The sequence below is a fragment of the Denticeps clupeoides genome, chromosome 4 (assembly GCF_900700375.1).
Source record: "Denticeps clupeoides chromosome 4, fDenClu1.1, whole genome shotgun sequence".
NCBI classification, from domain to species: Eukaryota; Metazoa; Chordata; class Actinopteri; order Clupeiformes; family Denticipitidae; genus Denticeps; species Denticeps clupeoides.
The window spans coordinates 18,185,304-18,439,196 of NC_041710.1; the positions used below are offsets into that span (position 1 = coordinate 18,185,304).

General features: G+C 42.9%; 18 protein-coding genes and 1 long non-coding RNA gene across 32 annotated transcripts; 11 read left to right on the forward strand and 8 right to left on the reverse strand.

Annotated features, from left to right (window-relative positions):
• The first annotated feature begins 207 nt into the window (after nucleotides 1–207).
• On the forward strand, nucleotides 208–13,907 carry LOC114788884 (uncharacterized). Of its 2 annotated transcripts, none has more exons than XM_028977818.1 (21): nucleotides 208–431; nucleotides 1,157–1,247; nucleotides 1,555–1,620; nucleotides 1,786–1,952; nucleotides 2,229–2,380; nucleotides 2,483–2,547; nucleotides 2,658–2,825; nucleotides 2,952–3,056; nucleotides 3,204–3,440; nucleotides 3,897–3,988; nucleotides 5,978–6,166; nucleotides 6,685–6,867; nucleotides 8,253–8,351; nucleotides 8,435–8,524; nucleotides 10,393–10,507; nucleotides 10,712–10,830; nucleotides 10,918–11,031; nucleotides 11,150–11,216; nucleotides 11,329–11,422; nucleotides 11,912–12,080; nucleotides 12,689–13,907. In XM_028977818.1, exons 1-21 carry the CDS (start codon nucleotides 387–389, stop codon nucleotides 12,851–12,853), a joined length of 2,592 nt encoding a protein of 863 aa, XP_028833651.1. In that variant the 5' UTR covers nucleotides 208–386; the 3' UTR covers nucleotides 12,854–13,907. The 2 variants fall into 2 exon arrangements, with proteins under 2 accessions (XP_028833651.1, XP_028833652.1); XM_028977819.1 differs by having other exon boundaries at nucleotides 3,204–3,368.
• On the reverse strand, nucleotides 13,756–17,778 carry impa1 (inositol monophosphatase 1). Of its 2 annotated transcripts, XM_028977820.1 has the most exons (9): nucleotides 17,677–17,778; nucleotides 16,118–16,200; nucleotides 15,913–16,046; nucleotides 15,682–15,786; nucleotides 15,303–15,348; nucleotides 14,952–15,060; nucleotides 14,742–14,850; nucleotides 14,480–14,631; nucleotides 13,756–14,033 (listed from the first exon to the last, which is right to left on the reverse strand). In XM_028977820.1, exons 2-9 carry the CDS (start codon nucleotides 16,178–16,180, stop codon nucleotides 13,909–13,911), a joined length of 843 nt encoding a protein of 280 aa, XP_028833653.1. In that variant the 5' UTR covers nucleotides 16,181–16,200; nucleotides 17,677–17,778; the 3' UTR covers nucleotides 13,756–13,908. The 2 variants fall into 2 exon arrangements, with proteins under 2 accessions (XP_028833653.1, XP_028833654.1); XM_028977821.1 differs by lacking the exon at nucleotides 15,682–15,786.
• A 3,879-nt stretch (nucleotides 17,779–21,657) lies between these two features.
• fbxl7 (F-box and leucine-rich repeat protein 7) lies at nucleotides 21,658–46,570 on the reverse strand. 2 transcript variants are annotated; one of them, XM_028977474.1, is made up of 4 exons: nucleotides 46,382–46,570; nucleotides 43,205–43,294; nucleotides 26,122–26,739; nucleotides 21,658–22,507 (listed from the first exon to the last, which is right to left on the reverse strand). In XM_028977474.1, the coding sequence occupies exons 1-4, from the start codon at nucleotides 46,416–46,418 to the stop codon at nucleotides 21,771–21,773; spliced, it is 1,482 nt and encodes a 493-aa protein (XP_028833307.1). In that variant the 5' UTR covers nucleotides 46,419–46,570; the 3' UTR covers nucleotides 21,658–21,770. The 2 variants fall into 2 exon arrangements, with proteins under 2 accessions (XP_028833307.1, XP_028833308.1); XM_028977475.1 differs by lacking the exon at nucleotides 43,205–43,294.
• Nucleotides 46,571–48,681: 2,111 nt separating this feature from the next.
• Nucleotides 48,682–50,954, forward strand: c4h7orf25 (chromosome 4 C7orf25 homolog). 2 transcript variants are annotated; one of them, XM_028975649.1, is made up of 2 exons: nucleotides 48,682–48,766; nucleotides 49,237–50,954. In XM_028975649.1, exon 2 carries the CDS (start codon nucleotides 49,253–49,255, stop codon nucleotides 50,564–50,566), a length of 1,314 nt encoding a protein of 437 aa, XP_028831482.1. In that variant the 5' UTR covers nucleotides 48,682–48,766; nucleotides 49,237–49,252; the 3' UTR covers nucleotides 50,567–50,954. The 2 variants fall into 2 exon arrangements, with proteins under 2 accessions (XP_028831482.1, XP_028831484.1); XM_028975651.1 differs by having other exon boundaries at nucleotides 48,688–48,760.
• Nucleotides 50,955–51,858: 904 nt separating this feature from the next.
• LOC114787792 (ras-related protein Ral-A-like) lies at nucleotides 51,859–58,510 on the forward strand. Of its 3 annotated transcripts, none has more exons than XM_028975653.1 (5): nucleotides 51,859–52,412; nucleotides 56,251–56,469; nucleotides 56,587–56,795; nucleotides 57,263–57,437; nucleotides 57,607–58,510. In XM_028975653.1, the coding sequence occupies exons 2-5, from the start codon at nucleotides 56,356–56,358 to the stop codon at nucleotides 57,727–57,729; spliced, it is 621 nt and encodes a 206-aa protein (XP_028831486.1). In that variant the 5' UTR covers nucleotides 51,859–52,412; nucleotides 56,251–56,355; the 3' UTR covers nucleotides 57,730–58,510. The 3 variants fall into 3 exon arrangements, with proteins under 3 accessions (XP_028831486.1, XP_028831487.1, XP_028831488.1); XM_028975654.1 differs by having other exon boundaries at nucleotides 51,859–52,371; XM_028975655.1 differs by lacking the exon at nucleotides 51,859–52,412 and adding an exon at nucleotides 52,944–52,964.
• Nucleotides 58,511–59,087: 577 nt separating this feature from the next.
• Nucleotides 59,088–60,462, reverse strand: mplkip (M-phase specific PLK1 interacting protein). Its single transcript, XM_028975656.1, is given in 3 exon segments — nucleotides 59,088–59,940; nucleotides 59,942–59,977; nucleotides 60,061–60,462. Coding segments are annotated over 3 exon segments (564 nt in total). The 5' UTR covers nucleotides 60,448–60,462; the 3' UTR covers nucleotides 59,088–59,799.
• Nucleotides 60,463–61,398: 936 nt separating this feature from the next.
• tmem70 (transmembrane protein 70) lies at nucleotides 61,399–63,386 on the forward strand. Its single transcript, XM_028975652.1, has 3 exons — nucleotides 61,399–61,777; nucleotides 61,997–62,120; nucleotides 62,784–63,386. Exons 1-3 carry the CDS (start codon nucleotides 61,586–61,588, stop codon nucleotides 63,227–63,229), a joined length of 762 nt encoding a protein of 253 aa, XP_028831485.1. The 5' UTR covers nucleotides 61,399–61,585; the 3' UTR covers nucleotides 63,230–63,386.
• A 3,364-nt stretch (nucleotides 63,387–66,750) lies between these two features.
• Nucleotides 66,751–84,736, reverse strand: jph1b (junctophilin 1b). 2 transcript variants are annotated; one of them, XM_028978258.1, is made up of 6 exons: nucleotides 83,967–84,736; nucleotides 80,722–81,487; nucleotides 73,701–73,819; nucleotides 71,726–72,363; nucleotides 69,232–69,326; nucleotides 66,751–67,397 (listed from the first exon to the last, which is right to left on the reverse strand). In XM_028978258.1, the coding sequence occupies exons 1-5, from the start codon at nucleotides 84,343–84,345 to the stop codon at nucleotides 69,246–69,248; spliced, it is 1,983 nt and encodes a 660-aa protein (XP_028834091.1). In that variant the 5' UTR covers nucleotides 84,346–84,736; the 3' UTR covers nucleotides 66,751–67,397; nucleotides 69,232–69,245. The 2 variants fall into 2 exon arrangements, with proteins under 2 accessions (XP_028834091.1, XP_028834090.1); XM_028978257.1 differs by lacking the exon at nucleotides 66,751–67,397 and adding an exon at nucleotides 68,341–69,074 and having other exon boundaries at nucleotides 83,967–84,735.
• Nucleotides 84,737–85,552: 816 nt separating this feature from the next.
• Nucleotides 85,553–87,282, reverse strand: LOC114788473 (uncharacterized). The gene is made up of 3 exons (XR_003749545.1): nucleotides 87,218–87,282; nucleotides 87,015–87,125; nucleotides 85,553–85,689 (listed from the first exon to the last, which is right to left on the reverse strand). It is a non-coding gene; the product is annotated as an uncharacterized LOC114788473 (long non-coding RNA).
• Nucleotides 87,283–95,357: 8,075 nt separating this feature from the next.
• On the forward strand, nucleotides 95,358–99,079 carry pi15b (peptidase inhibitor 15b). 2 transcript variants are annotated; one of them, XM_028977088.1, is made up of 5 exons: nucleotides 95,358–95,831; nucleotides 96,315–96,433; nucleotides 97,385–97,517; nucleotides 97,591–97,706; nucleotides 97,836–99,079. In XM_028977088.1, the coding sequence occupies exons 1-5, from the start codon at nucleotides 95,502–95,504 to the stop codon at nucleotides 97,969–97,971; spliced, it is 834 nt and encodes a 277-aa protein (XP_028832921.1). In that variant the 5' UTR covers nucleotides 95,358–95,501; the 3' UTR covers nucleotides 97,972–99,079. The 2 variants fall into 2 exon arrangements, with proteins under 2 accessions (XP_028832921.1, XP_028832922.1); XM_028977089.1 differs by lacking the exon at nucleotides 97,836–99,079 and adding an exon at nucleotides 97,777–97,834 and having other exon boundaries at nucleotides 97,591–97,686.
• Nucleotides 99,080–101,478: 2,399 nt separating this feature from the next.
• On the forward strand, nucleotides 101,479–107,313 carry crispld1b (cysteine-rich secretory protein LCCL domain containing 1b). The gene is made up of 15 exons (XM_028977087.1): nucleotides 101,479–101,549; nucleotides 101,875–102,159; nucleotides 103,601–103,719; nucleotides 104,089–104,221; nucleotides 104,319–104,434; nucleotides 104,547–104,647; nucleotides 104,736–104,897; nucleotides 105,221–105,281; nucleotides 105,376–105,442; nucleotides 105,685–105,815; nucleotides 105,908–105,951; nucleotides 106,063–106,135; nucleotides 106,222–106,291; nucleotides 106,412–106,545; nucleotides 106,771–107,313. Exons 2-15 carry the CDS (start codon nucleotides 101,902–101,904, stop codon nucleotides 106,820–106,822), a joined length of 1,521 nt encoding a protein of 506 aa, XP_028832920.1. The 5' UTR covers nucleotides 101,479–101,549; nucleotides 101,875–101,901; the 3' UTR covers nucleotides 106,823–107,313.
• A 15,568-nt stretch (nucleotides 107,314–122,881) lies between these two features.
• socs6b (suppressor of cytokine signaling 6b) lies at nucleotides 122,882–127,285 on the forward strand. The gene is made up of 2 exons (XM_028977086.1): nucleotides 122,882–123,231; nucleotides 123,851–127,285. The coding sequence occupies exon 2, from the start codon at nucleotides 123,971–123,973 to the stop codon at nucleotides 125,543–125,545; it is 1,575 nt and encodes a 524-aa protein (XP_028832919.1). The 5' UTR covers nucleotides 122,882–123,231; nucleotides 123,851–123,970; the 3' UTR covers nucleotides 125,546–127,285.
• Nucleotides 127,286–135,646: 8,361 nt separating this feature from the next.
• Nucleotides 135,647–139,522, reverse strand: cbln2a (cerebellin 2a precursor). The gene is made up of 3 exons (XM_028977161.1): nucleotides 139,158–139,522; nucleotides 138,448–138,567; nucleotides 135,647–137,461 (listed from the first exon to the last, which is right to left on the reverse strand). The coding sequence occupies exons 1-3, from the start codon at nucleotides 139,440–139,442 to the stop codon at nucleotides 137,264–137,266; spliced, it is 603 nt and encodes a 200-aa protein (XP_028832994.1). The 5' UTR covers nucleotides 139,443–139,522; the 3' UTR covers nucleotides 135,647–137,263.
• Nucleotides 139,523–142,322: 2,800 nt separating this feature from the next.
• On the forward strand, nucleotides 142,323–148,463 carry LOC114788509 (neuropilin and tolloid-like protein 1). Its single transcript, XM_028977160.1, has 10 exons — nucleotides 142,323–142,528; nucleotides 142,800–142,946; nucleotides 143,182–143,235; nucleotides 143,373–143,507; nucleotides 143,597–143,845; nucleotides 145,271–145,312; nucleotides 145,402–145,529; nucleotides 146,394–146,622; nucleotides 146,771–146,884; nucleotides 146,980–148,463. Exons 2-10 carry the CDS (start codon nucleotides 142,919–142,921, stop codon nucleotides 147,579–147,581), a joined length of 1,581 nt encoding a protein of 526 aa, XP_028832993.1. The 5' UTR covers nucleotides 142,323–142,528; nucleotides 142,800–142,918; the 3' UTR covers nucleotides 147,582–148,463.
• Nucleotides 148,464–148,601: 138 nt separating this feature from the next.
• Nucleotides 148,602–150,202, forward strand: atpsckmt (fATP synthase c subunit lysine N-methyltransferase). The gene is made up of 4 exons (XM_028978068.1): nucleotides 148,602–149,078; nucleotides 149,603–149,740; nucleotides 149,820–149,870; nucleotides 149,945–150,202. The coding sequence occupies exons 1-4, from the start codon at nucleotides 148,776–148,778 to the stop codon at nucleotides 150,113–150,115; spliced, it is 663 nt and encodes a 220-aa protein (XP_028833901.1). The 5' UTR covers nucleotides 148,602–148,775; the 3' UTR covers nucleotides 150,116–150,202.
• A 1,278-nt stretch (nucleotides 150,203–151,480) lies between these two features.
• On the forward strand, nucleotides 151,481–168,434 carry marchf6 (membrane-associated ring finger (C3HC4) 6). The gene is made up of 26 exons (XM_028977995.1): nucleotides 151,481–151,783; nucleotides 152,529–152,628; nucleotides 152,731–152,804; nucleotides 153,861–154,004; nucleotides 154,169–154,241; nucleotides 154,373–154,541; nucleotides 155,510–155,705; nucleotides 155,921–155,982; nucleotides 156,071–156,103; nucleotides 156,193–156,244; nucleotides 156,378–156,436; nucleotides 157,476–157,556; nucleotides 157,911–157,979; nucleotides 158,083–158,157; nucleotides 158,281–158,415; nucleotides 158,551–158,670; nucleotides 158,910–159,010; nucleotides 159,422–159,559; nucleotides 160,134–160,326; nucleotides 160,652–160,721; nucleotides 162,126–162,307; nucleotides 164,489–164,623; nucleotides 164,712–164,801; nucleotides 164,896–165,028; nucleotides 166,216–166,351; nucleotides 166,482–168,434. Exons 1-26 carry the CDS (start codon nucleotides 151,765–151,767, stop codon nucleotides 166,579–166,581), a joined length of 2,739 nt encoding a protein of 912 aa, XP_028833828.1. The 5' UTR covers nucleotides 151,481–151,764; the 3' UTR covers nucleotides 166,582–168,434.
• Nucleotides 168,435–172,231: 3,797 nt separating this feature from the next.
• ankrd33bb (ankyrin repeat domain 33Bb) lies at nucleotides 172,232–178,167 on the forward strand. The gene is made up of 4 exons (XM_028975066.1): nucleotides 172,232–172,971; nucleotides 175,644–175,773; nucleotides 175,892–176,032; nucleotides 176,442–178,167. Exons 1-4 carry the CDS (start codon nucleotides 172,582–172,584, stop codon nucleotides 177,263–177,265), a joined length of 1,485 nt encoding a protein of 494 aa, XP_028830899.1. The 5' UTR covers nucleotides 172,232–172,581; the 3' UTR covers nucleotides 177,266–178,167.
• Nucleotides 178,168–179,917: 1,750 nt separating this feature from the next.
• On the reverse strand, nucleotides 179,918–242,088 carry ctnnd2b (catenin (cadherin-associated protein), delta 2b). 5 transcript variants are annotated; one of them, XM_028976978.1, is made up of 23 exons: nucleotides 241,838–242,088; nucleotides 228,019–228,152; nucleotides 221,253–221,365; nucleotides 211,538–211,572; nucleotides 210,563–210,679; nucleotides 207,806–207,978; nucleotides 206,864–207,413; nucleotides 206,226–206,369; nucleotides 204,280–204,589; nucleotides 202,992–203,048; nucleotides 192,975–193,107; nucleotides 191,722–191,935; nucleotides 190,826–191,009; nucleotides 189,527–189,644; nucleotides 188,730–188,915; nucleotides 188,054–188,227; nucleotides 186,824–186,974; nucleotides 185,448–185,676; nucleotides 184,578–184,662; nucleotides 184,219–184,345; nucleotides 182,874–183,005; nucleotides 182,462–182,538; nucleotides 179,918–182,359 (listed from the first exon to the last, which is right to left on the reverse strand). In XM_028976978.1, exons 2-23 carry the CDS (start codon nucleotides 228,145–228,147, stop codon nucleotides 182,114–182,116), a joined length of 3,684 nt encoding a protein of 1,227 aa, XP_028832811.1. In that variant the 5' UTR covers nucleotides 228,148–228,152; nucleotides 241,838–242,088; the 3' UTR covers nucleotides 179,918–182,113. The 5 variants fall into 5 exon arrangements, with proteins under 5 accessions (XP_028832811.1, XP_028832814.1, XP_028832812.1 ...); XM_028976981.1 differs by having other exon boundaries at nucleotides 204,280–204,523; nucleotides 241,838–242,087; XM_028976979.1 differs by lacking the exon at nucleotides 241,838–242,088 and adding an exon at nucleotides 238,526–238,706.
• A 4,437-nt stretch (nucleotides 242,089–246,525) lies between these two features.
• On the reverse strand, nucleotides 246,526–249,627 carry LOC114788759 (probable G-protein coupled receptor 141). 2 transcript variants are annotated; one of them, XM_028977628.1, is made up of 3 exons: nucleotides 249,465–249,627; nucleotides 248,675–248,893; nucleotides 246,526–248,575 (listed from the first exon to the last, which is right to left on the reverse strand). In XM_028977628.1, exon 3 carries the CDS (start codon nucleotides 248,550–248,552, stop codon nucleotides 247,647–247,649), a length of 906 nt encoding a protein of 301 aa, XP_028833461.1. In that variant the 5' UTR covers nucleotides 248,553–248,575; nucleotides 248,675–248,893; nucleotides 249,465–249,627; the 3' UTR covers nucleotides 246,526–247,646. The 2 variants fall into 2 exon arrangements, with proteins under 2 accessions (XP_028833461.1, XP_028833460.1); XM_028977627.1 differs by lacking the exon at nucleotides 249,465–249,627 and having other exon boundaries at nucleotides 248,675–249,020.
• Between the last annotated feature and the right edge of the window lie 4,266 nt (nucleotides 249,628–253,893).

The following is a 253,893-nucleotide window of genomic DNA, read 5'->3' on the forward strand; positions in this document are numbered from 1 at the left end:
ATGTAAGTGTACTGGTGAGTTAGCATAAATACTTACAAAGTGCACAATATCAAATGAAAATGGCCCTGTTGTTTTTACAATGAACGTATTAGAAAAGACACATTTCGGCTATGTATCATTATATTTTTACACCCTACAACATTGGTAAACAGTAGTAATGAGGTCGTTTGCCTCCTCTTGCCACACGCAAGATGGCGGACAGTCGCGCCGCCTCACGCCTATTAACGCAGCGACGCTTCCGGTGACGGCTTGTCCCGAGACGGCGAAACTCGCCAGGCTGCTAATGGCTGCATTAAAGTTAGTACGCCGGTGTTCACGCACTTCTGTCCTGCTTGGGTCGTCGCCGACATGAAAGCCACATAGATACCGGCGGAGCTGGTGTAAAAATGCCACGGGTGGCTCCTGGACTTGAGTACGAGACCCTGGCGGAGGTAGGTGATTAGTAAAGCCGCCTGGCTCGTTTATTTTAAGCGCTAAATCGCTTGAGATGGGTGAGAGATGGCCGATTACGTGACGGCCGTGCATCCGCAGGTGGAGAGAGTTTTTTTTTTCTTTTCTGGAGGATGCAGAGCGCTGTCATGTTCGCTCTGGTACGCAGTGCAGTGAATCGCCGCGTTTATTAGTGGGTGGAGTTCCTGTCATTTGCCGCCGCGGATCCCTGGCTGCGCACATTGCGCGTTCTCGGACACGAACGCCGTTTTCCACCCGAGGTTCTGCGGATTTCTGCAAGGCTTTCCATTCCGTACTCCTGCTCCAACGCGGGGTGTAAAAACAAGTGGGCGGGGCTACGCCACGTGATCGGTATCGCCGTTCCTTCAAATAAAGATATTTCTTCTGAAAACTGCGAGGTGTACACAACCGCAAAGCAACAGCAGCGTGAAACTACACAAATTCATAATTAATAGTGCAAACAAGAAGGAAGGCTGTCACACATTCAACAACTGTACAAACACCAAACAGGAAACTTGCCAGTTCACAGTTGGGCAGTGGTTTCTGAACATGTCACATGTAAATAAGATACTGTGATGGCCATTTATAGATTGTTCAGCGATGGTTAGAATAAGACGACCTTATGCCATGAACCCCGCCATAATCAATGGCCGGCTGTCGTCTGCTGAACACATAATATCCTGATCCTGTCTCTCTCCTGCTGCAGTGTACGTACTTCTTCCCTGATGAAGTTCTGGCAGACGTCAGGAGCGTGACTGCAGCTTACACAGAGCTTCACCTGCATGTTGACTTCTACCGTGAGTTCGTGTTGCACGGCTTCCCTTCCCTTCTGCCATCAGGGCGCAGTGACATTCAGTATAATGAGAGTGAAGCCAAATAAAACTGTACAAAGTCAGGAGTAAATATTATTATGTCATCTTTTGATAAGGCAGTCTCACACGCACCACATTTTTTCATTCTTTGTGCATCATGTCTGTTCCACACTATTTTATTATGAATAAGGACATTTATGTTATGAAATTTCCTTTAATAAATAAGTTTCGATCACCTTTCTTTGCCCGTCAACCTTTTTGCTAACGATTTCTTCAAAATGTCTTGCTCCAGTGTACCCAAACAATGAGAAGAAAAGGCTGGTTTATTTGGCTGGTACGATTCCTATACCCCATGAAGGTATAGCATCCACCTGTCTCTCTGCCTTTCTCTCTTTTTCCTCTCTCCCTCACTCTCTCTATTTTGTTCTCTCCTCGCCACCAATTACACAAAGGAACCACGCCATTATCATTTTCACATTTTGCTGTGGTTGCCCTAAGCCGGTGTCTTCATGAATTTTTAAAGGGATCTTGTACAACATCCCAGTCTCCATCTGGATCCACGAGAGTCACCCCCAGAGCCCCCCCAAGTGCTATGTGTGTCCCTCCTCTTCCATGGTGATCAACGCCAACAGCAGCTGTGTGGACACCAGTGGCCATGTGCATCTTCATTGCCTCAACAACTGGAAGATTGTGAGATTTTAATGCATTCTTGCATTCTTGCATTTGATTGTTTCTGGAGACACCCTGGCTTTGGAAGTTGTTAACTTGTGAGAAGTATCAGCTGCCTCATAGAAAAATATCATCTTTGACTTAAAAAACAGTGTCCTGTTACATATATGATCTATACAAAGTATGCCGTTATCATAGATAGAATCAGATATTTTGTAATAACTGCTTTAATTACTCTTGTTTTAAAAGGGGAGAATGTGGTCATCGCCTATTTAAAATTTTTTTATCACTGGGCAGGGGTGGTCCAGCCTGTCATTAGTCCTGGAGGAGATGCGTGCCGCATTTCAGAGGGAGACACCCCTCTTTTCAACATATCCGCTAGCCCAGGCTCCAACACACCCTCCATCATCAAGCTCCTCCAGCCAAGGGCCGAGCTCCACCTACAACTGGTGGTTTTCTATTTCAGTTCTCTGACACTTATCCATTTCAATAATCTTCCCCTATATATATATATATATATATTAAAAAAGTGTACCTTGTTCTTTTTTCAGTTGGCCCTGCTCCAGCAGTGGACTATTTCTGCAAAACCCAGCACTGGCACAGCCAAGCGGCAATTGTGAGTTCCTGCTCTTCCGTTTTTACATGAATTTAACATGCAGAGTCACACCTGCACTTGTGTTTCTATCAGCTTCCATTTATCCACTGTTGGTACATTGTGTTTTATAGCTGTGTCCATAAGTGCAAAGTCCACCCAGTCTCCTTCTAGCAGTGAAGCCATAGAATCTGGAGCAAAAAGATCATACACCCAGGAGCTGTTGGACATGGGTATAACATTCGGTGAGACTGGGACTCAGTCCACGCAGTCCACCAACCCCTTTCTCACCAGTCCCCCTGGTAAGCAATGTTCTCGTTTCTGAGGGCTATGCTTGTGCCGATTACATGGTCCATTACATTAAATACTTTCTTTTGGAAATTGTTCCTGATTGTATCTTGTCCTGTTAAATAACCCCCCCCCCTCAGCTCCAAGTACCACTCCCTCAAGTCTTGAAGATTTAGACAACCTTTTTCAAAGCCTTCAGCTTGAGAAAGTTATTAATATGTACCATTTGGGGACCAAAGACAGCGGTAAGTATATCAGAAATTCTCATTTCAGTTCTCTACATACTTTTCTACATATCTGATGGACCTTGTATTTTATAAACTACAACCAGTGTGTAAAGTCTAATGCCCCATATTTAAAACTGAGGAGGCGTGATCTGCTTTGTTTTAAAGACGCTCTCCAGTCCAGAAAAGGGTCAGATGAACTCTCTGCCGAGGTTGGTGGGTTGGTGGAAAACAGGCAAAGTGTGTTGGTGGACCACCTACCTGCCAGTATCTCCCCCAGCAAGATAAAGAACAAGTTGACCATCTACTTCCAGCGTAGACAGAACGGGGGAGGTGAGGTTGTGCATGTGCAGTACCCCACCACCCAGCCTAACCAAGCCTGCGTCATATTCCGGGATGCAAAAGGTGCCTGCACTGTGGGGAAACCGGTTTCTGTAGATGTGTTCAGGAATTAGCTGGCATGACTAAAACGGTCTGGGCTGGTAGAGGTGTTTGGTGTGTAGCCGCCAAATTGACGTAGTGATTGTAATGCTGTGTTGTCATGACACATGACTTCATTTAGTACTGCCAGTAACGAATATTTGCCATTATGACACAAAATTACAATACAGTAAAGTAGTCCCATTTACCTACATATTTACTTCACACAGGAGGCTGTTTACTAATATGAATATTACTGATTATTGGAATCCACAGCTATAGTTCAATGAAACCATATGGGTTGATTTTAGCTGTACTGAGGAAAAAAACAGTTAGGATAGCTGTACATGGTTTTTCAGTAAAGATAAAATATACTTTAAATTCATTTACATACAAAATGGAAAATAGGTAATGGTACATAATCTAATTTTTTCTCTTCAGATGCACAGCAAGTGTTGAGGCAGTCAGAGCGAGTTTTCACTGTGAGCGAGCAACACTTTCCAATCCAGGTGAAGACATGTAACCACTCTCAGGTATGAGTGTCAAGCAGGTAACAGATCAGTGGAAATAATGGCCCCACACAGAGTGTTATTTCAGCAAATCAACTATAGCTTGATTTTCTGTGTTCACATTGATTTATTTGTGTGCTTTCGACTGTAGAGCTGATATATTCCCACGTCCTCCATAATGTCACTTGCTCTGTTAATATGTGCCATAAACAGATCCCTTTATAGTCTACAGGGAGTGCAGAATTATTAGGCAAGTTGTATTTTTGAGGAATAATTTTATTATTGAACAACAACCATGTTCTCAATGAACCCAAAAAACTCATTAATATCAAAGCTGAATGTTTTTTGTTTTTATTTTTAGCTATTTTAGGGGCATATCTGTGTGTGCAGGTGACTATTACTGTGCCTAATTATTAGGCAACTTAACAAAAAACAAATATATAGCCATCTCAATTATTTATTTTTACCAGTGAAACCAATATAACATCTCCACATTCACAAATATACATTTCTGACATTCAAAAACAAAACAAAAACAAATCAGCAACCAATAAAGCCACCTTTCTTTGCAAGGACACTCAAAAGCCTGCCATCCATGGATTCTGTCAGTGTTTTGATCTGTTCACCATCAACATTGCGTGCAGCAGCAACCACAGCCTCCCAGACACTGTTCAGAGAGGTGTACTGTTTTCCCTCCTTGTAAATCTCACATTTGATGGACCACAGGTTCTCAATGGGGTTCAGATCAGGTGAACAAGGAGGCCATGTCATTAGTTTTTCTTCTTTTATACCCTTTCTTGCCAGCCACGCTGTGGAGTACTTGGACGCGTGTGATGGAGCATTGTCCTGCATGAAAATCATGTTTTTCTTGAAGGATGCAGACTTCTTCCTGTACCACTGCTTGAAGAAGGTGTCTTCCAGAAACTGGCAGTAGGACTGGGAGTTGAGCTTGACTCCATTCTCAACCCAAAAAGGCCCCACATGATACCAGCCCAAACCAGTACTCCACCTCCACCTTGTCGGACTGGAGCCATCTGGCCCATCAAGACTCACTCTCATTTCATCAGTCCATAAAACCTTAGAAAAATCAGTCTTGAGATATTTCTTGGCCCAGTCTTGATGTTTCAGCTTGTGTGTCTTGTTCAGTGGTGGTCGTCTTTCAGCCTTTCTTACCTTGGCCATGTCTCTGAGTATTGCACACCTTGTGCTTTTGGGCACTCCAGTGATGTTGCAGCTCTGAAATATGGCCAAACTGGTGGCAAGTGGCATCTTGGCAGCTGCACGCTTGACTTTTCTCAGTTCACGGGCAGTTATTTTGCGCCTTGGTTTTTCCACACGCTTCTTGCGACCCTGTTGACTATTTTGAATGAAACGCTTGATTGTTTGATGATCACGCTTCAGAAGCTTTGCAATTTTAAGAGTGCTGCATCCCTCTGTAAGATATCTCACTATTTTTGACCTTTCTGAGCCTGTCAAGTCCTTCTTTTGACCCATTTTGCCAAAGGAAAGGAAGTTGCCTAATAATTATGCACATCTGACATAGGGTGTTGATGTCATTAGACCACACCCATTCTCATTACAGAGATGCACATCACCTAATATGCTTAATTGGTAGTAGGCTTTCGAGCCTATACAGCTTGGAGTAAGACAACATGCATGAAGAGGATGATGTGGACAAAATACTAATTTGCCTAATAATTCTGCACTCCCTGTATAGTCTAGGCAGTGGTGGCCTAGCGGTTAAGGAAGTGGCCCTGTAATCAGAAAAGTTACAGGTTTGAATCCCGAGCCGCCAAGGTGCCACTGAGCAAAGCACCGTCCCCACACACTGCACCGCTGGGTGCCTGTCATGGCTTCCCACTGCTCACTAAGGGTGATGGTTAAAAGCAGAGAACACATTTCGTTGTGTCACCGTGTTCTGTGCTGCAGTGTATCGCAATGACAATCACTTCACTTTCACTTCTCTTTCTAATATCCCAGATTGTCATAATCTTGCCTGCATTCTGTGCACAGATACAGGTACCAGCGGGGGTCGTTGGAGAAAAGGCGGACATGTACAGAAGTCTGCTGACCCTGGAGGGCCGCTCTTTCAGCCCTGCCGACGTGCTGGAGGCAGTGCAGGCATTTCAGGACCTGCCATCTGCCTTGAAGTACCTTTCCCATGAGTGCCCTATCTGCCAAGAGCATGTATGCTTCAGCAAGGTAGGAATGCTGATGCTGAACCCAGATGCTGATAAGCTTACAGTTTACTAAGCAAGAGCAACCTTCATCACGCATAACAATATATAATTTTCTAATATATAACCCTGCATAATATCTTCAAATATCATCAGAAAAATTGTCTTCCTTGTTTTCATTTAGAGTTAGATACACAGACGTTTTTATTGGGATAAAATGGTTTTTAAAATCCACTCAACAGTGGGTGGATATGAAAGGTCTAAGGGCATCAGTATGCAGGTTAGTATTGTGCTCAATAAAGCAATGAAAACAATCAGTGGAAGAAATGCTACTAAAAATTTGACCTTGAAAACATTTTTAGCAAAGCAAAATACGCAGAGGCTGGCCATTTCATAATAGGATGTTTGCCATTGCAGAGTTTTTATGTTCAGCTGCATTTTGTGTTTGACTTTCTAACAAAACCCGTCTCTGCAGACCCTTTGAGAAAAGTCCATTCTTTCCCCCTCTTTATTTTCTTTCCTTCTTTCTCTCTTTCAATTCAGATCATCACCATGACTCACTGCTCCTGTGCCTTTTGTGAGAACTGCTTCAAGGCCTATTTCTCCTCCGTCATTAAAGAGAAGAGCATTGTGCATGCAGTGTGTCCTCTCTGCAACAAGCCTGATGTGCGCGGAGCCCACGGGACCGAGGAGTCGGCCGAGTACTTCAGCCTGCTGGACACTAAGGTCAGATACTGGCCATATTAATAAAAGGTTATGTCTGTCCATAAAAGTGACTGATGAGTTAACCACTTTTTTTTCCTGGACATCTTACCTGGACAGGTTACTTGAAGGTTTCAGAGTCCAGACTGAAAATAGCTTAGAATGGTTAGTGCAGGCCTGATTGCATTCAGGCACCACACCAGATTTCCGGCGTACCAACATGTCTGTGAAAATTTACAAATAAAAACCAGGTTTGTCCAGTGACCTGACAGTATATCTAAGAGGTGCAATCAAAGGCCAATCAGAGGTAGGGAAGGGGGTGGACCTTTGGTCTTGGCCAAACATACAGGTCCAGCAGTCGGTCTACCTGTGAATGTGTTTTGGCTTAAGGAATATATGGGTGTGTGCAAGGAAGCAGCTCCATAAAAGTAGCGGGAAAAAGTTCCGTCACGGCACGAATTAGACCCCAGTCATAAAGCAGCAGTCAGTGCAACGCAAAACACCTGTAAATCACACCTGGGTTCGGGCTCAATTTCTATCATTTGTAGGGTTGGGCTTGCACAGTAAATGAGCAGTCAGCAAACACGGTAAAAGTGTTTCACATGTTCATAGTTTTATGAAATGTTAATTTTTTAAATGTTAATTTGACCTATTGTGTGTCTAATTCCTAGTTTACTTTACTGTAATTGGTACCTACTGACATTTCTTGCTATGGTTGTAGTATCTCAATAGGTGGCCATGTAAGGGACTAGTTAAAAGCAGGTACTGATTACTGAACAGACTCAGGGTCTCTGCCCACAGATTCTACTGAAAATATAGACTTCTACTGGGATTGTTCATCTCATGTCTGGCTAACTCCTGTTCTTCCATGGCTGGTGGTGAGCCAAATAAACACAGAGTTTTTATTATTGCAGGGAGGCTTATTACTTTTCACAGGGTTTTATCCAAACTTCACACCTTCATAGGTCCTACTCCGTTTTCATTCCAACCCACACCCATACCGTACAATTGCACTTCTCTCTTAAAGTACCTCACTCATTTATACAAGGCATATGAGTGACGTTTTTTTCCCGAATTATGCAGCCCTCAAATAAGAAACCGAAAATATTGCAGTTGACAAAGGCTAAAAATTACCAAAAATTTGGAAGGAAAATTAATAAATCAAATAATAACATTATTACTTAAGATAAAATACAATGAATATTGTATTTATGCGTATAATGCATATTATTTTACTTATTACTGGTTGCGGTGTTCACAAATCCAAAAAATAAAATGCCTTTATGCCTTTACATTCTTATTGCTGTTATCAATTATTACATTTCCTAATAATTTTTCAAATAAGTCTCAAATATAATGTCCTCTGTTTGACAATCTGTGAGTTTTTTTTTTTTTTTTTTTTATTTTAGATCCGGCACTACCTTGACCCCCAGATCCATGAGCTTTTTCAGAGTAAGCTTAGAGACCAGGCCCTGCAGGAGATGCCCAACTTTCGCTGGTGTGCTCATGTAAGAGGACTCTCCACCATGTAATACACACACCCAGTCACCATGCTTACTAACGCTGTCACATGGATCTGTTCCTGTTCCAGTGCTGCTTTGGTGTGCTGCATGAAGCTGACCGGCTCCGCATGGACTGCCCCAGCTGCGGCAAGAGTACTTGCTTCAAATGCAAGAATCCGGTTGGTTGCACTAAATCACATACACCCATTCACAAACCTATTAGCAGTGTGCATACAAATTCAGCTCTGAACAATAAAAAAAACATAATCACCTTTATTTTGCCAAATGCAAAGAATGTACAAGGAAATATGAGTTTGTGTGTTTTGTCTAGTGCTGTTACACATGCACACACATTTACAGTATGTCACAAAAGTGAGTACACCCCTCACATTTTTGTAAATATTTTCCTATATCTTTCCTTGGAACGTAGTCTGGTCCAATCAGGTCAAGCTCGTCCATTAAAGGAGCGGTCAGAAAATACAAATTGCTGGTCTATAGTATCAATCCTTTCCATATGATTCGCTGCTTGTAAATTTGTTGTGGTGATTGGCAAAAGTGTTTTGTATGTTGTAAATTTTTTTTTTTTTTTTTTTAATTAAATATTTGTTTGGTTTGCAATTCTCTGCCACCATCTTCAGTTGATGCATTTTATTTATCATGAGAGAGATGCGAAAATGGATGCTGAGGATGTGAAACAGGCAAGCGTCTAACAATGATATTTTAATTTCCCTTTCCCTCTTAGTGGTCGGGCTTTTAAAAAGCTGTACATTGCAAGAAATCACAGGCTCATGGCTGTATGGAAATGGAGCAGTATAAACACTGACTCTGTAACTGTCATTTATTTAAATACACCACAAAGCATAACAGGTGATTCTGGTCTGGTCTAGTTACCGATTACAGCTCTGATATAGACTCTATATACCTTGAAGTGTAAAAAAATGAGAATAAGAACACAAACCTACAACTATTGTTTACTGTTTAGCAAATAAAAGTTTGTAATTAATCGTTTTGTTCTTTTGTGTGTATGCAGGAAAGAATTGGGGTTGGGGGGTCCTGACTTGTCTTGGACATAGGCAGGGGGGCTTCAGGTAAAAAAGGTTGGGAACCACTGGCTTAGATTATCTTTATGTAGAGCAACATTTTTTTGTTCTTTGCCATGAGGTGCCGTGTTGAACTACAGTGAACAGTATGAGGGAGCTTGAGAAGGACAACACTGAGTTTAACACACCTGCTCCTATTCACACCTGAGACCTTGTAACACTGAAGAGTCACATGACACCAGGGAGAGCACATGGCTATTTGGGCATGTTCACTAAGGGGTGTACTCACTTTTGTTACCAGCGGTTTAGACATTAATGGCTGTGTGTTTAGTTATTTTGAGATGACAGCAAATTGACACTCTTATGCAATCTGTAATCTGACTACTTTACATTTTGTCAAAGTGTAGTCCCAAGGAAAGAAGTACTAAAATACTCACTCATTGGTTTGGACACGCCTACTTATTTATGGGTCTTGCATTTTTTTTTGAAGATACAGGACTATGTGAGTTCATGTAATAAACAAAAAATAACAAACAAAGCAATTTTAACATTTGTGGCTTTCCAAAGTGGGTGCATTTTGCCTTGATTGTAGCATTTCACAATCTTGGCTTCTCTCCACCACCTTAAGATAGACAATGGAGAAGTCCTGAAAGTTTATGGTTTAACAATTTCTTAAGCATCATGAAGCAGCTTTTGATAAAGACTATAGTAAACAAAGCAGTCATGAAAGAAAAATAGACAACCCTGCTACAAAAAAATACTAAATCTATATTTTTTTGTACTTGATTCTTCAGAATGGCCTCCATCTGTTTTCATAGTTTCCACAGAGTAGGTGTGTCCAGACATTTGACTGATGTATATTCACAAGTGCACTGTCCAAGATGCATTAGAAACCCATCAAAGCCATTTGATGAAAAGGAAATTATCCATAAACCATAACCCAAATGGAAAAGCTCTTACAAACGCATTAGTCATTCATTTCTGTTGTGGATGTGGGTGTGTATCAGTGGGCTCCCCAGCATGAGGGTGTTTCCTGTGAAAAATTCAAAGAGTGGGTGCTGCACAACAGCCCAGAGTTCCAGAATGCACGGCTGGAGAACCTCCTGAGCAGGAATAAAATAGGTATGACTTGCTGCCGGTAAAAGCAATTTAGACAGTTGGCTTCTAATGGCCAATGCATAATTAACTATTAATGCATAATTAATAACAGTCAATATATGATTATATCTTATTGTGTATATAGCCAGTTAACATTTGTTTGATAAGTAGTTTTTCCAGCACCATTAATTAGCCTTATGTTTTTTATATATATAATTGTTTTCAAAGATTGCCCAAAATGCAAGTTTCGGTTCTACCTGTCCAAGGGGGGATGTTTGCACTTCAAATGCACTCAGTGTGAGTATGAGTTCTGTGGAGGCTGCGGTCGACCATTCCTTCTGGGCACAGTAAGTCAGTCCTTTTCAGATGTTCCAGTTTTATTTTTTCCTCCCCTATATCTTTGAATGGACCTGACCCTGTATATGTCTCTTCAGGCATGCAGCTTTTCCACTGAATGTGGGGTTAAAGGGCTTCATGCTCACCACCCCAGGGACTGCCTGTATCATTTGAGGGACTGGAGTGTTCAGAGGCTGCAGAGACTGTTACAGGTAGGAGGTTCCTTGAGGTTCTCCATTTTCAAGAGTCTATTGAAGACCCATCTCTTCCAAGTGCACAAATTAAAGTAATTAATGTAATACATTCTTAATTTTCATTATTTTTATCCAGCTCTATAAAGTATCACATCCTCTCTTACTCCAACTTACTCATGGAGCAGAAGCCAGGAACTGGAGGGGTGTGTAGAACTTTCCATTTGCTTAAAAAAAAAAAAGAACATACACTATATGTTATGTGAGCAAGGTTTTGAATATGTTTGACTAGATGTGGCGTGTGTGCCTGTGCATCAGGTGTGTGTGGAGTGTTGGAGCACAAAGAGATGAGTGGTGTGAAGGAGGAACCATGTGGCCGCCCAGCCCTACTGGAGTATAGAGGCTACTGCATGTGAGTGGCCGCTGTACGTGTATCTGCATGCACACCTCCATTCGAGTCCAGTGTTGCTTGTACAAATGTTGGCACGTATTCCATTTTGAATAATTTATCACATATTCTCTGATCCTGAGCAACACACTTAAACCCAAACCCAGCGCTTCTGCTACGGCACACGGGCAGTCGACGGGGCACTGAAAATGGATTGGAAACATGAAAAATGTGCCAAGTCCAAGCAGATACTTACAAATACAGCAAGGTGAAGTTCATATCCAGTGATAGAGACCAACATACCTGGAGCCTCTCCAGCTATTCAGGACTGAAGTGCTGATTGAATGGCTTGTAAAGGAAAGATGAGGCTCCGTTAGTTCACTGATAGCCCCTTGGCATAGCTCACAATTTGCAGGCCTGAGTTAAACACCCCGATAGCAAGATAGATATTTCTCCAGATGTAACCTGAAGCCTGGAGTGTATCTTTCCAGTGATTGTGATGTCCGCCTGTAGGCTGCATTATAAGGAGTGCCTGGTAGAGCTGATCAACCAGAAGTGCCTGGACCCAGCTGTCCTGTTCGACACCCCAGAGATTGTTACCGAGCTACAGCGATGGAGGATCCTGTTTCCACAGCAACAGGCGCAGGAGCCCGATCAACATTACAAGGAGCGACTCCGACAGGTGTGTGTAACGTGTGATCGTAGCACACGGGCCGGGAAGGTGGCGGGAACTGACAGGAAGTGCTGGAGCGTCACAGGTGGTGTGATGCAGCACTATTACAGCACTGCGGGTCAAGGCTTGAGTGCCATTCCAGATGGTTCCATGTGTATATTATCCTGGTTTCATGTGTATATTACCCTGCCAAAAAAAAAAACAGTACCCACAAGCATTGCTGCTTTCCTTGTGAAACATGATCAAATCCATATAATCCATGTAATGCTGTCACTAGCAACACTCTGCTTAGTATAGTGGTATAGTATATTACTTAGTATATTACTCTGGAACTCAGTAAGTATTGAATAATATTTTCTCACACCTCTAATTTAGTGAACTTTGTGTGTGTGTGTGTGTGTGTGTGTGTGTGTGTGTGTGTGTGTGTGCGCTTAGTCACATGAGATGGTCAGGCCTCCTGGTCACCAGCAGAACATGCAATGCTGGTCTGTGCTGTTTTGGGTTTTGCCCATCAGCTGTGTATGCTTACAACAAAACAAGTTTATTGTTATGATGAAGCAATAAGAATAAGAACAAGATGAAAATCTGCTTGTCATCTGTGTTGTGTTGCTCTTTAGCTTCTGACAGAGAAAGTGCGTCTGGCCAGAGGCTCCTTCCACGGGGCCGTGAGGGGTGAATCCCTCCCATCCTTTTCACAGAGACCCCCGAGGTCTGCTGCTCCTGATAACCCAGCAAGAGGCCTTCCAGAAGACGCCCAGCTTCTTCTTCTGCTGAACAATTGATGCTCAGACGTGGCGCCAAACTGCGAGGGACAAACGTGTAACATTTCGAACTCCCTGTTGCTGACATTGGCCTATGCCACATTCTCATCTGCACCCTTTGTTTAAATTTTTTTTGTTCTAATAACTAAACTAAACGGGCAAGTTTCATCAGTGAAGGGATACATTACTGTTAGTTTGGTCTTGTGTAGTCGGTACTTCAGGTGCTGTATTGGTATTCTCAGGGACGCCTAAATACATTACACACCACCATCAGGCGCTGTGCACGCTCAGTGTACACAACTGCCCCCCCTCCTCATTTAAAACTGTTACTGTTGCCGTTTATTTCGATGGCCTCGCTGAAGCATGGTGCCACTGGCAAACGTACGCCAGCCAGGATACTATTCAAATTTGGCTAATTAACGTTCTTCTAGGTGTTACTATTATTTCAGGGTTTTTTTTTTTTTGTTTTTTTTACCTATCATGATGTGATTGAGCTCCCGGTAGAGTTGTCCTGGTGATGCCGAACCCAGGCATTTGTTGTGTTTCCGCATGTGAATGTCACAGGGTCTGTGTGGGTTAACTTCTGTTCACTAACATGTTTGATTGTAATCTTGGCCATGTGACTACACTGTCTCCATTACTGGTGGTGTTATGTAGTTATTACACTGTATTAGTTTATTTAAAATGACTGTAAAGTGTTAATGTTTAATTTTTTCAACCCCAAGTCTTCATGATACGGGTGCGATGAATGCATCGAAGCTACGCACTGTTTTGCACAATGTTTTAACAAGAGTTGTTTGAGCTTTCCCAAAGGCACACAGAAATGATGTGAAGCATAGGTGATATTTTAATAATATATTAATGTAACAGTTTGTAAAAGATGGAAAGATTTTTTTAACAGTGAAGAAAGAAGAGCAATTGGATAACTTTGATTTTACATTTTATTTCTAAATATATCTAATTATATATAACAATGCAAATTACAAAATACTTCTTATGTACTTCTTGTGAACAGTGCAAAAAAGAAAACTGTACATCAGAATGAAACAAATAAATTGAATGGCAATTCAAACTAGTCACTTGTCCATAGGAGCATCATCTCTTGTGGGTTTGAACACCTCAATCTCTTTAATTATTCGCTCTGCAATTGTCTTATTGTTTGCAGCCAGAACTCTTCTTGACATGAGGTCCAGTGGTCCTCCTGAAAATGGAAATTAAGACCTTGTTTCATTCTCAGGCAGCTTATTCAGCAAAAAAGTTGAAGGCGAGGCAATCAAGCTGGGTTTGCAATCACTCCGTCTGGTGTCTTGGACATGGCTTAACCTCACAGATCACACCATTGACAATCTTCCATGTACTAATAACCCAAAGCTTTGACTTAAATAAAACAACATAGGATAATCAAAAGACACTTGATATTTGTGATGAATAATCTATTTATTCATAGTGCACCTCATACAGATCAGTGGAGTTCTTATTAAAATAATAGTGCTTACTCTTTTTCCTTTTTGATAAGTACTTAATATTCAAGACCTTCAAGTCACCAGTTTTATTGCTGCCGTATAAGAAAAGTAAATGACTATAAAAGGTCTTTGGCCTATGGGAGCAAAACCTCAGAGAATACAGGGAGTATTTTGGACTGCCTACCGTCCACATCCATCAGCAGTCCTCCTGCCTCTGAGACGATCACGGCACCAGCTGCTACATCCCAGCAGTGAATGCCAATTTCGTAGTAGGCCTCCACACAGCCGGAGGCCACCAGGCACATGTTAGTGGCGGCAGTGCCCACTCCCCGCATCCTGGGAGAGATCCAGCATAGAGAGTCTCTTACCAGCTTCACAGACCCTGTCTGTTCATTCATCAGTAGCTGATAGAAATCAGGAATATAACATAACCGGATGATTCATACCCATGGACAGGTAGGCAAAGGATGTTCCTCATGGTGGAAAAGATTTTGTCCACAACCTCTGGCTCTCTGTTGGAACCAAACTCTGTGGCAATGATTGACTGGTTTATCTCTGAAAACCATTATGAATTTCATAGTCATAATGAAGAAAAACACGATTCCTTCACACAATATCCTGTCATGCAGGTGCTCAGCATTCAAAGTGGGCCTGACCTTTCTGGTCAGACACTTGTAGAGGCTGCCCGTTGCAGAAGGCTCCTTTTCCCTTTCGAGCTGTGTACATCTTATCCTCCAGACAGCTGTACACCACCCCAAACTCAAGCTGCCAGGCAAACACAGTTCACATCAAAATCCCCAAATCACTGCAAGCTGCTTTTTAATAACATTGTTCGTAGTTCTGCATGGTCTACATTGGCAGTTTCTGGTGTAAAGAGCACAGTCGATGTTGATTTGTGAAATGTGGAGCTGAACGAGGAATGGTTCACACGCAACACTTCACTGTCTGAGGCTCATTAAAATATCTGGTGGAAATCCCAGTTCCAACACCAGGACTTGGCTTCTCACCTCTTTATTCACAGCAAAGGCAATGGAAACAGCCACAAATGGGTATCTGCAACAAAAAAAAAGTGTGTTTATATGGATATTTGGTAGCACTTTCGTTTAACCACAAAATCATGGTCACATATTTGCAAAGCTGGCCAACTTTACCATTGTCCCAGCATACCACAGTCAGACCTAATTAAATGCAGCCATATAATTTAAACCAATTAAATATTGTTATATAATTATGCTAGAGAATATTTTATGCATTTCTAATATTTTTTGGCAATATAATTTTAGATTTTTTTATTTTTTTTTGCTTTTCATTTATTATAATTATGTTTTGTTTTGGGGGGCCAAAACTGTAGTGTACGTTGGAGCCTGGAGTGGAAGTGAGTTGTACCCATGCACAAAGTTAGTGGTCCCATCCACTGGATCCACAATCCATGTAGGATTATTTGTGAGGACACACGGCTGTCCAGCAGCCACGGATTCCTCACCAATGAAGCTGAAATGCACATAGGAACAAGCATCTGTTTCTTACTGTTAAGCATCTGTTAATGCAGCGGTTAATGCAGCAGTATGTATCCAGAGCCCTACTGGAGGTCTTTGGCTTGATGAGTTGTTGCTATACCTGTGTGTGGGGAATTTCTCCTTCACAGAGCTGACGATGAGCTGCTCCACCTTCTGGTCTGTTTGTGTGACCAGGTCGACGGAGGAGCTCTTGCACATTATGGACCTCTCATTCTGCAGTGCCTCCCTGACCATCTGCCAGAAACAAATCTGAAAATGAGCACAAACCACACACACAGGAGCCAGACCTCATCCCATCCACTCACCTCTCCCGCCTTCCTGGCCAAAGCCACAGCATGGTCCATGGCCTCCTCCCCCAGGTCTGGCATGATGGCTCCACGTCAGCCCCCTTTAACATACAGGGGACAAAAAGAAACAGAACAACTTCAACATTTGCCACAAATATGACTCTCATTTTAGTAAAACCTAGGATAACTAGCTGTGCTAAATGTTTTAAAGTCTGTTTTTATGTATACATATGTATGCAGCAAATGTAACATCTTTAGAAAAGTCAGAAAAGCAATATTAAAGCAATTGTTTTATCCAGTAAAATTACAGTAAAATAATTACTGTAAATATCTTTGTTAATTATGGTTGTAAATGATGGAATGACTCAGCAACAGTTAGTTTTGAGTTCCAGTGGATGCTGTTTTCACTAATACATGTTAATTTAAAAGGTTCACTAATTGCTAGAAACCCATTTATCAGTACACCTGATTACTTTTGATGATGACTAGATATTAATCATTTTGAATTTCTTGTTTTCAAAAAAAAATATTTCTAAATTATCTGGAATTCTGAATGGTAGTGTATTTATTCAGCACATTTTCACACACAAATGTCATTCAAAGTTCTTTACAATAAAAGGGGAAGCAAAAAAACAAAGCTGGAAACAAGCAGCAGATAGAGTAGAATAGCTAATATTTATCAGGTTCCAGTAAAAAAAAAAAAAAAAAGTATAATGACTAAATTCAACTGATAGACAATTGTTGTCATTATTATAATTGGGATATTTGTTACGTGAAACATTAGACAAATTACCCAATTTTTTCCCTGCCTGGGGCTTCAGAAATTGTCATCTCTCTGACTCTTTTGGGGCCTTTCTAAAAATAATCTGTGCTGTCAAACAACAGTAAGCACAATGTCCTAATGAGCACAGCTCAGCTTCTGACTCCTCCTGATTCCTCCTCGACCCCCCTGACTCCTCCTGAGTCCTCCTGGGCCCCCTGACTCCTCAGTCAGACTGGGCTGGGAGGAGTCAGGAGGGGCGAGGAGGACTCAGGATGAGTCGGATGGGGCCAGGAGGAGTCAGAAAGGGGTCAGGAGGAGTCAGGGGGACAGGAAGAATCAGGAGGAGTCAGGAGGAGCCAGGAGTAGTCAGAAGGGTCGATGGAGAAACTCCTCCTGGCCCCGTGTACCAGCACCAGCAATAAAACCCTCACAGTGGAGCTTCAATGCTTACAATACTGGTTACACTTAATTAGTATACTTAATTAGTGTCTGAGGTCAGTATTAAGGATTCGACTTGCTGATGTAAAGTGCAGTTCAGATTTTCTGAGAAATGCAACTTGTCCTCAGTTTCCATCACAAGGAGGCCTTGCAATAATCGCACAGTGATGTGGATAGGTTTCTGTGAGTTCATCTTCACAGACCTTCACGAAATGACAGTCTGGAGCTCTGATCATGTGATTTCCGCAACCCTTCACTGAATTCATCTACATGCAAGCGTATATGAGGATATCGGGGGATTCCACCAAAAATACAGCAGATACGGAACGTACATAAAAAGTAAATGAATCATGCATAAAGCAAAATTAATCCTTACCGGCGAATAGACAATACGGTGGAATGAGCAGATTCGTCCTTCTTCTTTGGTGGTGCTGCTCGGCGACGAACACGATTCGAAAGAAACCGAGCGCCACCTACTGGCCCATAGTGTGTACATGCAGTAGCGGCATTGCAAACAGGAACTAGGAAGAAAGGGAACCACTATGTGTCTCTTCTGTTATATATTTCTTTTGTGTGTGTGAATGGAGCACAAAAATGTATTTGAACAGTGTAGTAATTGAGTTTGAAGGACTATTGGGCTGGTAGTAGCCTAGTCGGTAAAACACTCACCTATGGACCAGAAGACCCAGGTTCAAATCCCACTTACTACCATTGTGTCCGTGAGCAAGACACTTAACCCTGAGTGTCTCCAGGGGGACTGTCCCCTGTAACTACTGATTGTAAGTCGCTCTGGATAAGGGCGTCTGATAAATGCTGTAAATGTAACTATTGGGCTTCAAAGTGTGAAGAAATGTGAAGGAGACATTTAAATATAAACGTAAGGCGATGTTTTGAGAATGTTTTGTCTGAGAACTAGCTGCCTCATTTTTTTTTTTGCAAAGAATCTAATAATGATGTGTGGAGGGTAAACGGGCAGTGGTGGCCTAGCGGTTAAGGAAGTGGCCCCATAATCAGAAGGTTGCCGGTTTGAATCCTGATCTGCTGATCTGCTAAGGTGCCACTGAGCAAAGCACCGTCCCCACACACTGCTCCCGGGGCGCCTGTCATGGCTGCCCACTGCTCACCAAGGGTGATGGTTAAAAGCAGAGGACACATTTTGTTGTGTCACCGTGTGCTGTGCGGCAGTGTTTTACAATCACTTCACTTTCACTAAAAATAATTAACAGTACAGAACTTTCTCTTTGTGTGGGGGATTCTGAATTCTGAATGCAAATACCCCCGGCCGTGTTGACTGAAGAGCACATTTCAGCAGCCGTCCTGTATGCGTTTACTAGCCAACGGACGAAGGTAAATACGTCCAGCACAAGCAGAGCTTGTTATGCCCACATTCTGAGCTATTTTCAGACTAATTTGTGCTGCACGTAGTGTCACGGCAAACTGTGTCTGCATGTCCAATGCACTCTCAGTATTGTAACAGGTGGCTTACATACACCAGTATTTTCACAGAAAGCCCTTTTGCGTTTATTCTACAAGGAAGTGCCAGACGATTCCTTTTCTGGTGTGTGAACGCAGGTGTTTCACTGGATGTGCCAGCAACAAAAGTTGTCACCTGTACAGAAATTGAACAAATTTACTGCAAATACAAAAATGTCAGCAAAGTAGTGGTGCTGTGAGATCCAAATTTAATATCTTGTATGACTGCACTGATGGGTAATTCAACAGAAGATTCATCTGAAAAATCCACCTTCTGCCACTTTTCCAGCATCCATCCTTTTAGCAGGTTGTGGGCCTTGGCAAATACCACACGGTTTTTCAATGATCTTTTGTTTGGTGCTGGCTTCTGGGCAGTGAGTAGCCCATATAGGCCATTTTGAGACAGAATCTGAAAAACTGTTCTGGTTGACACAGGGACTTCACATGACCAGGTCTTGTGGAGCTCTGCTGCAGTGGAAAATGGGCTGGCCTTGGATTTTTGAGCCATCAAACGGTCCTCTCGAGCAGTTGTCTTGCGGGGTCTGCCTGACCTGGGCTTGTCAAAAACATCTCCAGTCTCTTCAAATCTTTGTTTTTTTTTTATCCTCTGTACTTGACACTGAGACACATTGAAGGTCTCAGGGTGAATCGTAGGCATGTTTGCAGAGGTCTAGTTGCAGTTGATGTGAAGGTCTAGTGAAGGTCTGGGCTTCTTTATATACACACCTGACACCTACTTGATCCATTATTAGTCACATATGACAAGACATAGACTCAATGGGCTTTACCAAACTTTGAATATTAGAATACCTTTTGACAGTTTCGTTTTGCACTAAAACATTATTACAAAAGCTGTTGGGAATAAAACGAGCCATTTCTTGTAAAAAAAAAAAAATCTAAAAGAAATACATTTCAGTGGCACTTGAGGTCAATTTGTACACAAGAGACAAGACTTTTGTCAGGAACTGTATAGTTGGAAGTCTTTTCTTTCAAATCCTCCAACTAGCACTTCAAATGTATTTTAAATAGTAGTTTATTACATAGTATTATACGTATGTTAATTGCAGGTATGAGTTTCCTGCATTCTGCCTCAGCCTCATTTAGCCCTAACTTTTACCCTATTAAGTGCCAATGTCAGCCACTTAAGAAATTAATTTCCTTCATTTTGCAAATGTTTATATAGTGACTCCCGGGTTATCGTGATTCCCACTTGGCTAGCTCATCTTGCTGACATGAGCCAATCAGATATACATGTTGTAAGGGAACATTGCTTGAAATAAACCACAAAAAAGAGACTTTTACAGTGACCCCTTTTGACCCTCCACTTACCCTTGTATTGGGATCTTGAGCAAAATCTGACTGTTAGATGACATTGTGCTGAGGGCCATATCGTCTTTTACAGCACCAATTCCTGTCACCACCAGAGATTTAGTGATGCCTACCAGCTTATGCAGCTGTAAATATCCATTGGGGGAGTTTATGTGTTAATTTATTGTGTAATCATGACTGCCTATGAGGGGTAGGCATCAGTCTGTCGTTGAGGAAGGCTCCTCTCCATCTTCGTGCTCTGAAGGTTACTCTCCATGCAGGTTACTCTCTCTGTAGAAAATCCCAAATTAGTGTTGTCACACGGGGCAGAAACACATTAAAAAAAATTCTACACTGAATGTGTGTCATGTGAACACATACAAGGCTTTAATAAACTCAGCTGAAATATATAAACATAGTAAACACAACAAGCATTCAGAAAGATAAAAGAAAAGAAGAATTTAAACCCATAAAGTTTCTTCAAAGACTAAATGGCTTGTTATAAATGATATTTTCCAGGATTAATGCAATGAGTGGAGGATATTTTTTTTCCATATTAAACTAAAATGAGTACTATAACAGCTTCATACAGTATATGGCCTAAGGGAGGGCTACTTTTTAGAAGCATTTGCTTGTGTGTTCACTATAAAAGCTACATCCACTCAGTCATGATGAATGTGGGACTTGCCAATGCTCGAGAAGAGAGCAAGAAATCCTTGGGGACAAAGTTTGTGTGCAGCCTCCAGGAGTAGAATTATTTTGCATTGCACATTTCATATTGGCCTACACTGACTACATGCAGTCAGTATAGGCCAATATCTTCTTTCGACCTTTTGGCTAGAGGTGCACTGTTGATGACTGTAGAATGTAGATATTCACTTTGATGACTGGCATTAGAACGTCTGGCAGTGGCTGGCGTTTTTATTGTGTCCGGTAGGTGGTACTAGAGAGCACAAGCTCAACATTTCTGTCAACAAATCTGTCCACAAAGGATTACAGACAAATGTAATATACAATGGGTATTTTATTTATAATAATAATAATTATTATTATTTTAAATTTCACCAGAGTGTTTCAAATTATCTTTGTAACAAAAGACCAGGCATAAATGGGTTCAGAATAGTGATTTTGGACCTTTATAAAAGTGAACAAAACGTCATAATAAAAATGGCATGGTACATTTCAATGTCCTTGGTGATACAACGATACAACACAACCAAAGGAAATGATCTGAGCACAATGAACCTGGAACTTGACATTCTGGAAATGTTTCCTGGAAATAGCATTAAGATTATGGTTATACAATCAACATAACCTAAATGTGCTATTATAGGAACTGTAACAATTCTCGTCAGATATATGATATGAGTTGCGTGTTTGTGACGATATCTACAATTTTCATGATTTTGATAAGTACACTGTCAAGTGAGTATCACTTGTATTGAAAACCCCCTTTTTAAACAGTGATTTAAGAAACAATAGGAGGCAGCAAAATGATTTAAAACAGAAACAGAGAGAAACGTGTGTGAAACTCTGAATGTAAAAAAAAAAAAAAAAAAAAAAAAAAAACATAAATACAAATTCCACCATTTTATTCCCCCAACCATGCACATTAAATACAAAAAGAAATAAAAAAAAAACCCCACCCTGGCCCAGAAATAAAAATGAGTGTGGTGATGGCAGCACTCTTCAGAAGAAAGCAGGGTTGGTGTGCTCGATGACGCAGCGCTTGCAGTGGCGCTTGACGAAGTGCAGTGACTCCAGCGACACCTCGCAGTCCTGCACGTTGAGCAGCTGCAGGTCGAAGCAGTTGGCGGCCACCACCTGCAGGCCACGCCCCGAGATGCTCTCGCAGGACTTGAGGCTGAGCCGCTTCAGGTTGAAGCAGTTAAGCGCCAGCAGCTCCAGGCCAGCGTCCGACACCAGCGGGCACTTGCCGATGTCCAGCGACTTGAGCTTGGGGCAGCACTTGGCCAGGTGCTCCAGGCCGTGGTCCGTCAGCCCCTCGCAGCCGCGGGCGTTCAGGTAGCGCAGGCGCGAACAGTACTTGGCCACGTAGCGCACGCCCACGTCGGTGACGCGGCCGCAGTGCGCGATGCTCAGGTAGCGTAGGCAGCCCTCCAGCTTGGCGATCTCCCGCAGGCCGAAGTCGCTGATGAAGCGGCAGTCGCTGACGCTCAGCTCGCGGATGGCGGGGCAGTAGAGCACCAGGCAGCGCAGGCCCTCGTCCGTCAGCCGCACGCAGCGCCGCAGGTACAGGTGCATCAGCATGGGGCAGTGGGCCGCGATGGTGTGCAGGCCCTCGTCCTCCAGGGCGAAGCAGTCCGTCATGTCCAGGTAGCGGATGGAGATCTGCTGGCCGTGCATGGGTGCGAGCTTCAGAGAAGCCTCCCGGGTTAGACTGATGCACGTCACCTTTGAGCAGCCTGGGGCAACGTGAGAGAAACAACATGGCCTGTCACCTGCTAAATAACTATTATGAAATACGTCAGTGTTTTCAAGATTCAAGAGAGCGTTACTGGCAATGCAACCTCATTCCAGTACACCGAGCATCAAAAAACGTTTCGCCCAGGCCCGATAGTACACAATGCATATAGTAAACCAAAGTAAACCTATATCTACATTACTACGATAAATGACAAAATGACAACACAAAAGCTTTGGTGTTATATAAAACAGAGTACGGGGCATGATCGACAATATCAGAGAAACTATAAACAACTGACTTCCTGTCAATACGTCACGCATCCATTTCCTGCCTACACTCTCCCTTCCCTCACTTATTTCAAGCATTCTAATGGGCAAACTAGTAGAGGTGTGAACCTTCACTGGTCTCACGATTCGATTCGATTACGATTAGCAGTGCCTCGATATCGATGCATCGCGATGCATCCCAGCCATTCTGGTCACATGATGGTTCCAAATACCAGAGTTACGGTCTCGTACGCCTGTGTGGACGCCCTGATTTGCTCCAGAGCAGAAAAACTTGTTACGTCACCTTGTAACAGTTATATGTACTGGTCGTTCTCCTTTAAATGCGCACGGCACTATGTTGTGGGCGGAGTTAATCGTCTGCCCCGGTCCTGATGCAGATCGACATCTCCACCAAGCAGAGGAACCGAGGTCCTTGTATTATTTCAATTTGTATTACATAAAAGCAGTAATATTTGGTACGTGTAATGTCCAAATTGGTCACGTGAAAATACGTGCAGCGTAAAACTCCCTGAGTGGCGCTGTTCCCAGATCAGGCTGAAATTGAATTCCACGTCAACATGATATTATTGATTACGTTCTGCACTGCATCGATGCAATATCGCCCACGTCTGCATCGCGATGCATCGATTATACGAATCATTTCAACACCCCTACAAACTAGTGAATGTGACATGAGCAGAGTACCAGGAAGTGCCAGAAGAACAAGGCCCAGAGTATTTCAGGCTGGACCCATCCACAATGCTCTATGATAAGTGACGGGCCCAAACTGGCTGGCATGCATAAAGCCCTCAACCACATAGAGACATGGATGGAATGCACCGGGTGGAAAAGCACAACACATAGAAACGCTAAACACAGTTTAAACGCACAATGGCTGGACCGCACTCGGCCTTGGCTGCAGTACCCGAACCCTGGCCAGCTGACTCTCACGTAACCGGCATCTCTTGCAGCACCTTGTGCGGCAAGAAGTGAGCAACTGTTTTGTTCATGTGAAGAACGTTAATAGCCAAAGGGTTGGCAGTGGACGGGCTAGTGATACGATCTGCGATTCGCTTTGGAGGTGGCTCTCAGCTCCGACTAAATACGTTTACAAGGCTGGCCTGTGTTTTTAACTCCCACTCCGGGGAGGGATAACTCCGGGTTAAACTTGGTGCAGATTTAGCAGGATGTAGCGCGTCCTTCTGCACCAGCCTGTCTGCTACTTTTCTTCTCCTGGAGACGTGGAGGTGAACCTGTGCCAGAGGACGGCAATTCCAGCTTTCATACATGTTTAGAGAATGTTTCAACTGCAGCTACTGGGGACTTATAACTTCAAACAGTCCTTTTTAAAATGAAAGTAGAAAAATCTGTAACAATCCTATAAAAGGTAAGAGGAGACGTGGTTTTAAAGTTCCTGGAAGTCATCGCAGTTCCTCCCAGTTTCCAGCGAGTGGGGGAGGGTGGCTCTCCTGTCGTCTGAGGAGACAGTGGAAAATGTAAAGCGAGAATCGAACAGCAGAGGGAACCTGGACGGCACCAAGCCTTCTCACGGGAAGAACAACAATGACTCCAGACAGGAAGTGAGGCACAGGAAATCGGAAATAAAATACCAGGAAAGGGACTAAGTTGGGGAGGGAGGAGATGGTGGAGGAAGATTCTGATTCTATGGCATTCCTCCCCAACACCATATTCCTCCTTCATGGGCTGTGTGGAGTTCACATCATGATGAGCTGTACTGTGGACACATAAGGAGCTGAGCTGGTGCTCAAGGGAAAAAAAATTCTGACTGTAATCATTTATGGAATGAATCACGGAAGATCTCAGCCCACAAGAATGAATCAGACAAACAGAACAAGGCTGCTATTTTCTTGCTTGTTTCTGCATTCTTGTCATCTTACAAATAAGTTTGACTAAAATAGAACATTATGAAGACATCACATCCTTATTGTTTAAACAGTTAGAAGCAAAAACTCTGCGTGTCTGTTTGTTTTTAGAGATTCCTGGCTTTATTGGGATGAAAAGGCTTGTATGTTTCCTCTCGATTCTGTCCCGGATATGAGGCACGCTGAAAGGCCGCCAGGTCTATTAATATATTTCCCTGCTGGGGGACGAAAGGGGGGATATTAAGAAATGATCTACGATGCAAATCCCAGTACTGTCATCCATGGTATACAGAGTGTGAGGAGACACACACCTCCTGTTGTCTACATGCCATCATTCTGTGTTTCCGACAGCAGGAAGCATCTCGGGGTACAGTCGCTCATTCAGACAAAATTGCTCTCCTTATTCAAGAAGCTAGTTCTGCAACCTGTAGCTGAGCACCCAGGAATCACCAGTTCTTGGAAGCTAAAAGACCGAGCCGAACAACATAGAAACATGTTATTTTTGCCATAACCAATCACAGCTTTGCAGAATAAAGCAACCATTATTATTAACTTAATATCGATATGTTATTCAAATTGATTGACACAATGTACTAACTTGCCTAACACATTATTAACACATTGGTAATTGGTTGGCTTAATTCAACATGTTTCAAAAATAATATTGGAGCAATTTTTGGTTGTTTTTCCACATTTTTTACATTGCAACAGCATAGTGAACATTTTAACATACCAATTTATTTATAGCATATCAGCAGCTAGTTGGTATATATTGTTGGCCCTTTCATGTTTCAGATAATACTGACATTACTACCATTACTACCATGGGATGATAGTAGCCTACTGGGTAAAACAATCGCCTATGAACCAGAAAACCCAGGTTCAAATCCCACTGACTACCATTATGCCCCTGAGCAAGACACTTAACCCTAAGTTGCTCAAAGGGGGACTGTCCCTGTAACTACTGATTGTAAGTCCCTCTGGATAAGGGCATCTGATTATTGCTGTAAATGTAAATGTTGCACATATGGCTCAGTCCTGCTAAAACACTGGCTTTAATGTTTACAGTAAAGGAGATGGAAGAACATGTCACAAAAACTAACACCACCTTGAGTGTCTATTCTTATGTCAGCTTATTTCACGAAGTTATAGAAAGGATTTATAAAAAGCCTGTTAAAATCTTCTAGAAATCTTCTTTGAACCCCTTAAATGAATAAAAGTTTGTGAACCTCATACCGGCTACAGAGATTCAGTCATTTGAGTTACACATGACACTCAATATCCAATATCATGTTTTCAGAATCCAAATCCTGAGACTCAAACACGTGGAGGTGGAAAGCGAAGATGGTTGTTGGTTTCACAGATGACTGAGACTCACTTTAATCTGTACTATAAATTAGTTCTAATCTGCTAAAGGGTACTAAGACCTGAAGCCAGCTCTGATTGGCAAGAGAGGGGTTTACCGGAGACGTCCAGATATTCCAGGTTGGGGCAGCGTGACACGACCTCAAAAACGGCCTCGTTGGAAACGTTGTAGCAGCCTGCCAACTCCAGCCTCCGGAGCTCCGGGCAGCACTGGGCCACCGTGTAGAGACCGCGATCAGTAAGCCTTCGGCAGCCATTGGTTACCACCGTCTCCAGCGTCAGGCAGACATTGGGAGTGTCCTGGCACAGGCGTCGGGTGAGGACCCGCAAGGCCCGGTCAACATGGAGCACGTCGCCCGTCAGACGTATGGTCCTCCAGAGCCGTGGGTCCCACACCAAGTTGTACCACCGGCGGCAGACCCGGGCACAGCGGCACAGCTGGTTAGTAGGCAGGTGGGTGAAGATCTGCAGGAAGTTGTGGTCTGGGAGGATGTCGATGGGAGCCCCCTGTTGGTCCCGAGGGTGACGCGGCAACCTGTGCGGGTGTGTAAAGCCAGCAGGTGGGGCGTGCACCATGGCAATGGTCTCCGCGGTGAAGGAGGAGGAGGAGGTGGAGGAGCCATTGAGAAGGTTGTTGGGGGACAGAGGAGATGAGCGTGGGGGTAAGATCAGAGCCGGACTGGGAGTGCTCAGTGTCCGCATGCTCAGGTCCGAATCTACCAAAGACAAAAAATTCAGAGATGAACAACTTCTGTAGCATACTTCCCATATTCAGTACTTCAATACATATCATAAAAAAATTAAACAATTCAGAAAGTAGACCAAGAGAGCTATTAATTTTCTGGATTTTATTTGCACATTCCTTAATATGTTGTCTATACCAGAGACATGAAGATATTGAGATAAAACTGCATATAATATTTTTACTTTTATGCTGTGTGTAAAAGAACTAGGCTAGTGTGTTGCTTGTGAAATGTAATTTAAGCAAAGAAAATCCTTGTGAATTTTCACGAAGATTGCATGTGTGCGAAGGGGGGCACCTTAACTCTACACAACTTGCTTATCAACTTGAAGTCAACATATGCAAATCACAAAATATTGCAAACAACAGTTTACTCACCCCAAGAGGAGTCAAATTTTGAAACGCTACTCTAATTGAACAAACTGATGAACAGTTCTGGTGAGGGTGGCCAGGAGGGGTGGCGGGCATGTATGCATATACGGAATTTGTATTGCATAATTTGAGCAACAAAAACTGTTACAAGATCACAATATTACTACATGGACAAAAATAAAATACACTTAAATTATTATGTATTTTCCAAAGCCACAGGGAGCCGCAGTGTAAATATGACCAGATCTGTGAGTTTCTGACACCTGGTCTATACCACTGTCTTGAGCTTTTATGGATAACCTATTTGTTATTAATTACTATATTATACGGGAAACCAGTCAGTATATTAGATTTAATATTTCCTAATGTTGCAATAAAACATTGAAATAGCAGCCTAGGGTGCATTTGTTTTCCAACGGAAGGCCCAGACTTCAGGATTGTAGTGTTTATGCAGATTTTGACACGTGAACAAGGTTTCATTTGTTGTAGTGGCTTTTACACAGCTGAGATTGTGTCATGAGTTCCTAGAACTGAATTAAAGTTGAAGTGTGTGAAATCTGGGGACAAAGCAGCATGAGGTGGGAAAATGTAGTCATGGCACACACACTGTCTGGACAAGACCTGCTACTTTTGCTGTAGTCAAAATAAATTTTCCCATGAGGAATTCCTTCCTGTCACCCAAATGTTTTGTCTACAGCCACGATTTAAAAAGCACCTATCAGTTTAATAAAACACTGTCTGTGTGTGAGGTCCTGGATCCAGAAGTGGAAAAGTGTGACTCTGTGCCAGTCACGAGCACCAGTTGTCCCACAAAAAATACACACTTTCCAGTCCAGTGACACCCACAGCTCTGTATTTTTTTGTGTCCCCTATATGGAAACCATACTGCCATCAAAATCCACACAATCAGCAATTTGTACATCTATGTGTAGATTTCCACAGGGTAAGTTAGGTATTCAATATTACATTAAATAAGATTTAAAGCTATTTGAAACACTTTGTACTTATTTTTGTACTTATTACTTTTCATAAACATAAAAATGAATCTATTTCAATTTGGGAAGTACTAATCAGCGCTGTGGAGAAGGAAGTGGCTATAGCCTAGCCTGAGGAAGTCCTGACGATAAGCTTTAATTAGCACCAACCCCTTAAAACACTGCCCCATGGCATAGTGCACATCCCTGACAGGGCAATTAGACCATGTTCCCACTGTTCACAACACCTGACTCTCGGGATTAAGACTCCTTAAGCAGCTCAGCGCAGAAGCATATCTATTAAACTCCATTAAACCTGTCAGTCTGTCTCAGAAATCACACACAGATAAATGTCTGGTTTAGGCTGCTCTGGACATTGGAAGCAATTACATTTCCTTCTTAAACCCGCTGCTGTTACTGTAATCACTGAGGGCCGGCGGCACCACGAAGGGTCAAGAAAGCTTAAGCAGACAGCAGCCTTTCCCAAAGCTTGCATGGTGCTGGGGGGAGTCCGAGGGGTTTCCAACAAAGTGCCAGGTTGCTGAGCAGCCGAGGATTTGCTGTGATTTGCCAAATCCTCCCGACATTTTTTTTACACCCATTTATGAAAAATCCTCTGTTAGCACAGTACCCATCCCGTTTGTCCCCCCTCCCCCAGGTAAAACGTCTCCGTGGATCCCCCTCATTCCAGTTAGTGTAGTTTAGGTTTTAACATGCACAAGGGAAGCTGAAACGGGCTCCCATTCCCAGCCGGCAAGGGGTTAATTTCCGTCTTTTTAACCCTAAACCCTTTCCCAGATGCACAGGCACGGGACGCTGGCTGAGCTGAAATAAAGAGGCCTGGAAAGTCAGCGCATTGTGGAAATTCATTTTCAACCACCTGCTGATGCCTCCATGCCAGACCGCGAGCAGCGCAATCCTTTAATATTCCTCCTCTCACCACTCTCCACACTGTTACTTTTCAGAAGAACGAAATCCCACCCCCGTGGACCGCAGTTGTCTTGTAGCGTCAGCTCACGCTGGTGCATCTCAAACCATCTGAATGCACAGATGCTCCTACCAACACAGTTTAAAACACAGTTTAAAGGCAGTTCACGTGTCAGTGCAAATATGATGAGGTAGAAGCAGAGCAGGTGTGGGAGGAAAACAGGTAGTGGGTGTCATTACTGAACAGGGTTCGATCGTCGTGATCAGAAAACTGTACAGCATTCATGACAAGTGAACTTTTTTTAATATTAAGCAATAAAAGCAAGCAACCTTTACAAATGATTCAGTTTTTTTTACAGATGTTCTGTTATGCAGCCTTTTCGTGTTTGTCAGATGACATTTAAACATTTGGCCGCTAATTTATTAGCGTCTTGGTTGAATTTGCCCTTGTTTTACAGCCTCAGATTTGGACGTAGAAAACGGATTTTCACGAGGGCACTTAGTCAAAAAAAGAAAAAGAAGAGGGGGAAACTTTGAAACCACAAATGATTCTCAGACACCGTAATTATCTAAATTATCTAAAGCGTTATTCAACGGTAATATCTGATACTTTTTGAGATTAACCTTTTTCCACACCAGATGGCATTTTATTATAGTGCAAATGAGGTGAAATGTGTGGCTTTCAGAGAAGACCTCGCCTGTTCCAAAAAAAATGTTCACACTTCTAGAGAGCCCATGGCCTCCACACTGAAGTGTGAATAAAGTAAAGCCCCTGGTGTTCAGAGCGTCTAAACCAGCTTCACAGGCAGCACACACACCGCTAAGCTTATGACTCCCTTTTGTGCAGCCTGTACGTTGGATTGGTATTCCAGACTGACGCACCAGGATTAAGGACACACACAATGTCTTGAGGAAATGCCCTAAATCATTTAAGCCATGAAAGGACAACACTGACCGATGCACCAATTTTTTTTCCTGTTCTGATCCTCTATAAATAAAACGGATCTCAAGGTACTTTTACATCGTATGTTCTGTTATAGCTACAAAACGGGATTAGGTTCACACTGTTTGACTACCAAAGCCAATACATGAACAGGCCACTGAGATTTGAACATGGCAACAACAATAACGCTACACGTCTAATCGGTTCCCCACAACTGACGGAAAGCTCGGCTCAGCGAATTAACAAAGTGCAGAGCGGATAAGTAACACGGCAGTGACAAAAGCTCAGTTCCTGCCAAGAAGCGCATGATGTTGACCTGGTTCTTTACATCCGCCACCATCCACACGTTTTCTCTTTCTTTAACCAAGAAATACATTATGGGAAGATGAGTGTCACAACATCGATATTCATCACAATGTTCTAAGATCCACATATATAAAACAATAAAATATCACAGGTGGGTTTGAGGTTTTCTTGGTTGTGACCAATAAACTGGATTTCCCCAAGCACCTCCTCAGCGACACTCATTTATTGCGGGTTTCTTCCACCTGTTGCTTCTCTTCTTTCCTCTTCATTCTGGTTGCACATGGGAAGTTGCCCTCTATCCTGAATTCATCTTCCCAGACTCTTATTAAAAGAGCCTTATACGTGAACCTGCATCCCGAATTCTTCATTTAGTATTATGCCCTGTTAGTGTTCTTTTTATTCCCATAATTAAACAGCACAGGCTGCACAGTCTCCAAAATCCTTCCAATTCTGTGTACACACGTGTGTTTTGATAAATTGCCTTCTTAATTCATTTTTTTTCCCCAAATTATCAACAGATTGAAAAAATGAATAAGAGAAGGATATCTTTTTAAACTTTGTATTATCCACACATCCACGGCAGACAAAGAGCATCAGAATACAATTCCTCAAAAACAATTCCTCAACCAATGGCAGGTCGGAGTAAAATATAAGAGAAAGTTCCCTGTCAGACTGCCTGTTTGATCTCAGGGTACACAAGTAAACTGTGTCTTAAATGCACAGAATTCAGATTGGGGCTTATCTGCAGAATGGGCCCTTCACCCCAATCTAATCTGAAAATTGCTTCTTTACAAAGACCCAGTCAAGGCAGAGATGAAGGCCACGTTCCGTGCTTACTGTTCCTCTCACTGAAGCCGCGGAAAAGGTGAGCACGAGGTCAGTGAGACACATTCCCGGGGTGTTTATTCTAAATGACTGTCTTGGTGGGGGTTCAGAGATCCCCACTTTCTGACCACCAGACTTCCCAGGAAAACAGAACGTCTAGAACTTGTAGTTGCATCACTGGCAACAATGGTTTTAAAGATAGCAAAAAATATATATAATTATAATTTGACAAGATGTGACATCGACAGAGAATACTTTTACAAACATATTATTTGTAAAAAGTCATTATTATATGAAATGATGTTACTTGAATGTTTCAATTACATGTTAATGTTAATGACAGTAAAAATGTTTCCAGCAGAAATCTATAAGTTATAGAAAGGAATAAAATATGTAAAAAAAGCAGTACAGCATGCAAGCTTTTCAAAGCCACCCAGCTGTTCTTCACTTGCTGATCTCCCCCCTTTCCTGGGCAGCTCCTCCTCCCACCGGTTCTGTGCTGCGTTCTCTCAGCTCAAGCTTGGAGACACGCGTTGTGATGTCATGAGGCATTTTTCACACTGAGAAATGCAGGGATTGACCTCTGACAGCCGGCTGTAACCTGATCCCAGCGCTGGCCAGAAAAGCCGATACATTTCAGCCCCGGAGCCCCCAGGAATGTGGCAGATGATGCATGTTGTTTTAATATAAAGCCTACAGAAGACACTGTTACCCGGAAAAAAATGACCAAACAACAAAACCCGTATTGGCAAATTGATGTAATCCGCTCTGTTTTTGAGGCATTGGTTTTGAGGAGAAGAATGGGCTATAAGATTTCGCTTTTTGCGCTCTGGGCGACAGACTCGGCCTTCTCTGTGCTCGGCTGATACGCCTGTCTGACCGTGGCTGCTGACAGATGCTCTGGGCTCGGCTGCTCTGCCCAGCGCTCAGGCTGCACTTGGGCATCTTGCTCTGATTAAAATGCCTTCTGTGCTTCTCATGCGAGATTCTCTGGCACTGCAAAGCGACGCAGCTGCACTCGCCCAACATCAGCACGGCCACACGGACCAATCACATACAGCCAATCGGCAGAGCCTATACAGCAATATTACATTTTCCACACTCATTTAGCTCTAACCAAGTTTGCTGTTCATTAGCTGGGCCAACTTATCATCAAAAGAAAAAAAAGAAGAGAAATCATTTCATTCTTTCAAAAGGGGCAAAGGTGGAACTTTCACAAACCATTAAACTAGATTATGAAGGAGAAGAAGAAGAAGAAGAAGAAGAGATCAATAACTGTAACAGATACCTCCTATGAGCCATCTGACACTGTGGTACTGTACTGTTACATTTAGCTAAAACATTAGTATTGAAGCCGGACCCGTAACACACTCTCTGTGGACATGCAACAGAATCAATCACAAACACTTTGAAGTTTCCCAACTCTAATTATCATGTATATATATTTTTAAAGTGCGATTCATCATGTCACAGTAAATTCTGGAAGTTCAACCAGCTTTTCTTTCTGGGAAATTACTCGACCTTCGGGGCACCCAGGCCCCTTTTTTTTCATTATTATTATTAAATCAAAAACATCATAGAGGAAACATTCAAACATCTGGTCTTTAAACTAGGAGTTTGCCACAGTAAAGGGCAAGCAAAAGAAACGCAATTCATGTTCCTAACCATTTCACCCCAGCTTTCTCTTTCTTCTCTGGCCCTGGTTGGATGTGCAGAGCTGCAGCGGTGATGTAGAAAGCAGAGCGGGGTCTGGAGAAGTGCTCTGATCCGTCCTGGGCCTCAGCCTCAGAAAGACAATCGCAGGCCGGCTGCTGCTCTCACAGCTCCAGACTTCCACATCAGACGACCCCGTTATATTAAACACAGAAACACAAAGGTTGGCGAGGGCGGCCGTGCAGCTAGGCCAGCTTTTAACTCAGGCATTTCTTTATTAATTGACCTTTGTGGAAACATCAGAGCGCGAACGAGAGCAAAAGTGTTGGAGATAAAATGTCTGTACCAAATTTCGTTATCAAAACCGCAGAGTGTTCAGACTAATAGACAGCAAAGAAAGCAAAAAGACCAAAGTGGCTACACACTGTCATAACTCAGGGCTGAGAAGGATCAGAATTTTTCATGGAAAGGTGAGACAGTTAGGATTTTTCTGATTGCAGACACAGGGATTTATATGTAAGCAAAAAGCCGTGGGATGAAGGGACACTAGGAAGAACCTCTTCGGCACCAGGTCTGACAGCGAAGCTGATAGTGATCTGATAGTCCAGAGACGGTGCAGAACAGGGGTAGCCCATCCATCACGTCCAGCAGGAACAGCAGGTTCCTCCCCGTATCTAAATCAGCCGGGTCGAGCAGCTAGGGGGGGACGTGTGAGGGGCTTTTTCACAGGAGAACTGCAGGCTCCAGGCCCGTTTGGGTTCATGAGATCATTATTCATGGTTTGCCGGGTGAGCTCAGAAAGGATTAGACGCCCAAATCTACAGGCAGGAGTAAACATGGCTGACGGAAGATGTGGTGTTAATATAGCAACAGACTGAAAACACTAACAAATGACTATAATACTTCCAAATATGATCACTTATATGACGTTTTTATACTACATACACTGAATCTACAATGTTCATGATTTGTATCTCTGAAAGTATTTGGCTCCCGAAGCACCACCACTATTTAAAAATTATATTTTAATTTTATTATTCTTATTGACTGTCAATAATGCAGTCAAACACAATGCCAGTGAAAAAAAATACTACTTTGAGGGTATTAAGGATCCTTTAAATCTGGAAAATTACCTGCATCCTTTTACAAAGCTCATATCGCCCTTTTCCCAAAGAGCGGTAAAGACCTACTTGACTCTCAATGCAAAAATCTCAGGGACTAGAAGATATCTTGCCTACTATCTCATCTGAAGACCAAACCGGATTTATTAAAAACCACCACTCCTCTTTTAATAATCAGCGTTTATTGGAAAGGGACATTAGGGGCATTCCTTAAACAAATATGCAGCTAAACTACGCAGCAACAGAAAGAAATGAAAATGTGGATGCAATTCAACTTCACAGGGTCACCTCAGAAGGTCGGCTCGTTTGCTGCGCAAATCCAAGAAGCTCCACTCATGACTGAGTTACGCAGCCAAGAAATAATCGAAGGCACCTTGCAAGGCAGGGTAAGCCTGGCCAGCCTGCAGGAAGTCATGACATCATCAGTGCGGTCTGGGCACAATAGAGAGAGCTACCCACTGACTTCCTGCGCTCCAGCACGTTCCCCGCAGCAGGAAAGCATTCACGGCGGCGCTGCAACGTCCGCGCAGGGTCCGGGAGCGAACAAGTTTACTCTGCGACTCGCGCTGTTCTCACTCGCACTGCAGACTTCACACATCCATTCCTTTCAGTCACCCCCTGCAGCCTGGTGACAGGTGATGCCATCCGTTTCCTCCCTCCTCCTGCTCTGGGAAAGCCATGCAAATGCCCGGCATCCGCATTTAATAGGAACAATAGAGTCTAGAAAAATAGATTTGTATCAAAGTACGAAGCCTGGATGCACCGAAATTAAACCATGCTCCAAAGCCGGTGGTCAGAGCACAGCTTTATTCCACAGCTAAAACCACATTTATGTACTACGGACCACACTCGGCACAAGGATGACCAACAGTCAAGTATCAGGCTATAAATAAACATTTCCTACAACTACAATATTATTTTTTCTAGATGCAGCATCATTTTTCAAGATGACATATTAACAAAGAGGCTCTCCTTGTATTTTATCTCCTAACTACTGTTCTTTTCTTGCCTATTACTTTTTGGTTGACCCAGAATTTAGATTTTTTTTTTTTTTTTTTCCGAAAATAAATCTGATGCGTCATGAACACATTTGCCACTGAAACCCACACTGAGCTGTTTAATCCCGGACCCTGATCTAACTCAGTAAAATATGCCTGCTTTAATGCAGGCCACAAATCCGCATGGCGAAGGGTCCCTCTGATGGCAGTTCTAACTGAACCACATCCCCTCCAGAAAGGGGCAGACCACAGCACCCTGTTTCAGAAGCAGGATCTGTTTGGGCACAGTGTTTACCCGGCGCTCTCCACATAAGAAAAGCATTCATTGGCTCTGCAGGCTGACCTTGCATGACTACATCTCTATCTGGCTAATCAAGAGCATATTGCGGTGGCTGTAATCAACCCGCCGTTTGACATGAAAGTGCGACTCTCGTTCCGGCGAGCTCGCAGCATGGTTCTGTTTAGAGTACGGCCAGGGCTGGGCTTTCTGCACAATGTGTAGATCTGCAAATTTGGCCGTTATAACGGGTATCGCGTAGCATGCCAACACAACAATGCATTCTTCACACGTCTTTCATCTTTTCCACACGTCAGCCATGATCTGGTCTGTTGCCAGATATACATATACGAAATTCCCCAGCTTAATTATTTGAAACAACACACACACGTGCTTTGGAATAAGACTTAATGGTGAGAAAACGTCTGAGAAACCTGCTGTGATGACTGCAGGCTTTGTGGATGATTGGTGCATTTTTCAAATGAGTAATAGTGCAGTTGGGATTGGGATGTTACTCAAATCCAGGATTTGGGATCGGGATGTTCTTCAGACACAAGATTTGTTCTCAAAATTCAAGATTGATCAGTGAAGCAAAACATTAAATTTGCTATATGTAACTAATGATGATGAGGATACAGACTGCAACTGAATACCCATGTGACGGCTGTCAGAACCCAGACAGGCAGTGCTGGATCCATTTGGCTTTTCATTCATTCATGATCACTGAGAATTAAAGCTTTGTGCCTTTATAGGGGATGGCTCATCTTCTAACGTGGCCCATAATAGACAAAAGTACTATATTGAGTACTATATTGCATTTCTGCTGATAGAACGTTTGAATCTCTTTGGAGACTAACATGCCATGACAAATTATGAGTTGAGTTTACTGGAAGAGCAGACGATCACTTCACGCTCCCCTCACTTTGGCTACAGTGGTTTCTTGGCATGACTTCTCACACCTGTTTCCTCTCTAGAGGCATCTGCTAGCTGTCACAATTAACTTCATTTAAACCATCACCACAAAACACGAGCACACAGAGAAGAAGAAGGTCTGGTGAGTTCCAGCCACCCGGGGCCAGTCTTCACCCCGCAGTGTTGTCCTGGGAGGACACAAACACAAACACCTGCAAGATATTTCCCTATGGGGTTCTTCTCAACGCCCCTGCTGCATTACACTGGAACTCCACACTGCCAGGGAAATGTACTCCACTGACAAACTGACACGGCAAGAGCTTTGATATGATCACTGAGGCTCTATAACGGTCTCAGCCTTTTAATTATCGGAGAGTGCATGAATAATGATGGTCGGTCTGCTGCAGGAATGTGCTCTAATGAATCATCCTGAGAAAAACAACCTCAAACTGAGAAATACAAAACGAAATTTTCATTCATGAATTTGAAACAAACTTCCCTCTGACACTGCTCTCCTTAAAGAAGGTTCTGGAGAATTTTGAGTTGGCTTCCTTGTGATACTTGATGTACAAAATCCAGTCTTCTCATTGGAACCAGTTTTTGCTCCTGGAACCAGATTCCCATCCAATTCCATGGAACGCCTTCTATAAACCAGCTCCCCACTACTCGACCCAAAGCAAGCCAAAGAAAATCCGTCTGGAGAGCGCATTCCAAACCCAAGAACCAAGCTTTGGGTTTTATCTGGTGTTTCAGATAAATTGCAGACTAGACCACAACTTTCAAGTGGAAAAAAAGAAAAATCAGGTGCTCCATCCCTCCAGAGGAAAAGAGAGGAAATTATGAACAGATTATGGTGTGTGCTGATTTTATGACAAAACAACTGGACATCAGTCTAGATTTCGACTAAATTCTGGAACATATAGCCTGCATTTCTACGTCACTTTATTTAAAACTTTAGAAAGTAACATTACATGATCAGCAAATCCAAAACATTTCTTTCGGATTAAAGATTAGAGATCGATTCCAACGATTGTTCTAAAAAGCAAAAAACAAACACAATAAAACATAGGTTGAAACACTGCAGCACAGCACACAGTGCACACAACAAAATGTGTCCTCTGCATTTAACCATCACCCTTGGTGAGCAGTGGGCAGCCATGAAAGGCACCTGGGGAGCAGTGTGTGGGGACGGTGCTTTGCTCAGTGGCACCTTGGAGGTTCAGGATTCGAACCGGCAACCTTCTGATTACAGGGCCACTTCCTTAACCACTAGACCACCACTGCCAACTGAACAACAGGGGAATTTCTAGAATGTGGTCATTAATCATTCCATCAAAATCATTTTAACAGTTGCAGCCAACCAGTGCCTGCCAATCTGTACCATGAATGCTCAATTTAAAAAAATTACCATACCATTATTACCATAATATTAGGTTGTAAAAACTTCATGTCAGTTGTAAATCACACACACACTGCAAAAACAGAAAGGGTCACAGGGTAGCAATTACAATGCATTACCTTCCCTCTCTCTGTCTGAATCCAGCCTACTCTCTTGTCTTTTCTCACGCAGTGTTTCAGTCCCGTCGCTGGCTCGTCTGACTGAGGCCTGCTGTGTGGTCAGTGGTACCTTTATTTCAGCTAATCTCTTGGGTCATGGTCTGGTTGTAAAAACAAAGCAGTTGGCTGCACATTTAGAGTCTTGTAATGACTTGGCGCTGGAGATTTGAAGGGCACAGAGGTATTAGATTACCAGGTAGAGAGGAGTTCTCACCAAGGGCAGAACAGCTTTATTGTGTCTGCAGTGTGCGCTTCAAATTAAAAAAAGACACAGATGTATGAAGAAAAGTGGGAAAGATGTGTGAATATTAAAAATCAAAGGTGCAGTAACATATGATCCTTAGGTACCAAATACATGAATTCATGATGTCATGGGGAACCTGGCATTTTATTTTGTGATGCAACTGCCTTGGCTAGAGAGTTCTCTTTGTGCAGTCCATTTCTAAAGATATATCAGAAGTGGATATTACTTGCTCTCCTACAGTGAGAAAGTCAAATGATGATCAGTTACAAAAGACTCATTTCACCACAAAAGGAGGCGCACAGAAAAAAAGATGGAAAAAATCAGAGCTGAGATGCATGTAAAAAAAACCAGCAACACTGTGTATGTTGTTTTGTGAAGGACATGTAGAGACGCAAAGTCACGAAAGTATTAAACCTCACACATACGTGACGAGAGGCTCCTCCCATCGCAGGCTGGCGTGTCTCTGTCAGAGTGAACTGCAGCTCACCCCGACTCCTCTACACAGCGTGCTCCAGACGCAAAGATCAGATTTCTCCTGCAGATTCAGACAGCAAGGGCCCACCCAACACATGCCAAAGCCCCCCACTTCAATACCGCTCTGAGTCATAGAGCAGAATACAGTAGAATATGAAAGTATCTTTCAAAATACTCACGCTACTTAAACATAAAACACTTTAACTTAAAATGTTTATCAGAAAGTTACGTATGGCCCCATAATGCAATATGATCAAATATGTAATACTCTATACATTACTTTACAATATGATCATGATTTGTATAAGTGAAAAAATGTAGAAATAACAGAGATGAGTGATGTCTGAACTGCAGTACCCCCTTCTAGACAGTTCCCTGGTCCAGCAGTCACTCTCACGACTGCAAACAATCGTACAAAAGTACTAACTTTATATTTCAGTATGGGTCGTACAGTGCAACTGTCTGCCGCTGCTTCTGTTTGTTTTTCTCCGAGACACGGAATCAAGCACCCAGACTACTGGCAGACCCCAGTGAAGAGACCAGCAAATAAATCCTGGTTCCTGACAACTGCTTAACAAGGACATACCATGAAACAAACCAGAGGGTCACTACAGCCACCACCACCATAACAACTACAGCTATAGGGATCTTCAAATGGACCAGTAACATCATTATGGACATGTAATCTAGACCATGACACTGACTACATCCTGGACTTCTCCAACCCTACAACTGCAGGACTTATTATTATATCATCCCCAACCCTGCACTGACACCATTTGCAGGCGCACTCTACCCTGGAAGGGGGTCCCTCTCTGTATCACTCCTTCCCAAGGTTTCTTCCTTTCTTTTTTTCTCTCTCCTAGAGTTTTTTTGTGTGGAGTTTTTCCTTGTGTGCAGAAGGGTCAAGTGTGGGGGGTGTCAACTGTAGGGCCTGTCAAAGCCCATTGAGACATACTGTATGTGATTTGGGGCTATATAAGAAATAAATGTTGTTGTTGTTGTTGTTACTATGGGGTGGAATGGGGTGGTAGTAGACTAGTGGGTAACACACTCACCTATGAACCAGAAGACCCAGGTTCATATCCCACTTGTGTCCCTGAGCAAGACACTTAACCCTAAATTGCTCCAGGGGGACTGTCCCTGTAACTACTGATTGTAAGTCGCTCTGGATAAGGGTGTCAGATAAATGCTGGAAATGTAAATAGTAAAGTACTACTGCCAAAGTTTACCATAATTTAATGTGCTGTTACCCAACGGCAGTTGAGAGGTCATGCCGAAAGGAGTCTCCCTCCCTGCAGTCCTTTCAAACCCCCTCAACCCCCGCAGCAGAGAGCGAATCCCGCTGCTGTGGTGCACGCAGTGGCTCTGCCGACTGTTCGTGTTGTGATATTGCCGGGCCCGCCGGCACCAGGGTTGCCTGGAGCTCTGGGCTGCAGTAAATATTGACGGACCATTCCGGCTACACCCTCCCCGCTCTCGCAAGGCTGTGCCTAGTCACAAAGAGAGGAGAGGCCTTCGCTCGGCGGTCCCTTTATTATCCTGTTACTTACAGTTGGAGCATTAGCACAAAGACGAAGACGTAGCTGGTGTGGGGCTACAGATTACTTCCAGCAGGGCCAGCAAAGCCTGCGCAGCTAATTGCACATGATAACAATCGGGTCAGCGTTGCTCCACTTTACCTCCCTTTGTTCTTTCCAGCCCCAGAAGCTCGAAGAAAAGCGTGGTACAACCGCGCGCCCGTCACAGGGCAATTGTTGATGAAAAGCGCATTTTCTTCTCAGTGCAATCTGATCGCGAGCTTCACGGCACGCTTTGTTTTTCCACGATTCTCGAGGAAACCCCAGGGAGGTGTGAGTGACACAACGCGAGTTTCGTTTACTATTGTGAGTCCAGCAGTGGTGTGGTACAATAGATAGGTAAGTGGCTCTGCAAGAGAGGGAGTGTTATAGAACACACCAGCGCCAACCTCGAGTGTTTTACCGAGCTTATACCATATGTATTCATAATAGAATTCATTTGTTCCTTAACAACATGCAACAGCTGGTCACATGACACTCTGACTCGAAACAGTTTGTTAATGCTGAATGATATTTAAGGACATGATCAAAGTCATTGATTTACTGGCACTTACAGGAGTCCTCACAGCCAACCAAACAGACAGGCTGGGTATTTCAAGAGCATGAAAATGAAGATAACAAAAAAAAATATATAAGTTAAGAAATTTTCAACATACAGCATCATTGCTTTATTAGCAATAGAGCCCTAAAAATCCAGCAGTGAAAAATGGACTGGAGGAAAAACAAAAGAATTAAAGCAAAGTGGGCAAGGCCATAAAGACCAGCAAATAATGAAGTAAAAAATGAGAATGTAAGGCTTGGCAGATGTGAGGATTGATGATAATTTTTTTTTTTTAGTGTGTGGTTACCAGAGGGCGTGGCCTGTGATCAGACAGAAGGCCGAGGGCCTCTGGAACAGTTCAAAGTCAAGTCAGTCAAGGTCAATAAGTCAACTGAGCCATTACTTTCCACTAAGCAGTTATCATCGAAGACTTAACAATAAAATGACAGACAAGATCTCTGTAATTTTCTTCACATCAGAAGATTACAAAGAGATTTATATGCCATTTCTGCACCAGAAGCAATGAATCATGGGTAACGTTCTTACCATGAGACTATGCTGTTCTTCAGGAGCACATTCTTAGTTTTTTTTTCCTCCAAGCAAAAGTCTGGCTCATTGGGCTCATTCTGCTGTCAAAATATCAAAGAATTTCACCCTGTCTCTTGCCTCCACATTTAATATTATGATTCGCAGGATCAATTTGTTTGGGAAGAGTTTACTTTGGCCACTGCAGAGTATGCTCAGAGCTAAAAACTATTATTTAGTAGTTATTTTAGTTTGTAGTTATTTTTCATAGGGTCAAATTACTTGGAATTATGGGGGCCTGGAGTCAGATTAGCTGGATTTAGGTAAATTCCCAATTTAGGTAAATTCCCATCTCCAATACTGCGTGTTGCACAGATTAATCTGCAAAACCTCTTGAAATGTCTGGAATGTTCATGCAAATCATAGCAGGAAACTGAAACAAGACCGGGAACTCAAAGCAGGCGGGAGATGCCCCCAGGTTGGGCCCATTCGGGGCTTTTTTTCCCCACGTTCTGGGCCGGTTGCTACAACACACTTGACACATGTACATACAAGGACCATAAATCCCGACCACTGTTGTCATGCTGCTCCCATCTGACTGGCACATGGCCCTGGTAAGTTATCACAGAGGAAGCTGTGGTAGGAAAACCTCCGCTCTCAGAATAATATTATCTACAGGGGCTGAGGTTGAGCTACACAATGCACCCTTGGCTCTGTCCAGTCGTGGGACAGGATAGGCCCAGATCCTCTGGGTTGCCGATAAAATGACTGAGCCAAGAAGCTCTTCCAGCACTTTCATAAGAACAACCTATGGATAACTACACTCGCATGAGCACAGTGAAACTGGAGACCTTTGTTCAGATTCTCTTAAAGTTCAATATTCATCCACTGAGAAGCTTGGCACACGGTCAGCACTGGGCTCTCCAACTTCAACCTACTCCACCCAAAAAGCCTAGATAAAGTATCTCCCCAAGGAAGTCCCTCACATTTTAAAAGGCTAGCGTGTGACCGAGCAACGTGAGAAGGGGAAAAAAGAGCAGGTTTGAACATTATAAGTGAAGTGACCTTTCAAAAAGCACGGGGTTCAGTTATGCCCATCCAGCGAGCGAAGGGGCCTAGAATAAAACTCCGTTTTCCCACTGAGCCATCAAGGGCCTGAAAATTCAGCAAATAGCTAAACGTTTGATTGTGAAGTAGACTGGCTGCATTCTGATGTTTGTAGAATATGCCCATTGTGGTGAACAGGAGGCCAACGCCAAAAAAAAAAAAAAAAAAAAACGGATAAAGGTCTCCATTGGAGGGGCGGGGCGGGGCTCGGCCGTCCGCTCACCGCTGCAGCCTGAGCGGCTCCCCTCTGCTTTTTCCCTTTTCCTTCTCTTGGCTGGTGTAGGGAGATGCTCCCATAAATCAGCTGGCGCTAAGCAGTTATCCAGCGCGCGCGGCTGACATTACCGTGGGCGGACCTCTTGGGTGAGCCTAAAGGTTTGAGGCCTGCTGTAGTCGCCGGACGGAGAGTGGGCCGAGGGCCACAGATACCGCAGGCCGGCGCGCTCCACGCTCCCGCCGCACCCGCCCGCTCCCTGTGCGTGCATCCCAGCCACCGTCAGCGGCCCACACCATTGTTATTTTAGAAAGGAGAGGACAGCCCTCTCTGCTATTATTACAGCGTCCAGAGGAGCACAATCGCAATTTCGCTGCTTATGTGCGGCGTGTTCAGGAAGAACAACTAGACTTTTGGCTAAACGTCTGAGCATATTAAACCGTCGCAGCAGTAATATGATAGGACAGATGTCATGTTAATAGCCAAGAGGACGTAATATCACTTTTTTTTATTTTCTGTCTCTCTCTCTCTCTCCCTCCTGCTCAGAAAATCACATCCGTGCAGTTTGCACCGACGCCTTCTTCACGAATCCATGAACTTCCCAGACAACTATTTGGAAGATGTAGTTTTTGTAAAACGCATTTATCCCCTCGCATTAAACACACTCTATCAAGGTAAAGTCACTCTCTGCTGAGTGCCTCTTGCCTGGCGGGGGCTTGGTTGTTAAATGAAAGGAAGGTCCCCACCAGCGACAGTCCAGCCCGGTTTGTTTTCAATACAAAGCACCGCCGACCACACTTTCTTTTTTTTTCCAAAAATAGGCAACAGTTTAAAAAAAAAAAAAAAGCAACACAAGCCAACGATGGCTAATGAGGACCAGATGCCCTACCTTCGCTGGTAGCCGCATTCTTTGGAGCTTTTGTCGACGTCTGATCTGTACTTGAACTCAGGTCGGAGGAAATGCTGGAACTGCCTTTCCCTAAAAAACACAGAGAACACCGCAGGACATGTCAGAGTCAGGACACCCGGCGTGGAGCATCACGCCCTGCATGCTTAATGGCACCACCAGAAGTCGATAAGCGGAATCGTACGGTGGCTGGGTGGCTGGGTGACAGCCGTTACAGCCTTCCGAAAAAAAAAACCCAAAAAAAACACGGGATGTGTGTTCAGTAATGACGCGCAGTCACGTACTGCGTATAATCTCAAAACCGAACCAGATGTTTCAGGCTCGTGCCTCCTGGGCAACCCCAACAACCATGGGGTCTGCATCAGGTGTCCTGTCGGCACGATTCTGGCCCTGGCCCAGCGAAGGGAACGTTTAAAAAACGGAATCAGGTCAAAAACCCAAAAAGTAGCGCCGGCTAAGCATGTTTACAGTCACACTCGCAACGCTAACTCACGACACCACGACTTCAATCACGTTTTACCATACAAGGAATTGTTTGATCAAGGCAGCTACGGCACACTGCGCAATAACATGTTTTACTACGTAAACAGAGCGCTCTGGGCGCTCTCCACATCTGACGGCTCCACCGGCCAGGGCCGGGCTTGTCGAGATTTCGGGGGACGCATCCGAGGCGTCGTTTATTGTCTATTGTCTCTGAAAGAATGTAGGTTACTTGGCTGATGGAATTAACTGGAATTTCAGACCGGCTGAGTGGCGCTACTTCCACATGGACATGAAAGCGGGGCGCTAGGGTCACGGAGGTCAAAACCTCTCCTCTAATTATTGTGGAGAAAAAAAAATGTGCAATAATAAAACACAACGCAGCATATATAGTTCTAATTATTTCAACTGCACACGTTATAGTAGCATATGCAAGCATTCCATAGTCGAACTGAATATCTTGTAAACTATTATACTAGAATTCCTGGCAACGGAAAAATGTCCGTAGGATTTTATTATTTTTAGCCTTCTTTGTATTTGCTCGAGTATGAGTGGTTTGTTTGACATATTTGGTCAAGTCAAAGGAAAGATGGATTCAGATTTAATTGAGCCGTAACAAGGCCAGGCCTGCATGCTTCTGTTCCAAACAGCAAACCAAAAAGTATGAGACTGTAACACATGACAGAGTCTCTGGAGGGACAGAAATGCATATGTGCAGGGTGGTGGTGGCCAGAAGACCCAGGTTCCAACCACACTTACTACCAATGTGTCCCTGAGCAAGACACTTAACCCTGAGTGTCTCCGGGGGGGACTGTCCCTGCTGATTGTCTGATAAATGCCCTAAACGTGAATGTAAAGGGATCCGCGCAGGGAGCCCTGAAGACACGCTGAGACCATAATGCATCTTCCGACTGCTGAATTAAGGGCCAGGCTCTTCTCGCGTCGCCGCCACACTTTGCTTCCTGTGGAAAGTTGCTGATGTCATATTTTAAATGCCAGTTCTGGGGTGCAGCCAAGCCTTAACCTTAGAAAATCTGGTGTGGTTTTCTGCACTCCTTTCCACTAGCCTTGAACACAGCCAAACGCTGCTCTGTGGGTGCGAGGTCTTTGCCATTGGCAGCAGCATTGAACAGCGGGGATATGAAACTCCGCAGCCTCGACACAAGGAGGGCTTTAAAAAGTAATAATGCACAGCAGCGCACAAACACTTTGTGTCACCGGGTTCCATGTGACGTTTAGCCAAATGTAAAAACTATTTTTAAAAAATCAACATTTTGGCGGCACATTAAAAAATACCCGTGGCAAAAAGAGCGTGCAATCCCCAGTCTCCAGGGTGCCACCTATGAGCCAGAAGACCCGGGTTCAAGTCCCGCTTACTACCATTGTGTCCCTGAGCAAGACACTTAAACCTAAGTTGCTCCAGGGGGACTGTCCCTGTAACTACTGAACTACTGATTGTAAGTCGCTCTGGATAAGGGCGTCTGATAAATGCCGTAAATGTAAATGCCACACAGACAACTTCACCGCAACAGCCAATTATGACCAGAGCTCAGCCACACCGATGGCGCGTCATTCAAACAATGTTTAGTGGACAAAGTTTGTCCTAATGTGAAATGAGTTCCTTTAGCACTTCGCTTACGGCCCTTATCCAGAGCGGCTTACAGTCATTAGCTACAGGGACGGTCCCCCTCAGGGACACAATGGTAGCGAGTGTCTGTGAACCTATGTCTTCTGGTTCCAGCGTCTTACCCACTAGGCCACTAGCACCCCGTATGCGTGGGAAATTACAATTAAATGGATGAAATTGATATTGGGCACAGCCAATGAACACACGCTTTTTCGTTCAGAACGCTTGGATGTCTTTTTGTGACATTCCGAAATGTCTTGGGACATTTTTGACCTTGTTGATTATTGCCGTTGCGCATGAGGAATCCATGTATTTGTTTTCCCCGGCTCGTTCTCATCGCTACGCGCAGATTTGACAAAACCATTGTTTTGCCCCGAAACCTGCAATTTAGCGCCGGTGCGTGTGCGAACCTGCCACCCCTTCTCCAAAACGTTGGGCTGTCTGGGTGAACAATACGGGATAACAGAAAACTACGCCGGGAGGGGGATCGCCGTGGAATTCCAGAGAGTTCATTTTTCCCTCCGTCCCGCAGTTCTTCCCCGTTCGCAACGAGGATGCCGAGCCTGCCGGGGCCTTCGACCCGGCGCCACACAAATCCAGATCCCAGGATGCATCCTGCCCCTCTCAACGCACCGTTCATCCTCCTCCCCACATGCCACTCCACGGACAAAGCTGCGTGCTTCCACGCTCCCACTCCTGCCGAGACAAAGATGGGCCCGTCGCTCACGCTCATGCGGCGGGTCGCTGCGCCTGTCAGGGATCTGGCCACGCCGTCAGCATGCAGCAGGCACATCATGCGGGAGGGCGCATGTCTGTGGAAGTTCTGACACGGGCACCAGGCTTCAGGAGTGACTGGGAGGTTAAAATGTTCACTGTGCATCTGTGCGTGGAATTGTTCTCATTCGTGCGCCACTGCGAGCGACGTGTTTGCTGAGAATTGGCGTTTTCGTTTGAATGTCACGTCTGAAGGAACCAGTGGAAGAAGAAGAAGAAGAAGAAAAAGTCACGAAAGTGGCGTGGAAAAGTGGAGGCTTCGGGAACTTGGCACCTACCTTCACTCCCACTCTGTTTCCCATTGTTCGCCCCCATCCTGCGGGATGCATAGTCTACCCGCGGTCCTCAGCGAGAATATCCATACACGTCCTGGGCAATAATACCCGAGATTAATCCACGGCGCGCCGAGACGACGGGGGACAGGAGACTCCTGTCATTATGCAACCGCATGAAGGGGGGGGGGAAGATCCATATATCTTCCGCCAAAAAAAAAAAAGGTGGATGTTAATGTGATGCGGAGTCAACGAGGAGGAGAAGGTAGAAGAAAGGAAGGTGTTTTCGCTGGTGTGTTAAAAGTTGGAGGGGTGGAAGAAGAGCGAGAGAGAGGGAGGGAGGGAGAGAGAGAGAGGGAGAGACAGAGGGAGGGAGGGAGAGAGAGAGAGGGAGAGAGAGGGAGGGGGGTAACCAGAAACTTGTTGCGTCAGGACCGAAAAGCTCCTGCCGAATCTGACCGTGACCGTGCAGCCACTTCCAGCGTCCGCTCCCTGTCACCCTCCTGTCGGGGAGAGACGCTTAAAAGGACAGGAGGGGGGTCGGGGCGGTGCTGGCTGGCTTTTCAGAGACCACGTCTCTATGGTCTCATTCATTTCCAGCATTCTTACGCACTCCCGATGATGACATTGTTTTTTTTTTTTTTTTTTATTCAGGACGAAAGTATCAGAAAAACAAACGTTTTGGGGTACCTAAATGAGTCATGAAAAACCTCTAGTGCTCTAGAACTGACCAAATTATATCTTAAATGAACCCCCTCTGTCGGCGGTAAAAAGTACTGTAGGTCAGCTCCGTTAGGAGGTCAGAGGTCAACGGACTGTGCTGACACGCCACCTGTAACACGTCTAATAACACAGATACTGCGTTTCATTCCCTGTTATTACCATGGTTTGGCAAATTCCCGGAGCAGTAAAACGGTGGAGGAACCATGTCATCTGCACCCTGCCAAACCGCCTCAGAAGGACATGAACAAAATATTGCCAGCGCACTTCACACTAATGGCAATTAATGGGTAAGTTGCATAAGGTGTACGGACTCCCTGTGGTTCCTCGTCATGCATGAAAACACTAAAAGACTAATTAGTGATCGCCCTCCTCTCTGAACCTAGAAGAATGTTGGGCTCTTCCTTTGTTCTAAGTTAGCCTGCGGATGTTTACCCTGCCACAGCAAGTGAGTAAATGTACCCCCTGAATTGCTGTTGACACCAGCAATGGTTTTCATTTGGAAGATGAAACAGAAGGGAGTCATGATGAGTTCAAAGACTCCACCAAAGGTGGAAAAATACAGAAACAATATCTACCGAAAGTAAAAACACAAGGGAGATTACAAAACATGTTTGTTCACATGGTGTGCGTTCACTGAATGCAGGACAATGTTGGATCAGCATTTAAATATTTTTCATCCTAATCTATTGGCCACTGAATGTTACATTATGGAGGATATAAACTGCTTAAGAAACTAAAACAGAGATTACAAATTACTGTAAGATTTAAGGAACGATGTGAATATTATGAAAAATCTGAAAGTAATGTGCATTGTATTTAGAAATGATTATTTAATGTTTCATTTAAATGTGCTATAATTTTGACAATTGCTACAGTATTGCATGTGTCTCATGGAATTACTGACTGTCTTCACACACTCACACGCAACACCTCCGATTTGACTGCCCACTGCACCAGGCCAAGATGGTACGCTTTGATGGCGCCCGGTGAGCAGTGTTTTGTGGAGACATTATTTTGCTCAGTGGCACCTCAGTCGAACCGGACACCATCTGATTACGAGTCCATTTCCTTACCCGCTAGGCCAAACAGTGACGTTTTTAAAGAAATGTAAACAGCAAGCGCAGGCGAATAAACGAAGCCTACTTTAATGAATCCTGGACCAAATTGCACACACATACAGCTCAATATCACAGTCAGACAAAACATGAATGGGAATAGGGCATTTTTAACACATAAAGGAGAGATAGTGCAGTGATCATCGTTACATGATAGGTGTAAAACGAGCGACTGGGTTTAGAGCAGGGCGTGGAGAACGCAGTCCAGCGTGAATTGGGCAGATCGGTGCTCCACCAGACAGACGAAACGGAGACCTGTCAGCATGAGGGCCATAGAGGTACTACAGAGAAAATGTTAATAATAATAATAATAATAATAATAGTAGTAGATTACGACTACCACAAAGTGGGACAAAGAGAAAGTGCTCCTGAAGCAACGCGTGTGTCCGTCTCGAGTGGAGCAGGCCTAAACCTTGACCCTCCTCCGCGATAGATGGCGCTGAACCAGCAGCCTCTACCGGGACGCCTCCTCGTGGAAACCGTAGAAGTGGAAGCTGCGTCCAGCGAGTCGGCACGGATTTTATTTTTTCTGTTCCATTTGCCGATGGTGTGTGTAAGTGTTGAGACGTCACCCGCCTTGTGTTCGCGTTCTCTCACGTCGACCCAAAATATTGCATGCAGCGTGTTCGTATTTATCTGCTCTGGAGCGTTTCGTGACGGCTGGAAATGAGGTCTCGTCTTGTTTAGCTTGCAGCGACACGTTTGCGAGGCAGGGCGTGCAGGCACAATTATCCACCTGCCTACTCGTTCTTCTATTCGGTTCAAAAAGTTTTGGTCTGCCATTGTAGTTATGTACATGTTTAGTTTCATTTGGTGTCATTTATTAATTGTCATGTAAACATTTCACCTTATTGGCCCGGCTCGTTTATTCCAAATGAATTATGCCATGTGTTACATGCCATATGTGGTGTAATGTGGCGGTTAAACTATGTGGAAGTAAAATAATTGAGAATAATAAGGACCAAACATGAAATCAGGTGTGCTTTTGACATCGTGCGTGGTTGTCCTCTGTCTCCCTTGTAGGAATGATGCAACAGCAATGGCCAGCCAGTCTATGCTGCAGGATCGCATCCGGGTTGCCAAAGAGCTGCTGGAGCGTGTAGATCAGCTGTGCAGCCAGCAAGCCAGAGATGTGGAGGGCAGGGCTAAGTTGTGCAGCAAGCTGCGTGCCGAGCTCAAGTTCCTGCAGAAGGTGGAAGCAGGAAAGATTGTGATCAAAGAGTCCCATCTGCAGAGCACAAACCTGACCCACCTGAAGGCCATTGTTGAGTCTGCCGAGAGCTTGGAAGGGGTGGTGAGTGTTCTGCACGTGTTTGCTTACGAGGGCCACGATGGCGGCAAGCAGACCCTGGTGGTTGATGTGGTGGCAAATGGTGGCCACACCTGGGTCAAAGCCATCGGGAGAAAAGCAGAGGCCCTGCACAATATCTGGCAGGGCCGTGGCCAGTATGGTGACAAAAGTGTTGTGCGGCAAGCGGAAGATTTCCTGGAAGCCAGTGTCCAACAGCCTGTGCAGTACAGCAACCCCCATATCATCTTTGCCTTCTACAATGGTGTCTCCAGCCCCATGGCTGACCGCCTCAGGGAAATGGGCATTTCTGTGAGGGGGGACATTGTGGCTGTGAACTCTGTGCCGGGGCCACAAGACGGAGCGAGAGAGGAGGAGGAAGATGACGATGAAGATGATGATGGTGACAGCAGCTGCAACGAAGAAGAGGAAGAACATGTGAATGGGGCTCTGGAAGAAGCAGATGATGATGATGATGGTGGGGGACTTTTACATACTTGTGTAGACAGGGACAACATTGTAGCCAGCTTGGCCTTCCCAACCCAAGTGAAGGTAGATGTATGCAACAGGGTCAACCTTGACATTACCACACTCATCACTTATGTGTCATCATTAAGCCATGGCAACTGCCACTTCACCTTTAAGGAGGCGGTGCTGACTGAACAGGCAGCCCAGGAGAGGCAAGAGAAAGTTCTCCCCAAGCTTGATGAATTTATGCAGGACAAGGAGCTCTTTGCATGCCACTCAGCTGTAGAAGACTTCCAAGTCATTTTGAATACACTGGGTGGTCCAGGAGAAAAGGCTCGGGCCAAGGAGCTCTTGGCTCGTGTGAAAGTAGTGCCAGACCAGCCCTCGGAGCGCACCCAGCGACTGGTCATGAGCTCCAAGGTGAACCGCAGGTCACTCATGATCTTTGGAACTGGGGACACACTACGTGCTGTCACTATGACTGCTAACAGTGGCTTTGTGAGGGCTGCTGCCAATCAGGGCATGCGCTACAGCGTATTCATCCATCAACCCCGGGCTCTCACTGAGGGGAAAGAGTGGAGAGCGATGCCCATTTGAGGGATGTCAGAATTAGAGCAGCAGAAAGGCATTTGTGCATTTTTTTTTTTTTTGACAAACAGATAATTTCTTACACTTTTATAGGCAGAGTGATTCCAAACATGACAGTGAATGTTCATTATGTTGCATTTGGTCACTGTTGTTCAGATAGATGTGGTGGACTGATATTAGTGAGAACACAAGTAGTTTGATCAAGTTACAATTTATATATAGTATGAAATTTGTAATTATAATGCATAATTTAAATTGAGAATTTGCTTAGAAAATACTTTCAGACACAATTCAAAATGACCATGGTGTCATGAACACTCTGTATGCACATTTTCTCATGCATTTTAGTGTACTAAAATCATGTTTTTGTTTTGTTTAAATTACAGAATGCACATCTGTTGGGGTTGTTGCATTGAGTTTGTTTACAGTTAGTTGCAAAAAAAATAGTTTTTTATTATTTAGGCCTCCTAGTGATCATGAAATTTTAGGCCAGTTAGTCAGCCCATACAAGTCAGTTTTGCATTTACTAGGCTACGTTCACTATTATTATTCATACAGAACAAGATTATTGAACTGGGATGAAATTTAGCAAACACCTTGGTTATAGCCACAAATGTGGTTCTTTGAATGGTTTTGTTTTTGCTGAGATATTCTCAAGAGATGTGCCTACCTTATAGATGTACCCAAATATAAGATCTGAAATTATCAGATTAATTTCAGTTTAATCAATCAATAAATATTTAACTGCACTCGCTATATTGTTGCGTTGTGATATTATCAACCACTAGATGGCGCCGCAGCTCCGTTATTCGCTAACAAGCGACCATTACCATCTTGTACAGTATTAAAGTGACAGGTCGCACGGGTATTTAAAAGGAAAAGAACGCCGATCTCCAGTACACTTAGTTAAATAAGAAGAGTTGTACGGTTTTTAGTTTAACACCCGACACACACACACTTGGAATCTTGGATCCTTCCACGTTTAGCTGTTTTAAGTTGTTTGGCGTCAACAACAATCACGTGTTTTTAAAAGGAAGAAAAGTAAATGGACTGTTCAGCACAACGCATTAGTGCTGGCAAACCACACACATACAAAAAAAAGGTTTCGATGGTGACTGGATGAATCACGTGTCGCCCCGAGTTACCACGTCTGAATGAGTCGCTGTGTGTTTACAGTACAGAACGCCACGATGACGTCACGCCGGCCGGGCAAGCGTATCTCCGTCCAATTCTAAATATCTCCAGGAACCCGTATTTCTCCCACGGCGAGACGCTCTTTTACGCCATGGCGAATGCCCATATCTCGGTTGTTGTACATTTTATTTGTCTTTGGTTTGCTGCTTCACAGCGATGATGCTCGTGCTGTATAATGAATTAGCGGCGGGGACCGGCGGATCTGTGACGAGGCTCGGGTCGAGCCCACGCCCTCTCGCCATATTCCCGCCCGCTTTCCAGCCAGAAGGTTTATCGCGGATTTACCGGCCGGCGACAGGAGCAGGAGGCGACAGCGACTCCGTCTGCGCATCCTCCGGCTAGTCCGCTTCTTTTTTTTTTAAATACTGGTCCCCGCAGTATTATTATTATTATTATTATTATTATTATTTTGTAAAGCAGCGTTACCGCCATAACTTGGCAAATATTACCGATAGGTACGTAGTCAACGTAACGTAGTCCACTCCGCATGTTAGCCCACGCAACGCGGCGCCCTGGTTCCGCTCAGGATCTCTCCGTTCACCGCGGTCCCCGCCTCTCCGACCGGCTCCACATGCGGTGACCGACGGGGAGCTGGGAGGCAACCGGTTCCATTCAGCCCGGTGGGTGTCGACCGGCGGACAGGATTAACATTCGCGACACGGTACTGACCAAAAGTTTACTATTAGCACAGCAGCTAACAAGCTGGACCCAGTCGCGTTGGCCGGCCGCGCGTCTTCGGGTGGTAATGACGCCCGGACCCGCGCGTTGTGGAGAGGCCAGGAGGCGCTTCGAGTGCGAGGTGTCGGTTTGCGGTCACCAGTTGTGGGAGTTGGAGTAACTTCACGAGTTACTTCTCCTCTGTGGCGCCGGCTGTCGTCTTGTTGAGGGGCGCGGCGGGGGTTCGCTTGCTTGTTTGGCGCGACGCAACTGGACCTCCGAATATGGCGGCCACACCTGGTCAGAGTTTGACCACTAGAATCCCTCTGCGATTCGTAATGAATGCAATATAACTTCAGGAGTTACCCCTGTTCTTTCCATCTTTTTCCCCAGCATTATTTGAATTTACAAATTTAGCTTTTTGTTTATTCAAATGACGGCACATTAGCATTAATGTGTGATTCTCAACCAATGAAACCGACTAGTTCTGTGTGCTTTAAATCTTGTGGCCAGTTGATTTCGAACCATCTCTAGAACATCTCTGATCCTAATTCAGGTTCGTATTTTTCCGACAGTCAGGAAAGCTACAGTATCTGACCACAGCTGTTCTTTTTTTCCCCCCCATCTCGAAAAGGGAACTGCTGAGGGAAGCAGCTGCATGCAGGGGAGGAAAAACCCTGGACACCCAAAAAATACTCCTGGCGTGCCTTCCCGTTTGGTCTTGCGCAATCGGTGATTGGTGCGGTTTATCCGTTTAATGATTGACCGTGTGAAGGGAGAGTGTGTCCTTTGTTGAGGGTATAGCTGCATATATTAGTTATGTGGCCATAAGTCACCCATGTTCTGTTGTGGGTGGCCGTGAGCTATATTGCTTGACAAAGTGAATGTTGTAAGGTGACTGTCACAACTGATGGGCTCTGAATTCAATTAAATCCATACTGCATCATGCTCTGTGAGTGTCCCTGTAAGACAGCTGGATTTTTTTTATACATGTGCAATGAGGGGAAAGGGTTGTTGAAAGTTTCCACTGAGATTAATTACCCATTGACTTGACTAATAATAAATGTACACAATGAAATCAACATTGCATGTATACTTTGCACTAGCTCTGAATTGGCTGGAACAAAAGATATGTCCACGGGCAGGTCCGGTATTGTTGGCCTAAGAAGGGGGTTAGTCTGACCGTGGGGAATATGGGACATTTTGTAACGGGATGTTTGTCCACGGTGCATGCCCTAACCCTAACACACACACACACACACACACACACACAAATACTACAGAAAAAAGAAAACAATGAGACATCTGGGATTTAAGTCTGCAAGAGCTGTCCCCACCATAGTAGTTTTCACATGCTCGAGTCTATTCTGCAATCTGAGATGTCTACGCAAGACTCACTTGCTGTTGGAGCAGCAAGGGGTGGAGGTCGTTGCAATAAAACAGCAGCTGTATCTTAGCAACTGTGTGTGCAGGAAAATCCCTGCGGATACAGAGCACAGGAAACATTGAGATAATCTGGGCGTGGGAGGGAGGTGGGCGAGGCCCAGGCCCATTTAACATCCACTCTGTTAGCGTTCAGTCTGGGGATTCCCACAGTTCATGTTAAACTAAGCCATGGAGTCCAGGAAACCTGGAATGAATCCATCCCCGCCCAGATGTGGTGCCCGGTACCACACGTCATGTCACCAGCATGATGCATTATTTAATGACATTTTGTTTAAAAATAGTCTGTTGCGTTCTGTGAAGGACATTGAACACTGTGGGCGAGGGGGTGGTGCGTGTGCTCCCTGTGCCACGCCCTGTTTGCAGATGGCTCCAGTTACTCACCGTGAGATGGCACCCTCATTTCCCCATATGATAACGCCGCTCCTTCCCCTCCCGGAGGAGCAGTTGTTTGGTTGTTTACAGCTTCCTGTTTGCCACAGTATTCATTTTTGTTGGCATCTGGAAACCTTGGATCTTCTAGTCAGCTAGTGCTTGTGTCCGTGTCCAGATCGCGTTAGAATTCTGCCTGCGAGGCCACAGTAGCACAGCGAGGGACCTGACTGAGTGAGTGGTCTCATTCAGCTTTATAAAAGACCTTCTTTGTTGAGTTCTGTTTCTCCCCCTCAAAGAGAATCAAATAAGCTTCACATGTCAGATAAAAAAGGAGTTTGTTGGACATGGAGATGAGTGACGTGTGTCTTTCTTGTGATGCCTGTTGTCATTGTCAACAGTGTTGAGAGTGTGTAGAACAACTTGTTGTTGTTCTACATGCCCCACCCCCGACAAGACTATCTGCCAAATGCTGTAAATGTCAAATGTACGTACACTAGGTAAAACAAAAACCCTCAAGGTTAATAATCAGGCTTTGGGAAACTACACAGCTAAAAAAATAAAGGGAACACAAAAATAAGACATCCTAGATCTGATTATTAAATACTTTGTAATGTCCTTAAAACAAGTCAAAATGACGCTCAGTAGTGTATGTGGCCTCCTATGAGGCCTGACCTGTATGACCTCCCTACCACGCCTGGGCATGCTCCGGATGAAGTGGCGGATAGTCCAGCCACGTGAGGTCTAGCATTGTCTTGCATTAGGAGGAACTCAGGGACAACCGCACCAGCATATGGTCTCACCAGGGGTCTGAGGATCTCATCTCGGTAACTAATGGCAGTCAGGCTACCTCTGGCGGGGACATGGAGGGCTGTGTGGCCCCCCAAAAGAAATTCCACCCCCCCACCATTATTGACCCACTGCCAAACTGGTCATGCTTTCAGGCAGCAGAACGTTCTCCAGACTCTGTCACATCTGTCACATGTGCTCAGTGTGACCTGCTTTCATCTGTGAAGAGTACAGGGCGCAAGTGGCAAATTTGCCCATCTAGGTGTTCTCTGGCGAATGCCAAACGTGCTGCTTGGTGTTGGGCTGTAAGCACAACCGCCACCTGTGGACACCGAGCCCTCATACCCCCATCATGGTGTCTGATTCTGACATATTTGTGGTCTGCTGGAGGTCATTTTGCAGGGCTCTGGCAGTGCTCCTGCTGTTCTCCCTTGCACAAAGGCGGATGTAACGGTCCTGCTGCTGGGTTGTTGGCCTCCTCCACATCTCTTGATGTACTGGCCTGTCTCCTGTCTCTGACCACTACGCTGACAGACACAGTAAACCCTCCTTCTACAGCTCGAATTGATGTGCCATCTTGTATGAGCTGCACTACCTGAGCCACTTGTGTGGGTTGTAGACCCCGTCTCATGCTACCACTAGAGTGAAAGCACCGCCAGCATTCAAAAGTGGCCAAAACATGAGCTAGAAAGTATAGGAACTGAGAAGTGGTCTGTGGTCACCACCTGCAGAACTGCGCATTTATTGGGGATGTCTTGCTATTTGCGTATAATTTCTATTTGTTGTCTATTCTATTTGCAAAATAGCATGTGAAATTGATCGTCAATTAGTGTCGCTTCCAACGTGGACAGTTTAATTTCCCAGACGTATGATTGACTTGGAGTTGCATTGTGTTCCCTTTATTTTTCTGAGCAGTGAATATTGGTTACTGTAATAGACACAGCACTAATATAACATCAAGCACGGACTGCTGGTTTGTTATCTGTATCTTGATGAGAACAAACTTAACTCCTTCGAGGCATAGTTGTCTCTGGACAACATCCACCACCAAACCAAACATGTAGACATTTTTCAGCACTTTGTGCATCTCACATTTGCAAACACTACGTACCCACTATTTTCATCCTACGGACAAAATAATTGAACCACCAGTTGCAGCACATTTGTGGCAGTGTATTTGGAAAGTCGCTCATTGTCGATCCTTTTTGTCAACGATTGTCTCTCTTCTGTCTTTACAGAAAAGCTAAGGCAGCAGGGATATTGCACGTCGTGTACGCCTGCCGCTTTCATTTAGTCCCCCTGTTGCTGCTTCCACCTCGGTCTCGCTGCCTTTGTGGACAGACATGGCAGCCAACAAGTCAAAGGGCCAGAACTCTCTGGCCCTGCACAAAGTCATCATGGTGGGGAGTGGCGGAGTGGGGAAATCCGCCCTCACACTACAGTTTATGTATGATGAGGTGAGACTGCTGAGTCATGCACTTGGCTAATTTGGGCCTCTTCTGACTTATTGCTATATATTTCTAATTTGAAGCAGAATTTAGTGGTCCACATAATGTTGTGTTTATGTCCTCCAGTTTGTAGAGGACTATGAGCCAACAAAAGCAGATAGCTACAGGAAAAAAGTAGTTCTGGATGGTGAGGAGGTCCAAATTGACATACTGGACACAGCTGGACAAGAGGATTATGCAGCAATCAGAGACAACTATTTTCGCAGTGGAGAAGGTTTTCTCTGTGTCTTCTCCATCACAGAGCTGGAGTCCTTCGCTGCAACGGCAGACTTCAGGTATTAACACATGCAGCCTTTGTATGAATGATGGCAACGTCCTTGCCATGGTCTTCACTACCTGAGTCTGGAAGCACATGTCATTATTTACAGGAAGTCAGCCTTCTCACACACACACACACACACACACACACATACAGAAATGTGGGTTTACTTATCTTCAATTTCAAGATCCCACAGTGCAAATGACCTGACTAGTTAGAGATGGTGTAGTGAAGAGAGCAAACAGCCATCTCAGCTCTGGGCTCCAGGGTTGCACAATGCAGTTTGATCATGGCACCAAAGAATCTGTGCCACACCACAAGTGTGGCTCTTTGGAGTCACATTTTTTTATATTCTGGGGGACTGCTTGCTCCCCTTTACTACAGACACACACAACAGTTTAGATCCCAGTCCTACATTTTGACACTGATTTTATGAATTCTCATATTTAATTTGTGAACCTTTTGCCCGCTGTCTTTCTGCAGAGAACAGATTTTACGGGTCAAAGAAGATGAGAACGTGCCTTTCCTCCTTGTGGGGAATAAATCAGATTTAGAGGACCGTCGGCAAGTAGCAACTGAAGATTCTAAGGTGCGTGCAGAGCAGTGGGGAGTCAACTACGTTGAGACATCTGCCAAGACCCGTGCCAACGTGGACAAGGTATATAACAATATATATGACAGACTGCTTATTAAAGTCATGCATGGCCTCTTGTCCCCCAATCACAGTATACAAGCTTGTCATTTTATAATAAACATAATACATTTTTGCATAATAGATCTGCAAAGAAGTTCACTTAAGTGTGAAACGTTTCATTTTAACATTCTAGGTGTTTTTCGATTTGATGAGGGAGATACGGGCAAGAAAAATGGAAGACGGCAAAGAAAAAAATGGCAAAAAGAAGAGGAAAAGTTTGGCAAAGCGAATCCGAGAAAGATGCTGCATTCTGTAATGACTGGTGCACCAGCGGAACTGAGCTCCTCCAGCCAAAATCTGCCCAGCTTCATAATGGGTCCATGTGTCTTCATCTATACTCCTTCCAAAAAGGACAAGAACACCAAGATTTTTCAGGTAATCGAGGGCTGGACCGTAACTACAAATTGTCCTCATGTCTTGAAGAACACGAGGAGATTAGTTATAGGAAGGAACCAACATGTGGCATACTGATAAGTTCTTGTTTGTTTGAGGAAACAAGCATGGCAGAATCTCCAAGACCATGTTTTTAATTAAGAACTGTATTTGTTCGTCTCCATGGCCATAGTCACTGGTAATGAAGCCTAAACTATAAAACTTCCTGACAGAGGGAATATATTAACCACCTTGCTGAATCAAACACTTCAGCTTACTCCGGCATTGTGATTATGCAATATATATTTTATTTATTTGGTATAAATGATGAGGCTGCTATGTGGGTTCGGGGGCGATTATGGTGTCAATATTAACCCCTTTGTATGTTTTGCCTTAATGTTTAGACTTTACGTCAAAACCCTTGTTCTATGCAGCCCACATCTCACCTTTGCATAGATGGCATTATGAAGCACAGCCGAATTTTATAGAAATTAATATTTGTCTTTAGTAACCTCAGAATGTAACATATAGAACATATTTTGATACCTATAGACAGTCACTAATTTTTGATGGGGGATGATACATACATACATCTAGCTCAAATAATTAGAATACTGTAAGCAAAAAAAAAAAAAAAAAAAAAGTCTTAAATGAGAACATACCATCAAACAGGCCAAATTCCTTGTGTAAAGTGAAATATTTTGTTAATTATGGCTGATTGTAAATGAAAATTAAAATTAAATCGCAGAAGTCTCCATTTATAGTCAATACTTGGAACTGAAGGCTTATGATATAAAAGCTAAGCCTAATGTTTCTGTCCTCAGTACTCGTGAGCAGTTTAATGAATTTGTTACAAACTGAACTGCAACAGCTCACCATTTAAATGCTTTCTTAGTTAAGGTTTGTATGACACGCAAGTCAGGATGATCATGAATATTTTCCCTGTGCCGTCTTTTCATGGACTTACTGAAATCCATTGATTGTAATTATTTGTTATCCATAGACATTTCTTCAGAACGTGTCCAGAACAACTGTGTTTGTATTTACTAATTTAAGCACTTTTTTTAGTTTCTCTCCAAAATTACACTGCAGGGTTGTAACACAACACAAAGCCACCACTGTGACTTGACACGGTTGGGCAATGACGCTGCTTTTGTCAACACAGCTGATGCTCCTGGTGGACATTTTGACTGCTTACTGAATCCCCCCCCTCCCCCAAAAAAAAAAAAGTTAAATAAAAAGTTTTAAGTAAAATGCTTTTTTTATTTACAGAGTTTTACCATTAAAAAAAAAACACTTGGGTGACACTCTTTTACAGCAGAATTGTGAAACTGCAATTTACAAACGGAAGTGTGCTTGAGTAGAAACCGGTCATGAAATCAGATCAGTGATTGCATTGTCATGGACTAAAAAGTGACATTTTACCACTCTCATTTGTATCAGCATGACCTTCTGGAGCAGTATGCTGTCCATCATCCTACATCACTTAACTTCCTCGCAACCCACTTAAAATTATACAAGAAAAGAAAACACACATTTTAAAAGTTTGTCAGTAGCACTACTGAAACCCTCAATGAATTGAGCACCGTAGCATAGGGCGAATTAAACAGTCGGACCACAACACACCGTTACTTGTAATTTACTGCAAAAATATATTTACAAGCTGGTGTCAATAATAAAAAAAAAAAACTCGGGCCTGTGGCGAGAAAAAAAAAAAAAAAAAGAAAGAAACGCCTGAGGTGACGTCACGCATCTACGTACATTAAACTGATTTAAAACAAACGGTCGGGTCACTGCAGACAAGGAAACATCACGAAAAAAACTGTATTTATAACGTAAAACATAATAATAAAAGTCACATCGTTCCCTTTTCTGGCGTCTCTTATTATTTTGAGACGTCAGAATCTTTCCAAAGACGTGTCAGTCAGCGCAAGAGGAGCCGATCCCCGCGGGTCTAGCTGTAGTATCGGCCTTTCGCGCCGGTGCTGGCGGGCCGTTCCGAGACGGACACGGGTTGCAGGTGGGCCCAGGGGTCCTGGAGCATCGACGGCTTGTAATACTTCTCCACGCCGTGCGCCGCACTCTCCCGGCCACGCGGCGGGCCCGAAGGGAGTGGAGGTCCGAGGGGAGGCCTTCGGGGGGTGGAAACGGGGCACATGAGGAAAGGCGGCCTGGACATGACGACGAGAGGGAGGGAACGGGGCGACGTTCATACCTTGAACCCTCGGTGCTGCGTGGGAGTGTGATGCTGGTGCGGCGAGCGTCGGAAAGGCCCTTCGTGCGGGGCGTGGTGAGCCTGCGGGCCGCCGCCGCCTCCGCCCCGGTTATAACTGCCGTTATTACCGCCGTGGCCTCTTGTTGGGGAGTCCGGGGAATCGCAGTAGGGTCCGAACCTCGGCGCCGGGGGCGAAGGCCCGAATCGCGGCCCCGGGGGCGGAGACCAAGCCGGGGAGAGACGCATCCCCCTGGGACCGGGACGGAACCCCCCCGGTCCCGCTGCCGTGTCTGCGAACCGTGAAGGATGCCGAAAGTTGGGTCTCGGCGCGCCAGACATCCTGCGAACCGGAGCGCCGAGCGGAGGCCGGCGGTTCTGGCTGCGCATGCGCGACCTGGAGGAGTTTTCAGGACGAGCGCCACCTTCTGGTTTGGGGTGGAACCTGTCTTATTTGTTCCCATGGTAACCCGGCAGAACAGTACAAATCGAAATAAATAGGAACGACTGGTGAGCTTTTGTAATGATAATGCGGATTTTATATTTGAAGCAAGCCAGTGGGCAAATTTTATTTAGCAACGAAATTGAAAATGATGTTATGCCGTCGTTATGTAACCCCAATGACAGGAGTAGCTGCAGGGTTTGGTAAAGGTACATCGGTCCAATAATCACATTTAACATTTATTGTTGGACTGAAGCACAGGCCACTTGGTCACGTTAACAAACCGATCACAATGAAAACGCAACATATGTACAGAAAACACCCTTAACATAGAACAGTAGTGGTCAATTAAAAAAAAAAAAAACACACACAAACCGAACAGTATTTGTCCCTTTATAACTTCAAAATTCCTTCCCTGGATCCGCGAGATCCTTAAAGAAAAACTAGCGCTACGGAGTGCTGTTGCCTGGATGGTCCTGCAGGTTCCCGGGAACCGCCACTCTCCTTGCAGTCCTTCCCCAAGCGGTGCAGATCACAGGATCCCGAAACAGGAAAAGAACTTAGTTGAAATACTGGAGATGGAGAGCAGCATGGCTTAGCCTTAGCTGCCGCCGCGTTTACGACAGTGTCATAAAGCCTTAAAGACAACTACGTAGAATTCTACCATGCACTCACAACATATACCAGTCACACTACACCACCAGGGTTACAGTCACACTGTAATTATGGGGCAGTGGTGGCGGCCCCGTAATCAGAAGGTTGCCGGTTCCACTGAGCAAAGCACCGTCCCCACACACTGCTCCCCGGGCCTGTCATGGCTGCCCACTGCTCACCAAGGGTGAATGCAGACAAATTTCACTGTGTGCACCGTGTGCTGTGCTGCTGTGTATCACATTTGACATTCACTTCACTTACGGTTCTATTATGGTTCTATGAATGTCTGTCCTCCGTGCCGACAGGTGGCGATGTGGGCGCTCTTCTGCTCCTGTTGCGCTAGAAGTGACAGTAGCAGAATAAGATGCGAAATACTTCGCCGCGCCGCCTTACGGTCTTGTAGTTTTATTGGAGGAGTGGGAGACCGCGAGAATGTTTCGTGTGTCTCTGTCCCGCGTTCTCCACGTGGACCCGCTGACCGCGCGTTCCTGGAGCCGCGCTGCCCTCAGGTCGCCCGTTCACCTTCAGACCTCACCATCCCGGCCGCTGAGCGCCATGCCCCGCACCCGCCCAGCTCTTCTCCAGGCTGCGAGAAGAGGGATCCGATTGGTCTGTGGGGAAAAGGTGAACTTCCCACGTGAGACTTTCCTGTAAAAAAAATCGGGGCTTTGCGTGAGCTACGACTTCTTTTGTCTACTGGATGATTGGCAGTCGTGATCGATTGCCTATAGATCAGTCTCAAATAGGCTCATCATGCAGGAAACGGACCAGTTGAAGCACGTTGTTGTAGTAAACTAACTGAAATGAAGTCTCATTATGGTTTTTAATCTGATTGTGGTACAGCTTGGCGCGGTTTGCCAGCGGATTCCACCAACACAGCTAGCGAGACTGGTCGCATCCTCGTCTGGAAGCCATTCTGAAGATGGAAAACTCATCTACACAGGGAATCTTGGCAAAGCTGTGCTTGGTATGGTGCTGTCTTTGTAATGTGGTTTCACCATAACATTTTTAATAAAATGTACATTTTAAATAGAGATGCTGCATAAATGCGCTGCATAATTAATTTTTTGTTATGTAATGAATTGCAGAAGAATTCATGTATATATCTGAACCTGTCAATACACCACATATGGTAGCACAAGGTCCTGTCTCGTCCCTCCCTATGTTGTCCACATCTGGGGCAGTGGTGGCTTAGCGGGTAAGGAAGCGGCCTCGTAATCGGAGGTTGTCCGCTCGAATCCCGAACCGCCAAGGTGCCACTGAACAAAGCACCGTCCCCACACACTGCTCCCCGGGCGTCTGTCATGGCTGCCCACTGCTCACTAAGGGTGATGGTTAAAAGCAGAGGACACATTTCGTTGTGTCAACGTGTGCTGTGCTGCAGTGTTTCACAATGACAATCGCTTCACATCTAACATACCTTGTTTCCTGCGTCTATCTGCCAGGGACTTTTTTTTTTTCATGCAGACAGATAATCAACTCTGTATTTGGAGAATTCTTCTAGTCAAACTAGTGGATGTAGCATTCCCAACTCCCCACATGCCTTACTTCTTGGAATACCTCAAAAATCTCTGCCCCAGTCGTTTCATATGTGACACAACAAGCTTGACCGATCTGCTCTGTTTTGCAGGTGTGAAGTTTTTCTCGTACTCCACCAGCATGTTCAGTGTCTGCGTCATGCCCTACGTCCTGATGAAGACCGGCCTCGGCGTCCAGAGTTTTGCCCTGCAGGTGGCCTTTTGTGGCGTAATTGGCTTTTTCACGTTTCTCACTCCAGTGCTCCTACACTTCATCACCAAAGGTTATGTGGTGCGTCTTTATCACAAGGAGGAGAAGGACACGTACACGGCCGTTACTTACAGTCCCCTCCTGCTGGAGAGAAAGACTGTGTTCCATCAGAGCGATGTCACGATTCCCGATGTCAGCAGGATGTTCACCAGTTTTTATGCGAAGAATCGCTCCATGCTGGTCAATCCCATGCTTTTCCCTCTCCCTCATGACTACAACCACTTAATGGGCTATGACAGACCGTTTTCTTTTGATATTGATGAATTAAACAAACCAGATAAAAGCTAGTTGGTTTCCATCTTATGCAAACAACTAGGTTTCAGATCACAATTCAGTCAGAGACTTGGTCTGAATCCAAGATAGCTTCTTTTATACCTGTGATGACGTGAAAACGTGACAGTAATGTGTCTAGAATATATAAATAATATAAAAGTAAATTAAACAACTAAAAGTGTTATTGTCTTTATTTCTCACTTTTGTTACAGTTCATTTGTTCATTTACATTTACAATTCCATTCGGCAGACGCCCTTATCCATGCTTCCATGTTATCCGGCAACCTTTCAGGTCCTCTTCCTTACCTGCTCGGTAACAGTCAGCCTGCATTCCCATGTGCTTCAATGAACCTTGGCAGCCCGTGTTCTCCGTGTATACACGTACGGTACATTAGCCATAGCATCACAACTTCTCCAGGCTTCTGAAGGTACAGTGCAGGCCAAAAGTTTGGACACACCTTCTCATTCAATGTGTTTTCTTTATTTTCATGACCATTTACATTGTTAGATTCTCACTGAAGGCATCGAAACTATGAATGAACACATGTGGAGTTATGTACTTAACAAGAAAAAGGTGAAATGTTTGATGACCATAATTACATGTTATGTATCTAGTTTCTTCCAAATATCCACCCTTTGCTCTGATTACTGCTTTGCACACACACAGGTCGTCACCTGAAATGGTTTTCCAACAGTCTTGAAGGAGTTCCCAGAGCACCTTGGCGGTTCAGGGATTCAAACCGGCAACATTTCAGGTCCTCTTCCTTACCTGCTCGGCCAACCACAATCAGCCTGCATTCCCATGTGCTTCAATGAACCTTGGCAACCTTAATCGCACAACCCTTGAACTTCCAGCATCCAGTCCATGTATGAGAGGAATGTTGGAGAAAAAAAGGGTCGTAAGCATGCATCACTTCCAGGACCAACACGTATGAAGTTTTCAACAGTCGCCACTAGGGTTTGCTGTATGCCTAGTTACTGACGCGAACTCCGTTGGGAATGAAACATTTTGACTGGTGGAGCAGCATCTCCTCAGCTGCTGCTGAACTCGCCCACTATCCGATTACCTTGGTTTAAACAGAGCACGAAAAAGTCAGCTCTCCATGTGCACACTGAATTCATAGGACTTCAGATAAAGTATTGGCTTCCGTTAATACACGAAATGAGCATGCAGATGTCTGTGAAAAAGCAGTAATCACATAACTCCACATGTGTTCATTCATAGTTTTGATGCCTTCATTGAGAATCTACTAATGTAAATGGTCATGAAAATAAAGAAAACACATTGAATGAGAAGGTGTGTCCAAATGTTTGGCCTGTACTGTATACATAATATAAATTACAATTTAAGAAAAGTGTTATTGACTATATTTCTCAATTCTTAAATCTTAATCTTTTTTTTTCTTTTGTTCTCTCTTCATATCAGTTACAGTATATATAGTCCTGTGGCATCATGGCCGGGGTATTGTGCAGAAACTGTATAGGGGGACACCATGCGTTCCTCTGCTTGATTGCCTTCCCATGGTGCATTCTAATTCCATGTCTTCCCTGTGGAACAGCTCTGTTGCCCATTGTAGGAGATTTTGGTGATAGCCTGGGTCTCCCGTGTCGTCTGCAGCAACTCAGCCATAGAGCACAGCAAACTGTGGTGTGCTGTGTACTGACGCTGTTCTATCTGAACCAAGTTTTTCAGCAATGTCAGTTCTTCTATTTGAAAGTGAAATGATTATCATTGTGATACACTGCTGCACAGCACAGCACACGGTGACACAACAAAATGTGTCCTCTGCTTTTAACCATGGCTGCAGTGGGCAGCCATGACAGACGCCCGGGGAGCAGTGTGACGGTGCTCTGCTCAGTGGTGCCTTAGTAGCACCTTGGCGGTTTAGGGATTCAAACCAGCAACCTTTCAGGTCCTCTTCCTTACCTGCTCGGCCAACCACAATCAACCTGCATTCCCATGTGCTTCAATGAACCTTGGCAGCCCATGACCCTGTTTCCACCTATTACCAAGGACCAGAAAGCATGCTGGCTGCCTGACAAATCCCACCCACTGCTGGTTTCCCTGTAACAAGATAATCAATGTATTTGGCATTGCTGGTCAGTATAAGCCAGCCCAGCCGTGGGTGTAGGTGAGGCAGAGGGACCCCAGGGTCTCAGTGTTTGCAGAGACGGCACAGCACTTGGGCTTGACAGGAGGGAACAGGTGGTGCCGGCCGAACCCGCCTCCAGGCCTATCAATCTAGCTTTGGTAGCTGAGCGAGGTGGGGAAAGCAGGGATGGGTTTAATCAGCATCAGGGGGGGCTTGTAAAACCCGCTTGAAGAATATATGTTTTCGAATGACGTGTCCCCATACGAGCGGACGCGACAGGCCGAACAGGACCATAATGGGCGGAATTACATAAGCTGTCTACACGGCAGTGTGCGACTTTCCTTATAAAACGAGTGCAGCGCCCATGAAACGCGAGACTGTGTGTGTAGTCAGAGATGTTTGAGGTTTGTCAGTGTCTCCCGTTCACATGCCACAGATGCTCCGTAACCAGCTCCATTTGACCTTGGCCATTCCAGAAAAAAAATATGTCTCAAACTGTGCTGGTGCTAAGTTTAGTGTCTTCCCTCTTCAGGAGCCCCCCTGAATACGAGTGTTGTGTGTTCGCCTCAATTTTTCTATATTTATGGCTCTGGGATCTGGTCTCCTTTTTTTTTAACGCAATATGAAATAAAACAATGCATTGTATAATTAAATGCCATGGTTTATTTTCAGCAATCCAGCAGCACATGTCAAAATTCTGGCGTGCGTCCTTGCGTCAGGGCTGGGCAGAGACACAAGCGGGCTGTCATCGCTGATTGCATTCCGTCAGAGGGCATGGTGTGCTCCGCTGGCAAGGCCCCCCCGAGAAGCGCTCAGCAATTTCTCTCCGTTGCTTTTGCGGCTGTGGCATGATGTCACCCCCCGATCTGCGCCACGCTGAAGAATGGCTTTGATCCTGTTTCGGCCCGTGTGTAGGATCAGGAGAAGAGTGACATGAGAGTCCAGACAGGCCCAGTGGTGAGCAAATGACGCAAAGGGGACCCAAGATTCCCAAACGGGTTCACACACAGGGGCGCTGCCCATCGGAGCAGAGATGTCGGGTATTTTGAGATATCATGTAATCTGTTCTAATGACATTGTAAGCCCAGGGAAGTTCTGGTTCCCAAATTCTGAAGCCGACAGTCCAGGGCATGGAGAGGGACTAATGTGGGATGTGGGTGTGGGGTGTCGGGAATGGGGGGGTGGCTACTATCACAGCTTTCAAACATGACACCCTCCCAACAGCAGCTGTTGTTCACTATTTTTGTCTCATGATCACGGCAGACAACGGGCAGTTTTTAACGCGATGGCTGGGGGTTAGGAGTGAACTTCAAAAATAATAAAGCTGCGATACACCAAGAGGGAATTCCCTTTCACTGTGTATTTAACTGCTTAACCACTTTAACTAATGGGAGGGAATTTTTTACATTTTTTTATACATTGAAGAAATACAGTAAGACAATATTTCCTTGCATATAATCTTTTATTATAACTTAATGGAAGCAATTTCCCGGCAAAAAAATAAATAAATAAAACACAGTATTAATCAGCATTTAAGGGTTTTGTGAGTATCAAAACATTATCAACACATTCTCACTGCTTTTTTTCCTGAAATACTAAAACAGTACAATCACATCAAATGTCCAAAATTTAGAATATATCAAACAGACTTAAATGATCTAAAAAGACCTTTGTGGTGAAGGTAACATAATCACATTTCCATATAATATTTGTACAAGTGAAACTGACTTTAGGAAAATACTAAAAGTTTCACTTGTGCTCGGTAGCAATGATCAGAAATAAAACACAGACACATTTTCAATTGGGGGCACATAAATTCAACTGAAATGTCAATAATTCAACATTTGTAGCTATAAAGGCCATGTACATAGCCACTTAAATTATATTTCACCCACAAAAAAAAAAAAACATTCATGACTCCTTTGCTTGAAAAATAAATATCTAGGCTTTCAAAGAACAAAAAAAATCATTACACTCTTGTTGCAGTTTTCCACTCGGTGCATCCCTTTGGCCTTTGCTTTGTCCTTTCAAATACTTTGGCAGTATGAACAAACCTCTGAAGAACAGTCACCCTGATACTGTCCCGAAACCTAGAAATACAGCCTTCACATTACACGTCTCGCTCTGAACGAGTTAGCCTTTAAACTTGAAAATGAAATTCGACATGCACACAACAAAACATGTTTTTTTCAGTTAGTTTTAAACAGAGCTTCATTCAGCGCCTTCTGTCCAACACAAGGCTAAATATATATAATTTAAAACACAGTATATAAAACATATGTTTATTTGTCTGTCCCTGGTGAAAAAAAAACACACACACACACAAAATATGTTATGAAATAAAACCAATCCACATGCTCTTACAAAAAGTCAAACTCACACACTCACATTTAATACTGATGGCACAGAAAATTAAATAAATAATAAATTTTCCCTTATAATTATTTGTTAAGACAAAAAAAATTAATACTTGGAACAGTATGATAAGATACCCGGTAAACTATGACAATGTTTTAAGGCATCAGTTTCTACATGCTGTATCCTTTCTGCAGTATTCGCTCCACCTGAATGTATTCAACACACGCATTCTGGATGCTGCCCATACAAAAGTAACTACTGTAGATGAGTGGGTCACTTAAGGATCAAATAGTTAAAAGTCAGTGGCAAAAAGGTCAAATGCAACATTCTTCCCTAAAATACTAAAAATAAAAAATATAATTCTTATTTTTAGAAAAAACACATGCATAATAACCTCTGGTTATTTCACATTAAAGAGCATGTATTTATTTTTTTATTATTTAAATAATGCTAAATTAATGCATCCATTCATTTTCAAGTCACTTCACTGTATCAAATGCAAGTCTAACTATGCGTTTCAGATTATTATCATGAAAAGAAAAAAAAATTTGGCACCCATATATTCTAGAATAGACTACTGTTGGTTTATGTATTGTGGTTGGTTCTGTTAAGTTTGTGTTAAATAAAGAGCAAAAAAAAAAAAAAAAAAAAAAAAAAAAACACAAACCAAGATAAATCATAAAACATCAACAAACAGGTCCACAGCGGACCAAGTACAGAAGTCATTAAAACAGTACCATGCACAGGCATGTCAAGGGTTAACCTCCCAGAGTGACAAAGGAGGTTTCAGACAAGGCTGCTGAGATGTAGGTAGTGGAATAAGACTGGTGAGTGACCCTTATTTTCCCAAATGTGCACGTTAGCTTCGAAGAGCGCCCACTCGTGCACACTCCCGCCGAGGAGAGGCTGCGGGATCCGCCCACACACACTCTGGCAGCCCCTCCACCGTGCATCTCCCTCCGTAAACGTCAGACAGCAAAATAGTAAGGCAGCTGTTAACTTTCGTCAACTAAAAAGTGCGTCTTCCAACATATCCAGTTAAGCCCCCACCCCACTCACTCCAGGCTCCCTTCCTGCACTCTAATGGAGTGAACATGCACTTGACTGAGTATGGCTTGGATCAGCAGATTTTTTTTTTTCTTTCCTTCTCAACTGCTTCGGCTTTCACAGGACCCGAGCGAGTCACAAATTATCACCAAAGAAACTGTGGGAAGGCTCTGGCTCAGAGGCTCCAGGTCTCTTCTCGCTCTCTGTCTCTCTTGCTTTCTTTCTCCTCTGTGTTCTGTTCTAATGGCAGTTGTCCAGTCCATTGCCAGTGTATTGAGTCTGTCTGCCGCCATTTTGTTTTAAAGGCCATCAATATTACTGCAGAGGATTAGGGGCCTACGCCACTAGTTTTCAAGACTTCACTAGGGGGGTCAAAACAGTTAGAGGGTTAGAGAATTATGTTGAATCGCATTCAGGCATTGCTTGAAACACAGATATAAATGCATTGACAAACTAATAATAAACAATGGCAACACATCAAAACACAATGTGCAGAAAAATAAGGGAAAATAATCTTACCTATTAATCTTCTGTCAGGTTAGGAAGTGGACAAAAATAATTGCTAGACCGATATTAATCAGCATAACCAGAGCAACCAGAATTGAGTTAGGACCCTGCGAAGTTACAAGGAACAAGAGTTAAAATCGGTTTGTATGTCATCATAGTCATATGGAAAGATATGAGAATATGTTGTTACTTGAAATAGTTCCATAGTTTCTGGACACAGAATATTAAGGCCACACCCATAAGGATCTAGAGACTTTCTGCACTGGTCTTCTCTAGTCTGGATGATTAATAATCACACTCAACACTCATGCATACATTAAATACAGTGTGCTGTTTCTGCTGGCACAGTGAACGCAGTACAATGAGATATGAGTTGGTGAGGTATGCTATTTTGCTGTGCTCAATATAATGATGCTGCAAAATGCTAAATTAGGCTTAGAGTCAAAGCATTTTTTCAAGATTTAATAAATATGTTTTATAAATATGTATTAATGTGTCTAAGAGTTTCAAATTGAAATTAATAAGCATAAATACTAGATAAATACAAGGACTAGATGTGGCATAAGTGGCTGAAATGAGTCCTTAATTTCCTGGATTGAGAAACACTCATCTAGTGATCTTTATGCAACCTGGTATGGGTGTTGAAATTAATCTTATAATTGATGCAATGTTGACGTGGAGGATTCTGCATTGATGCAGAGCAGAACATAATCAATTACATCATAATTACACACAAAATGATTGTCTTATAGAGAGTTTAGAAAACCATGCCAATTTTTTTCCGCTGGGCCCTAAGACAAAGGTGGTAGTAGCCTAGTGGGTAACATACCTGCCTATGAACCAGAAGACCCAGGTTCAAATCCCACTTACTGCTATTGTGTCCCTGAGCAAGACACTTAACCCTAAATTGCTCCAGGGGGGGACTGTCCCTGTAACTATTGAATGTAAGTCGCTCTGCATAAGGGCGTCTGATAAATGCTGTAAATGAGATCAGCACAGTGCGTTGAGTGACTATTTTTTTACAATTTTTATAAGGAGCACAAACCTCACTGTGAGCACAGTGCACACCATAATAATAATAAAGTAAAATAAAGTGAAGTGATTGTCACATGTGATACACAGCAGCACAGCACACGGTGCACACAGTGAAATTTGTCCTCTGCATTTAACCCATCACCCTGAGTGAGCAGTGGGCAGACAAACTATCGACATTCAGTCCACACAGTTGGGAGAGACCTTAACTCTTGTATTTGAAAACATCATGTGAAGTAATATAGAAAATGTGTGAGATGCATCAAGATGCATTGATAATCAATGCATTGATAATTGTAATCGAATTGAATTGTGAAACTAGTGAAAATTCACACCTCTACAGCCCTGCCTATCCCATAATTCATTTGCAGTCCAGCCTGTCTTAAAATTAACTGATTTCAGAACATTACTGCTGCTGTAAATAGGAAATGTCACTTGAGGTTAACACCTTTAAATGGAATAAATGCTTAAACAAAATAAAAAGGGCCATTTTTGCTCAATAGACTTTTTAAGGGGTGCTTCGTTGTAAAAAGAAATATGGAGCTGGAGGCACTGTAATTATCAATAGGCTTAAAAAGCTTAACTTAAATGACAGAGTTTCTTCCTTCAAGTTTGTGCAAGCCCAAGTAAAATAGGCCCAATCAGGTTCAGGCATGGATCATCAACTGTAATTTACATGACTTTTAAAAGGAGACATGCGGTGCAGAGGTGCTGGAATATAGAAGCAACGCAGGGCAGTACCACGTGACTTGGTTCACTACATAATGCCAGCAAAGATACTATAGAATGCGCTAGATTTAAAAGTTGAAGTTATAAACATAGAAAATGTTTCTCACACCGTCTTGTGGGGAACTATATACTTCATGTTATACATCCATGTGTCAATCAGATTTCAATTACTTTTCCATGGCTTTATATGTTTCTGTCATGATCCTGTTAGTCCTGTGTAATGTTCCCTGATTATATAATTGTATAAAGCTATCCTGTTCGTGACTGTTCGCCGCCAGGTCATTGCGTGTTGATGTTCCCTTGTCGTGTGCAGTCTGTATTAAACCCCTGTCGTGTGAAGTTTTGCGTATGCGTCCTCCTTCATCGCCATGTCCAGCCCATCGTGACAGTTTATTTTGTATTCCAAAAGTTTTCAAGGACAGTAAAATTCTATTTTGAAATTGTATGACTTCTCCAGGTTTTCAAATCACCAAAGGAATCCTGTAGTCCACAAATTGAGACAAATCATCTGCTTTCAGATGATCCAGAAAACATACAGTTATGTAGAATTATTTCATCCTTTGTGGGTTCCGACAATACATGCTCACATACTCTGCCTAATTTCAAAATTTTAATGTATGAATTGCTAAAATAACATTCTGAATTATAATAGATATATTGATTGTTTATGACTTTCATTTTAAGAGGTTGAAAATAAGCTAATCTACATTTTAACAACACAATCTATACGAAGAAGAAAACTCACAGATTCCTCCTCTACGGGGTCAGTGATCTCCATGCTGGCTTTCTTGGTTTCTGCTAGGCTCTTTGGCTTCAAGGACTCCTGCTTCCTCAGCTTTGGCTCAGGCTTGTTCTCTTTGGCCACCACTGGTTTAGGGGTTGGGGCTCTGTATTGCTTTACTGCTGGTGGAGCCTTGACCAGAGCATTCTGTGTCACCTGAGGCTCCCTCAGTTCTTCGTGCTCTTCTGGTGGGATCTTCACTTCAGCCTTCACAAAGTAACCATGGTACTGAGAGTGCAGCTCACCATTGCCGGGGTTGGAGGATGTGTTGGCTACTGGCATCTTGGCAGGCTTAGGAGGGGCTACTTCCTGCCTTGATTCCGGTCTCGCTGGTATCTTGTTGATGGCCTTTGTAACGCTGCTGGCAAGGTGTTCAGGTTCGGGTGTCTTGTTTTCATTTTTCCGGCCGAAGAAAGGCTTCTTTTTGATGGGGGGAGGAGAGGGTGGAGGTGTGGGCCCCGGGCTCTGGGAAGGGGACTGGGTGGGTGTTGTACCTTTGCGATAAAAGTGGGGGCTTCCTGAGGGCGACTTCTCTTTCTTCTCTTCAGGGACTTCCTTAATCTCTACGGGCTCATTAAATTTTTGTCTGATATAGTCAGGACCTGGAAAAGTTTAAATAAATTATACATTTAGATAATGAAATTATTAATATTCCAGTTAAAATAAAGACAATGTTTTACTGTATTACTGTATACTGTGAGAACTTGAGATGCAATTTTTTTGAAAAAAATATACAAATTAATTATGGTGGATGAATCTATCATGGCACCAGAGTAGGGCTGCATGATTATGTCTATTGTGATCAATTAAGATGCATTTTATTATTTACAAAGCTTTATGACTTTATTTACAGATTGTACATACAAAGCTTATGCAGTTCTGACATTCAAGATTTCAAGGCCTCAGATTTCAAGGCCTGCACTAAACCTGGAAATGCACATTGTGCAGTGACCAGCGGATTGCTGACTGAAGATTGAATGCTTGTTTCATTTGATTTATTGGATTTGATGGAATTTAAGACAATCAAATTCTGGATTTATGGATTAATAGTCATTTAGTTATTATATTTAAGGCCTTTATTTTGGAATGCCGAATTTAAGGATCCACAGAAACCCTGCCATGTGCTCTGTGCTCTCGCCCATTGTTCAAAACTAATGCCTGGTTCTGCAAGTAGGTGTGTTTTCGTGCAGGTGATGAGACTTCTTTTCGGTCTTCAATTCGTCTGCATCATTTTTCGTCTTCGATATTTCTGTGGTAGGCCAGTATAATCAAAATCTCTCCCATTGGCCAAATTTATATTGCATATGTTTATACCGTACAGTACTACACTTAGTCCCATAGTAATTTTATGTAATCTATTATATTTTATATGATTTAGAAATAAACTAAATCTACCCAGACAATATACCCATTATCATCATTTACAACCCTCATTGTACAAGGGGCCTTACAAGGTCATCAGGTCAAGTAAGGGAAAAGGGAGAATTCAGAATATCAAGATAACCATTCAGGTAAAAAAAAAAAAGGAAAATGGCATGCTAAAGAGCCTTTGTGTTTGCAGCTTCTTTTACATGAAAGATTTAGTACAGATGACCTTCAAGACATGTTACCTTGCTCACTTACTTTAGTATGAGATACCAGAATGAACATGCCCTGTTTTCCTATAATAAATTTCGTATGGTTTAAAATCCACTAATAAGCAACATAAAATATATGCAAATGAAATTCTTCATCTCTAGAACCCATTTGCATTTGCATATGCTGCATCCCCCCCACCACAACCTCCACTCAAAAACCCACACAGTAAAGAGACACTTGGCCCAGACACAAAGAAAAGGACACAAAAGCCAGATTGAACAGAGGGTGTGTGTGTGTGTTTGGGGTGGTTAAACATTGTCTATTGTGCACACTGTGTTTCTTGAAAAAAACTAGAGGCTACCTGGCTGATGGAAGTTGGGCGACAGCTCTCTGGCCACGGCCCGCGCGATGTCTGAATCCTGACTGGCCGACTGGGCAGCCTGGTCAGCAGCCTCTCCCTTGGCCCTGGCATGCGCAGTCCTGGAGAACACAACGCAGGGAGAGAGCAATAAAGACTTAGCGAGAGGAGGAGGGTGGGATGGCTCCTCCAGACACCCCGTGCTGCCTCAGTGTTTGCAAATCTCACAAGAACAATGTCTCATTGTGAAGTGAATTTCAGTCCAAGTGCTTTTGTTTACGGACTAGTTAAATATACCACTAGCACATGAATACATGTACAGGCAACGCAAGTTAACTGGCAACCAGTCTGAGAAAACCAGTAAATCAGTTGAGATATTCTGAGTGCATCCATGGCCACAGACCTGTCCATTACGACATCAAGCTAATTTTAGCCTGTTCTAACATTTCATCCCGTTGCTGTGGCCTCTTTGATGGTTATTCATGTCAATCTGGGCAGCGACTCTCTTTAGCTCACTTGCCTATTAGAAGAATGCTGCTGACATTTGCTGTGTTGTAGTCTCCCAGACAACTACGAAATAATTTGACACAGTAAACTGAGCATCCTGACTAAAACAGCCCGTACTTGTCTCTCTGTTGCAGCCTTGCAGAAAAACCTTAAAATTTGCCAAAATGCAGGATGATTGTTTTAAGGCCAAAAAAAGCATATCACTCGTTTCCCCTCACTGCTCGCATCAGACAGTAAACTTGCTTTTAAGGGATTAGGGCTTGAACATTTTCTGATGAGTTTTTTTTTTTTTTTTAATGTTATTGGACAGAACATGCACATGCAGCTCATTATCAGGGATAGTGGGGTAGTGACATGGCAAATGCTAACGAGTCCAGCATGGCATATCACCTTAAGTAACACGCCCCAATTCAATCAGCAAAGAATCCTATGAAGGTTGACAGATAGAGAACCCCACACAAGAACCGCATCATGAGACAACTGTGCTAAGAGCAGATTAATGGCATGAATATCTAAGACTGTGATAAGTGAATGTAGGGCTCAGACGTTGCACAAGCTGCCATAAAGCCCCTGAGAGATGGATTAGTTCTTTGTTATGGCCGGTGTAGCATTGCTGCCAGTTCCGCTCAATGAACTCACAGCACGAGACAAAATTTCTGAATTTAATTCTACAAAACAATGCAATCAATGTCCTGCAACATTACATTTATTGACAGTACTATTTAATACTTATATCAATGTCGATTATTTGTAGCTTTCTTAGTGTAAGATGGGACGTCTCAAGACCATGACGTTTCTGTGCTTTTGTTGTGCAAGGAGATTCAACACCTCCATTTACATGTCTTTGTCGAACGGCATTGCAACATTTGGCAGCCCTCCCCCGAGCCAAAGGTGTGAGGCACCGGCCGTTGGGACCGCCTGCTCTCTTTGTCTTCCCCAGATGGGAGGCGTGATGTCAGAAACAACAGGTTCTGATTGTTCTGTGACAGCTTCCTGTAGGCCAGGTGTATAAAGGTGTGGTAGACTGGACTTTCTTTCTCAGCTGCTTTTCCATCGAAACCAGACTTTCCGGCTTTTGAGTCTTTCATTTTGGTTTTTCTCTGTAACATTGGTACCTTTTTACATACAATATTTACATGTAACTGCAATAATAATTTACTGGTATTAATAAATTAGAAACTGTTCATCCTTTTAACCTCTATTGTGCCATGCCTCTTTCTGCCAGGTAACATCAAGTTGGAGTGGTTTGAATACGGTGCTTTTGTGTGTAGAGACAGAGTTTTTTACTCTAATCACCCCGGTTTTTAAAAAATTAAAAGCGCAGAAACTTCATGGTCTTGCGACGTCCCATCTTACACCCTCTGTCAGATACAGTGAAGTCTATAAATTGAAGCTAACGAGCCAACTAACACACTCCCCCTACAGTCTTGCAGCACCACTGTCCCCCATGTAAGACCACTGAAGGACTGTAAATGACCATTATCATCAATACCACTAACGCCGCCACCACCTCCCATCTCAAACCAAAGGTATAAAAAGATGCTCAACCGTGGTAAACATTGCGTTTGACTGATAAACTGTCTTTAAGGCTAATAGCTTCTAAATAAAACTGTAAACTGAGAGTAATGTTAATAGAGATGTTCTTATACAAGGAAACGTTGCAGTTGGTTTGTGCTTTAAAGAAGCTATTTATAAAAATAATGCTAATTCTTACTTTTATTATTGTTGTTGTGATAATGATGATCATTATTATTTTTATCTAGGCAAGGTCATGTGTATCACGCTATCAACATTTTCAAAATGTCAATAAACAAGGATGCAATGTTGTGTTTGTTTACTCCAACCCATGTTTAAGAATCTGACAGATATGCGAGCTGTAGTCAATGGGTTCCATCTGTCAAAATCTCCTCAAAAACTGTCATCGGTGTCACAGAATAATCATTCCTTCGGGGGGTAGGAGGAAGGACTGAACAATTTTTAGTTTCTTTAGATAGGTGTGGACACACCAACGTTCTGGTGATTTTGCTCCAAAATAATTTGGAAAGTGGAGTGCGAATTTGACAGATGACTCCTTTAAATATCACTCTGCCTTATTTACCTTGTTTGTGGGGGTAACGAGACAAGTTCCCGACATACGTTGCTTAGCAACATAACCAATAGCCTTAATTGTCACAACAGCCATAAATAAATATTAAGCAGTAAACTGTGGCAAAATCACAGTAATACATGTCATGCTTTACATCATATGAAATTCTACACAAACAAAATTATTCCTTGTGCTGCAAGTATAATGTGATATAGTTGCAAAGTCAGTATTTTGCTGCAAATCTCGTTATGGTCAAAGTGCAATTTTCTCATTGGGAAATAATAACTACAATTATCATTTATTATCAAAATCATTTACCATCTTTATGGCACAATTAATAGATCACACTTTGTTTCTTGTCCTCATTAAGTAAAGAACAATGTGAAAAGGGTCAACACACTGTTTAGCAAGTCCATTTAAATCTCATGCAGTGTAACATTAAGCAATTTTCTCCATGGATGCACAGCATCTTTCAGAACACAATAGAACATTGTTGTTCTCATTGTTGTCTCCATGATTTTTTGGTAAATGTTGTTCTTGCACTGCCTGTGTCCCCTGTTTGCAGTTTGTCACACACGTGCACTTTATGACATTATGTAACCTTGTTTAATTGTTTAAATGTTACACGTAGCACCAGGTTCGGCAGAAACGTTGTTTCGTTTCACTATGTACTGTCTAACATGTATATAGCTGAAAAGACAATAAAGCTCAACTTCAAATTGAACAATGGCCTCTTTGTCTGTTTGCCTGGTGACACAATTTTGAGATGCATAATGTAAAGAAATTAGGTAGGATGTACACCGAACTGGTCGAGCCAGGGAACATCTCCTTGACAACAGAAAAAGCATTTGCAGATATTCTGAGCTTTTCATTTGGCAGCAGTCGCCTCTCTCCCACCCTATATCCGCCTACCAGCTCTGAACTATCGCACACACACAAGAGCGCTGATAAAGATGTCAAGAGCTGCATTTCCTCCCTTCCACTGAAGAGCTGTCACTGAACTTGGACACATTTTAATATTTTACCCTTACAGTTTCTGATGAGCTGCACTTGATAAATGAGGTTTACAATATAACAGAATTTACGTAGAAACATGCTTTTATGGTTTGTTTGGTTTTGTAAGAGATAGCCCACTAACTAGTAATAGGTGCCAGGATATCAGACTTGTTCAAATTATTAATAGCCACATGGAATACAACTTCATAAGCAATTACATAAGTGTTCATCTAGTCTTAAAAGACCTGAAGTGCGTAGGTTTGTAATAGGGATGAAGACTGAACTACTACCGTAATCAATTACTGTCGTCAAATCTGCAAATGAACAGTGTGACATGTCTGACTGTCCTAATTTATTCTAAATGGGTAAAGTGAACTTGTGATAATGATGATGATGATGAGGGCACCCTCTCACTCCTCCACTCTCCGCCTACTCCGGAAATGCCCATTTATAGGCTTCCTCTTCCGGTTCTCTGCATTGGAGGACGTCTGTTAACCATGCTCAGCGGTGCCTTGTAAGTCCTTCTCCTTGTATTGAAGGCACGTTCCTGTCTCTATCTTTGTAATGCCCATGGTTTCCAGCGGACCTGGAATACTCAGCGGCGCAGTGCTCTGAAGGAAGTGGGTGCAACAAAACCAACAAGTCTGGCGAGAGTCCGATAGTTAATGCCGTGCAATCTTTCCATCTGGTGTAACAAATTAAACTGGACATCAGCTTAACAATTTATAGTTTGTGTGACGAAGGGCATAATAAATTAACGCTTGTGAAAAAAGCCAAGATCCTAGAACTAACATAACACACAAATGTGAGACTTTATGCTACTCATGAAAGAATTTAACATTTCATGGTTGTGAACCCTTTGTAATGCTTTAAATGTTTAATAACAGGAAATAAAGGATATTGAAATAAAGGACTGTAATGCATGTATTCTGAAAGAACACACATTATCTTATCATGAATTGACCTTGTTTGTTTCAGTGGTAAGTGAAAAGCTGGACCTTGAGATGTTAAGAAAAGCTAAACTACTCTAAAAATCCAGTAAGCCCATTTCAGCCAATCAGATATTCACCAACAGGACAACACTTCTGCAACTTCTGATGGTATCATGTATCCATCCAGGTAAAACCAAAACACATGAATACATTTCTAGATCATCTTTGTTCATTTTGTTGCTTGTTTTGCTGTTCCTTTTTTTTTTTTTTTTTTTTTAATAAATCTCAGTTGCAGAATGTTGAAAAGTCCATAAGGCTTTTTGACTGTTGGCCCCACAACACCACTCTTCTACACAGCCACGCCCACATCCTCTCAGCACTCCAGCAGATGATAGCGAAGGTGAGATAGCCTACAGTATCAGCCTCCATTGCTGGGCTGTATCCCTGCCTTGCCTTTTTTAGTCAGGCCTTGGTGCCGACACCCTGGAGACAGAGCCCACGTGTGAGGAGCCAGTACCAAGAATTACTCCCTCTCTCTCTCTCTCTCTCTCTCTCTCTCCCTCTCTCTCTCCCGCTCGCTCAGGCCTCTCTGGCTCTCGACGAAATTCCCCAGCCTCACGCCGTGCTTATCGCCCCTCTCCATAACGGTCTTCAAAGGCACAGTGAGATATTTAATTCATTCTGCTGCTCTGGGACATATTACTATTTCATTAGCTACATGGGTTGCATAACCTCTTCATTATGAGGGCTTTCATTAAAATTCAAATGGCGGGCGATCTGCGAATCCTGCCCATTAATCAGAGCTTCCTGTTAGTACCTACCAGAGGCTGCAAATATTTAATGAGCAAGCAGCCACAGTGTGAGACAGACAAGAGGTTCACAATCCCTGGGATTTGTGTGATGATTCAGGTTTGTTTGTGTAACCTTTTATATTACCCCACTTTTTTAAAGAGGTCATTCTGTCAAATTAGGACCTGAATTAAAAATGCATTTCTGGATCCACAACTCGTTTGGCCTGCTTGTAAGCAAGCGCCAATTTCTGGTGAAAACAGCCTACATAATAACTCATCTGCACACGCGTGATGTGTTCGGCGTCTCACATGGCCCGAAATTAACCTGAGCTTTCATCCAGTTTGTCGCTGAGTCATCCATCCTGAAGGTTGTCTCTTTAGCCTGCTGCATATGAATATTCTGGTTAATCATTCATTCATGGGGGCTAAAAATAACGCCTGAATTTATCACATAAGAAAGTACGTATGTGGTGCATTTTGTCCTGACATCAGTGCTACAGTAGTAGGTATGAAGCTGAGGTGGACAACTGAGATTGTCCCATGGCTGACAGGGGACAATCAATTATCTTCTCAAAAGTAAGCAAAGACCACTAAAGACCATGCAAAGGGGGAAGAAATAGACAGGCCACCGCTTCTTTCTCACATCATCATGGTTACACAAGCCAAAAATGAACTGCTTTGCAGATGACGCTTTCCATTCTGATGAGGAGGCGTTTCAATAATTCCAGGGTAGAGGCCTTTGTGTGTGAAATCATTCGCCTAACGGGGTCTTTTTGCAGAGCATCACTAAATCTCCCATTTCACAGTGGCCCCATTGCTCTGCTTTTGCATTGATTAGCTGATGAGCACGGAAGAGTGATGTCCACTGGGCATGTGACGTCACTCGACCTCCCTGCCTACTCAACGTAATTCCTGCCAGCCTGAGAGCTTCGCTGCGCGCACCCTTTACACAAGCTTTCAACCGTACGGAGCTTGGTGAGGTCTTATTAGATGAAATGTTCTCACGGACAAATCAAATCACTTAGTGGGATGAGCGGTATTTGGCATGCCTTCTTCAGACTCCATCACCGGTTCCAAGAACCCAACTGCTTTCAACTGTCCCTGCGTAATGGTTGCTTGGTATTAATCATGACAGCAATTTATTGTTATTATCCCTGAAACACTTGTTAAAGGCGCAATTGTGAAATCTTCATCAGGAAACAAACAGTGTCTGTGGCAGCCTCTGTCACTCTCTGTAGGTTTACAAACTCAGTTTAAATCAGGGGAATGCATCCACTTAATAAGATTATATTACAGGAAATGCTAAACTAGCTCATCCAATGATGACACACCCCCCCCCCCAATCGCAACTGATGAATTTTCCCAACCATGTGAGGACTTGCACGTGCCTCAGTCAAACCTCAACCGAGAAAACAAGCCAATCGTTGTCCTAGACCTGCCTCCCCAGAGAACGATGTTCTCAAATCGTCTGCTTTAACCCAAGAACATAAACCTAATTATCACATGACAGCGGTTCAGAACAAAGCTGCTGCCTTGCGCAGACAAACACACGTCGTCCTAATGGTAAATCATGTGATCAACCAATTGGGTCAAAGGTTAACCTCACTTTAAATTTTGAAAACAGGGGTTGAAGCGATGCACATGCGGACCGAAGGGCTACTGCAGAACTGGTCTCTTCTGTTTTTGTGTGTTGTATCAGAGGACAACTCTACCTTGAGGTGGCAATTTCTACTTTAGTTCTGGCGATGGCAGCTGCACGTATGGCTCCCTCCACAGCACGGTCCACTTTCTGCTTCGTCTTGGTGTTTTTCAGAGGAATAAGCTGCTTCTTGATGCCTCGCACCAGAGTGTTATTTTTATACTTCCCTTCCTCTTTCGTCCCATCAGGGAAAATTGTGCACCCGTAACCATGACGTTTGTTGTTCGTCCACTCGCCCTCGTACTTCATCCCGTTGGAGCGTTCGCTGACACCAAAGCCGTTGCGTTTGTCGTTCTTCCATTCCCCCATGTAGGACTCGGTGGTGGTGGCGTCCACGTTGTCCTCGGTCAGCATGTAGTCATCAGGCCCCTCGCCGTCCCCGAAGCTGATGGTGGAGTTGGCGTCGCTGGAGCTTATCCGGCTCATGGTGGCATCGCTGCGCGCCGAGCTCCGTTTGCTGGAAATGGACGAACGCGAGTCGGACTTGCGCAGCTGCTTCAGGCTGCCGAAGAGCGAGCCGCGTCGGAAGAGGCCCTTCTTCTTGCTCCCCGAGCCCAGCTCGCTGTCGCTGTGGAAGTTGAGCACGAAGCCGCCACGCGTGCCTGCCGGGCTGTCGGAGAGGTGGTCGTGCAGCACCGAGCCGTTGCTCTGCTCACTCCGCAGCGAGGCTAACGAGGTACGCAGTGGCGAGCGGATGACCGTGGCCATGCCGTATGGCACGCTCTGTCGCACGCCGTATCCGTGACGCATCCCGCCCATCCACTGGCCCTGATACGTACCTGTGGGACCACAGAAAATGTATTTAACTTTGGTTGACTATATTGCTATAAAAATGCATACAAATGTTGAGGCATGATATGCACCACAACTTGGTTTTTCAGTCAATGTAGTGGGGCGGTGGTGGCCTAGCGGTTAAGTAAGCGGACCCGTAATCAGAAGGTTGATGATTTGAATCCCGATCCGCCAAGGTGCCACTGAGGTGCCCCTGAGCAAAGCACCGTCCCCACACACTGCTCCCCGGGCGCCTGTCCTGGCTGCCCACTGCTCACTCAGGGTGATGGGTTAAATGCAGGGGACAAATTTCACTGTGTGCACTGTGTGCTGTGTATCACAAGTGACAATCACTTCACTTTCACTATAAAAACAATATGTATTAAATATCTATCAATCAATCTATCTGTCTGTCTGTCTGTCAGATGTCAATTTGTAGCCTTACAATTATCACAAGGGAGACCTGTTTTCATTGGCTAAGACATTAAGAAACAGAAGTTAGAGGAATTACAGCAAGAACATCGTCTAACTGCAAGAAAAATGATGGATGTCCTAAAGTCAGAGTTGTGATTTTAGCCCGACAAGAATCAATGGAATATTTTAAGATGCCGCCAACAAATGTCACTTATCTGGAGCAATGTAACTAGAAAAACGGGCAAAATCTACTCTCAAACTGCTGATACAGTAAAACATTAACTGCAGCAAAACGTGCCTCTACAGAGTACTGCGGTGTGGAGATTCAAATTGCTTTGTGGACACCATATTTCATTCGTTGAGCAAGTATTAATGCAATGCATATAAAGCAGTTGGATTAAATAACGGATGCATGTGACACATCGTCAGATGCGTGTGTCGGTGTGTGTCTGTGTGTATATGTGTGTCTGAGGGCGAGATGTAGAGGGGAGAGGAAGAAGTTGGCACCATTAGTGAGTATGTGCCTAATTTATGAACAGTCACACAGAGGGTTCCTGGCACCCAGCTGTCTTGCCAGTTGGCTCGTGGTCCTGCCAGAGGAATTAAAGAGAAACACGACACGTCGTGGGCCGGTTGTATACAACTAGCCAACAAAACACAGTCTCCAGGTAAGGCTGCCGTCATACGGGAAGCGAGACTTGAGCCCTCGCAGTGATCACATGCACTCGCCAAAATGGCGAATAATCTTATGAGAGAGGATCTGCGCATTAGCATTTTGCAGGTTACGTGGATATATGCGATTTGCCCCCGTATTGATGCAGCAGCGATGCACGCACGTGTAACTCAAGCTGCATCGTGACGAAAGTGTGACGAAGTGCCCTGCTTGCCTGTCTGTACCTCAGCTGCTTGTCTGCTCCGACAGGGTTATTTTAAAACATGGATGTCATCTGAGACATTGTGAAGTTTGCGGTTCCTGCCAACCATAACTCTTACCTATTTATCCGCCCACTTGTTCAGCTCCATGGTTTTTTTTTTTTTTTTGTTTGTCACTCCTAGAACATTACAGATCAGGTTTTAGACCCTCTACACCCTACAATTATTGGCAGAATGTTGGGAATGGATCGCAGTGCGGTGATGGGATGGGTGTCCTCTTCAACGTTTTCATTCACTTCATTTTCAGGGCGAGGAAATAAAACACAGCATGCATCTCGACTACCAGCATACATCTGTTCATGTAAAATCATTGCCAGTCAGGAAACTAATTTTAAAGAAAGATAGATATCCTCAAACAGTTTTCTGTAGGATTTTTAAAGGACGTTTTTTGACCTTTTGCTACAGCTAAACACCAGGATTTATTCCGGGGCTCTCCAGCATTTCCCCAACCCCCAGTGCAGTTATTTTAACAACTGGTCTATTCTTGTCACTTATTCCATGGCCAATTCCCCAGCTTCGATGACACATATGTATTTTAAAAAAAAAATACTCGTTCACTCTGAAATAAAAGTCCCTGTGATATGGATCTTTATGCATCCCTATCATCGGCGTATGCCAACGCTGGCGAGAAAACTCAGCCACCTCGGCTCCGGCCCCCAACAGTGGGACGCGAGCGGAACCGGGATCAATAGTTGTCTTCATGTTGGTGCCGGTTTAGAAAGGGCTTTGATTTGAAGTGTTGTAGATGCTTCTATAATTAGCCATGACCTCTATGAGAGCCCACTGCTGACCAGTTCAATCCCGAGCCATACATCAATACAGCTTAGTGCTGCACAGCGCATTCAGTGTGTATGTGTGTGTGTGTGTGTGTGTGTGTGTGTTTACGTGGCCACACTGACATGCTGGATGCTGACACAACATGCAAATAAACAAGGAACCCTGTGGTAAATTGCCTTATATATATATATGTGACACACACACACGCCAATCTTGAATTTTAAAATGAAGGCGATATCACAACACACGAGTCAATATATCGATCATGGTGTTAAGTGACATCGACTGATCAGCCAGCTATAATAAACCGTGACGTGATAGCATGCTCAGCGAAAGGTCCCGACGTTTCTGCCCGACACTCACCGCCATCGCCGTACGTCTCCACCCCGTAGCCGTCCTGCAGGCCGTTGCTCCAGGTGCCCTCGTACCTGGCAGGTGTGTTGAGGCTCTGGCGGACGCCATAGCGGCCCTTGAACCCGTGCGCCCACTCTCCCCGGTACAGCCACCTCCCTTTGGACTCGACGCCGAGCCCGTGCCGCTTGCCCTGCGCCCAGTAGCCCCGGTACGTGTTGCCGCTGGGCCAGGTGTACACGCCGACCACCTCGAAGCCGCTGGACCAGGACCCCGCGTACTCCCCCTGGCCCTTGGGGCCGGTGCAGATGCCGTGTCCGTGGGCTTTGCCGTCCTCCCACCCGCCGCAGTATGTGCCGCCATCGTCGAAATCAAACCGTCCTCCCGTCATTCAGAACAAGCTTTAAAAAAAAAAAAAAAAAAAAGACGGCAAAAGTAGCAGCGCTCAGAGTCTCCGCGGGTCCGTGTCGACAACAGGCGGCTTCCGGTGGAGTGCGGCAGCTCGCGCGGACGGTGGGGACGGTCTCGCGCGGAGCATCGGTGTGTGGATGCTGGCGGGGAGAGAGAGGGATGGAGGGAGGGAGGGAGGGAGAGAGAGAGAGAGAGAGAGAGAGAGGGACGGATGGGGGGAGGAGAGCGAGCGCCGCACGCGCCGCAGCGGCACGCTGTCACTGAAGCGCCCGGCGTGGTTTATGACCCTACAGATCTGGGTTGCCAGGTCTGCCGGAACCAAACTGTGCACGAGTGAGCAGTTTCCCCCATCACCTGTGTGTTCAGCATGCTTTGGGAGGGGCACAAAACATGGCTGGACGATGCAATAAAGCCACTGCATAGCACGACCTTAACGTACCAACATTATATTTTACACATATGGCATTTATCAGACGCCTTTATCCATTAGTTACAGGGTTAAGTGTCTTGCTCAGTGACACAATGCAAGGGGGGTGGGGGGGGTGAACATTTTGTGATTGAGTTAAAAATTAGGCTACTACCACCATCACTATGAAAGCTAAATTGAATTACATTTATGGCATTTATCAGATGCCCTTATCCAGAGCGACTTACAATCAGCTGGTACAGGGACAGTCCCCCCTGGAGCAATTTAGGGTTAAGTGTCTTGCTCAGGGACACAATGTGTGGGATTTGAACCTGGGTCTTCTGGTTCATAGGTGAGTGTGTTACCCACTAGGCTACTACCACCACTAGCACAATTAGCAACAGTGGTTCTCCCGCTTGAATCTACAATTTGCGAATTCGCTGTGCTTTTGAGCTGCAAGTGTACAAGAACAGCTTTCGCTCAGTCTCAAGTTCGATGATGGGAATATGAATATGAAATGGGAATGGGAATTTTCATGTCGTTATTGTAATTGACACTTGAAGAAGACATCTGTATTTTACAATAAGAAACACATTAAAACAAAAATATTGATTCAGGTATGTCTAAACCAAACATACAGACAGACTTACATTCCATATGCTGCCCAAGTTTCCACTGGCCGACTGACCATTCGTCCCCTAATTTCCCTAATCTGCCAGAGATATTCCAGACGAAAGCTTCATAAAAATGTCAAATGCTCTTCAAAACAAAATTTGCTGTTGGGGTGTGACAGAGGATGACATTCATTTAGAGTGAAAAGGTCACAGGTCCTGGGTGAAGACAAAAAGTGTATGTGCCAAGAAGAAATCAGATTCCACAATAAATCGGCGGACCTGGCAACACAATATAGAGAGGGACCTAGAGAGGGAGATGAGAGAGAGAGAGAGAAAGGGAAAGAGAGACAGCGATAATTGCTGACGTCAGTACCATTCGTGGCCTTCTTATTTTTTCGGGAATATTTAGTATTGATCGTTCATTGATTATTATTTTCTGTATCGGGAACATGAAACTAAGATGGTTTTGGGTGTCATATGAAATATTTATACAGTCACGCTTGCATCACCGTCTCTCATTCACAGATGACTTGACAATATTTAAGCAGCTCGGTTCGTAAAAGGCTCTGCGTCTGCGTGTTATACGAATCCCTCTGGCCGTTTTCAGTGTAGAACCTGACGCCTGCTTGAAGGAAGAATTGTCACGTGTCGCCATTGGCTGTTGTCTCTGCGGACTGTCCGACAGTTGCTGAAGGATGAATGAACTTTCTAGGCGGGCAAAAGGTGACAAAAAACGTCATCGGCTTCCCGGAATAGGACGTCTGATCCGGGGTGTTCTCCCGTGCGGAAACATGGCAACTTCCCGCTAATAATACACACAGCACCTGCAGCGACAACCAGGCCTGCTCGTCTTCCAAAAGATCTCTCATATCAGGCATTTCATCTTTTCATGTTTCATATTTATTCAATTGGTAAACTGTTTCAACTGCAATGGTCATCAAAGTGGGACTCGAGAACCGAAAAGATCAATAATAAGTTCGGGGTTCTTGGATCACCCCCCCCCCCCTTTTGGAACCTTACTTTTAATTTAGAAATTATACTGGATGAACCACAAACGAAATGAACGAATGAATAAATAAATTCGGTCTTCTTTTCTGAAAATCCTCCTACACCCCGTAGTTAAAATGTCTACCACTAGGTGTCAGGATAGACGCTGATTCCGACTGCTGTCTTTGAACTGGATGACCTGATGCATAAGCCGTAAAAAAAAAAGGGGTCCCAATCGAGTATCAATCAGGGGTTCGAGACCTCCCAGTCCAGCTGAGGCTTACAAGCTGTTATTACAACCATTTATGATCATGTGAAATAAAGTAGTTTTAAAGTCTTGTGGCTTTGCTGAGTGGCTGTTCCAATTGTGGGCATGATGTCATGACAACTATTACCCCATGCCAGTTTAATTTAATATTGCTCATCAAACAACAAGTAACTTTATGAAACCAGCAATGACCAATTCACAGTGGGTGGCATTTATATTAAAGAGAGTTCAGTTTTGGAAGCAGGGCAGCCTTTTGTAATGCATTTTACCTTATATAGTCGTGAACGCCAATATCTACAAAATCTGTCATATACGAATGACTGGCGGAAATAGATTTTAGCGTGCCATACCCATGACTGCATACAACTACTCACCCATTCAGGAGCCTGTGTGCTTTTGTTTCATGGCCTCGTTGTCAGGTATTCTGGTGGTACTCATTGGCTCTCACATTTTGGAAGAGATGCTGGTGCTCCCTGGTGCACAACCTAGAGAGTCAAAATAAACAGTGACATTCAAGAATTATCCTTCTCATTATACCAAAATAGAGATGTCTGTAAGACCAAACGCCATTAGTGACCTGCCCTCATTGCCAAAATAAACTGTCAGTGAGTAGTAATATGCAAATGGAAGTTGTCTGTAGCAATGTGTACAGAACTGACTGATGCAGTAACCTGAATACAGCAATCTAGATAAATGATCCTTCCCCGAAGTCCCTTGAGACTGAAAAGCCACATGTTTTCGGTTACAGCGCCATCATTAGATGCGTTATGCTTCATTCAGTGCATTGGTCCCATGCAGGGGCTGCATCGATATATATCTGCTTCTTATCAACCCCACTAGTATCAGCTCGAGCAAACAGTGTATTACGTCACCTGATTTAGAGGAACAGTGATTTCAGCAAGAAGACAAGGGGCCTTGCCTATTATGTCAGATGTTATTGTTAACTCGGTGTGCGCTGTTTATTTTTCATGCAGTTTTTATGTAGATACACAGTAATGTACTACAATATAAAAAAAAAAAAAAAAGTGAAGTGATTGTCACAAGTGATACACAGCAGCACAGCACACGGTGCACACAGTGAAATTTGTCCTCTGCATTTAACCCATCACCCTGAGTGAGCAGTGGGCAGCCATGACCAGCGCCCGGGGAGCAGTGTGTGGGGACGGTGCTTTGCTCAGTGGCACCTCAGTGGCACCTTGGCGGATCGGGATTCGAACCGGCAACCTTCTGATTACGGGGCCGCTTCCTTAACCGCTAGGCCACCACTGCCCCTTAAATATAAATATGAATCGTGTTCTTTCATGATAATATGCTATTTCTCAATATTGCAATGTAACTTTGCTTGTTTATTTAGTTCTTTCTATAACAAGTTATGGTGTCTAAGATCTATATTTGGTATGTGGTACACTTTTTGTTAGTCCAGCAGGATTATGAGACATAAGAATTTGGAGTAAAAATAATGGCACAAATTTCCAGGAAACACTGTAGCCATGGCAACATTATGCTATCAAAATCCTATGATCATAAATGGTGTGCTGCTCAACTACTGTAGCCTAATGAGGTCATTGCAGACAGATGCAGATGCTGCCACAGAAAAGGCATTAGATCTATCAAAGACACAGAAATAGAAACTAAATCACAAGTTAGCTTTCCGTGGTATGCAGTAATGTTACAAGACCACGTTAACTCCACGCTGCGATTAAAATTTTACATGATTCCTAACTCTGGCCCTGTCTCCAGTCAAATCTAATCCACCATGCAGCTTCCTGTCAGTCCAGCTGCACTGCCCGGACTGGGTGGACCAGACAGCTGAGCAGCCAAATCCACTGGCACAGCCATAATCATTCCCTGGAAGTTCATATGTACGATACTAAAACAGGCCAAGAAAAAAAGAAAGAAGGCAGGACAGAAAGAAAGAATTGTCCTGTCTTTGACCTATCTCAAAACAGACAGATTCCCAGACCCCTAGCAAAAATTATGATAGCTCCTCGTATTTTCTGTCATAAATCAGATTATGAATTACCACACATAGTTTTCTAGGCTTTGTGGATTTAGATTTTAAAAAGAATCGTTGGTTGGTGAAATGAAAAGAATTTCCAGCCTCCATAAAACATGGAACTTTTTTGACAGTTTGATAATGGTCTTTATTGAATTGTGTCCCCAGATACTTAAAACTTGGATGCTACACTCCAGAAGAAGGATTTTGCTTCGCCAATGACACATTTTGGACAGAGATTTTTTTCCCTATGGGTCGAGACAAGACATTTCAGTGAGAAGCACATAGAGGACAGAGCGATCTTGACCAGTCCAGCAAGTCATTGTCAGGACTTGAAGTAAAACAGCCATTTAAAGTCATAAATAATCTCATGCAACACATAACCTCCGAAATGTGAGTGCTTTAATCATCCTGTTCCTCTTATCAGACTTGTTTGGAAGCTTTGATGCCATAAGCAAAGAGCTGTTGTGCTTGGAGGTTTACTGGAGGGTGGTGCTTCTTGCTGTAATTCATAAATGTTACATTGAAAATTATTTCTTATTCTTCTGGCATATTTTATTACTGTTAATGAAACCATGGCCTTGACATTGGAGAGGGTAGTGCAAACAAGAGGAGTGAGGGGAAAAATAATGGGTCTCATCTAAGTGAAGCCATATGGTTCTCAGAAGAGCAGAGCTAACTGGATCATTATAAAGTGAAAGAGTTGAAAGTTCTGCTGAGATCCAGAGAAAGGATACGAAAAAGAAGTTTAATCTGAATCTGTTACATGCAGCAGAACAGCCATAATGGCCCATCTGAGTGATAATATCATTACAGTCAACAAAAGTCTGACCCAAAACATGAAATATCTTAATGTCAGATTGTTTAGTGAAAGGGACCAAGAACAAGCCTGTAATCATGGTTCACCAAAGTCAATGGATTCTATTTATATGCATTGTTTGTGTGTGTGTGTATATATGTATGTATGTATGTGTGTATGTGTATACACACACACACACACACACACACACAATAGATAGATAGATAGATAGATAGATAGATAGATAGATAGATAGATAGATAGATAGATAGATAGATAGATAGATAGATAGATAGATAGATAGATAGATAGATAGATAGATAGATAGATAGATAGATAGATAGATCTGGAAACAAGTTTAAGGTCTGGATCACTTGTTGGTCACTGCAGTGTGGGGTCTGGGCAAGTCCAGCCTAAAAATCTGAAAAAACATTCTCATGGTCATCATCTCTGGTGCTTGGCCAGCTCTGAACATTTTCTTGCCAAGCTGCCAGCTCACACTGCACCACAAACCAAACTCCCCTGGTCTGCATGGACATAATAAAAGCAATTTGGAAAGAGGTATAGTTATGATCTGTATGAATCTGCATGTCAGTGGCACCTCTAGTAAGATGAAATCCATTGAAAGGAGTTTGAAAGCTGATGTATGCTCCCAGAGGAGCAGAGAGGATTTATTGAGCATGTTTCTTTTGGACAGAAACACAAAACCCGAGGCAGAACATTGAACAGTGCCACTTGCCAAGATATACTGCACTGCTCTTATTGTGTAAGTGAACATCTGGATGTTTGGTGCCACCACATGCGATATGGCACTATGCAGGCATAACGTTGTTGTTTCCATGATCAGAACTATACTGGACAAGTGCAGTGCACAGATCTGTTACTTTATGGTTTTAAAATACTTTTTAAGTAAACATACTTGTGCTAATCTAATCTAAGGCTTTGTGTTGTTTCAGCTGTAACAGTACGTAAGATTTGAATAATGGATTTTGAAAGTAGCTGGGACTGTCGGTTTACTATCTGGCCTGAAGAAAATGTCAGTGAGCATAAAAATGTTAAAATGACAAACCTTGTGTACAGGCTTTTTAATTTGTTAATAAAATCTTCGACTTATTTACAGAGTCAATATGGTCCTCAAATACGATCATACATTCATAAAGAATATTGGTCATATTTTGATTAAACAGTCTGCAGACCAAATATTTGACTGCGGTCTCTCAACCTCCCATTCAACTATGAAATTCAGACAGAATATGCTTCAGTTCTATGAATATATAAACAAACATATAAATAGCTATATTTGCATGAACCATTGACATGATTACAGGCTTGCTCTTGGTCCCTTTCACTGGGACGGGTGTTAGTGCTCTACACAGTTCTGAGCCTGTGAAAGGACTGAGCGATATTCTTGGACTGCACCCTGCCAATATGTATAAAACAGCACTGGGTGGAGCACGCTGCTGTTAAGCGAGGACATGGCTGCTTTGGCCAGTGACTTGGGACACACGCACCACTGAGTCTCCACAAAGTTTCTGTTGTGCTCCATTGTACAAACATCTGCTTGACTTCTTAAAATACTGTCAACATTGAGTCCAGCTGGGGGATCCTGGAGTACACAGACTTGTTTTATCAAACATGGGCAACCCCATTTGTTCATGCAATTTAAATTCAAGTTTAAAACCTTCGGGATTCAACTTTCATCCATAAGCTGAGCTACTCTCCTCGCGCCACCACTCCTCACGCTGAAGAACATCTCCTCTAGTGCTTTAGAGTGTGTCACTCAGAGCTGCAAGGCACTGCTGCCACTTGCCATCCTACCCAAGTCCAATGCCTTGGACGAGTTGATGAGAACTTCCCAGTTCACTGGCAAAGAAATGGCCCAGGAAGCACTCGTGACTGTGCATGACCCTGTATGGCACACATTTAGACACAACCCTTCATGAAAAGCACAAACCAGTCTATGGGGAAACATGGCACATGGGGAACACAACAGGATGCATGTTGGAGAACAACTCTGTAGCTCTCCGGATCATATAGGGCTTAATAGGGGGGGACGGACTCAAACGCTCCCTGCTTTCATCAAGCTGGCCGCTGAAGCCAGCCACCTTGCACTTTCACCCCGCCAAGGTAGAGCCTCACGTGATACACACTCCCAAACGCAGCACCTCAGCTGCTGCTGCTTCTCTCTCCTCTCCATCTCCTCTCGGTACACACGCTGCTTCTCCACCAGCGCTTCCCCCAAAATGCCTCTGTTTTCCCACTGACTTCAATTGCCCAACTCCAGCCAGACTCACAGCCACGTCTGCACCTGGGCCCTTCACTTCCAGCTCTGACAAGCAGCTTACCAGTTGAATTGGGTCATATTATTTATTTACTTGGCCATATCAAAGGTATGAAGACATTCATCTAATGGTAATATTTTAAAGATTACATTTCAGTCACAAAGTCAAAACCTATGCAAAAAGCATCACAGACTGTTTCCAAGCATGACTGAGAACTTTCACACTGTTAACTCTTGAGGTGAGTTACAAGTTCAAACCTCTTCTTATGTGTAAAATGAAAGATAAAACAAATGTCTTCTACTGTTGATTTAACACACAAGTTTAGTTTAACTTGACTGGCTTTTCTATGTATTAAATCAAGTTCATAATTTTGATGCAAAAAGGTGCAGGCTAGACAACAATTTTTATTTATCAACTAACAATGTGAAAATTGCACAGGTATAGAAACCTGTGAATAACTTTTTAAAGGTATTGTTGACATTAAAATGAACTTAAATTGTACTGTTTTATTTGTTTGTGACTCGTGTGTGACTTTCATAGCACTTAGTTTGGGTATAGTACCACATGTACAAACATGTATTAACTATCCTGAGACAGGTATTTTTCTTTGTCATTTAGTATTGGTTTTGCTGGTTTTATAATTCTGAAAAATAACTTAACTGATGCTGAACCCAGGGGTTTGGACACTGGACAAATAACCAAAACTCTTCCAGTTTTTTCAAGATTCAAGTTTTTGTATGAAATGAATTGTTTAGTTATGTCATGTTGCATTGTTTTGGGAAAATGAATTTTTTATAATCATATATTGTGTGCATAATTTTTTTCTATAACAATTTTTTTTACAAATAAGACAGTGAAAGAATATTCAGCTTTTTTGCATCCAACACATCTGGTGCTTGCTCCTTTTGTCCCTTTAGAGGACATTAAGTGTTAATTCAGCCTTAGAATAAATGCAGGGTCAAAACAGGGCTCATACATTTAGCTAAACCCCAGCCTTTCAGAATATTAAATCAGCTTTGGTTTCATTACTGGGTAAAGGAAAGAACAACAGAGTGTGGGAGAGGATAAGATGTGAGTCATTGTGCTCTCACTTACTCTCCACCTGCCAAAGAAAATGATGAGCTGCTGGGTCCTGTAAGAGTAGATCCGCAGGTGGAGAGCAAGAGTACTTCTGAAATCTGTCCTGTGCAACAGAGATAATAATACGTTTCAAAGGCATTAGGCAAAGACTCAATACTTGCAGCGACGGCCCTTTTTTTAAAGACCCGTGTCAATCAACTTCTGGGCCAAATCCTGACTGATGGCAACCCATTCCTTCATAATCAGAGCTTGGAGTTTGTGGGAATTTGTAGTTTTTTTGGTCATGGCCCCAGAATTTCAATGTTTTTTTTCCCCAAGCCACTTAGTTATCACTTTGGCCTTACGGCACGGTGCTCCATGATGCTGGTTAAGGCATTGTTCTTCACCAAACTGTTCTTGGAGGGTCGGGAGAAGTTCCTGTCGTGTTGCTACCATTCTTTATTCATGACTGTGTTCTTAGGCAATACTGTGAGTGAACCCACTCCCTCGGATGAGAAGCAGCCCCACACATGAATGGTCTCAGGATGCTTTACTTTTTGTACGAGACAGGATGGCATGGTAGCGCTCACCTTTTCTTTGCCAGATAATAATTTTTCCAGATGACCCAAATGGGGTTTCCTCAGAGCAAATGACTTCAGAGAAATGTCCTCAGCAGTCCAATCCCTGTACTTTTCGCAGAATATTAGTCTGTCCTTGATGTTTTTCTTGGAAAGAAGTGGCTTATTTGTGGCCCTTCTTGACACCAGGCCATCCTGGAGTCTTCACTTCACTGTGTGTGCAGATGCACTCACACCTGCCTGCTGCAATTCCTGAGCAAGCTCTGCACTGGTGGCACCCCGATCCCGCAGTTGAGTCTTCTTTAGGAGATGGTCCTGGCACTTGTTGGAGTTTCTTGGGCACCCTGAAGCCTTCTTCACATCATTTGAACGTTTCTCCTTGACTTTTTTGATGATCCCATAAATGGTTGATTTCGGTGCAACCTTAGTAGCCGCAATATCCTTGCCTCTGAAGTGCAAGGATGACTGCACGTGTTTCCTTGTGGGAAGCCATGGTTAACAGAGGAAGAACCGTGACTTCAAGCATCACCCTCCTTTTAATGCATCCAGTCTGCTATTCTAAGTCAATTTTTTATTAAGTTAATTTTCATGGCATAGAGAAACTTCATCTCTAATCCATCATAACATTTTGGAGAATATGCAAAGTGCCATAATAAATGGAATAAATAAACGAAAGTAGCAAACTTTGTGAAAAACAGTATTTGTGTCATTGTTAAAACGTTTGGCCATGACTGTACTCTGTAGCAGCTATGGAGACTAAGGTCAATTTGAAGAATCCAAATGCAGGAAACATATTCAGTAGTTTTTGTAGCAGATGAAAGGGAAATCTGTTGTCTCTTTTTACCTTCATGACTGCTTTGTTCACTACTTGTAATCATCCAAAGCAGCTTGATTAGATGCACATTAACATGATGAGAAAGAGTTCATCATGAACCATCAGGACACCTGAAAAATAATCCCTGTTGTCTTCAAAGAAGTCATTGCTTTACTTTACTTTACTTTATTTAGCAGACGCTTTTATCCAAAGCAACTTACAAGAGGAAGACACCAGCAATTCTCGTTCGATTTCTATAGAATATTGAGTTTACAAACTAAAAGCCCTGATAAGGCTCAGCCTTGTCAGTGAAGAGAATGCTCAGAGAATTGTTTTATTGCAATTCTTCTTACAAGTAAGCTAACTAGAGATATTAAGTCATCGTCTCCCTTCAGCTGCTACTGTCAGGGGTCGCCGCAGCGGACCAATCGGTCTAGATGTCAGTCCAAAGATTTAGGAAAAATTACTTTGGATGCCCTTCCTGACGCAACCCAGGTTTGGCACCAAGAAATGCCAGGCCACATTTGTTCCCAGTGGCTGGGTTTATATACAGTACAGGCCAAAAGTTTGGACACGCCTTCTCATTAAATGTGTTTTCTTAATTTTCATGACCATTTACATTAGTAGATTCTCACTGAAGGCATCAAAACTATGAATGAACACATGGGGAGTTATGTACTTAACAAAAAGTGGAGACCTGGCCTCCACAGTCACCGGACCTGAACCCAATCCAGATGGTTTGGGGTGAGCTGGACCGCAGAGTGAAGGCAAAGGTGCCAACAAGTGCTAAACACCTCTGGGAACTCCTTCAAGACTGTTGGAAAAGCATTTCAGGTGATGACCTGAATGTGTGCAAAGCAGCAAAGGGCGACTATTTTGAAGGAAATTGAATATAAAACATGTTTTCAGTTATTTCACCTTTTTTGTTGATAAAAGGACACATATTATAAACATAAAAAAAAGCAAAAGTTGAAACAACACCAGCTGCCTTTTGAAAGAATCCACAGTCAGCAAACTTCAGATGGGAGGGGGCGTTCCATAATTTTGGAGCACCCGCCTCAAATGCTGGATCGAAGTTGTAGAAATAGATAGGATGGATGGATTTTGTGTGTGTGTGTGTGTGTGTGTGTGTGTGTGTGTGTGGGGCACACATGGTGTCATCGTCCCGCAGGTGGCAGGGAGGGGCAGCTACACCTTCCCCCGGAGCGCAGCTCGGTATATTAGGCAGGAATCAGCAGGAGGAGAAGCGGAATGTCTGCGAACCCTGTCCGGGTTTAACATTTTTAACATCTACGTTGAGGAAAGTTGATGCCATTCAAGTTTTCCTCCATATATGGAAAGGTTTCGGCCTCCGTGTTTAAAGCCAACTTTCGTCCGAGCTTCGTATCATTTGGACGCTTTTGTCCCGATGATGAAGACGGTCGCCGTCGCTTTGCTTTTATGCGTCGCGGGCGGGACAGGTGCCTGGACCGCGGCGGAGTCCTCTCCGAACCGGGCGAACGTCTCCGTCCTCCGGGCTGCTGCGCAGGACCAGATCTCGGCGTCCGTCCCCAAACCGCGACGCAAGCGCTTCATCACCCAGAGCGACATGATCGCGATCCTCGATTACCACAACCAAGTGAGAGCCAGCGTCTTTCCGCCCGCCGCCAACATGGAGTACATGGTAAGAAGCAATTCCTCGAACCTCCTCGTCGTCTGGGATTTTATTGTTTTTTTGTACGTGATATCAAGCCGAGCGGGCAGGGACCCTCACACTATCCATCGGTGGTCAGTTTCTGTCCAAAAGGCCACTACTGGCCCGATATCCAGGTGTGGCGACCTGTGGGTCCCCAACCCAGCAGTGATGCCAAGATGACAACAGGACGATGGTCCTGAGATGGTTGGACAGTGTTTTGAACATAGTGCCATTCCGTGGTCAGAATCCATCTCATGTGCAACGTTTTTGAGACTCCCTCTTATCTGAATTACAGTGTGTGTGTGTGTGTGTGTGTGTGTGTGTGTGTGTGTGTGTGTGTGTGTGTATAAAGCTCTGTTGGTGACATGGTCGTGTAATTTTTTGGGTTCTGTGTGGTAGAGCTGCTGTTTTTTAAAGCTCGGATGATGTAAGGGTGGGCACGGCTTCTCTGAAACGTGTGTATGTCTTCAGATGTGGGATGAGGGGTTGGCCAGATCAGCAGAAGCCTGGGCAGCAACTTGTCTTTGGGACCACGGACCGCAGTATCTCCTGCGATTTCTGGGTCAGAACCTGTCTGTCAGAACGGGCAAGTATGTACAACAGTTTTGCTTATCAAGCGGGAAAGACGCAAAAATGCTGTTTTTTTTTTCAATGTAAAAAGGAAGGAACAATGATAAATGTTTCTTGATTACAATTCAATAGAAATGCAACAATATGGCAAAGCCAGCACACTTTTAGCTATATGTGAAGTTTCACCAATTGCTTTGAGACATTTTCTTAATTACATAAACTAAAGCCTCACAGATGGTCATTATTATGGTAAGGTATACGGTATATGGCTCTGTTATTATCATTATCACTATTAATAAGTTGCTATGAATGATCATCTAAACTTATTTTTAATTGGATGTCACAACTGAAGTAAGGCACGAGGCACATGACAGCCATATTTATTTCAAAGTAATTCAAACAAGAACAGAAAACAGGCACGACAGCCAAAACTCAACTCAAAAATTATCCTCATGCAAGTCTGAATTTAAAGTGGAACGGAGTATACATGTGTGTCATTTTGCGGCATTTTGCAGGGATGGACACATTCGCACGGCTTCACAGACAGGGGGTTTATTATATTAAGCAGGTACATGCATGAGATTAAGGATCAGTCCGGGAAGCGATACAAGAGTCAGTCCATGACAATGTGGCATTCACGACAAAGCATGGGAGTTTAAACAAAGATCGTAATTAGTAAATTAGTAATGCATGAGGAAAATAATTAACATCAAGACAAGCAATGGCACCGCCTGGTGGGCCAGAGGCTCCAGGACATTACACTGGAATATGAAGCATTTGTGGCAAGGTTGCACACTAAGGGTGACAATAGTGGTAGTATTCTGCCGTGCTATAGGTACCTTGAGTTGACACTTGAATAAACCTTATGCTAAATGAGTAAAATATTATCTGTAATAAAAAAAATTAAAATGAAGCAAAAATTGGTTTCCATCGTCACTTTATAAGAGCAATTGCTTCTGTTCTGGATACAGTTATCGCTCCATTCTCCAGCTGGTCAAACCTTGGTATGATGAGGTCAGGGATTATGTTTTCCCTTACCCTCGTGACTGCAACCCGAAGTGCCCTTTGCGGTGCTATGGACCCATGTGTACACACTACACACAAGTGAGTACATTTCCAATATCAATAAACCACATATGGCCTGGCCATTTTATATTTTCTATTTTCTTTTCCACAGATGGTGTGGGCCACATCAAACAGAGTTGGCTGTGCTGTCCAAACCTGTTATAACATGGTGGTATGGGGAGCAGTGTGGAGGCAGGCAACATACCTCGTCTGTAATTATTCACCAAAGTAAGATTTTTGCTATTGAATAAAAATGATGTGATATTAACAATGTTGCACTTGACTGTACTTACTTCAGTAATGCTGAAGAGACATTTCAGACGAGTGCTGTCACTGATGCTGTGATGTCATTTCCAGGGGAAACTGGATAGGAGATGCTCCTTATAGAGTGGGCGTGCCATGTTCAGCTTGCCCGCCTAATTACGGAGGATCTTGCAGCAACAATATGTGCTATCCTGGGGTCAGCACAAACCACATTTACTGGTTTAAGTAAAATATTTCCAAACTAATTTCAATTTTAGTTTTTTCAAGGTTTCTGATTTCTGATACGGCATATCAATATAGAAGTATGAAGAAAATATTTGAATTGTAAAATTTATATAATAATTTTTAATCTCTACCAGTTAATCAGTTTAATGTCTTTTACTTCATTATGCATGTGTGCATATCTTAAAAATGTACTCAGGTGGTCACCCTTCAAAATATTTCTGTTCACATTGCCTCTTAACCTGGTGGTAATGATTTACATCCTTTTATCACTGTACTGTTAACAGTTGTATCGTCATATTGATGATATTTAGGTCACTTTGGTACAGGTTTAATCCTCCTGTTTTCTTTGTCAAAGGAGCTGTGTATATGATTATTTATCTTCAGGAATAAGGAATTTATTTCAAGACATCCCTGGCTGTATTCCTTTAAAGCCAATATGCTTTTTGTACGAGCAGCTTACCGCCTTACTGTAGGTAAAAGGACTTGTTTAAGTTGTTCGACCTTTTGATTGGAATTGACTTCATTTTGTCCCATGCACATACCTTTATATCATGTGTGTTTTGCTCTAGATCCGGAGGGCATTTGTCCTTTACATTTTTGAGATTACCATCATTTAACACACCTTAATCAAATGATCCAGTTTTTGAGTTGAGTCAGGTTGATGGAATTAGGAAAGAATGCCACTGTGTGAGAACTGGTGCTTCTGAGTCTAGAGTTGAAACCCCTGTTTTAAGCAATCTAGATTTTTTTCCATCTATAAAATGAGTTTTCTGTGGTGATTAAATGTACAAATAATTTACTGATGAAAGTAAAATAGAATAGTTTGACAAACCTTTTGTATGGTGAATGTTGCTGTTAAAATGGTGCTATTTTGTTGCATTTGTAATGAAAATTATATAACATAACACTAGTGATCCGTATGTAGTTGTTGTTTATTTTAAGTGGGCACTCTGGTCCGCCCTCATAAAGTCAAATAATTATGCATGAATAAGCTAAGATTTTGAGAGTGAGATGAAGAATAATATAATAAGCTAACACAATTTTGCAGAGCTGTACTAAAACACACAAATACATATATGTGTAGTACTACATCACACATGCTTTATGCCCTGACATGAAAAATATATGAATAAAATACCATATATATATATATATATACCAAATATGTGCAGCTACACATTTAGCATTGCTTTCTGTTTGCAACTGGCAACATGATTGCACCTGCTGAAATTCCATAATAAACTCATATTCATAATTATCCTGCAGACATTGTGCAACGAATAGTGGTATGAAGTGAGGAAAGGTGATATATGCACTGAATCTGTGTGGTTTTAATTTAATAAGATAATGCTTGTGCTGGCTGCTTGAATAGACATTGTACATAATAAAGATTGTTTTAGAATTTCATTCTTTTTGTGAGTCTCTTTTTCTCATCATTGCTATTCCCTTGCTTGTTTTGCCTGTGGCCCTCAAACCAGTCTCTGTCTGTCTTGGCATTGTGCAATTGTGCTTCGTTCTCTTTAAATTTGAATGGGAATTTGATTCCGCTAACACTTGAGACCTAATTAAAGATTCTAAAAAAGAACATTTGTATTTGTGACTCTGGAAACTGTTCCATTCCGTTTGCTGCCTCACAGCCGTGTGCACACTCACAGCCATTCATGACATCTGTTTCTTTAATCCTTTCCTAAGACATGACATAAATATGTGTATCAGGTGTATCAGGTGGATGCACAGGCCAAATTATTCACTTTTGCTAGCACCCTCTTCAGGAGTTTTTCCTGCCTTTCCATCAGTGTCTTTAAGATAGGTTAATGGGGACTATATGGAGCATCTTCATTTCCACAGATTCACTGTAGTGTTTCTCTTCTTCTGGTTCATTTGCTTCTCCCTTTCGAGACATCATATGACAAGATGTGCTCTTGTCATAGGGTGGTAGTAGCCTAGTGGGTAACACACTCGTCTATGAACCAGAAGACCCAGGTTCAAACCCCACTTACTACCGTTGTGTCCCTGAGCAAGACACTTAACCCTAAATTGCTCCGGGGGACTGTCCCTGTAACTACTGATTGTAAGTCGCTCTGGATAAGGGCGTCTGATAAATACTGTAAATGTAAATGTAAATGCTCTGTTTGCACTTATTTCAGATGGGCAAGCGAGTGAGCGAAAAACATTGAAGCAGGACCAGAGGAGTGAATTTGTGTGTGTTTGTACTGGCTGCTGTCAGCAGTCCCTTATTTTAACGTGGAGGATCTCTACACTGGCACCGCATCTGAGGGTACTGGAACCTTGTCTGTAGCTTTTCTGCTAAAGATTATGAGAAGTATTTTTGAATACAGGCCGTTCAGGGGTTAACCACAGCTAAACAATTTAAACATGAATATTATTTTCTTCCTGAAATACCTTTCATAAATAATGTAGACTTCTTCAATAGTTGAAAACATCAACACTGCCATCTGGTGATGATATTGGGCAGCAAGGGAACATTTGGAGTAAAGTTGAAAGTAGGACAAATGGGTACATTCTGATCACTAGATATCTGGCTCATAATATCTCCTGCAATTTTTGTGCAATGTTCCTGGTCTGCAGTGAAAAGCCTCTAACAAATTAGAATGTTGTTTGGACACCTACCACCAACCTAAACAATGTTGCTGACCAAGCACACTCCTTCATGGTAATGGCGTTCCCTGGTGGCGGTTTTCTCGTTCTGCACTGCAAGAACTGTTGGAAGAACAAGTTCAAGGTGTTGACTTGGACTCCCAAGTTCTCCATCTCTCAATCCAATCAAGAATGTTTTGTGATTGGATCTTTTGTCATTATCAGTTTAAAATAAAAAAAAATGCCCACCGATTAAATAAACAGCAAAATTCAAACACGCTACCAGTTATCAGTTCCACTGAAAATGAAAATGTAAGAAATAAAAATTAATTAAATTACTTATGAGGAAATACGGCCCCCTATTGCATGAAGTAAAAATTCTCAAGGTGGCCAAATCCTACATAGACATACAGATAAAAGATTTAATTTGTCTCGTGCATAGTTCAGCAGTACAACACGCAGGGAAATGCATCCCGGACCCCTCTGTTTTTATTATGCATGGTCAAAAATCAATAAATCAGAATAAAGGGGAAAATAAAATAAAAGAAGAGAATGCTAGTAAGTAGAAATCTAAATAGATAAATGTCTTTATTTTTTATTGCGGCATTAATTTATTTGATGACGCTATCTAGAACATGGATTTTATTGTACTGTAACGAACACCCATTAACTCTTCACGTAAGTAAAGCGTCCGTGATTTTATTGCAAACCACGATCTCCGCGGTTCCTGTGACGTTGTCCGTCAGTAGGGAGATCGGTCGCAGCTTTTTTTTTCTGATGCACGGAAAATATGATAAAATACGAAGCTTTCAGAGAGAGCCCGGGGGGGCGTGGGGAGAGGCGTGGCTTGTTACGTCACGCACCGGTATGTTGGATATAAGCTGATGGGAGCCGCCTCACAGCGCTCAGGTCCAGCAGGAGCTCCCAGCGACCTGAGAGAACCTGCAGAGAGGAACCCGCAGAAAGGAACCCGAGACGACAAAGGTAGCGTGACAGATGTAAAATTAATATTAACAGTCTTTTAATATTAACCAATACTTAAGGTTCAATTTCTAGGTTGATGTCTGTGTGTGTAAAAAAAGTAAGTAGTTACTTACACTACTTTTTAAAAGTATTGCAAAGGGTCTGGAAGGCTCGAAAATAATAAATCAACTCACTTTTTGCTTTACTTAAGTGTCATGTGATGCAATGTTAGTGATTTCCTTGCATGTCACAGCTACTACTAGAATTTTGAACCCACGTCTCTCTCTCTCTCTCTCTCTCCTCATCATGCTCTTTCACACCTAATAAAAATCTTTGAATTGGACAGTATCCCAGATCGTGGTGTCTATCAGGTATGAAGTGTGAAGCACAGGATTGGCTGGGTGGTGTTGCATTGCTGCTGGCTGCCCAAACAGTGGTTGCCATGGTGATTCCCAATGCCACACAGTTGGAAGATTTGCTTGGGAAATACATGGACAAGAATGAGAGCTGGTGGAAGTCCAAGCCGAGGGGGAAGAGAGCCATATCTGAGAGTGACATGCACCTTATCCTGGATCTTCATAACAAGCTGAGAGGACAAGTCTATCCGCAAGCATCCAATATGGAGTACATGGTAAGACAGGACTATCCCGAATAACTTTAATTGACTGCATTGTTAAGAAACCAGAATTTACAATATATATTATTAACAGTGGGTTATTGCTCTCTGTATGCCATGAGAATGTGTATTGGATTTTTTTTTAACTGCTCATTTTTTAATTCTGCACTACAGACAAGCTTGTGAGGTTCTTTAAACAGCTAAGCTCTTCTGGCAAGCCGTAACACCCCCTGAGTCCCCCTCAACTGCCCCTCATCTACTGTACATGGCCACCTGCCAATGCTCTTTCTTGCACTGTTGCACTGAGCCAAATGACAATTTCTCTTTAATTTCCCCTTGCAGTTGCATTAAATAAACTGAATAAAAAATAAAGAACTGAACTGTGACCTTGCTAAATAATTTTTCCTCCATTAAAACTGAGCTTCTATGAAGCAGAAGACCACAAAGTCACAGGCTCAAACCCCACTAACTACCATTGTGTCCCTGATCTAGACACTTAACTCTGAGTCTCCAGGGGGACTGTCCCTGTCACTACTACTGATTTGCAGCTAAATGCCCCAAAAATGCCAATGTAAAGTAGTCCAGTTTGTTTCCTATTTGGCCTATTGTTGAGTAGAACAGCCATGAAACAGCCCTGTCCTCTGTGAAAATGAACACTGTGTCTTTGTATCGCCATGTCCCACGTGTTCTGGATCATATACGATCCACAGGAAGCCTGGGCCGTCACGGAGGATTCATGTCTTCCCTGGAATGCATACAGATGGCTTAAATGAGGTGTTAAAGCCAATAAACAATGAGCAGCTTCTGAAGCTGGGGTTTTTTAATTGAGCCATCTGCAGTCATTCGTGAATGTAGATTTTTCTGTCAGAGCAACAGAGCTGACAGAAAGAAGACATCTGGGACAGGATCTGCATAAGGGAATTAACATATGGAACGGTTTAGCCCAGGTCAACCAGCTGCTCATTTGTATTTCTCAGTTGACCTTGTCTTAAAGCGTGTTGCCGATCAGCCTGGTCCTTGACACACTGCACCTATTCTTTTCTGTAGAAGTTTCTAGAAGTAGGTTGCCATTCATTTCTTTGTCAGAAACAAGTGATCCACAAACAAAATTAGCTACAACCTTTAAGTTCAAATGGTCCAGAGGGGGCCCATTATGTGATAGGAGCAACATAATGGCCATGACTTTGCGCACATTGAACTTTGTGCACTTTAGCAGGTTGCCAAAAACTTTGACACGTGTGTTTTCTTTGGATCCAAGAGGCTTGCAAGTTGTTTTTCTTACTTATTCATTTTACCCCCATGAAGTTTTACACTTAGTCACCTTTGGAATTACAGAAACATGGCATAAGATGTCAAAATTAAGAAAAAACAAATCTTCTGATTGATTGATTGATACATTTGTACAGGTCACAGAACTAGATAGGCCTGCAATGATATGTTATATTTTGATTAAAAGGTCTGGGACACGGAACTGGAGAGGAGTGCAGAAAACTGGGCCTACACATGCAGATGGGAGCACGGGCCAGCCCACCTGCTTACCCAGATTGGTCAGAATCTTGGAGCTCACTGGGGCAGGTAGGGACATCTCCACAAAACATTCTCATAAACATTCAACAGAAATAAATAAATGTCCAAAATTGACATGATTGGCTTTTTTGATAAGTTAGGACTGGGCTCAGCCAATTCATTTTTTTTTATGTGTGGTAAACGGGCTGTGCTACAGGTACTAATGGTACACCAGGAGAATATTTGGTTAGTATTATTGGCAATATTCATGTGTGTGCAGTGATTGCTCTTAATATCCCTCATGTAGTGCACACACTCATATGAGTGTACTGAGAGAGACCAAAAGTCCATAATAAATAAATAAATAAATAAAAATTGACATTTGTGGGGAAAAAAGGAAGGTAATTACTAGTTCTTGTGTTTTCTTGTTCTACTCAGAGACAGGCCTCCAACGTTTCACGTACAAGCTTGGTATGATGAGGTTCAACACTTCAGTTACCCTTACCCACAGGAGTGTAACCCGCACTGCCCTTATCGGTGCTCAGGTCCAGTCTGCACACACTACACACAGGTAAAATCCCAATGCCAGCCTGACATTTACAGTAAAATGCTGAACACTGGATTAAATCAAGTAGACTTAAGAATTAAACATTGTGTTTGTTTTGCAGTTGGTCTGGGCAACAAGCAACCGAATTGGCTGCGCCATCAACGTGTGCTATAACATGAATGTCTGGGGTATGATCTGGGCTAAAGCTGTCTACCTGGTATGCAACTACTCCCCTCCGTGAGTAAATCTATTTCATTTCAAGCAAGAATCAGTCTGATACAATGTTGAAACTGAGCAGAATCATACTGAACTCTACACCCTTTGGCTATGATTTCATTTATCTCCTCAGTGGTAACTGGTGGGGTCATGCTCCCTATAAACATGGCGCACCTTGTTCCGCCTGTCCACCCAGCTATGGAGGAGGATGCAGGAACAACCTCTGCTACCAAGGTGCAATGTTAAAGGACCTTATTGATACTGAACCCGTCACTCTCGATCACGTTATAAACCACTTATGCTATGTGAAATATATTTCTAGATAATGCCGTGGATAGACAGTATGTACCTGAACCAGAAGAGACCAACTACATTGAGCCTGAGGCCCCTCGGAGTCAAGAACCCAGACCCAGAGCCCAGTCCCCAAACCCACTGCCCAGTGAGAATGTGGAGAGGAATGAGGTTGTCAGCACACAACAGATGTGTAAGAACCCGTTCACTGGAAGTAAACACAATCAGCATGTCAGTTGGCCTGTATTCATCATAAACAGTTAAGGGGGCTGCTGGTTTGTGTTCAAATGTTCTCCTGTCCAATTTATTTGACATGACTGTCTTAAATTTCCAACACCCCTTGCTCTGCGGGCTCACCTGTGGGTTGGGCAGAATGTGTGGTTTTAAAGTGCCTACCTCGGATCTGAAATCAAGGCCAGGCCGGCTTGGTTGGCATTATGAATCGGAGTGTTTACTTCTCGGAAGCTCACCAGATCTCTTTTTAAGATGCTTTCACGTGTGATTGTTTTTTCACAGCTCAGCAAGTGTCATGTGATACGAAGTTGAGGGACCAGTGCAAAGGCACTACCTGCAATCGGTGAGTGATACAGGCTCCACCATACATTTCACCAAGGATTTGCATTCCCCTGGTTCCACCTGGTCAAGTGCCATGTCTTAATGTCTTGCAACAGGTATGAGTGCCCACCGGGTTGCCTCTACAGCAGTGGAAAAGTCTTTGGGACTGAGTTCTATGATATGGTAATGGATTTTATTCTAAATATTTATTTAGCTCTTACCAGTGTTCTTGTTAGTGGTTTATTGCCCCTAGAAATTGAGCCTTGTACCACAGGGCTGCATCAGTCATTCACAAAAGCCACTCTTTTTCTGGAGACTCTTACCATAATAACCAATAAATGGCAACTTCCAGGGTAGTCAGTATTATCATTTACACGAATGGCATGGTTTATTGATTTATTTATTTACACGTGCTCTTTTTACAGCAATCCAGCATTTGTGGGGCCGGCCTGCACACTGGAGTGATAGATAATGATGGAGGGTGGCTGGATATCACAAGGCAAGGCAGAAAGCAACATTTCGAAGAGTCCTACAGAAATGGCATCCAGTCGCTCGGGTGAGGCTCTGCGCTGCAGTTTGCATGCGAGTGTGTGTTTGCGGACGCTGAAACACATTACATGATGCTCCTCTTATATTTCACACCTCCAGGAAAACACAGAGTGCCAACGTCTTCACCGTTTCAAAAGTGCCAGGTGTGTGTTATTTATGGTGAAACTGGCGGCTCACAGCCCCCCCCCCGGTCCCAGGGCAGAACATCCCTTTCTTTCTCTCCGACCATCTCTTCCTCTCTGTCTTCCTTCCAGTGAAAGCGGTTACATGCGAGACCACGGTTGCACAATTTTGCCCGTTCAGAAAGCCTGTGAGGCACTGCCCGAGGTAAACAGCTGCTGAGATTTTCCCCACCTGAGTGCAACTGCGCCAGAGAAAGATCTGCTGCCATGTAACCGTGTGTTTGCCCTCAGGTTGTACTGCCCTCGTAACTGCTTTCACAGCAGCTACGCCAGAGTCATTGGATCACGCTACTATTCAGATGTAAGACCTCAAAAGTCAAGTTTTGCAGCCTTATTGCTTCGTCATCCTGTTTCTCTTTACAAACTGCCCCTAGACCTGAAGTGTCATGCGTGTTCTGTTTTTTTCTACTGCCCCATGCAGAAATCCAGCATCTGTCGGGCTGCCATCCATGCAGGAGTGATCCAGAGTGACTCAGGAGGTTACCTGGATGTGATGCCCGTGGAAAGGCGAAAGCAGTACAACGGCTCCTACCAGAACGGCATCACTTCTGAGAGGTATTGACGGGAGAACCTGCGGCTCCTCCAAATGCTGTAATGGGTACTAACTACTCAATAAGAGCGGGATGGAAGAGGGTCTGTGTTTCAGGCCACCCCTGATGCTTGGCTGTTTGTGTGGCATTGCACAGTACTGTGTAATAATGTGTAATATATTGTTCTTGACTCTCTAAAAAAAAACGACTTATACACACACTAACACTGCCCATTCTTCTTCTTCTGTAGCCTACAGAATCCCACAAGAGGAAAGGCTTTCAGAGTGTTTGCGGTAATCTGAAGCCCCATTTCAAGGACATTCAGCGAAACAGAGATCTTGGTAACCAGCATCCAGTAATTACTGTGCGTTTGGTTTTTTGGCGCACACCGAACTGAGTTTGAGGTCAGACCTGTCAAGAGACATCTACTCAGTGTCAAAAACACACTGGCCTTGGTCATGTCATGAAAAATCATCAAGCATTTGTGTAAACCTTGTATATATTATGTACAAAGCATGCCATGTTTTTAAAAACAATATATTGTGTGTGTGTGTGTGTATAAAATATATATATATATATACACACACACACACACACACACACACACACAGAAACACACACACATACAAACAGCTCTGAAACAGGTTTAGGGACCTTAGCAACTTTTTTGTTACAATAAAAAAATATATAATAATATACTTTGGAACAGTCCACTGATTGGCATTGATATCAGCTTTGTTGTAGGAGTTCAAAAAAATTATTCACATATTATTTTTTGGATGGAATGGTGTCTTTTCCAGAATTGTGTGTGAATATATATATATTATGTACAAAGCATGCCATGTTTTTAAAAACAATATATTGTGTGTGTGTGTGTATAAAATATATATATACACACACACACACACATATATATATATATGTATGCATTGTACATTAATTACACATATTTATACTACAATATATTTGAGATTACTTTATGCTCAGCATTATTATGCTATTTTTATATTTTAAATGTCTATTTTTATATACAAAAAGGCTATCGGTAAATATGTTGCATGTCATGGCATATTTCTTTTTCCTCAGCTTTTGTTCAGAATCAGACATTATAACAACCTGGCAGGCCAGGAAACCGTGAAATGTCCCCCAAAGAATTTGAGGAATGCTCAGCAAATTCATATAAATGCATGAAAGAGCTCAAACACTTGCTATTTATTATGAAATATCAATAAATAAATGAAAACACAGACAAACTGCCTGCTTTCTTCTATGCAGAATAACCTCAGCACATTCTCATGCAGTTTCTCCCGGTTAAGTTTATCCATTTTTACCAGATAACCTATAGGTGGAGCAGCTAGTGTTTTTTTTGTGTGAAGCGCAGTGTTTGTAGTTTGATGTGTGTAAAGAGGAGCCTTTAAGAGGCACTGAGCTCTTTGAAAGCGCTGACACCCTGTTCCTTCACAGGGAAGCCAGAAAGCTGAGCGCACCTCATACTAAAGCATTCACAGCTTGCCGAGGTGCAGTGCAGCAGCAGCAGCAGACAATGAAACGCATTGTGGATGAGAAAGAGGGAGTGTGTGTGTGTGTGTATGTGTGCTTAGATTTTCATCAGACTTCCTTTTGGTGCATTTCCTCCTTTCCTGCCACAGATGTGCTTGAGGGATTTCTGTCACTCTGCTCAATGCTTCTGTATTAATATTCATTGTGGCAGGTTAGGTGAGGGACTGTGTTGTTTAAAAATAGCACAGCGCTCTTCAAAACATGCAAAATGACAGATATTTGGGTCTTTAGCAACGCAAGAATTTGTTACTCTGGTAGAATGAAGAATCATAAAATGTCAGCTGATTAAGCCTCTGTAGGTCCAACTCGTCATGCTATTTTTAAAACATAAAAACAACATAAATTGTAAGGAACGTTCCAGAAGCGATAGAGATCGTGAGCTCTCTCTGTGGCATACATGCATCGGTGGCATGCATCAGCGCTCTGTCAGATTTCACAGGGCAGTGCGACAGCGGAATGCATCTCAGAAGCATGAGGGCATGGCGGTGTCAGAGCCGTGGACTGCAGTGAGACGCCAGCGTGACAGCGAGGGCATCTTTACATCGCAATAGGAAAAATGGCTTCATGATAATGTTTCATTGCTTCGGTGAACCCCCTCTCCCCCGCCCCAAGATGCTGTGCCGTTACTGAGACTTTTCCTGAACTGCGCAGGCATTGCCATAAATTTTACTGTCTCTGTTCCCACAGCATGTTCCTTCTTAGCCAACGTCTGATCAGTAGTAATTTACTTTTATTAATGTATCTGATTGTCTTTAATTGACCAATTACTGGTTCAGCCACTGTGGAGCAACACATGGTTAAATAATAAGGAGCTATAAGGGTGGTTTGAGCCAAGAACTGTGTGTAGCCTGACCACTAAACTACAACTCCACTATAATATTATTGGATTACGTTTACATTAACATTCAATAATAAAAAAATAAAAACTGTAATTTAGATCTGAAATCTGCATACATTTGCAATGTTGGACTCACTTTGTGGCACATCAGTCCAGCTGTACAAATGCAGGACATTTCTCTCAGCCAGAGATGGGATGCTCACAATATGCTTGGGATGTTGATCTTTCAACATTATATCCATATGTAGCCGAGTGTTTGATTACACATTTGCAAAAATGTGTCTTGAATTTCTTGGCCTCTGACCACTGGCCCACCATCAACTTCTACACAGAAGTTGGCCGTTTCTATATATGTTCCATGCACTGCTTTTAATACTTCCCTGCCTGGATGGATATATATGGTAGATATGCAGGCCAACAATTACCACTTTCACAAACAGACATGGGAGACTGATCCCTGCTTTTTTTTTCTTTGCTACCACCAAGAGGGTTAATCATTATTATTGTAACATACTTACCAGAACGCAGAACTACCATGTTGGAGAAGCTGGATGTATAATGATAATGCGTTATTTCATAAATATCTTTATGCGCTAAGGGTCCAATGCCACATGAAGCATGTTTATTTAAAACGTGTTACTCTACACTGGCCTGGAGGGAAAGAAAAGAAGTTGAAAAATTGTCCATGGTAGATCAGTGGCCGTGGTAGTGCAGTGGCAGCATGTTCTCAGTGTAATGAATACCACAGTTAATGAAATGAGACTCATGATGAGCCCCATTCTGACACACCATTTTTAAAACCATGCCAAACCCTTTTTAACTCTAACCCTAACCCTTTATTAACCCTTTTTCCTATGCACATTGTTATTTAAATACCAACCTTGCCATTACACTGATTGGACTGTTCTCTTGACCAAATCAATATTAACCTTGCTCTGACACCTACTGCATGCTCACTCTACTCTGGAAGGGGTCCCTCTCTCATTCTCTCCTTCCCAAGGTTTCTCCCTTTTTCTTTAATGGTGTTTTTCCTTATTTGCAGAAAGGGTCAAAGTGTGGGTGTTATCAAGCCCATTCAGACAAACCGTATGTGATTTTGGGCTAAATAAGAAATACATGTTGTTATTTATTCATCAATATCATATTAGTGTGGATGGCTACAATGGACCACTTTCACCCAATCATTATTATAATTTTTATAAAAAGAAAAAATTTCTATTTGGAATGCCAAACATTTAGCAGTAATGAAAGCAGGTAGGATCTATGAGGATACACTGAGCAAAGCACCGTCCCCACACCGTCCCCACACCGCTCCCCGGGCGCCTGTCATGGCTGCCCACTGCTCAGTCAGGGTGATGGGATAAATGCAGAGGACAAATTTCACTGTGTGCACCGTGTGCTGTGCTGCTGTGTATCACATGTGACAATCACTTCACTTTATTACAGTAAGTCAGACAATAAGACAAGTTACAAGTTAATCTAAATATTCTCTAAAGAGGAAGGTCTTGAGCTTCCTTTTGAAAATTCTCAGTGACTGTGCTCTTCTGACCTCGAGGGGAAGTTCATTCCACCACGAGGGGCCAAGACGGAGAAGAGTCTAGATGAATGTCTTCCTTTTACCTTCAGAGATGGAGGGACAAGTCGAGTAGTACTGGAGGCTTGGAAAATACAAGGTGCAGTGTGAGGTATAATAAGGGCTATGAGGATGGTGCTACTCCATGTTTGGCTTTGTAGGCCAGCATCAGTATTTTGAATCTGATGCGTGCAGCTACTGGGAGCCAGTGGAGGGACCGTGGCTGAGGGGTGGTGTGGGAGAATTTGAGAAGGTTGAAGATCAGTCATGCTGCAGCATTTTGTATTAGTTGGAGAGGTCGGATGGTACATAGAGGTAGACCAGCTAGAAGGGAGTTGCAGTAGTCCAGTCATGAGATTACAAAGGACTGAACCAGTAGCTGGGCGGCCTGTGTTGACAGATAAGGACAGATCTGCTAGAATGAATATTAGTTCAGTTTTGGAGGGATTGAGTTTGAGATGATGGGCTGCCATCCAAAATCAGAATCAGAATCAGAATCGTATTTATTGGCCAAGTAAGTGCAAGCACATACAAGGAATTTGATTCCGGTAGATGGTGTCTCTCAAGTACAACAATCAACAACAATCAACAACAACAACAATGTGCAAGGGTGTGGTGTTATTGTCCAAGTTGTGGATTGTTTGTGATTTATAAATAACTATATCTACTTTTTATGAATAAATAGGCAAAAACAAACTAAATCTTATATACAAGTGAACATAAAGTGCAGTGTGCAATGATGGAGGAGATGAGATGTCAGTTAGACATGCAGAGATTTTGGAAGCAGCACGTAGATCTGTAGGAGTAAAAGAGAAGATGAGTTGTGTGTCGTCGGCATAGCAGTGGTAGGATAATCCATGTGAGGAAATGACCTCATCAAGTGATCTCGTGTAGAGGGAGAGAAGAAGTACTGAGCCTTAAGGGATGCCAGTGGAGAGTCTACATGAGGCAGAGGTGGATCCTTTACAAGTTCTTTGGTAAGACTGCTCATCAAGGTAGGAAGCAAACCACTGCCATGCTGAGCCCCAAATTCCAAGCCTCTTCAGGATAGACAAGATAGTCTTGTAGTTAACTGTGTCAAATGCTGCAGAGAGGTCAAGGAGAATAAGAACAATTTACAGTTTTGCTGATCTGGCCACATGTAGCTTATCAGAAACAGACAGAAGGGCCTTCTCAGTAGAATGAGCTGTTCTGAAGTCAGACTGGTTAGGATCCAGGATGTTGGTCTGTGACAGATGAAGTGATGGCCTATTGTAGACACAGCGCTAAAGGATTTTAGAAAGAAACGAGAGGAGAGAAACTGGTTGGTAATTGTTGATAATTGTAGGATCAGCGGTGGGTTTCTTTAGGATTGGATGAACCCTAGCTGTTTTAAAGGAAGAGTTGTTTATGATATAAGAAATGAAAGGGATCAGGTCAGAAGAGATGGTTTGGAGCATTGCGGAAGGGATTGGATCTAGTGGACAGGTGGTTGGAAATGATCTTAATGATTTCATATGATGTGAGCTTAGAAAACTGATGTAGAGCAATTGTAGAATCTTCAGAGGGCAGAGTAGGATTTGTGGTGTGGTAAGTTAAGAGGGCTCTCTTACATTTCCCATGCTAATCAAATTCAGTGGAGAGTTGGTGATTATTACTAAAACAATAATTTTCAGGATTTAATGGAACCATCAATCTCTGAGTGAGGGTCACACACCCTTCTCTCCCCCACTCAGCGGTAATGTTGGCAGGACCTCTGTGCTGGACGTGTTTGTTGGGATCCCACACACAGCCTGCCCCTGCCAGTGTGGTGAGTGTGTAATATACCCCTCCCCACCAGCCCACACCACCCTGCCTCCCCCTCAAACCCCGGCTCCCAGAGCTCTCACACTGCAGCAGTATAAACCAGGCAGAGTTCTTACCTGCTCTTTTCACAGGCCGACCCAATGTCCCGAAAGAACCCAGGAGAAAATTTTCCGCAGCAACAAAAATAGTAGCCGGTGAAGGCTGCCGTTTGCCCCCCGGTGCCCCCCTGTCGCTGACCCGAAGAGAGTACACACACAGCCAGCATCACTATTTTCATCTTAATATTTATAAAATTCATTAGGTGGTCCATTTTCTAGTGTTGAGAGTGCTGTCTGTGTTTTGAAATCACCACAGCGTTCAATTTAAAGCTGCCTACGTAAAAAATGGCCACCAAGGGTTTTATTTTGGCTGCGCTGACAAGTTGATACTAGTGAGTGTGTGCGCACATGGGCCGTGCCTGGACCAAGTTCATGGTTAGGTTAACTTGTGCCTTTTAAAGTTGACTGCATCCACAGTACATTTCATCCATTGATGATATACAATCTGATTTTTTTCAAAATGTATGCACAGAGCAGCCAGTATAACCACAGTATAACCACTCACCAAATATTGAGCAGATCCTGATATTACCAGCATTGAGGTATGGACTCTTTGATGTTAGGTATTTGGCATAAGCCATCAGCAGCAGGTCCTTAAAGTGTCACCTTCAAGGATTAGATTTGTTCTATCCAGCTCATCCAATAGGTGCTCAGTTGGAGAATTTGGAGTTCAGGTCAACACCTCCAACTTTTTTGCTGCTCAACAAGTTTTTGCAGTGTTGTAGAGAACATCCTCCTGCTGAAAGAGGACACTGACATTAGGGAATACTTCATTTCAGCCTTTTCAGCGTCAGTAAGATCTTAGTTGGATCCGAGAGCATAGGGCAAGCCCCCACTTCCATCAGTGAGCCTTCGCTGTCCATGACCCTGTCACTGATTTTCCTTCCTTGGCACCACCTTTGGTAGGTCCTGACCACAGGAGCTGCAGTTTTGGACATGCTATGATTCAGCCGTCAAGCCATAACAATTTGGTCCTTGTCAAAATCACTCAAATTATTACATTTACTATTTTGTTCTGCTTCCAACCCATCAAATTCAAAGACAAATTCTTCAATTAATGACTAATATGTCCCTCCTACAGCTAGGTACCAAGTCATTCAATGTCATTCATTCACTTTTAAGTGGTCATAATGATATAGCAAATAAATGCAAATTTGGAGTTTGCTTCTTTCATGGGATTCGAACCAGCAATCGCTAGGCCACCACTGCCCCAAATTACATGTTGAGGGAATTAAAGGGGGTTTCTTGCTACAGTGTGCTGCTCTCTAGTTGTTGAGTATATTTAAGTCTATACAGATGTGCAGATTGCAACAGAGACCAACACATGGATGCAATCTTAATTATTTACCATTTTTTAAATCCCAAACAATGCAAACATTGACCACATGTATCAACTCCCTTGAGCAGAAATGAGCGGGCAGCGGTGCTGCAATAGTGATATAAGATTTCATCCGAGCCCAGCATGTTGATTTAGGAACTAGGGTTTTGGCCGTCGAGTGTAAACAACAAGAGGAGCTTCTTATAGACCAATGGCACTAGGAGTAATAATGTAGTGTATCGGAGGTGGAAGGGGCAGGGGCCTCTCAGCCTACGTCATCGCTGACCTTTTTATGTTTGGAGAAGGTATTTTATTTCACTTTTTTTTTTACATTTACACTTAAGCAATTGTGGAATGTGTGGGTATAAAATGGCAGCTTTGTCTTAATCAGATGGACGCCCAAGGCCCTCAGGTGTCAGCCAAGCCCTCCACATCAGCTGCATTGTGTTATCGCTGTCAGAGGAAATTAAATAGCCATTTGTTGATCCAATTTCAGGTGATTAAATCTATGATGTAAATGGACACAGATAAACAAGAAAATTGTTTAGCATGTGTAATTGGTCATTTCAACAACTTATTTGTCTGAGTGCCTTTTATCTGACTGTTTAGTAATCTACATTTAAATTTTTTAGGACGTTTCAAAAGTAGAATGCAAATGTTTAATTACCAGGATGATGTATTTTGGACCTTTATAAGTAAAACTGATCTCAGTGTATGCTTCAGATCTTCAGCAAAAACTCCAACTCAGCGCTTCTCAAAGTTGGGGCCTCCAAAGCCCTGCTGTATTTATTTACGCCTGCAGTAAACCCTGAGCAGTCAAAGGAACAATTTAACAGTGCCCCCTACAGGACCCTAATGGCGTCTGAGAGTGTCCCGGGGCGTTTTGGGGTAGTTCGCTCTACTCCCGTTGAAGAAACAGATTGGTGGGAGCAACATCATACCATGTAAGCATGTTGTTCTGGAATTGATGATGGCCTTGTCTGGTCTTGTCATTTGATTGGATGATTCATTATATAACAGATTTACAGCCAGACATGAACAGCGGAGGATTTATTTCAGTCTGCTGATGAATCCATTTTTTTAAATATTAAACATTTAAGTATTTAACTGCATTGCCGTGACAGACAATCATACATAACAACTAATTACAGGCATTTACAAGGTGATATGGTGTACATTTCATTAAGAATGATAGAAGAATAATAATGGATATCACTCTTTTTTAAAGAATATTTTTACCCCTAATGGTCGCTGTTCCTAGGATTGAGTGATTGTCAGTTTACCCAATTCTGCACAAACACATCCTGTTTTACTCATCACTTGTTTCATTTTGCACTGCTTGAACTCTGTAAAAAAATCATTGACACAATGACCTTCGGGCTCCAGCCAAATCTGCCAAACCTTTTCAGACTCATTTGTAATTGAATCACATTCACATGCTTACATCTACAAAGGAAACTGATGCACATGGTCTTTTTTCTGGCTTTATTACATGGCCCACCAAACAATATTATGCTTTCGTTCATATTTTTTCCACTCCTATTTTTTTATTGCCTTAAATTCAGTCTCATCAACTCTCAGATAACAAGGGAGCCCTTCATGAGGGGACACAAGGAGAGCAGTCAACGCAGGTTGACATGGAAAAAGCCCAAATTTTGTCTTGCTTCAGGGAAGTTTGGCACAATTTATAATGCTTTCTTCCTGATAATCAAAGAGTGAGCCAGGGCTGCAGAGACGTGTGTGCAGACCTCAGGGAACCACTGGGGTTCAGCTGAGCAGAAAGAAAATAAACCTCAAATTCATCACACTGGACTCACTTGGCCTTCTGGAATTTTCGTTGCCCTTTTCTCATCTCCTGGGGAACGGAATGCACTTTATCCATTCAAGTTTTGTTGAGTTGCTGAGTTGGAGTTAAGATGTTGTCAGTGTTCCATGGCTGTTTCGTCTAATTATGTCTACATTTCAATTTCATCAAGTTGGTAATCAACCCTGGCTTTTCAGGCATCTTATTATAACCTTATAACAAACGCCACCCTTCTTAACAAATGCAAATTATTATGAACTGTGAGACACAGAACAAAACATATGTGGTGAAATTAATCATATATGCCCTTGCCATAACTCAGCGGACTGGTGTTGTTTTCTATTCATCCCGAGCACTGCACCCCAGTACAGGATCTGGGGTCAGGCCCACACATGAGACATTTCCTCCCAGTTACCAGCTGAACCTTACACTGGTGCCAGCAGATCCAACCTGATCACACTTCCTGTTCCACTTCAAAGACTATGCTAATGAGCTTCTTAAGTGCACGTCCCACAATGCCATGTGTGTTTGCCTCACCTTGGGCTATCTTGAAATGTGAAACCATTACAGACTGACAAATCCCAGAGGATTTAGCCACTGCAAATAGAATTTCCTTAAACAAGAATATCATGATCTAAATCATTCAAACCTTTCTAGCTATAATAGAGTTGGATTTTATTACAATCTGATATTTGCAGAAATATGTATATTTCTGTGCACACACACACACATATATGCAACAATCAGTTAAATGTATAAAATCATAAAAATGCTAAATTAAAGTGCTCAATACAATTACCAAAACTGTTTTAGAATTTTTTTAAATTCTAGTGTTTTATGACAACAATCTTCTATTTGTTAAGAAGGATTCAGATTTTTCAGCTACAGAATGATTTATTTATTTTTTAATTATACAAGGAACTGCTTTTACATAATGTTTTTCTGCCATTAAATGAATAGTGCATTATATATTAATCTGTTTACTTGTATTACTTAAATGTGTAGATGTGTGTAATGTGCTGCTAGTTTTTTGTGCCTGAAAAACATTTTGGAGTGTTCTAGCTGGTACTTCACAACAAGAATCTAAGAGTGCTCAATGCAGAACTTTAATATTTAATACTTCCGCAGACGCTGCAGCAGGCCTCTGGATGGCAGTATCTCTCTTTCCCAGGATTCTCCTCAGTCAGCGAGAGACAGGCCCCAGGGTTATTGTGCCAGTTGCAAGGAAGCGGATACGTGTGCAGGGGCGAACCACGAAGCAAAACCCGGCAGAGGAAGTGGTGAGATTGTTTGTCGGACCGTTCCTGCTGATGCTGGTTACTTTTCAGCAGCAGCAGCCCCTCAGCACTGAAAAGTGTCCAAATTAAAACACAACAAGAAGGGAGTGAACAAGCGGTAGGTGGGTGGTGTGGTGACTTAAGGATGAGTCTGAATAGGCTGAGAAGAGGCTGCACGCTTTTCACAGTGTTGAAAATGAGGCATCAGCAACAGAGAAGGGAGGAGTTTTAGAGGAAAATGGGTACAGAAGATGGCAAAGAATACAGGAAGTTATTTGAGGAAGTGTTTGAGGAATGAAAGCAAACTGTCTTTGAAGCAAAGATATGGAAGGGTGCTTCGGTGCATTGACAGATGAGCTCCATTTCTGCAGCATGTACTGTCAGTTGCAAATGTATGGAAATGTATTCCACCTCAGCACCAAACAATAAACAGAAGGATCCATGGAAAATGAAGACATCTTTCATAGTACGATACTCCTGTTGACTTCAGACAGTTCCCTCACTGTGGGAACATACGAATCTACCGTGCCTGTGAGAGGGACCGAGTGCGGTAGCACAAAGATGCATCAGCAGGGTGTGGTCTGAGATGCTATAGCTTTCACTGCAAAAGGAATCACTCACACAATTGGTTAAAATCATGAAACAATAAATGGCAGAAATAAATTTGTCTATGGATTTAAAATTATTAGTCTAACCATCCCAGTACAGGGTCATAGCACTAAGGATGAGGAAGAAGTCAGAAACAACCACTAGATTTGGTGCCAGTCCATAGCAGGTAATAACATACTTACACAGACATCTATGGCCAGTTTAGAGCCTTTAGACTGCGGCAGAAAAACTGCATCTACATCAAATACATCCAACCAAGGTTTCTCTGTTTCAGTAAAGCCTTGCACTTATGATAGACTGTAAATGACGGCTGTAGACAGAAATGCTACCTGGGTGGCTGGTAACAGGCAGTGCTCATTCATTTGTCAGGTTATTTCGGCACAAATGACAAATTACTAATTGTAGGTACGGTCTCCCTGCAGCCCCATGGGGTTAAGTGTGCATTTGAAGGGCACAATGGCAGCAGAAGGATTTGCTTTAGTGGTGATTGGATTTGCAGGTTCACTCGCTGATTCATCAACAATAGTCTCACTATTGTACTCATAAGTGTAATATATTTTCATTTAAAATTTGACTGTGATTAATTTATTAGCATTTCACATGTTAAAATAATAAATGCAAATGCTGTTTACTTCCTGTTTAGGGGTCCTGACCTATGACCTACAGTCACAGGACACCCCATTAAATAACCAGCTCTTTATTAGGAAATGTCCACATATCAATGTCCAATCATGTTATGTATGTCTGGAAAAGAAAGTGACAATTACAATTAAACAACAAAAATTATCATTTTTTTACACATTGCATGTACAGCCCGTTTCAAGTCACACCCCATTAAGATCAGGGCTTTGACTTGGCCATTCCAGGACTCTCCACTTCTTAGTTTATGGATTTGCTGGTATGCTTTGTGTCATTGTCATGTTGCAGTGTCCAGTTCCACTTCAGCTTTAATTTTTTTGCAGATGGTTTCACATGTTCTTCAAGCACCCTCTGATACACAGTAGAATTCATGATGGATTCTATGATGGTGAGCTGGCCAGGTCCTGCTGCAGCAAAGCATCCCAAAAACCAAGATACTGCCAACTCCATGCTTCACATTTGGTTTACGCCAAAACGTGTCTTCTGTTCTGGTGTCCAAATAATTAAATTTTAGACTCATCTGTCCAAAGAACATTATTCCAGAAGTCATTGTCTACGTTCACTCTGGCAAACTTCAGTCTGGCCTTAATGTTTCTCTTAGAGAGCAAAGGTTTCCTCCTTGCACACTTCCCATGAAAGTCAAATTTGTGTGGTCTCTTTCTGATGTAGAGTCATGCACTTTCACATTGACAGTAGCCAGAGCCTGCTGTAGTTCCCGTGATTAAATTTTAGGTGATGATTTTTGATGACTTCTTTGAGCATCTTACGTTCTGCTCTGGGGGTCAATTTGCTTGGACGGCCAGACCTGGGCATGGTGGCAGTTGTTTTGAATGTCCTCCACTTATACAATTTTTCGGATGGTGGAATGGCTGAGATAGAATTCTTTTGAGATCTTTTTAAATCCCTTACCAGACTCATAAGCAGCCACAATCTTCTTTCTGAGGGCATCAGACAACTCTTTAGATCTCACCATGGTGCTCACATCAACACTTCAACAGTCAGGAGCACACCAAACTAATCTGAGGTTTAACCAGGGCAAAGCTCCTTTACAATGCTGGGTACTGATCATATGCACCTGACGTGATACAGCTGTGTCTGATGTGGGGGTGTCCTAATATTTTTTGGATCCCGAAATATCATTAAAAATTATATTAAATATCCATATGTCCAAATATATTTAAAAATATACAGGCTTTCATAGGGTGTCCTAATTTTCTCACATGACTGTATGTAAAATTCATTTTAGCCAGAGACAGACAGTGAAGGAGTTTTAGGGCCAATTAAGATAACACATCTTTGCATATGCATTTACACGGCTGCACCAATAACATGGGAGCAACGGTCACTGGACCGGGAGCAACGGTCACTTTTTTATCAATTCACAACCCTAAATATATTACAACATTATTTCAACACACCTATAAACTTTAAACAGATCAGATTCGTTTCTCTATAGCAATTTTGGACCAACAGTGGGTCATCACTATTCTGTCGCTTCACCTCAGAATTTCATTGGAAGGAGAGTTTTTTTGAGGCCGAAAGTGTATCTGGCTGCTCCTTTATAAAAGTCGAACACAAAAAAGGTTCACAATCAATGCTGATTTGTGATCCATCATTCCTGTCACTCGCGCATGGGTGGGAGCCATATGCAGCGAATGAGGGCCGCTTGTCAGGTGAGTCATCCTGGCTGGACTCTTGCGCTTGGCTCCATCGCCCCCAATCAACCTCATTGTCCCCACTGCACTCCCACCTCCTGCGTGCACCTGTTTAATACTTTCCATAATAGATGACCTGCCATCCCTTGGAGGTGTGACCTCTGACCTCTGGTATTGTGTCAATCACTCATGACAGGCCTATATATATATATATAGGTGTGTGTGTGTGTGTGTGTGTGTGTGTGCTTCCTCAGACATGTTGCACAAAATTCCTTGCTGATTTTTCAAGGAAATATTAAGTATACATTGTTCTTCCCACTAGCCACTCTGAAAGTACATTATGTGCTTCCATGTACTGGGAAACCGAATGCATTTCAAATTAGCCCAACAAGCTGTCAAGGCATGTATGTGGAGCATTTCCTTAACATTTTGTTTTGAACAAATGTCAAACTGTTCTGATGCACAAAGACTAATTTTGCTCTCAAAGGTATAAGAGGGCGGACAGGGATTCGGAAAATGTCTTTTAGCAGGAGTCTGCATGAGGACAGCCTGATCAGCCCTAATTGGTGAGGCTAATTAATGCAGGAACTCTGCCTTCAGTGCAGCCTTTAGGAGCCCTTACCACAACTGGCTACAGTTCTGTCAGTTGAGCCACTAGAGAGAGAAAGCGAGCAAAACAATAACTCTGAGTTTATGACATCAATTAGCCTGGTCATGCTGGGCACAATTACACACTTTATACTAATACTGACACTAATTAGATCCAACCTGAATAGTTTAAAACATGAAGTACAAAACAAGGGTTAGATAATTTATTGTGTTTTTAGATTGCAAATATCACCTGTGGGTAGTTTACTGCACATCTGTTTCAGGTAGCTATAAGTAGTATTGATTTATAAATTGTGGAAAGAGGATGCTGAAGGTCTTTAATGCAAATTGCATTTGGGAACATAGCAAAGACATAGCAAAGGCATCTCAGAACTAGCAGGGACCAATGTAAGAAGAAAAGAGCACTGGAAAAGTGAGAAACTTGACCACACAGCCTTATAATTTTGCTTAATTATTTCCAGTACAACAAATAAATAAATACAAATAAACCAAAAAGAAGAATTATAGAATGTGAAAAAAAGATTATTCATATTAATACTAGATAAACTAAAGTTTTGCAAATATAAGAATCCTAATAATAGTAATTTTCTCCTAATATAATTCTTTATTGACAGAAAAATTCTTTGGCAATAGATTGAACACTATGAGACTCAACAGCAATACAGAAACCTTGTGTCAGAATTTTGGAATATAACAATGTGTTGGGAATGAATACTCACTCAATCACTCACCATAACCACTTATCCTAGTCAGTGTTAGAGCCAAAAAGGCCCTCCCCAGGACACTGGCCAACACTTTACCACCAAATTTACATATACCAAAACCTTAACAGAAGGCACATGCACCTTCTACATTTTTATTGCAGTATCTCGTTTATCAAATTGACTGAATATTCCCTGCTCTTTCCATTATCTGTAATTATAGTAGAAATATAATATTATAAGATTATATATAATAATAGATTATAATTTTAGTAGAAAATATGATTTTGTATTGTTTTGTTATTGCTATATAAGAAGAAATGTAATTACTGTTTCACTACTTTTTATTGGATGTGATTTGGAGAGATTTATGATACCTGAATCTTCAAAATAAACTGTTTCTGTTAGAACTTGACTGGTAATTGGAATATATGTAATAGGAAATAAATTATCTACATTTCTCCCGGCGGCCCCAGCATGACATGGGTGGCATGATGAACAAGTTTAGTGAGATCCTGGGGTTATAAGTGAGAAAGACGTCTGCTTTTAGAACCTGTATTAATAAATTCTGTGACCAAAAGCCAAAAGTCATCTCATATGGTGTTCTGGATCATTATGAGGTGTTGGCAGTGTTATACATGTGATAGACAGCACTTTTCAATTTGCTTCCAAAACTCATACCTTGTTGACCTTGTGTGAATCTTGTGTGGAGTTCTTCTGTGTTCACATAGAGGAGAACCTCTCCTGGACTCTCAACACCAGCTCGTTAGCCAAAAAAGTCCAGCAGTGTCTTTGCTTCCCGTGGAGGCTGATGAAAGCCCTTCTCCCACCACCCGTCCTCACCACCTTCCATAGAGGGACTACTGAGAGCATTCTGACCAGCTGTATCACTGTCTGGTTTGGAGACTGCAACGTATCGGACCGCAACTCCCTACAGCGGATAGTGAGGACAGCTGAGAAGATCATTGGAGTCTCTCTCCCCTCCATAAAAGGACATTTTCAACACATGCTGCATCAGGGACGATCCTCTTGGCTCCTATTTCTACTAAAGCAGCATTTACACTTTTTTGAAACATGTACAGTACTGGCCAAAAGTTTGGACACACCTTCTTGTTCAAATTCAAATTCAATGTGTTTTCTTTATTTTCATGACCATTTACATTGGTAGATTCTCACTGAAGGCATCAAAACTATAAACGTGGAGTTATGTCCTTAACAAAAAAAGATTAAATAACTGAAAACATCTTTTATATTCTAGTTTCTTCCACCCATTGCTCTGATTACTGCTTTGCACGCTCTTGGCATTCTCTCGATGAGAGACTTCAAGAAGTCGTTACCTGAAATGGGTTTTCAAACAGTCTTGAAGGAGTTCCCAGAGGTGTTTAGCACTTGTTGGCCCCTTTGCCTTCACTCTGCGGTCCAGCTCACGGTGACTGTCCGGTGACTGTGGAGGCCAGGTCTCCACTTTTTGTTAAGTACATAACTCCACATGTGTTCATTCATAGTTTTGATGCCTTCAGTGAGAATCTTCCCATGTAAATGGTCATGAAAATAAAGAAAACACATTGAATGAGAAGGTGTGTCCAAACTTTTGGCCTGTACTGTATGTAGCTGAAATGACAACAAAGCTCACTTGAAGCCTTCCTTACACAGGGAAATTTTGTATTCATTAGGAAAGCCACTAACCAATAACAAGGATTGCCATAACATAATTTACTACTTCTAAAATCCTTTGCATGGCCTATATAAAAGCTTTAATGTAGGATCATAATGTATGAGGGTAGAGCATACTATTATCTGCAGTAGGCTCTTTTTTCCACACATTTTCATACATTTCCATCAGCCTCGAGTGACCCCCATTGCTAAATTGAGCGCCACAATTACAGCACATTGCCTGACAGGAGAGGGCGGACGACTGGTCGCATCCTTACCGAATTTCTCGCCTGCTTCTCCCCTGTTACGCCGCCAACCCCTTTTCTCCCATCATGCAACAGCAAACAAAGGGGTTGAGCAAGAGGACGACTGAAAAAAAAAAACGAGGAGAAAAGTTTTAAATGCTGAAAACTACAGGCACATAAATGTTTAAAGCTGGAGCAGTCGATTCCCATTCAAACGTACAACGCAGGGAACATTGTTCCGTCTTTAGATGGGGAGCGCGGACAAGAACAAAGCTGTTTTCGGAGTCTGTAGCCTGCCAAGGTAGTTAGCATGTGCTAACCATCAGGCTAGTCATCCAGGACGTCTGGTAAGGCTCCGTTTTATTAGCAAGGCTAGCCGCTAGCAACATTAGCATCGCCTTCTGGTGCTTTAGAGTGTGATTTCAGCTGTTGCAGGAGGTTTAGAAGGACAACACAGGTTATCCAATGCAACGGCACCACGGGTAATCGACGTTATGTACACGTTATGCCAAGAGAAAAATCCAGGCTGTTTGTATATGTAATTTTTGCTGTGCAATTTTCTACCTTAGCAAGCTAGCTAAGCTAGCTGCCTGTGTCTTGTACGAGGCCTAGTGTCTCCTTTCCATGTTTATTTATAAGTGTGCCGTACGGGTCGCAAACAATCCGAAAGATATGCCTTTCCAATTATTCGGAGCTACGTGTTTACTGCTGTCCCGTCCTACTGCTGCTGCTGCGATGATGAGGCACAACGCTATGCATCTTCCATACAATCTATGTTCACTTTCTATTCATTTCTACACTCAAAACACATATTTTATTTTTATTTGTCCCACAATTTTTAATGTGTCTTTTGCAATCTTTGTATTTGTGCTTTTGTAAAAAGGGGTTCATTGATGCCATACGTTCTGTACAGCATGCCCATTGATGTGTTTACATGGAAACTAATTCCTCATAATCTCTTTTCAGGCATGGAAGGGGTGTTCACATGAGAAGATATGCACAAGCGGAAGGAGAGAGGACTTGCTCACCCTTGAAAAGTTGTCTGTGCGGCATCCCCCATTCAGCATTTGGGGAGGAACTTTCAGAATGAAGAAGATAAGCCTTAAGACAATAAAAAAATCTCTAACTCTGAAAGGCAAAGATGAAAATGAGTTTGCGTCACAGCCTTCTTTGGCAGCCAGTTTTGCTGCTGAAGACTCCCTCTTTGGAGGGTGCTACAGTAAAGAGCTCGCCAATAGTGACTTTGATAATGAGGAGGAGAAAGGATCCAAGAACCGCACAAAGAGCGAGAGCCTCATGGGCACTCTGAAGAGGAGGCTGTCATCTAAACAGAAACCCAAAGGGAAAGGGAGCTCGCCATCTGTGAGCTCTGTAGATGATGACACTTTCTCATCGTCCTCAGTGCCCATTAGTTTTAGTGATATGAAGTCCCAGCATTCTTCACGATCCACCTCTCTCCGTAGCCATCACTACAGTCCCACACCTTGGCCTCTTAGATCAGCAAATTCTGAAGAAACATGCATTAAAATGGAAGTGAAGGTGAACACCCTCATCCATTCGTCTGGTCCCAGTCCTTCACTAAATGGCATGCGGAAAGATTTTCTTGACTATCCAAGGGACGGACTGTTTGAGGAATCAGGATCTTCACTGAAGAATCCTGAACCTCAAAACGGGGACCTGCTTCTGGACATTGATGAACATGTGCCTGTCGTTATTGGTCTTGCAGCTCAGGACTATATCCAGTACACAATGCCTTTAGATGATGGACTCTACCCTGAAGAAGGTTCACGCTCTTTCTGCATGGATGGCACTTCACCTATGGACGTGGTGCCTCAGTCGGACGGGTGTTCTCTGCATGCTGAGGAGGACCCCATTGACCAGGAGCTGATGACCCCCGACATGTTTATGGAGCCGTCAATGAACAGACTTCTGCTCAACACAGCCAGTGTTCTGCTGCAAGGCTCTCGACTTGAAGCCCCTCTCTCCCCTTTACTACCTCCTCTGCCAGGCAGTCACATTCAAAGGACCATACCTGCATTTGGTGGAACTCATGCTCAGGTTGCAGAGCGAGTTATGCACCACCTCAACTTCGACCCCAACTCGGCCCCAGGGGTGAGGAGGGTATATGACGCGGTCCAGAACAATGGGCCCATGGTGGTGACCAGTCTCACTGTTGAGCTAAAGAAACTGGCCAAACAGGGCTGGTACTGGGGTCCCATCACACGATGGGAAGCTGAGGAGAAGCTAACGAACCTACTTGATGGCTCGTTCTTGGTGCGTGACAGCTCAGACGACCGCTACCTGCTCAGCCTGAGCTTCCGCTCGCAGGGTAAAACACTTCACACCAGGATTGAGCACTCCAACGGGAGTTTCAGCTTCTATGAGCAGCCAGACATGGAGGGCCACACGTCCATTGTGGACCTCATTGAGAACTCCATAAAAGATTCAGAGAGCGGCGCGTTCTGCTACTCCAGGTCTCGCTTGCCAGGGTCAGCCACCTACCCTGTCAGGCTGACCAATCCCGTGTCCCGGTTTATGCAAGTGCGGTCCCTGCAGTATCTCTGCCGGTTTGTCATTCGTCAGTACACCCGAATAGACCTGATTCAGAAATTGCCTTTGCCGAGCAAAATGAAAGATTATCTGCAGGAGAAGCACTATTGAAGATGGTAAAATGGAAGCTTCACAAGACTTGTTAGCTGCTTGCACTTTTGGAATGGAAAAAACAAGATTGCAGGTTTTAACAGTTTGTAGACTTGTTTTGATTCCATTACATTTTTTTAAAGAAATAAGAGCAGTTGCTTTATTAGTAACACTTTCTCCCTGCCATTAGACTAGTTTGTTGATTTTTGTTATGTAATGGGCACATCAACGAATGTGATTTGTAGAGGATCAGAATATACTGGAATATTTTCCTGCATGTTCATGAAGTTTGAAACATCAATATATATATTTTTTTTCTACAGAAATACAATTTAAGTCTCAAACAAAAGCACATAAGCAGCCTGAGCTTTATTGAGTTGTTTTTGACCAGCCATTGATGCACATCTAGTAATGTCCTAATGAGGTTTAGGTTTTGCCAGCATTTTTCCAGCGGAAATTTCGTTTAATTTTTTTTTTTTTTTTTTGGTCTGTGACAAAGTAATGTATGGATGGAGCTAAAACTCCAGCATCGGTGATACAGCCTATTAATAATGATGTTCAAATAGTTATCAATCACTTACTCCTTGGATCCGTTCCTCTCTCTCTGTATGTTGTTTCAGAGAGCCATACGTATGAGCTATATTAGCTGGCCTTGTCCATTCGTGTTTTTTTTTTCTCCCTACAGCATCTGTTAAGCCAAGAATATCAGAGGCAGAACAAATAATTTTCATACAAAGGAAACTTTGAATACTGCCTCAGACGTTGTGCATGTTTTCATATATATTTGTGTTTGGGGATGGTTTATACATTGGTGGTGCAATTCAGTGAAAAAAATTTTCCCTCATCCAGTATTTTTTTTTTTTTTTAGCTCTGAAATGAAAGGTACGTTTGTGTGTTTTGCTTCTTTCTCTTTGTAAGACCATTTCCTTTGTCACATTGTTATAAACACACTTTATACTGGTTTGAATTTGATCCTAAGTTACCGTGTGTAAAAGCTCAAGTTTAAGATGAGTCATATTGGATGCTACTTTAAATAACACTGACCGCATTGAAGCTGTGGATTTTGGCAGGTTTCATGAGGTGTGACTCATTCCTTTGCAATGGCACAGTGTTTAGTGTTAAACTTTCTAAATTAATTTGGGACACAGGACGCCATTAAAACTGCAGAGTGGGTGGCCATTTATTTCCATATAGTATCAAAGGGAAACAACCTCTGCCTTATTATGTGATGAAATGCAAATAAAAATAAAATGTTCTTTGTGGTGATGTGTTAGAAGTGTAGGCACAACATGTATGTCGAATGAAGTGTACACGTGTGTGTGTTTTGTTTTTTTGTTAATTGATAAACCAAATTATGTATCAAGCATTCGGTTTTAGCTTGTGAGCTGTGACCTTTTTGGTGTTGGTATGATGGAAATTTTTCTTTTTATAGGAAAGTTTACCTTCAAACACGTGTTTCTCTAATATTCTGGTTTATGGTTCGCCATTTAAATTAGGACTTCACAGGAATTGGTTTAATTCAATAGATGCCTTATGACTAGTATGTGTTTCATGGAGGAAATGGTGGATACCCAATGCTTGCACATGAAGCTATTTTTCACTATCTTGTAAACCCGCAGGGTGCATTTGGTCAGTCAGAATGGTGCGATGAGTGACCATTTTCCATGTGCTTTCTTTAATGTCAGTTTTGTCAGAGCCCCAGCAAGATTGCTGCTGCACTCTCTTTTCAAAATTAAATAAATGATATTGATGTTTTAAAAAGCTGGCTTGAGTAATTGAGTTCTTGATCATGAAATTGACTTTTTTGATGACTGACCCTATGGGCACATTTTATATCAGATATTTGTAAAAGTTCAATAAAAAGGGATTTTTTAATTATATAATAATGGTTAAGCTCTAACCCAATGTATTAGTTCTATTTCCTGTAAATGACCCCCTTAGAGCTCTAAAATGTGCTTTTAATGATCAGTTGGTACAGTCCCTTGTAAAAATATTGGTTTGATTTCTGTGAACAGCTAGCCCACTGTAGGTGGGCTGTTTGTTATGGACTGATGGGTGGAGACAACCAGCAAGTTAAACATTTCTGAAAAGCCTTTTTCTGTCATTGATTTTTGTGCAAAAATATAGTAGTAATGTCCCTCCGAATTAAATTCATAGTGTGAAAAATATGATATTCACAGCACATATACTCATATAGTGCTGGTTTGAGACATCATGACATTATTGTCTTTTGGTATCTTTCTTTTGGTATGTTTCTGTTAATGAAGGGCTAATTCTTGATGACAGCAAAATTTCACCAATACATCTTCTCATGTCTATAAGTAGAATATATGTATTGCCTTTAATGGACCTAAAATTGCATATTATTATATTAAAATAACTACAAAGTGCAGAAATGCTGCATAATGGCACTGAACAAAAAACTCAAATCCATTTCTGACAGTGCCTGTGAGTAGAGCATTGAGGTGCAGATTGTACTGGTTGTTACAAATGATTTTTTTCCTAATTGTGAAATGAGATCCATTTATGTTACTTTGTACTTGTATTTGGCTGGGGATTATTCCCAGTTTCAAAACATATATCCTGGGTAGCATATCCTGGATAGTTTGGTACTATCAACAGCTAGTATTGATGGCCTTTTCTCATGAAGAATTGCATATACATGGAATGCGGATTTAATGTATTTGGAATGACTGGAGTTTGTAAGTTCCTCTTTGTAAAATGATTTTACTAGTGCTGTTGATGTCAGTGAGTGTCTCTTGATCCATATGGCAGCGATGCTCTTTTCAGCGGATTTGTTCCAGGTTAATCTGTATGTCCTTCAGGAATATGGTGTATTTTTAAAATTTATTGCACATTTTGAATACAGTGTGTTAGGATTTTTGTGTCTTCTGATACAAACTGTAAATAAAAGGCTTCTCACATTCTTAAAACATTCATAAGGTGTATAGTATGTTTTTTTATTGTGGTGATTAATTTACTGCACCTATTAAAATAGTTAGATTCCTTTCCTTGCTTAGATTATAGAGGCACAACGGCAACAAATATTAATTATCATTAGTGCAAGTCAACAAAAGCTTAATAATTACAAAATGATTATGATTGCTAATAATAATAGGCAGGATCAGAGCTGCATTAAGTATTTAGAACTGTGCTGAACCATCTTTACTACATTCTACATAATTTGTTCAAATTACTTGTTCTGAGAGGTCACAGTTTGGGATGCATGGTTAGTGTTTTGTCCTTTTACTTAACATAATGTCCAGATAATAAATCTTAGGGTGTCCAGATGTCCTCTTTTCCCTGAAACTGGAAATTACTATATGTTTGCCTAAACATATAGTAATACACAATCTATTGAAACATTGACCCTGAAAACCAGCATTTATTTTTTGGCTGAGCTAATGTCAAACTTCAAAATGCTTTTTATAGAAAATGATTAAAACTCAGTCATTAGAGTATTTACACAGCTTCTTCATTCCCTGCCAGCTGCCGGCACTGACGTGTACTAGGTCCGCTTTGCTGAGGTGGCTCCAGAGCTCAGTCTATTACACACGCTGCCTGATCATCTAAATGCGTTACTATCCCCACTCTCTTTTAATTGGCTTCTGTGGAGGCTCCCATTCAACAGGCGTCCCTCTGAGGATCTCTCTAACACCCGTGCATTTTGCTAAATATTTCAGCCTGATAAAACACCCTTTGTTTCATAATTGGAGAAATCCCTGCTTTACAAAGTCAAATGCACGGCCTTTGGGTGCTGAGCAAGCTGTTCATCGTCTCCTGCACTCTTCACCAGTGTTAATATTACACAAAACTGCACTTGCAGAATCATGACATCTCTTAAGACTAATATTAGAACATTTTGCTTCACTGTGTATGAGTTACTTGCTAGGTGGCAACAAGCTGCTGGCAGATCAGTCATTGGTGCTAATGTCTTCCATTTGTCAGCTCCAAATCTGCTTTTCCAATCTGTGTCAATTACTACACCAAGGAAAACTGGCTGTGTTAATTCTAGGAGTCTGTCTGCCCATTTCAAACATCACATGAGTATCCTGCTTCAGTGTATAATAATGCAGGGCACGGTTACACGTAGTTTCTCCCCCGCCGTTGGAATAAAGAAAGAGCCTTTGCAGGTTCTATGGTGACATTAGCCTTCATCCTTGACACAGTGAGCAGACGTTCGGCATTGAGAAGTCCCCCCATCAGTATTCATTCCACTGAACCTCATCCAACTGTATTTTTAACCATCAGCACGCGGCAGTGAAGGCCTTGCAGCACTGAGGGAAAACAGGTCAGGGACGCAGCTTTTCTCTTTACTGTAATCATATCATCAGAAAAGTTAGAGATGCTGTGCTGTACTGGAGATGCTGTGCTGTGCTATGAAATTTTGATCAGCCACAGCCTCCACGGTGCTCCTGATAATGCAGTGGTCACCCCCCCAACCTACCCAAAAAACATACACCCACTCACACATATTCACGAGTATCACTTTTGATTCTGGCGATTGGTGGGTCCTGAGTCGAGTCGTTGCCAATGTTTCTCCAATCTTTCTGCTCTTCTGCAGAGTGGGACCTGTGGAGTTGCGCTGTTTGTCATACTGATGCTGTCTTTATCCGAGCGCTGCGCCATCTGCCCGTGGCCACAGAAGACCCCTTTCTGGGAGCGCCATGTGTCTGCACATAAAAGGGAGGCTTAGGCGGAGAGCAGCGTGGCGTCGGATCCTTGTCTCGCCCTGATTGAGCTTCATTATCGAGTGGGCTGAAGAAGTGGGTGTAGGTGTGTGCACATGTGGCACTCCATTTTCTCCACCATGCTTCAAACTAGATATCCTTCAAAAAGGGGGGGTGAGGGGCAAGGTCCAATGCTGAATGCTCTCTTTGAAGGGCAATTAATGAATCTGGAGTCATTAGCATCACATTAAGTTAAATGTGCACATGCAGGCAAGCTGAGCTGTGTTTTAATAATGCAGGAGCCTGCAACTTGTCTCCTGGCTCTGTGTTTTGGGGGCAGAGGTGTTTTGTTGGCACGCAGGGTGTCGTATCCTCGCAGGAAGGCTGGAAGGTTGCCCCACGAGATCAGTGACTCTGTTACCGAGCATAACTGGGGTCGTGAGCGTTATGGGTCTGTGCTCTTGTTTGGAGCGTACTTTTAATTAGCCTGACATTTCATTCAGGGTATCAGGGGACGTGCTGAATCTTTCATTAAATACATAAAAATGAATGCATTTTAATGAACCATTCGCCTCTCCTTATGTACAATCCAACGTGACAAACCATAAGTTGGCTTAATTTTGCATAAGACTTACAAATGTACTCCATTTTCACTGGTGTGGGTTGAAGATGGTCCCCTTCACACTTTTTAGTGAAAAATGAAAAAAAAAAAAAACCTATTCTAATGAAATACTGGCAGTATTGCAGAGTTGGTACAGTATGTTGTCTTTTGAAAAAATCAGTGTGTAGAGAATATGTACTAAGCAGTCCTTATCTTATTATTATTTTTGTATGTTGCAGCCTAGTCTGGTGAATTTTTCTTTTTGATCATATTACAACACTATGGGATATCCAACCCTGTTCCAACAGGTTTGTGAGCAGCTCAGTTTTAACACAGTTTTAAAACCATGTATCTATTTCCTGAGGACTGTTACAGACCATGGAACTCCCTTCATGATAACTGCTTGACCAGATGGTAGTGGCCTCATTCATCTGTATCACGTGCCCTCCGACACTGTTCAAATGTTACGGAACGGTTTGAAGTACTTCAGGAAGAGTTCAAGGTGTTGACTTGGCCTTCAAATTTCTCAGATCTCAGTCTGATCTGCGGGATGTGCTGGGAAAAAAAGACTCATCCATGGAGGTCCCATGTCACTTCATCTGCTAACATCTTGATGCCAGAGACCACAGGACACCTTCAGACTTCTTGTGGAGTCCTTGCTTTGACAGGTCAGAGCAGCGTTGGCAGCACAAGGAGGACCAATGCACTAATAAGAGGTGCCGATACATCCCACCCCTTGACAGGTGCCAATGAAATGTGTTAATCAATGTTAGTTACTGGTTTTAATGTTGTGGCTGATTGGTGTATTTATTATTAAATATATATATTAAAAAGTCACACTAGACTTGTGAAGGTGTCTTTTAGTCACACCCACCGGCAAGAATAGATGTGTGGTCTCATTAATTTCATGGCACTCTCCTGATTTATAACTCACAGAACAGGACTGATCTTCAAGGTCATTTAGCTAAACTGGAATCTTGCTTTTTTTGGTGGAGCGTGAGGGGAACTGCTTTTAACAAATAAAATCCAGATATTATTCTTCACCTCCTTTGAGACTTGCGGCTCTGGAAATGTCAGCTAAATTTTCTTTTTTTTTGCTATGCGTGGCGGTGGGGGGTATCTGAACATTTTTATCCCACCAGTGAATGGAAAACAATGTTTGCATATCTGTTTTTGTATTTTCTCCTCCCTATAGGAATAGCAAACAGCTAAAGAGACCAGGCACACTGACTTAATGAGTAGAAGGTAGAAGGTAAACCGTAAACAACAAAAAAAAAAAGGATCCAGCAGATGCTCCTATTTATTATTTACAGGCAGCCACTGACATCCTTTAGAGAGAGCAGCTCATAACTGCTGGCATCCAAGTCTGAAGTGCAGCACTCAACTGCTCCCTCAGGAGACCCCCCTTCCTCTCCTTCCGCCCATACCAGAAGCCTTGCAGATCAGAGGACAATTAAAATGTGTGCAGCTTAATTATGCACACTGATTGGTCACCTTTGCATCAATTAGGCTAGCTAGTTTACCCAGAATCCTTTACTACTAGTCATTTATGTTAAATTGGCCAGAAACACAGGTGGGGAGGGGTAACTCATTCCAGGCCTTAATGATTTTTCCAGACATTACATTTTATAAATTGCTAAAGGATATTAAACATGGTAAGATAAAACATTGCACAGTAATTAAATGCAATGTTGAGGTTTGAGATTTATGGATGGTTGTTTGCCCATCATTTTGCTGTTAAGCTTTCAGTGGTCAAGATTCAATCAGCCACTCAGTGAAGCCAACAGATGGGAATGTAAAATAAACATCTGAAGACAATTTTGCTAAGAAACCTCATCAACAGACAGATTCTTGTCAATGACCGTGTATGCAAATTGAATGGCAAAGCCTAACAATTCTATTAAAGAACCTGTACAGTAAGCAGCTCTAAAATTCCACAGCCATGGAGCTAGAGCACCTTCTTCATTTGCTACTCACAAGCTGTTCATGCGTCAAAATGTTCCTCTCAACCATGCAAACAAATGGAGCAGATGCCTTGCTGTCAATAGACTTGATAAATGAGCTCCACCAGGGATGATTTTTAACAAATCTTTGCTTTGGTTTGGTTCATTTCAGTTTAGTAACACTTCCCATGAAGCCTTATGCTAGATAACGCCATTTTAATTGGGCATAAAAGGTGAGGACACACACAATTTAATAAAGTATCATCCCACTACCTTTGAATGCAAAGGTAAAGCTAATAGAAGAGTTATCAAGGCGTCAGGTAGTGAAAGCTCCCACAACCACTACAAAGTAAAAAATAATTCATTAAAACATTCAGTCACCTCTGCAAAGACTGTAATCATTGCTAATTGAGCTGTGGTTTTAAATGGTGCTAGGAGGCACGCAAAATTATGGCAAGGACCTATTCTGGGATTCCAAAAAGATGGAAGTGGAGAAAGAAAAAGAGGGATTACACATAATATTTAAGTAGAACTCTTCTGAATTAAAGTGTATAACAACAGGAATGTTACAATGATGATGGGAGAAAAAGGAAGTAAAATGATACGACTTCACTTCACATCAGCACATTAACTTAAAATGTACCTACTTGTTTTTTTTTCATTCATCCAGATCATCCTATGAAAGCATTTTAAATACACAAATCATGAAAATTTGAGATGCAAATCTTACTGTCACTCAGAGCCTTTTTGAAAGATATATCTGGCTTATGAAAGCTGCTAATGCCATATGAGTGGAGATGACTGTAAATATTCTCACCTTTGCTGGATGTGTGACCATTTTAAAAGATTAGACTAGTGAGACTCTACGTACCCAAGATGTCCATTGCTGGAATTTTTACTTCCTAAATTTCCATATACTTTGTGCAATCCTTTTGACATTGCATTAGTTAATGTAAAAGAAAGAAATCTGATTTAATGAAACATTGATAGAGACAAATGCTAATGTTTGGGGTTTTCCTTAAGCACTGTAGATTCTAATTGGCCATTAAAATATCTTCACAATAAGCATTATTTTATCACCAGCAACAAGACTTAATTCAATTCAAATTCATGGGGGATGTGGGTTAATGGCGAAAAGTGATGAATGCACTAGCATTATTGCTGTAGTGCAACGCTTTTGTTCTGAGTCTTAATGTCAGGAACCACGGTTCGCTGGCAGCAGCCAGCATCCCAGGAGATGGAGCAGACTTGTTGCGGATAAGCTGGGGCTTCTGGAAAGGAAACTTACCCTCTGACTGGGAGAGGGTAACTCAGCGTGAGAATCCCAGCCCCGGGCTCATTACGGGATGCAGTGTGCCAAGTGTCAGTGGGTCACAGATTGGATCCGCCCTGAGTCACCACATTTCTATCAGCATGCCCCACACTCAGGGAAGTACATCAAAGGACATCAGCTTCACCTGTGATGAAGAAATATGGTGATGATGTCTTTCCACCACCTGAGCACTTTGTTATAAGGAGGGCGCGCACACACACATTTACAGGAAAAAACAGCAAAAGAAATGTATTGCAGTCAAAAGCCTAAACACTGTTACAATAGTTTAAACTTGTTTAACTTTATTATGGGAGTTTGTACAATTTAAGAAATGATCTTAGTCTGCAAAGTTTTAATGTTTTGAAAGTAGTAAACATAGGAGAGTTTTAATCATTCATTTTTTTATTCCAAATTACAGTTTTTTATTTATTTATTTGATTTTCAGTTATGTAATATATTTGGAAATGGCCCATTGGTCTAGAATTATGTTCTTGTTGCTTACCATGTCCACAGAAAGTGTTGATCAACCATCCTCTGTCTCGAGCAACATCACAGGTTAGAAAACATGAGAACAAAATGCTAAAAATACACAATTATTATAACTTATTATTGTAACCTGTCATAAACCACAGGTGAGAAAAAATTTCTCACTATATTCAAGGCTTCACACCACCATGAGATCTCACAAGGCAGGAAACATAGTTGGTTAGCTGTGCATTTATACACATACGTATATAAATCCTTGTACATATATAATTTACAAGATAAGGTTATAATCAATTTCAGGGTAAGCAGTGCATTACCATTATCTTACATTAATAAGGACAATCCATTTCCAAATTAATCCAGAAATCTAACCCAACCTTTACAATAGTTCCCTGACTTCGATGTAAAACAACACTAATACTGTCACTTTTAACGGCATTGTGTGCTAACCATATTCCATCCTTGCATGGCAATGAGAATACCAGTAGACACATACACGCAGCAGAACATGCCATCACCCCACCAAATCCATCATCTGATAAATGAAGATTGAGTGAACTAACTGAGTGCAGGGAATCATAAAAATTCTGTGGAAAATTGCAGCAATTTGTTCAGCGGCACATAAAATGGAAACCAACAATATTTCCAAGCTTGGTAATTTTGTTCATTATCAATGGGTGCTTGAACATTGTGTTACGGGACATGTTTTAGATGGATAATGCTGTGAGAATGTTTAGATACTTTTTCCGTGTGTAGTTGGAAACGTAATGCTGGTGGTGCATGAAAGTCTAGGGAATACAGGAATAAGATGATGGGCAAATCTGGGGAAGAAAGATCTGTATTTTTGTCTCCCAAAATCAAAGTCATGTGTTAGTGGCCTGGCAGCAACGTGTCCTGTTGACTCATGCTTTCATTTTGAATCATATCTCTAAAAAGGAAAGGTCAGGAGAAGTGTGCAGACAGCTTTTAGCCTTTGGGATATCTTTACCAAACTGAGTTGGGGAAAACTGGTGGTTTATTTTCAACACAAAGACAGATAGGATATAAAACTTGTGACATTGCCATTTATACAACACAAACAAAGATAACTTAGTAAATGTCATTTGTTCATGTTGAACAGTGTTTTTTTTTTTTTTTTTTTTTATAAATTAGCAATGAATTATGTCATGTCAGAAGAACAAGAATCCTTGTTCCTTGAGAGGTGCCTTGCACAATTTATATGGGACCACCTACAACATTTCAAAGACTAATGAGTTTAGCACATTACCTCCAAGAGTGCTGTCTATACAGTTTTTAATTATGCCCCTGGTAACAATTCTCCTAAGACTTTTTTTGGTCTTGTCAGGCCAGAGGGAAATTTTTACTTTCTCCTTGCTGATCCAGGATGCACCGGCTCGTAGATAGTCCTCTTGTCAGAAGATGCACTGTGTCGCAGCACAACCCAAGGCTTATTCTGTGCTTTGGTGCTTCCCCGGGGAAGAATAACGAAATTCGCATGTTGACCATTTCTTTCCGGCCTTGTGCACAGTGCTCTCTGCAGGTGGTGAATTATTTCTGCATTTTATGTCCCAGTGTTGTTTGTGCAGAACCACGGCGCAATTGTTGCTGCAGCAAAGACGCGGCATGCTTGCGAGAAGCTGTGTGACGTGATTTACGATTCCATCCCCGAGCTTTCGCTAACAGCCCCTTGTAGAGGCCCAAGCTGCTGTAACTACCTGGAGTTAATTGGAATGCTACGAGGGTAAGACAGATCTGTTGTAGTGTGCCACTCAGTATCTTTAGTGTCATATATGTGTCACATGAAACAAGACTCTCCTTCCAATATCAATACAATAATAATAATACTGTTAACCAAGTGTAGGTATAATGATGGCTGAAGCTGTGGATCCGAGAGACCTTAACAATGTAAAAATGCTCATTACCAGACAAGCTGACATCACAATAACCCACCTAATGCAGCCTTCCATGGTTGTGTATACTAAGTGAAGAAAAGTCTGATTGACAATGTGCCCTCCCCTTTCTGCAATAACTTGGTACATAATCTATACTACTGCACAGCACTGGGTGCCTGTAACCTGTTTAACATGCCGCGTCTTAAAATTTTTCAGGAAATAGCAATTTATTTAACAGACAGGTGGTAACAGTATTTAATGTGCCGGTTGATTAGTTGACATGGAAGAAGTGTAAATTTAATTGGCAACAGACCCCGGTTCAGGACCATGGACAGAAGCATCAGAACGTAGTTCTGTCAGAATACAGTTGTATCGTTTGTTGTAACAAATATGAATAAATATGACAAGTAGCCTACAGCACAGTCTCTTGTACATTCCACATGCTACATAATTTCAAAATTTACATTCAGTGACTGTTAAAAAAAAGAATTTATTGTTTACTTTATAGATACATTGCACTGAACACCAGACATTTAATAGCAAATAATGTGTGGCTGCAAAACATAATTTAAAGTACAGCCAGAACCACTGACCAGCACGATACTAAACTGAACACTTATCGTGCAATAACGAATTTCAATCGACATTAGACGGAACGGCCTGGCCAGAACATACAACATTTCTGTCATCATTTCAAAAGTCTCCTTCTTTTTGAGCAGGCTATTATGATGTGGTGCTTCATGATGATGGGACAGACTGATCCACTGAAACGGGTCTCCCAGAGACGCCGCTTTTCTTTTCATCCCAAAAAAAACATGAGAGTTACGCCTCAGAACTACAGTGGAAAGACAAGGAACCCGGAGAAAGTGGAGTACTTCCAGCCACCCATGAGATTCCCCCGCTCCAGTTTCAGGTACAGCCGATCATCCCTCTCCAGGTGCAGAAGAACCCCATTGCTCGCCGCCTCTCGTGTCACATCCTGATCACCGGCAAAAGCCGATATTATGGGATACTCGTTGTGCATGAGATTTACCTGGTGGGTCATGAAAAAACAGTGGCTTATAATAACCCCACGTCTCTTGTAAAGCAGCCAGTTGTCTGAGTCAGTGTTTTCCACCCTTGGAGAAACCCCTGGTGGACAGTTTGGATTCCAATGCAATGCTTTCAACCTGCCATGGTTAATGCTAAACTGACTGCCAATAATCACCCGGACTCATTAAGGAATGGCTCGAAAATGCAGAGCTGAAATGAGTGTGTAATTTGAGCCAGCATTTGGTAGATATAGGACAGGACACATGCTGGGCTCATTTAACACACCTTGTGGCTTATGCAATCTTCCATTTTTACGAGGCTGTCACTTGGCCTATGGGCATTTCATGACACCACACTGGATTCCACAGACCTGCTGGGACATTCACCCAATATTCCACATTAAAACCAAACTATGCTTATTGCAAGATAGCTGACCTTTCACTTAGTTAGGGAGCTAAAACAAAGCTACACCACCTACAGAGATTAATTAAGAGTTTATCCCGAGCCATCCCGATCTTTTTTTAACCTTTGCATTTGTTAAATTTGTTGCTCTGCAAGACGCATTTCAATCACGACAACGTGATGCAGTCACTAATTTGCGGGTTTAAACCATGTTTTCTACATTTATTTCTGCTATATAACTTTTCTGCATTCAATTATTTCTGTACTTCTATGTTGATAAAGAATGCAGTTCCAGTTTCACTCCAGTCTCAGTGCAATGGTGGGATAGTTTCTAATTTTAACATTCTACTAACTTGATAGCTCATGGCTACACTAGATTTTAGGTTGCTACTCTGTAGTTCAAATTGGTAGACCAATCAATCAGAAAGAAATAAAGATGAATAAACTGAATGTAGTACATATGGTTGCAAATTTTAAAACATGTTTAATACCCTCTAGGATGCAGGGCAGAGGCCCTATTGGCATCGCAGTTCATTCAACAGAATATTTCATCCACTCAGAAAGTTGAGTAAGTTAAGCGCTCACCTGTATTGTCTGTCGATTGTAAACCTTCACAACGTGGAAACTAAAACTGTAGATTCCTCTCCTCGGTGCCTGGAAAGCGCTGGCCTTCAAGTCGAAATGGTTCCCGATGTTGACAAGAACCTGCGAAGATATGAAGGCATTGGGTGGATTGTGCACAGATACAGCACGTTCTAAAAATGTGCACTCTTTCAGGACAGAACACTAATACACTGCAGCACTTTCACTTTCAATCTCTTCTGGACTCAATCCTTGAAACCTTGCACAATTTTTTTTTACTTTTTACTTTCACTTTACTCATTTGCACACCTTCACCCTACCAGTTACACATATTAAAAACATAAAAGTGTAATATTTGGTTATGTTTGCAATATTTGCATATTGGTTCATTGTATACTTGCAATATTTGCAATACTGTGGTGTATAGCAGTCGCTAAAGCATTTCACTGCATCTCACACCATGCATGACTGTGTATGTGACAAATAAAATTTGAATTAGAATTTGAATGTGCATTTTATATAATGCACATTTATATGTATAAACAAACAAGCTAATAAACCTTAAATAAACATCCTAAATGTAGCACATTTACATATAAATACATTTGATTGTATAGGCATTGTGCAATATTGAATATATATTATTGAATGTTACTGATACCATTCGGACAGCAGCGGAACAGACAGAAGTATTTAGTGAAAGTTCAGCTCACCTGATCGAAGTAAATGGTCATGGATTTATTGCTCATCTCGGACGGCTCGTGGTTGGTCCCCCTGACCGCTGAGAAAGCCACTTTGGCCCCGGCGGCGCGCACGGAAATCCCGAACGACGAGGTGACCCCTCCTTCGGCGGCCGGGTTCGAGTCGCACACCACCAGGCACTTTCCTTCCAGAACCATCGGCTCGGTGTCATTCTGCCCGGCGGACAAGGCGACGCCACAGCCCAGCAGCAGGGCGGAGGCGAGCGCGGCGAGCGGCGCCGGGTCTCTCCGTTGCATCGTTACCGGGGAGGAGCGGCGCGTCCCTTTAACCACCGGGCTATGGCGGCAGCGTGAGCACCTGCTGGAACCATAACCGGTTACCACCCCCCACCCACCCCTCTCTCCCTCTCTCACTCGCTCCACCACCCTCACTTTTTGGGGTGATGGAGCCGAGTACGACTTTCGTTTAGAGGAAGGTCCATTACGCGCACCGACTCACCGGCGATTCACTGTCCCGCTCTGCTCAACTGCGTTTCGGTTTTCAAATGTAAATTAAAGTAAGATTGAATTTCCATTGTGTCGTTATGATAATCGGCCGTTCCATTAATAAAGAGTGAAAAAACGCAGTTTCGGCCAGGAGGTGCCTTTGGTTGAGGTCAGGGGTCAGCCCCTCTCTGGCATGACCAACACTGATATATATTCCATCATTTGAGGTGACTGGACCGGGCGCATCAGGGACCCCCCTGTCCTTCCTGATAACTTTCTGGCGATGCCACCGATGGCCCGCTTTCCTGACATCAGAGTCGGCGCACTTGTCCATTTTCTTGGCATTTTCTGAGCGTTCACTCGCTGCCTAATGTGACAGAACGTGACGATCAGTGTGAGAAGTGGTCAGGACTGCTCGGAAGCGCTGTGGCTGATCTGTGGACGCCCGCATTAAGTGGAATCCTGCTAATAACGTGATGCGTGATGCTCTGCCTCCACCTAGCGGCTGCTGAATCGTGAAACGAATCGTTGAAACGACCTGCCTTTAAAATAACCCAAGCAACTCAGCTATCAAGTCAAACGTCTGGGTCTAGATGTGAATAAATGCGTATTAAAACCTACAGACATCATTGTCAGATGAACTTTCGTTTGGTTTTGCAGCATCCCTGTTGGAGAGGAACGCGGTCACGTCAGCGCACGACACACTGAAGGGCTGCAAAAAGTTACACTTGAGATCACGCTGAGACAGGTGGCAAGAAGCACTTCATGACCAGATCAGAATATTATAACCTCTGCTCCAGGTTGCTGTACCTCTCCCGTCTTAGAAATTATGAAAATTACACATGGCGTGCGTCACCTTGTAATCCTGCAGATGGCCCGTGAAACAACAGCAAATTGCACAAAAGTCTAAATCCAGTTGGCTCTGTCAAAAGAAAAAAAGACAGCTCGTGTATAAGACAAGAGGGATTGAGTCTTTGGAATTAAGGTTGAGAAAGGAGCTAATGCCAGGCGAGCCTGTCCTCAAGAAACCTGCAGATGTTGGATGAGGCTGAGATTAGACTGCTTGCCTTATAGCCTGGTTTTACATGGCATGCTTGGTTTTGTGCACATCCATCTTTATTTTATTTTTTTTTAAATCATGGCTAAACGCTTTGAACGTTAGATCTCAGCCTCACGCCTCATGTAGAAAGCAGCACCATTGCTTTCATTCCCTGTTGTTACAGGTAACGCAGTGGTATTCTCAGACTGGTCTCTACAGTGAATTTGTCACCATGGTGACTGCTGACACAGACTCCTTCTGGCTCCTTCCTCTCCACTCGGCCCAGCTGAGCATGTGTTTAGAACTCCTCCAGGCCCACTTTCCAACACCAGCTCCTCCACAAGAGCATGCGGCGCTCTGTTTCCATTTTGTGCAGCAGTGCACTAATATCACTGCTTTCTATCTATTCGGAAATTGGGTCGAGCCTAGCCTCCAAAAAAACGACATACATATAACACTTAACAAGTGGGATGCAAAATCAGCATTGTGCATTACTTTATCAGACGCAGGTCTCGGCATAGAGCTGAACACGTCACGTGAAACAAAGCCGTATGATGTAATCCGAGGCAAGCAGCCTAATCGCAGTCTCATCAAAAGTCTGCGCAACTACAGAGGGCACACAGCCTCTCTCTCTCTCTCTCACCCCTCTCATTCGGCACAACCACTTACAGTATAGGCCATAGGGTGGTAGTAGCCTAGTGGGTAACACACTTGCCTATGAACCAGAAGACCCAGGTTCAAATCCCACTTACTACCATTGTGTCCCTGAGCAAGACACTTAACCCTAAGTTGCTCCAGGGGGGGACTGTCCCTGTAACTACTGATTGTAAGTCGCTCTGGATAAGGGGAGTCTGGTAAATGCTGTAAATGTAAAATGTAAATAATGTAAGGCCAAAAGTTTGGACACACCTTCTCATTCAATGTGTTTTCTTTATTTTCATGACCATTTACATTAGTAGATTCTCACTGAAGGCATCAAAACAAATCTATGAATGGGGCTGGTAGTAGCCTAGTGGGTAACACACTCGCCTGTGAACCAGAAGACCCAGGTTCAAGTCCCACTTACTACCATAGTGTCCCTGAGCAAGACACTTAACCCTAAGGTGCTCCAGGGGGGGACTGTCCCTGTAAATACTGATTGTAAGTCGCTCTGGATAAGGGCGTCTGATTAATGCTGTAAATGTAAATGTATGAATGAACACATGTGGAGTTATGTACTTAACCGGACCTAAACCCAATCCAGATGGTTTGGGGTGAGCTGGACCGCAGAGTGAAGGCAAAGGGGTCAACATGTGCTAAACACCACTGGGAACTCCTTCAAGACTGTTGGAAAAGCATTTCAGGTGACGACCTCTTGAAGCTCATCGAGAGAATACCAAGAGTGTGCAAAGCAGTAATCAGAACAAAGGGTGGAAGAAACTAGAATATATAACATGTTTTGAGTTATTTCACCTTTTTTTTTGTTAAATACATAACTCCACATGTGTTTATTCATAGTTCTGATGCCTTCAGTGAGAATCTACCAATGTAAATGGTCAAGAAAATAAAGAAAACACATCGAATGAGAAGGTGTATCCAAACTTTTGGCCTGTACTGTACCTCAAAAGGTCCTGTCCACTGTAAACACACCAACACACCAACACACCGTGTGTGTGTGTGTGTGTGTGTGTGTGTGTGTGTGTGTGTGTGCGAGGTTAAATAGCAGCCTCCTGTGGTCCCAGTTATAAAATTTTTTAACCCCTTCAGGATCACCAGTCATGGAACGTGGGACGGCTGTAGGGACGCTGGGACGGGTTAAAAGGTCAAACCCTTTAGTAATATACAGTCTTCGAGTCCAAACGGGGACTTCAGAGGGACGGTGAGTATAAAGTGTGCCTCGCCACGTTTAAAACGAATTATCGTGGGTCGTTGTTGGTGTCACGCGGAAACGGACCCCTCTCACGACGCGTGTCGGGGAAAGTACAGACCTGCCGGTTTTAAAGGCTTCCCGCGGGACGCCAGAGCCGAACTTGCCCGAACTCTTCCCGGTTCTGGTCCCGCACGGTAAAGGTGGATGGTTACAGGGCTGCGATGACGGACCTGTTAATCCTCTCCTCTCCTCTCCGACCTTCCTCCGCGCTGCTCCGCAGACCGGGCTGCTGCTGCCGCCGCCGCGTCTCGGTCCGACTTCCCGCTGTTTTTACGGCTCGTTAGAAGCGGGGATCCACGTGGAAATTGCTGGGGTCGGGATCTCTTGCCAAGAGCTGCCATGGATCTTTGGCTCGGACTGTTTACTGGTGAGTTGGTTAGTTCATGTATCATTTTAGTAAGTTAAACATGTCCTACTAATATATGTTCTTATAGCATGTTCCCAGCTTCTTTTGGGGTTTATCTGTCTTTAGATCTGGATGAGAAAGATTTAACTTCCCTGCCAGTATATTAGCTTTTGCAATATGTTAGTTTTACTTCCATCTGATTAGATTGACACCATCTGTTCTTTTTTTCCCCTCAATGCTCTGCTTTTAATAACAGTGGTTCTTAGTTTTATTCGGCACGAGTGCACTGGGACAACAAAAAAGGCCACAGGTACTGTTACCCCATTTCCTATTGCCTTACAGTGTTGTACATACACATTGTAAAAGCCCACTTTGTGGTAACATTAGTGTTTTTTTTTTTACTTCTGTGACGCAACGCTACGATGACATTTCGCTCTTGCGTTTCAGTGAAGAACAACTCAGGGGTGACGCCGGCAGGTCTGTGTGGCACCTGGATCAAAGAACCAGATGGAGGAGTCTTTACTTCCCCAAACTACCCGGAAAAGTACCCTCCAGAGAGAGAGTGCATTTATATTATAGAAGGTAAATTTATGTTGTATGTTGTATGGATTTGTATGTGCTGATTATCAGCTGTTTTTTTTTTCTTCTTCTTCTTCTTCTGTGTGGTGTAGCTTCGCCGAGGCAATGCATCGACTTGTTCTTTGATGAGAAATATTCTATAGAGCCCTCTTGGGAGTGTAAATTTGACCACATTGAAGTTCGGGACGGACCGTTCAGCTTCTCCCCCATAATTGGTCGATACTGTGGACAGGAGAGCCCCATGTACGTCAGATCCAGTGGGCGATACCTTTGGATCAAATTTGTTGCAGACAGTGAACTGGAGGCCATCGGATTTTCTGCAAGATACAACTTCACCCAAGGTGAGGCTGAACATCACCAGTGAAGCAGCTCTGGGCACCACCACACTGACTTTAGGTAGCAAGTGTATTAAGGACCGTCTGTCAAATAAAGCGCGTAATGTATATCGAAGTAATTCGCTTATCTTGAGGCTCGGCATGCCAGGCTCACATCAGATGACCCTGCATTTGTAGTGCAGGCACATATGCAACAGCTGAGGGGGGGGAGGTTAATGAAAGCTTGTCTTCAGGAGAGAACACTCTGTTCGTTCAGCCTATTGCATTTAGCACAGCAGAATGTCTTTTTAAATCTGGGCTAACTACAAGTTTTTTCATATCGCATAAGACCTCAATGAACCATGCGTTGTGTGCATTTCACATTTTTTTTAATTTTATTTTGAATGCTCTAATGGTTTTTCAGAGTCCCATCGTAAGCATTTTGTACTTGTTTAAGGACTGAATGAATTATTATATGGACATTGGAAGGAAAAAAGACCAGATCTGGATGCATTTTCTTTTTTGCACATTCTCAGTGAATGAGAGATATTCCTGCCGCATTTTACTGATTAACAGCCCAATAAGCCGCCCCCTGTTTACGCCTTTGTAGGGGGAAATTCTGTTTAGCCAGTGATTTCCCTCACTTGCCTAATGAATGCTAAGCTACCAATGGTAATCTCTGACTCTGCCCAATTCCTCTCATTAGTGTGTATGGCCATGGTCCAGAGAGTGATGCATTCAATTAAACCTTTTTTAAATAACCATTTAAAAAAATGATTCCTATAAAAATGCAAATCTTTTCAATTGCAAAACATGCTACTGTGCAGTTGGAATTCCTCAACCATTACTGTTATTCCCTGTTGCACAAATTTCCAAAACCATGAGCCCTCTCAATCCGTGCAACCCTAACAATAATCCACTTCTGACTAAACCAGAGGTAAGAAAATATGAGAGGATTACAAAGGATTCAGAAATGATTTCTATATTGGCATGGCACTAGGTACTGATATTGTCCAAAAATTAGTGGACACCGGAATTTTTTCTAAAATAATGAATGAAGTGTACAAATAAACAAGTAAATGCAGTGAATTTCACATATGCAGAAAAGCATATGTTGACATCCCAAAAAGTATATCTCCAGCCCCTGCTCACAGGGCGGTCTAATCTGTATGAAGCCAGTGCAAGGATTATTAAATCCACGTACAATCTCAGTTGTGAGGCTCCAGGCGATTTGCTAATCCTACATGTTTCAGCTATTCGGAGAAAATTGGTGATTGCGGTGGGGCAGCGAATACAAATCTTTCCAGGTCACATATAGTTTGCAAATGGTTTCTTTGTGTCCCCTCAAAAACACCGGACAAATGAAATATTTCAGAATTTTGATTAAATTTGACGTATACAGAAAATCTATATGTGTACATAACATTCAATCTGTTCTCAATCTGATGACAGATCCTGATTTCAAAGGCATGGGAGCCTTGCCACCTCTGCCTAGTGAGTGTATATATGTTGATTTCGGCAATCTCATCTAGACCATAGTGCAAATCTAACAAGTGGCAAATAATAGTGTCATGGCCTTGCAGGTTGTGACTTTGAGATGGGTGGTCCAGAGGGGATTGTGGAGTCTGTTCAGGTGGCCAAAGAGGGCAAAGCATTGCAGACTGAAGCTGTGGACTGCAGATGGTTTATCCGAGCCCCGCCAAACTCTAAGGTTGGTACTGTTTCATCAGGCTGCCTACTCAGATATCAATTCGGATGTGTCTGCTTGGATCTTTTAAAGGTGCACCATCTACAATTAACAACTATCAGAGTATGAAGAAATAATTTGACGTACAGTAGCAGTCAAAAGCTTGGATGCACCTACCTGTTTATGGCTCTTGCTTTTTCTCAGGACTATGAAATAACATGGGAGGTTACGTAATAAACAAAAAACAGCCAACAAAGCAAAAAGCAGGGAGGGTTTGTTGTGATTGCAGCATTTCACACTTTTGGCTTTTAATGAAAGTAATTGTTTTTGTCATTGTGATACACTGCAGCACAGCACATGGTGCACACAACGAAATGTGACCTCTGCATTTAACCCATCACCCTTGGTGAGCAGTGAGCAGCCATGACAGGTGCCCGGGGAGCAGTGTGTGGGGACAGTGCTTTGCTCAGTGGCACCTTGGTGGTTCAAAATTTGAACCTGCAACCTTTCGGTTACGAAACTTAACCTCCTTAACTACTAGGGCACCACTGCCCTAAAGTAAAAAGAGGTGTTTCATCAAACATATGTAACTTTGTTTCACTACAATAAATACTAAATACAAAGTAATAAGTTTCTTGCATTGAATTCTCCAAAAATGCATTCATCTTACTCTCCATAAGTGCCACGGAGTAGGTGCATCCAAACCTTTGACTGGTACTGTATACCAAGATGTACTGCGTTGCTGAGATATTTATGGATTACCATGCTAACCATGCTGATACACCCTTTCTTATGTAATTCACCATGTGTCAAATTATGCGTATTGTACATTTAATTTTTTTAATATATATATATATCTGGTCTCAACAATTGCATTTTATTTTTCAGATCTACTTACGCTTCTTGGACTACGAAATGCAGAACTCAAATGAGTGCAAGCGTAACTTTGTGGCAGTTTATGATGGGAGCAGCTCGGTGGAGCACCTGAAGAATAAATTCTGCAGCACTGTCGCCAATGATGTCATGCTGCTCACCTCCCTCGGTGTCATCCGCCTTTGGGCAGATGAGGGTAGTCGCAAAAGCCGCTTCCGCATCCTTTTCACAACCTTCCAAGAGCGTAAGCTGCCCCACAGACCCCCCCAGCCAAATAGTGTTATCAGTCAAAACCTGATTTCTTGAAAAAAATGAAAACATACATTTTCTATGTTCAGCCCCCCTGTGAAAAATAAAATTCAGTCTACTACCTATTTTTCTTTTATTCCCAGCGCCATGTGGAGGTGACACTTTTTTCTGCCATAGCAACATGTGCATTAACAGTACACTAGTGTGTAATGGGATTCAGAATTGTGTCTATCCATGGGATGAAAATGGCTGCAAAGGTAGTTATAGAGGCCTTTATATTTTTCCAGATGGATTTATTTATCTATATGAAATGGTGAACAGTTATTTAAACATTGTGTGCACTCTGTCTCAGAAAAGAAGAAGTCCAGTGTTTTGGACAGCTTAGACAACACCAATGTCACCATCATCGGCGTCACCTGTGGAGTGGTGGTCATCTTGCTTATTGTGTCAGGCATCATCCAGATCAAACAGCCACGCAAGAAGTACATTGTCCGGAGAGACGATTTCGACCCCAACCTGTTCCACGAGGCCTTTGAGCCGCCTCACTATGAGTTGTGCACTTTACGCCGGAGTGGTTCTGCCGACATGAACGAGCTGGCCCAGGACTTTGAGAAGTTCCCCAAGCTGCAGAGGACCTCGTCCAAGTGTGTCCGTGACCATCACTGTGGCTCGCAAGCATCCAGTGTACGAGGCAGCCGCACCGACCTCAGCATGCACGAAGGCATTGCTACCCTTACTGACCCCCAGGGGGGGCTGGGCCACTTCCAGCACCTGCACCAGCATCATGGCAGCACCCCAACCGGTCGCAGGAGCATAGTGATTATGAAGCACAGCTACTCTCACGATGGGGCGGAGGACTGTGAACTGGAGGATGATGAGCTGGATGAAGGGCCCAGCCATGGACGGATAGGACTGGACAGGTCTGTTCACCGGTCAGTATCCAATGATTTTTAGAGCCTGCTGCATGGCACCGTGTGGGACCGGTGCATGTAAATTGTAATCATGTTTGGTTCTTTATGGTTTTTGCTTGTTTCACATATCAGATTACTATTGTTTTTTTTTTTCTTGTTATACTGTCATGCCTGTTCTACCATCTGTCATTTGATTTCAGTTTTATGGCATTTTTGCTGTCTGATTCACAGAATGGTGTCTGGATCCATATATAATTGGGTAGTAGTAGCCTAGTGGGTAACACACTCGCCTATGAACAAGAAGACCAAGGTTCAAATCCCACTTACTACCATTATGTCGCTGAGCAAGACACTTAAGCCTAAGTTGCTCCAGGGGGACTGTCCCTGTAACTACTGATTGTCGCTCTGGATAAGGGCGTCTGATAAATGCTGTAAATGTAAATAATTATGCTGAATTCAAATGCATATACAAAATGAACACATGTATTAAATATTTTAAAACAACAACATAATTGAAATCTAAAGATTACATGGGTCTGGTAGCACCAGCTGTGCTCTCAGAAACACATTATTTTTTCATTTATTCTTATGCCGGTTCCTCAAACTATTTATAACCATTAGTTTTTGTTTGTTGCATTTTATGTTTTTCGTGTGTGTTTTTGTGTGCTTTGGGAATTGTGGTTAGCGTGTAACTGATGTACAAAAATGTACTGATGACACGTAAAATGCTAGGAAAGTAATGCAAACTTTTGGACTCACAGCGAATGATGTCTGTCATAACATCACTTTTTTTCTGTTACATGATATTTATTTTTTTGCCACGTTACTCCGTATCGTCTGTGTTGCTTCCACCTGGTTCAAGTATTCGGATTAAAATGTCCCTTCACCGCCTCCATTATCACGACAATAAACTGAGTTTGTATAATTTTCGCTCATCACCGCTTCTGTCTATGGCGATGACTCTCCGGTTGTTCCAGCTGCACTACTTTATATAGACGGCCACGTAGATCACTTTATGTTACACGGAACCTTCAAAGGCGCTGAACTACCGAGCCGGACGACTTTTAAAGACGGACCTTAGTATCTCTTTAGCGTTCTCATTAAAAGAAAAATATATATCTATATATCTATATTACAACAAAACGTTTACTCATGTGACTTGGCGTGACGATTTGTCTGAATTATAAACGAATGGCGCCACCGCTGTGAGGTACACTGACGCAGCGGGCCGTGTTTTATGCAGGCTGCCGGGATGGCGGACTGTAACTCGTCCGCCGCTGTTACTGTGAAAGAAGACCGTGGCGGCGGCGGCGGCGGCGGCAGTAGTTTGAAAAGGCGCGCAGGCATCGTCGCCACGTGTGTCGTGGCAGGCTCCGTGGCGGCGCTGTACGCCGCCGCGGGACCCTTCGTCGCTCCCGCCCTGAGGAGAGTTTGTCTCCCGTTTGTTCCTGCGACCCCAGCCCAGGTGGAAAATGTCCTCAAAGCGCTGCAGGCGCGATCGGGGTCGTTGGTCGACATTGGCAGCGGGGATGGAAGAATAGTAAGCGCCAGTTCTCAACCTGGTTCTGTACGAAGATTACTGCACATAAACAACGTGGGATGTGTATGACGTGATTAAATTTTAATAGATTGTCTAAATACATTAATCTATATTATTTGTAGTATATGTAAAATTTTGTAGTACCACAAATGGTACATTGGTACCTCTAAAAGTAGAATTTGGTCTCCTTGTAATTTTATTCAAACTTTAATTGTGCTATTTTATTGTTTTTGTGTGTGTGTTGATGATTATTATGGCAGATAGCTCACAAAAACCAGTATCCCATAAGATTAGGATATTGCTAATGTTTCGTTAAGTAAAGTATGTCCAGTTATATAGTCAACATGGACTGAGGATGCAGGGGTTACCATGAATAACTTTTTAGAAAACAAATGGGAAATATAAAAAAAAATATCTAATTGTTATATAATGTGCAATCGCTTAAAGTGTTTATTTAACATTTGAATGCAGTGAACGCCATCTGCTTCCGGGATATCATTCTGAATAATCTCCATGTTCTGTAGGTAATAGCGGCAGCAAAGAATGGTTTTCAGGCTGTTGGCTTTGAGCTCAATCCCTGGTTGGTGTGGTATTCACGATACAGGGCATGGAGGGAAGGCGTTCGTCATTCTACCTCATTCTACATATCTGACCTGTGGAAGGTAAAAGGGAAATCATAATAAATAATAAACTGTAGCATCAGCTGTACAAAATTAAAATAATACTTTTTTTTTTTTATAGGTTAGTTTTTCACAGTACACCAACGTTGTGATTTTTGGAGTTCCCCAAATGGTACGTCACGAACAATTTCTGTTTGCGAGTTTTGGGCTTGTACATTTCTGAGGGAATGTTTCTTCTACCCACAGATGGATCAGCTTGAGAACAAGCTTCAGAGAGAACTACAGAGCTCAGCTAAAGTGGTCGCCTGTCGCTTTCCCTTTCCCACCTGGGTGCCTGATAGCATAACTGGAGAAGGAATAGACGCTGTGTGGACGTATGATGCCCAGACATTTAAATCACGCAAGCAAGATGTGTGAAGAACTGTGACCCGGCTGCATTAATTAAACTTGGGTTTAATTTGGTTTTATTACTGTTGTGTTTATAAATTGTCTGTATGACAATCATGCCTGACAATCATGCCTGACTAACAATGACTAATTAATGTACCGCAGAACAAGGTTTTTTTGTTGTTAGTGGAAAGGGCATGAGTGTAGCAGCCTTCTGCAAATACCCCATTATGAACTGAAGTGAAGTGATTGTCACATGTGATACACAGCAGCACAGCACACAGTGCACACAGTGAAATTTGTCCTCTGCATTTAACCAATCACCCTGAGTGGGCAGCCATGACAGGTGCCTGGGGAGCAGTGTGTGGGGATGTTGCTCTGCTCAGTGACACCTTGGCAGATCGGGATTCGGCAACCATCTGATTACAGGGCCACTTCCTTAACTGCTAGGTCACCACTGCCCCTAATTATGTAACATTTAAAATGTATTTCATTAAAAATGTGCAAGATTATAGTAATAATTATCTTTATAAAACCACACAGCCATAGACAATATATAATTTTTTGGACAGACAACGTGATTTCTGAAAGAAATGTTTTGCCATCAACTACACACACATGTTTTTTCTAAAGACTCGTTTTCTGAAGATCTGTTTTTCTGACTCACATTTGGTACTTCTTAAAGTAACAACTCTATACCGCACTGACAGGCCAAAGGTTTGGACACACCTTCTCATTCAATGTGTTTCCTTTATTTTCATGACCATTTCCATTCTCAGAACTGTGAATGAACACATGTGGAGTTATGTTCTTAACAAAAAAAGGTGAAATAACTGAAATCATGTTTTATTTTCTAGTTTCTTCAAAATAGCCGCCCATTGCTCTGATTACTGCTTTGCACACTCTTGGTATTCTCTTGATGAGCTTCAAGAGGTCGTCACCTGATATGGTTTTCCAACAGTCTTGAAGGAGTTCCCAGAGGTGTTTAGCACTTGTTGGCCCCTTTGCCTTCACTCTGTGGTCCAGCTCACCCCAAACCATCTGAATTGGGTTCAGGTCCGGTGACTGTGGAGGCCAGGTCTCCGCTTTTTGTGAAATACATAACTCCACATGTGTTCATTCATAGTTTTGATGCCTACCAATGTAAATGGTCATGAAAATAAAGAAAACACATTAAATGAGAAGATGTGTCCAAACTTTTGGCCTGTACTGTATTTTACAATTATTCCGTTACATTGTGTGTGGTTGTCTAGCCAGAAAGTCGGGGATTAAATGACATGGCAGTGCGTAGTAATGACGGGCGTAGTAAGAATGCACAATAAGTGACGGACGGTCGGTTTTATTGCAACGTTTCATTTGCGTGAGATAAACGCTGCGCCTGCGCGTCGCCGTGACGTCGCCGTCGGCCGGGGCGCAGCACTCTCACGCCGGCCCCGTCTATGGACACACTCGACCCAGACAGCGGCTGTGCACCACGGCGAGGCGCCGCGCCTGTTAGCTCTCCGGTTTAGTCTTACATGGCGCAGGGCCTGACTTGAGGAGTCCGGCCGACAGGTGCAGCGTCTGAGCCCCCGGAGGTCGGAATGCTCTGAGGCTGCGTTGCGTTCGCGGGGACCTGCTCGTTTTCTCGCCGCCAGAGGTTATGCGCCGACTGTGAGGACGGTGCGTCACGGCTCAAGATGGACACTGCCGAGGAAGGTAAGGCGGCTGACGGACACGGGCCTCGCACGGGCTGCTTTCCTGGCGCTGTTGGGCTTTAATGTTTCTGCGCCCTCGGTGTCAGGGACGTTAGCGCTTTAGATGTTGTGTTTTGCTCCGTAGGCTTTGGTGGTTAGCCGTTAGCAGGCTAGCTAAGGTTATAAAAGCAAGCGCTGTGCGTGACTGGCAAACATGCTTGCAACTTTAATTGACATACCTTTAAGCAGTCTTAACTAATATTCTATAACCTTATGTCAAATAACTTCGAAATCTGAATGTTTATCCATTTTTTTTTCTTGTTGCCAAGACTGGCACAAGCTATGCTAGCTATTGCTTAGCCACGATCCTGTTGACTTACGCTGACTTAATTTTTTTTTCGCATGCTGCCTTATGTGTTTGCTACGTTGGACAAGGATATTTGCTAGACGGAGCAATAAGTGATTAATCATAATATGGTTAACAAGCAATAAGTAACGTTACGATGTGGATGGCTAACAGAACAGGCGGCTAACAGATGCAGCTTATGCTTTAAAGTTGCTGCCAGTTCTTTCTACGATATTTAGCACTTAGTGCTTTATTACTGCAGTTGCCGTTGGATAAATTGACAAAGGTGGCTGAGCATTTGACCTCCAAAATGCTCATCTTTATTTTTTATTTTTTGCCAGTTGTAATACATACATGCAACATGTAGGTTATTGCTATTTGTAAGTGATCTTGTAATACCTCATTGATTCTTTTTGTTTAGCTGATATATGCAGGGTTTGTCGATCGGAGGGAACTCCAGACAAGCCCCTCTATCATCCCTGTGTCTGTACTGGAAGTATTAAATTCATCCATCAGGAATGGTAATAGGAACGATTTCTAGCTTGAACAGCATGCGAGTGCTGTTTTTCTCCCTTTTTAGGTTGTGTGTTAAACAAGATCTCACGTTGCTCTCTCTCCCGCAGCTTGGTGCAGTGGTTGAAGCACAGCAGAAAAGAGTACTGCGAATTATGCAAGCACAGGTTTGCTTTTACACCAAGTAAGTACTTTGACTCTTATTACATTTTCACTGATACGCTATGTCTATACAGTTACAGTGGTTCCCATGCCTCCAGTGATAGTTTACAGTCTGGCTGTATTATTAATTTATTGGCCACTGTACACAGGGTGTTTTGACCGCCTTTGAGATGCTGTGTCTGAATAACATCTTGGGTGACACCACAGTGACCCTGTGAGAGCCTCATTTCTTTAAAATTCAATAAACCGTTCAGCCCTAGCTTGTATGTACTTATGCTTTGAGTGACCACTTGTGACTGCATCTCCTTGCTTTGAATGCAAATGAGTTTATTTAAATGGTAAATGGTGCTTTCTTAATGGGTCTTGAGTAGTTTCACGCTCTTGTTTAGAGCTTTCCCCTTATGATCTGTACAGGGTCTTGGGTGGTTTTTCTGTAGTTGTCTCAGCTTTAGCACAAAAGTAAGGTTTGCAAAGGGACACACTGGAATCTTTATAACTGTGTTTTCTGGTCCTTGAGGGAATCAGTGTCGGGGACCCTGTCCATAGTACCCGTTATAGTCCGTGACATCACATGTTAACTACCTTTTACCTATATCTTGTCACTGGCTTGCAAAAAAAGAGAACAGATTTTGTTTTTACACTATAGAAAGGCGAAAAACGATTTTCATGTTACCCACTCTGTTTTACATTTGTTGCATTTTTACTGACCGTGTACTCAAAGGGTTACTTCACTCAGTAATCAGTTATGATTTGTGGCAAACTATTTAACCATAGAGAAAACATATGGAGCCATCCTGTCTCTTATCCAGCTGCTGGTTTTACAGCATTTCACAGCTAATGTCTGAGGCATATTAGGAATAAGTGATATTTTTAGACTTCTGGTAGTTTCAGTTGCAGTAGGTAAGTGCTATTTTAAATAGAACGACAGCTCAGGCAGCACATCAATTACTATGGATGTTTTATGTGACATTCCGATGTTTTTTGTTCTTCTTGAAATTGCTTTTTTTTACTGGTTTGTATTTAGACCCGCTGTGACTGATAAAAGTTCAGTGAACCTTTTCTTTTCTCCTCTCCACAGTCTATTCTCCTGACATGCCATCCCGGCTCCCGGTGCAAGATATTTTTGCTGGACTGGTGACTAGTATAGGCACAGCCATTCGCTACTGGTTTCACTACACGTTGGTGGCCTTCGCCTGGCTTGGTGTGGTCCCTTTAACGGCATGTAAGTGGTTCTGTAGCATGAGAATCTGTGTAGAGTAAGGTGTACATCCACACATACATACATACATACATGCATACATGTATGAGTGTGTATGTATATATGTATGCCATTTTTTTTCCATTGGACATTTGAACTGCAACCCGACTCTCTTTCCTGTTGTACAGGTCGCATATACAAGTGTTTGTTTACCGGCTCTGTGAGTTCCCTACTGACCTTGCCTCTGGACATGCTGTCAACGTAAGTCAGCAAAAGAACATCTGGAAGTTCTTCCTTGGACAGAATATAATTTAACTTCTGTGTTTAGGATAACCAGTCTGTTAGTGAGACATGTAATTGCAAAGCAATGTTGAACCCTTTTCCTTTTGCAGAGAGAACTTGCTGGCAGACTGCCTCCAGGGCTGTTTTGTGGTGACTTGCACCTTGTGCGCCTTCATCAGCCTCGTTTGGCTCAGGGAGCAAATTGTGCACGGTGGCGCCCCCATCTGGCTGGAGCAGAATCAGCAGCAGCCTGCCAACGCAGCCGGACAGCCCAATGAGGTAATGATCATTTTTGCAGAGTCAGTAACCATGTGTACACAGAGTGGCCATACACGCCAGTGCTTATCGCTGGGCTTTAAAAGTCGGCATTAAACGTGGGATTAAATGGATATCTGCCATTTCTTGACTAAGCAAATGTACTTACTAAGAAATTTGTGTTGTGTGAATATATCTGTCATAGTTAAACACCAGACAGCCACGACTCTGTGTAGGACTGGGCAGTCATGGAAAGTGATTGAGTTTTTGTGATTTGTGATTGGACTGCAGTGACATTGGATTCATGGAAACAGATATTCTCCAGTAACTGATTTAATTAGTGACTTTCCATCTAGACATTCCATAGAGGCAAAGTTTCTACTTTTATTAGAACAGGTATACCTCCGGTTTGTTATTTTCCCTTTTTGAGGCTTCTGTAGTCAGACAGACTGTTTTACATATTTACATATACAGCATTTATCAGACGCCCTTATCCAGAGCGATTTACAATCAGTAGTTACAGGGACAGTCCCCCTGGAGCAACTTAGGGTTAAGTGTCTTGCTCAGGGACACAATGGTAGTAAGTGGGATTCGAACCCGGGTCTTCTGGTTCATAGGCGAGTGTGTTACCCACTAGGCTACTACCACCTTTGGTTTACATTGTTTGATCACTTAACTAACTCATAACGACGTCAACTCCTGAATAGCACCCAGTTAGCTTGAGCGTCAGCATTACACAGCACATTCTACTGGAAAGCCTGCATTTTGGATATCTGCAAGGACCAATTAAACTCTGAACACAGTGACCTTGTTTCTTTCCATAGTTCCAATTAGCACCTCTGATTGGCGTCCATATCGGAGACACTCATTATTGCAGAGTTCTCTTTAGGGACCGCTGTCTGACGCTTTTTTTTTTTTTTTTTTTATCTTTTCCTCTTCCCCCCTGTTCCATTGTTTCTTATGTCTGTCCCTCCACACATGATTTATTGAAGGCTCCTGGCCCGGCCAATGGAGGTGCTGCGGATAACCAGCCAGTCCCAGCTCGGGCTGACCCTCCAGCAGAGAATGCAGTGTTACCGGAGGCCCCGGACGCACCAGCTGACCCAGCAGACGAGCTAGAGCTGGACAATGAGGATGAAGATGAGGCTGGTGCCGATGATGCAGCTGATGCCAACAATGCAGCTCAGGGTGTGTTGCACATGGGTTGGGCATCTTAGTCTGAGCAAAACATGACATTTATAGTTAACCATCTACAGATATACTCAGTCTTTCCCAATTTAATGCTTTAGCCTTCTTTACATAAATCACTTTTAGATCAGTTAGATCAATATTGAGATATGTACATGGCACTGTGAATGACCTCAGATGATGACATACACATTGTGCTCTTTGCTTCCTGCTAGATGATATGAACTGGAACGCATTAGAATGGGACCGTGCAGCAGAGGAGCTCACTTGGGAAAGGGTGAGACTGTTTTGGATGTTTAGTTTTCTTTTACAGATGTACAGATACTTAACATTTGTCATGATTGTCTTGATTTCTGTCTCTCCAGATGCTTGGGCTAGATGGCTCTTTGGTTTTCCTGGTGTGTACACTGTTAATGAACAATGTTTTTTGTTAAGCATTGCCCATTGCTGTTCAGGTTTTAATGTGTTTCTCATGGTTTGTTTTCAGGAGCATGTATTCTGGGTGGTCTCACTGAACACTCTCTTTATTCTTGTGTTCGGTATGCATATTTTATATCTATTTGTTTTAATGGTTCATCTGTATTTGTGTGTTATTTTGCTATCTCTTATGTTAAAATGTACTCATTCTGGCAATGTTGTAATGGCTCTTTTGTTTTGTTTATTTTAATGCAGCATTCTGCCCCTACCATATTGGCCATTTTTCGGTTGTTGGTCTGGGTTTTGAAGATTATGTGAGTACTTCTCAGAAAGTTTTAGTTTAATCCAAAATACAATCAAACATAAAAGAACATTATGCATGTAGGGCTGCACAATAAATCTAATCGAATGTCAGTCACTGTCAGACTGTGCGATTACATGAACGCAAAATGAATTTCTTAATATTATGAGTTATTATTGAAGTGACTTTTTTTATCTTTCATTCCCGATGTTTTGCACTGGCTGCTTAGACTCAGTTCAGTCTGTTAACCTGTCAACCACTGGTGTCGGGAACTCAGGGTAGAGCTGTAAATCGTGGACCGAACATGTCTGGTTCTGGCTCAGTTTATCACTTTATTCGGCCTCGGGTCGAGCTTGCGCAGCAAATATGAAGTTCTTGCCTCTAGTACCTATCCTTTCCGTATGATTCACAGTTGGAAAATTTGTTAGGCTGATACCGGGGTCTTGCAAGTTTTAAATTCGTTTTTAAAAAAAAAAAAAAAATGTAATTAAATGTTAACTTGATAATGTCTGGCTCGGGCTTAACTTTTTTTTGGCCCGATTACAGCTTTATTTGCTGCTCCATGGCTAAAGACTGCAGTCCAGAATACCACATGTATAAAACTCCTGTTCTTCTGGCAGGTGATGTTTATTATTGCAGGGGATTATTACTTTTCACAGGGTTTAATCCAAAACCTCATTTCTTAATCCGTTTCATTCGCCATTCAACAACAGCACAGCTCTCTTAAACCATCTCGCACATTTTACAAGTGTTATGAGTCACAGGTGGAAATGGATATGAAGTCGGGTGATTGTGAACTTGTACCGGCACCTAAAATATCTTATTTACATCCAGCAATTTTTATATACATGTAGTGCATGTATGGTTTTGAGAAATTCATATTGGTTAATTTATTTATTTTTATTAAGCTGCAGTATTCGCACAATAACATTTCCAGTGACAAGCCCCCCAAATCGTGCAGCCCTAATGCAAAGTAATGGTGTTGGTGGATTTAAAACAGAGGTTTATTCATTCTGAACAATCTTGGGTTTTGTCTCTGTGTGTTTATGTAGGTGAAGGCTTCCCATTTTGAGGGGCTTATCACCACCATTGTGGGCTATGTTCTATTGGCCATCACCTTGATTGTGTGCCATGTATCCTTTTGCGCTGACAATTTTTGTTCAGCAGACTGTAACCAGAATTGCTGCAGGCAGAGATTTACTCTGAGTTGGAATTGCTCTGAGAATGGGAGTAGTCACGTTACCTCTTACTTTCCATTGACCAACAGTAAATTATTGTCTTCATTATTGATTCTGCAATAGCAAGTAGTTTTTCATTAAATAGTTTGGACAGCTGGACTGGACTGTTTGGGTACATCCTGTTGGTCTTAGTTTTTTTTACTGCTTGTCTCAAATTTGTTGGCTTTGTGCTGACAATTGGTCCAGTTTGACCTGCAGTAGACTTCTGTGCCGGATGTTTTACATGTCTTTCCTTAATGAAAATCCCAGGGATTAGCAGCATTGGTGAGGTTCCAGAGGTCAAGGCGCCTTTTAGGCGTCTGCTACATTGTAGTAAAGGTAAAATTGCTCACCTCACTGGCCTGCACTATGCATAAAGATTATCTTTATTATTTATACACATATCACAGAGACAAATAGAGCATTTGTTGTTTCCCTCCAGGTTTCTTTGTTGGTGGTGGTGGAAATTGGCGTATTCCCTCTTATCTGTGGATGGTGGCTCGATATTTGCTCTCTGGTGGGTGGGGAAGAAATTGGCCTCAATTAATGGCTCGTTTGGTTTCTAATTAGGAAAAGTGAGACTTGCGTTACTTTTACTAGTGGAGACTTTGTGTGAAAGCTGTCTTTCTTTGTTATGTAGGAAATGTTTGATGCCACTCTCAAGGACCGAGAGCTAAGTTTTGAGTCAGCCCCTGGGACCACCATGTTCCTCCACTGGCTTGTTGGGATGGTCTATGTTTTTTATTTTGCCTCGTTCATCCTCTTGCTGCGAGAGGTGAGACACTCTTCACATCTTAGTGTTGTAAAGTCCATGTTCTGAAGCCAGAAATAGGAATTCATTTTAATTACAGTGTTTTACAACTTTTGTTTCAGTTTTAGCCTTTATTTTTTTCACCTGTCTGTTATAAAGGTCCTCAGACCGGGTGTGTTGTGGTTTCTCCGAAACCTCAATGATCCTGATTTTAACCCTGTCCAAGAGATGATCCACTTACCGATATACAGACACCTGAGAAGGTTTATTTTGTCAGTGGTGAGTAATGTTTCTGTTTAGTCTTTCATATAATATTTTATATTATATACACACACACACACACACACACACACACACACACACACACAGACTACTATTATATGATGATAGTAGCCTAGTGGTCACTGTTCAATTAGTTGGGCACAATGTCATCGATTTTATGAAGAAATGTAATTACCGGATGAATGGAAAATAGATGCATATGAAATATTAATATGTACACTTTTTTTCCTTTTAAGGTTGTATTTGGATCCATTGTGCTTTTGATGCTGTGGCTTCCCATTCGGATAATCAAGCACATTCTCCCATCCTTCCTGCCCTACAATGTGATGCTGTACAGGTGATGTTTTGTAAAAAGAAAAAAAACCTGCCTGAACTTCAGTAGTTTTTTTTCTGCTGACTCTGGGTCTCCAGAGCTGAATTTAGGTGCCCCTTGTTTCTGTCTAATGAGAGTAGTAACTGTGAGCACCGGGTTACATCATATTCATCAAGTGTTGCATGTAGTGTTTGCTTTCCCAGGAGAGCCTTCCTGGAGGACGTTGCCCATTGTTTTTTTTAAGAGCACTTTCAGGAAGTTTATGAACCCTATGAAATTTATTTATATGTATATACATATGCTGCATGTAGGGTGCATGTTATAAAACATTTCTATTTAATTGAATAAATATAACGTTGTTTTCTGTGAACATTTCATTTTATTCCAATTTGTTTCCATTTTGTAAATGAATTTGTGTGTGTTTGTAATGGCCAGTGATGCACCTGTGAGCGAACTCTCTCTGGAGCTGCTGCTGCTGCAGGTGGTGCTGCCTGCACTGCTGGAACAGGGACACACACGCCAGTGGCTCAAAGGACTTGTGCGAGCCTGGACTGTCACTGCTGGATACTTACTGTACGTGTTAAGGGCAGTTCGACTCCTGTGCAGCTTTGGTTTTGTCTGTAACTATGCTAGGACTGAGAATTACATCCTATTATGAGCAGTGGTGGTCAAGCAGGAAAAGAACCAGACCTGTAATCGGAAGTTGTCTGTTCAGATACTGTACCGCCGAAGTGCCACTAAGCAAAGTGCTGTCCCCACATACTGCTCCCCGGGTGCCTTTCATGGCTGCCCACTGCTCACCAAGGGTGGTGGGTTACGTGCAGAGAGCTAATTTTGTTGTGTGCACTGTGTGCTGTTTCACAATGACAATCACTTCACTTTCACTTTTCTTATAGGGCTTTTCTATCATGATCAGTTGTGTATCCCGTTGGCAAAATAGGTTGCTAGATTTATTTTTGTTTTCAGAGGAGGGTAGTTCAACGGAGTACAATGGCAGTATACTCATTGCAACCACACAACAGAGACAATTGGACACATTGACAATGAAAAGTGCTAATTTTGTAGTTTGTAATTTTTTTTAATTAGTTGTTGACTCATTTATTATGCTTGTCAGTGTAAGTAACCAATAATGTATCGTTTTCTGCAGGGATCTCCACTCCTACCTGTTGGGAGACCAGGAGGAGAATGAAAACAATGGCAACAACCAGCAGGCCCGCAACAACAACAATGCCGTCCCTGTGGTGGGTGAGGGTCTTCATGCTGCACACCAGGCAATTCTGCAGCAAGGTGGACCTGTGGGCTTCCAGCCGTACCACCGGCCAATGAAGTTTCCCCTCAGGGTGAGCACAAATCATGATGCATCCTGCTTTCTAGCTTTCTTGGCCTGTAATGAGATTTATTATTGATTCTAGTTTTTTCATAATCCGATGTTAAACGTGGTTCATTGGCATATCTGCTACAGCCCCACTTGTTTTGACTCCCTCCCTGCAGTGTTAGGGAAAAGTTACTAGAATTGGGTTGTTATTAATAGTAAATGATTTGTAACTGTAAATAACTCTCCATAATAATAATACATTTTACTGTCTCAGTGGGATTGATTGATGTTCTTGTATGTTTGTTATTTGTAACTTTTAATTAAACTCTCTTGTGTTTGTCTGCTTTCAGATTGTGTTGCTGATTGTCTTCATGTGTGTGACTCTGCTCTTGGCAAGCCTAGTCTGCCTCACATTGCCAGGTCAGTTTTCAGAGTGAGAAATGCTAGACCAGAGTTTAGTCTATTATGCTATTATACACTAGGGCTGCACGATTATGGTCAAAATGATTATCCCAGTTATTTTTTTTTTTTTTATCAATGTTGTAATGACAATTATTCATTATTTTAGATAAAACATGTTTTTTATTGGATTTTCTATTTTAAACAAAATAGAAGTGAACAAGGCTTTCAGATTTTTGGATAGAAACCAGCCTGTCAACATTTTCTGGCTCAAGAGATGAACAAAGGCAGGTCACTATGAAAAAATACATATTATATGTAATATGAAAGATGAACATCCATTTACCTGCTTATTTTGAAAAAAAAAAAAAAATACAGGTAAGGTCCATTCACAGCGGCCTTTTGTCAAGAACTATAGCCAATGAACTGACTCATTGTACAAAATAAATAGAGGTGTCAGAACTGCAAATGTGCTCTAGACAGATGTTGTTCATGTTACAAACCATAGCGTTATTTGTCGAACACAAAATTTCGTAACATACAAGATAATAAAATTAAAATCTTACTTATGAATTTTTATGCATGGATTCTTCGTTCGCTTTTTATTATAGCCGTACATGGCAAAAAAGTCCGGCATCCTTGCTCGTACGGTTGACAATGCTTGGAACCCTGTCTAAATATGACGCCGGTATTAACTCATGCTGAGAGGCTGAATGCGACATCTAGTGTATAAATCTATTTTTTTAAGCATATATATCAATCACCTACTGCTCCTGACTTTACGTCTCACAATTTGAGGTTGAACACTCAGCCTTATTACACACTATACACAGGCCTCTTTAATACACATGCCATTTCAGCTGTTAGGTCCCTTGACTTTTTTTTTTTTTTTGCTTTTATGTAGGTCTTAGTCATCCCCTAATACTGTATCTGAATTCTCTTTCTGAAATTCAGCCTTGGTGCAGAATTACAACAAAGAGATTTCCCCAGGATGTGCAGTTTCAGTGTCTGTAAATTTAAACGCTAACGAGGAGGAGAGCGGCCTATAGAAGTTTAGGTGGCATTTTCAGAAATGCCGTCAACACCATTCATCAACCACTGTTGACAGGAATTAGACTTATGACCAGATCTGACCGTCTGGGCTGCTGTTCTCTGCTGCAGAATGACCAAAGCACTCTACACCTTTTGCCATTTCAAGCTATTTCCATTTCTGCAGGACCGTAGACAGGCTAGGGGAACTCGTATTGATGTTAAATAATCTCATGAAGTGAAATTTTCATGTCGGGGAACCTTTAAAGAGTTTATTCAGCATTTCTCCATTTGTCAGAGGTCAATTTTACATTAGTACTACAATAGTACAGTTTGTAGGCTGCTCTCTACCTAGCACTTAAGCAGACATTTGTGTAATTCACTCAATATGTTCAGTGTTTGCAGGCCGGTGGCTCATGTCTTTCTGGACGGGCAGTGCCAAGATCCACGAGCTGTACACAGCAGCGTGTGGGCTGTATGTGTGCTGGCTGTCTATCCGCGCAATCACTGTCCTCTTGGCCTGGATGCCACAGGGACGGCGGGTAATCTTGCTTAAGGTGCAGGAGTGGACACTTATGGTGAGCTCTGCATTTAATTCAATTATTTTCCACGTATTTTTCTATGCAGGCTACTACCATTATGTAATGGCAGAACCTTTGAGTTTAGATTTCCGTGTTTTGTTGCAATGAGATGGTCATTGTTCGCATGGTAGGAAAAAGAATCTTTATTTGTAATAAAAATTTGGGCCAATTTATGTTGCGATTTTAAAACCTGACAGGGTGGTAGTAGCCTAGTGGGTAACAAACTCACCAATGAACCAGAAGACCCAGGTTCAAACCCCACTTACTACCATTGTGTCCCTGAGCAAGACACCAAGTTGCTCCGGGGGGGGACTGTCCCTGTAACTACTGATTGTAAGTCGCTCTGGATAATGGCGTCTGATAAATGCTGTTACAGGGACAGTCTTGATAAAAGCGCTTTTCCATCGATTGTGGGGCAGTGGTGGCCTAGCGGTTAAGGAAGCGGCCCCGTAATCAGGCGGTTGCCGGTTCGAATCCCGATCCGCCAAGGTGCCACTGAGCAAAACCACCGTCCCCACACACTGCTCCCCAGGCAGCTGTCAAGGCTGCCCACTGCTCACTCAGGGATATGGGATAAATGCAGAGGACAAATTTCACTGTGTGCACCATGTGCTGTGTATCACATGTGACAATCACTTCACTTTATGTAAATGACAGGCAGCTTGTTAGATGAGAAGTCTGTGGTTGAGTGAGTGTGCATCATTCCGATGTATTTTTTTAAATAGTTTCTTGTGGGCCTTCCTAACTCTCCTTTACCTACAGTGGGGCATATAAATATTTGGCAGTTGTTCCACTTAAAAAAAATGAGTGAGGTCTGTCATTTTCATCATAGATACACATTTACTGTGAGAGAATGTAAAAATATTCAGGAATGTATTTATTAATATGGTGCAGAAAATAAGTATTACTGGCACCTGTTTAAACTTATGTTTGACACCTGTCCCCAACTTCAGTTAGACTCCAACCTCCACCATTGCCAAGAACAGAGAGCTGTCTAAGGACGTCAAGGACAAAATTGGCTGATCCCAGATGTACAATTTACAACAGACAAGCAGCTTGGTGAGAAGAGATCAACTGTTGAAGCAATTATTAGAAAATGGAATCACTGACAATCTCCCTCGACCTGTGACTCCTTTGAAGATCTCACCTCGTGGGGTAGAAATTATCTTGAGAACAGTGAGAAAACAGCCCAGAACTTCATGGGGGGAACTGGACAATGACCCGAGGAGAGCTGTGAAGGTTACTATTAGTAACACACAACATCGTCATGGATTCAGATCCTGCAGTACTGGAAAGGACCCTGCTTAAACCAGCACATGTCTAGGACCATCTTTCCCAGAGATCATCTGGAGGATCCAAAAGAGGTTTGAGAGAATCTCATGTCATCAGATGAGACCAAAATGGAACTTGTGTTTGGAGGGGGAAGAATGCAGAGTTGCATCCCAAGAAAAGCTTGATCACAGCAAGAAATGTGGCTTGATCTTCCAGCATGACAATGATCTCAAACACACCGCCGCAGGCAATGAAGGGTTGGCCACATAAAAAGCAGTACAAGGTTCTGGAGTGTCTTTATTCAGAACCTTTTATTCTCCATAACCTTGCAATTGGTTTGAGGTCTCCAGATCTCAATCCAATAGAGAGTCTGTGCAGAGCAACAGCCCCAAACATCACAGTCTTTCAGAAGATCTGCACAAAAGAACTGGCCAAGCTACCAGTCACAGTGTGAAAACCTGGTAAAGACCTACAGGAAATGTTTGACATCTGTCAATTCAAACCAAGGTCACATTTCAAAGTATTGAGGAACTTTTGCTGTTGACCAAATACTTATTTTCTGCAACATTCTACAAGTAAATTATTTAAAATATATATATCTTTCTAAATTTTTTTTCTCTCACAATTGAAGTGTATCTATGATTAAATAACACACCTCTCTCATCTTTAGGTGGGACAACAATACTTTTTTCCCCCACTGTATGTTCAGACTTTGTGGGTTTGTTTGGTAGTTTGAATGTTCGCTAATTGCATTTTGTGTTTTGTATTGTTGATGACCTCTCAGTCTCAGGAGCTGAGAGGACCACGGTTCTCTGACATAGCCCAGTCAGTGTGGTTTCCAGAGCTCAGGCCAGAAAGGAGCGTGCAGTGTTTCCTTCGGCTAACTAGCATGTTTTTCGAATGTAGATAATGAAGACCCTCATTGTGGCAGTGCTGCTGGCTGGTGTGATCCCCCTGCTGCTTGGCCTTCTGTTTGAGCTGGTCATTGTCGCACCACTCAGAGTTCCGCTGGACCAGACGCCTCTCTTCTACCCCTGGCAGGTAAAGCCAGCTACACATTAGAAATATAAAAGCCCATTCTTCTCATTGAACGCTGCTGCACTGAGCGTCATGTCTCTGTACCTCACAGGACTGGGCTTTAGGGGTGCTGCATGCCAAAATCATTGCTGCCATCACACTGATGGGACCCCAGTGGTGGCTCAAGACTGTCATTGAGCAGGTTGGTTCAGAAACTTGCCAGCTTTTACTTTGTTCTTTTCCTCATAATCTTTGGTCTTAGTTTTTTTTTTTTTTTTTCCCTCCACTTTCTGCAGGTTTATGCAAATGGAATCCGCAACATTGACCTCCACTTCATAATTCGTAAACTGGCAGCTCCAGTCATTGCTGTATTGCTCCTGTCTCTCTGTGTGCCATACGTCATCGCCTCAGGCATCATGCCCCTCGTAGGTATGTCTGACCAAGTCCCACCACAGCCTGGAAATATTTCTCATTATTGATAACAATCATTCATTTAATTTAAGCATCAATTAAAGCATTCTTATGTAATTACCACATTGTTACAACATTATGAGGTGTTTCCAGAATGTCAGGTACTATTACTTTACAATTTGTCAGCATGCTTTGCATAAAGCACAAAGTGGTGGCCAAGCGGTTAAGGCCCCGTAATAAGTGGCCCCATAATAAGAAGGTTGCCGGATCGAATCCCGATCCGCCAAGGTGCTACTAAGGTAGCCACTGAGCAAAGCATCGTCCCCACACACTGCTCCCCGGGCGCCTGTCATGGCTGCCCACTGCTCACTTAGGGTGATGGGTTAAATGCAGAGGACAAATTTCACTGTGTGCACCGTGTGCTGTGCTGCTGTGTATCACATGTGACAATCACTTCACTTTGACTGTTACAGAAATCAGTAGCCACTGTTGAAAATCAAATGGTGACTACATTAAATGGTGCCTGGAGCTTCATGTGTACTATGCTGTTACCTCAATTTACTGCAAATTAGCTGACTAGAATTAAAAATTGAGTTGTTTTTTTCTAATGGTCAGATAGTACAGAAGAAAGCATAACCTGGCCAAATGTCAGGGTAATGGAATATGAAGTGATGTGTGCCTGTGGTGTTCAAACTGTGTGAAGTAAAATGCTACAACGTGAGTCAGACTTGCTGCACCATTAGCAGAGTGAAATAATAATTCTGCTGTTGTAACTCACAGACAATGTCTATTGTGTTTTTACCTGGAGTTAGATTATTTTAACATTTTAGTTTTTTCATGACTGATATTGCATTTAAGTTGATTGCAGATTATTCATTATTGTGTACAAAAACAAAGCATGCGCAAACATTATACAGATTCATCTACACTGTGGGGCGGGTGTGAGAGTAGTGTGAGTGACCTGCAGGGCTTCAGAATTGATTGGATATTACTTGTGTGAATATAGCCAATTCAGTAATATCTGTGGGTGGCGCATTAAATGAAGCAGTGGGTTGAGTGCAGAGGGTGCAGGGGAAATGACTGCAGCAGAGACTAAAATCGTGTTTTGCTAGGTGTTGTCCATTCATATCTTTTTGCTGCACCATGAAAAGAAGGTCCCAGGGTTTCATAACTGATTGATTAAGAGCTGTTGTCAATCCTGCCAGGGGTTACCATGGAGATGGAGAATTTGGTGCAGCGGCGGATCTATCCATTCCTGCTGATGGTCGTGATACTTATGGGCATCTTGTCTTTCCAAGTCCGACAGTTCAAGCGCCTGTATGAGCACATCAAGAATGACAAGTGAGTCTCGTTTTGTTTTTGCCCTTACAGCAGATACTGTAGATCAGGTTATAATTTGAGTGATGAAATGTTTTATGTGCGGTAAAGTGATGCTCTGTTTTTTTTTTTTTTGTTTTTTTTTTATATACAGGTATCTTGTTGGACAGAGACTTGTGAATTACGAGCGGAAATCTGGCAAACCCAGTACAGCAACGCACAGCAGCAGCAGCAGCAGCTCCCCACAGGATTGAAAACGTGTTTCGCGCGCGTGTGTTTGTGTATATGTGCACGTTTGTGTGTGAAAGAGTGAGCAAGCTGCTCTCCTCCCCCCTTTCATCCAACTGGCAACTGGTGTGTGTCCACATCACATCACGTCCACTTCAGCTCCAGGACTCTCCTTGGCTGCCCGGCTTCAGACTGGGCTTATAACTACGAGAGAGAAGATTGGAGAGATTTGTGAAGAGTGACAACAAAACATACACACACCCAATGTGAATATTAGAATGTCTCACTGTGCATCTTCAAAGAAAATATGAAATATCTATATTAATTTATTAAATCTAGTTGTCACTTTATTTTGTTTGAATCATTTTCGGGCTGGAATGATCTGTTTTTCCTTACTCTGGAGTACTGTCATGACATTTCAATAGTTTTTTTTTTTTTTTTTTTTTTTTTTGCAAGAGTGGTTGGGAGGAACGGTTAGTTTTGTATTTATTTCTTGTCTTTTCCTGAGAGGATTACATTTTGGTATGAGAGGTCTGCTGGTTGCTAACAATTTTCATTCTGCTTCAATGCTTCAGCAGGCAGTCTGAAATTCAATCGAGTTGGCATTTACATTAAACTGGTCACATACTTTGTTATTGAGGCATTGTTTTAAAGTGTGAGCTGGGTTGCCCTTAAGTCATGAAATCTCCAGAATTCAATGAGCAGGGCAGTCAGTTGTGTTTGGGATAGGAAAGAGAAAAAAAAACTGGATAAACTGCGTGTGGATTGGAGCTGGAGAGCTGAAGTATGGCTACTTCTAAATGCTTTCAGAAGTATTAAGCAAGGAGCTTCTAACTTCACATGCTTCCTCTACCAAGGAGCTGTTTCTGCGTTTCTCTGCTCGTAGAGTGAGGTTTTTCCAACTGAGCATATTTGTCGCTGGCTTTATTATTAGATTGTGGCAGTTTTGTATGTGCTGCATGGCCACCCTCTGCACTTCTTCCTCAACACACTACCACTGTTGCACAGAGGCATCTCTCTCACAAACAAAAATTAATTTGTGGCACTTGAACACCTCAATGTACTACTTTTTTTTTTTTTTTTGGTGGGGGGAGTGGTAAAAATAAAATGATTAGTTTGGGATCCCTGCTAATGGAAAACTAATGAAATCAGTATTGTTAGATCTGGGTTGTTATTATTGTTTGTTTTAAATGAAATCATTAGGAATTGTCATGCACCAGTGTTGGAAGATGATTCAGCACGTTATGTCTATAAATATGTCAGATGTTTGTACATATACAAAACACTTTTGGACTGTTTTTCGTAATGTTTCCTTCCACATTTCAGGCGCCTGCCCCAGGTGGGAAATTCTGTAAGGGTCTCATCGATTTGTAGCAGGCCGCGGTAGAGGTAGTGTGAAAATGCTGAGATTCTATAAGTGACCTTATAGTATCTTATTACGCAGATCTGGATGTTGTGTGCTTTTTGACTATGTTCGGGCTCCATTTTAAAAGATCTATTTTTATATGTGCACATTAGAGCGTCCTGTCCATGTTTGATCTACCTTTTTTTTTTTTTTTTCTGTGGGTTCCTTTTCAGCAGGATGATTGCACACCACACTGCTGTTGAATTGATGTAGATGTTCTGTCACTATTTGTGGCACATTTCTCATGACTCCCACTTACCTGGTAATGTAAAGCCTCCTCTTCCCGCCTCTCCTATAGCATGCCTGTATAAAAAATATTTGGTGTTCTCAGAAGTTCAATGCTTGTTTGGTTCTTTTTTCTTTTTTTTTGCTGAAGGGGGTGGGAGTCAAAAGCTGTAATTACTGGCAGATATGATTTTTTTGGGGGTTTGTTTTAATAATTTTTATTACAAATATTAAACCACAATTACTTTGGTGCTGTTTCCTCTGTTTGAAATTTCCTTTGTTCACATTTTAATTTATAGATAAAACATAAAAGCTTTTTTTTTTTTTTTTTTTTTAATACATACCATAGTTTTTAACTTTTCAACTGTCATCTTTGTCCTTTTTATTTAATTGGTGCATTTCTTCAGTTCTCCTTTTGATGGCACTACAGAATCCTTCTTGTAGTAGAAGCTGATGGCAGATAAAATATTTCTTTTCATGATTCCTGAATTCAGCCATTTAAATTTTACAGCAGTACCTATGAAGACACTGATGACTATTACCACATGGTCACAGACTGATCAGAGGTCTTTTTAAGTTTGTTTGTTTGTTTATTTTAAACCTCACAAAATGCATTTGGGTTTTTTGAATGAAAAGGTCACTGCATTGTTGTATGGATATGTATTTAAAAAAAAAAAACTCAAACACATCCATGCATTTATTAATTAATGAATGGTTGCATTAAAAATTCAGATAAAATATGCCATTGGTTATTTGTAATCTAGGAGGAATCTGTGTCCTGGAAGTTAAATTGTGGGTATAATTTAAAAAAGAAAAACAAAGCAAAAGGTGAAAAGGGTTGCTGGGAACTGACCTAAACTCTTAATCCAGATTTTCCTTCTGAAAATAAACCAGGAGTCAATGAGTTGATGTGTCATGCTTTTCCCAGAATATCTCCTATGATTGGTTGCTTGCATTAGGGGTCGCCACAGCGGATCAACCATCTCCTCTGCAGCTTCCCACACCAACCACCTGCATGTTTTCTAGTAGTCTAATTTTCACTATCACCCTGCTAGCTAAAAGGACTGGTGGCAGTCGGTGTTAATTTGTCTGATTGCATAATTGACATGGGAAACCCTCCCCATTTGCCTGGGCTTGGGACCGGCATGAAGGAATACACTGGCATGTGCATTCTTAGTGGCATCTACATTTAAGGCATTTGGCAGATGCCCTTATCCAGAGCGACTTACAATGTGCTTTCAAGTTACCATCGATGAAGCGATCAGTTCTGTTTCAATTAGGATCCCCAACCATGAAAACAATCTTTTTATTCACTCTTGTTGTAGATTCTGTACACAAGTTTGACAATAAGAAGGTTACAAGTTAATCTAAATATTCTCTAAAGAGGAAGGTCTTTAGCTGCCATTTGAAAGTGTTCAGCTGTTCTGACCCCGAGGGGCCAAGACTGAGAAGAGCATTGTCTTCCTTTTACCTTCAGAGATGGAGGGACAAGTCGAGTAGTACTGGAGGCTTGGAAAATACAAGGTGCAGTGTGAGGTATAATAAGGGCTATGAGGATGGTGCTACTCCATGTTTGGCTTTGTAGGCCAGCATCAGTATTTTGAATCTGATGCGTGCTGCTACTGGGAGCCAGTGGAGGGAACGTAGCAGATGGGTGGTGTGGGAGAATTTGGGAAGGTTGAAGATCAGTAATATGAGTTGTAGAGGTCGGATGGTACATAGAGGTAGACCATCTAGAAGGGAGTTACAGTAGTCCAGTCGTGAGATTACTAAGGACTGAACCAGTAGTTGGGTGGCCTGTGTTGACAGATAAGGACAGATTCGTCTGATATTGTAGAGAAGGAATCTACATGAGCGGGAAAGACTGCTGATGTGAGTGTAGAAGGAGAGTTAGTTATCTATTGTTACTCCAATGTTGCGGGCTGTTGTAGAAGGAGAGAGCTGCGAGTTGTCTAGGTAAACAGCAAGATCCTGATGGGGTGAAGAATCTGCTGGAATGAAGATTAGTTCAGTTTTGGTGGGATTGAGTTTGAGGTGATGGGCTGCCATCCAAGATGAGATGTCTGTTAGACATGCAGAGATTTTGGAAGCAGCATGTAGATCAGAGAGAGGAAAAGAGAAGATGAGTTGTGTGTCGTCAGCACAGCAGTGGTAGGATAATCCATGTAAATGTGGCAGGGTTTTCCATGGGATGCTGGTGCCTGCTTTTATTCACATTTTTAGCAGACCATCATTGAAAAGGTCGTTTAACAACCTTCATCCAAATTCAAATAAAAAACGGAATCTAAGTTTAAATCTCATAAACCAATATCTTATTCACAATACAACATATATTACTTTATTAATGAAAATATTCAGAATTTGATGGCAGCAACATGTCATGGAAATGTTGGAAAAGTAAGTGATACAAACTGGAACAACTTTTTGCAAAAAACAAGTAACAGTACATGCAGTCCCGACCTTTCACCACCAGAATCCAACATGGGGCAACATTCCTCTACCAAAACTCCAACAGTTGCTCTCCTCAGCTCCCAGACGTTTATGGGCTGTTGATAAAAGAGATGCTGCCATCAGATTCAAAATGATCTTGTTCTTTTCTCACAATAGTCCAGCAACAACCACAGATTAACATCATTGTAAATCGCTTTGGATAAAAGCGTCTGCCAAATAAAGTAAAGTAAAGTAACATCATAAGCAGGATCATAAAACCTCGACCCATGGAGGCATGTGTGTGCCAAGCTTTATTTATGACAGTTAATGGAGCTCTTTCCACCTCCGAGTTGTCCCTGCTGGGGGCTGGGCTGGCAGCGCTGGTGACTAATCCTGCCCGCTGGCCGGCTTCTCTAAGGTCATGTTGTCAAAGACTCCTGTTGTCTGGACTTATCAAGTTGCTTACCGTTTTCCACAGTGGCCTAAAGAGCTCCACTGGCACAACAGGTATGGAGATGGTTATTTATCTGTCTTATATTTCCATGTCAAAAATCTCCCATAGTAATCTATAAGTTACAATGTCATTAACTGATATAATGGGCAAAAAACTCTGCTCTGGCTAAGATGTTACAAAAGGCTGTAAATGATGTCTGACACACGCGACACATGCTGCCCTTTAGAGTCCATAGTTTGTCCACATTTGGGCGACCAGAATGGACTGTGGTTTACCGTGATCTGCATGTGTAACAAGTGCAGGAATTTGTAAATGGTTGCATGCCCAATCAGGGTGGCTTAGCAAATAAGCTGGTAAGTGAGTAAATGAGTGTACTGTATACATCCGTACAAACGCTGCATTGACCTAAATATACCATTCAAGTACAATAAGGCTGGTAGTAGGCTAGAGGGTAACACACTCGCCTATGAACCAGAAGACCCAGGTTCAAATCCCACTTACTACCATTGTGTCCCTGAGCAAGACACTTAACACTAAGTTGCTCCAGGGGGGGACTGTCCCTGTAACTACTGATTGTAAGTCCCTCTGGATAAGGGCGTCTGATAAATGCTGTAAATGTAAATGTAAATAATCAGATGCAACTAGTGAATTATGCAGCCTCAAATGTGGACAGTTGCTTCAGTCAAAATGACCTGCAGTCAGTCTGCTAAACAGTCGACATTTATATATTTCTGCGTGAACTGAAATCTCAATTTCAGCACAATTGGAATTTTGATTCAAATGTTGGAAATTTGATTCAAATTTGAATATTAGTATATCCACCCCTTGCTTAATTAAACTGTAATCAAGATAATCAATCGGCCTGCTGGTGGGGTTAAGGTTGTGGCTAATTTCAGGGTTGACTGGAGTTTTGGGAACATTCCCATCGTCCCGGGTCCGTCATGTAATCAGGTTACAGTTTAGCTGACTGTTCCTCTCCTTATCCCACGTAAGGCGCAGGACGAGTGGCCCACATACAGGCCTCCGCCTCACCCCACGGCATCAGGCTGCACCTGGCAGGATGCAACTTACAAGCTATTTCTGCCACATCCCATTACACCTGCACTTAGAGAGGCCGACGCCTAGAGCTCAGCCAGAGGGCAGATTAGGGTCACGGGGGGGAGTGGGAATCCCAAAAGCGAGGAAAGGCGCGGCTTTCGGCAAATGCTTGCCGTTCGCTGGAAAAACACACATTCCATTGTACTGCTCAGCTCATCACCATCTTCTCTCAAATGGCAGATGAGGAGAGTGAGGGAGATGTTTCTGGCTGGAGGCCGAAGATGAGCTGCTGGATTTAAACCTCTCAGCAGCGGATAACACCACAGAGGCTCCTGAAGATGCTGGACGGGCTGGGTCTGGCGTGAAACGGAGGAATTGTGAGCGAAGACCATAGGATTTCTTTTTTTTTATATGTATATATCGTCCAGTGGGATGGTCGGTCTGACTGGTACAAGCTGTCCGTGGAGCGGTTAAATGGTGCTGATAACTGAAGATGGAGCCGCAGGAGGTCCACCTTCACTTAAAATCCACCAGAACGGAGATGTTGAAAGAGGGGACGAGTCGGACGAAGACTACTCCGGCGACGGGGACGAGGACGAGGACGACGACGATGACGACGTCTACCAGGACTTCGAGGAGCTCCAGTTCTCCGACCTGCACGACTGTCGCAGCATCGCGTCGGACGACTCGTTCTACCCGCCCGACGAGTCGCTCCGCTACGCGCGGTGCGTGGTGACCTCGCCGAGCCCCGAGCCGCTCACCCTGTTCCGGGCGTGCTGCACCAACAACTCCATCGCCGTCAAGCTCCTCATCAGGCAGGGCGTAGCCGAGGAGGAGGTGCGCGAAGCCGACAGGAACAACAGAGTGAGGCTTCCACCGTACATGATGCACTACAGGCCGACAGTAAAACTCTCGTGTAGTGGAATGTAGGTGACAGTAAAGAACAAGGAGACCTCTAGTGAAGTTCTACATTAAGCATTTCTGCCTCTTTCCTATTCACAAATCACACTGTAAACTGACCTTGCTAACATGCTAAAGAGTTTCATACAACTTTGAATATTTGTACAGTAGATCATTGGTGTCAGGCTACCTCATGATTTTAATTTATTGATTTCAGACTGATAGCCACCACCAGATGGTCGTATTTTATTTATAACTATCATTACACCAACATTCTTATGTTTAACGGTAAAGTACAATTTGAATTTAGCTCCTCAGGTGCAGAACAGCATCATTTGAAAGCAGATGCTTTTAATAAAAGTTTTTAAGGAGGCGAACGGGAGAGTGTGACAGGCCAGTATGGTGACTATGGTCAGGCTGGGGGGTTGGGGCTGGATTACAATCTGCTGCCAGTCACATCTGAGCTTTAAAAAGACTCACCACGATCCCCAGGACCAGCAGGAGAGCATCACAGACATCACCTGACTCCAAAGCACTGACATGAACCTAAATACCACAGAATGCAAGTTCAACAGGTCGCTGCTAATTCAGTTTAAATATCCGCGAAGGTGGCTTCGGTGCTGATGATCGGTGTTGACTGGTGAAGGAAGTCTGTTTAGTCGTTCCTTAAATAAAGCCCTCAGTTGCGCCACTGACCAGAACCATGCCGTGACCCATGGCCTTGGCCCTCCTCTTTCTGCTGCCGCACTTTACCGGCTGGTCCGACCCTCACATTACGTGGCGTCTGAGGAAGAGGGTGTCAGTGCATGAGTTACCGTGTTTCAGAAGGACTGGACAGTCCGAACCGCTCTCTTTACAAGCTAAACCACAATGTCCACACTGTATGAGGTCTTCCTTTGGTCACCCTACAAGAAATGTGCGTGGTACTGCAAACATTTGAACCAAACCAGCAGTTTCCAATGGTCAGATTTTGAGCTAATTAAAAGCTCGTTTGCAGTGTAACTTCACCTCAGTTTATCACCTGAGCCCCATTTAGTCAGGTGCACCTTAACCCTCCACAACCTCCTGAGCCCCGGAAATGCTCCTCTCTGCCACTATGCCCATGTTCAATCCCAATACCAAGATAGACGTGGAAATGCTGATTGACACTCATTTCAACATTTTACTCAACGTGAAATGACACTCATAAGCATATTTGAAATTGTTTTTGTCATTGTGACAGGCAGTAAGCACAGCATGTGGTGCACACACCCGAAATGTGTCCTCTGCTTTTAACCCATCACCCTTTCGTGAGCAGTGGGCAGCCACGAAAGGCACCCGGGGAGCAGTGTGTGGGCACCTTGGCAGCTCAGGATTTCAACCCGCAACCCTTCAGTTATGAGTCCATCTGCCCACAGTCCTCTCTTGTATACCTGTCAGTATTGAAATGTCTAACAAAGTTAAGAGAAAAAGGCAGAAAAAAAGTCTGATCATCTGGAAATTTGGGCCATTGAATGTCTTCATTAGCGCTTCTTGACTCCAGCTCAATGCCTAATGAGTTCAAGTAAACAAAAATGGGAACCTCATTAGTTCCTCCAAATGCTGGGTTTAGTCACACTGTTCTGACACTCCTTTAGTCGCAGTATTTCTGAAACCTAGCTTGTTCTGATCCTCTCTGGGCTCTTGTCTATGGGGGTGTGATGATGCAGAATCTCCTTTAGACAAGACTTGTGATCCTTAAGGGAATTCTCAGCTAAGTCAGGCTAATAGTATTTGTGGGGGTGACCATCTGCCTGCTGAACCCCCCACAAATTTCTTAAACACCCAGCAACATAGCATCTCTCTCATCTCTCTCTCTTTTTCTACATTTATAAAGAATCGTGTTAATTTGTCAATGCACGGAACATTATATTATTGGCTATTTTGAGTTACTTAAAACAGTTACTTTCCATGATAATTTTTCTGGACAACACATTTAAGATCAAACATTTTTATCCTGATCTATGTGGGATGGCGGTTAGTGATGTGGCCAGAGTTGTCACCTTGAACCTCGGAGCAAGTTTGCTTGCTCTCCCCATGTGGGTCCCATTGGCGACTCTATATTGACCTATCTATATTGATATGAGTGAATGGTATGCGTGTGGAACCCCGCCCCGTGCCCAGTGTCCTGGGATGGGCTCTGGCAGCCGTGACCCTGAGCAGAACTATGAAAAGTGAGTGAGTGAGTATTGCCTATATGACCTTGGTAGTCATGGTGACGCTTAAAAAGTAAATTGGTGATTGTGTCTCGAGGCCTTGGCTCTCAACATTCTTATTCAAGTCTTCTGTTCCTCCTGCCTGCCATACATCAATAGGCCATTCATGTTGACCCACAGTAATCCTAATTAAGGGAATATGGGAATATAAATAGACAGGCAGTAAGAACTTGGCTGGATACCCTCTTGTCGTGAATGCTCTCCTTATTCAGTTGGCTAATACTGGGATCTCCACACAGATTCCGCTTAAGCTCACTGGCATCGCTATCGCCAGAGGACGCAAGTGCATTGATCGGTGTGTTTACAGAAAGAGTTTAATGATATAAAGGGCTGTAGCAGTATATTTAATCTCGGTGAGGTGAGTTGTAAAAAAGTCTGAAATGCAGCTGCTGTGTTTTACAGAGTGGTTTGATAGTGGCATGTTACAACGGCTACGTGGACGTGGTCATGGCGCTCTCACGTTGTCCGTATTTGGACGTCAACTGGCAGGACAACGAGGGCAATACTGCACTCATCATGGCTGCACAAGCTGGTAAGTAGAAGTAGAATTACTTTAACTTTAGTTCATTTTATTAGACCTTACATATTGGTTGCATTTGGCCTTTAAAAGTGTATTTTTATGCTATCTTTATCTTCCTGAATGTCTGTAGGTCACCTGATGATCTCTCAGTACCTGCTCAACTACTTCCCAGGGCTGGACATTGAGCGCAGGAACTGCCACGGTTTCACTGCAGTCATGAAAGCTGCCATGCAGGGAAGGGCTGAATGTGTTCGCGTCCTGATGATGTCAGGTATGATGTTATAGGTGGACACCGTTTTCCCATTTCCTTCTGTTTGGAAGTAATTACGTATAATAAAACCATGTTGTCAAATCTAGTCCCGGAGTCTGCAAAGTAGGGACATCTACTCTGGTGGTAGGCCTTACCAGGAATGCAGAGGAAAAACTAGAAGTTCAAACTGGGAGGAAGGAAAGACAGTTTAGGTGAATAAAGTGACATGGAAAGCTGGAAATTGGAACATAATGAGATGGGGTCTACAGTAGAACATGATTTAATGGTAACCGGACCTGGACAGCTTTGCCAGCCTTTTTAACATCTACTACATTCATTTTCACCGCTTGCATTTTCAAAACAGGTCTGATAACTTGAGTTTCAGTTTATTTGAGTGGCATGAGGTCATTGCCATGTATCTAACACACAGGAGCAGACGTCGAAGCGACCGACTACGGCCGCAAACTGACCTCACACCAGTGGGCCCTGTTCACTGGGCGCTATGAGACGGCCAGGATGATGGCACGGCTGATGGCGCAGCCATGCGCTGAGCAGTTCTGTGACTCTTTTCGCATGGAGTGGCCTCAACTAGAGGAGCTGGTGGCCAGGGCGCGTGAGCCCAAGTCCTGTTGGCAGCGTTTTGTCGGCCATGTCAGCTCCTGGTGCCTCTTCAACTTCCGGACCAAGCTCAACCCGCAGGAGGGTGGAGTCCTGGACCACATGGTGAAAATGACCACGGCCATTGGGAGCCCAATGGTGGCTCCAGTTTGTCGCACCGTCTGCCCAGGCAGCCCTCCCTGCCTGGGTAAGCGCCGGCCGGCGGTGCAGGACATTGTGCGGCAGCAGCGTGCCAAAGAGCTGCGCAGACTGGCAACCTCGCCCGAGAGGCTGGACACTTACAAGCGCCTCTTCCAGAACTCCCGCGTGCTCCTTGTTCCCAAGAAGACAGAGCGGCGCGCCAGCCTCCAGCCGCAGATGCTGCGCGACATTGCCGGGGCCTCCAGCCAGGCCCTGCGCCGCACCAGCCTGCTGCCCCTGCATATGCTGCGGCGCAGCAGCGTGCGTCCGGGCATTGTGGTGCCCAAGGTGAGGTTGTGCAAGGCGCCTCCGCCCTCCTTCATCCCCGAGAGGAGCCATCGCAGGACCAGGGACGCCCAGAACCTGGAGATCCCTGTGTGGAAATACAAGGAACTGAAGGAGGTGAGAAAGGCGGAGAACAACATGGCCAGACTGCACCTTGTCAGGAGGAAGTGACCTCATACCTCTACCTGCAGGATTCCTTCTGTTCATACAAATGTCTAATATGTCACTCACCGTTTCAACTTTTAAGGAACCGTATGTGCGTCTGAAACCTTTAGATGGACAAATGTACTAGTACACCCTTGTGAAAATAGTGAACTTTTATCAGGCTTTTAGACGTGGCTTTGAGTGTATTTAATATACTAATAATGTAGTGAGAATGATATTTATTTAAAACATTAAAAGTGTATTTAATTTAACAAATTGCCATTTTAATTGACATACTTGCTGTGTAATCAAGTATGAAATAAAGAATATGAATGTTAAAAATAATTGAAATTAATACACTGAATACACTTTTAATATTTAAATACCATACAATTAACATGCATATCACTACTTTAGTATATTAAATAGTCTGATAAAAGCACTATAAATGGGATCAATTAACAGGATATATTAATTTCACAAGAATGTCATAATTTTCATTATAATAAACAGGAGGCCATGTGATAAACCAACTTTATATTTGCCCTGTACTGACTGTGAGGGAACTACACTTTGATACAGATTCCTTTTATTTTTATATTCAACAGTGAATTTTTTTTCCAATATAACCCTCAGAAGAGCATCTGATGAACCTTCTTCTTTAACGACTAATGGGGTGGGCCTGTTCACTTAAAAATGTGATGTACAATGTAATGTGTAAAAAAAAAGTGTAATGTAAAAATGTACTTCGGCTCAGTATAACAGTGTGACACAAATGCTGAGACATTCTGATAAAAGGTAGAATCCGCTTTTGTTCCACACTGAAACCGTTCCAGAACACTTCCACACATGTTGATAAGCTGCTTTAAACACATAGACAAGCCTTGCTGGAAATAGATGCCATTTATTAAAATTCTGTGCGTGCTTAATTTTCCTTGTGCTTGATTACCTCTGAGATGGCAGCTTTGGCAGCTTGCAGTTGAAGTGTTGTGATATTAAAAGTGCTGCTTACAAGGCAGCTGACATCAATCTCAGAGGGCACCACTGACACTAATGGAAGCTGGGGCACCCTACCATGCAGGTTCTATAAAAATGGCATGCCAAGGAGAGCGCTCTACCCCTTAGCTGAAACTGCAGAGGTTTAAATCACATGGACAACCAGACACACTTATCTGAAATGTGCCAGTACACTGCAGCCAGGAAGGAGCTGCTCTCTGGCTTAACGATACACATAGGGAGTCTCTAGCAGCACTTTTCCACTTCCTGTTTGAGGTTTAATATACATTCATTTTGTGTATCTCTAAAATGGAGAAAGGATGGAGTGTTTGGTTTTCAGGGTCTATAAGCGAACCAGGGATGCACAATGGATGATCATAGTAACCAGAGTGGCCAAACTTTTGCATTCCACTGTAAATGTTAAGCGGCCTTTCCGATTTCCAGTAGGAGGCAGCATTGGACCTGACAATACTGCATTCGAGGCGCACTGCCATACTCCCAGCTCTGCAAATACCGAAATGTTCTCATCAGCAGCAGCGTCTGACAGGATTAGCTCCCCCACCCAACCTCTGCTGCACATTTAAGGGAATACTAACTAAAGGAGTGAGCAGAGAACTGTGCTATAACAAAGTGCTCAGCATCAAAATTTGCTGGTTTATACATGGGACAATTTTGTTGAAATCAACAATTGAAATTCACATCGGTCACTTCAGGGGTCCAAAATTAAGTATATTTATGCCTATATTGATGTAGTTACTGAACAAAATATATGTTGCTCCTGCTACCATTCAGAGAGCTTTTGTGAAAGGCTTTCTACTCTAATAGGCACCTGCCATTTCCCAACTCAACCTAAATGTTTTGTCCAAGATAGAAAAGAATAGCATTCGGCCCAAATGATGAAGTCCTAACAGCCCCTCCATCTTGGTCTGGTGGTCTGCGATGGCTGTCAAGACAATCCATTAGGGGCTGGCCAACCAAAATGGCTTTCAGAAGAAATACCACCCAACCTGAACCCTGAGTCTCAAAAGAACTAGCCATAAAACCTCTGCAGGGATGCCAATGCATGAAGAATGTAAGGCTTATAAGACTGTAGATGTTGCTTACAGTTGTTGGATGACAATGCAATACGTCTTATAACAAATCATTCTAATCAATTCAAAGTGTTCATCTGTTTCTCAGTATACAAATTCTATGATATAATATGATAAACTATGATATAGTTCTTGATATAAGCATATGTAGAAAAATTGATGGGGATGTTTGAAAATGCATTTACTCTTTTCTTTACCTTGATGACAGTGGTTCAGTGGTTATTTAAAAAATATAACTCCCCACTTTCATTAAATGCATTTGACGCCATCGGGACTCGCAGAACATCGATACTGCCATCAGTCAATCCTTTTCTTGTGGGAAATTATGTCTGTAATCAATATTGATACTTGTACAGCCTTTTTTTTAAAACCTCAAGTCCCTTTGAGGTCGGTATAAATACTCAGTCTCAAACATCAGATGCACCGAGGCCTAAATGGTGAAGTAATATGAGGGTGGGTGAGACACATTTTACATCCTAATTTTTTTTACATCCTATTTTTTTTTTATTGCTGCAGAATTACATACTGTGTAGATCAGTAAACCCCCTCACCCCACCCCCCTTGAAAAAAAGTACTTTAGACGCTAAACAGGTAATGTCAAAAACATTTACTCTCCAATGGTCAGTTTATATTTTTTGTAGCAGTTGCAATCGCTGAGGCAATTAAAAATTCACAATTCTCTCAAACACATTGTCTAGCAACAGAAATGATAAAGTTGTACCGACGATTTCAATACAGGTTGTCAGACATGTCTACTTCTCCACAAAATGTCCTTGGTTTTGTCAGGATGTTCACTACTGCGAGTGTAGTGGGATATGCTAAAGGCCGTCCGGGACCGTTTCTTTTCACTGTGTCAGACAAGTACCTAAAATAAAGTGTAGGGGAGACCGAGGCTTGTTACCACAAACACTGACCTTTCCCCCACCATTTCCCAAGTCTCAGTATGCTGGAATGTCCATTTCAGACAGTTAATTGTATGCCATTGATTATGCTTTGCTCTTGTTGTGTCTGAATTCTGTGTTGGATGAATGCAGCTTTTCAAACAAAAATGGGCCTTGAACAGTCCTGAGATCTTCTATATGATTTTTGACAGCAACAAATCACTCATTACATGGTGAACACACATTATGGTGAGGATTCGCATTAACACGTTGTACAATGAAATCCAAATTACGGATCGCCCATTAATTTATCCATTGATCAAATCGAGATGTCTTGGTAAGCTGAGACATTGTCGGAATACTGCAACACACATCGGCGTGAGCGTAGTTTAATAGCACCTTTATCAGAATCACACGTGATGGTTTGGCCTTGTGGTCCACAAGCCCAGGTCTCTCCGTTTTTACAGAGCAACAACATGACAACAATCTCCGAGTGTAAAGTTTGTCATAGTAATGAAAGTGATCAAATCCCTACATGATATAGTACAAGGCTGTTTTTTTTTTTCCTTCCATAATGTCGTTGCGTTTAAGTGACATCCACATTTGCACATAAAAAGTATATATTTATATTTGCATTTATATAATATATATTCATACTCTATTGACAGTTTCTTCTACGATGAACTTAAGAACCACTGGAGGAAAAAAATGCTGAGATTTCTCAAATGCTGACTATTTTACAACACAGGGTCATCTAAATTGTACATCTTTGCAAGGACTGTGACGCTCAAAGATGCCCCTCACCCACCCCGTGATATTCCATGTTTATAGTTACAGTATGCATTTTTTTATGCCATTTTTTTAACACATTAAAGAAAAAAGAAATATAATTTACAAAGTGGCATCATTAGAACCAATGACACTTGGTGCTAAATTGAAACCTCAGCGCCGCTTCTACTGTACCCCCTGGCTCAGGGATAACCACGTTTGGCACATTTGTACAAATATGGATGTAAGCACAGCTCACTAGGATGCTAGTGGAGGAGGATGTATGTGTGTTACGTGGTGGCCGACCGACATAAGACATAAGACCAACCTAGTAGAACACAAAAGACACGTCTTGTGTACGTAAACTGTTTCCAGGCAGTGTAGCACCATACGCTGCTCTGTCCACTGTCTGGACATGCTGGATGTAGCGGTGCTGTTTTTTAATGCTTCCTTTTGGTCACTAAAGCACACTGCTGTCCTACCATCGTTGTAAAAAAATGTAGATATTTTTTAGCCACCCGTGAGAAGATACTGTCATCGTTGTGTGTAATGTACACAATGCACTTGTCGTCCAGATAATGTACACCTGATACTTTACAATAGAATCGAGTGAATAAAAAAAGTAAAAGTAAAAGTAAAAACAAAAAGTAGGCAAGAAGCACCTCAGCTTCAAGACCGCTCCTTGAATGCAGGTTGAAGCAAATGGAAATTGATAAAATGGGTGAAAATGCATCTTTATGTAAATGATACATCAATTTCTTCATTTTCTTGTGCTTCACTTACTCATCTCGTTACTATTCCACATATTTACAAGAGTCCGATCCCGCTTCCAACGTTGCGCTTCCTCTCAGCCCTGCTCCGTTCTGTTCTCACAGTCATCAGTCATCCCTCCCCTTCCACTTCTGTGTCTTCTTTGTTATCCTCCACTCTCACTCCCACAGCGTCTGCCTGAATAGAGTAGTGGACGAGCTCCTGTCGGAGAGGGCTTGAGCCCAAACGGACTTGTTTGTTGCTGTTGCAGAAAAATGTTATCTTGTGGTGTTCATGCACATGCGGGGGGCATTGTGTCAATGTGCCCACCATCCTCCCCACCCATTTCCCCCACCCCGCACCCCGGCCAATGTCTGGACGTCCCGGATCTACACCCAGGAGTCTGGGGAGGCGGGGTAATGACTCGTCTCGTAGTTCAGTTCGCTGTAAGGGCGGGATGCTGAGTAGAAGTCCACGTAGTTGCCCGTGGACTTGAGTCCCAGGTGCATGGTTCCATCCGCAGTAGGCTGGGGACGCTGGTGTACCTGGTCTTCGTAGAAGGTCTCCTCATAATTTGGCCCTGGGGGGGTCTGGAAAGGAGGGTAGGCCTCTGGGGGATTGGCTTGGGCAGAGACCTAAATGAAGCAAATGTTAAGGTGTTATGGCGTTATCTCATTTTTTTAAAATAACGTAAAAATCTGACATGGTATTTTCATCATTAAAAGGCAAGATCTCACCTGGTTGTGTTTGATGTCATCACCTGTAGACATGTATGCACCCCGGTACAATGTGGATGTCCCGCTGGATATTTGAGCTTCAGGACAGAAATTGGGGCGTTTTATTAGATTTATATATATTATTAGACAGTCTTCTTTTTCAAGCCTAATTAAAACACTTTCTTTTATTTTCAGTAAATATAGAAAAAAATGTATTTCAATATTTATTCTGTGCTTCACATTTGAAAATTGTTTACCTTTCATTTCTCACGTTCATTTAACCTCTCCAGTTACCCTTGAATAATTTTTTTCATTCGCATAACATCAAGAATTAGAAGGAATCCGAAACCCATTTCAATTGCATTTATATGTTTCACTGAACATCGCTTAAGGATCTCCTCATTTTGCAATCGATCCAGCAGTCACGCCCTACCTGCCATGCCGTCTTTCCTGGAGGTGTGCTCGCCCTTGTTGCCATGGTAACCAGCATTGTTCCCTGTCGACTCGTAGTCTGCCTTCCTCTCCTTCAGACTCATCATCTCTCGGGGAGAGGCAGGGGCGCTTGCTGAAAACACAACCCCTCATTACAGCCATCCAAGAGCAGAGATCCTCTTTCAGGAGTTTTGCCTTCCTTCCACATTTTTTAAAAAAGCTAAATCATTTTAATATGGCACCTTTCAGAATACTCCATGGCACCTGCCTTATTTTAAAATACCAGCAGCCCTCGCCAAACCCAACAGACCTCCTCTTGGAAATAAATCAATTTATTTGTTGTGTTTTTCTTTTTTTTTAAAGGGAAACTGACGCATCGATCCCAGTGAGCGAGCTGCATGCTCAGCTTAACGTTTAGAAAGCACCTTCACAGGCGCCCATGGGTAAATTCTAACATTGAACCTAAAAAATCAATGAGATGCACACAACTGACCACAGGGAAGGGCAGGAGCTGCGTATTAGAACCTTTTAGCCTGTTTATGCCATAAAGCCCAGTTCATGAGTAGAGCGCGTATTGTGATAGAGCCAGAGCATGCCTTCAATCTGCAATAGCAGGGATTATTTCTATTTCCTGTGTAAGGTTTTTGTTCAAAAGCAGCAATAACTCGGCCGAGCAGAATTTTGAGTTTCCAGCTCAGCTTATTCAAAGCGATTTTGTTAAAATCAATATGTTCATCTTGCCAGTAACTCCACCAACACCTGCTGGAAGAGAGGTTGACTGTAGCAACACACTCTCCCAGACTTGGAGCATGGGCATCTGCATTTAATGACTTGATTGTGAGGTGCAGATCGTGGGGTCGAGGGGGAGAGCGGCATACTGCAGACGGGTGTGTTGTCAAGAGTCGAGGTTTAATCAAATAAGCAATTCAGCAGGAGCACAGACTGAGATTAAAGAGCACAGTCTGCTTAATGACTGTGTTCTGCAAGTGAAACACGTTAGACTAATTGACCGTGACAAGGCCTTCGTTCTGAACATGTGAAGGTAACACTATCAAGCTTTGATCAAACTGAAACAGTGGTGATGATGTGATCTTTCTTGCGTTTGCATTTTTGCTATTTAGACCAAAAAAATTGAAGGCCTTGATTTTAATTTTCTTCGTGCAAAAATTGTTTAATTTGTTTCTGACGTCCGTAAGATAATGCAAAAAAATATTTCAATACCTGAAGCTGTTTGAAATCCGTGGAAGTACTTATGTACCTTTTTAAACGTCAAAATCTCTCCACACTTGACAAGTCAACAATCATACAGTAAGATCGAAACGGAGGAGGGAGGTAAGGGGACTGACCAGAACGATTGTTGGGGGATGTTCGCACGGGAGAGATTGAAGGCGTGCGAGAGGAGGAGTATGGTCGTTGTCTGTCTCTCTCGATTGTAGAGGAGGAGCCCACAAAGTGATACTGAGAGTATCCATCCTGCAAAACAACAACAAAAATAAAATCCTATAAATATAGCAATTCTTTGTTTTTTAATAAATTTTTTAAATTTTAATGAAGTGTGAAGCTTAGAGCTTATGTCTTTTCAACATAAAATGCCAGTCAGCATTAATCACCCTAATTATCTACGCCTTCGCACTCCTTTTACCACTAGCCAACACATAAAAATGTGCCAGTTTGAGCTGCATGTTACTGAACATTTAAAGATCACCTTCTTGTAGAGGCTCCGCAGGTCCCTGTACTGCCACATGCTGTTGAGCACTTGAGATGCAGCTTTCACTACCTTGGGAGTGTGTCTGTCAGAGTGTACAAGATGGAGGGGGAAACAGGGTGAGTAATTCTGCAGCCAGAGAACTGAATAATTCCAACAGAATAACATGCAACAGAAAAAAACATCTCTGCTTTGCAGTGTAAAATTAAACCAGGCCATGCTGTAAACTTAAAGCAAAAACACTCACTGTAACTAGGTAGACAGATAATTTTTTATATATATATATATATATATATATATTTTTTTTTTTTTGTCTGTCTACCTATTGTGTGTGTGTGTGTTTATTTTTATTTATTTATCCCAGAGGGAAATTTAGGGCCCAGACAATGAGAAACTAAGATTTAAACAAGGACCTCATTACACTCTTACAAGGTCAATAAATAGTTCTTGGAGCAAGAAATAAATGCCAGAGTGCTTTTACCTCCTATTCACAAACCCTAAAATACCAACAAATAAGAGTGGGGTTGCCATTAATTGATATGGATTCCAACTATTCAAACTCCTTCAGGAATTCAGCAAGCACAGGGAAAGAATAACACTTTAAGCCAAAGACAACCCATTCTTGTTCAAGCCAATTACTCCATTCTCAAGAACTGCTGTTTTCCCTCATGTGAAGGTCACAGCCTCCCGGGAATCAATTAGCTGAGAGTAATTTTTTGGTTTGTTCTGTAAATACAGCATGAGCTTAAAGCAACCTGCTGCGAGGAACCCAAAGGAAGTGCACAACGTGGCAGTGGATGTGATGTGCACACGCTTGAGAGCGCGTGGATTGCAGCCTCGCCGGAAAGTAAAAAAAAAAAAACAACACACTTGTCCCCTTTGCTCCGGGCGATGCCAATGAGCTTCTCAATGCCGCCTGCGTCTCGTAAGGCCTTGGTGTTCTCCATGTTCTTGGTGATGACCTCATGCAGGGCGCAGCAGATGGCGGTAATGGTGTCGTCTGACATGGTCTTCCCAGAAGAACCGCTGCTGGGGCCACTGCTGCTGTTGTTGTTGCCTCCAGGAAGGCGGTGGACCAGGTCCCTCATGGCATACTTGCCTATGGTTGACATGAGAGGGAAGAGTTAAAGCCTCTAGGGTTAAACCCCACTTTACACCAATAGAGATTTAAACGATGTTAATGTGAAATCCGACATTAGGAGGCCTCAAGGCCTCCAGACCAACAAGAACTTTTGAGACAAGAGATCTGACACAGCAGCACAACAACGTTTAGCTTATTATACATTATTACAGTCAGGCCATTAAATACCTAATTAATATAAAAAAACAGCTGACTGCCCAAGCAGTAGCAGTGGATCTAAGACAAACTGTGACTGGTGGTGAGCTGAATACAAAGTAACTGCACATAGAGTTGCACAATATCAATCATTAAAAAAAAAGTGTTGCAATTGATCATTTACACTTGTCAGCATTTTCTATGTTGGTGCTTCTCTAATTCCACCAACTCTTTGCTCATCGTAACGGTCACCACGAAGTCTAACGTTTGTTCATAGAAATCTAGTATTGTCATGAATTTTCACCCAGATGGGTCTTTTATTAGAAGCTGCCTCAGGTATAAAAGATACCTGAGGTGGCCTGGGGTGAAAAGGCTAACAGACAAGTTTATTGAGAAAACCGTGGCAGAGCTGTGCAGGCCAAATCACACATTGCAGATGCCTCTATATTCACCGAACCTCAACGGATTGTTTTGTGCACCTGAGCACTTGAAAGTCTGCTTTTGTCACCATTCTTTCCATTATCTTTAAAAACACAAGAATTTACTTCACTGGCATGGGCAAAGCCACCAGAAACTTGAATCAATAAAGCAGATCAATAGTCAGCTGCATTGCTACAGGCATTAGAAAAAAACCCTAGTACATTAAATTTAATTTTCAGGTACAACAACTGGCTTGATATACATGACAGGGAACATAACACACACACTCACAGACAACACTATACATAGAGAATGAGACTGAATCTTTTGTGGAATAGCATTTGGAGCAGTATGGCTGTTTTTCATTTAGTGGATTAAATGTAAGTTTATCTCCTGAATGAGCTGCACTTAGATGGGTTTCATCCCAAGAATGAAAATAGTTGACAATTTACTAATCAGTCGATGGTTACAGATCAGGAGCGTGCTGCGCAGCCCCAAAATACGCAGTGAAGACTGCTGCAGTGCTGCAGACATAAGGCCCAACACCCACCAATGAGCTCCTTGTTCCTCACGTCCAAGGCCATGTTCCTCAGGGCGGTGGCTACCGCACACACCACACGGTCGTTGTCTATCCTCAGCAGCTCCACCAGGATGGGCAGACCCTTCTCCTTCCGTACAGCAGCGCGGATGTAGACGGACCACTGAGAAGCAGTCAGAAACAAGTGGGCATGTCAGAAGATTCATGTAGGTTCTTTATATCATCTCTGTAGATTCTTCTAAGAAAGAGCTTCACAAACAGAATAGGATATATTATACACTGGACAGTGGACACTTGTTCACTGTTTAACAGTGAACAACTTTATTTCAAGGTGAACGTTACATGAGGTGACCATGAGTTTTAATAATGTTAATAAACAGCTTCACGATGGCGTATTGATTCGTCCTTGTAACCACAGCTAGTTCTTTACTGTGTAGATGATATGTTTATAGTTTATGGCTGTGCATTCTATTGTGCACACTCAGTAGCCAAGTCTAACACAGAGTTTCATTTATGAATTGATAGGGAGGGGGCTGTGAATCCAAATATGCAACTGAGGAACACAGTGATAGGGGCTTAATTCAATATGCTCTGTTACCCAGACACACACAGCAGGTGGTTGATATTATAACAAGCAAAACTGGGGCAAGAACACACAATGACTTCAAACCAGAAATCAGCAATAGACAAACATACAGCACAATGGGGATGCAAAAGCCAAATTAAGAAACAAATTCAAAGTAATAAAATGAGCAAAATCAGCAAAGTGTCACGGGTTTGACCCCCTTACGGGCCATGATTCTCTGAGGCAGTGGTGGCCTAGCGGTTAAGGAAGGTCCCATAATCAGAAGGTTTGAATCCCGATCTGCCAAGGTGCCACTGAGCAAGGTACCGTCCCCTCACGCTGACCACTGCTCACCAAGGGTGATGGTGTTGTGTGCTGTGCTGTGTATGACATTTTTTATTTAATTTTTCTGCCATTATGCTCACATGGAATCAATCAATAATCCCAAACTGTGCTTGTGAAATTTTATTCATACACTTCCTTTGTTCATTCATTTTAATTTGTAGAATATGTTGAGCATAATGCATACAATGTGAGGACAATGCATACAATAAAATATTGTAGGGATAAAAAGTAAAAAGCGCTGCCGTGAACTGCTTCTGATGCCCTTCACCTCTGTCTGTCTGTCTGTCTGCTGCTCAGTTCATGAAATTATGGGCCTGCAGTCAGAATCTTACCTTCCAGCTGCCGGCTGCCAGGTTCTGTAGAGCCCCAGCTGCACCCTCCAGGGTGTCAGGGTTGGAGCACTCAGACAGGAGTGTGAGGTAGGGTTTCACAATGGAGGGGTGCCACAGCATTTGCAGCCCTTTGGGGGGGTCTGCGGAGTCAGGAAAAGGTCCCACACCATCCCACTGAAAGCAAAGAAGGGACTTAAAACCAATTTCTGAAAGCTACTCAGTTCATTCTCTAACATACATGTCATATTATGGTAGGCAATTAGAATTCCCACTTTTGAGCACACACGCCGTCCAGTCAACACTCAGCCTCAATCTTACCAGATGTGCATTTGCATCTTTAAAGAGGGTGACTATTCACTGCAAATTTTCCTGAGTTATGAGCCATAATGCCACATAATTCGACCTTTTACCTCATTAAAATCAATACAACTGTGGAACAAACACGGCATCCCCCCCCTTTAAAAAAAATTTCATGAAATCAGCAAGATGCTAATTATCTGCTGGATGAGGACAACCATAAGCTCCTCAACACGGCACGAGCGACTCTGAATGCCTCTAATTGCAGACAGCTGCAGAAAACGAAACAAAAAACTGAAATAAATAAATATATAAATAATAAATAAATGCATGAGAGAATGGGGGGGGGGGGGGGGGGGGGGGGAATGAAATAACCCACCTGATCATGCCCCTTCTTTTTCTTTTTCTTCTTTCCCCAGCAGCCAGAGCTCTCGGCGTCCTTCCCGCTGGCGTCCCCACACAGCACCCCGTCCAGCTCCTCCGAGCCCATCTGCTGGCCCTGAGAAGTCTCGGCCGCCAGACGATAGGACAGGTTCCTCAGAATGCACACACAGTTCTCTATGGTCTATTGGAGGATAGTACACACAGAGAGAGGCAGATCATGTTAGGAATGGAGACAATGAGCGGCACAGTGACAATGAATGGTCAGACCTGAACACCTTCCAGCACCAAAACGTGCTGTAAAGCAAAGATATTTTTGCAGTGTACCATTCAGTGCTGCTGGCATATATAGATTAGAAAATAAAACAGGGAGACCATTTATCCTCTTTGTAAAGTGCCACTGCATCTGTGTTATTAATGGCCTCTTGTTAGATTGGTCCTTTGGATGGGCTCCAGCGGAGGCCTGTAGTGTTAATCCCATTGTGGCGAGCAGCGAGTTGGAGGGAAACAAAGAGGGCGACTTTGATCTTCTGAACACTTTCAGGCGGATTAAGCTATTTTTCCTCCCTAACTGCTTCTCGCAGTGCACTACAGCCGAGACAAAGACGCCAGGAAATCAATCAGAAAAAACATGGAGCCGATGGTGCACAGATGCATGGGAATGGACTCAAAGCTCTTCTGTACACAAACATTGCAACAAAGATTTTAAATAAACAGTCAGAGGGCATGACTCTGCTTTCTGTGTTGCTCTGAGAGACCGGGCTTGTGTTTAATGCTGGTGGAGGGAGCCCTAACCTTGCTGTCGATCTCGCTGCTGCCCAGCGCTGTCTGGATGACGTAGAGGAGGGCGTCGGTCAGTCCTTCACATTCCCTCATCCTCCGACGAGCTTCCTCCCCCGCAGAGCTCACGTTTCTTTATACAGAGGAGACAAAGACAAGATTTACAACTACAGCTTTCAAAGAGGTATAGAGCTAATTGATCTATCTGTCTGTCTGTCTATCTATCTATATATATATATATATATATTTAAATGATGGTTTAATTACTGTTGCATGTTGAATATCTAACTAGGTCATTAAAAACCATCCACTCTCCACACAGGCCTGCTGCGAGCTTCTGGGATCTCTATCAGCAGTTGGTTCAGGGGGTCTAATCTTACCAGGCCTCCCCTCTGACACTGTGACTGAGAAAATCAAAGCCGGCAAACATTCCCTTCCCCACCGGTTAGGGAGTCGGTGAAAACCACCATGCCCCTGGCAGAAGCCCCTTTCAAAATACGTCAACAGGCCAGGCAATCTGCAGGTGGTGTGGCACTGTCACCCAGCCATTAAATTTTTAATCAGACTTCCTGTTCCTTGACGACCCGTGAAACAGATTAATTACCATGCTGAGCTCAGGGAGCTTAGCCCAGTCAACCCTCAGTCATTATGACTCAGCAATTTTTTCTCCTCCCATTTTCACTCCTTAAGAACTAAAAGAAGCACTGCAGAGCTGAGATCAGTTTTCAAGTTTAATGTTGACTTGTAAATATGAAGAAGAAGAATATGCACCAGCAGTTTCAGATCAAACAGCCATGCCTATAAACTGTAGACAGCATTTGGATATTTCCACTAAGAGCAGATAATCCACCACAATCTGTGAATCAGAACTCCCCCATGCAGAGCAGAATTTGGCCAAATACAGTAACAGTTTCTCTGGTGAAATATGGAGGTTCATCCATATATCAGCTAATTGTCTCCTGCTGCCAGGGAAACCCCAAATTTGACACAACAAAAAGGAAGTCATAGAAAAAGAAATGAATAGATTTAGTAGATGTATTGTATTGGACTGCTTTTGAAAGTGATTGTCATTGTGATGAACAGCAAGAACAGCACATGGTGACACAAGGAAATGTTTCCTCTGCTCTTAACCAAAATGTTCAAAATGTCCATTAGTCACAGTGCACCATAATCTTAAAAATATTTCATTTTGTTTTAATCCGGTAGTTGTGCAACCTCAATACAAAGGTTGGACCTAGCTGCCCCAGAATTAAAAACTTTATGAAATAACTCACAAAAACATTATATTAAGTCTCAGTGTGTGTGTGTCCATACCTAAGGCATCCGGTTGCATTGCGCAGCACCTGTGAGGAGTGCAGGTGCAGTTTACGGTCATCTTGGTGAGGGGAGGTGTCCCAGCCGGAGTGGGGGATAATGACAGTGTTGGTCAGAACAGCCAAGGCATCCTGAATAATGGGCATCTTCAGGGCGTCACATGAGGACAGATTCCATAGCACACCTACGCAGACACACCCACGGATTCATTTCATGCCCTCAAGGTTAGATGAAAATGCTCTGATATGAGTGTGAACTGAGAGATTAAATTTCATTAGTTTTATGGGGGAAGGGCGATATTATCAAATGTTCATGCTGTGTATGGGATAAATTACACTCTCTAACTTCAAATGGATCCATAGAACGACATAATGAAACCACTTGTTAACAGCACATCAAAGTTCTCCATTGCTTCTAATGTTTCTAATGTCCTTTCCGCACATTACATCTAGCAGACATGTTGAACCTTCACTAATTTAACATGCTCAAATACAATGAGACAACCCTCTTGCATGCTACGGCATTCAAATATGTTATTTCTGGACTGAGCATAACAAAGAGTAATGAGTTGGACTGCGCTACCAAAAATGTCTACAATGTCCGTAAGCACTGAAATATCTAATTTCTAGTATGGCTTTATACCAAAAAGAGAAAACACTAAGGACAAGGAAATTAATTTTTGGTTTTGGGATGTTTCAGTTAGCTGGTGAATGGAGGCCTTTTATGCTGCTCACAATAGAAATTCTGCAGTAACCATTATGCAGGAGATTTGTGAATTTTAGGAGGTAATTCGGTCGGCATGTTTCTGTCAGACAATACAGCCATCTTGGACTCAATCATGTTAGGCACTTCACACTTCATGGCCAATCCATCTACATTCCTCCCAGTCTACAGACCTGTGAGCAGCTCTCTGATTTCCACGTCGGTGGTCTTGCGCAGGAGCCGAACCAGGGCCGGGATCCCGCCACAGTTTTTCAGAGCGATCTTGTTGTCGTCGTTGGCTTTGCCATACACCAGGTTCCTCAGGGCCCCGCAGGCGCTCCGGTGCACGTCCGTCATGCGGTGGTCGAGCAGGTCCACCAGGAGCTGGATGCCACCCTGCCGGCGGATCTGCCCAAGTACAGAAAAACCTGACTGAGTTTCTGCATAAAGAGGTTGAGGGCTCTGACACATGTACATCCATCCAGCACCAGAGAATCTATTGCAAGGCCACCTCCACCTCTACTCAATAATGGTGGCCTTGGCCGCCGGCAGGGGCAAAGAAAAGCTCTGTATATGTGGCAGAGGGGCGGAGGAAATGAGACGAGTTGAGCTGGCGAGCTTTCAGGGCTGGCACAGAACCACGAGGACAAGGTGCCAGCAGGCAGCAGATATGCCGCTGCCCCTGACACGCCAGAACCAATTCAAACCCCTGGAGCTCTAGTCCTTCCTCCTTCGGTTGGCTGTGCTTCCATCACAGTTACTCTAATAAACATGGCTTTCATTTGCTCCTTGTAAGCACCTACACTGTTCCTCAGGAGTGAGGACATGCCAAATAATTGGTAAACATGCTTGGGAGTAGAAGATTCACAGATTTTATCAATTATGTCAGGATCTTAAGCTATCCACACAGCCACAATAAAGAAATATATAGAAGTACATGCACTCTTGGTTTGTCTTGCCATTTAAAACATTTGGTGATATCAGTTCCCCAACCTGCCCAAATGTGACCAGACGCAGCGGTCATGCATGCCACTAAGAAGCATGTTTCATATGAAGTTGCAGCTACAGCTTCTATAAAGCTGTCATGGAACAGAACATCTTCCAAATGTCTACATCAGGATCTATTACTCTACAGTGAGACATAAAATCATGGAAATGATCATTTTAGATTTAGTATCAGCCCACTTCATTTCCTGTGAATCTACCAGGACATCTTGGGGATCATATAGGCCATATACTGGACTGCTATTCTGTACTGTATTCTCCACATGTGATGTGTTTAAAAAAAACAAAAAAAAAACATACCCAGGCAGGATTAGCAAACTGGACGGTTCAAATCATATTAACAACCTGAGTGTAACTGAACAGGGAATAAATACCCCCTAAAACCATCACCAAGTCCTATCACTCAACCACGGTGTGTTGTAGCTCCGTCTTGTGCTGATACCTCTGACTTGATCTTGTTGTCTCCGAAGCACAGGTGCTGCAGATAGGCTGCGGCATTGGACTGCACTGAGGGGAACTGGTGCTGCAGCATCTGAATGACCTCAGGCAGCTCTGGGTCCCTCCAGCCAAATTCCCTAGAGGGGCAAGTGAGTGAGAGAGAACAAGGTTATGTCGTGTGTATGAGTTAGAGCAGTGGACTACCTGTGCAGGACTATGCTGACTCACACTTTATCTGCTAGCTATCTGCACTGCCTAATTCATTTGTTTGCAATCAAGGTGTGATTTTTAGAAAATGGATCATTTTTTACAAACATGTGCAGTGTAAATGCACTAATGAGTAGAAATCAGGTAGGAGAAAACGATGAGGAAAGAAAATGTGTCACTTGAGCTGAATTAGTACAAATGTAAAAGATGAGATAGAATGATGAAACCCCCATGGGCCTTAATCACACCCGCCTCATCAACACCCATCACGCACCATTTTGCTGCATTGCAAAGATTCTATAAATTATGATTTCTGAGAAGCAGTGTTGTATCTCAACTTCACACAGTCCTACAGTGACAGCCTGTACCACTGATTCCACTGCAAATGATGTCATTGCCTGGGGCAAACTCTGGCTTTTGAGAGACGTGCCCAGTGGGCGTGGTCTTCCTCCATCGCTGGAGTATAATCTTCACTACAATAGCAAAAGCCAGCACAGCAGGCTTAAACCCACACAGGCCGCATACTGTTCTAACATCTGCTGACAGACAGAACAGACCAGCCTGGCACGCCGTCATGCGGATACCGCAGCCTGTTCAGCCATCTTTCATACACAAAACTGACTGATGAACAGCAGCAACACTGACCTGTCAGGGCCGAGGGATCAGGTAAACACTAAGAACTGGGGGCGCTCCAGCCAATAAGAAGAGACATGCAGAGAAGCAAAGCAATGAGAGTGTAGATAGTTTTGGATCAAAAGCAGTTGTTGGGAAACTGGAGATATGTTGAACTAGGTTCTGGTTCTTCCAGCAATATTTCATTTTTCCAAGGGCTTGATCACAGAAAAAGCAGGTTCTTCAATCTAAATGAAAGACTGTATTACATTAAATTACACTCCTCACAATAAGTTAGGGATATTGTGAGAGACTTGGTGCAAGTCATACATACGGTGTTTGTTTCACTTCAGACATTTTTGGGATAGGGAGGCAATTGTTTTTGGGTGATAGAAACCCCTCATTTTGTGTTTTCCATGAAATGGTCTCATTGTGTACAGGTGTGCCTTATAGTGGGGCCAATACCAAGAGACAACCTTTCTCAATGTGGCATCGATTTCAACATTCTGTGGGTATAAAAAGCTGGTTTTGTCAGTAAGTCATTTCATTCAAACAGCCATGAACATAAGACATCACTTAATGGATGAGCAGCATCACCTGGCCATGGCGCCTTCGGGTCGGTGGCAGGCAGTCAGATGTTTATCGTGAACTTAGTGAGTTAGTCAGCAGACCTGCATCAAGACACAGAACTACTGGCAGAGTTCATGACAGATCCAGGAGTGGAATCCAGGAGTGATAGTCCGCAATGACGACCAGTACCTAAGGACCTATGCACTCAGACATCATTATGGAACTGCCACACAGCTGAAGGCCCGTTTACGAGGGCTTCCAGACACACTATTCACAACCGACTCCATCGCTTTGGCTTGAATGCCAGACAACTGTTGCAGGTGACTCCACTGACACCAAAATACCGCCGTGAACGTTTGCAGTGGGCAGTGGACCATGTGACCTGGACAATACAGCAGTGGTCAATGTCCCCGGACCTGAACCCCATAGAGCATGTCTGGGACCGGTTGAAGCAGAGACTGAATTATCGTACCCCACCCCCACGTTACATGGCAGAATGTCATATAGAACTTGTGGAAGAGTGGAGCGCATTGCCTTAGAACAACATCATGAGGCTGGTGTTTCTTTTCATACATTATTAGTAACATCAAAGGGAACTTTTACTTATTTCATTAAAATTCAGAGCAAATAGGAAAAGCACTCGTGTAAATAACAATATCCCTAACTTATTGAGAGAAGTGTACATTAAGTTACGGTGAAGTGATTGTCATTGTGAAACATTGCAGCACAGCACACGGTGCACACAACAAAATGTGTCCTCTGCATTTAACCATCACCCTTAGTGAGCAGTTGGCAGCCATGACAGGCGCCAGGGGAGCAGTGTATGGAGACGGTGCTTTGCTCAATGGCAACTCAGTGGCACCTTGGCGGTTCAGATTTTAACCAGAAACCTTCCGCTTCCTTACACTGCCCCACATTAACAGAACCGCAGGATATTTTTTTATGTGTTTAGCAATTTCAGATATATTTACCCTGTTAGATTTATTTCCTTCACATGGCCTTCGTCTCCTTCTGTTATATAAAGTGGAAGCAGAATGTAAAGTTGATCCCAAACCACTGGGAATAAAAATACTCAGTTCAAAAGGATCCGAGAACAGCTTGCAAAGAAGTGTATTGTTGTATGGTTGTAATACTTGTCTGTTTTAATAGACTATATAAAAAGTTTTTTAATAGACTCTAAACAGTTTAAAATCTCTGCTGTAACAGGTGTCTGATGTGTTTTATATTTAACAGATGATGTGAATTTATGCATCTACGGTAATTATTTTGTTGAGGAAGGTCAAGTTGGGATGAGGTATTACAGCTTATACTACAGGGTTCTTTTTTCTTTTTGTCCTTGCTTCACCTTGTCCCTGTATGTGGATGAATGAACTACATGTGCAGTGGCCTCCTCCATCCACGATATCTGGAAGTCCCCATTTGAGTTACCGGTTTCTTCTGAGCTAAATTTCAAATACATTTTACCTCTAACAATGAGTTTCTACAGTCTTCGAAAAGGAACTGTGCAATGAAGAGTAAAAGGAGTGTGGCAGGTCTATGGGAAAACAAATAAATGTTTTTTTGATGGTATGGCTGGACGAGAGCTGCGGAGGAATGGTGTTTCCACAGAGAGAGAAAAGTGGAGCCTGGGGGGCAATTGCTTTAACTGGCGACAGCTCCTCTTCAGCTCCAATAATAACCAGCAGTAGTCTTCCAGAGGAACCCAACACACATTGCTCTACAAAGGAGTTATGATGAGGATATTTTCACCTTCCTTGGCATTAAACCTGGTATTATAGATACTATAATTACACAGTGACCGCCTCTATTAGGCTACATTAACCAGGAAGAGTTTTCTTTTCTTATTTTTTCCATCCCATTTTGAATAATGGCCACATCAGATTAAGTAGAACAGTGTCATAAACAAAGCCTGGTAAGAATTTACTAGTCTACCGATCAATCACTACCAGATGAAGATAAATGTTGCTTCTCTTTGAATGATCACACAGTGGACCCATGACTACAGCCACCCATGTTATAAAAAATCTCACACTATCAGTTGGATTCGGTCAGATACCTGACTGTCCTGAAAGAGGTTGAAGTGCTACAACAAAACAGAAAAGCAAACAGTGTGCTCTCATCTACTCGGTGTGCTCTCATCTCCTTGTCTGCTTAAAGCAGATGTCCCAAATGCGGACTACCATTATGATTACTGCAGATAATTAGCATATGGAGGAAGTCACTGACCATAAACCGCTGGCAAGGGCACCATCAGTTGTTTTTTCAAAGGGCCCACAGTGTCTGTTTCATCTGGTGCAAACATGCATTTATAGAAATGAAAGGATCCGCCCTCGGTCTGTATGATTAGCTGGGACATCTGAGTACTGGCTTTTGGGAAAATGCAGTCTCTGGAGATCAGATTGCTGTTTATGGTGACGGGACACTGCCGCTGCCTTCCACCAACCATAACTGCTATGTCATCTCGCAAGAAAACTATTTCTTCCTAAGCGGTTTCTCCCAGAATAGCCAAAACATTTCGGTATTGTGGATAAATTCTCGAGACGTGTATGTGTGTCTGTGTGTGTGTCCTTTATTCAGTCACATATCACGAAAATGCTTACAATAAAATATTCTTAACAATCTGAACAACTGTAAAAACAATTTTTGTTTTTACAATGTGTAAATAACCAGAGACCTAGAGCCAATGAGGCTTGTCCAGCAGTCTGTGCTTTAGGTCCCATTAACAGTAAATGTGTCACAGTATGTTACATCTTGTACAGTCAGTGGGGGACTGGTCCCGTGTTCTTCTCAGTTTCAGTCTGGAAGAGAAGTGCTTATTTCTCAATCCTACTGTAAGCCTGTCTGCTGCATAGAGCTGACTGGAGGACCTGTGTCTGTCAGATCCTGACACAATCCATCGATGGCTCTTGTGTGCAGATCATCAATAACACAATGTTCCTCGTGTTCATCTAAAGGAGAACCTCTCCTGGGCTCTTAATACCATCTCAACAGCCTGCTTACATCCTGTGATTGCTGAGGATGAAGTAAGTGAAGTGACTGTCACACGGTGCACACAAAGAAATGTGTCCTCTGCTTTTAACCATCACCCTTAGCGAGCAGTGGGCAGCCATGACAGGTGCCTGGGGAGCAGTATGTGGGGATGGTGCTTTGCTCAGTGGCACCTCAGTGGATCAGGATTCAAACCTGCAACCTTCTGATCACGGGGCCGCTTCTTTAACTACTAGGTCACCACTGCCCCAGGATAGTCCATCTCCCACCACCCATCCTCACCACCTTCTATAGAGGGATCATTGAGAGCATTTTAATCAGCTGAATCACTGTCTGGTTTGGGAACTGCACCACATCGGACTGCAAGACCCTACAGTGGATATTGAGGACAGCTGAGAAGACCACACGCTGCATCCGGAAAGCCACCAGCATTGTGAAGGACTCTACACACCCCTCACATGCACTCTTCACCCTCCTACCATCGAGAAAAATTTACCGAAGCCTTCAAGCCCTCACTGCCAGACTATGAGATAGCTTCTTTCCACAGGCCATCAGACACCTGAACACTCAGGGACTTTCTTCTTTGGACTGACACACACACACACACACACACACTACCTCTGTCATATTGAGTAATATTATCTATTATTGCACTGTTCCATTTTGCACGGCAGTATTTGCACTATTTTTACTTTGCAAATTTATTCATTTTACTAGTTTAGCGCTGTCTGTCTCATTGTTGTCTACATGCTTTTGTTAAATGTTACCCTTGCACTGCCTGTTTCCTGTTTTCCCTTTATGTAGCCCACTTGGTCTTTGTCGTTTGTCAGTATGAAACTTTGTTTAATTGTTTAAATGTCACATGTAGCACCAGGTTCCAAAGAAACATTGTTTTGTTTCACTATGTAATGTCTACCATGCATGTAGCAGAAATTACAATAAAGCTCAGCTTCAACTTCAATTCCCCCGTCTCCGCTTTCAGCTCTGCACTCAATATTATTTATTATTATTAAGGGTGGTAGTAGCCTAGTGGGTAACACACTCGCCTATGAACCAGAAGACCCGGGTTCGAATCCCACTTACTACCATTGTGTCCCTGAGCAAGACACTTAACCCTGAGTTGCTCCAGGGAGACTGTCCCTGTAACTACTGATTGTAAGTCGCTCTGGATAAGGGCGTCTGATAAATGCTGTAAATGTAAATATTATTTGGAATTCTTAAAGCTCATCTCACTTAAAAGAGCTTTTTCGGCTCCCCGGTGGCTATTCAGATTTTTTAAACTAAAAATTAACCAGCTATTGTTAATTAATTATATTGCTTATAATATTTTAACGTACAAAAAGAAAAACCATCTCAATTTGAAATAACAATTCAATATTTTTGATTATTGGTCAGAAAGCAATGCATTATGGTTAGATTTTTTTGTCCGACTTCATCACTTGTCACCATGTTACATGGTACAAAAACCTCACAAGAGCAAGACAACTGAAAACCTAAAGCCCAACCCTAACCCTTGAAGAAAAATAGAGAAAGCGACTTTGACTCCGCTATCATTCATTTCAAACAGCCATTTCGTTCTCAACCGGCACACATACATACATACATACATGCCTAAATACATACATCACATGGTGTTAAACTATATAGCCACATATTTTGGAAGAGGAAAGTAAACTACAACTCCTTTATCATCTTCGTGCATGCATATGAGTAGTTGTGAAAATGATTTGTTTCTCAATATAATAAGCAAGTTATGGAGTAGGTGACCATCATGTCCTCACAGAAATTTTAAAAAAATTCTGTGAATCAAATTTTATTGATTACATTAAAATTTTAAGTGCAACACCTGCAATACTCAAACTTATACGATAATCAGCTCTAATATAAATAATATAGTAATAAATAGTTATACACTAATATAAATAATCAGCTTATCAGAATGGAGTACAATTTTGGTGTAAAAGCTGCCTTTGCAAGGCAGGGGTGTATCATATTCCTTCCCTTCTCCTCAAGGTAGAACCTGTGGAGTGGGCGCAATGGAGGATCACAATGTTTCAGTCGGGGAAGTGTTACATTGCCACCTTAATCTCATCCCATCCAGATAAAAGGCCCCTCGACAGTCTCTATGCCTCGCACACCACAGCCTCTCAACTCTAAACCAGCGGTTTGTAGTATAATTCGGCTTCTCCTCTGCCGGCATGGTTAAAAAAAATCTCTTCAGCAGAAGGTAATGTAACATTTGGCAATCCGCTGGCTCGGAACTAAACGGCTTGTTTTGCTGAGCATCTTTGTTTCTGCATTTGTGCCGGTTCAGCCAGGTGAGCCTATCTGCCAGCCTCAGAGTTGAGAACATAAGCACCATAATGCCCTTCTCCCACTGCTCCCATGATTCTGGACAGCAGCCCAAAGGGCACTTTAGAGAGCGTGGATTAGCCTCACCAACCCAATACTGCAATATAATAAATAAAGAAACGTAACATTCAAAACATCATAAATAATGCATGAAAGATGCATGACTGTGCATGATTATTACCGATGATACTAATGGCTTTTTATTTAAGTATGTCAAATATTGGCCAGTTAGAGCTTGAGTGCAAGAAATAACTTCAGTTAAATGCAGCCAAGTGTGACCAGACATGTTTCCCCCTGGAACAGAGAGATCCGTCGGCACCTCAGCCCTCAGACTGGAAAGGTCTGCATGAACGGGAGAGACGGGCTGGCAGGTTCCCCTCACCCCGCTCTGGGTAAGAGAGAACAAATCTGTCTGTCAACCGCCCACCAGACAGCAGAGTTCAGAGTTATGTTGCCAACGACTGCCTGAATGATCCATTTGTTAAAGAAATGAAGGCTGTGCAACGTGTCGCACCAGCATGGAAATCACGTCCTCTGAACATGCAAAAGTCATGTCGCTGTGCAAAAACAATTTTATAGTGATTACAGTATGCAAAGATAACAAATATAGCAGCTTTCAACAATCATATGGGAAAATGATTTAAAAATCCTTTATTCAAAAAGGAAATAGTGTTGATGCTAGTTTTGCATGAATTGTGATGTGGTTTTTACAGAGAAAGCTGAATGGCAAATAATAAAAAAAGTGTTAAAGGGTTGTCTCCTCCTATTACAACAGCAATAAAATGGAAGTCATAAAAAGACATGCTTCCTTTGGATTTTGTATAAAAATAATTTAAGAACATTAGCCGTGTTATTACTATTGCTAAATGAAGCATTTATTTTTATAGATCTACAATATTCAGTTAGATTTATTTATGCATTTATTTCTACATTTTTGCACCATGTGGAGATTATTGTACAGTAAAAAAAAAGATATTTCAGTGCATATTAGTCTCTACTACCATTTTCATGTAGCATTTTATTCTACTTTAAAGGCATGTACCGTATTTAATTCATTCCTACATGGTCCACCTTTTGCACATGGCAGGCATTTCCTGTCAAGTGATGTGAGTATCTGGCATGTTGAAGTAAGTTCAGTGCTTTTCCACAGCCTTCAAAGGCAATATAGAATAAAAGGAGTAACTGAAGCCTTAGGTCATAGAGTCTGTACTTAAATCCTTATATCACTCCAGTTATTTGAGCAAGTGTTGCAGTCCTACAATGTAAATCAAACTTTGCAATAATATGTTAGCATGTATCAGACCAATTATAAATTATTTGGCCAATGCAATACAGCATGTTTAAACGAACTTTCTAATGACACACCATACCAAACTGTCACTGGAGCATTTAAAGGCCCCATGACACTGATGTATAAGTAATCAGTATCTTGCAATCTGAACATACTGATATGAACTGGTGAGAATAAGAATGTTGTCTGTTACACAATGTTGCGGCTGACCTGTAAAGATTGGCCGGGAACTGGTAGCTGGTAATGATCTATATCACACGTTCATCCACAGGACGGCAGGGAAGTCGGAGCCTATGTCAGCAATACTCTGCTGAAAGGCTGGAAGCACGTCCATTGCATGGCTAACACACACAAATTTTACACCAGAGCCATGTAAAAGATGGTGAGTTCCATCTGGCCGCCCCATTCGCCCACTCTGTTTTGTCTTATTACTCTGAATCTTGAAACATTTCCTGCAGGGAAAAAAAATCCACACAAGCACAGGAAGAACCCATGCTGGGAATTCTGAAAGGCAGCGATGCTAACTCTGCAATTGCTAATAATTACATCGGGAAGTCATGAAATCACTTCTTGAAGTCCGAAGTCGGTAATGGTTTGGGGCTGGATATAAATTCTAGCCTCACAGCCAACGGGACCTCATACAGGAGTCACTGATTGACTGGCTCTCGCTGGCGACCCATGCTTGACCCCTCGTTTAGTGACGGGGCATTTGGCAATCTGAGTGTTTGTGTGTGCACATCCATGAGATCCCTTGTGGGCCATCTCAAGCTGTCTGCTGAGAGCGGAAAGGTCGGGAAATGTCAGCGAACGCGAGCAGTCATGCATCCGACGCGGTTCACTCATTTCCGCGGTTCAGGCCTTGTCTCCTGGTTGATGGGGTCCACAGATTCATTCTGGCACAGGGTGTCAATGTTGGTGAAGATGAAAACAAAACTTTAAGAACCCAGGGTGGCTGTGAAGTCAAATGGATGAATAACGAGGATAGGGTTACTATAAGATTACAACAGTACAACTGATTTCACACCACATTAAGTACAGAAAAAAAAAAAGTTGAAAAAGGTAACAGGCATGGCTGCCATTTTGAAATTGCTTGGAAAATTATTTTTTCACCGCATTATTGTCCCCAGTCACAACTGCGCAATTACCCAATTTATTGAAAACTCCCAGTTGACAGCATCAGTTCAGGAAAAAGAGTATTCGCTCCTGCTGACTCCTTCTGTGCCTGAATTCACACTAATAGTGTCAAAAAAAGTGTTCTAAAAAGTGTTCTTCAAGCTGCCTGTCCAGATACTGCATATGGAACATTGATTCCAAAGGGAAATTTCAAAGAAGCCCAACATGGACTGGAACCTCAAACCCCAGCCATACCACACCAGGTTGTCTCAAAGTTGGCAGCTTATCCACCCCATGGGAGGGCAGTTATCTGCTTTTTTGACACTCGAGTCATGATTTTCTGAGGAGTTTGTTTTTTCATGTTGTGTTCAGGTAAGATCCTTTCCAAATGAATAAAGACAGAAAAAAATGACCAAACATATACAACATGCTGAAATGAAAAATGATGCTGAATGCTTAAAAAAATATGAAATGAGAGACAGACACGTGATGCTTCCTGCAGCAAAAGTTGTAAAGGCACAGAACAGCTGGCTGTGTAAACCCTAACCTACACTAACAACACTATTACACACACAGTCCTCATCTCAGGAAGCAGAAACAGCAAAAGACGGGTCAGGATGAACCCCAGGGGCATTGTGGGCCTGGACTAAAGGCCCGCCAGTGAGCAGAACATGATGAAACAGACACCCACAGCACATCAGTGCTTTTGCTGTTAAAAAACTGACTTCATTATTAGGCTGTCACCTCTGCCTACCAGCATGTCTACATCTGAATGCACTGTGCAATCACTTTTATGAAATATGCAAACAAACGGGCACTCTCCTGAAGTGTAGAGGGTGTGGGTTTGTGTAAATGGATGTGACAGAATGTAAGTAAATGGTGGATTACTTTGCCATTCTTTGCTCAGCTTGATTTTGATTCCAGACAAGGAATTCAGGGTCGTACCTATCAGGAGACAGGCAGAAAAAAAACAGGGTAGGTAGGTCTCTCGCACAAAAAAATATAGATATATTTTTTAAATATTTACTTTCACTGTCATTAGCTTCGCTATATGTTACACATCTGCACTTTAGTTTAGAACATGCACTATGGCGTGCATTGGTTCAGTATTAAAGAGGGGCATCTCACAACCATTTAGAGGTGACATAAATGAGGACCTTTCAGATATTTCTCCAATGCATTTTAATAATTGATTAACATAAATGTTTACACCATTATACCTAGCAGAACCGGACCACTATTCATGCAACTGTCATGCAACCTTGACAAAATCAAGACATGCATTTTAATTTTAGAGTATACAGAGATCCACCATGTCCTTTAAGAATAAGCTGCACAGTCACTCTGAACTGTCCACAGTAATATGAGTTGATGAGACCCACCCCTTTAATATGCAATATCAATGGAGGGCAGCACATTAAGCAACAAAAAAGCAAAGCAAAAAAAAACAAAAACAAAGCGAGCGACTGAACACCAGAGAGCTGAGTGTGCATGTGATGTAGTTGACAGCCAGCAAAGGCATCACAGGTCAATCCACCAACAGTGAGTGAGCAGCAGCACAGGTGAAATGCAGAAACTGAATCTACTGAATTGATTTCAATCTTAAAAATCATATAGAAATAAGGTGGGGTGGAGGGGTGCCTTCAAAAAATGGTATGATGATGCACCATGAGTACACAGCAGCATAAGTGGAATGAACACAAACAGGATTTTCCGTTCCTTGTCCTACTCATCAGTGCAAATCATCGCAGCAGAGCGTGCCACTTTAAGGCTCGATCTGATTCAGAAGGACGATATGAATCGCCGTCTCAGAGTGAGTGCCCAAAATAAAACAAAGGACTCTATATTTAACATTGCAGTGCTTGAACACATGCCAGAACATCTTGTTGTGTTTTAGCTGTACACACACACACACACACATTCACAAAACACACATCTGTGTTAGATGGGAGTAATGCAGGGGTGAGACTTTTACATGGGCTACATGCTAAGTGGGGTCACACCCAATCTTATCTGTAATGAAAGATGGTGGACGTCCGAGTTTTTCTCCATTAAAATATGTTGGAATGATATGTCACACAATGAGAACCGCATGTTGCACACACACACACACACACACACACACACACACACACACACACACACACACACACCATGTGTACATTTATGAATGTACCTGGGGTCCTTCTGGATGCTGTCAACAGATGGCGACCGAACCATGGCAGCCTCGGGGGGTAAGGTGGTGCCCGACTTGCTGTACGGTGAGTCTGTGGAGGGGCAGAACTGCAGCGTGCGGTACGGGTTGGCGTAGTCGGCGGAGGAGGCCGGACCCGTTGCGTAGCCAGCCCTGGGGAAGGTGCCCGTGTTCTGGCTTCCTGTGCGCTGCAGGGGAATGGCATCAACACCAGGGGAGGATGGGGCTAGAGCGGGAGAGTAGGGATAGGGCAGAAAGTTCAGGACCTGCTGACAGAACTGCTTTACTGGGTCTTCAGGGAGGTGAAGTACACAGGAGAACACGCACATTCCCATTCAGAGGGTGCAAGGAGGTGTGGTTCGAAGTGGCCACCAAAGGAGAAAAAGAAGGCGGGGAGCAAAAAAAAAGAACAATAAAAAAAAGACAGAAACAAATCAGTCATAAAGGTGATGTCTGGCGCTTGTATGACCATTCTCGATCACAAACTGCTTTAGCTTGTGAGTTTTTTGCCCTTGATGTCGGAGGAATGGGATTTCTAGGGCTTGTGTTGCAACCTCAGATCAGAATGGGCTGCATAATCTATTCATCAGTCTGTGTTTTACAATGGCGAAGCGGACACATGGTTTACTTCTCACCCCTCTTCTGAAACATCCTCTCAGACTTGTTAATTGTCACAGTACAGATGGATCTTAGTGACAGGCTAACAAAGGCTGTGCTTCTGTGTTTGTGTGTGTGTGTGTGTGTGCTAAAGCCAGAAACTCTGTATACAAACATACACAAACACACATGCAATTAAATGACATTAGAAGTTTGAGTTGATGCCAGTTGGTAAAAATGTATTTGTGTCAGTGACTTTGAAGGAATAAACTGTAGAATGGTTAAAGAAGCGGCACTCATAATTAAACCCTGTTGCTAATGAAATCTTCACACCTGAGACTGTAAAATTGAGATAAGATAAATGGCCTGATAGCAGTGTTTGCTTGCATGCTGCAGGTAAATGCATTCGAGACAAAAACGCTTTCTAAAATTCAGAGTAAATATCATGTATGTTTGTGCCATATTTTCCCAGGACTACAGAAGGTGTCAAATTAACAAGGCGTGGATGAAAGAATTGCTAACAGTTTATGTTTGACCTGGGGAATCAAAATATCATTAATTAATGAAATATGACAGGAATTATAGAAAACTCGATGTAACATTAAAGTAAACTGGAAATAACATTATTCATTAATTAAATGTGTCAATTCATTTGGGCTCATTCTATCTGTCAGTATGACCCATCAAAGCAAGTAGGCAGGATTAATTGCTGCATGGGTTGAAGAGTCCTCCACTCTAAAGTAGTAGTAGTAGCAACCATTCATGTCCTGTATTTTGCTGCAGAGACATAGATATTGTGACACTAGCTACATTGCCTCTAAGTGCTAAAGGGGCAGTGGTTGGCCTAGCAGGTAAGGGAAAGGACCTGTATCCAGAAGGTGGCCAGTTCCTCTGGTGCCTGTCATGGCTTCCCACTGTACAATAAGGTGATGGGTTAAATGCAGAGGACACAATTGTGCTGTGATGCGGTTGCTTTCACAATGATAGTCACTTTCAATACATCTTATTTAACGCTGGGAAAATATGGCCCTGTGATTGTTGTGCATATGATGAACACAAACTGTAATATAACGGGGTATCATCTGAGCAATAGGTTTTTAATTGGGCATTACCTGATTAATACAATAAAGTTAATGTGTAACCATTCTTTGAATAATCTCAAATAAGAATGTGGTTTCAAAATCAAATCAATGTCTGTTACTTTCAAGAGATGGCCAAATGCTGTGTGACTGAATGCTGTACAAAATGCCCTTCAGTCGGAAAAGAAGAAAGTCTAAAATTTCAAAAACTGTGCTTTGATCAGTGAGATGGCAAGAGCCCAGGGGTCTTACCTTGGCTCTGGCTGAAGTTCCTCAGGGGGGCTTTCTGATACACCCTGTCCTCGTAAATGGGGTCGATGTGGTGCTCTGGGGACTGCAGGGGCCGCAGTTCTGAGCCAAGGTGACTGTGCTGACTGCTGTAGGAGCCCCTGGACCCTGTCCAATCAAAGAGGAACATCACGCCTTAGTGATCCATCCAGAACAATCAATTACAATTTCACAAACATACGATTGATGTGTGAGACACACGCTTAGATCACTGCATGCTGGGTAGGGTACAATATTTTGAGCCGATAAGGGTGGGGTCAACCACAGATTCTACAGATTCCACTAATCCACTACTTGATTCATTCTGCTAAATTGGCAATTCAAATGATGTTGTGTATTAATCAAATTTGCATGATAAAATGTATGTAGATACTGTAGAGATTAATCGGAACTGACTATCAAATTAAAAAACAAATTGTCAACACCATACCCTGATGTAAGATTAACACAGTTACTGTATTTACTGCCAGTGCTTAAAAGTATTTTCATGTTGCCTATTGCTCAACGACTTGAGCTGCGTACAACTGAATTTCAATTGTCGAATTTAAACTGAAGGCATTAGAGCGCCTGAGCAGAGATGCAGTGGGCCAAGCAGCACTAACCAGCCAGGCTGCCAGGTCTCTGCAGGGTGGCGTTGGCATACAGATCGTGGGAGATCTTGTACTGGTCTGAGTGAAGCATCCGTTTGGTGGGCGACAGCGTGGCATAGCTACCCACGGCTGCGCTGAGCTGGTGGAGCGGTGACGAGCTGGCACCGCTGTTGGACTGGCCCATGCCCGAGGCCATGTGCAGAGGGGACGAAGAGGAGCCCCCGGCACCAACCGCCATGTTGATGGGCGAGCTGGTGCTGTAGGACTTGGCCAGACGGCTGGGGGACTGTTTGGGAGAGCTGACGCGCTGCAGGGTGGCGTAGCTGGGCATGTCTGAAATCGAGCCCAGCCTCTGTAGCTTGGAGGGGGATCCCAGGGCCTGCATTGAGAGTGGCGAGCTCACGCGCTGCGCTGGCAGGGTGGCACAGGAGTAATACGGTGCTGGCTGCTGTCCGTCAGGCATGTGGAAAGCGCTGGCATGGCCCGGGGCAAAGGAGTCACGAGATCCTGCCTGGGAGTTGGCCTCGCTGGCAGCGAGCTGGGCGGCACGGTTAGATGTCACCTGAAACCAAGAGGACGATTTCATTTATTTATCACATACAGAAATAAACGTTCAGGGTATGAACACTGAACTTTTCACAGCTGTCCCCCCCCCATCAGTATGAATTTTACATATTTTACATATCACCAAGGCTTCGACCAGCCCATTAATACACAAACCATGAAGAACTGGGTATGAACCTGCCTTTTAAAAACAATATAGACATATAATAAGCTATAATAAGGAAATGTATTTCAATTTTTTATTTATTTAAAAATGATACTGGAGCACCTGCCAGAATGAATAATGTATCGTGTGTCATGCTTTTCCTGTCAGCGGTTACTCCAGCAGGGTCTGTAAGGGAAAAGGCAGGCTGCCTAGAGCCAGAAATTAAATAAAGCCACCGGACCCACCTGGTTGTAGCTGTGAACAGCTCCTCCCACCTGCCCACTGCGGGGAGGGGCTTGAGAGACAGACAGGTCGCCTAGGGCCAGGGTCTGGTTGCTATGGTAACCTGCAGGGTACGGAAAGGTTCCTTCTTGATTGGAGTTCAGCTGCAATGCACTCTGGGATAAAATCCCTGATCCTGCAGAAGGATAATGATGGAGAGGGAAGCAGAGACCATTAGAAGCCATTATTTTTCCTTCCTTCCTCATTTTGCTCACTCTCCTTTCCTCTGATTTTTACTTCCTGCCCTCTTCCCTCTTGTCTTAAAAGTGTCTGTAGGTTTTTGTCCCATATTTCCATGTCACTGCCCAGCTCTTTATTTCTCTCTCTTCACTCCACTCGCTCTCTTTTCCAGACCGGAGCGTGAGGATGGAGAGGGCATGCATAATTTATCACTGGTAGCTGAGCACCACTGAACACACACACACGAGCACAGAATGGGGTCAGCAGGAGAAGAAACCGCACACTTCTTTTTTCTCCTGAGTGCTGGTTCACAGGTCACTTCAGCAGGCCAGTGTGATGCAAAGAGCGCGAGTTTATTCATGGGGCGAGATAAAGCCATGCTTAATTCAGTGGCCTTTCAGTGCACCTTTAGCACTGAAAATGCAAATAAAGCATCAGAAAAGATTTTAAGGAATGCCCAGGAGGTTTGAGCCTTTCAAAATGAGTGTGACACTGACTGGCAGTCTGAAACCACATGGCTTTAACATCCAGACGACCTCATTCTGAACATGAACCGCTCAGTGAAGTCAGCCAATGCACAAAAAAACCTTTTGAGGTGCCCATTCTCTGGATATACCCCCACCTGCACCTGAGAGCACAATCTCATGTTAATGTTAATGCAATGTCAAAGTCCATTTGTCTCAAAGCCGCCAAATCAAAGCCACGTTCAGAGAGGTAGACAATGAAGAATCATTCTCTTCCTCTGTGTTTTTTGCCTGTTCACAGACCATCTCTCCACTAATGCAGTTCTGCTTGCAAAATATTTTACGCCAGTAAAGCATCAGCATTTAAGCATTTCAGAGAGTCAAAGAAATCCATTCAACCTTTCAAATGCATCAATGGAAAAGTAGCCGGCTATACGCATCAAGCCATTTGCAGTAAGAGTTGACTATTTCATAAATACATAATCATTCTGCCACTGCCTCCTGTAGGCCTGGGCTCGGCTTTGAAATCTTCAACATCAAAGAGTCCATTTGTGAAGCGCTCTCATGTCAGATGAAGTGGCTCTTGAGAAAATACGCTTGTCATGGAGGCTGGTCACCCAGCATGCTATATAAATGCACCGATGTGGATTTTATCTCTGCCTTCCATGGCCTGCATTTCAGATTGGGGGAGCTAAACATTTCTTCAAGCTGCTATTTCTACCTGCCGTCCGGGGAGAGGAGATCTACTGTATCACTTGGGATACGATGTGTAACAAGCCTAAAGCCTTCACACTGTTACGTCCTAAAATTTCATTCATTAGCAGCTTCGGTTAGATGTTGTGGAACTACATCTATCAAAGCTCTTAAGGGTAATTCAATTATATACACAATTATACCCTATGTTACTGATACTGTTACACGTACAGAACACACACAGCATGCATGTAACAGTTATGTTAAAAATAATAATAATAAATTATGTTTCAGGTCAAATTGACACACACATTTCAACTAAATAATCAAGTAAAACATTATGAGAAAATGAGAGGAAAAAAAGTAGAAAAATAAATGAAAGCATGATGCAGCACTGAAGTGGGTGGTGCAATTACATAAAGAAAAAGAACCATTAATGCTGATTTCCAAGCAGCGTGAAGAGCTATCCAGTCTGAAATGTTCAGTCGCACAATGCAATCCACCTTCTATAAAGTCAATCTGAGAAATGTGACACCAGCAGATAAGAACTAAGTAGATTATTTGCGCTCGCAGACATGCAGCTTTTTAAATGATTCGGCACAATTTCTGATGAAATCTCCCTGATCCTTTTTAAGCGAAAGAATATGGCCGTGATTACTTTTCAGAGAGGAAGAGCGGAAAAAACTCATCTGACATTTTACTCTTTTCACCTTTTGTGTCCAAACAACTGGCAGGCTGTCGCTACATGAATGGGAAAAATTTCACATGGAGACAAACTGACACTCTTATCTTCATATGACAGCTAGTGCCCTCCGACAGCTTCTACCATCGGGGTGCCGCGGAGGAACGGCGTGAAGCTGAAAGGCGTGGCATTGTGGATGTCCCTTGTGGGAACACATGCGCAGCTCCTTCATTTGTCTTCTCACCACTAACTCATAAACATCCCAATAATTCTGCTTTCTGAGAGGAAACGTTCTTCACGTGCTGCAATACAGACAAATGGTGAAAGTAGGGCCATCTATCGATTAAAAAATGGGACAAAATGCAATTCTGAGGACTAAAACTTGATAAAATGCATAGGCAGGAAGTGGCTAGCAGATGTCCTCACGATTTAAAAATAATAATAAAACACCCCGCAGACTGAAATATGGTGTAAATTATTCTGGTATTTTCCATAATGTGCAGGGTACTTTTTTGCATTCATGTCATAGGTCAGATCCGACACAGGAAGTAAACAATATGCAGATGCATTATTCAAACCGCCTAACATATTTATCATTAATCAGAACAATTAACATGTTCATTTTGACATACAGCAGGCAGTGTCCCAGAGCAATGTTGGGGACTGTGGGTAAAATGTTGGTGAAGTGGAAGTTTCCTTACTGTCTCCAGCAGAGAATTCCTGTGCATCCAGAATTCCAGACTCTTGCAGAGACCGAATACAGGAATCCACAAGCTCCAAGCCGGTCGTCAGCTCTTCCTCAATGTCCTTCTGTACGTCTTTTGAACAAAATGACAATAATGGAGGATTAGAGCTGGTAAATTCGATTAGCGCCGCACAATTACTGGGCGAGATGAATGCATGGGAGAAATACGGGGGGCAATGGGGGAGAGCGCAGCCGTCCAAAACCAGATGGTTGCAACCTTTGCTGGGCTACATTTTCATGGCTGCCACACCGTGTTGGTTCGACTCCCTGTGCCAGTAGCTGCAGACTCATTTTGATCATGGGCAAAGCTGGCAGAGGCATAATACCTCACACAAGCGGTTTAAGCCCAATTAACCTCCCGTCAGCCGAGCACAAAGCCTGCACAATCAGGACGCCGGTGTAGTCGAACTAGCAGATTTACTGAAGGCCTCTAGCCGGGCCGCTTTGATAATTTCAAGCTTGTTATTAAATTGACAAAAACGCCCGAGGTAAATGTACCTACGCTATCCGTAATGATGTAGCTATCAGTGATCTTTTTGCTCAAAGTGCGGCATCCGCTGTCCACATTTTCACACCTGGCTCTGGGCACTCGTGTTTGATGTTCTAAAGGGCAGGGGCGGTTATCTTGGGCTAACACTGTGCCACAACACAATGAATCTTCTTTTTTGGGAAAGTGTTCATATTTCACACTGACAAGCATTATTCTGTTGTCATGGGGACGTGACACATAATGGATGCTGTCGAAACGGAGCCTTGCAACACTCTCCAGGTTCCGCTCATCTTGTTTGTGTGTGTTGTATCAAAAGTCACAATCGGTTTCTGCGACAAAATGGTCTTGGGTTCACATGACATAATTCCAGCTATGGCACATTTCACTTTCACAGTGATATGTGAATATGAAGAATAAAGCAAGGTTATATTAACAAATTACCTTGGTTATTCCAGCGAAACTTCTCATCTGCTGAACTGTGAGAATAAAAGAGAAACAAATCGTTGAGTTAGTGTAAAGGTCAACGTACATTAAGACATGTACACAGCGGCAGAGGACACATTAGGAAGCATGACTGCTGCACTAGGCGTTACTGGAGTGTGCAGCATCCCTGCGGGGGTCCTTCTCTACCATGGTGTCATCTGTCAGAGGACTGCTATCCTCCACCCAGGGGAGGGGAGGGGAGGGTTGCTGCTAATGCAAAACCGTCTGAGTGCCTGAGCGTCCACCAGCAGAATTTCCTCACACCGCTTCATTGTGGCGGGCTGATTCAGCAGCCCGTAACACATACGATTCATCCTATTTATGGCTCCTTGACTGTGAGTAGAGTTTGGGGTCACATGGCACCTTGGATCTCTGCAGAATGTTGACATCAGTTCACACCGTTCTTATAAAAAAGGGAACTTATTAAAAAAAAATCATATTAAATAATATAAAATAATAATAAGACTGTGAGACTTGAAATTTGGTTATATACCTCCTTCCTTAATCTCACGCCACCTAAAATGTCTGGATTTGCCGAGGTATGATTGACTCCTAACTGAGTGGAAGTTGCTGCTGTCAGGAAGACAGTCCGTCCTGTACTAATGACGCATCTTACAGTCAGGAGCACAATCATGAGTTTTGGCAGATTAATAATTGTGGGTTATTCATACAGCAACATGGTTGCCTCTCTGGTAAGCAGGAGAGCAGTGGACGGGTTCAGACCAGTCAAAATGAAATAGATATTCTCAGTTGTTTGTCACACCTAATTTAATTGATTACACCATTAATTCTTAATGCTTAAATTAATGCTTAGTTTCATTCCTGCTAGTGCTGCTTGGTCTGCCCAGTGACAGCCAGGACCCAAACTTTGAATGTCTTTGTAATGGCTTCAGATTTCATGGAGGCACAAAGCTGGTTGGGACATAAAAGGCTCAAAAGGATGCTGTATGACAACAAAGTAGGCTGCTTTTGGCTATAGCTTTGCATTTTTGTCTGTTGATGTCTGTGGGACTCTTGCATATCAGATAGTGTCAGGTTTCAAAAACCTTCTCCGAACTTTGGGTCAACACCAAAGATCTTGATGGACATCTCCAGAGCACATTTGATGGCTTTTCTGACCATCTTGGGAACACATTTTATTCCCTTAAAGGAGATTTAGTTAGGATTTGTTGAAAAATGGAAGACAGACTCTGTCTGGGTACATGCAGTCAAAATGCAGCAACTGTAATGTATTTACACCTAATTACACTTGAATACCTGGGCTGCAGTATTACTAAATATTTCATCTCGCTATATGATACTCCAGCCTCAAACTGCCACACAATGATCAATGTACAATCATGACAATTCTGGGCCCCACAAACAACAGTAATTATTATTATTATTATGGATTACCTGGAAATGGAAGCTTAAGTAGACTATTGAACTTTCCATTCAGAATAAATGGCAGGGTGCGACTGCAAATTGCCCACAGGATGCCAGACCCAGGTCGAGGCCCAAAATGGCTATTTGTCAGCACCCTCGGCTGGACAGCAGCTGCTAAATCATCTCATTGATTGTCTAGAACTTCCCAGCGAAATGGCGGATGAGAAATCATATTGTGAGACTGCCTGTTTTTTTTTTTGTGGTTGTTTTTTGGATGGGGAGGTGGCGGGTGGGGGTTGTTTGTCTTTTTTTGCCACAGAGGTGATGAATTGCTGAAGAATAAAACGCCACATATTAATAGGGCCACTGCTCTTCCACCCAGAAGCCCAATTCATCACTTATTCTTCAGTTAACAATGCAGAGATAGCCTCTCTTGCAGCCCCCATGTCAGGGTTTCAGCTACATGGCTGGAGGGGGCTCTGACAATGAATGTGACCAAGTGGATCCAGCTTGGCTGCACGATAATCATTAACAGATTGTTCTCATTTCCCATCGGTGATAGCCATGGCCACACACACAAATGAAGCGAATTGGTCCTCCTAAAAAAAGAAGTGCTTCATTAGCAACAACAAAAGACACTTCAGTGCACCGCTTTCATGAGTGTAAAATGTTTCCAGTACAGAACAAACATAAAATATCAATCCCATCATTCAGGGCACTTATCAGGACATTCTACAGATAATTAATTCCACTGTCGCTCCCTGACCAAAAACAGACATGGTTGGCTTTGTGCTGTCAGGTGTGGCAAACTTGTGAACTTAGTTACTCTGGCAAATACAGCATTTTCTTTCCTATTGATTCAGTGAATAATGAACCCTGTTAGAAAGGAATGACAGATGGGGTAATTAACCTGTGTTTGCAGCAGGTCATTGTGTACTCAACAGTTAATCACAGTTCTTTATGTAGCCCACTTAACATACTGACATAAAATAGCAGTGCTGCAAAGTGACAGCACAGGAGAAATGATCCCATTCGTACCGTGTTTTAATTTGCAGAATGTGAATCAAACAGGTCAGGAGGCTCTGGGGCTGCGTGATGTTTACTGCTTCCACGAGCTCTCTCTATCTCTATCAATCTCTGGCTTGCTCATATTTTCCAACAGAAACAGACACATGCACTAAACATTGTCACACAGATGTGCATTAAAGCAAGGCAAAGCAAGTGCTAAAAATTAATCTCATAATCTCATACAGTCATAAATTTCCATGACAATGCTACAAACCAGAATAATAATTTATGAATACAAATTATATTAATCAGTCAAACGTGGTGTATGGACTGTAAAAATCTCTGAATATGAATGTACAAGAAGGTCTTACTAATACACATGTGTTTTTTATTCAGTTTGTAAGAATATACACTACAATTCAAAGGTTTGTTATTACATTAAAAATAATGCAATTAAATAGAACAATTGCAAAAAAAACTTGAAATATTAGTTTGGAATATTAAAATACTAGTCAAATCCACATTTGCTGATGTATTTTGTACTTAAGAGTTTAAAGTGACAGAACACAGCATTCCATTTGAACACAGATTTCCCCTGGAACTCATAATGTTCCTCTCTAGTCTCTACATGTATGCAGATATTCCATCCTTAACAGCTATTTCCAGATACCACCGTCTGGACTGAAGTTTTGACCCGATGCCTTTTTAAATTGATCAAATAATTGTTTCCCATAATTGTAACGGTAATGTAAACTCCATATACTCATCTTCCTTTGGCTCTCACCACCATTGTTGTTCAGTCGCTCCCGACAGGGAGTCACGGAGCTGTTCTCATCCAGCAAGTAGTATAACTGCTGCAATTCTCCCTTTAATGGCACCTGGCTGCTGTACTGATGTAACATCACGAGCCAACAGTGTAACACCCGGAGCGAAACACTCATACCTCAAATCAGCACGGCTGTAAGTGCAGTGTCGCGCGTACTGTAATTAGCTGTACGTTTACGGCTTTATTTCGTGCTCTTGTCTTGCCTCTGTGTTCAGGCCGCATAGGAATATAATGTCGACCTTGAGAAAAGCATATGTGCCACAGGGGCCATTATTCTCCCATTGTCATTCTCTGGGCGCATGCCCTCACTGCATCACTCGTCTGCATGCAAGATGTGCCAAGCTGCACACGTTAGACGGCTGCCGCACATTATCTAGCATTGGTTAATAAGGTGTTTGCCGATTGGCTGTGAGGATCTGTGAAAGGCGAGGGGACAACTAGGCAGAGGATGAATATTTCTTTAATGCTGGAAGGGACAGCTGCAAAATAGTTGGTGTTAAGTTGGCGTCAAAACATATGTGTCTTACTTCAGATGCCCTTGAGGTGCAAAATAAAGTGTTAAAATGGTAGCCTGTTCCTGTGAGTGTGCTTGTTCTGCACATCTGTGTAAAAATGGTGGGGGGTGGAGAGAGAAGAGAAGAGAAAGGGGAAAGGGAGAAAGTGAATTTGTACTGTGAAGGGGTAGAACAAAGCGGAGAGCGCTCTTTGTTCCCCATCAAATGCATGTGAAAGGGAAGAGTGGAGAAGGCAGGAACAACACTGCTGGAGGTCACTGAAGCCCTCGCACAAAAAAAGGGGGGAAAACAGAGATGACTGTCAATATGGAGGGAAAACTAAAAAAAAAAAGAAAAACAGAATCGGTACTTAAGACTGAGCAGGACTGGCTGGAAATGTGCAGGAATTTCACTCAACCTTTACTTTACTTTGCTTTACTTTATTTTGCAGACGCTTTTATCCAAAGCGACTTACCAGAGGAAGACACCAGCAATTCTCATTAGATTTCTATAGATTTTGAGTTTACAAACTAAGAGCCCTGATAAGGCCTAACTTGTCAGAAAAAGAACACGCTCGGAAATGTTATTTTGTGAGTGTGTGTGCATGTGCGTGTGTAAATGTTAGATTCGTCTGAAATACTTTTTGAATAAGAGGGTTTTCACCTGCTTCTTAAAGGTGGTAGTAGTCTCGGCTAGTCGAATGGAGCAGGGCAAGTTGTTCCACCAAACGGGGACACAAAGGAGAACAGAGTTTATTGGGATCGGAGACCCCGTGAAGAGGGAATTTTCAGTCTCATTTCATTTGCTCATCTGAGAGGGCGTGCAGGAGTGTAGCTAGCTAGTATTGTATTGATATACATTTCTGTGGCTTCCCTGTTGTTAACCGGCAAATTAGAACCTATGACATTTAAAGTGGACCCTCACCATTTCTGAGCTGCCACAGCCATTTTGGCGGATCACACGTTCGGTTTATTTCCTGCCCTTAGCTCACAACGCAGCATCTTTATAGGGACCTCTGTGCGACGGCCGGTGTCCGTGTCTGCATGTGAAAGGGATCCGCATAATGGCTCTAATGACCGGCGACTGAAAGCACTCGTGCGTAAAAAGAGATGGGCCACCCATCTAAGGATCGGTGCCAGTCCGGAATCATGATCAGGGTACTGTATACTGGGAACGCAGAGAGAAAAAGAACGGGGAAAGGGGCTGCGTTTCCATAAACCGTGTTGGGGAAATGGCGAAGCGAAAGGCTTTCGCAAAGCGTAAGACGGAAACACGTCCTCTTGGCACTAGTAGTTAATCACTACACTGGTTATGCTACATCTCGCAGCTGCAAGAGTACAACGCTTTAGTAAATGAATAGTGGAGTACCATAATGGCTGCACGGGTGCTGACTCATGGCGTGAATTCCGATCTAGATCTTGGCTGAGCTTGAACACAGCGAAAGCTCAGCCCTTAATCAGGAACATGAGCGACTGACCTGATAACCAATTTGCAATATCTAGACAGGAGCAGGAACAGGATACAGGCCTCAACGCCACTGGACGCATGACAAGACGGTTTATTTATTCAAATGAGGTCTCCACCGCGCGAGATGTATATGCTAATTAAGGCAAGTTCCGTGCAACTGCAGGCTGAATCGGGCTGACGTGTTAAGAGCTTCACAGTAGCAGCATTAGCATTAGCATTTGCTTAGGACCCCCGTCTGACTCCCCCAGGCCTCACTGTCAGAAGCCAGGGTGAAGGGAGGCAGCACAAGCACTGCTGTCAAACCTGTCAGGTGTCAGCTTTTTAAACGATATTTTCTGCAGCGTTAAGTCTCAAAGCAAGAAAAACACATCGCATGAGTGTCATCTGCCGCTTGAAAAGCCACATTTTCCTTTAGCAATGTAAACAATGAACGTGTGGACCATCAGCTGCAGAAAATCCGTTGGTTCAAGGTCATCCTTGGGTTAGGGCATGTACAGATTTTTCTTCCCCCAGCAAGTCATTCCACCACTGGGATGTGAGCAATGAGCACACACATAAGTGAACAATGCATCCACTCTGGAGCGCGGCAGCCAGCGGTGCATGGGAACGAGAGCTGGCCAGGGGTGTCAACTTTGACCACTGCCTGCGCATAGCCTGGAGCCATTCCTCGGGCTGAATCGTGAGGCTGAACAAGAGTTCTGTGCTTGATAGAGGAAGCTACAGGCCACCGGGGGGGACAGAAATGTTTATAAGACACACAAGAGCAATTGAGCAATTTACACAAATATGCAAGCAAACATCTGGAAAGAAAACAGCACCGAGCACCAAAATGAGATTTCTGGAAAACTGAGCTGGTGGCGTCTCAATGGGTGCCATTATACATGCTCCCAGAAGGCACAAACAGAATACAAAGAGCATGGAAGACTTTTCTGTTCCACTACAAATGTAATCATTGCCTGGTTAGAGAACACCTTTTTTTTCTTCTTATCTTTTAGACAAGTGGTCCACCGGCAGTTCAAAACATCTCAGCATGGCCTGACTATCCACTATCAAATAAAATGAATTAATCACTAGAATATGGTAAAACATGCCTATACAATATTATAAAGACCGCTTAATTAATAATCTTGGTATTATGTCAGTGAATGACTCATATTATTACCATGTGGAATGTTTTAATTACAATATTCAATATACATCAGCTAATTTGGCTCCCTGTTTTAGAAATGTTGTATAGAATTTATTCTATTTATTCTCAGATCATATCACTCCAACCATGTTCCTAAAGCAGCATACATGATCCTTCATCCTCATACTGTGACAGACTTACTATAAAAGTCTCCAATTCCTGCCATGATTCTGAAGGAGGTAGTAGTTCTGTGACCATAAGTACGATTTCAGAAGTCTGAATCTACAGACTGTATCTGGGGCCATCCCTGGCAGCAGGACAGAGCTTAAACCTTACACTGGCTAAACCAGATTCATTCGGCCATTTGCAGAGGAGAGGGTGAATGGGCTGCTTTCATCTCCTTTTAAGCCTGACAGATTGGCTGCAGAATCAATATGCTCTGTCTCTCTCTTACTGTACTGGGAGACGGTGCGTATGAGTCAGCCAGTGCACCAGACAGCCGTAATAAGCCTAATATCCTGTGGAATCAGTGCGTGTCTGTCTGAGCCAGCCACCTCAAGGTATGTGAGCAGACGAGGTGGCTTTTAAAGGGCTTATTGCGCCCCTCATCTATTCCCAGGCTTGAAGTTTGCCAGTCTTTAACCTTGCCACTCCTCCAGATCAATAAGAAGGACCGTACAAATTGCTCTGGACGGCGTCATTTAGAAACTGTGTGGCCTGGCTTATTTAAGTGGAACAAAAGGATTTGTTTTTTGCTGTGTGTGTGCATGTGTGTTTGCCTACTAGTGAGAAATGATACTTTCTCCCATAATTGTAATGGTCCAGCTAATGCAGGCAATACTTTAGTGAATGTGCCATTCATTCCAATAATTATTTTGTTTGTCCTTCCTGTAAGTGTCAGATCTCTGGATTTTAGCACAAAATTTGGTGCGTTCTAGGCCTTCCAAGTTAAGGAAAGTGAATTATTAAAATGTCCAAATGCCTTGTTTGTGTTATCACGGAAGACAAATAGTCCTTATTTACATGTAATTCTGCTGTGCGTGCACAAATATTAATAACAATCTAAGTGAAAGCCATTCAATGTGCACCCTCACAAATACCATCACATGCCATGGTGTATTCAAAAGCAAACTGTAATTTGTGGAACAATATGGGTCCCTGGGAGACCGCGGGGCTAATCTGGCAGAGAAACAGCCAGACAGCTTTGGCTTAATTCTCCCTCGCTGTGCTCGGCAGTCAGCGTTTAGCAAGACAACCCTACACAACAGGAAGAGGCTCAGCAGAGAGAGTCTTTACAGTCTGTGCCGCACGTCGGAGGTGGCGTTATACAGTAACAGATGTTGGGGGCAATATGGAGCATGGCCTACAGACAAGGTGAAGGTGTCCAAAATAACACACACTGAACAGTTACTTTATTATAGCCATTTAGCATTTCAAAGACTATTTAAAGAATGCTGATGGATTTGGTTTCCTCAAAACATTTGAAAAAGTGGTGTCATCTCACATTGACGAGCCAGATAAAAGAAACACAATACCAGAAGATGGTGCCACATACAGCATTTTGTATTGAGGAGGTGTTATTTTATATTTGGGCCAATCTACCTGTCTATTACAGAAAATGGCAATACATCAGATAAGTGGTCTAAACTCCCCCTTTCACTTAATTTTACTTTTATTTTTCAGTTTGATAGCATATTAAAAATATCTGGCTAATCACTCCAGAAACATAAGCTCCTTCTGATGACACCAGTAATAACAGCTCAAACTAGTCAAAAATGGAAAACTGGCTTAATAAGGGCAATGTGAGAAATGGCCCCTGATTCCGCCTCCATATTTCAGACACACAGAATCAATGCAGGAGATGGCAATGAATTAAAGTGCTGAATGTGTTGATAAGGCTGGGCCGCCTGCACCCGAGAGCTTGTTAACCCCTACGAAGGTTGGGAATGCAGGAATAATTGCCTGGGGCCACAGAGTTGGTTAAGCTCCGCAACACCCAGAGGGGGCGCGAGCGCGGATGGGGATCAGCCAAAAGCTGGCTGGTGATTACAAAACTGACTTTGAAAAAGAACAGAGTGAGCACTTCAATCGACCAGAGTTCCATAAACACACTGGGCATGATGGAGCACAATTACAAGCCTGGCTGTTTACTGAGTAGATCATTATATCGGCTGGGAAGCCCCATGTGTAATCTGTGGAATATCTGAAGATGCTTCCACGTTCATGGACCCTGGGGTGTGCAGATGGTCAGCCTCTTTGGCTTTTTGGGCGGTCTGCCATTGGACATTTTAAGGATAATGAACCCCTCCCTCACCAAAATTCAATGGGGTTTGCCAGGTATAAAAATTGTTTGATGTTTACAACTGAGTAGGGTGCTAGTTTAGGTTGGTTACCGGTAGTAAACCTGACTTTTAACACCCACTTTTCATGAGTCACCTCTAAACGTGACCGTACTGTAGAGCCGATAGCTTTCAAAAAAAGAGCAATTCCCCCAAACTGGTCTTTATCATGCCACAGACAAAAGCCAACATAATTCCCCTCCTCAAGTTAAGCCATTTGTTGAAATATGACTACAATGCACGATGATTCTTTTTACAGGATTTGGGAGATTAAAAAAGTCAAGTGGTTAATTGACAACAGTATTTGCAGGTTAAAATCCCAATCTTTGCTTTAAAAGAAGATGAGATATTTCTTTGAACAAAACAAGTAATTAGTTTTACAAATGCTAGCTGCCTTAGTCTGAATTATTTAACATGTTGCGAAATGAAAGCATTGTCATCTCCTACAATAAACTCACAAGGGAAAGATAATCTGGTCACAATCCAAATGCTATGCGCACACATTTGAAGGCAGCCACGTGTGAAAGAAAATTTGTTAACAAAAAATGTGTTTAAAACAAGAAAACTGAAGTGCTCGTCTCTACTAGTCTTCCAAACTCAAGTACAAAGGGGTTTCTGTTCATGCAAACTGGATAAAATTTTTGTTTGGCATCCATACGCATTACACTGTATGTTAGTTACCTCAAAGAAATTAGATGTTGCCTAAATATCTGTAATATTGCTAAGCATAATATATACTGAATACTGATTATGGACATCTGTAAAATTAAACCTATAGTTTATGATTTCAGCAATTTACAGCTACATTTACATTTGAGGCATTTGGCAGATGCCCTTATCTAGAGCGACTTACAACGTGCTTTTATGTTACCAATGAAGTAATATTCTGGTACATCTACTTTAGCTAAAGTCACAAGAAACAGAAATTGAAAAAAAAAAGATGGGTAAGGATCACTGTGAGGCAAAGATTGGTACACTAAAGGAGGGCATCTGAAAGCATTAAAAACAGGAGGCCTGTTGATGACACGAGGACGTCGGCACCCACCTGATGCTGCTCATGCTGCCTGTTTCAGAGCCCAGCTTGCATCGCTCCAGCTGGGAGGCCACAATCTGCCGCTCGGCTTCCAGCTCCCGCGTCAGACGCTCAAACTGCAGCTCCTGGGAGGAATCACAAGGAGGCAAATTCAGGGTCGTTGAGCCTGTTGGGGCGCAGTGCACTGGTGCGAGTGTTCACGAGCCCACATTTCTATACAGGGTTGCAAATGCCAGCTTTCAGTCCCACTGTCCAGAATGCCTGTCATTTTGATTTACAGCACATCTCTTTCCTAAAATGTAGCAGTAATTTAATGTCTTTAAATAACACGTCCCTACATTCTCTTAATTATGCACAAACCACTTTCATTCAGCACAACTACAATTTTGCTACAGCAGTAAAACATGCCCTCAAAACCAGCAAGCCTCTCCGATGTCGCACTGCCTGCGGACTGGTTTAACCAGGGGAGCGACGTCCCTGGCTCGCGCTTTTATAAAAGTAATCACCCCGAGCGTCCATTGGTGAGGGGCTGCGAGAGCACACTGGCTGCGGGCAACAGCAGTCGATGTAAAGCTCCCTCTCCCTTTGTGACAAGGCTGAAATGAGTTCACTTAGCCACAAGGTCAAAGACTCTACCCGTAGCGGAAAAAGCAAAAGGACCAGAGCAGAATGCATCACCTGCTATTTCTGGGCAGGAGCCCAGATGAAGGCTAACATAGCTGCCCATTCAATGTGCCGAAGAAAGCGCCACACACACCGCAAGGGAGCTCGAACACTGAAAACAAATCTGGCAACACACTGGGGTGTTTCGCAAAGTATAAGTCTGTGGCACAGTGATTTCAACGGTTGGCACGCAGACAGATGGAAAACGTCTGAACTGGTGAAACAATATACTGGTCCAGTAACACCACGAGGGATTGTAATCTTTTAAAAAAAAGAATTCACCTCACCTCTGTAACATAACCACAACCAACCAGATCCCACAGCGCTCTGAAAACACGAGAGCTAATCCATCGATTCTAAGTTTGATTTCTGAGAAGAGACACAGTCCGGCGTGAGTTCAGCTCTCCTCCTCCTCCTCCCCCCAAGTCCTTGCTGCCTCTTTCTTCCCATTTGAGAATGAGAGAGAAAAAAAAGTCGGAGAGCACCTGTTGTGCTGTGAGAGGAAATGTGAACCCTTTACCTGGACGTGGACCATGCTCCAGGGACCACGCGGGCGTAAAAGCGCTCCAGACTCCTGCACATACCGTCACCCATCAGCAGCGCACGCATCCATCGCGTCTTAATAGGAAAAAGTCATTAGAGAAACTGCGAGCCCGGTGGTGACTGCCTCCCAGCCGGGAAGAATAGGAGTTCAGTCAGGCACAAAGGTCACCATGGCAACAGAGAATTTAGAGCCCCTTCGGCATTATTTATGCAAGATTGCATCACAAAAGGTCCCTCCCACCAGACAAGGGCTGCCAAATCCCTCCACCCTCCAACCTCTGCCTACTCCTCTCTTTCCCGCCTGCACCTCTCTCCCACACCATCTGTGCCCCCCACCGGACGGGAGGAGGGGGCGGGCTCATTGAAAGGCTTGGCGAGTGGCGGGGGGAAGCGGTGAGGTTTTTTTTTTTTTTCTGCTCAGGGTCTGTGGTTATGGAGTAGAAATGCTCCTTGCTTTCTGCTCTTCCTCTCCTTCTCTTTCGCTCTGTCTCTCTCTCTCTCTCTCTCTCTCTCTCTAGGGATGCTAAGTGGCTGTTGTGCCTCGGCGACACAGTAGAAGAGCTCTGCTGGGCAACACATGCACATGGGACTCAGCAGTGGGGGGGTGAATGTTGCACGCGGAGTGCGTGCACAACTCCAGCAGTCACATGAAGCTAAATGTCTAGATCACAGCGTTGGCCCCCACCGAGCAGATGACATCATTATAACCATGAAAAAAACTGAGATCTTGCCACAAAGAAATTAACAAACGGGCAAATAAATAATCCTCGCTGTACCTCCTTCTGAACTTAATGATATGATCTGGGGTGGATATTGAACATATCTGCACATCTGAAAGCGTGGAATAGTGGAAGTGAGGCTCTTTGAGTGCCAGCACAACGCTGGGTTCTGCTATCTGCCAAAATCTGCTAATTGTGTAAAGCGGAAAAACAATTGCACAGCTCTGGCACATTAACAGGGATAAGAGAAAATTATACACCCAGTAGCATACACGGCTGCACTGTAGCACCGAGCAGACCATTAGACCAATTAGCAGAGAAAATAAATGGCTGCGAGACAGAAAATTAGATTTTGCCGCTTCAGGAACTGACTGCAGTTCTCTGGTCTAAACATCTAATTGTACCCTCTGGACAGAAACTGACATTTAGTTTTTAGTTTTAATTTTCTTTTCTCAGCTCAAAAAAAGTCTAGTGGATTTCAGAATGTCACCCTTGGTATGTTGGGGCATTACACACTGGTCATAAACTGTTAATGCACTGTAAAAAAAAAAGTTGCGAAAGTTGTGGCATTATGAGATAACTTAAAAATGCTTCTTTTTTTTAACAGTGTTGGTATACTGCCAGGACCATTTATTTAAGAGGTTAAGGGGAATGAGCAAAGGTACCACGAAACACTTTGCATACGGGGCGTGGCATAACAACCAAAACATTTGCAAATGCAAAAAGCTCGCCATGCAGGGAAGCCATAGCCACTGAACCATGTAATAGGGTGATAGGGCATAGCACATGGATTCGCCAGAACTAACCAAAGCAGCTGTGATTTTTCCACCATGGATCAGGGTCCTACCAGTGTTCAACCACAGATTGGTTCAGTTTTCAAAATTAACTGGACACACCTTCAACGGGATGTGTTCCAGGCCACTGGCTTACAATAGGTGTGTGTGTGTGTCCAAAAAGCATATAGTATAACCCCTCTCTCCCAGGCCTGACCCTCCCCAGACTCCACCCACTGCACAGCTTTGAAAAATGCTTGAAAAGTGGGCAAAGGGGCTACGACAGGGGGTTAGAAGGAGCTGGGGAGGAGGGTGTGGCTTAGCAAGGCAAGAGTGGCTCCGAGCCAGACATCTAGTGACATACACCTCTAATTATGGTGCATTAACATTCCTTTTTCAAAATGTTCCCTTGAGCCAATATAAATCAATAAAATAGAAATCATAGTCATATTGCTTATCATATAGTGTGGAGCACCCGTTCAAATGACTGACCTATAAGGCAATGACACAAAATATTCAAAAATCATACAATGCATGATGACACATTATGCAAAAGCCCTTCTCACATGAAGTACTTCTCAAATCACACTTGGCGTATGTTAATTCTAGGGCCCCAAGCTGCCTTCTCAAGACATTAAAGTCTACATTTTCAGGGTTAACCGACAATTGACCAGAAACTGATTTAAATGCCAGTACTGTCCACTGCAGTATCCAGGACATTTATAACTTGTCCTTGTTGTGTACCATAGATAATAATTTTTCTGTGTGAAGATGGGAATACTCTTACTCAAAATTAACTTGTTATGAAAGCTGATGGGAAAAACTCTTAACCCATCCTAAACTCTAAACCCATCCAAGCTTATGAGGTTTATTTCAGTAGGACTTTAGATGGCATTGGCCTGATCATCAAGGAGACAAAATAATCTTCTTTGTAGAATGTCATTGAACTGTGCATTTTTTTATTGGAGGGACACAACATTCATGACATTATCATAAAGAATACATGACATCTTTAAATTTATTTGTCTTTAAAAATCATACTAGAACAACTGGGAGGTCAGTGTAACCCCATATCCCCCAAATCCAATGCACCCCTGCTTCATTAGGCTGTATCTTTAAGCTTTATCTTAATGGAAAAACATTAATTAGCATTTATTCCATTAGTTGACATGTACATTAAGACCGACTTGCTTGAGATATGTTCATATTGAGCTATTGCTTATGTTTAGCTGGCCGTACTGAAATGTTAGCTGTATTATAATTTCACATCAATGACATCATGGACAAGGCTTAGGGCTAACAGTTTCTGGGTTGTCACCAATATAAGCAGGTCACAGGCATAGTGCTGCACTACAGGACATCGTATTAACTGAAATAGCTGCTGTGGTGGCAAGGAAAGTTGAAGGATGGGTAGGGGTGTGTGCAGTGTGCACACACCCCTAGTTATAACACATTTATTGGAAATTGATATCATGGGGCAAATCTAAAACCCAAATATAAAAATTGCTCAAAGATTGTCCAAATGGGCACATGCTGGTTAAAGGCTGCAGAAGAGAATTGAGAGAGAATTCTAAAAAAAAGTACTTCACACTGTATTAATAACCAGACTGGGGGCACTTCTGTTCTCATGTTGTGCCAAGTAGATTGATTAAATGGTAGATTAACACTTCACACTGCAAGTATTTCAGAGAATCTGACATAAATATTGTAGACAGTCTTGAACACAGCACTGTGTTGCTTTAGGTAAGAATTTAATCAAGTTTATGCAACATACCACAAAGTGTGTAATCCTCTCAGATATACTATCAGTATACATTTCCAGGCCAATATATCACCCTCTGTTCTGTAAAAACCATAAATTATTCATAGAAATGATTGTTTCAATAATGTGCATGTCCGATCTTGGACATAGTGGAGCTAAATTATATTATCAAAAGATATATACTGGTTCCTGGGTTTGAGGTCAAGTGCTTTGGCTTCATACATGTTAAAAGACTATGTTCTGTACATTATGATAGGGCAATGAATTCACAGCTAGACGTGAAGAGTTTTTTAATGTCCTCTATCTAAAAGAATAATGACTGTACGTATTGAAAAGAAAAAAAACTCACCAACGTTAGCCATGCAATCAAGTCATTAACATTTGGTGCACTGTTACGTAGGCCACTAATGGACTGGGCTAGTTTCATATGCATCATACACAGCTTGTTAAATGACTGTCTGATTTCAGCAAATTGATGTAGGAATGAGGCCTTGCAAGCACGGCCGGCGTTATGTTATGATCTTTGATTAAGTGCTCTTGTCATGCTGTGGGACCTGTGAACACCAGTGAGACTGACAGAGCATGGAGTGCAGACTCCCATATGCACTTTTTACTCAGCACAGTTAATGAGCAAGCATTAGGACGAGGGAGGCTGGCAATACACAATACACAAGTGCAATCTATGCTAGTAATACAGCAAGGCGTTTTACAGCACATGACAATAAATACATACATGCAAAATTAGTGCTGCAGCATGAAGGGAAAGGTCCTTTTAACTTTCTTGCTGGGTTCAAATGGGAACCAAATGGGACCCATAAATGACATTTGTACAAAAGATGTCAGGTGTAATAATAACACTATAGGCTAATGCAATAATACAATGTTTTGAAGTTTAATATTTGTTTTGATTTTAAAAGGAGCAGTATTTCCCAAAATTCTCCTAATTTAGTGTGCAGCTTAAGAATCATTAAGATTCATCAGAAAATCATCAATAACAATTGATGAGATGCAACAAAAACTGCACATATAATTACTGAAACAAAATCTAAAATAAAAATGTCTTAACATCACATCAATTAAACAAAATGAATGAAAACTGACTTGTATTTGACAATGGCACCACTCAGCAGAATCCACCCAATAAGACCAATCCCATACACCCCGCATAAAAAAAAAATGAGAACATTGACATGGAAGATTGCCACCTAGTGGCAGACAGGGTTCGAACAGGGTACAATTCCACATCATGTGCATTACAGAATGCAGCGCCAGAATCTAAATGAAGCTGTCTTTTGAAGGCAACAGAAAAATGGAATCTTCTGCGCTCATCAAATTCAGTTCTGAACCCAATAGACACCAATGATTTTTTCAAACAGAAAATTTCTGTAGGGGATTTTCTTGCTGCTGTGGCACAGTAGGGTGTGGCTCACGGTCAAATCCCCCTCCCCACGAGACAGTAAACGTGCTGTGTCCTGTACTGAAAGGTGTCATAAAGGAAGATGTCAGGCTTTTTATTTATATCTCAACCCCTCCTGATAGGAATGTTATTAGCCTGTCCCACAGCAGCCCATGGCTGTGGCCTACTTCATGATTCGGGATGCACACTTCCAACCCAGAGAGCTTCTCTCTCTCTCTCTCTCTCTCTCTCTCTCTTTCTTTTTTTTAGGTCTAGTGGAAAAAGCAAGGGTGGGTGCTAAACCACTGTCAAGAAGTGTGTAGGTTTAAGCGTGAGAATGTGTGTGATGGTGGGTGGGTTGTCATGCCCTATTCTCATCCACATTTGCCCTGGAATCGACCCTGCAAAGGGCCATAGGCCAATTTTAGCAAGAAGCACCGGTAAATACCATTGCTGTGTGATTATAAGAGTTTTTTCTTCCTCGGATTGCTGGTTGCCATGGTCCAGGTGGAAGCTGTCAAGTCTATGTCGTTTTTTCCTCCTACCTTTTACCTGAGGATAATTAGGACCATGAAATATCCAATGTGACACACTCAGCCTGTGATCAATGCCTGTGATTAGCAAATGGACTGCAGAGGCCCTGCTGAGATGCATCCACAGTAGCTCAGCTCCTCAGCTCTCAAGGGCCACGCTGTATATATTTGGCTTAAGGAGCTTCAGAATCACATGGCTTGGAATAATTGTCAGTTTAGCTTAAGGGGATGATTTAGATGGCTTGCAAGTCAAATTAAAGAGCCGACGCATTGCCTAAGTTCATATCAAGATAATCTCTCTCGGAGAGTAATTGCTGCTAAATTCCATTGTAAGATAACAGGCTAGGCCCTCCTCCACTGAAGATGTGTGCAGCAGAGACCTACTGTACCTGCTCTTTGACGGATGCCAGTATGGCTGAGGTGGTCTCAGTCTCGGATCCATCCCCGTTAGACGCGTTCAGGACTGGGCTCAGCATTCTGGTGGTATCTGTGTCAGAGGACTGTTCTGGAACTGGCATTACTCCTGTGGGAACAAAATCAGATTAACAATAAATGTTATATATTCAATAAAGAAGAAGCAGTAGTAATATGTGTGTAGGCCTGGAAGAAATTGATTGATTTTGCAATCGTTTTCAAACTTTAAAGTTATGCTAGGGGTATATTTTATTATTGTGTGTGTTCTGTACAATCTTGATTCAATTTAATATGTTTGGGATTCAATAAACAACATTATTCCTTGTATTGAGTGTAAAGTCAACTAACCCCATAGACATTAATTCCCCTACTGAATAAACAGGTTAAAGCAGCTGGTATCCATTCTATACTGATCTTATTTTATCTTGTCTAGAAATTCTACAGATATATTCCTTCAGATGGTTAAGATGATCATGAAAAAAACTGTTTAAACTGGATGCTGGTTTCAGTTGCTGTCACGAATGGGTGCACCGGGAGACGCACCTGGCAACAATCTGCATGACAGCAGGGTGGTTATAAGGAACGTCTGAGCAGCCATTCGGGGATGCGACATTTTATGTGAATCATACGACTTGTGTGTACAGTTGTTTTCAGTTCCTGGCAATCGGCACATGCCTGCGGGTTAGTTCGTGTTTTGCCCTTTTGTTTCTCCAGTTTTCAGCCCTCATGCCGTTTTGATTTGTATTGTTAATAAACCATTGTTTCCCAGTATGTCCCATCTCTGCGCTTTCTATTCCCATCAGCCCGCGGACGTGACCTTGGCAGTTGTCTGATAATTAGATTTTTTTTTTAGCAGAACCCATGCCAAAAATAATTCGAATCGTACAGATATTCAACATGTTTTTAATGAATTCATTTAAAACATACACTTTTTGCAAAATTTATCCTGCATGTGACAGTGTATTTCTTGGAACCAGTCCCAAGCCTGGGTAAAAGGGGAGGCTTGTGACCCCTAACAAGAGTAGCCAAAAGAGTAGCCAATTTTTTGCTAAATTAACATGTGGTCCACAGTGGTGTAGTAGTGCTGTTGCCTCACACCTGCAATGTTGGAAGTTCCAAAGTAGACTCTGTGTGCAGGGTTTGCATGATCTTCCCATCAGTTGCTTACTCTAAATTGGCCATGAAAGGACCAGGGTGGCACAGGGCAACCTGCTCCAAATGTACCAGGATAGGCTGTGTGTGAGTAAAATCATATGGCCCCAGTGTACTCACAGAGTCCCTGTCACCTAGGACAGGATTTGTAAACTATCAGTCAGCTTCCTACTGTGCATCAATTGGCTAGACTTCTTTATGGTGTCACCATTTTCAACTGGAAAGAGCTGAATGAGTCTTAAAACCTGAACGTGTCCTCCCTGACTTGGACTGTATGGCTGTATTCACATCAGACTGAATAGTGAGTTGGAATTTTTTCCTTAAAGCAGCAGACACAGATGGGCATTTCAAGCTGGTCAAGTGTGAAAGTGAAAGTGTTTCATTGTGAAACACAGCACACGGTGACCCAATGAAATGTGTCCTCTGCATTTAACTATCACCCTTGGTGATCAGTTGGCAGCCATGACAGGCGCCCTGGGAGTAGTATGTGGGGACGTGCTTTGCTCCGCATATGGTGCAGGGACATCATTAACAGTCTGAGCCTAATGGTCAAACAGTCTGAGGATGTGGCGGACTGGTATTACCATCTTTGCCATTTTTCAGAGCGGTGTGCTCGCTCTGTCCGTGACTGACTCTCCTCACTCTCTCTCTTCTGACCTACTTCTCTCAGTCTCTCTAGTGGTTTCTGAGTCTCAAGCACGGTGCACTTGCGTGATGCATTGTCATCTCCTCTCGCTCTGCGTTCACTTCCAGTGCAGAGATCTTAAATTTTACTCCCTGCGATTTATGTAATGAACTCTGAGTAAAACGCTCTGGGACTCCCAGATGCAACAGACTGTCATCCCGTTTCCTCTTTATAATTTTTTTCCTCTTTCTCCCCCTCCCTCCCTCCAGCTCCAGCCCACCAAATGTTGTCCTCTCAGACGGTTCCCTGTGAGCTGGAGAGAGGAGAAAATGGCTGCTCACATGAGGAATATTCAGCACGCGACCGGAGGCTCCGGCGCTACGGCACTCGCTTCCTGCCAGGGACAAGAGTGTTTTTTCATTTAAGATAATTTAGGAGGGGGTTTAAAAGCAATGGAATACACCCTGGGGAATAGGGAGGTTGAAGGACACACGGCCCTAGCTACGGGATGTTCATTTGAGAGAAAAGTGTCTGATGTCTCTGTCATGTAGAATGAGAGGACGGGGGGGTGGGGCCCTGGTCTTTTCTAGGTCAAATTGGTCAGACCAGTTAAGTGAGATCATTTAGGACGAACCACTGTGTGGCAGCTTAACTAATAACAGCACCAGCTGTTGGTACATGGTGACAGAATTAAGACGGATGACGCTATTTCCTCTTAATCTTAGCCATGCAGCTGCCCCTGATTGATATTATTTGCTTCTTGATGTCAACGGTCATCCCAATAATTCCGAACAAGGGCACCGTTACAAATGTGCTGGTTTCTTTTTTTTTTTTTTTTTTGGCAAATCTGTGATTGAGCTAAAATGTCTGCAAATGTAACAGCTCTGCGGTGGTCCACAGCATATTTATGAATATCCACACTGATCACACTGTTCTCAATTTTCTTCTATGCACAGATGGGTCCCTTGTAGTTTCATTAAAGGGAACCACACTGTCAACTTTGACTTCTGTGGATCACTCACACCTGACGTTATTGTCAGAATGGTAGACTGAATGCATCCATGTTAATTAAGCCTTACAGCATTACACTGTACTTACACAAAAAAGACAACTGCATCAAAATAACTCATAAATATGTCTTTGAGGAACTGTGGGATGCTCTGGAACATTCTGTTTTTATTGCTCCTATAGTTGAAAAAAAAAGTGCCAAATCGAGGATGAAATGAGGCAAGAAATGATCGACTTATACACAAGGGCTCATCATTATCAATCAACGGGAAATAAGCTAGCTAACAAGGCAGCTCGTCCCTTGTACAGTCTAGCTTAAATTTGTCTGGAGATGCTGTTACCATAGCAACTCAACCCTAAAACCGAATTGCAACAACATGCGTAATGTTTCATCGTTGCAATGACATTAGAATTTATATTTTGTGTTGCGCAGAAAAATAAATGGAATTATTACAAAAAAAGCATGAAAACAGGCCGTACACACCAGTTATGATAAATACTACAGCTAGGAAGATGTCCACAACATTTGTCCATGGTTAAAAATGCAGTGATTGTAATTCTATACACTTTCTGTAAAATTGTGAATTTGTGTAAATTTGTGATCTCTTCATGTATATGCAATGTCATGTAGTCCTGTCTACACCTTGTCAAAAACACTCCATGAATCTTCTTAATAATCATTAATATTCATTCATACTAATTCATTCCTAATTATTCATCACTCAAATCTATTTTTTATATATATAATTGATGCTTTAGATGAACTGTTCCCCTCTGTTGAAACGCTTTTTGACTTCATGGCTGAGGGGAGTAAATCAGGGACATTTAAGAGAACCTTATGATGTTTTTATTTTTTACCCGGCTTGGTCCATGCACAACTCCTCCAAAAATCTCATCAATTAGCTGATCTCTTTCAAGATATGATGCCATCACAACAGCATGACAACAAGTCTGTGAGATAAGGTGTCTACAGGGTGCAATCAGGACTGCATTACTGCCACAAAAAGCTTTTGTGACCTTATCTCTGAGAACATGCACATATACCACAGTGCTTCTGTTTCCATGGTGCTTCATATTATGACTCAAGTGACCGTTATTACAAACACCCGAAATCCAAAGTAATGATTTCTTTTGTCAACTCTGACCATAACAAACATGAAAATCTGAACAAAAAATACACATGTATATAGCATGATAAAAAAATGTCCTGGAGTTTATAATTTGAGCACTTTCAGGCATCCAAACATGTTTTGAGAAAGCATTAAAAATCTGTCAGACTTTGATCATGCTAGGAGCATGTCTTTTACACCCTATCTATTCAGCGCAGCTTAGGCTTATGCAATGACTGTGACTGAGCAGCTCTGCGGGGCGAGTCTACGGTTTTTTTCACCATCACATTCTGGCTCTGAGACAAAGCAAGATTGGGTGATGTTTATTACTGCGTGCGCCTCCCTGTGGATTACCTGCGATGCCCCATGGCAGTGCAAACAGTTGCCACAACAACCTGAGCTCACTTTATGGTGGATACACCCTGACCATGTCATATGCATAATAATGGCACTAGCAAATGGACCTTAAGTCAATAAACTAATTAAATTGACAGTGGGTGTGCGAAGTTCCGCCAACGTAACTAAATTATGGCTTCTTCCCACTAATGAACTGTGTCAATTACACACTGCACTCCGTGACCAAGTCTTTCACTTATTTAATAATTTCCCAACAACCTGTTAGCTGCTCAGAGACGCAGTGGGGACATCTGTCCTTAGTTTCTGATTTCATCCCAGCTACATCCCATTAAGACACCAGCCATATGTTTTTGACAACAGCACATTCCCATCAGAGAAAACCCAGAGAATATGTTCTTTCTTCTGGAAAAGCCAAGGATTCACCTCAACAAATACTGCCTTACCCCGGAGACCTGACCACTCCAAAGCACAGCAGATGTTGCAGAAGTACCATATACAGCATATGGCAAGAAACACTTTTCTGGAAAACTTTCAATAAAACAGTGCTAATGATAAAACACTATTAGCACATGATGTAATCCCAGGAAAAGAGCTTTTCTGTGGAAGGTCACCATGACCCAAAAGAAAAATACTACACATTTTAGAAGAGGAAGCCTGATGTGCAGCAAAATCAATATATGATATGAAACACCTACATAAATATGATCAGTTGAATACAGTATATATCACACCTACCAACCACATGGTATTAGAAATAGATGGTAAAAGTATAGTGACAAACTCAAACAAAGTACACAGTAAAATACTGTCAGTTTTACACTTAAAAGTTGATTTTCAAATGTTTCAGAAAACATTTGGTCCCACTCAAAATTTTAATAAGTAATTAATGAGTAATATGATTACACTTATTTTTTACTCCAAATTTAGCTTAATAATAACAATCTAATGTGTAATTATATGCCATTTTTATTTCTCTGTATTGTTGTTTTTTATATATTCATCATCTGATGCCATATTACTAAATGCCTGTGATCAGACCTATATTGTGTAGTATGTAGCTACTCAGCAATGTCATTACACCAATGGGTATATCCTGCCAACATGTCCTCACTTGACATCAGTGAAACTATAATACACTTGTAGCATTTGGTGTCAGGAGGACAGGTCAGTCTAATTTTATTTACACCTCACAGCCACTTACAAGATGCACGCAGCGCAGATAACACTCACTTAAACTAGCATTCCTACCCGAGGCCCCTCAGTATACCCCATTTTCTGCCCAATGCATGCTGGGAATAACGCGTTACACACTATTTATCTGGTGTTATTAGCATGGAAATGTTATTTTTACTGTCATGATCTGATCATGAAGGGGCTACTCCGGGTCCGGGATTCGGACCGGAGTTTCATGCTCGTGCTGTGCTATTATGTTACCTGATTGTTTTCACCTATGTCTGATTGTATAAAACTGCCCGGTTCGTGTTTGTTTGCGGTCGGGTCATTGTTACTTGATGTCTCCCCTGTCCTGTTCACCATGTATTAAACCACTGTTTCGTGACGTCGTGCATATACGTCTTTCTGCCTCGCCATGTCCAGCCATCATTCCAGATCTACTGCCTCGCATGTAATACTACCATGACCTCCCTGACTGTGGCACCTCTCCGGAGAAAATTCCATGTGCGTCTGAGCTCTGAGACCGCATGCACGTGCAAACTGGAACTAATCCACACTGTGTAGAGCTCAATCTTGCCTGCAGAACTTTACACTGATGTTTAACTCTGCTGTTAGAGTTGGTTTACTTCTCATAGAGTTGTAAATACTCTATCTAGGATAAAATAGGTTTACTCTGAAATATTGACACATTTTTACTGTGCAGACCAGAGTGAAAGCAATTAAGGAGCTCCAGGAATACTGTTCTCAAAGGACAGACGAGCAGAACATTGATGATAAAGAGATGATAAAGACCAATTATCTGAGGCTTACTGTAATCAAATGGGCTTCTCTGCTTGTTAAGGCTTTCAATGAGGAGCCTCCGTGATTATGTTAAAGATTTTTCTGTTTGTTCAGAGGCCACCAACACCTCAATTTTTTCTGCTTTCTGTCATTGTACAGTTAAACTCATGCACGCAATTGAAAACAAACACATACAAATATGAGGACAAAGGGTAATAATTATGTCCTCATAAATTGTATAATGCAAAAATATCTAACATAAATGTGTAATGAGCCTAAATCTAATCATACTAGTAAAGTAGCCAAATAAAAACCTTATACAGTACAGGTCAAAAGTTTGGATACACCTTCTCATTCAATGTGTTTTCTTTATTTTCATGACCATTTACATTGGTAGATTCTCACTGAAGGAACCAAAACTATGAATGAACACATGTGGAGTTATGTACTTAACAAAAAGTGGAGGCCTGGCCTCCACAGTCACCGGACCTGAACCAAATCGAGATGGTTTGAGGTGAGCTGGACCGCAGATTGAAGGCAAAGGGGCCAACAAGTGCTAAACACCTCTGGGAACTCCTTCAAGACTGTTGAAAAACCATTTCAGGTGACGACCTCTTGAAGCTCATTGAGAGAATGCCAAGAGTGTGCAAAGCAGTAATCAGAGCAAAGGGTGGATATTTTGAAGAAACTAGAATATAAAACATGTTTTCAGTTATTTTTGTTGTATCCAAACTTTTGGCCTGTACAGTATACTGTGTGTGTGTGTGTGTGTGTGTGTGTGTGTGTATATATATATAGACCTATATATAGCATATATATAGTGTATATACCTATATATAGCATATATATAGTGTATATATATATATGCTTACCTTGTCTTGTGCTCCTGATTGTGTTCATATATTATGAGTACTATAAATATATCCTTGCTGTGTCCCATCTTTTTTGGTCATTTGTCCATTTACCCATGTTTCATGCCTAGTGTTTGTGTGATGGTCACTGTATGCTGTTTAAGTTATTAAATCCAAGTGTTTGAGAGTTGCACATTTGCATCCTTCCTGCCTTACGTGGCATGTAATTTTCAACTTTCTGTCTGAAGTTTTAGTTTGGTGCAACTGAGTAAGAAATTTCTTGACAAAAAGACCCTCCACAGTCGCAGTTGCACTCATGCTCTGAATAATTTTGCAAAAGAAATGCAGGCTGTTTAAGACCGCTGTATACCAAGAGAGAGAAGTTCACTGGTCTACATGGGCTGATTGTCTAACTATTTTGGGACATTGCAGCAAGCTCACTGATGCCTTGCTTTCGGTAATTGGCCGCCGAGCGATGCAAGAGAGGACGCCTGCTGGTCAGCTAATAGCACAGCAGCGGGACAACTCCGACTACACAGGATAAATCCAAGGAAAGGCAGGATCTCTGGAGCATCAGCTTGCCTACATTTTGAGGCATCCAGATCTGGAGCACAGCACCCATGAGCAAAGTCTCACTTTTTCCAATTATTTTAATTACAGAAGGCGTTGACACGTTTTCTGTATAATGACGTGTTTCAAGTAAGGTATTCTCTCTGTTTGCATACAATCTTCTGGCTTGCTAACATGTTGGGGGAGTGTAATTACAGTTGCTGTGTTCTGTAGTAAATCGTGCCGCAAGTGACTCATATGAAGCACTCTATCACATTTGTGCACAGTGATTGCAACAACTTAGAAGTTACGTACACAGAACTAAGTTTAAAATGCATTTTGCCAATGACATTGCCAATGACAATAGAAAGGTTCAGCACGTATTTCTCAGACTGTCCCTGTAATCACTGATTGTAAGTTGCTCTGGATAAGGGCGTCTGATAAATGCTGTAAATGTAAATGTCAGATGCAGAATACTCACATCAATGATAAGATGTGGGGATGTAAGATGCCACTGCTAGAGTGCACTGCTAGTGCCCTTGTGTAAATTTGCAAACTAATTCATGTGTATTAACAGAAAAGCTGGTTTGTCGGCGCTGGTTTGTCTCGCAGTCAGACATCTTACTAAAACACTTAAAGATGTGAGCGACCCCTCCCAGTGGCGTGCACAGTTGAACCTTGCCTCGTACAGAACTGAAACTGTCGCATGCCATCCTCCATCAATCTAGGCCGGCAGGAGGATTATTACTCACCGCGGTGATGTGCGCGGGGAGGAGGAAGAAGAGGTGATGATGATGCTGTACACTCCAAATGCCACAGAGACTAGGCCAGTGTGGATTATTTTGCCCCACCGCACTTAAGTAGACTAATTAAAAGGAAACGGCAAAGAGGCACTGGTGTTTTATATAGTATTGTTACGTGTTTCAGGAAGCACGACTGTCTTTTGGGGGTCGGCTTCCCCGGGTGAAGGGGGATGAACCGGAGGTTTTCCTGGTTGTGAGGTTTCAGTTCTCTCTGTACGTTTCAACTCGCTAATAAAACTGACACAAACAGTGTGTGTGCTACAGTATTGTTGTTTTATAATACACACACATATATAAAATGGAAACTGGGTCAGCATATTGGTGTAGTGAACAGCTCTGACGTCTGTCCTTTGAGTGCTTAACACACTCACTGAGAAAACTGCTGAAATCTTCCAAATATCAATTCAAATAGAACATTATGCAGATATGGGTTTCATTCCACTTTTAAAATGTTTTATTTTGGGCATGTCTGACAATAAAACACTTTCACCGAGAAGTATGGTAATAGCATACTAATGCTGTTGAGCTGGATTTCATCATCACAGACTGCAACTCTTCAGAGAACTAGATCTACCAGAGAGCATGCAGTCTGCTGAATAGCTGAAGCTTCGTCTTCAGGTCAGATGACCATCTCAAGCACATGGTGGAAATGATGCTGGAATGGAGTCAAGGAGAACAAAGCAGACTTGTCCTAGTTAATGTCAATATTACATGCGGTGCATTAACATATACTAATACAGTGGAGCAAAAAAGCATTTGGCAGCCCCCACTTGTGCAAGTTGTCCCACTTAGAAAGATGAGAGAAGTCTGTAATTTTCATCATAGGCACAGTTCAACTGTGAGAGCCAGAATGTAAAAATATTCAGGATATAACATTGTATTCAATTTCAAAAGTTCACCTCCATTCAATGTAATGTAACTTTGTTTGGCAAAGACAGAAGTCTTCACCAGGTTTGCTGACACTGTAGTTGGTATTTTGGCCCATTCTTCCATGCAGATCCTCTCAAGAACTGTGATGTTTTGGGGCTGTTGCTGGGCACAGATTCTCTATTATGTTGAGGTCTGGAGACTGGCCTGGCCCCTCCAGAACCTTGTTATGCTTTTTATGTAGCCCGGGTGAGGTGTTTGGGATCATTGTCATGCTGGAAGATCCAGCCATGTTCCATCTTCAACGCTCTCACGGATGGAAGGAGGTTTTTGCCCAAAATCTCATGATACATGAATCCATTCATCTTTTCCTTAATACGGATCAGTTGACCTGTCCCCTTTGCAGAAAAGAAGCTCCAAAGCATAATGTTTCCTCCCCCATGCTTCACAGTGGGTGTGGTGTTCTTGCGATGCAACTCAGCATTCTTCCCCCTCCAAACACGAGTTCTCATCTGACCACATGAGATTTTTCCAATCCTCCACTGGATCTTCCTGATGGTCTCTGGCCTGGATATGTGCTGGCTTATTAAGGGGGACCTTTCAAGTGCTGCAGGATTTTAATCCATGACAATGTAGTGTGTTACTAATGAGGGCCAGAATTCTTGCTTGTTTGTATGTTCTAAATACAAATTTTCTTCACCATTATACAAATAAATTCTTTAAAAGCCATACAATTGTTTTAATTCGGTCTCTTACAGTCTAAGTGTACCTATGATGAAAATAACAGACCTCTCTCATCTTTTTAAGAGGGACAACATGCACAATCAGTGGCTGTGAAATACAGAGTGAGTGTAACCTTTCCATTCCCCATCTCCACTTCCAAGTATAGCCCTGTATGATTATTTGTCATTCATTGTCCCTCATTCATTGGGGCGGTGGTGGCCTAGCAGGTAAGGTAGTAAACCCATATTCGGAAGTTTGCCATTCTGAATCCAGAACCGCAATGGTGCCACTGAAGTGCCACTGAGCAAAGCACCGCCCAACCCCCCCATTGCTCCCCGGGCGCCTGTCATGAGTGCCCACTGCTCACCAGGGGTGATGGTTAAATGCAGAGGACACATTTTGTTGTGTGCACCATGTGCTGTGCTGTGTTTCACAATGACAATCACTTCACTTTCATTACAATAAACTGTTTTATGTTTAAGCACCTGAGCCTGGGTCCTCCCCTTCCTTGGTGTCGTGACAGTACTAAGGCATTTCTGCAAGATGAACTGGAAACATAAATCAGGTCCTGGAATATCCAACAGCATCTAGCCACAGTCAGTTACATATAATTATAGAAAATAACTTCTCTCCCAGAGAATAGTTAAACAGTGATAATCATCCAGATGACTATCAATATCTTAGTATCATTCCTTTTTATTTTATGAAAATCCTCACTTGCCTGATCATAATTGTGAATATTAAAACGTTACAGGTCTGCAAGGTAACATTACATGCCTTCAGATTTTATATCACCATTTGAGGTTTCAGAACTATATTATTCCAGATTCCAACATTAAATTTTTTTTTTAAATCAATGCCTCAAAAACTGGTTGTGATGCAAGATACACAACATAACTGGGTTAACTGCCAACGGCGTGTCTGTCAGATTGTTCATTTAAGGTTTTGATTTAAACCAAAACCTTTTAATTTAAACTAAATAAAAAAAAATAAATCAGGGTTTTGTCCAGAAATTACTCATCTTAATTGAATTTCTTAATTTTATGGATATTAGTAAAAAATCTGCAGATTTCTGGATTTCACTAAAGTCACTAAATAAATAAATGTTCAAATGCTCAGAACTCATAATATCTAAGAAATTTTCCCTGATTCAATGCTGAGTATTATTAGCATAATTCATTGCAAAAAAATGAATCAGGATCATTTAATTCTTTAATTCTATCAAACACATGCTCAATATACAATTATACAATTAATCAGCCCACTTTTCTGACAATATCGATGAATGTGTGGGCAGATGTAGATATGTACAAATAAGCAGATGTGTCGATATTACTGCCCGGCACTGCTGAAGAAAAAGACTACAAATGCATACACTCCAGTAATCTATAAATAGAAGACGAGAGGCCTGCTGTCTGGCGTATTTTATATTTCATGTGTCAGTGGTTCTCATAATCATGAGTGCAAATGCTCAGTGAGCACAGCTTGTCTCTGAAGAATCCAGGCAGCCAGGTAAGGACAGACCTCTGCGCCTCACCATCAGCTCCTTCACGGCTACACTAGCAGTCGGATGTGATCAAGTGAAAACCGCTTCCTGTGGCTCCGTGAGGGAGAGTGTGTGCGGAGCAAAATTTCATCAGCTCACACACAGACGTGAATGAATGTGACCAGGGCGTTTGGCTGAACGCTGAACAAAGAACGGGGCTTTCTGTGTTTTGATGATGAAATAAACCAACATGGGAATAAAAGCTTATATAGGCTTTATTTCAGCTGACCTGCACCCATAACTGAATTCTACCCTTCCTCCACTTACCAACAGCTATCGCCACCTTTGGTAAAATTCAAAATGACTATGAAAATAAAATTCCAATACATTTTATTTAATGTAAACCTCCTGCAATAGTTTAAATAAGAAATAATAACTGTCACAAAAATTCCATCGTTCAGATGCTAAAAATGATGGGTAAATTAAGCTTTCGGCATAAAAGCTTGATTGAATTCAGTACCCAAAAGTATAAACAGTAATAACATAGGTAATGCAAACTATGACCAAATTACAAAACCTTGCAAGTAATGATCGATTATGACCAATCGCTCCAGAATCATTCATAATGAAAAACCCTCTTGCAGGGTGAGCAGAGCTGAACACCGGAAAGCCCTGGTTGCTGCTAAACCACAGAGATCAGCCCTAATGCAGTTATTTTGGTGTATTTGCACTAATTGAAAAATGAATGGTAATAACAGCACCCTGGTCTGAAAGGTTCCGACTTTTCCCTACAGTCTGTAGGGATTGATGGCTCGCACCCATTATCTGGCATCAGCGGCGGGGTGCCAGAGGCAGGGCACAATATCAGTCTCCTGGCATCAGCTGACGATTAGGCAACAGCCACCTGCTGCATATCAGAACCAAGCAAAAGCACATGGAACACACACACCAACACCAACAAGAACCTGACATACACTCGACTTCACAACACAACACTCATTTACATGCAACTAACAAGTCTGTGAGTGTGATTCGATTCGGGTCTATTCATATCATATCAAGTCATTTATGATCTAATGTTACATATTTACTATATACCACTCAAAATGAGATGTATATTGGACCATTTGTCTGTCTCTGATGTACCTCCTTGTCCCCCAGATCATTAATTACAATTTTTTAATAACGTGATCAGTCTCCTTGGAACAAATATTGCTTTTCCTGTAGCCTTGCGTGTCATTCTGAGAGAACAGTATTGTACATATTGCTATTATGGAAGCAAACTATGAGCATCTGATTTAATTTGCATGACTCATCTTCAGTAAAACTGTCAAAAAATATGGCATATGGCATCACATCAACAAGAATCTTCAGAACCGGATGGTTTTGGTGAAGCCTTCATAAAGCCCCCTGACAATATATACAGCTCTACTCTGTATGAGTGTACATGACATTTCACACGCCGACTACAATATTGCCTACTCGGCACAGAAATGGTTCTCTGTTCCAGTGCCCAAAGACCATGACCTAAAAAAACAATTAAACAGGAGAGCTTTAGATAATAATATGTGTGTATGTATGTGTGTGGTCTCCTGATCTTGATGCATTTAACAGAGTGTGGCCGACATCGTGAAGATGCATGTAAATCTGTTTAGCAAACCACGCGGGAAGAATCTGGACGCGTTTTATTAAGCGGATGAAGCCCGATCCGCATCTTTTCTGGGAGACGCGCGTTCACCAAACTCCGCAAACGCAAATCCGACCATTTTATATATATATATATATATATAAATGTAAAAAGAAGAACGAGCCGCTGTGTCGGATGCGGTGGAGGCCAGCTGTGCGCGTCTACACCCTGACGATGAGGATGAGGGTGAGGAGGAGGGTGATGATGGTGCTGCTGCTGCTGCTGCTGCTGCTGATGATGATGATGATGATGTTCTCGTGCAGAAGTAGACAAAGGACGGGCGGTCAGCGGCCAACGCCGGCCTCCCACCGCTCTAATCTTATAAATACAGCTTTGAAATTTGGGTCAATAGGGAAGTAATACGTCCTCCCCTCCCCTGCCCCCACCCGCCTCGGATGGAGAATCGGTCTTTGATGGATTCCATTTTCGATCCGGAGCCAACGTACTGCCGGCTGCCCTACAAACGATGCACGTAAACGGAGGGTAGAAATGATCCGCTTCCGACGCGAATGAACCAAACGAATAAACCAAAAAAAAAAGAAGAAGAAGAAGAAGAAACCTCTGGCCCTTCGCCTCGGCGCTGCTGTGCAGCTGGAAGAGCGGCTGGGGTGACATTGCGCTTACCGGACGAGATCCGGAGGGGAACGGCGCGGCTCTCGACTCCCCCGTCGCTTCGGCCCCGGAATTCAGAGGGTCATTCCGCACAGGCGACATCCGCTGCGCGTCCGCGGGGAGCTGGGCAGGAGCGGGGCCGGTGCTCTCTCCTCCTCGCCACTGGTACCATCCCTTCTCCGCGTCCGCGCCTCGCGTAGTGCGGCGAGGCTCCGCGGCGACCCCTGGCGGCGGCGCGCAGAAGGCACCGAGCGGACGCGCCGCCCCGGGCGCGCTCTGGTTCACGCAGTGTGTGCGTGTGTAAATATATATATATATATATATGCATACGACGTCGTGCATAAATTGTATATTTATTATTTTAAAGTGTTGTAACCGACTGATGCGGTCAGCGCGTCCGCGACAACACGCCAAATGTAATGTAGGCTACCCCCTACCGCCCACGCGCACAAGAGCACTTCCTGTGAAGAGCGGTGGGTATGACATCACTTCTCAGATGCCGAGATCCCCACGATGGAGCAGCCAAGGGGCGATGCACAAAAAAAATCCACCTGACGTCTCATGTACAGCCCTTGCGCGAAATGTCGATTTAAAGTCTTCATCTATTATTCATCTACCTCGTGCAGCTTATTGTCCTTTACAGACATACACTTCCATCGTGGAAGACAGGACAGAGTTTTAGATGAAAGAAAGCATCCTCTGTACAGTGTCTAGACACGCCTAATGCAAACGGCATCGTTCAAAGGACTGTCTCATCGCTCAGATTCGCTTTCGTTTAACACAATAAGGAAAATGGATCCGACTGTCGTGCAGATGCATTGTAATATGGATGCATTCTCTTGATGCAATATTTAAAAGAATGTAATTCTATAAATGAACCACGCTTCTCATGCAAATGTGCTTAGAATGGTGCTGAGGACGTCTGTGCTAGTGGATAAACTGGAACTAGAAATCTGGAACTAAAAACTAAAAGGTGCTCAGAAGATAAAAGATGCTAAAAATTAGATACGCTGTTTGTGCATCCATTGCCACACATTGACAGGGTGTGGGTGCAACAGTGCCAGTAAGGGAGCAGTGGTGGCCTAGTGATCAGCAGACTGGTAACCAAAAGGTTGCAGGTTCAAATCCCAAACAGTCAAGGTGCCACAGAGGTCCCCCCTTGAGGTACCGTCCCCACAATCTGTTCCCAGGGTGTCTTTCGTGGCTGTTCACTTTCACATTTAATGTATCACCTTGATTATCAAAATAATCCTTACAAAATTAATTCATTTATGGGGAACATGTTCCCCAGGGAACACAGGGAAAGCCACGAGCCACAGAATACGTGGGCCTAGTGAACAATGGTGTAATGATGTCATCCAAGATGAACACTCCACTAATCCCCAGCACTGGCGGTCTGTGAAGGTAAAGGGCCGGGCCTGTAGAGAGACAACAGTGCAGTCTGAGCCGGAGAGCTTCCGTTCGGGATCAGCGTCCGCCCTGTGTGGCAGCACAGATACTCATTCACTCAGTGACCTTGCCCGGGAGATTAGAGAATGAAAGGCCGTGGATTTAACTCGGCCACAGTCCCGCCCTAAGGCCCCATCCAGCGTGGTCTGACTGCATCTAGCAGAACAATAATCTGCTGCGGTGGTTTTACCATGGTTCTGTGTAACGAACTAGACAGCGAGGGTCACCATCATGCTGCCGAACCCCGGCAATGCTTACAGGCACGGAGGTCAGATCCACTCACTCCTGCTTCCTTCAGATTTTCACAAATATGGCTGCAGTACAATGAAAAGCAATGATTAAAATGAAAATGATGTATGTGGCAGTGGGTCTCATATATGTCCGAAATGTCACATATCGAGTAATGTGAACTCCCTTAATTGCTTTAGTATTATTCTATTTTTTTTCTATATGTTAATTGGAGTACTGAGAAATTTAATCACTGATCTGGTCTGTTGGTGTAAGCAGTTTAGTCACAACTCTAGAAAACCGCTGAAACCTCCTGTATTTGTGAATATGTGGATTGCGTTTCCATCTCAACATTGTGGGCATGTGTGGTGTACTGTTTTGAGGGACATCTGCGACCTGTCTGTGTTACTGTTAAGTCTTTCTCCCGACCTTGCCGTGCCGTGACGGTGAGAAGGAGGGCGGATTCACCTTCTCACAGCGGTGTACTATTTGAGGGACATCTGCAAACTCAGGGATTTTTTTCTGGTCCTGGGTGAAAGCTTTGAAGCAGTAGCTGAATCTGGGGCGTTTCGCCACCTGGTGGATGATGCTGTTCACTACAGGTTTTACCAATCACATCTTATCGGCAGAGAAATCTATTGTTCAGAAAAAAAAGAATCAGAATATCCTTGTGCCAACTAAAAATAATAAACCAACTTATTTCACTAGAGGTGAAAAGTACATCAACTAAACAAAACTAATTTAGTTGTGATTACTCAAACAAATTCTTTACTCTACACTAACATAGTAACAGTCCAACAAACTCGCAATTGAAATCACATTGACCTCAACATACATTATTAATTTAAGTCAATTCACTTCATGGCACCAAATTTACCCAGTTTGACTGATAAACTGTAACTCCACCATGCAGTTAAAATAATTTAACCCTGCAACATGAACTTTATTTGCAAAAGCAGATGCTAGCAGCAAAAAATCATGCCAGTAAGATGAACTCTAAACATGCGTGATGCCACTCAAACAGATACAACATGAACAACCATCTTCTGCTCCTCTTCTTATCCTCCAGAGCTGAGTACACGGGCAACTTCACCATCAGAACAACCTGTTTTCCCTGGTTTTAAATAGTGTATTATTGCCTTAGTGTGTAATAGGTGTATGGCAATTAAAAATCTTTAATAAAATTCATTTCCTTCACATTAATTAGTAAAAGGCCTTTTACTGAAAATGTAATTTTCATTCATATTCATGCTATATTTGCAATATTGAGGTCTATAGCAGTCGCAAAAGCATTTCACTGCATATCATACCGTGTATGACTGTGTACGTGCCAAATAAAATTTGAATTTGAATTTTGAATTAGAACCCAAGGACACCATTTGATTTACTGAGTAGAAAGTTACATATGACACAACAGTGAATATGCAGCTCTGTAATTATTTAGTTTTAGAACTTGTGTAGAACTTGTGTAATTACTTATTTGGTTCTTTTTTGCAGTGTACACTGAAACACCAAACCCCTAACATGCATTTTCACATTTCTGCTCTTTTTGCAAAATCCTTCACATTTGGCACGTTTGTCTTGTCTTGTGTGTCCTGTTTGAAATATCCAACATATCCACTTACAAGCACTCCTACATGATGTTGTCCTGTTATGTCCTGTCCATTGTACAGAAAAGTTTTACTTTTCTCTCATAGGGATCTGTACAGTATTTCAGTTTTAGTTTTAGTTAGTGTGTATATACAAATATATACATATATATTTTTCGTTCTATTATGATTGCACTATGGGGGGTCTGTGTGAAACATTATTTTAATAGACTGTATACTGTGTTTACTGTTGTACTGACAACGAACCAATCTTGAATATTGAATCAAGAAACCAAATGGTATTCAGGAATGAGAGAAAATCTGCTGAAAGGTTATTACATAATGTATGAAGAAGTGGACAATCTAACACGTGAATGAAAACTACACAATAGTGTGTGTGCAATTTATGTAAGGAAGTACACAGTTCTGCTTTTTTGCTAAATATGCAGGCTTAGTACTCACTCTAAAGATGTGTCAAACACACTGGCTGCAGAATTGTTAGGGGATGTTGAGTGACAAGCAGTCATTTTTGCTTTTGAGTACAGAAACACTCAGAAATTATAAGCATGGTCACAGGTAAGAGCTGCACTGAAGTTTCTAAATCCTGGATGGCTGAGCCATGTTGCTAGGCAACATGGCTCAGTGGTTCAAAACCTAAATATTTTAGTGCTATATTATTTTTTAGTAATGATTATTTTGATCAAACTAACGGTTTAGCTTAAATATGTTGTATTTAATGAAAAGTCGTCATAAACGTTAAAAAAGGCATCAGCATAACCCAGCTCATGGTTGCTCATGGCTTATTGCTTTAGTAAACAACTCACATGCCAGGCTACTGTATGAGTGAGTTGTGGGCGTGTTGCCTGGCTACAACGATGCCAGTCATAACACAGCATGTACCCCAGTGTTAGTGCCAGCGCCGCCAAGTCTTTGGTTTTCTATCCAAAGTCCTTCGAAACTGGTTCATAACATGAAGGTGCAATTTCAACAACACGTGAGATTGAATATGCAATTCCATTTAAAGGTTTAAAAACCCAAACCAGGGCAACATGCTGCATAATTAAACTGTGATATTCGGAGTGTTTTCTGCGTGTGAGTTGAAATCTTACTGAAAGATAGAGAGTAGGGTGAATTAAGTTCTTTCATATGGAAAAGTAGAAATGATACTTCATGGCCAATCTGTGTGATTTTGTCTGGAATAACTGCTGTCTCCAAATCCTTCTTCATAGGAAAACCGTTTTACGCCACACACTGTGTCTGCTTTCTGTGTCACAGTGTGATCACTTCCACTTGAAACAATGTCTTTTTTTTGTGGCCCAGGACCATTTTTGAACTAAAACTTAATCCTGCAAATGACTCCCTTTGCGGTCTAGTTTCTAAAAATGCATTGCAATCACCACATGATGAATAACAGAGCACAAACAAGAGGCAGGCGTCCCTTAAAATTTTATCTGAACAAAGTTCTCATTTCACAGCAGTCCATTCAAAGAATTTTACTTTTATTTAAATAATAAAAAAACAATTTGATGTAGATTGATCATCTATTTGTGTTCACCACAGATAAACATTTGCAGAGCAGTGGTTCTGTTTTTAATAGGAACCCCCATCTGAACCAGGATTTAAATGTTTAATTGTGATGGGGTTCTTTACCTTCTTCATGGTTTTATTTTTGTCAGAAGATGTTTCAAAGTGTAAGTGCATGTAGGATTTTTTTCTGCAGTCTTCACAATCTCTGCTACATGTTTCCCTGAATGTGTTGCCCTTGTGATGTTGCATGTAATAATCGTACAATCAATTTCTTCTCACTTCCTGTAAGCATTCCACTGGTTTATGGGAAATTCCATCTTTTTGTTCCTGTTTCTTTTCGATCTGTGTGAAGCTGTATTCTTGGAAGTGGCTGTAGTGTTTGTAGTGGAGACAGCAACCTGGGTGCTGGCATTGACCATGATGTCAAGTATAGAAGACTGGAGTGTCAAGGCTTAGTTCGTTCTCATTTCACAGAGGTAGCGACTGCAAGAAATGATGAAGGTCTCCCTTAGGACAAAACCCTGCTGTTGCTCTTGGGTTGTAGTCCTCAAGTGAAATGGCACTTAGCAAGACCTCTGGAACTAAGATTTGAGTCAACCCATTTGAGGGTCACAATGTCCTTGATGAACATGCTGCACACAGGCATTCAGATGGTCCCAGTGTTCCACCAGCACCAGCACATCCAGCACAAAACAGCGGGCAGAGCACTGACAGGAGCATGGAAAGTTCGAGTTCATACAATAATGTTCTTTTATGATAAGGTTTTTAGCGCCCGTGCCAAAACATGAATTAATACATTTGAAATGCAGAACAAACAATAAATATTAATTACATTATGTTGTCAAATACAATGTACAATTCATTTTAAACATACAGATAATAACTAGACGTTATATAGTTTTTAAAAAGCTGAGAGTGGGGGTGGTGTATTAAATTTGTGATTTGTGTAATAAGTGAAAATGAATTATTTTCTGTGGTATCTGTTGTCTACAAGCATCAAACAGCTTGTCTACAAGATGAGTTGAAATCTATGATTTGTTGCAGACAGCCAGGCATTTAGCAAACGTGCTTCTCAGGCGTGTGTTACTAATGAAAGTCAGCATGTCAAAGCAACTGAAGGCTGTGCAAGCGAGGAAAACCTCATTTTTCATCTCCAGGTCCTTGCTTTTTTGAAGGTATTCCATGGCTACATAGTAAATCCTGAATGCGTGGTACGGCGCGAAGCAAATTATTATGACCATCACAAAGCACATGCTTTTCACCTGAGCCCAGAACTCCTGATGGACACTCGCCATCGTCCCATGTTTCTTGTAGATGAGTCCAAAGATGCACAGCTGAAGAAATGTGAAACCCAGAGTGATCGCGAGCAGCACTGAAGACAGGATGTAGTTTATGACAGCAGACCAGGTTTGTTGCAGCTCTTTTCCAAAGTCAAAGCACTGCATCGATTCTGTCTCATTTTTGTCGCCATAACCCAAAACGGTAATGGGCAGAAATACTCCCAGAATGAGCACCCACACAGCTATGCTGGAACCCAGGGCATGGAGTTTCCGGTAGAACTCCAGCCGATCCCTTTGTTTGAAAAAAGTCAGGTAGCGGACCACCAGGATGATGGTGTAGAATATGAAGGCGATGTACATGTGGATGTGGATCATTGCGCTTGTGATTTTGCAGAATATGGCACCGAGATGCCAGCAGCTGGTGGCGTAGTAGTAGATGCGGAAAGGCACGGTGAGCAAGAACACGATGTGCACGGCAATCAGGTTGACAACCGCCATGGTGGTGACTGAGCGGATGTTGGACTTCAGGATATCAATCATGAGTGCCACACTCACAAACCCACCGATGAGGACGAAGACGTAGATGGACAGCAAAGCCCACCGGTACTCAGGGTTCAGAAGCGTGTCGTTTCCAGTGCTGCAATTTGTTATCATGATGTAGCTTGCAGATGCCTATTCTACAAAATAAACGGAGTACTGGCAGGTATTTAAAAATATATATTTAAATACAAATTATATAATAATAATAATCAAAAATAGAAAAACACATTTCATACCAGTAACTCAGCAGGCAGCAACTTCTCTACTGACGTTGCTGAGCATAACAGTCCTTTCAATGCGGTGAGGAGTTCGTGGAATGTGGGGTCAGTTCAGCAGGCTGTCTCATGCAGTGTCATGTGGCACATTTAAGCAATATCCTCTTCCAACGTAGATAGTGGACTGACAAAAGTCTTTCCTTTTTTCATGGTCGGCTGCAAGACTTATTCCTTTGTGTACTTTGAAACACAAAAAGTACCGACTGCATAACTGTAGATATATAACCACTGGTTTCAGCCTAACGCCACAACCTGCCCATTACGAAGACACACTGGATATGTGTGCTTGGTTTGCACTAGTTTCAGGGAGAAGAAGTTCTTACAGAAGGAGAAGTTTGCACTTCTCATCACTGGCCGTGTCAACTGATAAAAAAAAAAATTGCACAAGCTCTAAACATTACAGAGAAGTACAAGAAGATATCTGAATTGCATTCAGAGGAACACATGGTGGGAACAACAAATATTATTGGTTGAAGTTAACAGCCCATGTTGGGTTAATAATTCATCTCAAAAGCTGCCTGCACTAACAATAAAATGCCTTAGATTTAACCATTTAACTGATTATTTTTTATTACTTAGGTAAAAAATAAATTATGAATAAATGTACAATGATACATCCAACCGGGAGATGGTGGGGGAAAGATAAATCTACCGTATCCCAAAATGCAATGTTTAGTAACTAAGAAAACCAGAAACAAAATATCTAGTTTGTCTTGTTAGAGGTTACCTTGTAGAATGCTTGGATGCCTACCTTTCCTTACAATGCTCCACTCCCACCTCAGGGTTGAAGAAAACATTTTTGGTGGGTACAGTGCCGCAGCTGATGTAAACCAGGGTGCTGTTTTAATAGTTATTTGTCACTGGTAATAGATACGTGGCACCAAAAAACTAGACAACTCTTTGGAAACAGCTCAGTGTGCAGTGTTTCTTTTTCTTTTTTGTGGTGCTCTCTGTGCAGGAAGTTCTAATTCTGGTCAGTGGCCACAAATCCGGTGAACATTAAACACCTGCACCTCACTGCTCTCACATTGTACTAATAATGCAATAGTTAGAAATACTCTCAAGATATGGTTTCAATAGGGGCAGTGGTGGCCTAGCGGTTAAGGAAGCGGCCCTGTAATCAGAAGGTTCGAAACCCGATCCGCCAAGGTGCCACTGAGGTGCCACTGAGCAAAGTACCATCACCACACACTGCTCCCTGGGTGCCTGTAATGGCTGCCCACTGCTCACTAAGGAAGATGGTTAAAAGCAGAGGACACATTTTGTTCTGTCACCGTGTGCTGTGCCGCAGTGTTTCACAATGACAATCACTTCACTTTCACATGTAATGACCACCTTTTTGCTCCAGCATGAGCAACGGTTAGGCTTAGGTTTAGCATGGCGCTAACACACTGTCCATACCCAATCCTTACTGCTTGCCCATTCAGTTCAGTGCATGTGCAACAGTTAGGTTGCTAACATTGCACAGTGAGTAAACCCCTTTGGATGTTCCCATACCTTTAGGATAGAGACGTGCGCACTTTGTGCAGTCATTTTGCATTATGAGCTGCCTACTGGTTGCAATGTATTTGCATCAGCGTATGTGCAGTTATGGGGCCAGGTTTTATGCCGTAGTACAGAGGAGCATCTTTGCTTAATGGGTTAATGCAGTTTATGGGTGCTAGAGGGTGCCAGAGTCCTTGCTGGTGATTTTGATGTATTTCAGTCCACTGATATATTGAGGCAAGTCATCGTCATGATGAAAAGAGAGAAGTCTCTTCATTCATCTTGTAATCTTTTTGTTTGAATTGAGGCCAGCAGGTAGAGTGCACAGACAACTCTTCACTACTCAAACCCAACTGGATGTGGGGATGTGGGGCAGTGGTGGCCTAGTGGTTACGGAAGCGCCCCGTAATCAGAAGGTTGCCGGTTCGAATCCCGAGGTGCCACTGAGCAAAGCACCGTCCCCACACACTGCTCCCCGGGCACTTGTCATGGCTGCCCACTGCTCACTCAGGGTGATGGGATAAATGCAGAGGACAAATTTCACTGTGTGCACCGTGTGCTGTGCTGCTGTGTATCACATGTGACAATCACTTCACTTCACGACTGCAGCACTTCTTACCCCCCCGTGTCCCGCTTACCCCCACACAATAATCCAACAGCCAGCAGGGAGGTTGGTGTGACCATTGCGGCCGAGTTACACTCATGTCCTGCTGTGTGGTCTTGCCCCGGTCCCCCTCAATTGGGCTGATGTCGGGAGGCTGGAGAAGTTTCGACCTGTTCTTCAGACTTGTACGGGTCAGCTGGTCGCAATGTGGCACCACAGTCTTTCGGTGACCCGGCGGACGCACCTGGTACACTACCTCAGACATTTTCTGCAGCACCCATCCAGGACAATTTTGGTGTCAGCCCCTTTTTCCGGGAGGGGCAGCAAACCCCGACCTGCAACCCTGTGAGTAGTATACTCGTTTTTGTTTGAGTGCCTTCGCATCAGATCATGCGCCGCGCACATCTGCTGTTGCGACGCCCGCTCCGTTGGCGGCCCGAGGATTAAATGTTCCCGCCCAAACCTCAGTGCAGCCAGTGTGCAGCAGGTGCTTACTTGCTCAAAAGACCACTGCGCCCGCAGAACAAGGGGGCGAATGTGTGTCCCTGTCCCTTTGGTGCTGCAGGATGGCAAGCTGTGTGACGAGTGTGTGATTAAACTGCTCCGAAAGTCCGTCGCTTTTGGGGTGCTGCCTCTGCGAACACCTGCGCCTCAAAGTTCCACCCCTGGTCGAGTGCTCCCGGTGTGCCGAACCGGCAAAAAAACTCCTCCACCAGAGTTTTTGCCATGTTGATGGCACTCTGATCCGGGACCACACACGCTTCTGGCCACTTTCTGGCATCAGTCTCTGGACAGGGGCCCAGAATGTCCACGTCAACCCATTCCATGGGCATGCCTGTGGTGTGAGGCTGCATGGGGGAACGCGAGCGCCTGCTCTGTCCTCTGTCCTTGCATGAATAGCTCAGTGTCTTACCTGCAGTGTCTTACCTGCAGCCTGGCCAGTAAAAACGGTCCTATAGCATCCTCATCGTTTTGGCTACACCAAAATGTCCAGCCCAAGCAACATGTACCGCTCTCAGCACTGTCGTCCTAAGTTACCGAGACACCACCATTTGCATCCCCGGGGCAATCTGAAGACGGAACAATAATACATTATTTCCAATAAAGTGAAGTGATTGTCATTGTGATACACTGCAGCACAGCACACGGTGCACACAGTGAAATGGTCCTCTGCTTTTAACCATCACCCTTAGTGAGCAGTGGGCAGCCATGACAGGTGCCCGTGGAGCAGTGTGTGGGGATGGTACTTTGCTTAGTGGCACCTCAGTGGCACCTTGGCGGATCGGGATTTGCAATTTTCTGATTATGGGGCCACTTCCTTAACCGCTAGGCCACCACTGCCCCCTAGAGACTCTAACTGAGAGTTCAGCATCTTGGTCAGTGCAGACACCTCCGCCCAGTTCTGTATCGGTTTTGTGCTGACCCATTCGCGCTCGGGGTCTCGCTCTTCACTCTGCTCCAGCCGAGAGCAATCCAGCATCTTGAGCGCATCGCCTTCATCCACTGCACTCCCTGCAGCGAGAACAGCTGTCCCACCCCTTGCTCCACAGCATGCGCACAGAAGCAACACTGTTCAGCCTCACAGGGGTGTGGCAGTGCAACTTATCCAGACGACGCTGGATATCAAAACGCTACTGCTGGAGGGTTTCTATCCATCGTGCGAGCCGTCCTTCCAGGCAACAAAAGCCCAGGAGCCAGGTGAGCGAGGCATGGTTCGTCCTCAACCGGAACTGAGTCCGGAAGTGGTAAAGGGCTTGCACTACTGACAATAGTTCTGCTTTGGCCTGCAGCCATCTTGGCCAGCGGTAGCCGATGGAGTCACAGCTGAATCAGGGGTTATCAGTGTCCACGTCTGTGGTGCGTGCAGGTGCAGGTGATCATCTCGTTCTCCTGCTCGTTCTCCTGCTGTCCAAACCACTGGTCCAATGCATTGAGCAGACTGGAGTAGTCGTGCTCTGCCTGGTCAGGGAAAATTGTGAGCACCTCCCCCTCAAGAGCAAACGCAACATGGACCGCTGTCTCTGCCAGGCTCCACCCATTGTGACACACCCCCAGCCGAACTTGAGCAAGGCAGGGCTCCAGCAGCTTCTGTCCGTCATAGCATGGGAGCTTGACTGTAGAGGGCACTGATGCTGGGAATGCTGCTGACAGATGCCACATTGACGCGGCCAATTCAACTCATATGTTTTGGTCTTGCTCAGCTTTGTCAGTTTACTATCAGAAGCTGTTTATGTAACTCTTCTTCTTGATGCCTTTGCAATTTGATGTTACCATTTACACATAAAAGAAGAGACAAAAGCAAATAATTGCACACAGTCCCAGTCTTTCATTAACAAACCTGTTACAGTTCATCCACTAGAAAGGTTAAAGGTCACCTATTATTAATTTTTTTTTGTCTCTATATAGGTCTTCTTGGTCACCTAATACTACTGCTGAAGTCTCTTTCCGAAGATTCAGCTGTGGTGCAGAATCACAGCCACTTTTAGAGACACACAATGAGATTTTCCCAGAATGCACTGTTTTGGTGTGTGTGTAGCTTTAAATGCTAATGAGGTGGAGAGAGGCGGGTCAAGGAGGCAAGCAGCCTATAGATGTGGAAAGTAGAGCAGCCTTTCATGGACATGATGTCAATAAAACAATTCACTAACCAGACCACAATGTTTGGCTCAAACAGGAAGTTGGGTCTGTGTTTTCACCCAAAAAATTAACTAAGAAAATACACTAGTGCTCATTTTTACATTCAGTCTCCGAGTAACTAAAATGCTTTGCACATTTTCAAGCCATGATGGTAAGTGGAAACCTTTTTTAGGAGAGGATTGGGAAATTATTAACTCCAAACCATGCCGACCTTTTAAAATTTATTTATTTATTTTCACAATTCTTCTATGGAATTAAGTTTACTACGTGATCAGAGAGTGGCCGAGTAGAGTGATATAAGAGAACATTGTAGTTTAATTCACTAAAGCATGTACCAGGCATGTTTGTTGTTTGCATTTATGTATATTTAAATAATTAACCATTGTCAGGGCAATTGTGCAGAGCTCAATTCTGACTGCAGAGGATTTGCTTGTTTATTTGCTCTAAGATGCTT

What these genes read in the sequence shown, in the direction of transcription:
- LOC114787792 (XM_028975653.1), top strand. Translation starts at nt 56,356, where the DNA reads ATGGCAGCCAACAAGTCAAAGGGCCAGAACTCTCTGGCCCTGCACAAA. An exon ending in TACAGTTTATGTATGATGAG is followed by an intron (nt 56,470 to 56,586) that starts GTGAGACTGCTG and finishes TATGTCCTCCAG; the next exon opens with TTTGTAGAGGACTATGAGCC. An exon ending in GCTGCAACGGCAGACTTCAG is followed by an intron (nt 56,796 to 57,262) that starts GTATTAACACAT and finishes GTCTTTCTGCAG; the next exon opens with AGAACAGATTTTACGGGTCA.
- LOC114788884 (XM_028977818.1), top strand. Translation starts at nt 387, where the DNA reads ATGCCACGGGTGGCTCCTGGACTTGAGTACGAGACCCTGGCGGAG. An exon ending in GGCACAGCCAAGCGGCAATT is followed by an intron (nt 2,548 to 2,657) that starts GTGAGTTCCTGC and finishes TGTGTTTTATAG; the next exon opens with CTGTGTCCATAAGTGCAAAG. An exon ending in GACCATTCCTTCTGGGCACA is followed by an intron (nt 10,831 to 10,917) that starts GTAAGTCAGTCC and finishes ATGTCTCTTCAG; the next exon opens with GCATGCAGCTTTTCCACTGA.
- ctnnd2b (XM_028976978.1), bottom strand. Translation starts at nt 228,147, where the DNA reads ATGCCAGTTCCAGAACAGTCCTCTGACACAGATACCACCAGAATGCTG. An exon ending in TGGCATCCGTCAAAGAGCAG is followed by an intron (nt 221,366 to 228,018) that starts GTACAGTAGGTC and finishes GATTCCTCCCAG; the next exon opens with GAGCTGCAGTTTGAGCGTCT. An exon ending in GAACTTCAGCCAGAGCCAAG is followed by an intron (nt 204,590 to 206,225) that starts GTAAGACCCCTG and finishes ACCTCCCTGAAG; the next exon opens with ACCCAGTAAAGCAGTTCTGT.
- LOC114788759 (XM_028977628.1), bottom strand. Translation starts at nt 248,552, where the DNA reads ATGATAACAAATTGCAGCACTGGAAACGACACGCTTCTGAACCCTGAG.
- tmem70 (XM_028975652.1), top strand. Translation starts at nt 61,586, where the DNA reads ATGTTTCGTGTGTCTCTGTCCCGCGTTCTCCACGTGGACCCGCTGACC. An exon ending in GATTGGTCTGTGGGGAAAAG is followed by an intron (nt 61,778 to 61,996) that starts GTGAACTTCCCA and finishes ATTGTGGTACAG; the next exon opens with CTTGGCGCGGTTTGCCAGCG. An exon ending in TCTTGGCAAAGCTGTGCTTG is followed by an intron (nt 62,121 to 62,783) that starts GTATGGTGCTGT and finishes TCTGTTTTGCAG; the next exon opens with GTGTGAAGTTTTTCTCGTAC.
- c4h7orf25 (XM_028975649.1), top strand. Translation starts at nt 49,253, where the DNA reads ATGGCCAGCCAGTCTATGCTGCAGGATCGCATCCGGGTTGCCAAAGAG.
- impa1 (XM_028977820.1), bottom strand. Translation starts at nt 16,180, where the DNA reads ATGCCAGACCTGGGGGAGGAGGCCATGGACCATGCTGTGGCTTTGGCC. An exon ending in CCTTTGCTGTGAATAAAGAG is followed by an intron (nt 15,061 to 15,302) that starts GTGAGAAGCCAA and finishes TTTGCCTGGCAG; the next exon opens with CTTGAGTTTGGGGTGGTGTA. An exon ending in ACAAGTGTCTGACCAGAAAG is followed by an intron (nt 14,851 to 14,951) that starts GTCAGGCCCACT and finishes AATGGTTTTCAG; the next exon opens with AGATAAACCAGTCAATCATT.
- pi15b (XM_028977088.1), top strand. Translation starts at nt 95,502, where the DNA reads ATGGAAAGGTTTCGGCCTCCGTGTTTAAAGCCAACTTTCGTCCGAGCT. An exon ending in TGTGTACACACTACACACAA is followed by an intron (nt 97,518 to 97,590) that starts GTGAGTACATTT and finishes TCTTTTCCACAG; the next exon opens with ATGGTGTGGGCCACATCAAA. An exon ending in GTCTGTAATTATTCACCAAA is followed by an intron (nt 97,707 to 97,835) that starts GTAAGATTTTTG and finishes TGTCATTTCCAG; the next exon opens with GGGAAACTGGATAGGAGATG.
- ankrd33bb (XM_028975066.1), top strand. Translation starts at nt 172,582, where the DNA reads ATGGTGCTGATAACTGAAGATGGAGCCGCAGGAGGTCCACCTTCACTT. An exon ending in AAGCCGACAGGAACAACAGA is followed by an intron (nt 172,972 to 175,643) that starts GTGAGGCTTCCA and finishes TGTGTTTTACAG; the next exon opens with AGTGGTTTGATAGTGGCATG. An exon ending in CATCATGGCTGCACAAGCTG is followed by an intron (nt 175,774 to 175,891) that starts GTAAGTAGAAGT and finishes GAATGTCTGTAG; the next exon opens with GTCACCTGATGATCTCTCAG.
- LOC114788509 (XM_028977160.1), top strand. Translation starts at nt 142,919, where the DNA reads ATGGATCTTTGGCTCGGACTGTTTACTG. An exon ending in TTGGCTCGGACTGTTTACTG is followed by an intron (nt 142,947 to 143,181) that starts GTGAGTTGGTTA and finishes TTTTAATAACAG; the next exon opens with TGGTTCTTAGTTTTATTCGG. An exon ending in GGATGAAAATGGCTGCAAAG is followed by an intron (nt 146,885 to 146,979) that starts GTAGTTATAGAG and finishes ACTCTGTCTCAG; the next exon opens with AAAAGAAGAAGTCCAGTGTT.
- marchf6 (XM_028977995.1), top strand. An exon ending in AAATTCATCCATCAGGAATG is followed by an intron (nt 152,629 to 152,730) that starts GTAATAGGAACG and finishes TCTCTCCCGCAG; the next exon opens with CTTGGTGCAGTGGTTGAAGC. An exon ending in TCATCCTCTTGCTGCGAGAG is followed by an intron (nt 158,416 to 158,550) that starts GTGAGACACTCT and finishes TCTGTTATAAAG; the next exon opens with GTCCTCAGACCGGGTGTGTT.
- atpsckmt (XM_028978068.1), top strand. Translation starts at nt 148,776, where the DNA reads ATGCAGGCTGCCGGGATGGCGGACTGTAACTCGTCCGCCGCTGTTACT. An exon ending in ACATATCTGACCTGTGGAAG is followed by an intron (nt 149,741 to 149,819) that starts GTAAAAGGGAAA and finishes TTTTTTTTATAG; the next exon opens with GTTAGTTTTTCACAGTACAC. An exon ending in TTTTTGGAGTTCCCCAAATG is followed by an intron (nt 149,871 to 149,944) that starts GTACGTCACGAA and finishes TTCTACCCACAG; the next exon opens with ATGGATCAGCTTGAGAACAA.
- socs6b (XM_028977086.1), top strand. Translation starts at nt 123,971, where the DNA reads ATGAAGAAGATAAGCCTTAAGACAATAAAAAAATCTCTAACTCTGAAA.
- cbln2a (XM_028977161.1), bottom strand. Translation starts at nt 139,442, where the DNA reads ATGCAACGGAGAGACCCGGCGCCGCTCGCCGCGCTCGCCTCCGCCCTG. An exon ending in TGACCATTTACTTCGATCAG is followed by an intron (nt 138,568 to 139,157) that starts GTGAGCTGAACT and finishes ATATCTTCGCAG; the next exon opens with GTTCTTGTCAACATCGGGAA. An exon ending in ACAATCGACAGACAATACAG is followed by an intron (nt 137,462 to 138,447) that starts GTGAGCGCTTAA and finishes ATGACCCACCAG; the next exon opens with GTAAATCTCATGCACAACGA.
- jph1b (XM_028978258.1), bottom strand. Translation starts at nt 84,345, where the DNA reads ATGACGGGAGGACGGTTTGATTTCGACGATGGCGGCACATACTGCGGC. An exon ending in GCCCAACTTCCATCAGCCAG is followed by an intron (nt 72,364 to 73,700) that starts GTAGCCTCTAGT and finishes AAACTTTTCCAG; the next exon opens with GTCCTGACTATATCAGACAA. An exon ending in ACCCCGTAGAGGAGGAATCT is followed by an intron (nt 69,327 to 71,725) that starts GTGAGTTTTCTT and finishes GTAACTTCGCAG; the next exon opens with GGTCCTAACTCAATTCTGGT.
- fbxl7 (XM_028977474.1), bottom strand. Translation starts at nt 46,418, where the DNA reads ATGGGGGCGAACAATGGGAAACAGAGTGGGAGTGAAG. An exon ending in GAAACAGAGTGGGAGTGAAG is followed by an intron (nt 43,295 to 46,381) that starts GTAGGTGCCAAG and finishes TGTGTTTTTTAG; the next exon opens with GGAAAGGCAGTTCCAGCATT. An exon ending in GGAATATCTGGACGTCTCCG is followed by an intron (nt 22,508 to 26,121) that starts GTAAACCCCTCT and finishes ACGTTGCCCCAG; the next exon opens with GCTGCTCAAAGGTGACGTGC.
- crispld1b (XM_028977087.1), top strand. Translation starts at nt 101,902, where the DNA reads ATGAAGTGTGAAGCACAGGATTGGCTGGGTGGTGTTGCATTGCTGCTG. An exon ending in CTTGGAGCTCACTGGGGCAG is followed by an intron (nt 103,720 to 104,088) that starts GTAGGGACATCT and finishes TGTTCTACTCAG; the next exon opens with AGACAGGCCTCCAACGTTTC. An exon ending in CCTGTGAGGCACTGCCCGAG is followed by an intron (nt 106,136 to 106,221) that starts GTAAACAGCTGC and finishes GTTTGCCCTCAG; the next exon opens with GTTGTACTGCCCTCGTAACT.